The following is a 288358-nucleotide window of genomic DNA, read 5'->3' as shown; positions in this document are numbered from 1 at the left end:
GTGACTATGGTCCCAGCTGCCTTGAGATCATTGACAAGATCCTCCCGTGTAGTTCTGGGCTGATTCCTCACCGTTCTCATGATCATTGCAACTCCACGAGGTGAGATCTTGTTCTTTTGTGTTTCTTCCATTTGCGAATAATCGCACCAACTGTTGTCACCTTCTCACCAAGCTGCTTATAGACTGATCATTTCTTTGTCAGTGGGCAAACGTACAAAATCAGCAGGGGATCAAATACTTTTTCCCCTCACTGTATAGTATCTTTTCCTCGTCAAGAAAAGAACATGAGCTAATTATAATACACAAAGTAAGAAAAACAATGAAATAATTCCAACATTGCCTAAAATTATGAAAAAGATACTAATGAGATTATCCTATAGAAGCAATAGGCCTATAACAATTAAGATGTACAAGCTATGACAAAAGGGAACAATGAGCAGATAAGAGGCAATCCATCATTTAGATTAAGACATTAATGAGCGAGCTAAAATGGATGTAGTCAATATAGCTATTGGTTCATCACTTTTGAAATGTACAGTGACATAATTCAGAACATGGGCCGTTCTTACAGTAGTCTCCCTGTACACTAAGTCAGAACCGTAGGATAAATAAAGGGGGCATATAAGCAGACAAAGTAAGCTCTTACAATATTTGATGATGACATTTTTCTAAAACAGGCTATAGGCTACATGTGCACCACCAAGTCAGAACAGTAGGCTAATTTCAGAGGGGGAAAGGAACCAAATTATTATGGTGAGGCACATGGGCTAGTAACAGCTTACTACACAACATACACTTAGTATTACTTTCTTAGCTACAGTATACATATCTCCCTGGCATAGTACATAATTTATCCAGCAGCATACAATACCTTTTTGGACTCACCGTTGTTGTGCTGTGCTCACTTGAACAGGAAGGTGGCGTGGCGGATCAAACTAGTGTCATCAAAGTCTGGAATTCTCTGGATTTATGGTGCTTTCAAGACAACTGGGAACTCGGAAAAAAACAAGGTTGAATCATTATGTCAGTGATCTTCAGGTCGGAGCTCTAGAAAGAGGCCTAAGTTCTGGACTTCGAATTTTGAGTTGGATGACCGTTCAAAACTCATTTTCCCAGTCAGAGCTTGTTTTTCCGAGTTCCCAGTTGTCTTGAACTCACTGAAGTCTGAGATTTCCTAGTTCCGAGTTTCCAGTTCTTTTGAACATGGCAGAACGTCATGCTGGATTGACAGCATGGCCAATGTATTCAACCTTTTCTGGCCCATGGTGTTGCATATAAATGTTTATTATTTTAAGCTTGGAAAATAGACCCTTTCAGACAGATGTTTTAAATCCTTAAAACCAGACATGGACCACACATCCTCTCCACTGAATAGCAGGCAGGGGAAGCAAAATAGTGATTGCTTTGCAACTCTTGCAGTTAGCCACTGACTCCTTCCAAACCACTCAATGTTGAATTTGCGATTTCCAACTTGTTGTGTAATATTTACGTCTAATGGCCAATGAGCACCGATACGTTTTATCTATAATTTCTCTTCATATGACAAGGATTGAAAAGGATTTGCCAGTAGATTGTCGACGTGATTCATTATGATGGGTCCGTAATGTGTCCGCGGTCAAACGACCACCCCCATCACTGTCAAACGCTCCCAAAAACACTTCAGCGAGCAGGCCTCTAATCAACCTGGCCCGGGTATCCAGGAAGGATATTGACCTCATCATTTCAGTAGAGGATGCCTGGTTATTCTTTAAAAGTGCTTTCCTCACCAGCTTAAATAAGCATGTGCCATTTAATAAATGTAGAACTAAGAACAGATAAAGACCTTGGTTCACTCCAAACTTGACTGCCCTTGACCAGCACAAAAACATCCTGTGGCGTACTGCATTAGCATCGAATAGCCCCCATGATATGCAACTTTTCAGGGAAGTTAGGAACCAATATACACAGTCAGTTAGGAAAGCAAAGGCTAGCTTTTTCAAACAGAAATGTGCATCTTGTAGCACGCATTCCGGACACTGTAAAGTCCATGGAGAATAAGAGCACCTCCTCCCAGCTGCCCACTGCACTGAGGCTGGGAAACTGTCACCACCAATAAATCTACAACAATCGAGAATTTCAGTAAGCATTTTTCTAAAGCTGGCCATGCTTTCCACCTGGCTACCTCTACCCCGGTCAACAGCCCTGTACCCCCCGCAGCAACTTGCTCAAGCCCCACCTGCTTCTCCTTCACCCAAATCCAGATAGCTGATGTTCTGATAGAGCTGCAAAATCTGGACCCCTACAAATCAGCTGGTCTAGACAATCTGGACCTTGTTTCTGAAATTATCCGCCGCAATTGTTGCAACCCCTATTACTAGCCTGTTCAACCTCTCTTTCGTGTCGTTTGATTTCCCTAAAGATTGGAAAGCTGCTGCGGTCATCCCCCTCTTCAAAGGGGGAGACACTCGTGACCCAAACTGTTACAGACCTATATCCATCCTGCCCTGCCTTGCTAAAGTCTTCAAAAGCCAAGTTAACAAACAGATCACCGACCATTTCGAAACCCATCGTAACTTCTCCGCTATGCAATCTGGTTTCCGAGCTGGTCATGGGTGCACCTCAGCCACGCTCAAGGTCCTAAACGATATCATAACTGCCATTGATAAAAGACAGTACGTGCAGCCGTATTCATCGACCTGGCCAAGGCTTTCGACTCTGTCAATCACCGCATTCTTATCGGCAGACTCAACAGCCTTGGTTTCTCAAATGACTGCCTCGCCTGGTTCACCAACTACTTCTCAGATAGATTTCAGTGTGTCAAATCAGAGGGCCTGTTGTCTGGACCTCTGGCAGTCTCTATGGGGGTGCCACAGGGTTCAATTCTTGGGCCGACTCTTTTCTCTGTATACATCAATGATGTTGCTCTTGCTGCTGGTGATTCTCTGATCCACCTCTACGCAGACGACACCATTCTGTATACATCTGGCCCTTCTTTGGACACTGTGATAACAAACCTCCAGATGAGCTTCAATGCCATACAACACTCCTTCCATGGTCTCCAACTGCTCTTAAATGCTAGTAAAACTAAATGCATGCTCTTCAACCGATTGCTGCCTGCACCCGCCCGACTAGCATCACTACTCTGGACAGTTCTGACTTTAAATATGTGGACAACTACAGATACCTAGGTGTCTGGTTAGACTGTAAACTCTCTTTCCAGACTCACATTAAGCATCTCCAATTCAAAATTAAATCTAGAATCGGCTTCCTATTTCGCAACAAAGCCTCCTTCACTCATGCTGCCAAACATACCCTCGTAAAATTGACTATCCTACCGATCCTTGACTTCGGCGATGTCATTTACAAAATAGCCTCCAACACTCTACTCAGCAAATTGGATGTAGTCTATCACAGTGCCATCCATTTTGTCACCAAAGCCCCATATACTACTCACCACTGCAACCTGTGTGTTCTCGTTGGCTGGCCCTTGCTTGATATTCATCGCCAAACCCACTGGCTCCACTGTCACGCCCTGACCTGAGAGCCTTTTTATGTCTCCATTTAGGTTTGGTCAGGGTGTGATTTGGGTGGGCATTCTATGTCCTTTTTTCTATGTTTTTGTATTTCTTTGTTTTGGCCTGGTATGGCTCTCAATCAGGGACAGCTGTACATCGTTGTCGCTGATTGGGAGCCATACTTAGGTAGTCTGTTTTTCCATTGGGGTTTGTGGGTAGCTATTTTCCTGTTTAGTTCTTGATAACCTGACAGAACTGTTGCTAGTTGTTTTTGTTTATTTTGTAAAGTGTTCATTTTTTCTATTAAATGTCAAGATGAATACATTCTCCGCTGCACCTAGGTCCCATCCTTTCAATGGCTGTTACATTCAGGTCATCTATAAGTCTTTGCTAGGTAAAGCCCCGCCTTATCTCAGCTCATTGGTCACCATAGCAACACCCACCTGTAGCACGCGCTCCAGCAGGTATATTTGACTGGTCATCCCCACAGCCCATCTGTAAATAGCCCACCCAACTACCTCATCCCCATATTGTTATTTATTTTTGCTCTTTTGCACCCCACTATCTCTACTTGCACATTATCATCTGCACATCTTTCACTCCAGTGTTAATGCAAAATTGTAATTATTTCGCCACTATGGTCTATTTATTGCCTTACCTCCCTAATCTTGCTACATTTGCACACACTGTATATAGATTTTTCTATTGTGTTATTGACTGTACGTTTGTTTATCCCATGTGTAACTGTGTTGTTGTTTTTGTCTCACTGATTTGCTTTATCTTGGCCAGGTCGCAGTTGGAAATGAGAACTTGTTCTCAACTGGCCTACCTGGTTAAACAAATGTGAAATAAATAAAATAAAATAAAATTATGACTGCTTGTCTAGCTTGCTAGCTAAGATTTTGAAAGTATGATGTTGACATGATCCGTCCAATCAAAGCTACGGTAGCTATAACGTTATTTGACGTCATTTTATATGTGGCCAATGACCTTGGGCCTTCTTGGATGGGAACTTCTAATGTAAATCTTTGGCAGCACTCAAGGGGGCTTGAACTGCCTAGCTCTTCCTGTAGATTTTGCGGTGACGTAGTATCCCCATGAGTGACAGAACATTGAGCCAATCACGGCACAATTAGAGAAGATGACCAATGCCTACGCTCTGTATTTTCTGCTGGCTGCCCCTCTACCACAGAAAGCACTGAGTTAGGCTGAAACACCTACATTTTGGAGCTGCCTTACTTACGAAAGCAAGAAAGAGACCGTGTGTATGCGGCTTTATTCAGTCAATAAATGTGTTTTTACATTGTTCGCTAACTGATATGTGATACAAATTAATGCCAAATTAACTTGCAAAACAGAAGAAAAAAATCTAATTAAAAAATCTGTATTTTTAGCTAAAGTGCCCCACCTAGCCTGAATGACAGGTTGCTGCTGTATAGACAGGGAAGCTATGACCAATTATGATAGTAATAAAACAGCATATGGGTGTTGTTCATTCAACTGTTTTCTACAGTATTTAAACTTGGCTCATACATGCATATGAGGCTGGTTAGACCAGGAGGTTGTATTATGCAATAACATCCCACACAGTCAACAAGGGCATGCAGTTACATTTCAGGTATATAAGTACCTTGCTCAAAGGCATATGGACAGAATTTATACTTAGTTGGCTCGGGGATTCAAACCACCAAGTTTTCGGTTACTGGCCCAACACGCTTAACTGCTAGGCTACCTGCTGTCTCTCTGTTAGCTCTTGTCTTTGTTACTCTGTTCCTCCACTCTTCTGCAGCGTAAGGTGAGCTCTTTCTGCTGGAGATAAAAAGAGAAGCTGTCTATTTATGGTCTAACAGTTTCCTCTGGCTCGTGTATTAAAGAGGAGATTGATTCTGAACCGTGTCTGAGCCAGGAGCATCTGACTTGAGACCAATGCTTTTATCTTACCTGGGAATGAGAGGAGCAGTGCTCACACGCACGTACAGCGCCCACACACACACGCACACACACATACGTACACACACGCCTCTGAAATAGACACTCTATGCAATCCACTGAGGGATGAGCAATGCTCAGAACTAACTAAGCAAATACAATCAAATACAATGCTATCCCTTAAAATACATTATGGAGGTCACACTTCATGTTTACAAACACAAAGGTGAGATATGAAGGATAAATATGCAAAGTTATTAATGAAGAGCTAAGCCTCCTACATTATCATCATAAACTCATTGTGGGGTACAAGACATTTAGTACCTTTGAGAACTGGGGTTTCTCATTGGCACATAGTGAATATGAATGTCCTTTGGCTTCTCTTTTCATGTATGATAATAAGGACGATATGCATATTTACAATGACAACCTACACCGGCCAAACCCTAACGACGCTGGGCCAATTGTCCACCACCCTATGGGACTCCCAATCACAGCCAGTTGTGATACAGCCTGTAATCAAACCAGGGTCTGTAGTGACACCTCTAGCACGTAGATGCAGTGCCTTAGACCGCGGTGCCATTCGGGAGCCCATATGGGTCTCACTGGATGGAAATGGATAGATATTTCCTCTAGATGAGGTGATGCCCTCATCAAAAGGACACAGACAAGAGGCCTCGGCTACATTTGTAATCATTCTCCGTTCCATCTGTCATCACTCTTCAGGGACTACACTGGCACTCTGATGACAGGCCCGGTCTCAGGATGCTACAGTATCTATAGGAGGACAGACTCATTGTAATGGCTGGAATGGAATTAATGGAACTGAGTCAAACACACGGTTTCCATATGTTTGATGTGTTTGATACGGTTCCATTTATTCCATTCCAGCCATTACAATGAGCCCATAATCTTATAGCTCCTCCCACCAGCCTGTTCTGCTGTACACCCTTACAGTGAAAACCAACTACAAAGGCACTGAGAATATTGCTCATCCGCAATTCCTCCATGTCAAATATTATTTCTGTTAAAGAAAAAGAAACAAAGAGATGAGTGTGAATGGGAGCATGCTAAATGTGGGTGAAATCTTTCCTTCCCTATTGAGTGAATGGAATTTGCCATGGCTTCATTTCTGTCCATTATGTTCAGAGATAAACATTTACAGCTTTGAAGCAAATTATAATGATTATAAAGGGGGGTGGGTGGGGTGTAGTAATAGTGGATGTTTTCATGCCAATAGGCCTATATGCAATGGCATGCAATGGCGTTGAGGACTAGCCTACTAATAATCATAATAATATGACAAATAACATCAGAGTTTTTCAATCCCTTAGCAGAATTGTTTGGGGAAATGTCCTGATTGTCAAACAGTTGATATAGCTAGTCATAATATGAATTACCATATCCTTATAACACCAAGAAAACTGTCCAAAAGAAAAATCCCTTTAAACACAATTGTCTCTCTGACTCTACCAATTCAATCTAAACCCTGTGACTGAGGATTTGCCAAAGGAATTCTAACTGATTCTGAACAAAAATGGCAAATACAGTTTTATGTCTGAGTTCACCTCAGAGATTCTGTGAAGCCATAAAACTCAAACACTCAAGCATGGTGAGATAATGCGGAACTTTGTACAATTTACTCTCATTAACTCTCTGATGCAGGTGTTCAAACCTCTCAACACAACCTATAGCCTAGTCTTTAAATCAAAGTAAAAGTATAAAATGTACTAGCCTACATACAGTACCAGTCAAAAGTTTGGACACCTACTCATGTACTCATGACAGGGTTTTTCTTTATTTTTACTATTTTCTACATTGTAGAATAATAGTGAAGACATCAAAACTATGAAATAAGACATATTTAATCATGTATTAACCCAAAAAGTGTTAAAAAAAAAACAAATTATAATTGAGATTCTTCAAAGTTGCTTTGATGACAGCTTTGCACACTCTTGGCATTCTCTCAACCAGCTTCATGAGGTAGTCACCTGAAATGCATTTCAATTAACAGGTGTGCCTTGTTAAAAGTTCATTTGTGGAATTTCTTTCCTTTTTAATGCGTTTGAGCCAATCAGTTGTGTTGTGACAAGGTAGGGGGGTATACAGAAGATAGCTCTATTTGGTAAAAGACCAAGTCCATATTATGGCAAGAACAGCTCAAATAAGCAAAGAGAAATGACAGTCCATCATTACTTTAAGACATGAAGGTCAGTCAATGCGGAAAATTTGAAGAACTTTGAAGGTTTCTTCAAGTGCAGTCGCAAAAGCCATCAAGCACAATGATGAAACTAGCTATCATGAGGACCGCCACAGGAACGGAAGACCCAGAGGCCGGTAACTCTAATGAACGTATCCTCTGCTGCAGAGGATACGTTCATTAGAGTTACCAGCCTCAGAAATCGACAATTAACTGCACCTCAGAAATTGCAGCCCAAATAAATGCTTCACAGAGTTAAAGTAACAGAAACTTCTCAACATCAACTGTTCAGAGGAGACTGCGTAAATCAGGCCTTCATGGTCGAATTGCTGCAAAGAAACCACTACTAAAGGACACCAATATTAAGAAGAGACTTGCTTGGGCCAATAAACACGTGCAATGGACATTAGACTGGTGGAAATCTGTCCTTTAGTCTGATGAGTCCAAAACATACCTCCAGGTGTAAGGGCTATTTGACCAAAAAGGAGAGTGATGGAGTGCTGCATCAGATGACCTGGTCTCCACAATCACTCAACCTCAACCCAATTGAGATGGTTTGGGATGAGGTAGACTGCAGAGTGAAGGAAAAGTAGCCAACGTATGTGGGAACTCCTTCAAGACTGTTTGAAAAGTATTCCAATTGACTACCTCATGAAGCTGGTTGAGAGAATGCCAAGAGTGATCAAAACTGTCAAGGCAAAGGGTGGCTACTTTGGGTGGAATACTTTTTTGCTTAGTACATGACTCCATATGTGTTATTTCATAGTGTTGATGTCGTCACTATTATTCTACAATTTAGAAAATAGTAAAATAAAGAAAAACCCTTGAATGAGTATGTGTGTCCAAACTTTTGACTGGTATTGTATGTGTCAAGAAAGCCGGATACATTGTCGTTCCTGCGGTCTGCGTATGATGCGATGCGCAATGATGAAATAATGACTTCGATTTAAAAAAAATAAAACATTCATTAAATGCCTCCCCCTGTTTTAATTCATAACCTAACGTTTGTCAGAAAGAATCAGAAGCCCTGTTTTATTATAATAAAAAAAAGCTTTCACAGTCTATGAATATTTCAAGAAGTTGGGTGGTGACTTGTGAGACAAATTTGCCGACGGCATTCCTATTGGTTTAGTGGGAGCGTGATGACACTGAGGACTTCGGCATAATATTTTATAAAGCTTCTCTGTCCGTGGTGAGCCATTGCGAAAAAGACGACAGTTAACTCCTAATAGGTGAACTCAAGCGTTGGAAACCGAGAGCAACCTCGAGATTACTACTGTACATCATGAGTGAGGTAGGATCATTTTATATTTTGAATGGACATCTTTAGAATGAAGTATTTACACACGAGCACAGCTCTTGTGTGAATAGCCTAGTTCTGAATAAATTGAAATACATAAGATAGGTATCTTTCAATATTCCTCATGCTCCATAACCGACAGATTGCTACAGTACTACCAAATGATGTGGTTTATTTACCTTGAATCCACTGATGCTGCGAACAGACATGATCCACGTTTGCAGAATTCTATGCTGCACCATAACGTCTGTACTATCCTCAACTCACCTGCGGTTTACAAAGGTTTATATGGGTTTACGAGTAGACTAAAAAACTTTAGCCTACCCTTCATTCATGGGCACTGAGTTGCAATATGACCACGAAACTCTTGTTTATGACTTTACAATAGATATGTCAGAAGCCTAATTGTTTTTCGATTAAATGTGACATACGCGGGAACTGTGCCAATTGGAACAGGTTTTAAGTAATTGTTGCATGGACAGGTGAATTCCGGGTGCCTAGAGTATAGTAATTAATTTCCAGTCTTAGGCTAATGAGTGTATTGAGAATATCACAGTTCAAAATGTCTTATGAAGAGGAACTTTTATTAAGATACAATGTCAATGATTCCGCACCATGAATTGCAATGGCCAATATAATATAGCACCATGTAAACATGTCTTAACCATTTCCTTGAGGAACAAATAACTTGATGACTGCCATTAATGTTTCTTATCATTCATTCGAGAACGAATTATCTTTTCCTCTCAATTCATATAAGCTACTGTACCACTGGCAGTCTATATGTTAGGTGATGAATGAGATGGTTACTGGTTACTGGCTACTCAATATACAGCACGGTCATAGGCAACACGAGCACTTCCAACTTCACAGGGGTTTACAGCTTGGAATGGAAAACTGCTGTTAGGTTTTCCCACAGCTAACTGGCCTCTGATCCTTAGTCACAGATGTTCTGGCTTGATTCATTTCAAAGTGGTTGGAGGGGGATATTAATAGCCATTTTTGCGGCCAGCGCAAGAACATTTTATCAGGCAGAGTTTCAAAAGTTCGTTATTGAATATTCACACATTGGTGGAGGTCACCAATCCCTTTTGCAGCTATGGTGTTAATAGCTTGCCTATATGTGACAATGTCATAAACTTTAGTGTTAATAGAGTTTCATAATGCCATAAACTTTGGCACTGTGCACATTACAGTGTTAAAGGTCCAATGCAGCTGTTTTTATCTCAATATTAAATTATTTCTGGGTAACAATTAAGTACCTTACTGTGATTGTTTTCAATAAAAAATGTTTTAACTAGGCAAATCAGTTAAGAACAAATTCTTATTTTCAATGACAGCCGGTTACTAGTTCAACGCTCTAACCACTAGGCTATCTGCCTCCCCTTAAAATTGTCTATACTGTTGAGCGATTAGTGCTTTCTGACGTCGTTTCGGTTGAATTATGCAAAAATAATTACGGTTTTTGATTTCGGTATAACATTAGATTTTTTTACATCAAAGCAATGAAATATAGCTTTTTTTATGTAGCATTCAATTGCCAAAACTTTGAAAATATTCCATTGTTTCTGTTAGGTCTACATTGGGTAGACATCAATAGAAAAATAGGAAATTACTATAAAATAATACAATATTTCAGTTGTGTATATTACTTTATTTGATTACTTTATTATCAAAAAATTCCTTAAAGTCATCTCATCTCTGTTCAGGCAGTAGCAGTCTGTCAGCCAAACCTAATGTTATCTATGTGCTGCCCATACTGCACTGTCTTTAGTCATCCTATTTAGCTAGCCTGCCTAATTAGCCTATGCTGCAGCGTTGTCAAATGTAATTTTTTTAACTAATTCTTCAAAGTAGAGAAGGCATACTTTCACGAACTGTCTCTGTCCCTCTCGTTGTTGTTGTGTACATTACTCTCTCATGCGGTCTGTGTGTTTCTAACCTAATACAGCAGGCATAAAAGTGTATCCGTCCAGAGATCTGTATATAATGATGGATGCTCATGTCTCCGCCCTAAAAATGGGAGTCGTTGTCCCAAAGACAGGAAGGCAGGCGACAGATTTAGGTCCAAAATAAGCCTACAGAAACGCATTGGGCTTATTTTGGACAGATTTGGGCGAGAATGAAAGCTCTCGCTTTGTCTCTTTCTCTCTAATCCATCTCCGCCCGAGACTGAAAAACTGGTTAATTAGTTAATTACCACGTTTCTGAGCTGAACTAGGTTGAATATTTGCTTAATGAAAACTCCCTTCAGTCCAGCGTCCCACATAGTTCTTGACTTGATTTCTGTCGTGAATGATTTGATTTCTCTCTAGAGCTCACAAAAAAAGCTGAACTTAATGGAATTGAAGTAATTGAACAGATGTCGGTCAATTAGTTGTTTAATAACCCACAAAAAATGAAATGTCGGTTAATCGCTCATCAGAAATGGTCAAAAATAACCCAAAATTGCTTCTTAGCAAGAGCAATTTCTCAATAAACAATTTTGCTAGGACTGTCTGGGAGTGGTCTGAATGGGCAGGGGAAAACAGAATACTAGCAGAGAGGCTTGGAACTCTCTTTCTTATTGGTCTGTTAACTAATTTACTGCCTGGTGATGTCAAAACTCCATCCCACCAAAACAGGCTGAAAACAACCCTTACATTAAAAGGGCATTATCATAATTTTTACAATTTCACAGTATTATTCCAACCTCATAGTGTGTAAATATATATAAAACACAGATAAATCACGTTTTTCACTGCACTGGGCCTTTAAGTAATTTGACTGACAGCATGCAATACACATATTTGCTGACCTAATGTTGAATAACCGTGTTGTAATGGTGTTTTCCATGCTTTGTCCACCCATATACTCTTTACATACTGTAATAAGCTATAGCTATATCCCATCCAAGTATCTGACATTTTGTTAGTTTGAATTGGGACACAAGTATTATGAATTGTCTGTCAGCTTATTGTCTGTAAAGTCAGATGTTCAGCTCTCAGTTCTGCTGAGAAGTCAGTCACAATTGTGGAAAAATAAAGAGTGAAAGATTAAAGAAGGCTTTTCTGCCACCCAGAGAATTAACAGGCTTTGTGCTCTTACTGTGACATTCTGTCTTCAGAACATGAATGACAAGTTAGCATTTGAGTTTACTCACACATTTAGGCTGGTAGCACACAGACTCTGGGGTAGACTGAAGCGAGGATGACACTGTCACTTTACGGACATTTTGTGCTGAAAATACCATCTGAGTTGTGGAAGAAACCCGCTGGGCGTGTGTGCCCGTGCATGTGCGCGCCTGTGCCCAACCGTGTATGTGTGTCCGCCCGTGTGTGTGTGTGTGTGTGTGTGTGTGTGTGTGTGTGTGTGTGTGTGTGTGTGTGTGTGTGTGTGTGTGTGTGTGTGTGTGTGTGTGTGTGTGTGTGTGTGTGTGTGTGTTGAGGTTGCCTGAGAGCACTGTGATCCCTGAAAATCTGCATCAGCAGCAGACTGTTAACCTCTCCAGACACTGTGGATACTCTCTTAAGACTAGAGGTTGACCGATTATGATTTTTCAATACTGATACCGATTATTGGAGGACCAAAAAAAGCCGATACCGATTAATCTGCCAATTTTTTATATATATATTTGTAATAATGACATTTACAACAATACTGAATGAACACTTATTTTAACTTAATATAATACATCAATAAAATCAATTTAGTCTCAAATAAATCATGAAACATGTTCAATTTGGTTTAAATAATGCAAAAACAAAGTGTTGGAGAAGAAAGTAAAAGTGCCTTATGTGCCATGTAAAAAAGCTAACGTTTAAGTTCCTTGCTCAGAACATGAGAACATATGAAAGCTGGTGGTTCCTTTTAACATGAGTCTTCAATATTCCCAGATAAGAAGTTTTAGGTTGTAATTATTATTGGACTATTTCTCTCTATACCATTTGTATTTCATATACCTTAGACTATTGGATGTTCTAATAGGTACTTTAGTATTGCCAGCCTAATCTCGGGAGTTGATAGGCTTCAAGTCATAAACAGCGCAATGCTTGAAGCACAGCGAAGAACTGCTGGCATATGCACGAAAGTGCTGTTTGAATGAATGCTTACGAGCCTGCTGCTGCCTACCACCGCTCAGTCAGACTGCTCTATCAAATCATAGACTTAATTATAATATAATAACACACAGAAATACGAGCCTTAGGTCATTAATATGGTCAAATCCGGAAACTATCATTTCGAAAACAAAACGTTTATTCTTTCAGTGAAATACGGAACTGTTACGTATTTTATCTAACGAGTGGCATCCCTAAGTCTAAATATTGCTGTTACATTGTACAACCTTCAATGTTATGTCATAATTACGTAAAATTCTGGCAAATACATTTGTTAGGAAGTAATGGTCTTCACACAGTTCGCAATGAGCCAGGCGGCCCAAACTGCTGCATATACCCTGACTCTGCTTGCACAGAACGCAAAAGTGACAATTTCCCTAGTTAAAAGAAATTCATGTTAGCAGGCAATATTAACTAAATATGCAGGTTTAAAAATATATACTTGTGTATTGATTTTAAGAAAGGGATTGATGTTTATTGTTAGGTACACATTGGTGCAACTACAGTGCTTTTTTCGCGAATGCGCTTGTTAAATCATCACCCGTTTGGCGAAGTAGGCTGTGATTCAATGATAAATGAACAGGCACCGCATCGATTATATGCAACGCAGGACAAGCTAGATAAACTAGTAATATCATCAACCATGTATAGTGAACTAGTGATTATGTTAAGATTGATAGTTTCTTATAAGATACATTTAATGCTAGCTAGCACCTTACCTTGGCTCCTTGCTGCACTCGCATAACAGGTAGCCAGCCTGCCATGCAGTCTCCTCATGGAGTGCAATGTAATTGGCCATAATCGGTGTCCAAACATGCCGATTACCGATTGTTATGAAAACTTGAAATCGGCCCTAATTAATGGGTCATTCCGATTAATCGGTCGACCTCCACTTAAGACACAGGCTAAGGGAGGCTTCCAGTCTAACAATGCCCTGGGACAGGAAGCTGCTCCAAGTTAACACGAGAACAAGCAGAGGTTATTCAAGTGCATATTTATTTACAGTCTAGTGCTCTTCATTTCTAATTTCTTATTGTTAGTTTGGTTTCAAAATTTTGATTTGGAAAGGAAATGAAAGGAATTTGCCTCATTGTGCTTAGGCTATAGTTGTTTATTTAGCTTTGTTCATCACAATGAAAATTAAATGTTTATAGTACACAACAGGAATTATAATGGGTGTTGAATTATTGGAAGCTTGCCAGCCCTGAACTACGGGAAATGAAACGTCCCTTGTAAGATATGCGAGGCAACCTGAGCCTCCCATCTCCCGCTGATTCAGAGAAGTGTAATTGCGGTGAGGATACGTCCAGTGCGGTTGGTGTACAGAATTCAAAGAGGTTTTTCTGCTTAGTTGATGTGTTTTGTCAGGCTCATGCAGAGCAGAGTTGTTCTGAATCAAAGTCAGCTGCCTCTCCCCCCACCAAGTTTGGCATGAAGCCAGTAATTGAAGCACAGCAGCAGCACGTTCTGGATGGAATAGCCTAGCACTGGTCAGTAATGCAGCACTTTGCTCTCTCCCCCTCCTCTCATCCCCTCCCATCGTCCACACGTACTTCCTCTCAGCATATTGTAAAAGTGCACAACTCTGGGCTATTGTTTTGACAGCGTGTGAAAGGCTGTCAACAAAATATATTTCATAGCCAGGCTTTTAGTCTAGTGAATCTACTTTTCAGTTATCAGGGATTAAACATTCAGCTGAATAACCTGAATGTCAAGAGCTTTCGACTTGTCAAAATAATGAAATTATGAAAAGACAAGCTGGTCTGAAAACTATCATTCTCTGGGGCGATGGAGGACTATTATTGGGAAATGCTGATGTAGCTACTTTCCCAATACTCCCAGTCTTTCCATTACCTAGAGCAGGGCTCTCCAACCCTGTTCCTGGAGAGCTACCCTCCTGTAGGTTTTCAGTCCAACCCGAGTTGTAACTAGAATCAGGTGCGCTAGATTAGGGTTGGAGCAAAAACCTACAGGACAGTAGCTCTCCAGAAACAGGGTTGGAGTCCTGACCTAGAGTGGAGTCTATGTGTACTGTAAATTACTGACACACAAAAAAACCTTTATGGCTGAGTCGGTTGATGTGCAACACACAGCTCCACTCAAACAATTGGCCAATCAATCATACCTGTACATCCTATACGACCTGTTGCTTGGCCTCATAAAGCATGTTCCTATCTTTTGTGGCCCCCGTTTTATGAGGAAGATAGATACCATCGTCTCCTCGTTTGTGTGTAATGACAAAGCTCTTTTAGAAAAAATCCAACATTACTTCAGGGAGGATAAACTCCTTACTAGACTCATTTTCCGTCCATTTTGAATCGCATTAAGACATCAATGCACATTTGCCTGTAATCCAATATCATTGCAACATACATGTACAGTAGCACCATGAATCGTAACATCTTACTGTCAAATCATCAGTGTCAGTGGTCATGGGTGTTATCCTCCTGCATACAGGGTTCCAACTCATTTCCTATTCGGAACAGAACAATCAAATGAACTGCAGGATATTCTTGGATCTTATTCATCTTACCTCAGCACCTCCCCTCCACATCTTAGTATATGCTTATTAAGATCAAAGAGGTCTTGTATCACAGTGCTGTAACCTAATGCAGCAACACAGACGTGTTCGATGCTGAAGTCAGTGTACAGTATGTGCAGGAACTTGGTGTGTTCTTATTAGAGGTCGACCGATTATGATTTTTCAACGCCGGTACCGATTATTGGAGGACCAAAAAAGCCGATACCGATTAATCTGCCGATTTTATTTATTTGTAATAATGACAATTACAACAATACTGAATGAACACTTATTTTAACTTAATATAATACATAAATAAAATCAATTTAGCCTCAAATAAATAATGAAACATGTTCAATTTGGTTTAAATAATGCAAAAATAAAGGGTTGGAGAAGAAAGTAAAAGTGCCTTATGTGCCATGTAAGAAAGCTAACGTTTAAGTGCCTTGCTCAGAACATGGGAACATATGAAAGCTGGTGGTTCCTTTTAACATGAGTCTTCAATATTCCCAGGTAAGAAGTTTTAGGTTGTAGTTATTATTGGACTATTTCTCTCTATACAATTTGTATTTCATATACCTTTGACTATTGGATGTTCTTATAGGCACTTTAGTATTGCCAGTGTAACAGTATAGCTTCTGTCCCTCTCCTCGCTCCTACCTGGGCTCGAACCAGGAACACATCGACAACAGCCACCCTCGAAGCAGCGTTACCCATGTAGAGCAAGGGGAACAACTACTCCAAGTCTCAGAGCGAGTGACGTTTGAAACGCTATTAGCGCGCACCCGCTAACTAGCTAGCCATTTCACATCGGTTACACCAGCCTAATCTTGGGAGTTGACAGGCTTGAAGTCATAAACAGCGCAATGCATTGCGAAGAGCTGCTGGCAAAACGCACGAAAGTGCTGTTTGAATGAATGCTTTCGAGCCTGCTGGTGCCTACCACCGCTCAATCAGATTGCTCTATCAAATCATAGACTTAATTATAATATAATAAACACACAGAAATACGAGCCTTAGGTCATTAATATGGTCGAATCCGGAAACTATCATCTCGAAAACAAAACGTTTTTTCTTTCAGTGAAATACGGAACCGGTCCGTATTTTATCTAACGGGTGGCATCCCTAAGTCTAAATATTCCTGTTACATTGCACAATCTTCAATGGTATGTCATAATTATGTAAAATTCTGGCAAATTTGTTTGCAACGAGCCAGGCAATGAACGCAAGAGCAGTGACCCATATTTATGTTAGCAGGCAATATTAACTAAATATGCAGGTTTAAAAATATATACTTGTGTATTGATTTTAAAGAAAGGCATTGATGTTTATGGTTAGGTACATTGGTGCAACGACAGTGCTTTTTTCGCAAATACGCTTGTTAAATCATCACCCGTTTGTCGAAGTAGGCTGTGATTCGATGAGAAATTAACAGGCACCGCATCGATTATATGCAACGCAGGACACGTTAGATAAACTAGTAATATCATCAACCATGTGTAGTTAACTAGTGATTATGTTAAGATTGATAGTTTTTTATAAGATAAGTTTAATGCTAGCTAGCAACTTACCTTGGCTTCTTGCTGCCCTCGCGTAACAGGTAGTCAGCCGCCATGCAGGCTCCTCGTGGAGTGCAATGTAAGGCAGGTGGTTAGAGCGTTGGACTAGTAACCAGAAGGTTGCAAAAACGAATCCCCCCTGAACAAGGCAGTTAACCCCCGTTCCTAGGCCGTCATTGAAAATAAGAATGTGTTTTTAATCTGACTTGCCTAGTTAAATAAAGGTGTAAAAAAATAATAAAAAATTGGCAAATCGGTGGCCAAAAATTCCGATTACCGATTGTTATGAAAACTTGAAATCGGCCTTAATTAATCGGCCATTCCGATTAATCGATCGACCTCTAGTTCTTATGTGAGGGTTTTTCTCACCTCAAATTTTTACGACCTGCAACACTTTTGAACAAGTCTGCCCAGCTGTAGAATGGATAGGGAAGCTAATTACGTGACAGTAAATTAGCATAAGCTCAGCCCAGATCTATCCTGCCAGGTCATTACCACATGTTCCAGCTCCATGGAGTATTAGAGTTCTTAATATCTAAAGAAAGCTGCCAATTATTTTGAGGACTGCAGTGAGAGACCATATGCCGTGTTCCACCAATTTGCATTTGCCTCTCCTTATTTCCTATTTCAGAGTAAATCCAAGATTCCTTGATGTTCATTCATCGAAAAAGCTGTTTAAATCCACTTTAAGGGACAATAGGAATTTGACACTCCTTCAATAACCCCAAAACATTTAAACTTGGATGACAGAGGTGTCGTGCGATATTCACTACCCCTAAATCTACAGACAATGTGACCAGGCTAGGATTGAATTTAAGAGACCTTAGCTGGAAGACCTGGCGGGTTTACTAGAATTGCTTGGCTTTGCTTGAAAAACAAGTGAATCACTTATATAGGTCCATCTATAAAAGCATCCTCCCTTTCTGCAGATACTATCAGTTTGCATGATGGCAGACATGCCAAATAGGATCTTTCAGCGAGGAGAAATAGTATTTCACTCAGTTCATGAACCCATCTAGATACCCACCTCCCTATCTATTCATGACCAAAATCACATTACGGTTCATACAGTGCCTTCAGAGAGTATTCATACCCCTTGACTTATTCCACGTTGTGTTGTGTTTTTTCTCACCCATCTACACACAATACCCCATAATGACAAAGTGAAACATGTTTTTTTAAATTTGTGCTAATTTATTGGAAATGAAATACAGAAATATTCACACCCCTGAGTCAATACTTTGTAGAAGTACCTTTGGTTGCGATTACTGATGTGTCTTTCTGGGTATGTCTCTAAGAGCTTTCCACAGCTGGATTGTGCAATATTTTCTCATGATTATTCTCAAAATTCTTCAAGCTCTCAAATAGGTTTTTGATCATTGCTAGACAACCATTTTCAGGTCTTGCCATAGATTTTCAAGTAGATTTAAGTCAAACTGTAACTCGGCCACTCATGAATATTCACTGTCTTCTTTGTAAGCAACTCCAGTGTAGATTTGGCCTTGTGTTTTAGGTTATTGATCTGCTGAAAGGTGAATTAATCTCCCAGTGTCTGGTGGAAAGCAGACTGAACCAGGTTTTCCTCTAGGATTTTGCCTGTGGTTAGCTCCATTCCGTTTCTTTTTTATCCTGAAAAACTCACCAGTCTTTAACGATTACAAGCATACCCATAACATGATGCAGCCACCACTATACTTGCAAATATGGAGAGTGGTACTCAGTAATGTGTTGTATTGGATTTGCCCCAAACATAACACTTTGTATAACTGTTTTAAAGTCACCATTGGCCTCGGGGTGAAATCCCTGAGGGGTTTCTTTCATCTCCGGCAACTGAGTTAGGAAGGACGTCTTTATCTTTGTAGTGACTGGGTGTATTGATACACCATCCAATGTGTAATTAATAACTTCACCATGCTAAAAGGGATAGCATTGCGAGGCATTGGAAAACCTCCCTGGTTTTTGTGGTTGAATCTGTGTTTGAAATTCACTGCTTCAACTAATGGACCTTACAGATAATTGTATGTGTGGGGTACAGAGATAAAAAAAATCATGTTAACTATTATTGAACATAGAGGCCATGCAGCTTATTGTGTGACTTGTTAAGCACATTTTTACTCCTGAACTTATTTAGGCTTGCCATAACAAAGGGGTTGAGTACTTATTGACTCAAGACTTAATATGTTATTATTTGTAAAAATGTAAAAAAAAAACACAGTTCCACTTTGACATTATGGGGTATTGTGAGTAGGCCAGTGGCAACAAATCTAAATGTAATCAATATTAAATTCAGGCTAGAACACAACAAAATGTGGAAAAAGTCAAGAGGTGTGAATAGTTTCTGTATGGATAGAATCACAGAGGACCCGTAAAGTTTTAATCTGATTATGACAGCCCCCCAATAATTGCCATCCTCCTGATTTCAGACTGTGCGTTTCTATCTTCCTCTTCCCTCTAATTCTGTACTGGCATCTTCACACATCATTGCACTCCCATTCCCCAGATTGGATTGCTTTATGCTACTCAAGAGGCCTTGCAGAGCAACCGGGCAGGCTAGCAGCAATCAGATTGGACACATCCTGCCATGAGCTACTGTAGATCAACTGTTTTATTGTCTTTCAGTTTGCAATTTGTTACTTTCCTGCTACAGTTTGATGTATCGTTTTTAATAACTGGGTTGGGGGGAGGGGTCTCTACTGAATGGGTCTGTTTGGCTCAGTTAGGGTAGAGACGTTCAGCTGTGATCAGTAAAGCTATTCTTTTGTGTGGAAAAGGGAATTTGAGAATAATAATTTGCATTCATCTACCTATATTACCATGAGCTGAGATAGGATAGAGTACAGGGAAATCAGATTTGGCACAGAGATATCAGATTTGAAGGCACTTTTTCAGATTTTCTCTGAACACTTTTCATCCTAGTTCAAGGGTTTGCACTGTAATCGATTCAAGTAGGAGACTGCTGGTAGTCGAAGGCTTTACCAAGAGTTCAGAAAGCAGTTATTTAATCTTCAAAGCACAGGCTGTATCTTAGGGTACAAATCTGCATATATGGACCAGGCCAGAGTTAAAGGATAAGCAGCACATCCCAATCTCTCCAGATTGATTGCCTTCAAGAGACTGGAGGGCGGCCGCTTCTCTCTACTCTACAATATTAAGCTGCTTTAGGGGATACTTTTGTTGCAGGCCTGGATTAGGGGACTTTTGTGGATTGTATAGAATAGATGCTCTGCTGTTGTATTGTGTGGCCTCCCACATTGCCAGACTGATACTCGGGACAGTGTGTACAACAGGCAGGCAGAGAAAGCTGAGAGATCTTCCTTCTCTAATGACACACGGGTTAAATAGGCTTAGCCTGTCCAAATGGCAACGTCCCGCTGCCGGGATAAAGTGCAACATCTCAAGAATACATTTTTACCCTGACCATGATTTTATGGGGAAGCTAAGCAGAACCCCCCCCGGATTATTACTGTTGAAATGTTGGGTGATGTAACTGACACAGATGGTTAGAATCCAGGAAACATTTAGCCTTATTCTAAACCTAGTGGAAAACAATATTTGTGTCATTTTTCGCTAATATCTGGGGGTTTTTCCAACACATGGAAAGTAAATAGTTCATATACTATCTAGACCAGGTATTCCCAAACTGGGGTACGTGTATCCCCAGGGGTATGCAACTCAATGCCGTCTGGGGTACGCCAAATAAAAATGTGATTCACCTAAAAAATAAACACTTCAGTGAAAATGGTTAACTTTCTTAAAGCAAGGCCCCTGAACTCTCGTGTATTTTCTGCATTATGCATTGATATCAGGGATGCAAACTAGTCACCTTTCAGCGAAATTCGCAGTTTTGAATCCAAAATAGGTGACCTAGGTGATTCATGTAGATCCGATGTGAAAAGTTTGGGCGGGAGGGGGGGCTTTGGATGACTACTGGCTGTAAGCGAACGAGTGATGCGCGTTTGGAGCAATACTGGCTGTATCCAAGGTTCAGCCAATCATTCACATAACAATAGAATGTAGCACGCGACTGAAGAGAGAAGAGACAACCAATGTGCCAGTTACAGCATCAGCGAGCGCTGAGAGAGCGGAGGGTGGAATGGCAGTTTACCAGCTACAGCAGCACGTCTACTGAACAATAACTTAGAGGTAGGTGAGAAGCCTGACTACGGAGACAGGGGTGAGAAGGTGATGAAGCGTACTTCATGAGCTGTAACTGAAAAACAACTGGAATTTGGAAAGTTTGAGGTGAGGGTAGAAAGTGTGGTGGAACAAGTATTGTTAGCATTTTTAAGTATATTGCTACAGTAGCTGGATAGAATTCTCCGTTAGCTATCCAGAGAAATGTTGAGCAACATTAGCCAACTTAACTGATCAAATAATTTATGGTGTGAAAATTATCTGGCTAATAAGGTCAGACAGCTAACATTAGCTAGCTAACGTTACAACATCAGATAAGCTAACGTTAATAACCTAACTATTTCACTATAGTATTAACTGGTATATGACTCCTTGCCGTTGTTGTGCCGAAAATCTACCCCCTGGCAGAATTCCCCCCCCCCCCCACCCCCTTCGCTTGAACGCACACACACTCAATTCTTCATTGCTGCGACATGCTTGCTAGTTGAGATTTCTGCTCTTCACTTGTCAGTAAGCTACCAAAATGATTATGAAGTGTGCCAGGCCTTGCAGTCCCAAAATAGAAGGGAGGGGGGGAGAATTTCGGCAGGCAAGAAAATCCCCACCCCCTTCTAATTTCCTTAATTTTGTAACTATTTGATTTGATTGGATTTGAACTAGGAGTCAAATACTTTCTGTGGCACACATCAGAGTCAAAAACTTTCTATAGATTTAACTTCACATCAGGATAGGCAACCAAAATGAATAATGAATGTATGTGTGTTATATTAAACATAGAGGAGGGAGTACAATGTAGGCAAGCAATAAACATTTCAGAACAACTACTAGTTGAATAAGACATGGGAGAGATGAATTTTGGCAAAGAGATTTATTTATAGACTAATACACTTGAAACAAAATGACAAACCGAAAACTGCAGACATTACTAGTGCCTCCTCCGCAATCAAACCGCCATAACAAATCAAATGAAACGCAGCCTAACGTGATCATTGACAGCTGCCTTTGCTTACTGGACCCTGGCAATCTGAGTGAAATGTTAACAAGTTAGCGAACTGACTAGAGTACTATCTGTCAACTAATGTTTTCCTTCTACAGTATGTGGTTCATTTTCAGAATGAGAGAATTAGGTGAAAATGAGGCGTTGCTTGTTAAACAAGTGGATTCAGGGATCAAGTGTAGCTGGAGCTGGGCCTGGCTTAAGCTGGATGCCACTATAGAGGTGAAAGGAACACCACACACTTTCCCTCTTTCTCACTTTTTCAAAACAGTGGATTAAAGGGGGTATGTCAGGTGTACTCTCTGCCTGAAAGAGATCAATTATGCCAACAAAGTGTATCATTCTCTGCTGGCATGTTGTAGAATCGATGTCCAAAGGCAGAAAGTGTACACTGTAACAATGTGCAGTGTAGCACAAATATATTGTTTTTGTTGTGTTGAACTTGACAGTAACACGAGTGAGGGGGGATTATAACATTCTTTACTCGGTGAACAATATTTATGCACACATGTAGCCTTGTGCACTTGATCGACATCTACTATAGTGGCCACTATAATAGAGCAAAAATAGAATGCCTATTTATTTTATTCTATTTCTACTTTAAGATATATTTAGATGTGTGTGTGTGGTCACAAGTGTTCTATTATAAAGGCTGTCATGGCTATCTCCAATATTAGTGTACTGTTTTTTCTCAAGTCTTGAGTGTCATTTGCAGTAAAGTCTAGGCAACAAATAACATTGGTTTGCTTTCTATACATTTTTTTAGCTGTGAGTTAGGTTCACATTAACCAGTTTTTATTTTACACACAGAGACTGATCATGTAGATCATATTCTTTGTTGTTTAATTAGTTAAAACCTGCATTGCCCACTAGCAGGGATTTTTTGCATGTTTTAGTGCAAAAAAAAGAGTCACCCTTTTGGGCCCTCAGCAGTTTGCAAACCTGTGATATGGGCAGCGACCATGTAACGCTTTATTAACAACATACAGAAGTGTGCTGGTTATCAAGGGGCAAAATATATACTTTTTTTTTTTAAATTGAGAGACGAGCTTAAATTTTTCTGACCATAATTTTCACTTGTCTGACCGCTTGCATGATGACAAGTTTCTCACACAACTGGCCTATCTGGGTGATGTTTTGTCTCGCCTGAATGATCTGAATCTAGGATTACAGGGACTCTCTGCAACTATATTCAATGTGCGGGACAAAATTGAGGCTATGATTAAGAAGTTGGAGCTCTTCTCTGTCTGCATTAACAAGCACAACACACAGGTCTTTCCATCATTGTATGATTTTTTTTTTTTGTACGAATGAACTCAAGCTTACGGACAATGTCAAATGTGATATAGCGAAGCACCTGCGTGAGTTGGGTACGCAATTACTCGGGTACTTTCCCGAAACGGATGACACAAACAACTGGATTCGTTATCCCTTTCATGACCTTCCTCCAGTCCACTTACCGATATCTGAACAAGAGAGCCTCATCGAAATTGCATCAAGCGGTTCTGTGAAAATTGAATTTAATCAGAAGCCACTGCTAGATTTCTGGATAGGCTGTGCTCAGAGTAACTTGCGTTGGCAAATGGTGCTGTTAAAACACTGATGCCCTTTGCAACCACGTACCTATGTGAGAGTGGATTCTCGGCCCTCACTAGCATGAAAACTAAATACAGGCCCAGACTGTGTGTGGAAAATGATTTAAGACTGAGACACTCTCTGAGACAACCCAACATTGCCGAGATATGTGCATCCTTTCAAGCACACCCTTCTCATTAACCTGTGGTGAGTTTTCAATGAACAAATAAGGTTTTATATGTAAGATGGTTAAATAAAGAGCAAAATTATTGATTATTATTATTTGTGCCCTGGTCCTATAAGAGCTCTTTGTCACTTCCCACGAGCCGGGTTGTGACAAAAACTCACACTCATTCTTATGTTTAATAAATGTGTCGTATAGTGTGTGTGTGTGTGTGTGTGTGTGTGTGTGTGCCAGTCTTACAATGATGGCAAAAAAACATTTGAGAGTGCGCTGACCATGGTGCTGGGGGGGTACGTGGCTGGAGGTTGAATGTTTGAAGTGATGCGGGGCTATAAAAAGTTTGGGAACCACTGACCTAGACCTTTATTAACAGGCAAAGAAGATCTAACTGGCTATTTGCTCCAATTAGAAGATCATGCATCACTTGTGTCTGTGTTCAACACTTACCAACATACTGAGCTTTGAGATGTTAAGTATTTTCAGGAAAATAAATAGTCCTTATAATGTGAGTGGTATTTGTTTGATTACTATCGTGCTGCAAATAAATGTTTCCATCCCTGCACACAGTTTTATAATAGGCCTCTGCACTGCATCTGGCAGAGGCAATGCCTATTGGTAAATTAAATCAATAAAACAAATTGACGTCTTTATTTATTAAGCCTGTTGCTTAGGAGAAATGCATTGGAGGTCAACAACACCATCGGATGATGGGTGAGACTCAGTCAGCAAGTAGAACATAACAAGTATGTAAATGTGTCTTTCATTGTAATGGGATTTCTATGGGGGTAAATGGTTAGCAGAACACTGAATGGGAATCGCTCACATTAGCATCCATGTGGGGGGACTTTGATACTCTTTTTATTGTAAATGCATGAATCAGGAAACAATGGGTGTGGCTGTTATTACAATGTTATGGTGTTCCAGTCTGGTGTTATATGTGTGTGCTTTACAGTATGTGTGACATGAATTACTGTGAAACCTAAATCATGGTAGATGTGAGGACTAACAGGTTTGAAAGGTTTTGACAACAATGGATTGCTTGACTAGTGTGCATCCATCTGACAATATGAAACACTGCAGAATGAAAACAGCTATCATGGAATTCCACAAAGTCATTTCTTCTCACCACATGCGTGTGAATCATATAGCCGTTTCAGCTGTGTCAGCAACACTGCATTGCCCTCCCTGTGTATGCTGGTCTCTCACCACACAAGATGAGTGGGTGGGTGGCGATGGGGGGGCTGAATTAGCAGAGCGACAGTTCTTGCCATACACAACATCTTTTTCCTCCCAGAATTCATTACAGCAGTACACTCCACGGATTTGTGGCAGAAAACATCACATCGGGGATTGCAAGGGTCTCCGGACCAATGTAATGGAGACAAACAACATCCGGGAACATCATCATGTACAGTTCTGTAGAAGCTCTGGCCGGCATTTAAAATGTGAAGAATCATTTTAAAAGAATCTGCTGTTTGGGTGTGATTGGGAATAGTACATTATGAGTATACATATGTTCTTGTTAATTAGATGTGCATATACTGGTATCAGGAATTGTATTTTCATTCTTTGTTAAAACATCAAGCCCAGATCAAGATGTTCTCTTTGCTTCACATGCCGTGCAGGATTTTTTATCAGATCTTCCAAACAACAGTATAGGTTGCAAGGCAGAAACAAAACTTGGCTAGCATCCTTTGCAATTCTGTAGTTCTCATTGCAATAACAATGCAAGTGAATTTAATGTAACCCACTTTTTCAATTTTCCCAAAATATGTTCAAGAGATTTGAAAATGTCCCAGTACCGCTTTGGTATTTTCAGGGAAAGGGGTTGAAGCTATCCTAATAGTTCTTATGGGAAACATGTCATTTTAAGTTTTGTTAATTCTCTTGTATCCATTTTACAGACGTTACTCAACACTGAATTCACAATGATGAATGATGTGCCTGAGAGGATTTGTGCATTTTAAATGGAGTTGCATATTGGAAAGTAAAGCTGTTTGCTTTTTATCGATGGGGAGTAATCTCCATTCAAACGGGCTAACTTAATCTGACAGCAGAGAGGTGGAACTTCATTGGGTTTTTTGTGTCTCCGTGGCGTAAAAAGCATCTACTGAGTTATTTTAAAACTGAAGTGTAAAGTCAGAGAGATAATCTTAAATAGGGTTTTATTCATTCTATTCTGATTGCGAGTTGACAACCAACTTAATTTAAAGACACTGGTAAATGGTGTAACGGATGGTGTGGTAAATTATCTGAGCTCGACTGGTAATGACTCTGACGAGGGAGCACAGCTTGAGCTCCAGACCGACCTTCCCCTCAGAAGATTTAGTTCCTTCCCTAAATCTACTGGCAATTTACCACCAATATCAGGGTAGCACAGAAATTAGGTATAGAGCTGGAAAATGCAGCACAGACGAGGGTTAATGTTGGTGTCTACTACAGCTGTGGAATCGGTGATGCAATTGCGCGGTTTTTCTTGAGGGTCATTGGCCTCTCATATCCCCTAAAACTACCGGTAGGCAAGGTTACCGAGGTGAAACAGAAAGTTGCATGAGACGTCTCCAAACGGTCTCTGGTACAGTCTCAGCCGGCCTGGTTGGGTGGCTAGAGTTAGTATTATTGATGGCATTTTCAACTCCCATTACTGGCTAAATGGAGCAACACTGGTGTGCTCATTTCTAAACTCATTAAAGTGGGAGAGAAATCTGCTGCCAGGACTGAAATGATCTGGATGAGTTAGCGATAGACGAAGATTGAGTAAAGACACAGGCTACGATGTGGTTGGAGATTTGAGGCGTTTCCTGTGGTGTTGTTCCAGGGGACTGCCTGACAGGCGGCCATAAATAATCTCTTCTGCTCAACATCTGTCATTCAATCTCTCAATTCATTAATTTGGGAGTTACCTGTCTCTTGGATGCGCACAGAAGAGATCCCTGTTGTGATTTTGATCGCATCAGACTTGTTAAGTTCTCTAACTTTGAACTCCCAAGATTAGTATTTTTTAAAATATTTTTTATTTCACCTTTATTTAACCAGGTAGGCCAGTTGAGAACAAGGTCTCATTTACAACTGCGACCTGGTCAAGATAAAGCAAAGCAGTACGACACAAACAACAACACAGAGTTACACATGGGATAGACAAACGTACAGTCAATAACACAATAGAAAAAGCTGTATGCAGTGTGTGCAAATGAAGTAAGGAGGTAAGGCAATAAATAGGCCATAGTGGCGAAGTAATTACAATTTAGCAATTAACACTGGAGTGATAGATGTGCAGATGAGGATGTGCAAGTGGAAATACTGGTGTGCAAAAGAGCAGAAAAACAAATATGGGGATGAGATAGGTAGTTGGTTGGATGGGCTGTTTACAGATGGGCTGTGTACAGCTGCAGCAATGGTAAGCTGCTCTGACAGCTGATGCTTAAAGTTAGTGAGGGAGATATAAGTCTCTAACTTCAGTGATTTTTGCAATTCGTTCTAGTCATTGGCAGCAGAGAACTGGAAGGAAAGGCGGCCAAATAGGTGTTGGGTTTGGGGATGGCCAGTCAAATATACCTGCTGGAGCGCGTGCTACGGGTGGGTGTTGCTATGGTGACCAGTGAGCTGAGATAAGGCGGAGCTTTACCTGGCAAAGACTTAGATGACCTGGAGCCAGTAGGTTTGGCGATGAATATGTAGCGAGGACCAGACAACGAGAGCATACAGGTCGCAGTGGTGGGTAGTATATGGGGCTTTGGTGACAAAACATATGGCACTGTGGTAGACTGCATCCAATTTGCTGCGTAGAGTGTTGGAGGCTATTTTGTAAATGACATCGCCGAAGTCAAGGATTGGTAGGATAGTCAGTTTTACGAGGGTATGTTTGGTAGCATGAGTGAAGGATGCTTTGTTGCGAAATAAAAAGCCGATTCTAGATTTCATTTTCGATTGGGGATGCTTAATATGAGTCTAGAATGAGAGTTTGCAGTCTAGCCAGACACCTAGGTATTTATAGTTGTCCACATATTCTAAGTCAGAACTGTCCAGAGTAGTGATACTAGTCGGGTGGGCAGGTGCGGGCAGCGAATGGTTGAAGAGCATGCATTTCGTTTTACTAGAATTTAAAAGCAGTTGGAGGCCACGGAAGTAGTGTTGTATGGCATTGAAGCTCGTTTGGAGGTTTGTTATCACAGTGTCCAAAGAAGGGCCAGATGTATATAGAATGGTGTCATCTGCGTAGAGGTGGATCAAAGAATCACCCGCAGCAAGAGCGACATCATTGATGTATACAGAGAAAAGAGTCGGCCGAGGATTGAACCATGTGGCAAAAGAAGCTAGCCTTTGCTTTCCTAACTGACTGTGTAAATTGGTTCCTGACTTCCCTGAAAAGTTGCATATCGCGGGGAGCGTAATGCTCACCATATGGAGACAAGTTAATTCTTCCAAGAAGTAGAATAACTCACTCCACTGTTTGGATTAACAGAAGTGAAATTACCTTAGACCTTAGATCCTTAGAACAGCTTTGTCACTTGTCTTCGGCAAGGTACAATCTAACCTTTCTTGCAATCCCGCTCTGACTATGGCATTTCTCAAAGTGACTATGTCAGAATCCCACCTCAGATTAATAGACCATCTGAGCCAGGAGCCTGATAATGTCCTCTCTGGATGTTACAGAAATGATAACTTTTGAGGCATTAATTTGTAGGTGGCCACATAGTCCTTTGAGACAATGGTACTGTAAGGGTTGGAGTGAATACTAATGCAAGCTGTATACCTTGGGAACACTACAGATTACTACAGATTAATCAAAGGAAGTGATGGGAGTGAGACATTTCTAGTTTTCTCAGTACAGCTCAACACAATTTAATGTTTGACAAACTGTCACTTCCCCATGTGCATTATAAAGCCCCTCAGTAATCGTGATCTGTCAGAACGCTATACATACAAAGTAGATTGTCAAACATCAAAAAGTCATTACCTGTCTAGATTTATAACCAGTCATTGTATGGAAAGTTGATGATTTGGTTTTGTTATAGTGGCCCAAACAACATTTATGGTTTACAAGGTTTCCCCTCATGGCTTGTTTCAAGAGCCCTGCTGAACTGAACTTATTCCACGGTAGTTGCCACTCTGAGTTTGTACAGTAGGCGTCAATGGAAATTGAATTGAGCTCTTTACCCATCCAGCTCAGGATGTGGAGTTGACTGTCTCTCTCGGGGTGACCCACGGCTAGACTCACAGGAGGTAAGTGAACTGGCATTGTGGTGCCAGGACAACAACTTCTCCCTCAACATCAGCAAAACAAGGGAGTTGATTGTTGATTTCAGGAAGCAGAGGAGGGAACATGCCCCAATCCACATCAACGGGACTGCAGTAGAAAGAGTCAGCAGTTTTAAGTTCCTCGGCATCCACATCACCGAGGACTTGATATGGACCAACACCACCACTCTTGTCGAAAGGGCGCAACAGCGCTTCTACTTTCTTATGCATAAATAATAGTCCACAGACACTGATAGTCCGGCTTCCCATTATGACATAGCTACGCGGCTCTGAGACCACCATCTGCGTGGAACGCAACTCCCACAATTCCCAACCAACTTGTCTCCTGTACACGTTGTCTGTTCATTTGAATGTGTTGACAGTTGGAGAAATTGCATGAGCTGCGCTGAGAATTTGAAAAGTATGAATGCCAAAGGTTCAATATTCCAGAACACTGCTGTGCATACACGTACACGTTTGGTACTCTGATAGAACCTTAAGGCGGCTGAAGAAATTCGGCATCCCACCCAGGGTCCTCTCCAAATACTACCACTGAACCATCGAGAGCGTCCTGACCGGTTGCTTCTTGGCCTGGTAAGGGAATTGCTCCCTCCACGCCTGCAAGGCCCAGTACATCAATTGCACCCACCCATCCAGGACATCTACTTGAAACGGTGCCTGAGGAAGGCCCGCATCATCATCAAGGACCCCACACACCCCAGCCATGACCTGTTCACTCCCTTACCGTCGGGCAGACGGTATCTGAGCATGAGCGTGATACCAACAGTCTCAGAGACAGTTTCTATCTACAAGCCATCAGACTGAACAAGAGGGAGAGGAAGCGATCGAGCCTTGTGTTTCTTCTTCTTGAATTGTCTGTGGCCTAGTTCTGAATCTCCTCTTTAAATTCTTAATGGACATTGAGTGCTGCATGGAACTCTTTCAGACCACTCAAGCTGCCAAAAGCCTTAAAATAGCACTACAAACGGCTGTGTGGGATTATTTATTTATTTGAGTAATTCCACCCTTGCCACTAGATTTGCTGTGCATTTGGACAGAAGAGGGTCAATTTTCTGCCCACCCACTGAGGTTTTGAATTTGCTAGCGTTATACAGTAGGTATTATTAGTATAACCACAATAGTATGACAAATAGTTATCTTGTTCCCAGACACGACAAATAGTAACAACAACAAAACAACATCTTTCAAGGATCGCAAGAGTTTGAGAAGGATGTAAACATTTGCTGGAATGTAACCATTTTGCTGTAGATTCATGAGATCATCTTCTTCCTCTAGCATTCTCAGTTCAGGGAGAGGGCTATCTTCTCCCCTGGGGACACTATGTGGGATGCTTCCGGTACAACCATCTTCAAGGGGCAGCACATGTTGGAGGACAAATTCATAATTTCACATAATTAGGGGCCTAAATTTAACACCTTGCTATTTTTGGCTAATTTGCAAGCTATTCTCCTGCTGCGTGGCCCACAAAGACAGGCAGAGCGCTATCTGGGTCGTCCGGTTACGGTGAGGGATGAGGGAAGAGTCACATGAGTTTGGTGGCGATGACGTGTGACAGAATGTCTGTCGGTCCGACTCTAAATGAGTGCTTCTCTGGGACTGAAAGCGACTCAAAGTGGTGGGTGTTAGCTGATCCAGTAACATTGGCCAAAACATCCATAAAATATCCATCTCTTCATAATGCCAACTGTGTTTATGCATCAGGAATTACAGATTAGCAAACTAATAGGGGTCTGACAGGGAAAAAAGGCTATTGATTTTCACATCCAGTAAGCCCAGGAGGCTTCCAGATCATCTGTGTTGTCATACTGTAGCGGTAAACATGGGGATGGACTGTGGGAATGTCCTCATTGTCTGAAGAGCATCTATAAAGGACAGGATAGTTTACCAGGAACAGTTTTCATTGAAGAAGTCGAACCAAGCATTGCAGGCGTAGTAGTAGGTCTTGAAAATAGTAATCTGACCCTGAGTCACCTGAGTGGCACCTCCAAAGTGACGCCATCTTTTTTGCCAGGACTTCAACGCACCATGTAGCTCCTGAAGTAAATCAGCTGGCTAATGGCACCCTCAACTGCACTGTGATCAGGGGGAATCCCTCACCTATTTCTCAGACCAGTGGTTACTTACTCTCTGTAGCACTGCAGTGCTATGCTCCCTCACGTGATCTGCAGCTGCACGCACGCAACATACTGTATACAGTCGTCATCGTCCAGGGGGAAACCAATCCCACTGAGACTGGAGACGCTCGCTTTTGAAATAAACGTACAAAAAAGTAATCTCACCAATTTCAAGGCTCATTAAGCTGTGTAACAAACGCAAGTTCGAAGAAATAATTTGAAGAAGAGCGTTAACCTGTTTTCTCTCCCTGCACATAGTAATTGGCGTGAATCAAAGCATTCCTACTGTAGCAGTTGTGTGTAAGAAGGAAAACAAATGCTTTTCTGAAGGGACAGCTACCTTTGTATGGCTTTCCTGACCATGTACGGGTGACGAGTACTCACCAATTATGTTTCTTTAGAAATTGTGCATCACAATTCACAAACATATGAAATCAGTATGAAATAGTAAAGGTATGACGTCTGAGTGTGCGTATGTGTGTTTGTGTTTTTCACTTATGAGGGGTCAGCTCTGTGGGTGCGTAATACACAGAATTTCTGCACAAACATTTTGCAACCCCCTTCAGTTTAAAGTAGGAAGGGACATTTTTTAAACTGTTATATGCAAGTCTATGCGCTTTGTTTGAAAGTTTGTGCGTCACTTGTGAAGATAGCTCCCGAAGCCAGCCAAAGAGGTTGTCTGTGTGTACAGATGCCGTATCTTCATTTGTTCATCCTTTTGTTGCAGGAATTTTCATGCACAGCAGGAAATGCACATTTGTAGTGTATTCAAGGTTTTAAAAGACTCCAAAAGTTTGTAATTTCCACTTTAATTTCAGACATGATTTTCCCGAACAAAAAATGTATCAACCCCTACAAAAATGTCCATTCATTTTAATCCACATAGCAATTGACTTTTCCTGTTGCTGCAGGATTATTTTCTTGCTGTGTGAAACTGGCTCAAATTTAGATATGGCATGTGTATATGTGTGGGTGGATGTAAGAGAGAGAAGTGTGGGGGGGGGGGGGGGTTACTCTTGACGTGGTGGACTAACAGAACAGTTCACTTCATAATGCGGCAGGAGTCTTTACTGCCATGAAATAGAAGAACCCAGGGAACACAGCTGAGCAGCGCGCCACCCGGGATACCGGCAGACTGTGCCTTGGCTGAGCCTTCGCCAATCAATGTCAAACAGCTGATATTTATGACACCCAAATCTGCCACTCTCCCTTCAACTTAAGCGAGATGTTGTCTTACTGTCCCGCTCTACCTCTCCCCAAAGGGTACCTAATTAGAAGAAAACCTCCAGCCTGCCTTGTTGATATTAGGAGATATGATACAGCCTTCCATTCACCACCTCCCAAGAGGCCTCTCTAGCATGAAATGAATGAACACTGATTACATTTGGTGGTAATCATTTGTTCAGCTCAAGCCCCAGTAAGAGCAGAGAGTTCTACCTCTCTGGTTACATGCAAGAATACAAAATAGAGAACCAAAAACCATTGTGAAGACCTATTACTGCCATGATGATGTTCCACCCCATGCCTGAAAGGCATGATGACAGCATGGTTTATGTAATAGCCTCTCTCACAAAGAGAGATGAACAAATCAGGAACCTCCCCATGTGAAGCCCTCTCGTTTCACAGCCAACACAGGGAGTAGCATACTATGATGATTGCTGAAATGTTAGGTAGGAGGATAAGGTGTCTGGAGGATTAAACTGGCTTTCCACAGCTACATTTTGTATGTCTTTTTAGAAACTGTAGCCAGACCTATCTCTAAACCAGCATGCTGGCATTCTCATAACTGTCCACTTCTGGCAGTAGTCTCAACTTCCCAACCTCTGTGTTGGTCAGGTGAGGCTACTGTCCAGCGGATGTTAGCCAGGTGGAGAGTCATAGTGGAGGTGGTACTGAGGCAAGAGTATAATTAATGGTGATGAAGGAGTGTAACCAGTAATGAGTCTAGACACCATTCCTCACCGGCTATTATGGACCCAGTCAGAGCCATCCTCCTCTTCCACTACACCACCAGGTAACAGCAGAGTGACAGAATGAATAGGTTCTATGAGATTCCCAGACCTAGTCCAGCTGAGAAAAGGTAGAGGACCTTTTATAATCTGCAACACGTACACTACTGCAGAGGAGATGTCGACTAAGTAGGAAGCTCTCAGCAGAAAGGAGGTTGAAATCATGTAAAAAGATTCTCTGTGTAAAGCTCTATTCTGACTGCCCTTCCGAAGACCACAGCCCAGTCGGAGGAAACATAGTTACATTTTTCTGATCATGTGTGCATTAATTCCTGCACCTGCCTTTTGCCTGTCAAGGGAGTTGTTTATTACTGTGTGTGTGTGTGTGTGTGTGTGCGTTTATTTCCTTGAAGTAATTGACAGCCCAGAGGTGTGAATGCTGCTGCAGCCACCATGGAATTTGCAGCGAGTGTGCACGTTCATTTGTGTATGTCTGTGTGTTTGTGTATGGATGTGTGTCTGTGTGCAGACACGTGTAAGGGCCTAATGTTTGTGTGAGTATGTAACTCTAAATGCCTAATGAAAGGCCCACTGTGTATCCCTCTCTTCCCTGTCATTGCAATGTAATTAGTGTCTCTTTGCACTTGATGGGTTTCTACCCATCTCGCTCTCCCCCATATCTCTAATTGCAGTATAGCTTTGTGTGTGTGTGACATCATACGGAGGATATCCCTGCCTCTGTGCATGTGTGTATGCGTATTAGAGTGTGTGTGTGCATACTTTTGTAAATCTGCAGACTGAGGATAGCCCTTTCCCCATCAGTAATCACACTCACCGAGCCGCTGTTATTGCAATTGGCTCAGCCTCAACCCTAATGGTATTTCCTCTCCCCTGTCTTTCAGTGCATTAGTCTCTCATCACCTCTGGAGTGATCTGAAGCCCTGTGCTGTGTTGTCCGAGGAAGCATAGCTCCATTATTTATCCCTATGTTTTAAGGAGGTGCGCTGTGCTGCTCCACAGTCTTGGTTAAGAAACCACAATGGCTACAATGTTGCTGAAATGTCATACAAACCACAGGGTCTTTGTGAATGAGTTGCCTTTAGGTTAACCATCTTTGAATGCCTTCGCAGCTCATGCATAGATTACCCCAAAGTTCTTGCAATGATTCTGCAATGTTGCTGCAACCTCACTGCTCCAATAACACAGATACTCTGTTGTGGTTGAGCTGAAGGGCTGCCTCCTGCCTCCAGCTTCCTGCCTCCAGCTTCCTGCCTCCAGCTTCAGTGCCTTTTGATCATTTAAAAAAAAAAAAAAAGTTTTGGGGGGGGGCGCCTTTGCAGTGCTCTCTTCTCCTAGTCAGAGTGCTGCTGATTCTAGCGATGGGAGCCACGTTAGCGTAGCCCAGGCATACAGACAGGGCAGTCAGGCAGGCATCAGTTCATTTCATGGGCATTACAGGGCCCTGATGCAGAGACACGGCTCTTCCCTTTCAACTGGGATTAGCAGCCATCGAGAACAAAACAGCCTCCCTATCTACTGGGGATTGTTTGGAGCTGCAGGGAGGAAGGCAGGAGGGAGCCTCTCAACTCTGACTTCATAAGAAACATCAGCCTATCCGTCTATTATGATAACTGTTTTTAGACAGGAGTTGCAGCTCCTCGTATTGTGTCAAGGTAATGAGAGATTGTGTCCCGGGTGAGAGCTGGGAAGTGTTTTTACAGGTAAACAACAACAGTGATTTAACATTTGCATATTTCACAGCTAGTAGAATAATAAGGTCTTATAAAATCCAAAATTGCATAAGAGACTTTTCTTGAATTAGACTGCTTCCCCATAAGGCTGGGTTGTTAGGCTTGTAAGGACGTTTCAATCCCCCCATTCCCCCTTCCCCTTCTTCCCACCCACTCACCCCCTCCACTCCAACTCCCCCCTCCCCTCAGCATCAAAGCACTGTGCACACTGTTGGAAATTGATTGAAAGCATTCCATTACTGATGCAGGAAGAGATGTGCAGAAGGAGAACATGTAGCACTGTGCCTCCTCACCTCCTCGGATATTAAAGCATGGAAGCCTCTCTGACGTGACCAAATGGGGAACCTGTGGGCAAAAGGGTATGGGTTATAGGGATGGAAGTACTGGTGAGAATAGCTCTATGGGGGAATCCCATAGAGTCCAGAATTCAAGATAGCGACATAAACAATTTCCTCCTGTGTTTGTGTTGCAGTGTAAACTCCCCATCCAATAGCATTTCCTCTGATTTGTTGGAATTGGAAGGAAAAATGTTTCATGGATACGCACACGGATGTTTCATGGATACACACACGGATGTTTCATGGATACACACACGGATGTTTCATGGATACACACACGGATGTTTCATGGATACACACACGGATGTTTCATGGATACACACACGGATGTTTCATGGATACACACACGGATGTTTCATGGATACACACACGGATGTTTCATGGATACGCACACGGATGTTTCATGGATACGCACACGGATGTTTCATGGATACACACACGGATGTTTCATGGATACACACACGGATGTTTCATGGATACACACATGGATGTTTCATGGGACACAAAGAACCATAAGATATATATATATATATATATATATATATATATATATATATATATATATATATATATATATATATATATATATATATATATATATATATATATATTGATCCATCCAGATTTGACTGGTCTTTGCAGGACCAAGCTTTAAAACATGCCCAGTACAAATATCAGTCAGTGGCTAACTTAAGACCCTGCCATTATGGCTCAGACTCTGGATCATCACTTGAAAACCATGCAGAGAGAGGAGGAAAGCATAGGATGCTGCAGTCCCACCCAATTGAGCACATCTTCTCCTTGCCAATGTTTGTCTGTGCTAGTCTTGGAACTGCAGGAGGTATCGATCCCCCTCTCCTTCCCCCTCTACTTATGTTCATGAGGAGAAATTCCCTTCATTAGACAGCCCTGATTAGCCGTAGGGAAACATGAGCTGACAACCTCTTTGTCTCCCCTCCATCCGGCCAGCTGGCTGGGAACTGGGATATATGGCGATGAGGAAGGTGACTTTGCAAGATCTGAAATACCTTTATGACGCCATTGGGTAGCTAATGCGTGAGAGAAACCATTTTAAATAGATAATGTTGTAGTAATGCAAGGACTCATAATACACGATAGGCCTAGCCCTTTTAATATTTCAGGTGGAATAATTCAATTGTGGTCGACCATGAGCAGTGGCTCATTGGGCAGGTAGTCCTACGTTCATTTTGTTTAGTTGTTGTAGTCCTTATGAAAGTTATATAGAGAGAAGTTTCTCCAGGGTGGTTGCTTGTAAATGATGTACATATTGAATGAATGGTGTGGTAATGTTTGCGGCAGTGACTGAGTATTCAAATTTGGTTCCTTTGTGCTCCTCTCCATTGAATCCCTCTAGCTATTATTTGTTGTGGCTCTAAAGATAAATGAAGACACCAACACAGTCCTGAGCACAGGCGCAGGGACATCAATTACAGGAGAGATGCTTAGTGTTGAATTAGCATGGTTAGATATGGTGGAGTAGGAAACGACAAGATCATCTGATGTAATCACCTTTTTATTGTTGCATTTAACATCCTTCATTGTGGTATATGAGCCTTGGTATTACAGCATGATCTTTTTCAGTGGACTATACCGTAAACATATATATATATATAACATATAACATAACATATATATATATATTTACAGTCCATTGATGCTTAACCTTTCATTACAATAAATTAAGAAAATGCCCCAAACTGTGTAATCGTCCCTTAGTCAGACCGAATGCTAAACTGGGTTAGATAGATGCATAGCTACTGTAGTATGTTGCCATCTTGAGATACACCGATCATTCACACGTTGGAAAACATCTTGTGACATCATTCATAGAAATGTTTGCCACTTTCCATTACACTATTTATTTACATTGAAATGATTTGAAACGTCTCACCAGAACATGCCTGCTGCTGTTAACAACCCTAATGCCTTACAGTTTGTAAGAGTCTCCTCTGTCATTCCCTGTGATATCCCTTCTCTCACTTGCACCGCTGCCGCATATTAAAAGGATGAGTATAATATGATTCTAAGAATAGCCTCCTTAATCTCTCCATTGTGAAAGCGAGTGTCACTCCTGTACTCCTCTCTAATGTAATATCTGCTTTTACCGTGCCTGGGTCTTTTAGTGTACAGATGTAGGATCTTACTTTGATCAACCTGAGCCCTTGCAATGCAGATTAAGGATCTTCATTTGTTCACCCAGAACTTCTGCAATGCAGGAAATGTAAAACGTGTAGTGCATTTGAGGTTTAGAAAAAGTCTTCTTAAGTTTGTCATTTCCACAGAAATTTGACTTGATTTTCCCTTGTGAAAAAAATGTCCATTTAGTTATAATACACATAATAATTTAGATTTCCTGTTGCTGCAGGATTACTTTTCCTACTGTAGCAAATGGGCCCAGTTAAGATCCTACATATGTTGCGCTATCTGGACAGTACCTGCACTCAGAAGCTCAAACAGCATATTGTGTCTGAACCCGGTTCACCTCGTAGTGGAGCCTCGCTACCCAGAACGCTCTCGCTACCCAAATCAGAGCAGATGAAGATACCTTTTACACACCGCTTCTGGATTTCCCCAGAGCATGGAGCTGATTTGCAAGTTAATGTGACGAAAGGTAGAGCTTTTGGAATGTAAAGTGATTAAAATGAGCAGCATCCATCAGAATGTAGGCAAGATGAGCTGTGATTTCACACTGTAGGTGACTCACTGTTATTTTCCATCAGATATGGAAAGACATTAATTATAGTGTACCCATGATATTTCAGAGGACTGTGATGGTAATGTCTGAAACCCAGAGGATCATGGGAATTTACACATTTCCTTATTGAGTCTAGAGGGGGTTTTCCTTGAATAACGCTTCTAAAAAAATACTATTAATACAGATTGGAAGTCCTAAACCTAATCTTTTTTTGTGTCCATTGTGTGTTTTACAGAGACAAGGATCTGGTACAGCGGGCGGAAACAGCAAAACATCTGGAGGACAAGGTAACCGAAACATAATTTTAAAGTACCAGTAATTATATAAAAGTCTTGCAATATGGAACGGAGGACTTACTAGAGTTGAAGTCGGAAATTTACATACACCTTAGCCAAGTACATTTAAACTTAGTTTTTCACAATTCCTGACATTTAAGCCTAGTAAAAATTCTCTGTCTTAGGTCAGTTAGGATCACCACTTTATTTAAAAAATGTGAAATGTCAGAATAATAGTAGAGAGAATGATTTATTTCAGCTTTTATTTCTTTCATCACATTCCCAGTGGGTCATAAGTTCACATACACTCAATTAGTATTTGGTAGCATTGCCTTTAAATTGTTTAACTTGGGTCAAACGTTTCGGGTAGCCTTCCACAAGCTTACCACAATAAGTTGGGTGGATTTTGGCCCATTCCTCCTGACAGAGCTGGTGTAACTGAGTCAGGTTTGTAGGCCTCCTTGCTCGCACACGCTTTTTCAGTTCTGCCTACAAATTTTCTATAGGATTGAGGTCAGGGCTTTGTGATGGCCACTCCAATACCTTCACTTTGTTGTCCTTTAAAGCCATTTTGCCACAACTTTGGAAGTGTGCGTGGGGTCATTGTCCATTTGGAAGATCCATTTGCGACCAAGCTTTAACTTCATGACTGATGTCTTGAGATATTGCTTCAATATATCTACATAATTTTCCTACCTTGTGATGCCATCTATTTTGTGAAGTGCACCAGTCCCTCCTGCAGCAAAGCACCCCCACAACATGATTCTTCGGCTTGCAAGCCTCACCCTTTTTCCTCCAAACATAACGATGGTCATTACGGCTTAACAGTTCTATTTTTGTTTCATCAGATCAGAGGACATTTCTCCAAAAAGTACATTGTTTGTCCCCATGTTCAGTTGCAAACCATAATCTGGCTTTTTTATGGCGGTTTTTGAGCAGCGGCTTCTTCCTTTCTGAGCGGCCTTTCAGGTTATGTCGATATAGGACTCGTTTTAATGTGGATATAGATACTTTTGTACCTGTTTCCTCCAGCATCTTTACAAGGTCCTTTGCTGTTGTTCTGGGATTTATTTGCACTTTTCGCACCAAAGTACGTTCATCTCTAGGAGACAGAATGCGTCTCCTTCCTGAGCGGCATGACGGCTGCGTGGTCCCATGGTGTTTATACTTGCGTACTATTGTTTGTACAGATGATTATGGTACCTTCAGGCATTTGGAAATTACCCCCAAGGATGAAACAGACTTGGCTGATTTCTTTTGATTTTCCCATGATGTCAAGCAAAGAGTCAAGCAAAGAGGCACTGAGTTTGAAGGTAGGCCTTGAAATACATCCACAGGTACACCTCCAATTGACTCAAATTATGTCAATTAGCCTATCAGAAGCTTCTAAAGCCATGACATCATTTTCTGGAATTTTCCAAGCTGTTTAAAGGCACAGTCAACTTAGTGTATGTAAACTTCTGACCCACTGGAATTGTGATACAGTGAATTATAAGTGAAATAATCTGTCTGTGAACAATTGTTGGAGAAATTACTTTTGTCATGCACAAAGTAGATGTCCTAACCGGCTTGCCAAAACTATAGTTTGTTAACAAGAAATTTGTGGAGTGGTTGAAAAACGAGTTTTAATGACCCCAACCTAAGTTTATGTCAACTTCTGACTTCAACTGTATATGTCCTTGTAAGGCCTTTAACCTGTCAGTGTTATGTATTTTCTTTTTGTTATTACAAATTTGTCAACAACAGCATCTTATTGTAAGTTTTAATATGTCAGGAGTCTTCTACTAGGGTTAGATATGCTCCATCTGGCCGTCAGCATGGAGAACCAAAGTTACAGGAAGTCACATTGAGTTTCCTTACCAATAACTTACTGAGGCACCACACCACCAACAACACTAGCAGCAGAGCAAAAGTGCTGCTCGTTCAGTCACTCAATGTTTCCCCACGGGACTAAGTTCCCAATAAAACACTGCTGATCTGCGTTATGGCCACTAAATGAAGCCAGAGCCTGGTAAGCATTTTAAAACATGGACTTTTGTGCCCTTCTGCAAAAAAAAGAGAACAGTTCGCCACAGGGTTGCAGCCAGAGCTGCATGCTGACATGGACAGAGAGGGAGAGAGGTGGATAGAGCATAACTGACACGCTGGCCCAATGCACCTTAAACTAGCTTGAAAAGGCCCACTTTCGGCCGCTCTCTCTCTTCCTGGTGATGTCATGTAGTTGACGGTGATGAGGGCTGAAGGACGCACGTAGACAGGAACAGGAGCGCCCAAAGGGCTGTCCGTCAAACCCTGTTATGACCGTCACAGAGGGAGTTCAAAGTCCAATGTCAAAGCTGACTTGACATGTAGAAGATTCTCTTCAATGCCTTCAGAAAGTATTCATACCCCTTGACTAATTACACATTTTGTTGTTATAGCTTGAATTCAAAATGTATTAAATAAAACATATCCATCTCATCCATCTACACACAATACCCTATAATGACAAAGTGAAAACATGTTTTTAGAAATGTTTATTGAAAATTAAATATCTCATTAACATAAGTATTCACACCCCTGAGTTAATACTTTGTAGAAGGCAGCTGTCACTGTTGTCGTTGGGAAAGGAGGACCAAAATGCAGCAGGAATGTGGATGCTCATCTTTACGTTTATTGAAATAACGAAGTGAACACCAAAATAACAAAAGAACGAACTCACGATCAACGAAACAGTCTTGTAAGGCTTACTCACGCTAAACAAGAAACAAGCAAAACAAGAAATAATCTCCCACAAATTACAAACACAAACACCCCCTAATATATAGGACTCTCAATCAAAGGCAAATAGACAACACCTGCCTTCAATTGAGAGTCCCCACCCCAATTAACCAAACATAGAACCAGACTCACCAGACCAAACATAGAAATACATGAATACAAAAACAGTGCCCAAAAACCCCGGAATACGCAAATCAAATGCCCCACTAAATAAAACACCACCCCGAACCACATAAAACAAATACCCTCTGCCACGTCCTGACCAAACTACAATATCAATTAACCCTTATACTGGTCAGGACGTGACAGCAGCTCCATTCCATTTCTTTTTTATCCTGAAAAACTCCCCAGTCCTTAACGATTACAAGCATACCCATAACATGATGCAGCCACCACTCTGCTTGAAAATATGGAGAATGCTACTCAATAATGTGTTGTATTGGATTTGAAAAAAAGTTTATTGCTTTGCCACATTTTTTGCAGTATTGCTTTAGTGCCTTGTTGCAAACAAGATGTATGTTTTGGAATATTTTATTTTGTACAGTCATTTAGGTTAGTGTTGTGGAGTAACTACTGAGCAAAAATATAAACGCAACATGCAACAATTTCAACGATTTTACTCAGTTACAGTTTCTATAAGTAGAGGTCGACCGATTATGATTTTTCAACACCGATACCAATTATTGGAGGCCCAAAAAAGCCGATACCGATTAATCGGCCGATTATTATTATGCTTTTTTAAATATATATATATATACACACACACACACACACACACACACACACACACACACACACACAGCTCTGAAGTGACAACGATACTGAAGAGTCTGCTTAGGAGACAAATACTCTCAACTGTTTGAATAATAAAAATAGAGTTTAAGTTACCTGTGATGAATGCTGAAAACAAAAACTGTAATTTCTATATGCAGGAAATCCTATTTTAATAATGGGCATGGTAAGAATTGACTACCAAAGTGCGAGTCATAATTCCCATGACACCTTCTAGCAAAATCTGAAAAGCGGTTCCTTCATTTATTCCATAGGATATTTTTAGATTAACTTAAAATAAGGTCTGTGTTTGGTTTAGGCTTACACCACCTTGCCAATTTTATAACTGTGTAGATATCCATAGGATATAACTCTGATCAATATAAGCGAAGATAAAACATTTTGTAGAGTGGATTTATGAAAATATGTTGACAAACGTTACCTAGTGAGATTTACACGGGTATCAAAACGCCGAGGCGGTTTAAGCACAAAACACAGACCTTATTTGAAGTAGATCAAGACATTCTCTATGGAATACATGAACGGTAAAATAGCGAAGGAACCCCTTTCAAGTTCAGCCGCAAGTTATTACAGGAATTATGACGCGTCGACTATTTCTCTCTAAACCATATACTTTTGACTATTACGAGCCTGCTGCTGCCTACCACCGCTCAGTCAGACTGCTCTATCAAATATCAAATCATAGACTTAACTATAATATAATAAACCTTAGGTCATTAATATGGTCAAATCCGGAAACTATCATCTCGAAAACATTATTCTTTCAGTGACATACGGAACCGTTCCGTATTTTATCTAACGGGTGGCATCCATAAGTCTAAATATTCCTGTTACATCGCACAACCTACAATGTTATTTCATAGTTCCGTAAAATTCTGGCAAATTAGCTCGCAACGAGACAGATTCTGTATACCCTGATTCTGCGTGCAACGAACGCAAGAGAACTGACACAATTTCACCTGGTTAATATTGCCTGCTAACCTGGATTTCTTTTAGCTAAATATGCAGGTTTAAAAATATATACTTCTGTGTATTGATTTTAAGAAAGGCATTGATGTTTATGGTTAGGTACAGTCGTGCAACGATTGTGCTTTTTTTCGCAAATGCGCTTTTGTTAAATCATCCCCGTTTGGCGAAGTCTGCTGTCTTTGTTAGGAAGAAATAGTCTTCACAGTTCGCAACAAGCCAGGCGGCCCAAACTGCTGCATATACCCTGACTCTGTTTGCAAGAGAAGTGACACATTTTCCCTAGTTAAAATAAATTAATGTTAGCAGGCAATATTAACTAAATATGCAGGTTTAAAAATATATACTTGTGTATTGATTTTAAGAAATACATTGATGTTTATGGTTAGGTACACGTCGGAGCAAAGACAGTCCTTTTTCGCGAATGCGCACCACATCAATTATATGCAAAGCAGGACAGGCTAGATAAACTAGTAATATCATCAACCATGTGTAGTTAACTAGTGTTTATGATTGATTGATTGTTTTTTTATAAGATAAGTTTAATGCTAGCTAGCAACTTACCTTGGCAACGTAAAGCAGGTGGTTAGAGCGTTGGGCTAGTTAACGTAAGGTTGCATCCCCAAGCTGACAAGGTAAAAATCTGTCGTTCTGCCCCTGAACAAGGCAGTTAACCCACCGTTCCTAGTCCGTCATTGAAAATAAGAATGTGTTCTTTAACTGACTTGCCTAGTTAAATAAAGGTTTAAAAAAATAATTTAAAAAAACATTTAAAAAATAAAATAAAAAAATCGGCAAATCGGTGGCCAAAAATACAGATTACTGATTGTTATGAAAACTTGAAATCGGCCCTAATTAATAGGCCATTCCGATTAATCGGTCGACCTCTACCTATAAGGAAATCAGTCAATTGAAATAAATGTATTAGGCAAAGGGGATACCTAGTCAGTTGTCCAACTGAATGTATTCAACTGAAATGTGTCTTCCGTATTTAACCCAACCCCTCTGAATCAGAGCCCTAATCTATGGATTTCATATGACTGTGCAGGGGTACAGCCATGTGTGGGCCTTGGAGGGTATAGGCCCACCCACATGGGAGCCATGCCCACCCACTGGGGAGCTAGGCCCAGCCAATCAGAATTCGTTTTTTTCCAAAAAAGGGCTTTATTACAGACAGAAATACTCATCAGTTTCATCAGTCTCAGACCAGCTGTCCGGGTGGCATGGTTATGCGTGGTCTGCAGTTGTGAGGCCGGTTGGACGTGAGGCCGGTTGGACGTACTGCCAAATTCTCTAGAGGTGACTTATGGTAGAGAAATGAACATTCTGCTGATTTTGTACTTTTGCCCACTGACAGAGAAAGGATCAGTCTATAATTTTAATGGTAGGTTTATTTGAACAGTGAGAGACACAATAACAACAAAAGAATCCAGAAAAACGCATGTTCAAAAATGTTAGAAATTGATTTGCATTTTAATGAGGGAAATAAGTATTTGACCCCCTCTCAATCAGAAAGATTTCTGGCTCCCAGGTGTCTTTTATACAGGTAACGAGCTGAGATTAGGAGCACACTCTTAAAGGGAGCGCTCCTAATCTCAGCTTGTTACCTGTATAAAAGACACCTGTCAACAGAAGCAATCAATCAGGTTCCAAACTCTCCACCATGGCAGAGACCAAAGAGCTCTCCAAGGATGTCAGGGACAAGATTGTAGACCTACACAAGGCTGGAATGGGCTACAAGACCATCGCCAAGCAGCTTGGTGAGAAGGTGACAACAGTTGGTGCGATTATTCGCAAATGGAAGAAACACAAAAGAACTGTCAATCTCCCTCGGCCTGGGGCTCCATGCAAGATCTCACCTCGTGGAGTTGCAATGATCATGAGAACGGTGAGGAATCAGTCAAGAACTACACGGGATGATCTTGTCAATGATCTCAAGGCAGCTGGGACCATAGTCACCAAGAAAACATTTGGTAACACACTACGCCGTGAAGGACTGAAATCCTGCAGCGCCCACAAGGTCCCCCTGCTCAAGAATACATATACATGTCCGTCTGAAGTTTGCCAATGAACATCTGAATGACTCAGAGGACAACTGGTGAAAGTGTTGTGGTCAGATGAGACCAAAATGGAGCTCTTTGACATCAACTCAACTCGCCGTGTTTGGAGGAGGAGGAATGCTGCCTATGACACCAAGAACACCATCTCCACCGTTAAACATGGAGGTGGAAACATTATGCTTTGGGGGGGTTTTTCTGCTAAGGGGACAGGACAACTTCACCGCATCAAAGGGACGATGGACGGGGCCATGTACCGTCAAATCTTGGGTGAGAACCTCCTTCCCTCAGCCAGGGCATTGAAAATGGGTCGTGGATGGGTATTCCAGCATGACAAGGACCCAAAACACACGGCCAAGGCAACAAAGGAGTGGCTCAAGAAGAAGCACATTAAGGTCCTGGAGTGGCCTAGCCAGTCTCCAGACCTTAATCCCATAGAAAATCTGTGGAGGGAGCTGAAGGTTCGAGTTGCCAAACGTCAGCCTCGAAACCTTGATGACTTGGAGAAGATCTACAAAGAGGAGTGGGACAAAATCCCTAATGAGATGTGTGCAAACCTGGTGGCCAACTACAAGAAACGTCTGACCTCTGTGATTGCCAACAAGGGTTTTGCCACCAAGTACTAAGTCATGTTTTGCAGAGGGGTCAAATACTTATTTCCCTCATTAAAATGCAAATCATTTTATATCATTTTTGACATGCGTTTTTTCAGGATTTTTTTGTTGTTATTCTGTCTCTCACTGTTCAAATAAACCTACTATTAAAATTATAGACTGATCATTTCTTTGTAAGTGGGCGAACGTACAAAATCAGCAGGGGTTCAAATACTTTTTTCCCACGCTATATATATATATATATATATATATATATATATATATATATCTCCTTCTTTAATAGGCATTGGAAAACCCCCCTGGTCTTTGTGGTTGAATTTGTGTTTAAAATTCACTCTCGACTGAGGGACCTTACAGATAATTGTATGTGTGAGGTAGAGAGATGAGTCATTCAAAAATGTTAAATACTATTATTGCACACAGAGTCCATGTAACTTATTATGTTCAGTGCATTGGGAAAGTATTCAGACCCCTTGACTTTTTCCACATTTTGTTACATTACAGTCTTCTTCTAAAATGTATCAAATAGTTTTTTCCCCTTGTCAATCTACACACAATACCCCATTATGGCAAAGCAAAAACAGTTTTTTAGACATTTCTGCAAATGTATAAAAAAACTATATATCACATTTACATAAGTATTCCGACCCTTTACTCAGTACTTTGTTGAAGCACCTTTGACAGCAATTACAGCCTCAGGTCTTCTTGGGTGTGACACTACAAACTTGGCACAACTGTATTTGGAGAGTTTCTCCCATTCTTCTCTGTAGATCCTCTCAAGTTCTGTCTGGTTGGATGGGGGGGCGTCACTGCACAGCTATTTTCAGGGCTCTCCAGCGATGTTCGATCGGGTTTAAGTCCGGGCTCTGGCTGGGCCACTCAAGAACATTCAGAGACTTGTCTTGTATGCTCAGGGTTGTTGTCCTGTTGGAAGGTGAACCTTCGCCCCATTCTGAGGTCCTGAGTGCTCTGGAGCAGGTTTTCATCAAGGATCTACCTGTACTTTACTCCGTTCATCCTTCTCTTGATCCTGACTAGTCTCCCAGGTATCATTTCATATTTTTAAATGTAAGGTTGTCTAACTATACAAATACTTTTTGAGATCAACTGACACTAACCAAAGAGTTTATCAAATTGAACAACTCCTGTTTAATTTACGTATTGTAATGAATGACTGTAACCTGTACTGAACTTTTGAACATGTCTGTGGTTTACCCCCTCCAAGTGTAATGGCTACAGAGCACAGAGATGCTTTAGTTAATGTTAAATCCCCACAGCAGGATGCTGCTAAACTCCATGCTTTGCTGTAGGGATGGTGCCAGGTTTCTTCCAGATGTGACGCTTGGCATTCAGGCCAAATAGTTCAATCTTGGTTTTATCAGACAAGAGAATCTTGTTTCTCATGGTCTGAGAGTCTTTAGGGGCCTTTTGGCAAACTCCAACTGGGCTGTCATGTGCCTTTTACTGAGGAGTGACTTCCGTCTGGCCACTCTACCATAAAGGCTTGATTGGTGGAGTGCTGCAGAGATGGTTGTCCTTCTGGAAGGTTCTCCCATCTCCACAGAGGAACTCTGGAGCTCTTTCAGAGTGACCATTGTGTTCTTGGTCACCTCCCTGACCAAGGCCTTTCTCCCCCAATTGCTCAGTTTTGCCAGGCGGCCAGCTCTAGGAAGAGCCTTGGTGATTTCAAACTTCTTCCATTTAAGAATGATGGAGACCACTGAGTTCTTGGGGACCTTCAATGCTGCAGAATTGTTTTGGTACCTTTCCCCAGATCTGTGCATCAACACAATGTTGTCTCGGAGCTCTATGGACAATCCTTCGACCTCATGGCTTGGTTTTTGCTGTGACATGGACTGTCAACTGTTGGACCTGATATAGACAGTTGTTTGCCTTTCAAAATGATGTCCAATCAATTGAAGTGACCACAGGTGGACTCCAATCAGGTTGTACAAACATCTCAAGGATGATCAATGGAAACAGGATGCACCTGAGCTCAATTTCGAGTCACATTGCAAAGTGTCTGAATACTGATATAAATAAGTATACAGTTCTTTTAAATAAATAAATACTTGCACACATTTCTAAAAACCTCTTTTCACTTTGTCATTATGGGGTATTGTGTGTAGATTGATGAGGATTTTTTTGTTATTTAATCCATTTAGAATAAGGCTGTAACGTAACATAATGTGGAAAAAGTCATGGGGTCTGAATACTTTCCGGATGTACTGTAACTTGTTAAGCACATTTTTTTTCTCCTGAACTTATTTAGGCTTGCCATAACAAAGGGGTTAACTAAAGACATTTCAGCTTTACATTTTATATTAATTAGGAAAAATGTGGAAAAACATAATTCCACTTTGACATTGCGGGGTATTGTGTGTAGGCCAGTGACACAATTCAGGCTGTAACACAACAAAATGTTGAAAAGGTCAAGGGGTGTGAATACTTTCTGAAGGCACTGTACACTGTATTTCAACAACAATTCAATATTCCTAATCTATCTTTAACAAAACACAGGATTTCTGCGACACTATTCAACTTTAACCTCCCTGGGCAAGGTGGGACGCGTGGCGCGAAATACAAATACCTCATAAATGCTATAACTTCAATTTCTCAAACATATGACTATTTTACACCATTTTAAAGACAAGGGTCTCGTTAATCTAACCACATTGTCCGATTTCAAAAAGGCTTTACAGCGAAAGCAAAACATTAGATTACGTCAGGAGAGTACCCTGCCAAAAATAATCACACAGCCATTTTCAAAGCAAGCATATATGTCACAAAAACCAAAACCACAGCTAAATGCAGCACTAACCTTTGATGATCTTCATCAGATGACACTCCTAGGACATTATGTTATACAATACATGCATGTTTTGTTCAATCAAGTTCATATTTATATCAAAAACCAGCTTTTTACATTAGCATGTGATGTTCAGAACTAGCATACCCACCGCAAACTTCCAGTGAATTTACTAAATTACTCACGATTAACATTCACAAAATACATAACAATTATTTTAAGAATTATAGATACAGAACTCCTTTATGCAATCGCGGCGAAAGCACATTTTGCAATATTCTGAGTATATAGCCCGGCCATCACGGCTAGCTAATTTGACACCCACCAAGTTTGGCCCTCACCAAACTCAGATTTACTATAAGAAAAATTGGATTACCTTTGCTGTTCTTCGTCAGAATGCACTCCCAGGACTTCTACTTCAACAACAAATGTTGTTTTGGTTCCAAATAATCCATAGTTATATTCAAATAGCTCCGTTTTGTTCGTGCGTTCAGGTCAGTATCCGAAGGGTGACGCGCGAGCGCATTTCGTGACAAAAAATTTCAAAATATTCCATTACCGTACTTCGAAGCATGTCAAACGCTGTTTAAAATCCATTTTTATGCGATTTTTCTCGTAAAATAGCGATAATATTCCAACCGGGCGACGTTGTATTCATTCAAAGAGAGAAAGAAAAACATGGAGAATTCACATGAACGCACGTCTCCAGTGTCACTGTTCTCAGCCTGACCACTCACAAAATGTCCTGCTGTTTTTCGCCCAGAGACTGGAGAGACATCATTCCACTTTCTGGCGCCTTCTGAGAGCCAATGGAAGCCTTAGAAAATGAAACGTTACAGCAGAGATGCTGTATTTTCGATAGAGATGCCACAGAAGGAGAACAAATTGTCAGACAGGGCACTTCCTGTATGGAATCTTCTCAGGTTATGGCCTGCCATATGAGTTCTGTTATACTCACAGACACCATTCAAACAGTTTTAGAAACTTTAGAGTGTTTTCTATCCAAATCTACTAATTATATGCATATTCTAGTTTCTGGGCAAGAGTAGTAACCAGTTTAAATCGGGTACGTTTTTTATCCGGCCATGCAAATACTGCCCCCTAGCACCAACAGGTTAATGTCCTGACTCCATTTGATAAAAGAAGAAACCTTTAGACAATGGATAACCCTTAGAGTTATTTTAATCCCAAAGCTCTGAGGACTGTCTGTTTGAACCAGAGATATATAAATGTTTTGTCTGTTTCAGTCCAATCCTGGGGGAAATAACAGCTTTAGCAGGGTAAACTATTTTCTCCCGCTGCCCGTCGTCCAAGGGATTTGATGGGAACCCTGAAACGTGCCTTTCTGAATTCTCATAGTTTTATATGCTCCCTATCACATGTGGAGGACATGTCTAGCTGACAAGACATTAGATCCTGATTCAGGATGATATCATAGGGAATAAGCTGTCCCTATTTCATCAGATAAGCATGGGATGTGCTTAATTCAGATGGCTTAACAGATGACCACAGATATCATTAGTGTTCGCTAAGTTCACTGGTGAAGTAAGTACAGAAACTTGGAAAATGGAAGTGAAAATGAGTGGTCTTCAAACTGAAGCCAAATATGTTGATATGTGTTGATACTGGAATGATGACTGATCTATCAGTAGAATGCAGATCTATTACATGATTACTTGATTTAACCTTTATTTATACAAGGAAGTCCCATTGAGAAAAAAGTCTCTTTTGCAAGGTAGCCCTGCTTTACAAAGGTGCAGCAAGAAATACAACTTCCATAATGAGGAATTAGTGACACAATTATAACAAGCAAAGGTGAGAGCATGAAAAATACAAAAATACACTTACAGGTCATGATTGGTGAAGTGACAGTGTAGAGATCAACAGTGGGAGTTGAAAAGACATAAGACCTCTCATAAGAGGTGACGTTGTATCAATTCAACCTTTTTCTGTGGTGCAATGATGTATGGTGGAATGTAAAGAGAAACCCTGCTATAAAATGCTGTCTTACATTATTCAACACTAGCAATTACTGAAATCCAATTCACCTCCAGCTCTTGATTGAGAAGAAAAAGCGACTTGGTACAGTATACAGGCAAACAATGTTATTGTGCTTTACGATTCAGGCCTGCTGTCTTTGTTCACTTAATTAAAGAAAGCAATGGAAAACACACACACACACACACACACGGACACAACAACACACATGGACACAACAACACAAAAGACTGAAATGCCTTTGTTGTCTGACCTTGACAATTCAAAAATGCTTCCCCAGCATCCTGGATCCCCACTCAATACATAGGCAAAGCTCTTAGGCTGCAGAGGAGATGCTATTGACTCTGTCCCCCACTCGACATACCTGGACAATAGAGGAAGGCCTTTCAGAAACCAAGGACACCAACAGAGCGAGAGATATGTATTCATATTAACTGGTACACCCTATTCATTCTGTACTCTGCATTTCTGAAGAACATCGTTGTCGAAGCCAAGGCTCTTTGCATGATAACCGTCTCTACGGAGAGATGGAATGGAATTGCTCATTCACATAACCACAATATTAATATATCTACCTAAAACATTTCCAGTTAATCGGTAATATGAGTTTGGACAGAGTGGTTGATTGAATCCCAGTTGTCATACACTGAGACCATATGTTCCCTGGCTGTATGAAGTCCTACTCCCCACATAGACTGTCCCTCTCATAGAAACAGCTGGAGGTGAGAGATGACATGGTTAGATCATGTATAAAAGACATATCATGTACAAATTACATAGTTCACAGAGTTTATAGTTCACATATTTTATAACAGTTCATAAAAATGTGCGAGGTATCCCCAAATGGAGAACTATGCAGATACATTTCTATTCAAATGAGCCACAGCATAATCCAACTCCCTCACCTTTGAGATCAAAGTCATCATGTACTATAATTAGCTATGGACTAGCTTTCATTGTGAGGCCTGATGACCCATTTTATTATGCTCTCATAATTAGCACTACTGCACTCAATTATACCCAGAATAAATTCACCTTGTTCTGTTAAATATCACCAATATTTATGGAAAGTCCAAATGTATATCTGAATAAACCCATTATTACACACATCAAGATCAAATACAAAACAATAAAAGCCACAAATAATGGTTGTTTAAAAACAAAAAGAGTAATAAACGTACATATTGAACATAGGGGGTTGTTGGCACCTTAATTGGGGAGGACGGGCTCATGGTAATGGCTGAAGCAGTATCAGTGGTATGGTATCAAATATATCGAACACATGGTTTCCATGTGTTTGATGGCATTCCATTAGCTCTGTTCCAGTCATTATTATGAGCTGTCCTCCCCTCAGCAGCCTCCATTGATATTAAAGTTCACTTTACCTGTCACTAGGACATGTCTATGTATCTATACATACATACAAAAACACAAAAGGCAAGCGATCAATAAGGCCCCAACCTATTGATTTTGGGGAGACGCAGAGGTGTAGCTAGCGTTAGTTGTATTTAACTGACCTTCACACACACAGCCACGTAAAGCCCCATGTGGGAATCGCACACAATCACACACACACACACTTCCTCTGATTAAAGAGGAGTGAGAGAAGGCCCCCTGGTTCACTTTGATGAGGCTGTCTTTTCCTTTCCGAGTGATGGTCCTATGGGAATGAGAATAGGAAGTCCACAGACACACCTGTCAAGTTGTTATTACATTATATTAGGAGCGAGGCTTTTGTGATGGTAACATGTGTAGGTAATAATAAAATGTGCATTTTATTGCCTGTGCACTGAGCACATATCGTTCAGGTAATGGAACCTGGGTTCATTGCCTGAGGTCTACAATCGTGTTTTTGTCCTTCCTCTTTTATGAAGAACCTTTTCAGATTCTATGACTGGAAAATACTATTTGTTATATGGCAAAAAATCCATCCAGCTCCATTTTGTCAGAGTACAGTATGTTGAAGTCGGCCAAGGAACCCATGCGTTGAGACAGGGTGAAACAATTCACTGTGGCATGATGTCATAGTCTTTGATAACAGTTGTTACCACCATCCAGCTGCCATAAACATATACTGTAAAAAAACATCCTGCAGTAAAAGTATTCTAAAGACTATTCAGAGTGTCACCCTGACACCAGGCATTACATTCACATAAGAGCATGGACATGACCGTTGAAAGTGGTGCCACGAGTAATAACTTAGATCATTTGTCCTGTATGGTGAAAAGATGACTCCTAAAGTTACCCCAAGGAACATGATCCATCATTGTCATTCGGGCCAGAAATATTTATTTTTCAGCTTGATGAAGAATCCCCAAAAACGACCATGCAAGAACCTCAACTCTTTATTAAAACATTTTGAATGTAGTCATTTCTAGTTTAGATAATGAGATTGTAATAAGATATCAAACTTAGCCCATCAGCCTTGAGTCCTGAAAGTAAAAAGGAAGGCGTTGTGGTTGGAAACACCTGTCTGTCCTTCACAGCACAAAGCTTATCAATATATCTCGTTGAAACCAGGGAGGGCGCAGTTCAATAGCTAATGCTGGGAGATGGATACAGCACACATTAGAGCTTAGGAAAAATCAATACCAGTTAATGCAGGGGTTGAAGCCAGTGACGATGATAGGCCTCTGTGTTTTTGGTCCAGCCCCAAACCTTTTGATGATTTATTTTATAAATGTTTTTATTTCAGGCTGTATGTGTGACATGAGTTTCCATAATCCCACATCACTTGCACTATGCAGTATTTTTGTATTTATTTTTTATTGACAAATTTTGATGAAAAAAGAAACAAAATATACTGCGCTAGGCAATAGCAGGCACTGCAAGAAGCACCTGAGTGATTCGCCGGTGCCTGCTGTGATTGGTCGAGATTTCACAACGCAGTGGACCGCTCATGTCCCTTGACCCCTCCCCCACCCCTACAGTGCCGGTTAGATGTCAAGTCATCATAGAGTTTCTAAACCCAGAGTTGCAACATTGCGAGACTTCTGGGAACGCTTGCAAAACAGACCAAGCAGACCACTCGGGGGTTTGGGGTTTGAGAAGTCAATGATGGAAGTGCTTCCTTAGTTGTTAATTTTCTCAAAATCGAAATGCACAACCTAGATTCGAGCCAATGACTTAAGTAGTTGAAAATTGTATTACTCCAACCTCGTAAAAGTGACAGGTTTTAATTTATGTCAAAAACAACTTCATATCGAAGTGCCTTTGATTTGACAGCCTGCACATGCTCAGTTCTGCTTGAGCCGAACGTTAGACTTCATGACGTGTTTCTGCGCATGATCTTGACATCACCTACAAGTTTGATCTTGGATTTCTATTGGAGAAGCAGTTTCTGTCTATCTTCCTACTGTACTGTCTTTGAAGTCATCACTCAGCAAAACGCCTGTCACGCATTCAGACCCTGCAGTATTTCACAGAGCAAATATGGATATTCAGAACTTCTTCTGAAAGAGAAGCAAAAAAAAGTGAGCAGATTGAACACAAGCAGGCAGCAGTAAATGAGGTGCAGAGGGCAGAACAGCCAGAAAGTCAAAGTGCAGCAGCAGCACGAGTTAGTCTCAAGTTTGTGCATGGTTGATGGTAGCTAACTAGCTAGCTATCTAGTGTCCCTCAGCATAAGGGTTGGCTAATGCTAATAAGCTAGTGTTAGCGCTCAGCATCCATAAGCTATTGGTTGTCCGCCAGAGTTATTTAACTGTATATTTAGTGAATGGGCAAGCTAAGGATGTTGATATAAGTCATGATATTAGGAAAAGTGTATATTTCCAGCTTGGCTGGCTAGCTACCACAGTAGCTACCAGTAGCTGGCTAGCTAGCTGAGACCGAAGAGATGAATGTTTTTCTGACTTAAGCACACATCTTCTGACAGTGACACAGTGCACCCCTGTGGACTGAAGCTGAACTTTAGTACAACTAGATATTTAACCCTGTTTAAAATTGGCAATGTAGAGGTGGTAGAAGTGACGAAATGAAATGAATCATAGAGGTCTTATAACCTATTCCATTCTACAGGTAAACATGATTGGCTTATGTCTGTTATTTCCATATAGGTTATGTAACTTTGTAAAAATAACTGCCCGTTATTAAATCTGTGAATTTCTTCAATTGACCTTTTGTTTTTATTACTCTTTTTATTCACTTAGCTACTTACTTTTTCTATTGTTGTTGCATTGTCAAGAGGTGAACCTGCAAGTAAGCATTTCATAGCACTGTGCACTTCTCTTGAACTTAGAAGGAAAGGGGGAGGGCAGACAGAAAGAGAGTGGAATAGATGGCCAGCTTTGTGGTTAGATTGTAGGTGAACCAAACATGGGTAATACATAGGCCCTTAAAGGGCAACTCCGTCACTTTTAACATTTGGGTTGTTATTATGAAGTATTTAGTGATATAACTTATTTTCTGATCATATTGGAACTCCCTGCTATATGTTGCTCTGGTTGTCTTTGTCTAATACATCTGTAAATATATATCAAATACTTATTTCCCTATTTAAAATGCAAATCATTTTCTAACATTTTTTACATGCGTTTTTCAGGATTTTTTTGTTGTTACTCTGTCTCTGACTGTTCAAATCAACCTACCATTAAAATTATAGACTGATAATTTCTTTGTCAGTGGGCAAACGTACAAAATCAGCTGGGGATCAAATACTTTTTTCCCTCACTGTATATGGGAACATATGAACAGAAATTATGATAACTGAATATATGATTTGATATTAGTCTGAATATTATACCTATACCTGTGTAATGGCCATTGAAAAAAATTACAAACTAAATAAAAAGTTGTTCACTAAAGAAAATCTTAATCAATCCATATTGTAGTGCCCACTAAACACTGGTCTCAACGTCAACAGTGAAGAGGCGTCTCCGGGATGCTGGCCTTCTAAGCGGAGTTGCAAAGAAAAAGACATATCTCAGACTGGCCAATAAAAAGAAAAGATTAAGATGGGCAAAGGAACACAGACACTGGACAGAGGAACTCAGCCTAGAAGGCCAGCATCCCGGAGTCACCTCTTCACTGTTGACGTTGAGCCTGGTGTTTTGCGGGTACTATTTAATGAAGATAACAGTTGAGGACTTGTGAGGCATCTGTTTTTCAAACTAGACACTCTAATGTACTTGTCCTCTTGCTCAGTTGTGCACCGGGACCTCCCACTCCTCTTTCTATTCTGGTTAGAGCCAATTTGCGCTGTTTTGTGAAGGGAGTAGTTCACAGCGTTGTACGAGATCTTCAGTTTCTTGGCCATTTCTCGCATGGAATAGCCATAATATCTCAGAACAAGAATAGACTGATGAGTTTCAGAAGAAAGTTATTTGTTTCTGGTTATTTTGAGCCTGTAATCGAACCCACAAATGCTGATGCTCCAGATACTCAACTGGTCTAAAGAAGGCCAGTTTTATTGCTTCTTTAATCAGAACTACAGTTTTCAGCTGTGCTAACATAATTGCAAAAGGGTTTTCTAATGATCAATCAGCCTTTTAAAATGATAAACCTGGATTAGCTAACACAACGTCCGATTGGAACACAGGAGTGATGGTTGCTGATAATGGGCCTCTGTACGCCTATGTAGATATTCCTTTTAAAATCAGCCGTTTCCAGCTACAATAGTCATTTACAACATTAACAATGTCTACTCTGTATTTCTGATCAATTTGATGTTATTTTAATGGGCAAAAAATTTGCTATTCATTTAAAAACAAGGCCATTTCTAAGTGACCTCAAACTTTTGAATGGTTGTGTATATTTAAACATTTTAACTTTTAATTCATAAACTGCTCAATACTTTGGCACAGAAAGTTAATAGTTATCCATTTTAATATTTCCTGTTGTGAGATGATTGGCTCACACCACTGGTTAGGAGTGTGAGCTGAGTCTGTCTATAGAGAGAACTGGGGATTAGCTACGGCAGATCAATGTGTTCCTTGTCTTTTCACCCCCTGGAATTGCATGGCCATCCCTTCCATAATGAAGGCCTGAGAGCTACAGGGTCAATTATAATCTTCTGGACCATGTTGTTTTCAATGAATACAATTGTGGTACCCTTTCTTTTGGTATGCATTATTGTGCTTTGGATCAGGGTTTCCCAAACTCGGTCTTGGGGCCCCCCCCTGGGTGCACGTTTAGTTTTTTGCCCTAGCACTAAACAGCTGATTCAAATGAAAATGAAAAGCTTGATGAGCAGATTTTTTTCATCAGCTGTGTAGTACTAGGGCAAAAAAACTAAATATAGGATTCTACTGTACGTGTGTATCTTGCATAATGTATTGTGTATTCAGAGGGTCTCCCAGTTGCAGGAACCCAGAGTACTAGTGGAGCACCACTCTGTGGAGCCTAGTAAGTCACAAGCCTAATTTCCTCTTCCTCCAGATGCATCCAAGAAGTCCCAGGAAGTCCCAGCAGAGGACTTTGACATCGACATGGACGCCCCGGAGACTGAGAAGGCGGCCGTCGCCATCCAATCACAGTTCCGGAAGTTTCAGACTAAGAAGAAGACTGACGACAAGTCATAGTGACTGCAGGGTTTCCTTGTAGCTGTGGAGACCTGGCATGGGCGGCTTGGCGTGGTGGCATTTGCATGTATACATATTCATACCATACGAACTCAAGGGGTGGGGTCGGGGGGGGGAAGGAAGGCAGAAGCCTGTCGATCAGTGACATGTCTGTGAAACTGCATACGTAACCTATTATTTGATTGCTGTACCAATAAATGGCAAAGTTCTGAAGATCGGTTTTCTGTCCCGCCATTTTGTCCATCCATGGTGTGTAGCTTGTGTAATGTGTTAGGGAATGTATTGATGTATTTATTCAGCTTTTTACCTCCACCATCCCTTCTGTATTTATCAGGGTTTCTCCATCTAGAATAGAAGATGATTTCATCACATTATAATATAAATGCATTTTTCTTATCTGCATGGCACCCTCATGCTATGATCTACTGTGTAACAATGTACATTGAATTTAAATAAACATTCTGTGTGGACAAGTGCATATGTCAAAATATTACAAAGCGGGTAAATTACCTGCAGGTATGTATAGTAAGCCACTAGACAAATACTCTCACTAAAAAAATATCTTCATGAGTGACCACTCCTATGTTGCCTTCCCTCCCCTCTACAGTGTTACCATCCCAATGACTAATAATCCTAATTGATTAATTCTCCTTATTCGATTCCGTCCTCCTCCTTCTTACTCATGGTTGTTAGAGCTCTCCTTACTTGCAAACAAATTGCTTAATCCGTAACTAACTGGGATTTTTTTCCCTGAACACTGTGATGAATATTTGATTGGCTATTGAATGTTTTAGAAGGGTCATCGCTACGCTGCCTTCCAAATCCCAATAATTTAGCCAGTTGGAAAAAGTGAGTCAGGTCCAGAATTATTGGATCCCTTGATGAAGATGAGCAAAAAAGACTATAAAATAAATAATACAAATACTGAGATACAGTGCCTTGCAAAAGTATTATTCTCCCTTGGTGTTTTTCCTATTTTGTTGCATTACAACCTGTAATTTAAATTTGATTTTTTGGGGGGGATTTCATGTAATGGACATACACAAAATAGTCCAAATTGGTGAAGTGAAATGAAAAAAAACTTGTTTCAATTTTATTTTTTATATAAATAAATACGGAAAATTGGTGCGCACATATGTATTCACCCCCTTTTCTATGAAGCCCCTAAATAAGATCTGGTGCAACCAATTACCTTCAGAACTCACATAATTCATTAAAAAGAAGTCCACCTGTGTGGAATCAAAGTGTCACAAGATCTGTCACATGATCTCACCTGTTCTGAAAGGCCCCAGAGTCTGCAAAACCACCAGGCAAGGGGCACCACCAAACAAGCGGCACTACACACAAGGAGCTCTCCAAACAGGTCAAGGACAAAGTTGTGGTGAATTACAGATCAGGGTTGGGATATAAAAAAAATATCTGAAACTTTGAACATCCCACGGAGCAACATTAAATCCATTATTAAAAACTGGAAAGTATATGGCACCACAACAAACCTGCCGAGAGAGCCGCCCACCAAAACTCACAGACCAGGCAAGGAGGGCATTAATCAGAGAGGCAACAAAGAGACCAAAGATAACGCTGAAGGAGCTGCAAAGCTCCACAGCGGAGATTGGAGTATCTGTCCATAGGACCACTTTAAGCCGTACACTCCACAGAGCTGGGCTTTATGGAAGAGTGGCCAGAAAAAAATAAGCAAACACATTTGGTGCTTGCCAAAAGGCATGTGGGAGACTCCCAAACATATGGAAGAAGGTACTCTGGTCAGATAAGACTAAAATTGAGCATCAAGGAAAATGCTGTCTGGCGCAAACCCAACACCTCTTATCACCCCGAGAATTCCATCCCCACAGTGAAGCATGGTGGTGGCAGCATCATCCTGTGGGGATGTATTTCATCAGCAGGGACAGGGAAACTGGTCAGAATTGAAGGAATGATGGATGGTGCTAAATACAGGGAATTTCTTGAGGGAAACCTTTTTCAGTCTTCCAGAAATTTGGGGCTGGGAGGGAGGTTCACCTTCCAGCAGGACAATGACCCTAAGCATACTGCTAAAGCAACACGAGTGGTTTAAGGGAACCCATCCAAATTGAAGGAGCTGGAGCAGTTTTGCCTTGAAGAATGGGCAAAAATCCCAGTGGCTAGATGTGCCAAGCTTATAGACACATACCCCAAGAGACTTGCAGCTGTAATTGCTGCAAAAGGTGGCTCTACAAAGTTTTAACTTGTTTTTTTTTTTGGGGGGGGGGGGTGAATAGTTATGCATGCTCAAGTTTTCCGTTTTTTTGTCTTATTTGTTGTTTAAAAAATATTTTGCATCTTCAAAGTGGTAGGCATGTTGTAGGCAACAAAATAGGAAAAATGCCAAGGGGGGTGAATACTTTCGCAAGCCACTGTATATTGTATGCTGAAACAAATTGGGAGCTTATATAATTTTGTACTAATGCAAAAGCTCAGAGAAAGACATTTTGTTTAACATAGCAAAACAAATAAAAAAAAATAGGGGTCAAAATTATTGACAACCCTGTTTTCAATGCCTCATCTTGCGAGGTTAATGACACTGAGCCTTTTTCTAAAATGTTTGATGAGATTCGAGAACACATTGGGAGGGATCTTAGACTATTCCTCCATACAGAATGTTTCCAGATCCTTGATATCCTTCGTCTGCGCTTATGGACTGCCCTCTTCAATTCAAACCACAGGACTTCAATTGGGTTCACTTCCGGAGACTGAGATGGCCAATGCAAAATTGGGATTTTGTGGTCAATTAACCATTTCTTTGTGAATTTTGATGTGTCCTTGGGATTATTGTCTTGCTGGAAGATCCACTTGCAGCCAAGTTTCAGCCTCCTGACAGAGGTAAGCAGCTTTTTGGCAAACATTTCCTGGTACTGGGTAGAGTTCATGATGCCGTTGACTTTAACAAAGGCCCCAGGACCAGTGGAAGCAAAATAGCCCCATAACATCAAAGATCCACCACCAAAATAGGTATGGGGTTCTTTTCTGCTTATGCATCCTTATTTCGATGCCAAACCCACCACTGTGGGGCGTGGCCAAAAAGCTCTATTGTCATGTCATACAACAAATGTAAACACCTAGAGTTTTCTAAACTGTATTGAAACTTGGATTGGAACCAGTGCTATGGTCAGATGACATGAGCATACATGTAGAACTCTTTGGCCACGCACACCAGTGATGGGTTTGGAGTTGAAATAAGGATGCATGAGTAGGGTTGTTAGGGTGACCATATTGCCACACCGGCAGTCATTTACATTTTACATTTACGTCATTTAGCAGACGCTCTTATCCAGAGCGACTTACAAATTGGTGCATTTACCTTATGATATCCAGTGGAACAACCACTTTACAATAGTACATCTATATCTTTTTTTTGGGGGGGGGTTAGAAGGATTACTTTATCCTATCCCAGGTATTCCTTAAAGAGGTGGGGTTTCAGGTGTCTCCGGAAGGTGGGGATTGACTCCGCTGTCCTGGCATCATGAGGGAGCTTGTTCCACCATTGGGGTGCCAGAGCAGCGAACAGTTTTGACTGGGCTGAGCGGGAACTCTTCCGCAGAGTTATGGGGGCCAGCAGGCCAGAGGTGGATGAACGCAGTGCCCTTGTTTGGGTGTAGGGACTGATCAGAGCCTGAAGGTACAGAGGTGCCATTCCCCTCACAGCTCCGTAGGCAAGCACCATGGTCTTGTAGCAGATGCGAGCTTCAACTGGAAGCCAGTGGAGTGTGCGGAGGAGTGGGGTGACGTGAGAGAACTTGGGAAGGTTGAACACCAGACGGGCTGCGGCGTTCTGGATGAGTTGTAGGGGTTTAATGGCACAGGCAGGGAGCCCCGCCAACAGCGAGTTGCAGTAATCCAGACGGGAGATGACAAGTGCCTGGATTAGGACCTGCGCCGCTTCCGGTGTGAGGCAGGGTCGTACTCTGCGAATGTTGTAGAGCATGAACCTACAGGATCGGGTCACCGCCTTGATGTTAGCGGAGAACGACAGGGTGTTGTCCAGGGTCACGCCAAGGCTCTTAGCACTCTGGGAGGAGGACACAATGGAGTTGTCAACCGTGATGGCGAGATCGTGGAACGAGGAAGAGCAGCTCCGTCTTGCCGAGGTTCAGCTTGAGGTGGTGATCCGTCATCCACACTGACATGTCTGCCAGACATGCAGAGATGCTATTCGCCACCTGGTTATCAGAAGGGGGAAAGGAGAAGATTAATTGTGTGTCGTCTGCGTAGCAATGATAGGAGAGACCATGTGAGGATATGACAGAGCCAAGTGACTTGGTGTATAGCGAGAATAGGAGAGGGCCTAGAACTGAGCCCTGGGGGACACCAGTGGTGAGAGCACCTGGTGCGGAGATGGATTCTCGCCACGCCACCTGGTAGGAGCGACCTGTCAGGTAGGATGCAATCCAAGAGTGAGCCGCGCCGGAGATGCCCAACTCGGAGAGGGTGGAGAGGAGGATCTGATGGTTCACAGTATTAAAGGCAGCAGATAGGTCTAGAAGGATGAGAGCAGAGGAGAGAGAGTTAGCTTTAGCAGTGTGGAGAGCCTCCGTGACACAGAGAAGAGCAGTCTCAGTTGAATGACCAGTCTTGAAACCTGACTGATTTGGATCAAGGTCATTCTGAGAGAGATAGCAAGAGAGCTGGCCAAGGACGGCACGCTCAAGAGTTTTGGAGAGAAAAGAAAGAAGGGATACTGGTCTGTAGTTGTTGACATCGGAGGGATCGAGTGTAGGTTTTTTGAGAAGGGTGCAACTCTCGCTCTCTTGAAGACGGAAGGGATGTAGCCAGCGGTCAAGGATGAGTTGATGAGCAAGGTGAGGTAAGGGAGAAGAGAGGAGGGGATAGGGTCAAGGGGCAGGTTGTTGGGCGGCCGGCCATCACAAGTCGCAAGATTTCATCTGGAGAGAGAGGGGAGAAAGAGGTCAAAGCATAGGGTAGGGCAATGTAAGCAGGACCACATCACTAGTCATGACCGCAGTCAAATTCCATTTGACTGTTAAGTCACGGTAAATGGGCTTCGCCAAGCTCTGATGCTGCTGAGGGTCATTAGTAGCCTATCAAACTAACTGCCTGGTACTCAGCACTCTATTGTCCCTCTACTCACTCTGACATCAATGGAAGTGTAATAAAAAATCTAATCAAACACTTCATGAGAGCCGATGACCTCATGTTGCACAACATTTCTATAGGCTATGCAATAGAGTGGGAAAACAGAGTTTGATGGCCTCTATTAAAGAGAGGAGGATACCATCAGCTTTCTACAGTATAGGCTAGGCCTACTATATTTATTTCTCAACTTTCCTAATATTAAGCTCATTGCTTTGCTTTACAACAGGAGTAAAGCCTACCTGGCTGGTATGAAAATGAACCAGGGAAAAGCGTCCTCCATTCACTATTTAAATATACTGCTAAAAACACATCCTAGATCTGAATGAAAGAAATAATCTTATTAAATACTTTTTTCTTTACATAGTTGAATGTGCTGACAACAAAATCACACACAAATAATCAATGGAAATCCAATTTATCAACCCACGGACGTCTGGATTTGGAGTCACACTCAAAATTAAAGTGGAAAACCACACTACAGGCTGATCCAACTTTGATGTAATGTCCTTAAAACAAGTCAAAATGAGGCTCAGTAGTGTGTGTGGCCTCCACGTGCCTGTATGACCTCCCTACAACGCCTGGGCATGCTCCTGATGAGGTGGCGGATGGTCTCCTGGACTAAAGCATCCGCCAACTCCTGGACAGTCTGTGGTGCAACGTGGCGTTGGTGGATGGAGCGAGACATGATGTCCCAGATGTGCTCAATTGGATTCAGGTCTGGGGAACGGGCGGGCCAGTCCATAGCATCAATGCCTTCCTCTTGCAGGAACTGCTGACACACTCCAGCCACATGAGGTCTAGCATTGTCTTGCATTAGGAGGAACCCAGGGCCAACCGCACTAGCATATGGTCTCACAAGGGGTCTGAGGATCTCATCTCGGTACCTAATGGCAGTCAGGCTACCTCTGGCGAGCACATGGAGGGCTGTGCGGCCCCCCAAAGAAATGCCACCCCACACCATGACTGACCCACCGCCAAACCGGTCATGCTGGAGGATGTTGCAGGCAGCAGAACGTTCTCCACGGCGTCTCCAGGCTCTGTCACGTCTGTCACGTGCTCAGTGTGAACCTGCTTTCATCTGTGAAGAGCACAGGGCGCCAGTGCCGAATTTGCCAATCTTGGTGTTCTCTGGCAAATGCCAAACATCCTGCACGGTGTTGGGCTGTAAGCACAACCCCCACTTGTGGACGTCGGGCCCTCATACCACCCTCATGGAGTCTGTTTCTGACCGTTTGAGCAGACACATGCACATTTGTGGCCTGCTGGAGGTCATTTTGCAGGGCTCTGGCAGTGCTCCTCCTGCTCCTCCTTACACAAAGGCGGAGGTAGCGGTCCTGCTGCTGGGTTGTTGCCCTCCTACGGCCTCCTCCACGTCTCCTGATGTACTGGCCTGTCTCCTGGTAGCGCCTCCATGCTCTGGACACTACGCTGACAGACACAGCAAACCTTCTTGCCACAGCTCGCATTGATGTGCCATCCTGGATGAGCTGCACTACCTGAGCCACTTGTGTGGGTTGTAGACTCCGTCTCATGCTACCACTAGAGTGAAAGCACCGCCAGCATTCAAAAGTGACCAAAACATCAGCCAGGAAGCATAGGAACTGAGAAGTGGTCTGTGGTCCCCACCTGCAGAACCACTCCTTTATTGGGGGTGTCTTGCTAATTGCCTATAATTTCCACCTGTTGTCTATTCCATTTGCACAACAGCATGTGAAATTTATTGTCAATCAGTGTTGCTTCCTAAGTGGACAGTTTGATTTCACAGAAGTGTGATTGACTTGGAGTTACATTGTGTTGTTTAAGTGTTCCCTTTATTTTTTTGAGCAGTGTACATAGATTACATGTATTTTTATCCCCTGATACTGTTCCGTGACAGGTGCATGATAATGGTCCATTGTAAATCAAAACTAATTTCATATATATTATTTAGTATAGCCTATGTAAAGACAAGATTACATCAAGAATAGTCTGATGGGTGAGAATATTAGCCTATTATCACTTGGGAATGATGCCCAGTAATGTGTGCAGTAATGCAAGAAACAACACATTTTTGAATGATGTTTGAATGATTCCCAGTAATGTGTGCAGTAATGCAAGAAACAACACATTTTTGAATGACGTTTGAATGATGCCCAGTAATGTGTGCAGTAATGCAAGACACAACACATTTTTCATATCATAGTCACACACCTCATGTAGCCTGGCCCATAGGCCTATATGTTTTGATAATGTTTGTATCACAACTAAAGTGGTCAAATAACTTCTTAAAATGAATCACATTAATCTTCTTTACTACATGTGTAGAGCCTAACTGGCACACGTAGGCAGTGTGTGAGTTTCAAGTTTGGGGAAGATCATTTTCAGCATTAAAATGCACCTTTATAATGCATCATAATAAAGCATTACATGCATAGCGCATTTGCGGTCACTTTTGAGAATGGTTTTCTAATTGATTGCATTTTGGAACAATTGTGCTTATAGCCGACTGCCATGTTCCCATTGATGTACGTATAATGTGAAGAAATTGCCAAATAGTTCAAAAACATTTTAAGCTAAATGTTCTGTTGTATCAGCCTCGTTGCTTTTAAAATATTTTTGGGGATGCGAGTGGTTGTATTCATTTGGGATCTATCGCATTCCACAACTGTCCCAGACTATGTTTGGAGTATTTATTTCTCGTACAGTAGGACAAGTTGACCAATAGAATAGGTACATTTTTGTACTATGGGGGATAGTAGATTGACATAGGCTAGTGCTTTTGCTGTTTGTTTGGCCTACTCATCTTGCTGGCTGACGAAAAGTAAATGTGGACAGTTCTAACGTCTTCAATATGCGCATCAGAATTTGATAAGGACACGCTGTGTCTGTCTTCACTTATAGCCTACTTCAGAGCTGAGATGGCTGTGAGGAGGACCAGATCACATGACATGGCATTGGCTAATAAGAATGTATATATCTGAGAGAGCCATGTGAGTGAGAGCTGCTTCAGAGCATGCAGCCGGTAGAAGGGAATAATAATTATTATATTCAGCCCAGGGCACAGAGGCCACTGGCCGCAAAAGGCATCGATTTTCTAGGGGGGTTACAGTCACATTTTATTTTTTATTTTATTTCACCTTTATTTAACCAGGTAGGCAAGTTGAGAACAAGTTCTCATTTACAATTGCGACCTGGCCAAGATAAAGCAAAGCAATTCGACAACATACAACAACACAGAGTTACACATGGAGTAAAACAAACATACAGTCAATAATACAGTATAAAAATAAGTCTATATACAATGTGAGCAAATGAAGTGAGATAAGGGAGGTAAAGGCAAAAAAGGCCATGGTGGCAAAGTAAATACAATATAGCAAGTAAAACACTGGAATGGTAGATTTGTAGTAGAAGAAAGTGCAAAGTAGAAATAAATAATGGGGTGCAAAGGAGCAAAATAAATAAAATAAATAAATACAGTAGGGGAAGAGGTAGTTGTTTGGGCTAAATTATAGATGGGCTATATACAGATGCAGTGATCTGTGAGCTGCTCTGCCAGCTGGTGCTTAAAGCTAGTGAGGGAGATAAGTGTTTCCAGTTTCAGAGATTTTTGTAGTTCATTCCAGTCATTGGCAGCAGAGAACTGGAAGGAGAGACGGCCAAAGGAGGAATTGGCTTTGGGGGTGACCAGAGAGATATACCTGCTGGAGCGCGTGCTACAGGTGGGTGCTGCTATGGTGACCAGTGAGCGGAGATAAGGGGGGACTTTACCTAGCAGGGTCTTGTAGATGACCTGGAGCCAGTGGGTTTGGCGACGATTATGAAGAGAAGGCCAGCCAACGAGAGCGTACAGGTTGCAGTGGTGGGTAGTATATGGGGCTTTGGTGACAAAACGGATGGCACTGTGATAGACTGCATCCAGTTTGTTGAGTAGGGTGTTGGAGGCTATTTTGTAAATGACATCGCCGAAGTCGAGGATCGGTTGGATGGTCAGTTTGACGAGGGTATGTTTGGCAGCATGAGTGAAGGATGCTTTGTTGCGAAATAGGAAGCCAATTCTAGATTTAACTTTGGATTGGAGATGTTTGATGTGAGTCTGGAAGGAGAGTTTACAGTCTAACCAGACACCTAGGTATTTGTAGTTGTCCACATATTCTAAGTCAGAACCGTCCAGAGTAGTGATGCTGGACGGGCGGGCAGGTGCAGGCAGCGATCGGTTGAAGAGCATGCATTTAGTTTTACTTGTATTTAGGAGCAGTTGGAGGCCACGGAAGGAGAGTTGTATGGCATTGAAGCTCGTCTGGAGGGTTGTTAACACAGTGTCCAAAGAAGGTCCATAAGGGCCATAAGGTGGATGCTGCTGGGAAATTCGAGGCATTATTCAAGGCATAATTCAAGGCATTAAGTGCTTGTCAAAATATGAGTGAGAGACTGATGAAGTATGTGCAGCCTGCGCAAGAAACTAAGCAGAGCTCATGCCTTTCATGCAACTTCTTTCAAATCATCATTATAGTCACATCATGGTTTTTCCCAAATGTATTAAAAATAAAAAACACAAATACCTTAATTCCCTAAGTATTCAGACCTTTTGCTATGAGACTCGAAATTGAGCTTAGGTGCATCCTGTTTCCATTGGTCATCCTTGAGATGTTTCTACAACTTCATTGGAGTCCACCTGTGGTTAATTAAATTGATTGGAAATGATTTGGAAAGGCCCACACCTGTCTAATATAAGGTCTCACAGTTGACAGTGCATGTCAGAGCAACAACCAAGTCATGAGTCCGAAGGAATTGTCCGTAGAGCTCCGAGACAGGATTGTGTCGATGCACAGATCTGGGGAAGGGTACGAAAATATTTCTGCAGCATTGAAGGTCCCCAAGAACACAGTGGCCTCTATCCTTAAATGGAAGAAGTTTGGAACCACCAAGACTCTTCCTAGACCTGGCCGCCCGGCCAAACTGTATAATCGGGGGAGAAGGGTCTTGGTCAGGGAGGTTATCAAGAACCCGATGATCACTCTGACAGAGCTCCAGAGTTCCTCTGTGGAGATGGGACACACTTCCAGAAGGACAACCATCTCTGCAGCACTCCACCAATCAAGCCTTTATGGTAGAGTGGCCAGATGGAAGCCACTCCTCAGTAAAAGGCACATGACAGCCCTCTTGGAGTTTGCCAAAAGGCACCTAAAGGACTCTCTGACCATGAGCAACAACATTCTCTAGTCTGATGAAACCAAGATTGAACTCTTTGGCCTGAATGCCAAGCGTCACATCTGGTGAAAACCAGGCACTGCTCATCACCTGGCCAATACCATCCCTACGGTGAAGCATGGTGGTGGCAGCATCATGCAGTGGGAATGTTTTTCCGCGGCAGGAACTGGGAGACTAGTCAGTATTGAGGGAAAGATGAATGGACAAAGTGCAGAGAGATCATTGATGAAAACCTGCTCCAGAGCCATCTGGAGAGAAGTATGGGAGAAACTCCACAAAAACAGGTGTACCAAGCTTGTAGCGTCATACCCAAGAAGAATCGAGGCTGTAATCGCTGCCAAAGGTGATTCAGCAAAGTACTGAGTAAAGGGTCTGAATACTTATGTAAATGTCATATTTCAGTTTTTTCTTTTACTGTTTTTGCTTTATCATTATAGGGTATTGTGTGTAGATTGATGGGGGAAAAATTTGATTAAATAGTTTTAGAATAAGGTTGTAATGTAAGAATATTTGGAAAAAGTGAATGGGTCTGAATGCTTTCCAAATGCATTGTATAGCCCAACGTTTGAGTCACGACTAAAGTTGCACAAATAACTCTAAATGAAGCATATAGTAGGAGCTGTTTTTTTGTGAACCGCTCAACACAGAATAGCTGCGTGTGCGCACTCATTCTGTAACGGTCGTCATATATAGTGGACCAAGGCGCAGCGGGTTGAGTGCTCATAATGACTTTTAATTTAGAACACTGAAAACACAAAACAAGAAAACCCACGAGCGAACAGTATTGTAGGCTAACACACAGCAGTGCAACAACAACTTCCCACAAAGGGACAGGTGGAACAGGGCTACCTAAGTATGACTCTCAATCAGCAACAACGATGTATAGCTGTTCCTGATTGAGAGCCATACCAGGCCAACACAAAGACAACACAAATACACAACATAGAAAACCATAGAAATACAAAACAAGAACATTACCCAAAAACCCCAGAACACATAAATCAAACACACCTCTTACATAAATACATATCCCATAAAACCCCAAACCACATAAAACAAATACCCCCTACCACGTCCTGACCAAACTACAATAACCAATAACCCCTTATATTGGTCAGGACGTGACACAGTCAGAAATTGTTTGGAGAAAATATCCTTTCTATTTTATTCAGCTATGTTCAATTGTATTCTTCATACTATAAAATAATACCTGGGAATTCTAAGCAAATCTTGTCTGCTAAATGAACTAGTGTAGCCCACAGCCATGTGGCATAGTCAGATCAGGGTCTAATATAAGAACAACTCAGAGTATGGAATTCTGTTCTTCTGAAATAGACTACATTTTCTTCATATCATGTTTCTTTAGAACCGTCTAAAATAAATAATGGATTTATTGTGGTGGTTTAGGCTATATTACATGGATTTATTACACTTTTTACATTTTAGACATTCCAAAGGCCTGCATCAGTGGCTTGTAGGCTAATTGAAGCCAGGAGATGCTAAATGTGTTTATGTTAATTAACAATCAATTACCGTGAGACCGGCAGTTATTTGCTTGACAATCACCAACTGACAAAATTTCATGACCGCCACAGCCCTAGTTAGTACCAATTGGTATTGGACAGTTTTGACAATTATCCTTGGACATCTCTCTCTCTCTCTGTCTCACCTTGAACCTGCAGAGCCCCAGTTGTTGCTGGCCACACAGCTGTAGTTCCCAGAGTCCTCTGATTTCACTATCCAGATGATGAAGCTGCCGTTGCTATGGACACTGCAGCATCCATCAATCAAAAGAACGTTATCATAGTAAAACCATGATTACGATTTTGACATACCTGCATTGTGTTGAATCATGTGACAGATAGGTCTTGACCATAGAGATCATTACTTGGAAATAACCTGGTTTTGCATGGACATTGCCATTGAAGGCTTTCATCATTTTAAAGTAGTCAACTGGGTGGAGATTCCTATGAGTTGGGAGCAATTAGCCAATGATCAGAGCATTGTCTTCTTCTTCAAATTGGTTTTCCTAGTTTGTAAATGGCTTAACCGCCATCTAGTGGCCACAACAAATGAATGACACAATATTTGGTCAAGACACCAGCACTGCAAATGGCGGTAAGTCATCAATATTAGCTTGACACTTTTTTCAAACATCAAAAGAAGAAGAAACGGACTCCTTTACAATGCAGATAGCCTCAATGGCGCTGCCAATGCTGTCACATACGCAATAATGGCACAGATACAACAATGTGATCTCTATACAGCTCTATGGCGTGACTTACTTTCCCTTCAGCCACTTGAAGGTGGGGGGTGGATCTCCGACCGCCTTGCAGGGCAGAATGATGTCCTTCATCCAGGGTGTAGTCACTGTTCCGTTGAACATCAGGATCCTGGCAGGAGCTAGGGGGGTTACACACATGCATCCCTGTGACTTTACCATTCTATTCCAATGGATAACAATGATGAATAATAACAGAATGCAAGCAATATCCTAGATGTCATATCAATCAACATCATACTGCAATCACTAATATTTCAGAAACATCAGTTTTGATTCCCAACGTTCAATAGTTACGCTGTTACACAGGCAGTACCTTTGGCCCGAGGTTCCACTGTGATGGTCTCACTGCTGTTGCCTCGCCCAGCGGCTGTCACGGCAACCACCCAGATGCTGCACTTCCTGTTGCGGGCCAGGTTTGGCACTCTGTAGAAATACACATCAGGAGAAGCCTCAAACTCACTCATCACCTGGAGAGAGGGAGGGAGAAAGGGAAGGGGGTTACACGTCTATGCATTTATCATACAACTTGAACAGGGGAGTAATCTTCATGAGCTTTCTCTCTCCCTACAGGACTTTCTAATACAGCCCAGAATGGGAGGACTGGAGGCAGTGTTGTAATGAGCATTCAAGGCTGCTGTGAGAGCTGTGTTAATAATAATAGAGCTCCGTACCGTGGGGTGCAGGTTGGAACAGAAGACAATGTACTTCCTGATGATGCCGTTGAGTTTGAGAGGAGGGAGCCAGGACACAAACACCACGGAGCTGGTGGCGGCTGCACTCTTAACCCCCGCTGGAGGCCCAGGGACTAGAGGGAGGAAGGAGGGGCATATTATGTTAAACATACATATATTCTGTATATATGAATAGAAACAGTGAAAATGGGCTTATATGGCCTCATTGCAGACAGTGCTGTATTACGTGCATAGCTTGAACTTTTGAGGGAATCATGCTTTGATATCGATGTGAAAGCATATGCAGAAAACTACTGTCACATATGGTGGATCTCTGAAGTTATGGGTTATTTCGATTTTTCTTGTTTCTTTTTATCTCAAGTACCTTTTTTTCTGGGTAACAATGAAGTACCTTACTCTGATTGTTTTCATTAAAGATTGTCAAAAATAAACAGAAATAGCTTCTTAACTAAAAGCAATTTTCTCAAGTAAGAATCTTGCTAGGACTATCTGGGAGTGGTTGAGTGGTGGGCCTAATTGGAGAAACCTAATGCGAAGGACTTATGCGAAGGACTCTAGCTGTTATTATCAGAGGAGAGCAAACGCACTATGTTCTAGGTCTATGAACTTATACCAGGTCCAAAACCCCACCCATGCAAAACAAGCAGACATTTCAGGCAGTCTTTTCAAACAGCTCTTAGACTAAAACTGAATGATCATAATTTTCGTAATTTCACAGTATTATTCCTACCTCATAGTGTGGAAATAGATATAAAACACAGGAAACCACGTTTTGACTGCACTGCCCCTTTAAGCACTGCCCCTGTACCAGACTGGTATAGTGAAGTGACCTGAGGTGGCCAGTGAGGTGCCTGAGCCTCTTAGACTACAGCATCATTATAGGGATTAGCAGGCCTCTGGGTGCAGCTCAATTGGACTTTATCAATGCCCGTAGTGACCTTTGAACGTCATTGATCTTTCGTAGTGATTGACTCAATAGCTGTATAAACCGGAGAAGATTGAACTGCTGCTTGGCCCATTTCCTTTTTATGTAACGACATAGAGGGCCAAATTGGCAGCAAAGTCTTAGTCAGAAACAACGCAAGTGTGGAGTATTACGTTTACCTCATCAAGATGCTTTCCAGATTTTGAAACAGTGAAAATGACAGTTTGCCAGTGATTTACTGTAAGAGTAAAGTCTCTATCTGTGCAGTTTTAAATAAAAAGTAAGGGAACAATGGCCTTCAGAGCTCTTGTGAAGGTCATTCCTCGCATGAGAAGATACATCATTCACTCCAGCTCCCCCTACAACACAGCGCATAATCCACCCTTCTAGGATGAACCAGAGTGCCATAACCCACCCTGCTAGGATGAACTAGAGTGTCACAACCCACTCTGATAGGATGAACTAGAGTGTCACAACCCACCCTGATAGGATGAACTAGAGTGTCACAACCCACCCTGATAGGATGAACTAGAGTGTCACAACCCACCCTGCTAGGATGAACTAGAGTGTCACAACCCACCCTGCTAGAATGAACTAGAGTGTCACAACCCACCCTGCTAGGATGAACTAGAGTGTCACAACCCACCCTGCTAGACTGAACTAGAGTGTCACAACCCACCCTGCTAGGATGAACTAGAGTGTCACAACCCACCCTGCTAGGATGAACTAGAGTGTCACAACCCACCCTGCTAGGATGAACTGGAGTGTCACAACCCACCCTGCTAGAATGAACTAGAGTGTCACAACCCACCCTGCTAGGATGAACTAGAGTGGCACAACCCACCCTGCTAGGATGAACTAGAGTGGCACAACCCACCCTGCTAGGATGAACTAGAGTGGCACAACCCACTTTGCTAGGATAAACCAGTGTGCCACAACCCACCCTGCTTGGATGAACCAGTGTGCCACTTGCTGAGGGTAATACTTGTTCTGAGACGTGAGTAAAAAAGTATCCTCTAGTTGTTCTGGTGTGTGTGTTCTAGCTGAGCCCAGGCTGTAATATTTCCTCCTCTCACTTTCGCCCTGTTTATACCTGGTGCTGACATGCGTCCTTTGTCCACATTCTGATTTTACCCAATTTGCATTTACATATGGTAGTAAAATGTATCGCTTGTCCATCCACTGTGTCTGCATTGTGCCCAGAATTAATGATACGCCCTCTGTTTGCAAACATGTATTTATTTATTTTACGACACATATTGATGTCATAAGTGGTATAATGATGATTTAAATGGCTTCACTGTCCAGATCCATTTACACTTTTAGGTTAATTAATAATTTGGGGGGTGCTTGTATTTGTCCTGTTACACACTTCTACAAGTGTGTCATGGAAATGTGTTTCTTGCATATCCCAACTTCTCCTGAGACACCCGCAGGGAGTGGGGTCACAGCCGAGGTCACCATTGTCCAGCGCCCCTAGAGCAATTGGGTTTGGCCTTGCACAGTGACGGATTTTTCACCTTGTCGGCTCAGGGTTTCAAACCAGCGACCTTCCGGTTTCTGGCCCAATGCTCTAACCTTGAGACTACCTGCCGCCTGGCTACCTCCGGAGGTGGTCAGAAACATCTGATCACAATCAGATCACAATGTGTCTTTTAATCCTCTACACCTGTCCAAAAATGTGGGCACAATCAGAGTATGGACAAGATCAGGAAAAAGGATATTAGCACCAGGTATGAACAGGGCTTTTGAGACAAGTACCTGGAACAGCAATCTTCTCCTTCCTGGTGGGATGATGTTGGAGGGAGAGAGTGGAAGCTGACAGGTCTGGGATGAGGATTGGGATGGGGAACTGTGTCATTAGCATCGCCACTGGGCCGCAGATACCTCCCTGGAGAGGCCCAGGCTGGCGCCCTTCTCTCACCTATAAATTAGAGATAGATTGAAGCACCATGGGGTCAGCCAGCCGGCACAGGCTTCACAACCCAGACATTGCAGTTGGATGCAGGCCCTAAAATCAGCAGCATCTCTCAGATGAAGAAACTTAATCTCGTTCCACAATCTTGAGGGAAAAACAACGCCTGTTTTGATAAACATAGAGTGTAATGGAATTGTGGTGTTACACATAGACATGTACTGTATGATGTGTTAGGGGGACACTTTCACACATAATACACTGAATATTTTAACAGATGGAGAGCCCATCTGAATACAGTGATGATACTATATGTCTACTCTTTTGATAAAAAACTATTCAAGGGCATGTTCTTGTCATCATAGAAACAGATTCGATTTCTTGTAACGGCTGTCGTAGGAGAGAGAGGACCAAGGCGCAGCGGGTTGCGTGCTCATCATTATTATTTATTAAAATGTGAACACGAAAAAAACAATAAACAAAGAAACAACAGGAACAGTTTTACAGGCTATAATAACAAGCAGTGCAAAATCAACTACCCACAAATCCCCAGATGAAAACACGCAACTAATATATGACTCCCAATCAGGAACAACGACGTACAGATGTTCCTGATCGGGAGCCACACAGACCACACAGAAATAAACAAACTAGAAAACCAACCTAGAATACAAAACCCAGAACATACACCAAAACCCCGTAATACATAAATAAAACACCCCTCTACAATACACATAACCCCCGAACCACATAAAACAAATACCCTCTGCCACGTCCTGACCAACCTACAAATACAAATAACCCCTATACTGGTCAGGACGTGACATTTCTATGGTTATCATCGCGGTGAAATATAATATATCACCCATAGAGGAATAATATCACTAATGGATGACTGTACTCCATACAAAATATTTCCCCTGTACTGTACTACCATTTTAAAGCAACAGCAAGGTATAATATATGTACACTACCATTCCTCCTATTCTAGACTGGACAAATACACAAATTCATTTCACAGTAGAAGGTTACAGATAATAATTAATCATCCATATTGTTATGGGAACTGACAGTTCAGTTATTTTGCCTTGCATCGCTGCACCGACCTACTTCTTCTAAATATATTTCCAGAAAATAAAAGCAAATAATTTGCAGATCACTTCCTGAGTTCCTGTCAAGGGGTATCCTTCTATAATGAGAGCTTAGGTTCTCCAGACAGCAGCGATCCACACACTTCCCCCATCTCTTGATTTGTTGGTTAGTACTTTAGCGTTTCCTCTTTTGAGAGAATGTACAGGTTTAGACAGCAGCGGAAAAAAATTATGATTGTAGCCAAAGCCTACTGTAGATTTCATTCATTATAATTTATATTTTCAGCAACTACAGTATAACAATAGTTTCAATGATATGGACCTAATTCACTAGAAAATAATATTTGTGAAAAAAAATGTTTGATTGTGTTGAGAGGTTCATCACTCAAGATATACTATATCTATACTAATGGGAAAATTCCACATGGGGATTATATTTGAACTTCAGCTCTACATTAATAGCTTCCACAAAATCGAATGAAGTTTACCTTCACTGATCCTCAGCTTTTTTGTTCTTTAGCTCCACTGAAGTCCCTTTTGATCAATCCGAGAGCTGGAAACTTTTTTTCTGAGTTTCCCTAGATCCTCTTACATAGCAAACGCTTATTCTTGGGGACAGTGGAAATTGAATGCTGATAGCTTGAACAGAAACTTGATTCTGAATGCATTCGTTAGCATTTTTTGACAGTGCTGAACAAAGCTGCATCCTGCTGTTACTCTGAAAGCCTGATTAAAACTTTGATTGAATCCCAGCGTCACTATCAAACTGGGCCGGTGCCAGTAACCCACCGTGTTCACAGAATACATGAAGCTAAGGTTAGGGTTAGGGCTAGGGGCCATAATGGAATCAGCCAGGATTCAGTTTTCAAGCTGGCCTGTCAGAGATGGACTATAACAACGTGACGTAGTGCATTGCAAGTCTGGACGTGAGTGCTTGGCAATGGTTGTCATTTTACTTACTTGGCCTGAAATCAATGTGAATGGTGGCCAGGGAGTTCCTCTGGGATGGAGGTACATGTATTACTTAACGAACAATGCCTTTGTCTGTGTTACCTTCAGATAAACTCTCACACACCACAGGTATTGCTCTCTGTGTGGAGAATGATCAACTTTGCATTCAGAGAAGGTTGAAAGTTCTCAGAACAGGCTATTTAAACAGAATGATATTGGACTAATAGATCTAAAATCAATACTAACACCCTGAAGGAGATCCACCAAGACAAATAATCTAACCAGTGAACTTGTCAATGAATTTGATTAAACCTCACGAAAGTGGACCTATTCATTTCAAAAGGTATAAATTCATTTCAAGGTCAAACATTAATAAACTATGGCTCAGTGTTTTTGATTATAATATAATCTCATTCAACCCTCGGTGTTTCCATACTGTAACTCATTGAGAACTCTCTTTTCTTCCACCTTGAACAATGGCCTAGAAATGATTGGTGCAGCCAGCAGCTAAGTTGCTCCAGTAGCCTCACTCATTCTGCCCCCCACCCCCTGAACTACTGAGTATTTCTAACCACTGTAATGGGTCACAACTGTTCACCCTCCCGTTATAGACATAGTTCTCAGGTGTGTTCATCCTGACATTTTTTTAATAGATTTTACAGCGTTTCACGTTGCTCCCCCTATCTTTTTGGAATTCCTACATGCATTCATGTGTATTTCCAATTAGAAACAAGAACTGTATCTTAGAGATTAGAAGGTATAGAATAAATAGACACTGTACGAATGTCTACACCATGGATTTCCCTTTTGTGTGAAAAAAAGCATGTATTGCAGCATTTTCTGGTCATTACAATGGTAAAACAAAATCACCTACGCATATTTCAGGTGCGTAATCTCTCCAAATTGCCAGATTTTCTCCATATGGGGTCAGCAAACAAAGAAAAAGGCCAACTCTTGCAGCAGGCCTGAATGTCTCAAGGTTTAACATCTACAGTACATGTATATAACGACACTTTTGTTGTTCATCCTGGTGGTAATAAGTGGATTTAGTCAGATCATGTGAACATGAAGATCGGAATAGATGTGTTGTTACTGTAACAGTCATCATGCTCAGACTAAACTTGCAGCAGCAACCTGATCATCTCTTATGGTTTCGAAGTAAAAGGACCATTTTACCACGTAAAACACACATAAGTGTAATGAATGCCCTCTTCTTCATGATCAAAATGCTAAGTATATTTCAGAGTTAAGGAAAATTAGGGAGAATCCCCAAGAGCATAGAAAGTCTTTGGAAGTACTGCTGTATAGGTCAGACAGAGTGTTAAGTGTCCTTACCGTTCGTGTAGAAACAACATCCCAGGGTGACTAGCAGCAGGCAACCTAAAATTGTTTGACCAACTCCAGGCAGACTGGTCGACTTACATGTTTTACCCCAGACACTCATTGACTTTGGTTGACAAGGACTGTATAACAGTCACTAGGATGTCCTATATACAGAGAAGTACTGAACTGACCCAAAACATACCTTGAATCTACATGGACACACCTTCAACTATCAGTGAATAGGAACCACAAATAACATTGATAAATCTTGTGGAATAGAGGCACTACCCACAGAACAATAGAACATCTTACATGTGATAATGAGGTACTATAATATAATGATAATGAGGTACTATAAGATACTGATAAGGAGAAACTATAAGATACCGATAATGAGGTACTATACAATACTGATGAGGTACTAAACGATACTGATAATGAGGTACTATACAATACTGATAATGAGGTACTATGCGATACTGATGAGGTACTATATGATACTGATAATGAGGTACTATACGATACTGATGGGGTCCTATTGTCACGACTTCTGCCGAAGTCGGTTCCTCTCCTTGTTTGGGCGGTGTTCGGCGGTCGACGTCACCGGTCTTCTAGCCATCGCCGATCCATTTTTCATTTTCCATTTGTTTTGTCTTGTTTTCCCACACACCTGATTTTCATTCCCTCATTATGTGTTGTCTATTTAACCCTCTGTTCCCCCCATGTCTTTGTGCGGAATTGTTTGTTGTAAGTGCTTGTGCACATTGTTGTCTGGTGCGCGACGGTTTATGTTACCCATACATTGTTATTCTGGATGCCGGTGGTTTTGGTTTTGTATATTAAACTGCTCCGATTATTACCCAGTTCTGCTTCTCTGCCACCAGTTACGCACCCCTTACATCTATAAGATACTGATAATGAGGAAATATAAGATAATAATAATGAGGAACTATTAGATACTGATAATGTGGTACTATACGATACTGATGAGGTATATAATATACTGATAATGAGGTACTCTACGATACTGATAAGGTACTATAAGATACTTATAATGAGATACTATACAATACTGATGAGGTACTATAAGATACTGATAATGAGGTGAACATGAGGTACAATAAGGTATGAGGTAGGTTGTGAACAGTCCTAATGACATCCCTCACCACCACTACACATGACCACACACTTGATTAATTTGCAGTCCCTCATGTAGTGTATGGATAGTTATTAAAAGGAACTAATTAAGAGAATTCAAGAAAGCCACCCGTCAATCAAGACCGGTCTAACCTGGACCACTCAATATCTCACAATCAATGAGCGGCATACTCCTCTAGCCGATCGGAGTGGAGAATTCTGTCTGGCTGATTTAAGAGAACAGTTAATAAACTTGTAGCTTGCACTGGCGGGTTGCGTGTAAATCTCAGACCGCCGCCATGGTTCATTTGGTTTGTAGGCCTACTTCAGAGGAAGTTGGGATGGGGGGGGGGGCAAGGAGATGAATACAGTTATGTGGCATAAGATCATAAATCCACCCCCTCGGCAGGAGGATGCCAACAAAACCAAGTCTCCCACCTAGTCCAGTTTGATGATAAATGTTCAAGAGAGACCATTTCTTGTCAGAAGCATCCAGGAGCACAGATCAGATCCTTCAGTTAGGACAAGGACAAGACAGCTTCAGGATCGATAGAGCGAGGAGAGAGAAGAGTGAAGAGAGAGGGAGAGAATGTCAGAAGGAAATTGGGGGAAGACTGGTCTTGTGAGGAGGACAAGGGCTGACAGATGAAAGTAGCACAGTGTTACCTCCAGGGAGATGCCCAGTATTTTATGAGCTCCAAATTGCCCTGTTCTTCTGGCACCTCATTATGAGGCTTAGTGGAGAGTGGTGGTCTATTCCAAACCTGCCTAAACTGACACTGCAGTACAATCCCCTCATAGCCTCCCTAACCAATAGAAGCGTCCTCAGTGCATTATCTCTGGCCTGCATTATCTCCGAATCAGCTCGCGCACACACAACTTCAGAATTTCAGCTCATCTCAAACTGGGTAAAGCCATGAAACCCCTCCTCTACTGTACATTCACTCCCTGTGAGGCTGCATGACCCTTGAACACCGTGCTGCAAACCTACAGTTGAAGTCGGAAGTTTACATACACCGTAACCAAATACATTTAAACTCAGTTTTTCACAATTCCTGACATTTAATCCTAGAAAAATTCTCTGTCTTTGGTCAGTTAGGATCACCACTTTATTTTAAGAATGTGAAATGTCAGAATAATAGTGGAGAGAATGATTTATTTCAGCTTTTATTTCTTTCATCACATTCCCAGGGGGTCAGAAGTTTACATACACTCAATTAGTATTTGGTACCATTGCCTTTAAATTGTTTAACTTGGGTCAAACGTCTCGGGTAGCCTTCCACAAGCTTCCCACAATAAGTTGGGTGGATTTTGGCCCATTCCTCCTGACAAAGCTGGTGTAACTGAGTCAGGTTTGTAGGCCTCCTTGCTCGCACATGCTTCAGTTCTTTCAGTTCTGCCAACAAATTTTCTATGGGACTGAGGTCAGCGCTTTGTGATGGCCACTCCAATATCTTAACTTTGTTGTCCTTAAGCCATATTGCTACAACTTTGGAAGTAAGCTTGGGGTCATTGTCCATTTGGAAGACCCATTTGCGACCAAGGTTTAACTTCCTGACTGATGTCTTGAGATGTTTCTTCAATATATCCACATAATTCTTCTTCCTCATGACGCCATCTATTTTGTGAAGTGCACCAATCCCTCCTCCAGCAAAGCACCCCCACGACATGATGCTTCCACCCCCGTGCTTCACGGTTGGGATGGTGCTCTTCGGCTTGCAAACCTCCCCCTTTTCCCTCCAAACATAAAATGGTCATTATGGCCAAACAGTTCTGTTTTTGATTCATCAGACCAGAGGACATTTTTCCAAAAAGTACGAACTTTGTCCCCATGTGCAGTTGCAAACCATAGTCTGGCTTTTTTATGCCGGTTTTGGAGCAGTGGCTTCTTCCTTGCTGAGTGGCCTTTCAGGTTATGTCAATATAGGACACGTTTTACTGTGGATATAGATTTTTTTGTACCTTTATCCTGCAGCATCTTCACAAGGTCCTTTGCTGTTGTTCTGGGATTGATTTGCACTTTTCGCACCAAAGTACGTTAATCTCTAGGAGACAGAACGCGTCTCCTTCCTGAGCGGTATGGCGGCTGCGTGGTCCCATGGTGTTTATATTGTTTGTACAGATGAACGTGGTACCTTCAGGCGCTTGGAAATTGCTCCCAAGGAATTATTTTTCTGAGGTCTTGGCTGATTTCTTTTGATTTTCCCATGATGTCAAGCAAAGAGGCACTGACTTTGAAGGTAGGCCTTGAATTACATCCACAGGTACACCTCCAATTGACTCAAATGATGTCAATTAGCCTATCAGAAGCTTCTAAAGCCATGACATCATTTTCTGGCATTTTCCAAGCTGTTTAAAGGCACAGTCAACGTAGTGTTTGTAAACTTCTGACCCACTGGAATTGTGATACAGTGAATTATAGGTGAAATAATCCCTCTGTAAAATATTGTTGGAAAAATTACTTGTGTCATGCACAAAGTAGATGTCCATTCCGACTTGCCAAAACTATAGTTTGTTAACAAGAAATTTGTGGAGTGGTTGAAAAACGAGTTTTAATGACTCCAACCTAAGTGTATGTAAACTTCCAACTTCAACTGCATCTTATCACTTACGAACCCCGATGACCCTTACTGAATGAGCTCATTAGCTTATACTGTAAGTAACACCCTTTTCACATTTGGATGCAGGCTATGATTTAACGGAAAGGTGTGAATCTCTCCTGATTGACACTGTGAGGCACTCACGTCTTCTTTCAGGTCATCGTGTCTCTATCTAAAATCTGATTGGATTTGGAGCTTCTCTCTCCGCTGTGCGCATTGGGAGGTGGAATAATGGGCTCCGGTCAGAGGAACAGAAGCACTCTATTCCTCCATTCTATACTTACTGTATGAGAGTGAAATCAGCACTCATATATTAAATTCACTATTGTACATGACACTTACTTATCGCTGTCATGAGACATATACTGTACATTGGAGCATATTGTTGATGTCTGATGAAAACCTCTAATCTACAAAACAGTAACTTGATAGGAAATTGAAAAAAATGACCCTAATTTCCCTTTAACGAACATACAATTATGAAACATCAGAACCTATTTTGAATATTTTGAATACATTTGCATGGTCCTAGTGGCATGAAATGTTCAGAGTACATTGACGGGTTACTGCTTTTAATACATGTAAAACAAAATGTAGTTTTCATCAGACAGCGACGATATGTGGAAAAGATGAGTTATAACCACACTTCCCACGTCAAGAGAGGATAGTCTTCTCCCCAGTTACGTGATATCCAGTCCATTAGGAATATGTCATCATGTACTGAAGATGTGGGAGCACAATAAAAGGCTCCTATGTTTTTCTAAACACAACATATTTTCCCACACCAAGTGCCCATATCTGTCATTACGTAAGCCTGTGATGTGACTCCTCAGGCTCAGTGGAGAATATCATCAGATCTCCAGTGCTACATTATAGATGGTCTGTCTACAAGTACACCCATTTGGGCAGGAGACAATCCCTAACTTTCCAGAGAGGTAGTAGATTCATTAAGATGTCACTACTACTCCCTGTAGTGGCATAGTGCTGTGTATGTGTGTGTGTGGTGCCCCATACACTGGCATAGGGGGATCGGTGTGTGACAATGTGAACCTGATCTGGGACCAGTGTCGGTGTGGGGATGAATAATTTATTGGGTTCTGTGTGGTAGAGTCTAGCGACGCTCCAAACGGATGGATAGACGACCGCGTGTTCTTGTCCTGCCCTTGAAGCTTCCCATAAGAATGTCAAAATCTGTTTAAGTATTGTACAGCCCTCTCTAAAGCAAAACCAATTTCTCCTCATTTATTGTCACAGAGGTGCTGTGTTAAGTGACTACACAGCGCCCCCTGTTGGGGGTGACAACTCCAGGCCAACCCAGTGAGACCATGTTGAGAAGTCAAATCAAAAGAGCCCAACACTCAGTTAGATACAACCAGTGCTAACGGACTTAAATGACCCCAAAACATGAACTAAGACACAGGAAGTCTCATCTTTCACTAGTTTGTCATCTCCCTGAAATAAGGTCACAATGCTGACAGATATGTCTAGTCAATACCCTTCACTGCAGCGGTAACATTAGATCTGGGCTTTCAGGTGATGCATGTATTGGAATGCCACAGTTATCCACATACCAATAAGTCGTCACTAGTGTGGATAAATCATACCTATTTTCCCAGAGAGTCCTCTGCACTATGGGGGAGCGGGTCAATGGAGTCAGATACCCCTGAGGTCTGATAGGGAGCAGTGATGTCTATACCCTGCCTGCCCTCTACTAGCTAATATAATGTGAGACATCCGATCCAGGTGACCTGTTCAGAGTCATTTATCATGTATACACCCAAATCAATTATTGCAGTGTCTACATAGTGAAGGGTGCTTGTGTTACACAACACACAGGCTATGGAGTGATCGGTGTGCTGGGCTCTGTGGTGGCTGAGAGGGTAGAGATGGAGGAAGAAAGAGAATAAGCAGTATTGTCCAAATCTCAAATCAAACCCACGTGTGCAAACATGACTAAGGACTTTATTAACCAAATCATTTTCCCTGTAATATCCACAAATAAAAGTGATCTCTTTTATATATATTCACATTGTATAATTTTCATAGTGTGACAAAATTCTCTTTTGGATTTTCCAGCCATTCCTATAATTGTCATAGATCAGTCCCCATGCAGTCATTGGAAAGGTTGAAGAATGTAGTAACAATCTATCTGAGTAGATTGAGTCGAAGGCATGGACAGACAGGTTCAGCTTTAATGCAGTTATTTTCCTTGGCTCCTCTCATTATTGAAAAACCACCAGCTACCCAATCATCGATTCGATCACACTGCGACAAACTAAATAAATAAATGAAGAAAGAAATATCCTCCTGCAGAGTGTTCCAGAGTCCTCCTCCTCTTCTTCTTCTTCTTCTTGTTTTTAGACATTTTAAATTTTTTATATATAATAATAATAATAATAATGACTATAATTATCATTGATATAAATTCAATAGTATTTTTCTCTGTCAAATTTAAATACATTATTTTGGCAATTTTCATATGGTGTTTAGAATAAAAGAATACTCAAATAGAAAATAAAACTGAGAAATCAGAGAGCCAGAAGAGGAAAGAAGGGAGCAAGAACAAAAGAATAGAAGAAAGGAATAGAGAAGAGAGAAGAACGAAAGAAAGCCAGAGAAAGAAATACAGAAAGAATCAAAGTAACGCATCCACTTGGAGTCAGAAATATATATATATGTGTATGTATGTATGTATATATATATATATTTATATATATATATATATATATATATATATATATATATATATATATATATATACATATAATAATATATATATATATATATATATATATATATATATATATATATATATATATATATATATACACATATATATATATATAACATATACATATACATATATATATACAACTTTAGTTGTTGTTGAAAAGTGTCCATCATCATCATTGTTCCGTGCCAGCTCTCTGTGTAGAGCTGCAGTACAGTTTACAGTCTGTAAACGAAGTGTGTAACGTAACTCCTTGTGTTATACCAGTGTGTAGGACTTTGCGTATGGGTTGTTGCTCTGTTTTAGGTGTCCTCTGGAGTCTAGCAGGGACTCCTGTGAGCTGCTGAGCTTGGCAGCCTGGGTCTGGGCCAGGTCTCCGGTGGCCTCACGGCCAGTGGGCTCACGCTGGGGCAGGGTGGAGGCAGTCCCTGGCTGCCACTGCTGCACCTCCCTGGACGTTGGCACCTCCATGGGTGTGGGTTCCAGGAGCGGGGGCCGTTTCAGTGTGCGGCTCTTCTGGGGCTCCAAACACGCCTGACCCAACGCCCCTGTCTCCCCTCCTCCTCCTTCTCTTCCTCCGTTACCACCATTGGACCCCCGGCCTCCCGACGCAGAGCCACGGTTTAACAGGAAGTCCATTCGTAGGTACGGGGGCAGGTGCACAAGCTCTCCTCCTGAGGGATGAGACCAGAGAGGCGGTTAGAGGGGTACTCAGTCAGGAAGGTTAGAGGGGTACCCAGTCAGGAAGGTTAAAGGGGTACCCAGTCAGGAATGTTAGAGGGGTACCCAGTCAGGAATGTTAGAGGGGTACCCAGTCGGGAAGGTTAGAGGGGTACCCAGTCGGGAATGTTAGAGGGGTACCCAGTCGGGAAGGTTAGAGGGGTACCCAGTCGGGAAGGTTAGAGGGGTACCCAGTCAGGAATGTTAGAGGGGTACCCAGTCGGGAAGGTTAGAGGGGTACCCAGTCGGGAAGGTTAGAGGGGTACCCAGTCGGGAAGGTTAGAGGGGTACCCAGTCGGGAATGTTAGAGGGGTACCCAGTCGGGAATGTTAGAGGGGTACCCAGTCGGGAAGGTTAGAGGGGTACCCAGTCGGGAATGTTAGAGGGGTACCCAGTCGGGAAGGTTAGAGGGGTACCCAGTCGGGAAGGTTAGAGGGGTACCCAGTCGGGAATGTTAGAGGGGTACCCAGTCGGGAAGGTTAGAGGGGTACCCAGTCGGGAAGGTTAGAGGGGTACCCAGTCGGGAAGGTTAGAGGGGTACCCAGTCGGGAATGTTAGAGGGGTACCAGTCGGGAAGGTTAGAGGGGTACCCAGTCGGGAAGGTTAGAGGGGTACCCAGTCAGGAATGTTAGAGGGGTACCCAGTCAGGAATGTTAGAGGGGTGCACTCACTACATACTGAGCTGGGAGGGCAGTTCTCAATGTCAGCATTACTTGGTTACTTTCTATTTGATACTTTCTATTCCATATGGGTATTTTCATAAGGTATCTACTTACTGTCAGGATATATGGCATTTCATAGGAAATCAAATGAGTTGAGGAAATAAGATTTGAGTTTGGATAATGTAATGTAATCTTTCATATTGAGTCGGGAGGATACAGACTCTATGAGGGTTTCAGGACGATATCATTTTTCATGGCTTGATGACGGGATTTATTATCCTTTGATATTGCTACATTAACCTGTCAGATTCATATTTAAATCACTTTTCAATTTCTTCAGGACTATCACGTCGAACAGCCCTGCACTGCCCACTCTCAAACTCTCCTCATCTGTACCTGGGGTTAACTGAAGCAGAAAGGTGCTTCAAATCTCATTCGGAGACAGAATCTTTGCTGTCCAGGAGCCAGATTAAACCAAGCCTGTGATGTAACCCAAGTCTACATTTAGTTAATGACACTGCAGTACTTTAAAAGACTTGGGCTTCTCTACACAGTATTCCCCCATGCAAACAGTGAGTGAATCACTGGACACGGTTGAGTGGATGATGATACAATCACGTCTGCTGTAAAAGTATCTCGTCCACTGAATAAACTATGTATTTAATTTAGGAAATTAGCTCATCACAAAGACATGTCCAGTAGCCAGAGATGTATGAGTCGTACTAAAGATTTTACACTTGATTAGGAGTGGTGGGGAGACGTGTACTGTTCCAATGGATGTCTTCAATGTTAATCTTTCTGAGGTCACAGAGATCAGTAGGCTTCAGTGACTGGCCTTTTCAATGCCCAATCACTATCCCCAACCACCACCACCATCTCCGCCGCCATCACCAACTCGACACACAGAGGAGGACCGGCTCGTCTGTGTAGATTGTATCCTACATGTGACCTTAGTGACTGAATTCCAGAGTTCATAGGGAGCATGCATAATTTACAGTTTATAATACAGGCTTTATTAAAACAAGTAAAAATGATAAATGGCGACCAGCTTTAATTGAATTAAATATAGATTTAAGCTTTTCTTTGGGAGCTCATTAGGAATTTACTTAGCTGAAATCCATCAGGCCGTAAGTTGCAGTACGTGGGTAATAGCACAACTTGTATCAGCTACACAATAATGATTGCCAGCCATGCAATAAGTCTCTAGCTGGGGGCTTTGATGTACAGTGCCTTCAGAAAGTATTCAGACTCTGACTTTTTCCACATTTTGTTACGTTTCAGCCTTATTTTAAAATTGCTTAAAAAAAAATTATCCTCAGCAATCTACACACAATATCCCATAATGCCAAAGCGTAAACAGGTTATTCAAATTTTTTCTTATATGTTTTAATTTTTTACTTATTTACATAAGTATTCAGACCCTTTGCTATGAGACTCGAAATTGAGCTCAGGTGAATCCTGTTTCCATTGATCATCCTTGAGATGTTTCTACAACTTCATTGGAGTCCACCTGTGGTAAATTCAATTGATTGGACATGATTTGGAAAGGCACACACCTGTCTATACAGTGGCAAGAAAAAGTATGTGAACCCTTTGTAATTACCTGGATTTCTGCATAAATTTGACATAAAATTAGATCTGATCTTCATCTAAGTCACAACAACAGACATACACAAACACAGTCTGCTGAAGAAATGAGCTTGCCAAATCCCACACGTAGTGGACGCACTTAATGTCAAAGTCATGACCCCAGGTTCACCCACTGTATCAGTATCAGGTGTGTGTGATTGTGATTGAAACGTGTCAGAGTAACAGGAGAGAGGGCTGTCCCCTCCTCTGTGTCACAGGGTCAACTCAGGGCAAAGGTACATTACTACAGAGGGGGGGTGCAGTGGGCCACTGTCAGACAGACAGACAGATGTCCATTAAGCACTTTTGTATGCCATCTCTATTGTATGCCAGCATCGACATGTATGTTTTATATTGAAAATATAGCTTTTTTTCTTTCTTCTTTGTTTTTTCTGATGCTACTATGTGACACTCATTGGGTAAAAACACCATAACAATTAACTGTGTTCAAACTAACATGGGTGAATTCCACAGTGTGTGCCACAACAGAGCTGGCTGATGTTATACCAGACTGGCAACAACGGCCTTCAACAGGGACTTATTGTAGAAACCTGTAAAGCGTGTCTACGTGTCGCTGGTGTCGCCCAGCTCCCGCTGGATGAAAGTGACACCAGGGCTCTGTGTCTGAAAGACTGATATCGCGCTGAACATCTCCATTGTGGCTGTAAAGTGTTGTTTTGTATTGACAGACAATAGCATTAGATTGGCTTGACAGATAGCCTCTACTTGCCCTCAGCTGACGGTTTAAGCCTCCCGCTGGCTGATGACTGTGGGCAGCTGGCTCGTGTACGCACCATGAAAACATAATGAGGAACGGAAACTCAAGACCCAGCTCAGATAGCCAAAACCTGTCTACCTTGTCTAACTCAGCCCAACCTAGATCCTGCCTTCAGACAACATCAACACCAAGCTAGTCTTCATGCACCCAGCCCAGACTGACAACATGGCAGGCCAGGACTTGCTAAACGTACTATATACAATATGTCTGTGTGTGTGTATTTTTTACAAAAAGTATTTGAAAAATGTGCATTTCCTCATGTCTATGTATTTCAACCCATTCTGTTTGGTCTGTCCACAAGCTGCGCCAGACAGTGGAACCAATAAGAATAGGAGTTGAGTAGCAGCAGGTCATATGAGGCCAACCTGGGGGAGGACAGTGTCAGACAGACGGACAGACGGATAGACTGACAGACGGACGGACGGACGGACAGACAGACAGACACAGATGGACAGACAGATCCTCCATGTGCAGACATTGCTGCAGAGCACTGAAGATGAGTACAGCACTGTGAGAGGGGTATTACTGGGGTTTTAATAGTGTTTGTACTTCATCAAGCATTAACGCATTCCAGAGGTGTTATCTGAGGAAGTGTACCTTATGATCATTATTTTGCAATAGGCGTTTTGTAACACTGATCTAGAGTAATGAGGAAAATAATGAAGTTTCAGTAAGGTTTAAACTGTACTGTGCGTGTGTGTTCTGTATACCCGGTCTGTGGGCCTTAGGTGCTGCCATGTTCATAACCCGGCTGACGTCCTGAGGCTTGGGCGGGGAGGCGGTGAACCTGCAGATGCCTGACTCGGATGGCGTGCTGGACGTCAGGCTGTCTGTGTAGTCGTTGGTCCCGGCAGTCATTTGCTCTGAGGAGGTGTCGGAGATGAAGCATTCTGTGATGGTGAACTTGGCATGCCGCAGGTGCTCCTCCATCTTGGCGTGCTCGTAGGCTCGGGCCAGCTCCTCGTACGTGGACGACGCGCTCTCTGTCGACACCATGCTGCTCCGCGCGCGGTCTGTGTAGTCATACACACACACACACACACACACACACACACACCACACACACACACACACACACACACACACACACACACACACACACACACACACACAAAGAAGCAACATCCATTATAGTACATGCATATAGCTGAAATTTCCTAAGATATATAGGAAATATCTTAAAACATACCGTGAGCACTCTGACCCTTCCACGTACAGTAGTAGTGGTCTCCCCTTTGCTGCAGACTAATGTTGTATGTGAGACATAGGGTCAGTCCAGTACCTGTGTCCTGCGATGGGCTGACGCTGTAGCTATCGCTCTCCTTGTCCACAGAGCCGGTGGCGCGCGGTGTGGGCAGTCTCCAGTCTGTGCTCAGGGTGTGGGAGGAGGTGGGTGGTTGGGGGGGGTTCAGGGTCCACTGGCTGGCGTATCGGTTCCTGCTGGCTGCAGGGCCTGCTTTGGCAGTGCGGCGTGCTGTTGGGTCTGGGGATGAAAGGGCCAAGGTCATTACTGATGAGAGGCCTAGGCAGTGTCGGAATTGGCACCCTATCCCCTATGTAGTGCACTACTTTTGACCAGGGTCCCAATGGAATAGGGTGCCATTTCATACGTCACACTGAAGTGCTACTAGACAGTAAATAGCATACATTGAGTCTCAATTTTCTGTGTATCAAATTACAGAGACATCTATTGATCAATAATAATTCATCGTTTTCACAGTAGATATAATATTCCCCAAAGAAAAAACAGTATCATTTTCAGTCTGACCCAGACATTTAACCTACTGTGCTATGCATCAATGGCACCAAATCAGAATAGCCCTTTAGAACGGCCATGATTAGAGTCGGCCTGGAGAAGCCAGAGAAGAATAGCAGTGGTAATAGTAGTAGGTCAGAGTGGAGTAATTCCATCAGTGGGCTGGAGACTGGAGCACCAGGCAGTGTTTGCCCAACACTCTGGATAGATATGGCTGAGTCAGCAGATAAGGTTTAGGCCCACAGTGCTGCCAGGCCAGCCTCAATGAGCCCAATCAGGTGAGCTGTCAGGTGGAGCCAGATGCCTCTCCTCTCTTCATCAGTTCAGCTCCACTGAAGCTCAGCAGCAACAGAGCCTCCATAAGCCACTGTGCAGCCACTGGCTTGGCTCACACTGCTCTGGGCTGTGGGCTCTGTGAGTGCATCTGAGGGTTGAAACTATGATAAGCTGAAAATTCTAGTTTGCTTAGAATGGATTTGGGATCAGGGTATGTGAATACCTGGAGGTTTATTGTTAGAGCTGTTGTTTATAAAAACTAGAGTCTAAACACTGATTGGAGGACTGGGGTCCAGTTACAGGCACCTGAGAGATAAATAAATATGTACAATGATTTAAAGTTACAGCAGATGCTTGGATTGAATGCAACTACATCAGAAAATATGAATCTTGAGAGAGAGCATTCTCTTATTTCACATAACTACAAACAAATAAACAACCATGAATTACCCCTATTCTTCCAGGGGACGACAGAGTAAAGGTGGTGAGGGGTGGGATATAGAGGTGATTAAATAGGTAAAGCTCTTACTGGTCCCAGGCCGGGCATCGGAGACGTCCACCAGTGGGCCGGTGGCCTGCGACAGGGACTGGTAGTGGACTGTGTGCGTGACCGTGGACGACTTCTGTTTGGACGTCTCCCCAAAGTCATTATCAGTCAGCAGCACCGTCGACCTGTCGTCTGAGAGACAGAAAACAGGGAGGAAGACAATGAGTTATTAGAAAAGATGATCAAATATAACGCGCGACGGATAAACTGGCGTTGCAGACTTGTCTCACCAATAGTCTCCATAGTGTCTCTCTCTTCGATGAGCAGCTGGGCTCGGGGGATGTCGATGTGCATTCTCATGGCTTGCTGCTTGTTCGATGTGTCTGGTGTCCGTGTGTTTTTACTAGGAGATAGAAATGTCAGTTAGGGGCTTTTGTTTGTTATTGTTTGTACGTTTTCTGTCATAGTTTTAAAGTAACTGTCCAGTGAGAATCTTAATTTTAAAAGTTCATATTATGTTAACTCATATCAAGATTGAAAAACAGCTTCTATCTCAAGGCCATCAGATTGTTAAACAGCCATCACTAGCACAGAGAGGCGGCTGCCTACCTACAGACTTGATATCATTGGCCACTTTAATAAATGGAACACTAGTCACTTTAATAATGCCACTTTAAGAATGTTTACATATCTCGCATTACTTATCTCATATGTATATACTGTATACTGTATCCTACACTATCTCTTCTATACTATCTATTGCATCTTAGCCTCTCTGTCACTGCTCATCCATATATATTATATTTATATATTCTCATCCCATTCCTTTACTAGATTGTATTATGTTTTGTTGTGGAATTTGTTAGATATTACCTGTTAGATACTGCTGCACTGTCGGATCTAGAAGCATAAGCATTTCGCTACACTCGCAATAGCATCTGCTAACCATGTGTATGTGACCAATAACATTTGATTTGATTTGTTGACTTGTCCTATTCTCGTATTTGTGGCCAAAGCATAAATTGGCCGCAAAAACCCTACCTCAAACTGAAAAATACTTCCTAATTATTTCCTAATAGAGTATGATGTCATACTCCTGAGGAGGATGAGCTGGCCAATCAGCAGTCTAGAGAAGGATGAGCTGGCCAATCATCGGTCTACTCCCGTTAATATTTTTAATGACTGGTATATGCCCACACCATTCCGTTGTTGGGGTACGCCCACACCATTCCAACACAGAAAAGCTGTTTTTTAACACACTTAATTACAATTTTTTTGTTACTATTTCACTCATATTGTAAGTAATTATAGGTCATATTTCATAGAAATCTGGAAACACTGGACAGTTACTTTAAAGTATTTTATGATTCCTATCTATAGTTAGATTCCTATTATTCCTCTTCACGTACCTCATCAGCATTTCTGCCAGGCTTTTTGCATCTGTGAAGTCAGCATACAATAAGTTAGTAACAATGCAGAGTTGTGGTTGACAAAAGCTAACATATTACAATCATAGGCACCAAGCCAATTTCCTAGATGTGCAAAACTAGAACATTAGAGTGTTGGCAAATGAATAGTGGAACATTAGATCTGATCAGACCGTTCTACGGTGTTAGCTAAACTCATAGCCTCTTAATTACATAATGAAAGTCAATAGTCACAAACTCACAATTCTACTCTGCTCAAGTTAATTGATCCTCACTCTCTTGAGCATAAAGCTCTAAAAAGTGCTTGTGTGTTATTGTTTGCCTTGTTTCTATTGTGTGTGTGTGGGTACGTGTACATCTGAGTGTCTTTATGTTCTGACTCACCGCGTAGCCTCTTGAGCCTCTGCTCCCTCCTCCTCCTCTTCAGCACCATCAGGAGGATGAAGACCATGACAGCAGCCACCAGGATACAGGTGATGGTCACCATCATCTTCAGCCCCTCGTTGCCTGACATGTTGTCTGTGATGGGGTCCACTGTCTTCAACAGAGGAGGGATAGTGCCTGCGGGGAGAGGAACCATCCTGAGTATTAGGCATGACTATTTACCACCAGGTCTGGGACTTGGGAGGACTAAGAATCGTAGTCAAATATGTTTCTTTGGAAGGACTTCTTTTGTAAATGAAAGTATCATGGTTTAAGAAAAAATATTGTCATCCTAGAGGACCACTGAACTGAACTCACTTCCATCGGCGTTGAGCGTGGCGAATGTGATTTTCTTCTCGGCGAAGCCAGCGCTGTTGACCACCTTCATCTGCAGCTCGTACCAGGTGGCTTCCGCCAGGTCGTACAGGATGTAGCTCTTGGTTAGTGAGGTGCGCTGAGCCATGGTCCACATTGCCGTGTCCACCGGACGGTACTCCAGGGTGAATGAGGTGATTGGGCAGCCGCCATTGTTCCACCCAATTAGGTTGAGCCTGACCCGGGTGGAATTGATGCTGGCAAACAGCTCGTGTTCTTTGGCAAACTGGGGCTCTGGAAACAAGAGGGGTGAAGAGACCAGATGTAGACTTTTAAGGATGCCAGTAACATTTTATTCATGAACCAAATCAGGTCACAATAATTGAGCAAGTTCAAGGAATTGCTTGGTAAATTCTTTGGATAGAAATTGACTTAGAGTCAGTTCTAAGGGGACAGTGGTGGGGTGGAGATGCTATAGAGCAGAGATGAGCACATTTGATGGGGGTGGGGGCCACAAAAAAATTGCTTGCAGGTCTGCATACCCACATGTGCATCCCCCCACCCACCACATTGCGAGCAAAATATTTTAGCAGCCCCACTCTTGACCTCGGAGAGAAATGTTTTACGTTTTAGAGTTAATGTCGTGCAATTCTACACATGTTGCCATGGGGCATAGAGAAAATTGTGCAGTTTTATAAGTCATGTCATCCAATTCTACTCATTTTGACATTGGACGGGGGGAAAATTGGTCGTTTTACATTTTGCCATAGGGTGGAGAGAAATGTTTGCAGTTTTTAATGTGATACCTGAGTGAGACTGACAAACAAAATCAATGGGGCCGGTAATTCATCCATGATTACTAAGTTTAGATTGCTGGCCGCTAGACTAATTTACCAATCTAAAACATGTTAGCTGATATGGGCTAATCGAGTGACAATCAGTGACTATCATAACCCATTTTTTATTGCACCTTGTGTATTCTACTATTCTAACTTTAAGTTGAGAATCCGACTGAGTTTTAAAAAACGAAATTAATAATGTATCCGAGGGCCAGTAGCCCATCCCTGCTATAGAGACTCTAACTATAGCCCATCCCTGCTATAGAGACTCTACCTATAGCCCATCCCTGCTATAGAGACTCTACCTATAGCCCATCCCTGCTATAGAGACTCTACCTATAGCCCATCCCTGCTATAGAGACTCTACCTATAGCCCATCCCTGCTATAGAGACTCTACCTATAGCCCATCCCTGCTATAGAGACTCTACCTATAGCCCATCCCTGCTATAGAGACTCTACCTATAGCCCATCCCTGCTATAGAGACTCTACCTATAGCCCATCCCTGCTATAGAGACTCTACCTATAGCCCATCCCTGCTATAGAGACTCAACCTATAGCCCATCCCTGCTATAGAGACTCTACCTATAGCCCATCCCTGCTATAGAGACTCTACCTATAGCCCATCCCTGAAATAGAGACTCTACCTATAGCCCATCCCTGCTATAGAGACTCTACCTATAGCCCATCCCTGCTATAGAGACTCTACCTATAGCCCATCCCTGCTATAGAGACTCTACCTATAGCCCATCCCTGCAATAGAGACTCTACCTATAGCCGATCCCTGCTATAGAGACTCTACCTATAGCCCATCCCTGCTATAGAGACTCGACCTATAGCCCATCCCTGCTATAGAGACTCTACCTATAGCCCATCCCTGCAATAGAGACTCTACCTATAGCCCATCCCTGCTATAGAGACTCTACCTATAGCCCATCCCTGCTATAGAGACTCTACCTATAGCCCATCCCTGCTATAGAGACTCTACCTATAGCCCATCCCTGCTATAGAGACTCTACCTATAGCCCATTCCTGCTATAGAGACTCAACCTATAGCCGATCCCTGCTATAGAGACTCTACCTATAGCCCATCCCTGCTATAGAGACTCTACCTATAGCCCATCCAAGCAATAGAGACTCTACCTATAGCCCATCCCTGCTATAGAGACTCTACCTATAGCCCATCCCTGAAATAGACACTCTACCTATAGCCCATCCCTGCTATAGAGACTCTACCTATAGCCCATCCCTGCAATAGAGACTCTACCTATAGCCCATCCCTGCTATAGAGACTCTACCTATAGCCCATTCCTGAAATAGAGACTCTACCTATAGCCCATCCCTGCTATAGAGACTCTACCTATAACCCATCCCTGCTATAGAGACTCTACCTATAGCCCATCCCTGCTATAGAGACTCTACCTATAGCCCATCCCTGCTATAGAGACTCAACCTATAGCCCATCCCTGCTATAGAGACTCAACCTATAGCCCATCCCTGCTATAAAGACTCTACCTATAGCCCATCCCTGCTATAAAGACTCTACCTATAGCCCATCCCTGCTATAGAGACTCAACCTATAGCCCATCCCTGCTATAAAGACTCTACCTATAGCCCATCCCTGCTATAAAGACTCTACCTATAGCCCATCGCTGCTATAGAGACTCAACATATAGCCCATCCCTGCTATAAAGACTCTACCTATAGCCCATCCCTGCTATAAAGACTCTACCTATAGCCCATCCCTGCTATAGAGACTCAACCTATAGCCCATCCCTGCTATAGAGACTCTACCTAAAGCCCATCCCTGAAATAGAGACTCTACCTATAGCCCATCCCTGCTATAGAGACTCTACCTATAGCCCATCCCTGCTATAGAGACTCTACCTATAGCCCATCCCTGCTATAGAGACTCTACCTATAGCCCATCCCTGAAATAGACACTCTACCTATAGCCCATCCCTGCTATAGAGACTCTACCTATAGCCCATCCCTGCAATAGAGACTCTACCTATAGCCCATCCCTGCTATAGAGACTCTACCTATAGCCCATCCCTGCAATAGAGACTCTACCTATAGCCCATCCCTGCTATAGAGACTCTACCTATAACCCATCCCTGCTATAGAGACTCTACCTATAGCCCATCCCTGCTATAGAGACTCTACCTATAGCCCATCCCTGCTATAGAGACTCTACCTATAGCCCATCCCTGCTATAGAGACTCAACCTATAGCCCATCCCTGCTATAAAGACTCTACCTATAGCCCATCCCTGCTATAGAGACTCTACCTATAGCCCATCCCTGCTATAGAGACTCAACCTATAGCCCATCCCTGCTATAGAGACTCTACCTATAGCCCATCCCTGCTATAAAGACTCTACCTATAGCCCATCACTGCTATAGAGACTCAACATATAGCCCATCCCTGCTATAGAGACTCTACCTATAGCCCATCCCTGCTATAGAGACTCTACCTATAGCCCATCCCTGCTATAGAGACTCAACCTATAGCCCATCCCTGCTATAGAGACTCTACCTATAGCCCATCCCTGATATAGAGACTCTACCTATAGCCCATCCCTGCTATAGAGACTCTACCTATAGCCCATCCCTGCTATAGAGACTCTACCTATAGCCCATCCCTGCTATAGAGACTCTACCTATAGCCCATCCCTGCTATAGAGACTCTACCTATAGCCCATCCCCTGCTATAGAGACTCTACCTATAGCCCATCCCTGCTATAGAGACTCTACCTATAGCCCATCCCTGATATAGAGACTCTACCTATAGCCCATCCCTGCTATAGAGACTCTACCTATAGCCGATCCCTGCTATAGAGACTCTACCTATAGCCCATCCCTGCTATAGAGACTCGACCTATAGCCCATCCCTGCTATAGAGACTCTACCTATAGCCCATCCCTGCAATAGAGACTCTACCTATAGCCCATCCCTGCTATAGAGACTCTACCTATAGCCCATCCCTGCTATAGAGACTCTACCTATAGCCCATCCCTGCTATAGAGACTCTACCTATAGCCCATCCCTGCTATAGAGACTCTACCTATAGCCCATCCCTGCTATAGAGACTCTACCTATAGCCCATCCCTGCTATAGAGACTCTACCTATAGCCCATCCCTGCTATAGAGACTCTACCTATAGCCCATCCAAGCAATAGAGACTCTACCTATAGCCCATCCCTGCTATAGAGACTCTACCTATAGCCCATCCCTGAAATAGACACTCTACCTATAGCCCATCCCTGCTATAGAGACTCTACCTATAGCCCATCCCTGCAATAGAGACTCTACCTATAGCCCATCCCTGCTATAGAGACTCTACCTATAGCCCATCCCTGCAATAGAGACTCTACCTATAGCCCATCCCTGCTATAGAGACTCTACCTATAGCCCATCCCTGCTATAGAGACTCTACCTATAGCCCATCCCTGCTATAGAGACTCTACCTATAGCCCATCCCTGCTATAGAGACTCTACCTATAGCCCATCCCTGCTATAGAGACTCTACCTATAGCCCATCCCTGCTATAGAGACTCTACCTATAGCCCATCCCTGCTATAGAGACTCTACCTATAGCCCATCCCTGCTATAGAGACTCTACCTATAGCCCATCCCTGCTATAGAGACTCTACCTATAGCCCATCCCTGCTATAGAGACTCTACCTATAGCCCATCCCTGCTATAGAGACTCTACCTATAGCCCATCCCTGCTATAAAGACTCTACCTATAGCCCATCCCTGCTATAGAGACTCTACCTATAGCCCATCCCTGCTATAGAGACTCTACCTATAGCCCATCCCTGCAATAGAGACTCTACCTATAGCCCATCCCTGCTATAGAGACTCTACCTATAGCCCATCCCTGCTATAGAGACTCTACCTATAGCCCATCCCTGCTATAGAGACTCTACCTATAGCCCATCCCTGCTATAGAGACTCTACCTATAGCCCATCCCTGCTATAGAGACTCTACCTATAGCCCATCCCTGCTATAGAGACTCTACCTATAGCCCATCCCTGCTATAGAGACTCTACCTATAGCCCATCCCTGCTATAGAGACTCTACCTATAGCCCATCCCTGCTATAGAGACTCTACCTATAGCCCATCCCTGCTATAAAGACTCTACCTATAGCCCATCCCTGCTATAGAGACTCTACCTATAGCCCATCCCTGCTATAGAGACTCTACCTATAGCCCATCCCTGAAATAGAGACTCTACCTATAGCCCATCCCTGCTATAGAGACTCTACCTATAGCCCATCCCTGCTATAGAGACTCTACCTATAGCCCATCCCTGCTATAGAGACTCTACCTATAGCCCATCCCTGCTATAGAGACTCTACCTATGGCCCATCCCTGCTATAAAGAGTCTACCTATAGCCCATCCCTGCTATAGAGACTCTACCTATAGCCCATCCCTGCTATAAAGACTCTACCTATAGCCCATCCCTGAAATAGAGACTCTACCTATAGCCCATCCCTGCTATAGAGACTCTACCTATAGCCCATCCCTGCTATAGAGACTCTACCTATAGCCCATCCCTGCTATAGAGACTCTACCTATAGCCCATCCCTGCTATAGAGACTCTACCTATAGCCCATCCCTGCTATAGAGACTCTACCTATAGCCCATCCCTGCAATAGAGACTCTACCTATAGCCCATCCCTGCTATAGAGACTCTACCTATAGCCCATCCCTGCTATAAAGACTCTACCTATAGCCCATCCCTGCTATAGAGACTCTACCTATAGCCCATCCCTGCAATAGAGACTCTACCTATAGCCCATCCCTGCTATAGAGACTCTACCTATAGCCCATCCCTGCTATAGAGACTCTACCTATAGCCCATCCCTGCTATAGAGACTCTACCTATAGCCCATCCCTGCTATAGAGACTCTACCTATAGCCCATCCCTGCTATAGAGACTCTACCTATAGCCCATCCCTGCTATAGAGACTCTACCTATAGCCCATCCCTGCTATAGAGACTCTACCTATAGCCCATCCCTGCTATAGAGACTCTACCTATAGCCCATCCCTGCTATAGAGACTCTACCTATAGCCCATCCCTGCTATAGAGACTCTACCTATAGCCCATCCCTGCTATAGAGACTCTACCTATAGCCCATCCCTGCTATAGAGACTCTACCTATAGCCCATCCCTGCTATAGAGACTCTACCTATAGCCCATCCCTGCTATAGAGACTCTACCTATAGCCCATCCCTGCTATAGAGACTCTACCTATAGCCCATCCCTGCTATAGAGACTCTACCTATAGCCCATCCCTGCTATAGAGACTCTACCTATAGCCCATCCCTGCTATAGAGACTCTACCTATAGCCCATCCCTGCTATAGAGACTCTACCTATAGCCCATCCCTGCTATAGAGACTCTACCTATAGCCCATCCCTGCTATAGAGACTCTACCTATAGCCCATCCCTGCTATAGAGACTCTACCTATAGCCCATCCCTGCTATAGAGACTCTACCTATAGCCCATCCCTGCTATAGAGACTCTACCTATAGCCCATCCCTGCTATAGAGACTCTACCTATAGCCCATCCCTGCTATAGAGACTCTACCTATAGCCCATCCCTGCTATAGAGACTCTACCTATAGCCCATCCCTGCTATAGAGACTCTACCTATAGCCCATCCCTGCTATAGAGACTCTACCTATAGCCCATCCCTGCTATAGAGACTCTACCTATAGCCCATCCCTGCTATAGAGACTCTACCTATAGCCCATCCCTGCTATAGAGACTCTACCTATAGCCCATCCCTGCAATAGAGACTCTACCTATAGCCCATCCCTGCTATAGAGACTCTACCTATAGCCCATCCCTGCTATAGAGACTCTACCTATAGCCCATCCCTGCTATAGAGACTCTACCTATAGCCCATCCCTGCTATAGAGACTCTACCTATAGCCCATCCCTGCTATAGAGACTCTACCTATAGCCCATCCCTGCTATAGAGACTCTACCTATAGCCCATCCCTGCTATAGAGACTCTACCTATAGCCCATCCCTGCTATAGAGACTCTACCTATAGCCCATCCCTGCTATAGAGACTCTACCTATAGCCCATCCCTGCTATAGAGACTCTACCTATAGCCCATCCCTGCTATAGAGACTCTACCTATAGCCCATCCCTGCTATAGAGACTCTACCTATAGCCCATCCCTGCTATAGAGACTCTACCTATAGCCCATCCCTGCTATAGAGACTCTACCTATAGCCCATCCCTGCTATAGAGACTCTACCTATAGCCCATCCCTGCTATAGAGACTCTACCTATAGCCCATCCCTGCTATAGAGACTCTACCTATAGCCCATCCCTGCTATAGAGACTCTACCTATAGCCCATCCCTGCTATAGAGACTCTACCTATAGCCCATCCCTGAAATAGAGACTCTACCTATAGCCCATCCCTGCTATAGAGACTCTACCTATAGCCCATCCCTGCTATAGAGACTCTACCTATAGCCCATCCCTGCTATAGAGACTCTACCTATAGCCCATCCCTGCTATAGAGACTCTACCTATAGCCCATCCCTGCTATAGAGACTCTACCTATAGCCCATCCCTGCTATAGAGACTCTACCTATAGCCCATCCCTGCTATAGAGACTCTACCTATAGCCCATCCCTGCAATAGAGACTCTACCTATAGCCCATCCCTGCTATAGAGACTCTACCTATAGCCCATCCCTGCTATAGAGACTCTACCTATAGCCCATCCCTGCTATAGAGACTCTACCTATAGCCCATCCCTGCTATAGAGACTCTACCTATAGCCCATCCCTGCTATAGAGACTCTACCTATAGCCCATCCCTGCTATAGAGACTCTACCTATAGCCCATCCCTGCTATAGAGACTCTACCTATAGCCCATCCCTGCTATAGAGACTCTACCTATAGCCCATCCCTGCTATAGAGACTCTACCTATAGCCCATCCCTGCTATAGAGACTCTACCTATAGCCCATCCCTGCTATAGAGACTCTACCTATAGCCCATCCCTGCTATAGAGACTCTACCTATAGCCCATCCCTGCTATAGAGACTCTACCTATAGCCCATCCCTGCTATAGAGACTCTACCTATAGCCCATCCCTGCTATAGAGACTCTACCTATAGCCCATCCCTGCTATAGAGACTCTACCTATAGCCCATCCCTGCTATAGAGACTCTACCTATAGCCCATCCCTGCTATAGAGACTCTACCTATAGCCCATCCCTGCTATAGAGACTCTACCTATAGCCCATCCCTGCTATAGAGACTCTACCTATAGCCCATCCCTGCTATAGAGACTCTACCTATAGCCCATCCCTGCTATAGAGACTCTACCTATAGCCCATCCCTGCAATAGAGACTCTACCTATAGCCCATCCCTGCTATAGAGACTCTACCTATAGCCCATCCCTGCTATAGAGACTCTACCTATAGCCCATCCCTGCAATAGAGACTCTACCTATAGCCCATCCCTGCTATAGAGACTCTACCTATAGCCCATCCCTGCTATAGAGACTCTACCTATAGCCCATCCCTGCTATAGAGACTCTACCTATAGCCCATCCCTGCAATAGAGACTCTACCTATAGCCCATCCCTGCTATAGAGACTCTACCTATAGCCCATCCCTGCTATAGAGACTCTACCTATAGCCCATCCCTGCTATAGAGACTCTACCTATAGCCCATCCCTGCAATAGAGACTCTACCTATAGCCCATCCCTGCTATAGAGACTCTACCTATAGCCCATCCCTGCTATAGAGACTCTACCTATAGCCCATCCCTGCTATAGAGACTCTACCTATAGCCCATCCCTGCTATAGAGACTCTACCTATAGCCCATCCCTGAAATAGAGACTCTACCTATAGCCCATCCCTGCAATAGAGACTCTACCTATAGCCCATCCCTGCTATAGAGACTCTACCTATAGCCCATCCCTGCAATAGAGACTCTACCTATAGCCCATCCCTGCTATAGAGACTCTACCTATAGCCCATCCCTGCTATAAAGACTCTACCTATAGCCCATCCCTGCTATAGAGACTCTACCTATAGCCCATCCCTGCTATAGAGACTCTACCTATAGCCCATCCCTGCTATAGAGACTCTACCTATAGCCCATCCCTGCTATAGAGACTCTACCTATAGCCCATCCCTGCTATAGAGACTCTACCTATAGCCCATCCCTGCTATAGAGACTCTACCTATAGCCCATCCCTGCTATAGAGACTCTACCTATAGCCCATCCCTGCTATAGAGACTCTACCTATAGCCCATCCCTGCTATAGAGACTCTACCTATAGCCCATCCCTGCTATAGAGACTCTACCTATAGCCCATCCCTGCTATAGAGACTCTACCTATAGCCCATCCCTGCTATAGAGACTCTACCTATAGCCCATCCCTGCTATAGAGACTCTACCTATAGCCCATCCCTGCTATAGAGACTCTACCTATAGCCCATCCCTGCTATAGAGACTCTACCTATAGCCCATCCCTGCTATAGAGACTCTACCTATAGCCCATCCCTGCTATAGAGACTCTACCTATAGCCCATCCCTGCTATAGAGACTCTACCTATAGCCCATCCCTGCTATAGAGACTCTACCTATAGCCCATCCCTGCTATAGAGACTCTACCTATAGCCCATCCCTGCTATAGAGACTCTACCTATAGCCCATCCCTGCTATAGAGACTCTACCTATAGCCCATCCCTGCTATAGAGACTCTACCTATAGCCCATCCCTGCTATAGAGACTCTACCTATAGCCCATCCCTGCTATAGAGACTCTACCTATAGCCCATCCCCTGCTATAGAGACTCTACCTATAGCCCATCCCTGCTATAGAGACTCTACCTATAGCCCATCCCTGCTATAGAGACTCTACCTATAGCCCATCCCTGCTATAGAGACTCTACCTATAGCCCATCCCTGCTATAGAGACTCTACCTATAGCCCATCCCTGCTATAGAGACTCTACCTATAGCCCATCCCTGCTATAGAGACTCTACCTATAGCCCATCCCTGCTATAGAGACTCTACCTATAGCCCATCCCTGCTATAGAGACTCTACCTATAGCCCATCCCTGCTATAGAGACTCTACCTATAGCCCATCCCTGCTATAGAGACTCTACCTATAGCCCATCCCTGCTATAGAGACTCTACCTATAGCCCATCCCTGCTATAGAGACTCTACCTATAGCCCATCCCTGCTATAGAGACTCTACCTATAGCCCATCCCTGCTATAGAGACTCTACCTATAGCCCATCCCTGCTATAGAGACTCTACCTATAGCCCATCCCTGCTATAGAGACTCTACCTATAGCCCATCCCTGCTATAGAGACTCTACCTATAGCCCATCCCTGCTATAGAGACTCTACCTATAGCCCATCCCTGCTATAGAGACTCTACCTATAGCCCATCCCTGCTATAGAGACTCTACCTATAGCCCATCCCTGCTATAGAGACTCAACCTATAGCCCATCCCTGCTATAGAGACTCTACCTATAGCCCATCCCTGCTATAGAGACTCTACCTATAGCCCATCCCTGCTATAGAGACTCTACCTATAGCCCATCCCTGCTATAGAGACTCTACCTATAGCCCATCCCTGCTATAGAGACTCTACCTATAGCCCATCCCTGCTATAAAGACTCTACCTATAGCCCATCCCTGCTATAGAGACTCTACCTATAGCCCATCCCTGCTATAGAGACTCTACCTATAGCCCATCCCTGCTATAGAGACTCTACCTATAGCCCATCCCTGCTATAGAGACTCTACCTATAGCCCATCCCTGCTATAAAGACTCTACCTATAGCCCATCCCTGCTATAGAGACTCTACCTATAGCCCATCCCTGCTATAGAGACTCTACCTATAGCCCATCCCCTGCTATAGAGACTCTACCTATAGCCCATCCCCTGCTATAGAGACTCTACCTATAGCCCATCCCTGCTATAGAGACTCTACCTATAGCCCATCCCTGCTATAGAGACTCTACCTATAGCCCATCCCTGCTATAGAGACTCTACCTATAGCCCATCCCTGCTATAGAGACTCTACCTATAGCCCATCCCTGCTATAGAGACTCTACCTATAGCCCATCCCTGCTATAGAGACTCTACCTATAGCCCATCCCTGCTATAGAGACTCTACCTATAGCCCATCCCTGCTATAGAGACTCTACCTATAGCCCATCCCTGCTATAGAGACTCTACCTATAGCCCATCCCTGCTATAGAGACTCTACCTATAGCCCATCCCTGCTATAGAGACTCTACCTATAGCCCATCCCTGCTATAGAGACTCTACCTATAGCCCATCCCTGCTATAGAGACTCTACCTATAGCCCATCCCTGCTATAGAGACTCTACCTATAGCCCATCCCTGCTATAGAGACTCTACCTATAGCCCATCCCTGCTATAGAGACTCTACCTATAGCCCATCCCTGCTATAGAGACTCTACCTATAGCCCATCCCTGCTATAGAGACTCTACCTATAGCCCATCCCTGCTATAGAGACTCTACCTATAGCCCATCCCTGCTATAGAGACTCTACCTATAGCCCATCCCTGCTATAGAGACTCTACCTATAGCCCATCCCTGCTATAGAGACTCTACCTATAGCCCATCCCTGCTATAGAGACTCTACCTATAGCCCATCCCTGCTATAGAGACTCTACCTATAGCCCATCCCTGCTATAGAGACTCTACCTATAGCCCATCCCTGCTATAGAGACTCTACCTATAGCCCATCCCTGCTATAGAGACTCTACCTATAGCCCATCCCTGCTATAGAGACTCTACCTATAGCCCATCCCTGCTATAGAGACTCTACCTATAGCCCATCCCTGCTATAGAGACTCTACCTATAGCCCATCCCTGCTATAGAGACTCTACCTATAGCCCATCCCTGCTATAGAGACTCTACCTATAGCCCATCCCTGCTATAGAGACTCTACCTATAGCCCATCCCTGCTATAGAGACTCTACCTATAGCCCATCCCTGCTATAGAGACTCTACCTATAGCCCATCCCTGCTATAGAGACTCTACCTATAGCCCATCCCTGCTATAGAGACTCTACCTATAGCCCATCCCTGCTATAGAGACTCTACCTATAGCCCATCCCTGCTATAGAGACTCTACCTATAGCCCATCCCTGCTATAGAGACTCTACCTATAGCCCATCCCTGCAATAGAGACTCTACCTATAGCCCATCCCTGCTATAGAGACTCTACCTATAGCCCATCCCTGCTATAGAGACTCTACCTATAGCCCATCCCTGCTATAGAGACTCTACCTATAGCCCATCCCTGCTATAGAGACTCTACCTATAGCCCATCCCTGCTATAGAGACTCTACCTATAGCCCATCCCTGCTATAGAGACTCTACCTATAGCCCATCCCTGCTATAGAGACTCTACCTATAGCCCATCCCTGCTATAGAGACTCTACCTATAGCCCATCCCTGCTATAGAGACTCTACCTATAGCCCATCCCTGCTATAGAGACTCTACCTATAGCCCATCCCTGCTATAGAGACTCTACCTATAGCCCATCCCTGCTATAGAGACTCTACCTATAGCCCATCCCTGCTATAGAGACTCTACCTATAGCCCATCCCTGCTACAGAGACTCTACCTATAGCCCATCCCTGCTATAGAGACTCTACCTATAGCCCATCCCTGCTATAGAGACTCTACCTATAGCCCATCCCTGCTATAGAGACTCTACCTATAGCCCATCCCTGCTATAGAGACTCTACCTATAGCCCATCCCTGCTATAGAGACTCTACCTATAGCCCATCCCTGCTATAGAGACTCTACCTATAGCCCATCCCTGCTATAGAGACTCTACCTATAGCCCATCCCTGCTATAGAGACTCTACCTATAGCCCATCCCTGCTATAGAGACTCTACCTATAGCCCATCCCTGCTATAGAGACTCTACCTATAGCCCATCCCTGCTATAGAGACTCTACCTATAGCCCATCCCTGCTATAGAGACTCTACCTATAGCCCATCCCTGCTATAGAGACTCTACCTATAGCCCATCCCTGCTATAGAGACTCTACCTATAGCCCATCCCTGCTATAGAGACTCTACCTATAGCCCATCCCTGCAATAGAGACTCTACCTATAGCCCATCCCTGCTATAGAGACTCTACCTATAGCCCATCCCTGCTATAGAGACTCTACCTATAGCCCATCCCTGCAATAGAGACTCTACCTATAGCCCATCCCTGCTATAGAGACTCTACCTATAGCCCATCCCTGCTATAGAGACTCTACCTATAGCCCATCCCTGCTATAGAGACTCTACCTATAGCCCATCCCTGCTATAGAGACTCTACCTATAGCCCATCCCTGCTATAGAGACTCTACCTATAGCCCATCCCTGCTATAGAGACTCTACCTATAGCCCATCCCTGCTATAGAGACTCTACCTATAGCCCATCCCTGCTATAGAGACTCTACCTATAGCCCATCCCTGCTATAGAGACTCTACCTATAGCCCATCCCTGCTATAGAGACTCTACCTATAGCCCATCCCTGCTATAGAGACTCTACCTATAGCCCATCCCTGCTATAGAGACTCTACCTATAGCCCATCCCTGCTATAGAGACTCTACCTATAGCCCATCCCTGCTATAGAGACTCTACCTATAGCCCATCCCTGCTATAGAGACTCTACCTATAGCCCATCCCTGCTATAGAGACTCTACCTATAGCCCATCCCTGCTATAGAGACTCTACCTATAGCCCATCCCTGCTATAGAGACTCTACCTATAGCCCATCCCTGCTATAGAGACTCTACCTATAGCCCATCCCTGCTATAGAGACTCTACCTATAGCCCATCCCTGCTATAGAGACTCTACCTATAGCCCATCCCTGCTATAGAGACTCTACCTATAGCCCATCCCTGCTATAGAGACTCTACCTATAGCCCATCCCTGCTATAGAGACTCTACCTATAGCCCATCCCTGCTATAGAGACTCTACCTATAGCCCATCCCTGCTATAGAGACTCTACCTATAGCCCATCCCTGCTATAGAGACTCTACCTATAGCCCATCCCTGCTATAGAGACTCTACCTATAGCCCATCCCTGCTATAGAGACTCTACCTATAGCCCATCCCTGCTATAGAGACTCTACCTATAGCCCATCCCTGCTATAGAGACTCTACCTATAGCCCATCCCTGCTATAGAGACTCTACCTATAGCCCATCCCTGCTATAGAGACTCTACCTATAGCCCATCCCTGCTATAGAGACTCTACCTATAGCCCATCCCTGCTATAGAGACTCTACCTATAGCCCATCCCTGCTATAGAGACTCTACCTATAGCCCATCCCTGCTATAGAGACTCTACCTATAGCCCATCCCTGCTATAGAGACTCTACCTATAGCCCATCCCTGCTATAGAGACTCTACCTATAGCCCATCCCTGCTATAGAGACTCTACCTATAGCCCATCCCTGCTATAGAGACTCTACCTATAGCCCATCCCTGCTATAGAGACTCTACCTATAGCCCATCCCTGCTATAGAGACTCTACCTATAGCCCATCCCTGCTATAAAGACTCTACCTATAGCCCATCCCTGCTATAGAGACTCTACCTATAGCCCATCCCTGCTATAGAGACTCTACCTATAGCCCATCCCTGCTATAGAGACTCTACCTATAGCCCATCCCTGCTATAGAGACTCTACCTATAGCCCATCCCTGCTATAGAGACTCTACCTATAGCCCATCCCTGCTATAGAGACTCTACCTATAGCCCATCCCTGCTATAGAGACTCTACCTATAGCCCATCCCTGCTATAGAGACTCTACCTATAGCCCATCCCTGCTATAGAGACTCTACCTATAGCCCATCCCTGCTATAGAGACTCTACCTATAGCCCATCCCTGCTATAGAGACTCTACCTATAGCCCATCCCTGCTATAGAGACTCTACCTATAGCCCATCCCTGCTATAGAGACTCTACCTATAGCCCATCCCTGCTATAGAGACTCTACCTATAGCCCATCCCCTGCTATAGAGACTCTACCTATAGCCCATCCCTGCAATAGAGACTCTACCTATAGCCCATCCCTGCAATAGAGACTCTACCTATAGCCCATCCCTGCTATAGAGACTCTACCTATAGCCCATCCCTGCTATAGAGACTCTACCTATAGCCCATCCCTGCTATAGAGACTCTACCTATAGCCCATCCCTGCTATAGAGACTCTACCTATAGCCCATCCCTGCTATAAAGACTCTACCTATAGCCCATCCCTGCTATAGAGACTCTACCTATAGCCCATCCCTGCTATAGAGACTCTACCTATAGCCCATCCCTGCTATAGAGACTCTACCTATAGCCCATCCCTGCTATAGAGACTCTACCTATAGCCCATCCCTGCTATAGAGACTCTACCTATAGCCCATCCCTGCAATAGAGACTCTACCTATAGCCCATCCCTGCTATAGAGACTCTACCTATAGCCGATCCCTGCTATAGAGACTCTACCTATAGCCCATCCCTGCAATAGAGACTCTACCTATAGCCCATCCCTGCTATAGAGACTCTACCTATAGCCCATCCCTGCTATAGAGACTCTACCTATAGCCCATCCCTGCTATAGAGACTCTACCTATAGCCCATCCCTGCTATAGAGACTCTACCTATAGCCCATCCCTGCTATAGAGACTCTACCTATAGCCCATCCCTGCTATAGAGACTCTACCTATAGCCCATCCCTGCTATAGAGACTCTACCTATAGCCCATCCCTGCTATAGAGACTCTACCTATAGCCCATCCCTGCTATAGAGACTCTACCTATAGCCCATCCCTGCTATAGAGACTCTACCTATAGCCCATCCCTGCTATAGAGACTCTACCTATAGCCCATCCCTGCTATAGAGACTCTACCTATAGCCCATCCCTGCTATAGAGACTCTACCTATAGCCCATCCCTGCTATAGAGACTCTACCTATAGCCCATCCCTGCTATAGAGACTCTACCTATAGCCCATCCCTGCTATAGAGACTCTACCTATAGCCCATCCCTGCTATAGAGACTCTACCTATAGCCCATCCCTGCTATAGAGACTCTACCTATAGCCCATCCCTGCTATAGAGACTCTACCTATAGCCCATCCCTGCTATAGAGACTCTACCTATAGCCCATCCCTGCTATAGAGACTCTACCTATAGCCCATCCCTGCTATAGAGACTCTACCTATAGCCCATCCCTGCTATAGAGACTCTACCTATAGCCCATCCCTGCTATAGAGACTCTACCTATAGCCCATCCCTGCTATAGAGACTCTACCTATAGCCCATCCCTGCTATAGAGACTCTACCTATAGCCCATCCCTGCTATAGAGACTCTACCTATAGCCCATCCCTGCTATAGAGACTCTACCTATAGCCCATCCCTGCTATAGAGACTCTACCTATAGCCCATCCCTGCTATAGAGACTCTACCTATAGCCCATCCCTGCTATAGAGACTCTACCTATAGCCCATCCCTGCTATAGAGACTCTACCTATAGCCCATCCCTGCTATAGAGACTCTACCTATAGCCCATCCCTGCAATAGAGACTCTACCTATAGCCCATCCCTGCTATAGAGACTCTACCTATAGCCCATCCCTGCTATAGAGACTCTACCTATAGCCCATCCCTGCTATAGAGACTCTACCTATAGCCCATCCCTGCTATAGAGACTCTACCTATAGCCCATCCCTGCTATAGAGACTCTACCTATAGCCCATCCCTGCTATAGAGACTCTACCTATAGCCCATCCCTGCTATAGAGACTCTACCTATAGCCCATCCCCTGCTATAGAGACTCTACCTATAGCCCATCCCTGCTATAGAGACTCTACCTATAGCCCATCCCTGCTATAGAGACTCTACCTATAGCCCATCCCTGCTATAGAGACTCTACCTATAGCCCATCCCTGCTATAGAGACTCTACCTATAGCCCATCCCTGCTATAGAGACTCTACCTATAGCCCATCCCTGCTATAGAGACTCTACCTATAGCCCATCCCTGCAATAGACTCTACCTATAGCCCATCCCTGCTATAGAGACTCTACCTATAGCCCATCCCTGCTATAGAGACTCTACCTATAGCCCATCCCTGCTATAGAGACTCAACCTATAGCCCATCCCTGCTATAGAGACTCTACCTATAGCCCATCCCTGCTATAGAGACTCTACCTATAGCCCATCCCTGCTATAGAGACTCTACCTATAGCCCATCCCTGCTATAGAGACTCTACCTATAGCCCATCCCTGCTATAGAGACTCTACCTATAGCCCATCCCTGCTATAGAGACTCTACCTATAGCCCATCCCTGCTATAGAGACTCTACCTATAGCCCATCCCTGCTATAGAGACTCTACCTATAGCCCATCCCTGCTATAGAGACTCTACCTATAGCCCATCCCTGCTATAGAGACTCTACCTATAGCCCATCCCTGCTATAGAGACTCTACCTATAGCCCATCCCTGCTATAGAGACTCTACCTATAGCCCATCCCTGCTATAGAGACTCTACCTATAGCCCATCCCCTGCTATAGAGACTCTACCTATAGCCCATCCCTGCTATAGAGACTCTACCTATAGCCCATCCCTGCTATAGAGACTCTACCTATAGCCCATCCCTGCTATAGAGACTCTACCTATAGCCCATCCCTGCTATAGAGACTCTACCTATAGCCCATCCCTGCTATAGAGACTCTACCTATAGCCCATCCCTGCTATAGAGACTCTACCTATAGCCCATCCCTGCTATAGAGACTCTACCTATAGCCCATCCCTGCTATAGAGACTCTACCTATAGCCCATCCCTGCTATAGAGACTCTACCTATAGCCCATCCCTGCTATAGAGACTCTACCTATAGCCCATCCCTGCTATAGAGACTCTACCTATAGCCCATCCCTGCTATAGAGACTCTACCTATAGCCCATCCCTGCTATAGAGACTCTACCTATAGCCCATCCCTGCTATAGAGACTCTACCTATAGCCCATCCCCTGCTATAGAGACTCTACCTATAGCCCATCCCTGCTATAGAGACTCTACCTATAGCCCATCCCTGCAATAGAGACTCTACCTATAGCCCATCCCTGCTATAGAGACTCTACCTATAGCCCATCCCTGCTATAGAGACTCTACCTATAGCCCATCCCTGCTATAGAGACTCTACCTATAGCCCATCCCTGCTATAGAGACTCTACCTATAGCCCATCCCTGCTATAGAGACTCTACCTATAGCCCATCCCTGCTATAGAGACTCTACCTATAGCCCATCCCTGCTATAGAGACTCTACCTATAGCCCATCCCTGCTATAGAGACTCTACCTATAGACCATCCCTGCTATAGAGACTCTACCTATAGCCCATCCCTGCTATAGAGACTCTACCTATAGCCCATCCCTGCTATAGAGACTCTACCTATAGCCCATCCCTGCTATAGAGACTCTACCTATAGCCCATCCCTGCTATAGAGACTCTACCTATAGCCCATCCCTGCTATAGAGACTCTACCTATAGCCCATCCCTGCTATAGAGACTCAACCTATGGCCCATCCCTGCTATAGAGAATCTACCTATAGCCCATCCCTGCTATAGAGACTCAACCTATAGCCCATCCCTGCTATAGAGACTCTACCTATAGCCCATCCCTGCTATAGAGACTCTACCTATAGCCCATCCCTGCTATAGAGACTCTACCTATAGCCCATCCCTGCTATAGAGACTCTACCTATAGCCCATCCCTGAAATATAGACTCTACCTATAGCCCATCCTGCAATAGAGACTCTACCTATAGCCCATCCCTGCTATAGAGACTCTACCTATAGCCCATCCCTGCTATAGAGACTCTACCTATAGCCCATCCCTGCTATAGAGACTCTACCTATAGCCCATCCTGCTATAGAGACTCTACCTATAGCCCATCCCTGCAATAGAGACTCTACCTATAGCCCATCCCTGAAATAGAGACTCTACCTATAGCCCATCCCTGCTATAGAGACTCTACCTATAGCCCATCCCTGCTATAGAGACTCTACCTATAGCCCATCCCTGCTATAGAGACTCTACCTATAGCCCATCCCTGCTATAGAGACTCTACCTATAGCCCATCCCTGCTATAGAGACTCTACCTATAGCCCATCCCTGCTATAGAGACTCTACCTATAGCCCATCCCTGCTATAGAGACTCTACCTATAGCCCATCCCTGCTATAGAGACTCAACCTATAGCCCATCCCTGCTATAGAGACTCTACCTATAGCCCATCCCTGCTATAAAGACTCTACCTATAGCCCATCCCTGCTATAAAGACTCTACCTATAGCCCATCCCTGCTATAGAGACTCTACCTATAGCCCATCCCTGCTATAGAGACTCTACCTATAGCCCATCCCTGCTATAGAGACTCTACCTATAGCCCATCCCTGCTATAGAGACTCTACATATAGCCCATCCCTGCTATAGAGACTCTACCTATAGCCCATCCCTGCTATAGAGACTCTACCTATAGCCCATCCCTGCTATAGAGACTCAACCTATAGCCCATCCCTGCTATAGAGACTCAACCTATAGCCCATCCCTGCTATAGAGACTCTACCTATAGCCCATCCCTGCTATAGAGACTCTACCTATAGCCCATCCCTGCTATAGAGACTCTACCTATAGCCCATCCCTGCTATAGAGACTCTACCTATAGCCCATCCCTGCTATAGAGACTCTACCTATAGCCCATCCCTGCTATAGAGACTCTACCTATAGCCCATCCCTGCTATAGAGACTCTACCTATAGCCCATCCCTGCAATAGAGACTCTACCTATAGCCCATCCCTGCTATAGAGACTCTACCTATAGCCCATCCCTGCTATAGAGACTCTACCTATAGCCCATCCCCTGCTATAGAGACTCTACCTATAGCCCATCCCTGCAATAGAGACTCTACCTATAGCCCATCCCTGCTATAGAGACTCTACCTATAGCCCATCCCTGCTATAGAGACTCTACCTATAGCCCATCCCTGCTATAGAGACTCTACCTATAGCCCATCCCTGCTATAGAGACTCTACCTATAGCCCATCCCTGCTATAGAGACTCTACCTATAGCCCATCCCTGCTATAGAGACTCTACCTATAGCCCATCCCTGCTATAGAGACTCTACCTATAGCCCATCCCTGCTATAGAGACTCTACCTATAGCCCATCCCTGCTATAGAGACTCTACCTATAGCCCATCCCTGCTATAGAGACTCTACCTATAGCCCATCCCTGCTATAAAGACTCTACCTATAGCCCATCCCTGCTATAGAGACTCTACCTATAGCCCATCCCTGCTATAGAGACTCTACCTATAGCCCATCCCTGCTATAGAGACTCTACCTATAGCCCATCCCTGCTATAGAGACTCTACCTATAGCCCATCCCTGCAATAGAGACTCTACCTATAGCCCATCCCTGCTATAGAGACTCTACCTATAGCCCATCCCTGCTATAGAGACTCGACCTATAGCCCATCCCTGCTATAGAGACTCTACCTATAGCCCATCCCTGCAATAGACTCTACCTATAGCCCATCCCTGCTATAGAGACTCTACCTATAGCCCATCCCTGAAATAGAGACTCTACCTGTAGCCCATCCCTGCTATAGAGACTCTACCTATAGCCCATCCCTGCTATAGAGACTCTACCTATAGCCCATCCCTGCTATAGAGACTCTACCTATAGCCCATCCCTGCTATAGAGACTCTACCTATAGCCCATCCCTGCTATAGAGACTCTACCTATAGCCCATCCCTGCTATAGAGACTCTACCTATAGCCCATCCCTGCTATAGAGACTCAACCTATAGCCCATCCCCTGCTATAGAGACTCTACCTATAGCCCATCCCTGCTATAGAGACTCTACCTATAGCCCATCCCTGCTATAGAGACTCTACCTATAGCCCATCCCTGCTATAGAGACTCTACCTATAGCCCATCCCTGCTATAGAGACTCTACCTATAGCCCATCCCTGCTATAGAGACTCTACCTATAGCCCATCCCTGCTATAGAGACTCAACCTATAGCCCATCCCTGAAATATACACTCTACCTATAGCCCATCCCTGCTATAGAGACTCTACCTATAGCCCATCCCTGCTATAGAGACTCTACCTATAGCCCATCCCTGCTATAGAGACTCTACCTATAGCCCATCCCTGCTATAGAGACTCTACCTATAGCCCATCCCTGCTATAGAGACTCTACCTATAGCCCATCCCTGCTATAGAGACTCTACCTATAGCCCATCCCTGCAATAGAGACTCTACCTATAGCCCATCCCTGCTATAGAGACTCTACCTATAGCCCATCCCTGCTATAGAGACTCTACCTATAGCCCATCCCTGCTATAGAGACTCTACCTATAGCCCATCCCTGCTATAGAGACTCTACCTATAGCCCATCCCTGCAATAGAGACTCTACCTATAGCCCATCCCTGCTATAGAGACTCTACCTATAGCCCATCCCTGCTATAGAGACTCTACCTATAGACCATCCCCTGCTATAGAGACTCTACCTATAGCCCATCCCTGCTATAGAGACTCTACCTATAGCCCATCCCTGCTATAGAGACTCTACCTATAGCCCATCCCTGCTATAGAGACTCTACCTATAGCCCATCCCTGCTATAGAGACTCTACCTATAGCCCATCCCTGCTATAGAGACTCTACCTATAGCCCATCCCTGCTATAGAGACTCTACCTATAGCCCATCCCTGCTATAGAGACTCTACCTATAGCCCATCCCTGCTATAGAGACTCTACCTATAGCCCATCCCTGCAATAGAGACTCTACCTATAGCCCATCCCTGCTATAGAGACTCTACCTATAGCCCATCCCTGCTATAGAGACTCTACCTATAGACCATCCCTGCTATAGAGACTCTACCTATAGCCCATCCCTGCTATAGAGACTCTACCTATAGCCCATCCCTGCTATAGAGACTCTACCTATAGCCCATCCCTGCTATAGAGACTCTACCTATAGCCCATCCCTGCTATAGAGACTCAACCTATAGCCCATCCCTGCTATAGAGACTCTACCTATAGCCCATCCCTGCTATAGAGACTCTACCTATAGCCCATCCCTGCTATAGAGACTCTACCTATAGCCCATCCCTGCTATAGAGACTCAACCTATAGCCCATCCCTGCTATAGAGACTCTACCTATAGCCCATCCCTGCTATAGAGACTCTACCTATAGCCCATCCCTGCTATAGAGACTCAACCTATAGCCCATCCCTGCTATAGAGACTCTACCTATAGCCCATCCCTGAAATATAGACTCTACCTATTGCCCATCCCTGAAATAGAGACTCTACCTATAGCCCATCCCAGCTATAGAGACTCTACCTATAGCCCATCCCTGCTATAGAGACTCAACCTATAGCCCATCCCTGCTATAGAGACTCTACCTATAGCCCATCCAAGCAATAGAGACTCTACCTATAGCCCATCCCTGCTATAGAGACTCTACCTATAGCCCATCCCTGAAATAGACACTCTACCTATAGCCCATCCCTGCTATAGAGACTCTACCTATAGCCCATCCCTGCTATAGAGACTCTACCTATAGCCCATCCCTGCTATAGAGACTCTACCTATAGCCCATCCCTGCAATAGAGACTCTACCTATAGCCCATCCCTGCTATAGAGACTCTACCTATAGCCCATCCCTGCTATAGAGACTCTACCTATAGCCCATCCCTGCTATAGAGACTCTACCTATAGCCCATCCCTGCTATAGAGACTCAACCTATAGCCCATCCCTGCTATAGAGACTCAACCTATAGCCCATCCCTGCTATAGAGACTCTACCTATAGCCCATCCCTGCTATAAGACTCTACCTATAGCCCATCCCTGCTATAGAGACTCAACCTATAGCCCATCCCTGCTATAAAGACTCTACCTATAGCCCATCCCTGCTATAAAGACTCTACCTATAGCCCATCGCTGCTATAGAGACTCAACCTATAGCCCATCCCTGCTATAGAGACTCTACCTATAGCCCATCCCTGCTGTAAAGACTCTACCTATAGCCCATCCCTGCTATAGAGACTCTACCTATAGCCCATCCCTGCTATAGAGACTCTACCTATAGCCCATCCCTGCTATAGAGACTCTACCTATAGCCCATCCCTGCTATAGAGACTCTACCTATAGCCCATCCCTGCTATAGAGACTCTACCTATAGCCCATCCCTGCTATAGAGACTCTACCTATAGCCCATCCCTGAAATAGAGACTCTACCTATAGCCCATCCCTGCTATAGAGACTCTACCTATAGCCGATCCCTGCTATAGAGACTCAACCTATAGCCCATCCCTGCTATAGAGACTCTACCTATAGCCCATCCCTGCTATAGAGACTCTACCTATAGCCCATCCCTGCTATAGAGACTCTACCTATAGCCCATCCCTGCTATAGAGACTCTACCTATAGCCCATCCCTGCTATAGAGACTCTACCTATAGCCCATCCCTGCTATAGAGACTCTACCTATAGCCCATCCCTGAAATAGAGACTCTACCTATAGCCCATCCCTGCTATAGAGACTCTACCTATAGCCCATCCCTGAAATAGAGACTCTACCTATAGCCCATCCCTGCTATAGAGACTCTACCTATAGCCCATCCCTGCTATAGAGACTCTACCTATAGCCCATCCCTGCTATAGAGACTCTACCTATAGCCCATCCCTGCAATAGACTCTACCTATAGCCCATCCCTGCTATAGAGACTCTACCTATAGCCCATCCCTGAAATAGAGACTCTACCTATAGCCCATCCCTGCTATAGAGACTCTACCTATAGCCCATCCCTGCTATAGAGACTCTACCTATAGCCCATCCCTGCTATAGAGACTCTACCTATAGCCCATCCCTGCTATAGAGACTCTACCTATAGCCCATCCCTGCTATAGAGACTCTACCTATAGCCCATCCCTGCTATAGAGACTCTACCTATAGCCCATCCCTGCTATAGAGACTCAACCTATAGCCCATCCCTGCTATAGAGACTCTACCTATAGCCCATCCCTGAAATAGAGACTCTACCTATAGCCCATCCCTGCTATAGAGACTCTACCTATAGCCCATCCCTGCTATAAAGACTCTACCTATAGCCCATCCCTGCTATAGAGACTCTACCTATAGCCCATCCCTGCTATAGAGACTCTACCTATAGCCCATCCCTGCTATAGAGACTCTACCTATAGCCCATCCCTGCTATAGAGACTCTACCTATAGCCCATCCCTGAAATAGAGACTCTACCTATAGCCCATCCCTGCTATAGAGACTCTACCTATAGCCGATCCCTGCTATAGAGACTCAACCTATAGCCCATCCCTGCTATAGAGACTCTACCTATAGCCCATCCCTGCTATAGAGACTCTACCTATAGCCCATCCCTGCTATAGAGACTCAACCTATAGCCCATCCCTGCTATAGAGACTCTACCTATAGCCCATCCCTGCTATAGAGACTCAACCTATAGCCCATCCCTGCTATAGAGACTCTACCTATAGCCCATCCCTGCTATAGAGACTCTACCTATAGCCCATCCCTGCTATAGAGACTCTACCTATAGCCCATCCCTGCTATAGAGACTCTACCTATAGCCCATCCCTGCTATAGAGACTCAACCTATAGCCCATCCCTGCTATAGAGACTCTACCTATAGCCCATCCCTGCTATAGAGACTCTACCTATAGCCCATCCCTGCTATAGAGACTCTACCTATAGCCCATCCCTGCTATAGAGACTCTACCTATAGCCCATCCCTGCAATATAGACTCTACCTATAGCCCATCCCTGCAATAGAGACTCTACCTATAGCCCATCCCTGCTATAGAGACTCTACCTATAGACCATCCCTGCTATAGAGACTCTACCTATAGCCCATCCCTGCTATAGAGACTCTACCTATAGCCGATCCCTGAAATAGAGATTCTACCTATAGCCCATCCCCTGCTATAGAGACTCTACCTATAGCCCATCCCTGCTATAGAGACTCAACCTATAGCCCATCCCTGCTATAGAGACTCTACCTATAGCCCATCCCTGCTATAAAGACTCTACCTGTAGCCCATCCCTGCTATAGAGACTCTACCTATAGCCCATCCCTGCTATAGAGACTCTACCTATAGCCGATCCCTGAAATAGAGATTCTACCTATAGCCCATCCCTGCTATAGAGACTCTACCTATACCCGATCCCTGCTATAGAGACTCAACCTATAGCCCATCCCTGCTATAGAGACTCTACCTATAGCCCATCCCTGCTATAAAGACTCTACCTGTAGCCCATCCCTGCTATAGAGACTCTATCTATAGCCCATCCCTGCTATAGAGACTCAACCTATAGCCCATCCCTGCTATAGAGACTCTACCTATAGCCCATCCCTGCTATAGAGACTCAACCTATAGCCCATCCCTGCTATAGAGAATCTACCTATAGCCCATCCCTGCTATAGAGACTCAACCTATAGCCCATCCCTGCTATAGAGACTCTACCTATAGCCCATCCCTGCTATAGAGACTCTACCTATAGCCCATCCCTGCTATAGAGACTCAACCTATAGCCCATCCCTGCTATAGAGACTCTACCTATAGCCCATCCCTGCTATAGAGACTCTACCTATAGCCCATCCCTGCTATAGAGACTCTACCTATAGCCCATCCCTGCTATAGAGACTCTACCTATAGCCCATCCCTGAAATATAGACTCTACCTATAGCCCAACCCTGAAATAGAGACTCTACCTATAGCCCATCCCAGCTATAGAGACTCTACCTATAGCCCATCCCTGCTATAGAGACTCAACCTATAGCCCATCCCTGCTATAGAGACTCTACCTATAGCCCATCCCTGCTATAGAGACTCTACCTATAGCCCATCCCTGCTATAGAGACTCTACCTATAGCCCATCCCTGCTATAGAGACTCTACCTATAGCCCATCCCTGAAATAGAGACTCTACCTATAGCCCATCCCTGCTATAGAGACTCTACCTATAGCCCATCCCTGCTATAGAGACTCTACCTATAGCCCATCCCTGCTATAGAGACTCTACCTATAGCCCATCCCTGCTATAGAGACTCTACCTATAGCCCATCCCTGCTATAGAGACTCTACCTATAGCCCATCCCTGCTATAGAGACTCTACCTATAGCCCATCCCTGCTATAGAGACTCTACCTATAGCCCATCCCTGCTATAGAGACTCTACCTATAGCCCATCCCTGTTATAGAGACTCTACCTATAGCCCATCCCTGCTATAGAGACTCTACCTATAGCCCATCCCTGCTATAGAGACTCTACCTATAGCCCATCCCTGCAATAGAGACTCTACCTATCACCCATCCCTGCTATAGAGACTCTACCTATAGCCCATCCCTGCTACAGAGACTCTACCTATAGCCCATCCCTGCTATAGAGACTCTACCTATAGCCCATCCCTGCTATAGAGACTCTACCTATAGCCCATCCCTGCAATAGAGACTCTACCTATAGCCCATCCCTGCTATAGAGACTCTACCTATAGCCCATCCCTGCTATAGAGACTCTACCTATAGCCCATCCCCTGCTATAGAGACTCTACCTATAGCCCATCCCTGCTATAGAGACTCTACCTATAGCCCATCCCTGCTATAGAGACTCTACCTATAGCCCATCCCTGCTATAGAGACTCTACCTATAGCCCATCCCTGCTATAGAGACTCTACCTATAGCCCATCCCTGCTATAGAGACTCTACCTATAGCCCATCCCTGCTATAGAGACTCTACCTATAGCCCATCCCTGCTATAGAGACTCTACCTATAGCCCATCCCTGCTATAGAGACTCTACCTATAGCCCATCCCTGCTATAGAGACTCTACCTATAGCCCATCCCTGCTATAGAGACTCTACCTATAGCCCATCCCTGCTATAGAGACTCTACCTATAGCCCATCCCTGCTATAGAGACTCTACCTATAGCCCATCCCTGCTATAGAGACTCTACCTATAGCCCATCCCTGCTATAGAGACTCTACCTATAGCCCATCCCTGCTATAGAGACTCTACCTATAGCCCATCCCTGCTATAGAGACTCTACCTATAGCCCATCCCTGCTATAGAGACTCTACCTATAGCCCATCCCTGCTATAGAGACTCTACCTATAGCCCATCCCTGCTATAGAGACTCTACCTATAGCCCATCCCTGCTATAGAGACTCTACCTATAGCCCATCCCTGCTATAGAGACTCTACCTATAGCCCATCCCCTGCTATAGAGACTCTACCTATAGCCCATCCCTGCTATAGAGACTCTACCTATAGCCCATCCCTGCTATAGAGACTCTACCTATAGCCCATCCCTGCTATAGAGACTCTACCTATAGCCCATCCCTGCAATAGAGACTCTACCTATAGCCCATCCCTGCTATAGAGACTCTACCTATAGCCCATCCCTGCTATAGAGACTCTACCTATAGCCCATCCCCTGCTATAGAGACTCTACCTATAGCCCATCCCTGCTATAGAGACTCTACCTATAGCCCATCCCTGCTATAGAGACTCTACCTATAGCCCATCCCTGCTATAGAGACTCTACCTATAGCCCATCCCTGCAATAGAGACTCAACCTATAGCCCATCCCTGCTATAAAGACTCTACCTATAGCCCATCCCTGCTATAGAGACTCTACCTATAGCCCATCCCTGCTATAGAGACTCTACCTATAGCCCATCCCTGCTATAGAGACTCTACCTATAGCCCATCCCTGCTATAGAGACTCTACCTATAGCCCATCCCTGCTATAGAGACTCTACCTATAGCCCATCCCTGCTATAGAGACTCTACCTATAGCCCATCCCTGCTATAGAGACTCTACCTATAGCCCATCCCTGCTATAGAGACTCTACCTATAGCCCATCCCTGCTATAGAGACTCTACCTATAGCCCATCCCTGCTATAGAGACTCTACCTATAGCCCATCCCTGCTATAGAGACTCTACCTATAGCCCATCCCTGCTATAGAGACTCTACCTATAGCCCATCCCTGCAATAGAGACTCTACCTATAGCCCATCCCCTGCTATAGAGACTCTACCTATAGCCCATCCCTGCTATAGAGACTCTACCTATAGCCCATCCCCTGCTATAGAGACTCTACCTATAGCCCATCCCTGCTATAGAGACTCTACCTATAGCCCATCCCTGCTATAGAGACTCTACCTATAGCCCATCCCTGCTATAGAGACTCTACCTATAGCCCATCCCTGCTATAGAGACTCTACCTATAGCCCATCCCTGCTATAGAGACTCTACCTATAGCCCATCCCTGCTATAGAGACTCTACCTATAGCCCATCCCTGCTATAGAGACTCTACCTATAGCCCATCCCTGCTATAGAGACTCTACCTATAGCCCATCCCTGCTATAGAGACTCTACCTATAGCCCATCCCTCGCTATAGAGACTCTACCTATAGCCCATCCCTGCTATAGAGACTCTACCTATAGCCCATCCCTGCTATAGAGACTCTACCTATAGCCCATCCCTGCTATAGAGACTCTACCTATAGCCCATCCCTGCTATAGAGACTCTACCTATAGCCCATCCCTGCTATAGAGACTCTACCTATAGCCCATCCCTGCTATAGAGACTCTACCTATAGCCCATCCCTGCTATAGAGACTCTACCTATAGCCCATCCCTGCTATAGAGACTCTACCTATAGCCCATCCCTGCTATAGAGACTCTACCTATAGCCCATCCCTGCTATAGAGACTCTACCTATAGCCCATCCTCGCTATAGAGACTCAACCTATAGCCCATCCCTGCTATAGAGACTCTACCTATAGCCCATCCCTGCTATAGAGACTCTACCTATAGCCCATCCCTGCTATAGAGACTCTACCTATAGCCCATCCCTGCTATAGAGACTCTACCTATAGCCCATCCCCTGCTATAGAGACTCTACCTATAGCCCATCCCTGCTATAGAGACTCTACCTATAGCCCATCCCTGCTATAGAGACTCTACCTATAGCCCATCCCTGCAATAGAGACTCTACCTATTGCCCATCCCTGCAATAGAGACTCTACCTATAGCCCATCCCTGCTATAGAGACTCTACCTATAGCCCATCCCTGCTATAGAGACTCTACCTATAGCCCATCCCTGCTATAGAGACTCTACCTATAGCCCATCCCTGCTATAGAGACTCTACCTATAGCCCATCCCTGCTATAGAGACTCTACCTATAGCCCATCCCTGCTATAGAGACTCAACCTATAGCCCATCCCTGCTATAGAGACTCTACCTATAGCCCATCCCTGCTATAGAGACTCTACCTATAGCCCATCCCTGCAATAGAGACTCTACCTATAGCCCATCCCTGCTATAGAGACTCTACCTATAGCCCATCCCTGCTATAGAGACTCTACCTATAGCCCATCCCTGCTATAGAGACTCTACCTATAGCCCATCCCTGATATAGAGACTCTACCTATAGCCCATCCCTGCTATAGAGACTCTACCTATAGCCCATCCCTGCTATAGAGACTCTACCTATAGCCCATCCCCTGCTATAGAGACTCTACCTATAGCCCATCCCTGCTATAGAGACTCTACCTATAGCCCATCCCTGCTATAGAGACTCTACCTATAGCCCATCCCTGCTATAGAGACTCTACCTATAGCCCATCCCTGCTATAGAGACTCTACCTATAGCCCATCCCTGCTATAGAGACTCTACCTATAGCCCATCCCTGCTATAGAGACTCTACCTATAGCCCATCCCTGCTATAGAGACTCTACCTATAGCCCATCCCTGCTATAGAGACTCTACCTATAGCCCATCCCTGCTATAGAGACTCTACCTATAGCCCATCCCTGCTATAGAGACTCTACCTATAGCCCATCCCTGCTATAGAGACTCTACCTATAGCCCATCCCTGCTATAGAGACTCTACCTATAGCCCATCCCTGCTATAGAGACTCTACCTATAGCCCATCCCTGCTATAGAGACTCTACCTATAGCCCATCCCTGCTATAGAGACTCTACCTATAGCCCATCCCTGCTATAGAGACTCTACCTATAGCCCATCCCTGCTATAGAGACTCTACCTATAGCCCATCCCCGCTATAGAGACTCTACCTATAGCCCATCCCTGCTATAGAGACTCTACCTATAGCCCATCCCTGCTATAGAGACTCTACCTATAGCCCATCCCTGCTATAGAGACTCTACCTATAGCCCATCCCTGCTATAGAGACTCTACCTATAGCCCATCCCTGCTATAGAGACTCTACCTATAGCCCATCCCTGCTATAGAGACTCTACCTATAGCCCATCCCTGCAATAGAGACTCTACCTATAGCCCATCCCTGCTATAGAGACTCTACCTATAGCCCATCCCTGCTATAGAGACTCTACCTATAGCCCATCCCTGCTATAGAGACTCTACCTATAGCCCATCCCTGCTATAGAGACTCTACCTATAGCCCATCCCTGCTATAGAGACTCTACCTATAGCCCATCCCTGCAATAGAGACTCTACCTATAGCCCATCCCTGCTATAGAGACTCTACCTATAGCCCATCCCTGCTATAGAGACTCTACCTATAGCCCATCCCTGCTATAGAGACTCTACCTATAGCCCATCCCTGCTATAGAGACTCTACCTATAGCCCATCCCTGCTATAGAGACTCTACCTATAGCCCATCCCTGCTATAGAGACTCTACCTATAGCCCATCCCTGCTATAGAGACTCTACCTATAGCCCATCCCTGCTATAGAGACTCTACCTATAGCCCATCCCCTGCAATAGAGACTCTACCTATAGCCCATCCCTGCTATAGAGACTCTACCTATAGCCCATCCCTGCTATAGAGACTCTACCTATAGCCCATCCCTGCTATAGAGACTCTACCTATAGCCCATCCCTGCTATAGAGACTCTACCTATAGCCCATCCCTGCTATAGAGACTCTACCTATAGCCCATCCCTGCTATAGAGACTCTACCTATAGCCCATCCCCGCTATAGAGACTCTACCTATAGCCCATCCCTGCTATAGAGACTCTACCTATAGCCCATCCCTGCTATAGAGACTCTACCTATAGCCCATCCCTGCTATAGAGACTCTACCTATAGCCCATCCCTGCTATAGAGACTCTACCTATAGCCCATCCCTGCTATAGAGACTCTACCTATAGCCCATCCCTGCTATAGAGACTCTACCTATAGCCCATCCCTGCTATAGAGACTCTACCTATAGCCCATCCCTGCTATAGAGACTCTACCTATAGCCCATCCCTGCTATAGAGACTCTACCTATAGCCCATCCCTGCTATAGAGACTCTACCTATAGCCCATCCCTGCTATAGAGACTCTACCTATAGCCCATCCCTGCTATAGAGACTCTACCTATAGCCCATCCCTGCTATAGAGACTCTACCTATAGCCCATCCCTGCTATAGAGACTCTACCTATAGCCCATCCCTGCTATAGAGACTCTACCTATAGCCCATCCCTGCTATAGAGACTCTACCTATAGCCCATCCCTGCTATAGAGACTCTACCTATAGCCCATCCCTGCTATAGAGACTCTACCTATAGCCCATCCCTGCTATAGAGACTCTACCTATAGCCCATCCCTGCTATAGAGACTCTACCTATAGCCCATCCCTGCTATAGAGACTCTACCTATAGCCCATCCCTGCTATAGAGACTCTACCTATAGCCCATCCCTGCTATAGAGACTCTACCTATAGCCCATCCCTGCAATAGAGACTCTACCTATAGCCCATCCCTGCTATAGAGACTCTACCTATAGCCCATCCCCTGCTATAGAGACTCTACCTATAGCCCATCCCCTGCTATAGAGACTCTACCTATAGCCCATCCCTGCTATAGAGACTCTACCTATAGCCCATCCCTGCTATAGAGACTCTACCTATAGCCCATCCCTGCAATAGAGACTCTACCTATAGCCCATCCCTGCTATAGAGACTCTACCTATAGCCCATCCCTGCTATAGAGACTCTACCTATAGCCCATCCCTGCTATAGAGACTCTACCTATAGCCCATCCCTGCTATAGAGACTCTACCTATAGCCCATCCCTGCTATAGAGACTCTACCTATAGCCCATCCCCTGCTATAGAGACTCTACCTATAGCCCATCCCCGAAATAGAGACTCTACCTATAGCCCATCCCTGCTATAGAGACTCTACCTATAGCCCATCCCTGCTATAGAGACTCTACCTATAGCCCATCCCTGCTATAGAGACTCTACCTATAGCCCATCCCTGCTATAGAGACTCTACCTATAGCCCATCCCTGCTATAGAGACTCTACCTATAGCCCATCCCTGCTATAGAGACTCTACCTATAGCCCATCCCTGCTATAGAGACTCTACCTATAGCCCATCCCTGCTATAGAGACTCTACCTATAGCCCATCCCTGCTATAGAGACTCTACCTATAGCCCATCCCTGCTATAGAGACTCTACCTATAGACCATCCCTGCTATAGAGACTCTACCTATAGCCCATCCCTGCTATAGAGACTCTACCTATAGCCCATCCCTGAAATAGAGACTCTACCTATAGCCCATCCCTGCTATAGAGACTCTACCTATAGCCCATCCCTGCTATAGAGACTCTACCTATAGCCCATCCCCGCTATAGAGACTCTACCTATAGCCCATCCCTGCTATAGAGACTCTACCTATAGCCCATCCCTGCTATAGAGACTCTACCTATAGCCCATCCCTGATATAGAGACTCTACCTATAGCCCATCCCTGCTATAGAGACTCTACCTATAGCCCATCCCTGCTATAGAGACTCTACCTATAGCCCATCCCTGCTATAGAGACTCTACCTATAGCCCATCCCTGCTATAGAGACTCTACCTATAGCCCATCCCTGCTATAGAGACTCTACCTATAGCCCATCCCTGCTATAGAGACTCTACCTATAGCCCATCCCTGCTATAGAGACTCTACCTATAGCCCATCCCTGCTATAGAGACTCTACCTATAGCCCATCCCTGCTATAGAGACTCTACCTATAGCCCATCCCTGCTATAGAGACTCTACCTATAGCCCATCCCTGCAATAGAGACTCTACCTATAGCCCATCCCTGCTATAGAGACTCTACCTATAGCCCATCCCTGCTATAGAGACTCTACCTATAGCCCATCCCTGCTATAGAGACTCTACCTATAGCCCATCCCTGCTATAGAGACTCTACCTATAGCCCATCCCCTGCTATAGAGACTCTACCTATAGCCCATCCCTGCTATAGAGACTCTACCTATAGCCCATCCCTGCAATAGAGACTCTACCTATAGCCCATCCCTGCTATAGAGACTCTACCTATAGCCCATCCCTGCTATAGAGACTCTACCTATAGCCCATCCTTGCTATAGAGACTCTACCTATAGCCCATCCCTGCTATAGAGACTCTACCTATAGCCCATCCCTGCTATAGAGACTCTACCTATAGCCCATCCCTGCTATAGAGACTCTACCTATAGCCCATCCTCTGCTATAGAGACTCTACCTATAGCCCATCCCTGCTATAGAGACTCTACCTATAGCCCATCCTCGCTATAGAGACTCTACCTATAGCCCATCCCTGCTATAGAGACTCTACCTATAGCCCATCCCTGCTATAGAGACTCTACCTATAGCCCATCCCTGCTATAGAGACTCTACCTATAGCCCATCCCTGCTATAGAGACTCTACCTATAGCCCATCCCTGCTATAGAGACTCTACCTATAGCCCATCCCCTGCTATAGAGACTCTACCTATAGCCCATCCCCTGCTATAGAGACTCTACCTATAGCCCATCCCCTGCTATAGAGACTCTACCTATAGCCCATCCCTGCTATAGAGACTCTACCTATAGCCCATCCCTGCTATAGAGACTCTACCTATAGCCCATCCCTGCTATAGAGACTCTACCTATAGCCCATCCCTGCTATAGAGACTCTACCTATAGCCCATCCCCTGCTATAGAGACTCTACCTATAGCCCATCCCTGCTATAGAGACTCTACCTATAGCCCATCCCTGCTATAGAGACTCTACCTATAGCCCATCCCTGCTATAGAGACTCTACCTATAGCCCATCCCTGCTATAGAGACTCTACCTATAGCCCATCCTCGCTATAGAGACTCTACCTATAGCCCATCCCTGCTATAGAGACTCTACCTATAGCCCATCCCTGCTATAGAGACTCTACCTATAGCCCATCCCTGCTATAGAGACTCTACCTATAGCCCATCCCTGCTATAGAGACTCTACCTATAGCCCATCCCTGCTATAGAGACTCTACCTATAGCCCATCCCTGCTATAGAGACTCTACCTATAGCCCATCCCCTGCTATAGAGACTCTACCTATAGCCCATCCCTGCTATAGAGACTCTACCTATAGCCCATCCCTGCTATAGAGACTCTACCTATAGCCCATCCCTGCTATAGAGACTCTACCTATAGCCCATCCCTGCTATAGAGACTCTACCTATAGCCCATCCCTGCTATAGAGACTCTACCTATAGCCCATCCCTGCTATAGAGACTCTACCTATAGCCCATCCCCTGCTATAGAGACTCTACCTATAGCCCATCCCTGCTATAGAGACTCTACCTATAGCCCATCCCTGCTATAGAGACTCTACCTATAGCCCATCCCTGCTATAGAGACTCTACCTATAGCCCATCCCTGCTATAGAGACTCTACCTATAGCCCATCCCTGCTATAGAGACTCTACCTATAGCCCATCCCCGCTATAGAGACTCTACCTATAGCCCATCCCTGCTATAGAGACTCTACCTATAGCCCATCCCTGCTATAGAGACTCTACCTATAGCCCATCCCTGCTATAGAGACTCTACCTATAGCCCATCCCTGCTATAGAGACTCTACCTATAGCCCATCCCTGCTATAGAGACTCTACCTATAGCCCATCCCTGCTATAGAGACTCTACCTATAGCCCATCCCTGCTATAGAGACTCTACCTATAGCCCATCCCTGCTATAGAGACTCTACCTATAGCCCATCCCTGCTATAGAGACTCTACCTATAGCCCATCCCTGCTATAGAGACTCTACCTATAGCCCATCCCTGCTATAGAGACTCTACCTATAGCCCATCCCCGCTATAGAGACTCTACCTATAGCCCATCCCTGCTATAGAGACTCTACCTATAGCCCATCCCTGCTATAGAGACTCTACCTATAGCCCATCCCTGCTATAGAGACTCTACCTATAGCCCATCCTCGCTATAGAGACTCTACCTATAGCCCATCCCTGCTATAGAGACTCTACCTATAGCCCATCCCCTGCTATAGAGACTCTACCTATAGCCCATCCCTGCTATAGAGACTCTACCTATAGCCCATCCCTGCTATAGAGACTCTACCTATAGCCCATCCCTGCTATAGAGACTCTACCTATAGCCCATCCCTGCTATAGAGACTCTACCTATAGCCCATCCCTGCTATAGAGACTCTACCTATAGCCCATCCCTGCTATAGAGACTCTACCTATAGCCCATCCCTGCTATAGAGACTCTACCTATAGCCCATCCCCTGCTATAGAGACTCTACCTATAGCCCATCCCTGAAATAGAGACTCTACCTATAGCCCATCCCTGCTATAGAGACTCTACCTATAGCCCATCCCTGCTATAGAGACTCTACCTATAGCCCATCCCTGCTATAGAGACTCTACCTATAGCCCATCCCTGCTATAGAGACTCTACCTATAGCCCATCCCTGCTATAGAGACTCTACCTATAGCCCATCCCTGCTATAGAGACTCTACCTATAGCCCATCCCTGCTATAGAGACTCTACCTATAGCCCATCCCCTGCTATAGAGACTCTACCTATAGCCCATCCCTGCTATAGAGACTCTACCTATAGCCCATCCTCGCTATAGAGACTCTACCTATAGCCCATCCCTGCTATAGAGACTCTACCTATAGCCCATCCCTGCTATAGAGACTCTACCTATAGCCCATCCCTGCTATAGAGACTCTACCTATAGCCCATCCCTGCTATAGAGACTCTACCTATAGCCCATCCCTGCTATAGAGACTCTACCTATAGCCCATCCCTGCTATAGAGACTCTACCTATAGCCCATCCCTGCTATAGAGACTCTACCTATAGCCCATCCCTGCTATAGAGACTCTACCTATAGCCCATCCCTGCTATAGAGACTCTACCTATAGCCCATCCCTGCTATAGAGACTCTACCTATAGCCCATCCCTGCTATAGAGACTCTACCTATAGCCCATCCCTGCTATAGAGACTCTACCTATAGCCCATCCCCTGCTATAGAGACTCTACCTATAGCCCATCCCTGCTATAGAGACTCTACCTATAGCCCATCCCTGCTATAGAGACTCTACCTATAGCCCATCCCTGCTATAGAGACTCTACCTATAGCCCATCCCTGCTATAGAGACTCTACCTATAGCCCATCCCTGCTATAGAGACTCTACCTATAGCCCATCCCTGCTATAGAGACTCTACCTATAGCCCATCCCTGCTATAGAGACTCTACCTATAGCCCATCCCTGCTATAGAGACTCTACCTATAGCCCATCCCTGCTATAGAGACTCTACCTATAGCCCATCCCTGCTATAGAGACTCTACCTATAGCCCATCCCTGCAATATAGACTCTACCTATAGCCCATCCCCGAAATAGAGACTCTACCTATAGCCCATCCCTGCTATAGAGACTCTACCTATAGCCCATCCCTGCTATAGAGACTCTACCTATAGCCCATCCCTGCTATAGAGACTCTACCTATAGCCCATCCCCTGCTATAGAGACTCTACCTATAGCCCATCCCAGCTATAGAGACTCTACCTATAGCCCATCCCTGCTATAGAGACTCAACCTATAGCCCATCCCTGCTATAGAGACTCTACCTATAGCCCATCCCTGCTATAGAGACTCTACCTATAGCCCATCCCTGCTATAGAGACTCTACCTATAGCCCATCCCTGCTATAGAGACTCTACCTATAGCCCATCCCTGCTATAGAGACTCTACCTATAGCCCATCCCTGAAATATAGACTCTACCTATAGCCCATCCCTGAAATATACACTCTACCTATAGCCCATCCCTGCTATAGAGACTCTACCTATAGCCCATCCCTGCTATAGAGACTCTACCTATAGCCCATCCCTGCTATAGAGACTCTACCTATAGCCCATCCCTGCTATAGAGACTCTACCTATAGCCCATCCCTGAAATAGAGACTCTACCTATAGCCCATCCCTGCTATAGAGACTCTACCTATAGCCCATCCCTGCTATAGAGACTCTACCTATAGCCCATCCCTGCTATAGAGACTCTACCTATAGCCCATCCCTGCTATAGAGACTCTACCTATAGCCCATCCTCGCTATAGAGACTCTACCTATAGCCCATCCCCTGCTATAGAGACTCTACCTATAGCCCATCCCTGCTATAGAGACTCTACCTATAGCCCATCCCTGCTATAGAGACTCTACCTATAGCCCATCCCTGCTATAGAGACTCTACCTATAGCCCATCCCTGCTATAGAGACTCTACCTATAGCCCATCCCTGCTATAGAGACTCTACCTATAGCCCATCCCCGCTATAGAGACTCTACCTATAGCCCATCCCTGCTATAGAGACTCTACCTATAGCCCATCCCTGCTATAGAGACTCTACCTATAGCCCATCCCTGCTATAGAGACTCTACCTATAGCCCATCCCTGCTATAGAGACTCTACCTATAGCCCATCCCCGCTATAGAGACTCTACCTATAGCCCATCCCTGCTATAGAGACTCTACCATAGCCCATCCCTGCTATAGAGACTCTACCTATAGCCCATCCCTGCTATAGAGACTCTACCTATAGCCCATCCCTGCTATAGAGACTCTACCTATAGCCCATCCCTGCTATAGAGACTCTACCTATAGCCCATCCCCTGCTATAGAGACTCTACCTATAGCCCATCCCCTGCTATAGAGACTCTACCTATAGCCCATCCCCGCAATAGAGACTCTACCTATAGCCCATCCCTGCTATAGAGACTCTACCTATAGCCCATCCCTGCTATAGAGACTCTACCTATAGCCCATCCTGCTATAGAGACTCTACCATAGCCCATCCCTGCTATAGAGACTCTACCTATAGCCCATCCCGCTATAGAGACTCTACCTATAGCCCATCCCCTGCTATAGAGACTCTACCTATAGCCCATCCCTGCTATAGAGACTCTACCTATAGCCCATCCCTGCTATAGAGACTCTACCTATAGCCCATCCCTGCTATAGAGACTCTACCTATAGCCCATCCCCTGCTATAGAGACTCTACCTATAGCCCATCCCCTGCTATAGAGACTCTACCTATAGCCCATCCCTGCTATAGAGACTCTACCTATAGCCCATCCCCTGCTATAGAGACTCTACCTATAGCCCATCCCCGCTATAGAGACTCTACCTATAGCCCATCCCGCTATAGAGACTCTACCTATAGCCCATCCCCTGCTATAGAGACTCTACCTATAGCCCATCCCTGCTATAGAGACTCTACCTATAGCCCATCCCTGCTATAGAGACTCTACCTATAGCCCATCCCTGCTATAGAGACTCTACCTATAGCCCATCCTCGCTATAGAGACTCTACCTATAGCCCATCCCTGCTATAGAGACTCTACCTATAGCCCATCCCTGCAATAGAGACTCTACCTATAGCCCATCCCTGCAATAGAGACTCTACCTATAGCCCATCCCTGCTATAGAGACTCTACCTATAGCCCATCCCTGCTATAGAGACTCTACCTATAGCCCATCCCTGCTATAGAGACTCTACCTATAGCCCATCCCCTGCTATAGAGACTCTACCTATAGCCCATCCCCTGCTATAGAGACTCTACCTATAGCCCATCCCCTGCTATAGAGACTCTACCTATAGCCCATCCCTGCTATAGAGACTCTACCTATAGCCCATCCTCGAAATAGAGACTCTACCTATAGCCCATCCCTGCTATAGAGACTCTACCTATAGCCCATCCCTGCTATAGAGACTCTACCTATAGCCCATCCCTGCTATAGAGACTCTACCTATAGCCCATCCCTGCTATAGAGACTCTACCTATAGCCCATCCCTGCTATAGAGACTCTACCTATAGCCCATCCCTGCTATAGAGACTCTACCTATAGCCCATCCCTGCTATAGAGACTCTACCTATAGCCCATCCCTGCAATAGAGACTCTACCTATAGCCCATCCCTGCTATAGAGACTCTACCTATAGCCCATCCCTGCTAAGAGACTCTACCTATAGCCCATCCCCGCTATAGAGACTCTACCTATAGCCCATCCCCTGCTATAGAGACTCTACCTATAGCCCATCCCTGCTATAGAGACTCTACCATAGCCCATCCCCGCAACAGAGACTCTACCTATAGCCCATCCCTGCAATAGAGACTCTACCTATAGCCCATCCCTGCTATAGAGACTCTACCATAGCCCATCCCCTGCTATAGAGACTCTACCTATAGCCCATCCCTGCTATAGAGACTCTACCTATAGCCCATCCCTGCTATAGAGACTCTACCTATAGCCCATCCCTGCTATAGAGACTCTACCTATAGCCCATCCTCTGCTATAGAGACTCTACCATAGCCCATCCCCTGCTATAGAGACTCTACCTATAGCCCATCCCTGCTATAGAGACTCTACCTATAGCCCATCCCCGCAATAGAGACTCTACCTATAGCCCATCCCTGCTATAGAGACTCTACCTATAGCCCATCCCCGCTATAGAGACTCTACCTATAGCCCATCCCTGCTATAGAGACTCTACCTATAGCCCATCCCCTGCTATAGAGACTCTACCTATAGCCCATCCCCTGCTATAGAGACTCTACCTATAGCCCATCCCTGCTATAGAGACTCTACCTATAGCCCATCCCCTGCTATAGAGACTCTACCTATAGCCCATCCTCGCTATAGAGACTCTACCTATAGCCCATCCCTGCTATAGAGACTCTACCTATAGCCCATCCCTGCTATAGAGACTCTACCTATAGCCCATCCCCGGCAATAGAGACTCTACCTATAGCCCATCCCTGCTATAGAGACTCTACCTATAGCCCATCCCTGCTATAGAGACTCTACCTATAGCCCATCCCTGCTATAGAGACTCTACCTATAGCCCATCCCTGCTATAGAGACTCTACCTATAGCCCATCCCCGCTATAGAGACTCTACCTATAGCCCATCCCTGCTATAGAGACTCTACCTATAGCCCATCCCTGCTATAGAGACTCTACCTATAGCCCATCCCTGCTATAGAGACTCTACCTATAGCCCATCCTCTGCTATAGAGACTCTACCTATAGCCCATCCCCTGCTATAGAGACTCTACCTATAGCCCATCCCCTGCTATAGAGACTCTACCTATAGCCCATCCCTGCTATAGAGACTCTACCTATAGCCCATCCCTCGCTATAGAGACTCTACCTATAGCCCATCCCTGCTATAGAGACTCTACCTATAGCCCATCCCTGCTATAGAGACTCTACCTATAGCCCATCCCTGCTATAGAGACTCTACCTATAGCCCATCCCTGCTATAGAGACTCTACCTATAGCCCATCCCTGCTATAGAGACTCTACCTATAGCCCATCCCCTGCTATAGAGACTCTACCTATAGCCCATCCCTGCTATAGAGACTCTACCTATAGCCCATCCCTGCTATAGAGACTCTACCTATAGCCCATCCCTGCTATAGAGACTCTACCTATAGCCCATCCCTGCTATAGAGACTCTACCTATAGCCCATCCCCGCTATAGAGACTCTACCTATAGCCCATCCCTGCTATAGAGACTCTACCTATAGCCCATCCCTGCTATAGAGACTCTACCTATAGCCCATCCCTGCTATAGAGACTCTACCTATAGCCCATCCCTGCTATAGAGACTCTACCTATAGCCCATCCCTGCTATAGAGACTCTACCTATAGCCCATCCCTGCTATAGAGACTCTACCTATAGCCCATCCCCGCTATAGAGACTCTACCTATAGCCCATCCCTGCTATAGAGACTCTACCTATAGCCCATCCCTGCTATAGAGACTCTACCTATAGCCCATCCCTGCTATAGAGACTCTACCTATAGCCCATCCTCGCTATAGAGACTCTACCTATAGCCCATCCCTGCTATAGAGACTCTACCTATAGCCCATCCCTGCTATAGAGACTCTACCTATAGCCCATCCCCGCTATAGAGACTCTACCTATAGCCCATCCCTGCTATAGAGACTCCACCTATAGCCCATCCCTGCTATAGAGACTCTACCTATAGCCCATCCCTGCTATAGAGACTCTACCTACAGCCCATCCCCTGCTATAGAGACTCTACCTATAGCCCATCCCTGCAATAGAGACTCTACCTATAGCCCATCCCCGCTATAGAGACTCTACCTATAGCCCATCCCTGCTATAGAGACTCTACCTATAGCCCATCCCTGCTATAGAGACTCTACCTATAGCCCATCCTCGCTATAGAGACTCTACCTATAGCCCATCCCTGCTATAGAGACTCTACCTATAGCCCATCCCCGCTATAGAGACTCTACCTATAGCCCATCCCTGCTATAGAGACTCTACCTATAGCCCATCCCCTGCTATAGAGACTCTACCTATAGCCCATCCCTGCATAGAGACTCTACCTATAGCCCATCCCTGCAATAGAGACTCTACCTATAGCCCATCCTCGCTATAGAGACTCTACCTATAGCCCATCCCTGCTATAGAGACTCTACCTATAGCCCATCCCTGCTATAGAGACTCTACCTATAGCCCATCCCCGCTATAGAGACTCTACCTATAGCCCATCCCTGCTATAGAGACTCTACCTATAGCCCATCCCTGCTATAGAGACTCTACCTATAGCCCATCCCCAGCTATAGAGACTCTACCTATAGCCCATCCCTGCTATAGAGACTCTACCTATAGCCCATCCCTGCTATAGAGACTCTACCTATAGCCCATCCCCTGCTATAGAGACTCTACCTATAGCCCATCCTCGCTATAGAGACTCTACCTATAGCCCATCCCTGCTATAGAGACTCTACCTATAGCCCATCCCTGCTATAGAGACTCTACCTATAGCCCATCCCTGCTATAGAGACTCTACCTATAGCCCATCCCTGCTATAGAGACTCTACCTATAGCCCATCCCTGCTATAGAGACTCTACCTATAGCCCATCCCCGCTATAGAGACTCTACCTATAGCCCATCCCCGCTATAGAGACTCTACCTATAGCCCATCCCCTGCTATAGAGACTCTACCTATAGCCCATCCCTGCTATAGAGACTCTACCTATAGCCCATCCCTGCAATAGAGACTCTACCTATAGCCCATCCCTGCTATAGAGACTCTACCTATAGCCCATCCCTGCTATAGAGACTCTACCTATAGCCCATCCCTGCTATAGAGACTCTACCTATAGCCCATCCCTGCTATAGAGACTCTACCTATAGCCCATCCCTGCTATAGAGACTCTACCTATAGCCCATCCCCGCTATAGAGACTCTACCTATAGCCCATCCCTGCTATAGAGACTCTACCTATAGCCCATCCCTGCTATAGAGACTCTACCTATAGCCCATCCCTGCTATAGAGACTCTACCTATAGCCCATCCCCTGCTATAGAGACTCTACCTATAGCCCATCCCCGCTATAGAGACTCTACCTATAGCCCATCCCTGCTATAGAGACTCTACCTATAGCCCATCCCTGCTATAGAGACTCTACCTATAGCCCATCCCCTGCTATAGAGACTCTACCTATAGCCCATCCCTGCTATAGAGACTCTACCTATAGCCCATCCCTGCTATAGAGACTCTACCTATAGCCCATCCCTGCTATAGAGACTCTACCTATAGCCCATCCCCTGCTATAGAGACTCTACCTATAGCCCATCCCTGCTATAGAGACTCTACCTATAGCCCATCCCTGCTATAGAGACTCTACCTATAGCCCATCCCCTGCTATAGAGACTCTACCTATAGCCCATCCCTGCTATAGAGACTCTACCTATAGCCCATCCCCGCTATAGAGACTCTACCTATAGCCCATCCCTGCTATAGAGACTCTACCTATAGCCCATCCCTGCTATAGAGACTCTACCTATAGCCCATCCCCTGCTATAGAGACTCTACCTATAGCCCATCCCTGCTATAGAGACTCTACCTATAGCCCATCCCTGCTATAGAGACTCTACCTATAGCCCATCCCTGCTATAGAGACTCTACCTATAGCCCATCCTGCTATAGAGACTCTACCTATAGCCCATCCCTGCTATAGAGACTCTACCTATAGCCCATCCCTGCTATAGAGACTCTACCTATAGCCCATCCCTGCTATAGAGACTCTACCTATAGCCCATCCCTGCTATAGAGACTCTACCTATAGCCCATCCCTGCTATAGAGACTCTACCTATAGCCCATCCCTGCTATAGAGACTCTACCTATAGCCCATCCCTGCTATAGAGACTCTACCTATAGCCCATCCCTGCTATAGAGACTCTACCTATAGCCCATCCCTGCTATAGAGACTCTACCTATAGCCCATCCCTGCTATAGAGACTCTACCTATAGCCCATCCCTGCTATAGAGACTCTACCTATAGCCCATCCCTGCTATAGAGACTCTACCTATAGCCCATCCCCTGCTATAGAGACTCCACCTATAGCCCATCCCTGCTATAGAGACTCTACCTATAGCCCATCCCTGCTATAGAGACTCTACCTATAGCCCATCCCTGCTATAGAGACTCTACCTATAGCCCATCCCTGCTATAGAGACTCTACCTATAGCCCATCCTCGCTATAGAGACTCTACCTATAGCCCATCCCTGCTATAGAGACTCTACCTATAGCCCATCCCTGCTATAGAGACTCTACCTATAGCCCATCCCTGCTATAGAGACTCTACCTATAGCCCATCCCCTGCTATAGAGACTCTACCTATAGCCCATCCCTGCTATAGAGACTCTACCTATAGCCCATCCCTGCTATAGAGACTCTACCTATAGCCCATCCCTGCTATAGAGACTCTACCTATAGCCCATCCCTGCTATAGAGACTCTACCTATAGCCCATCCTGCTATAGAGACTCTACCTATAGCCCATCCCTGCTATAGAGACTCTACCTATAGCCCATCCCTGCTATAGAGACTCTACCTATAGCCCATCCCTGCTATAGAGACTCTACCTATAGCCCATCCCTCGCTATAGAGACTCTACCTATAGCCCATCCCTCGCTATAGAGACTCTACCTATAGCCCATCCCTGCTATAGAGACTCTACCTATAGCCCATCCCTGCTATAGAGACTCTACCTATAGCCCATCCCTGCTATAGAGACTCTACCTATAGCCCATCCCTGCTATAGAGACTCTACCTATAGCCCATCCCTGCTATAGAGACTCTACCTACAGCCCATCCCTGCTATAGAGACTCTACCTATAGCCCATCCCTAGCTATAGAGACTCTACCTATAGCCCATCCCTGCTATAGAGACTCTACCTATAGCCCATCCTCTGCTATAGAGACTCTACCTATAGCCCATCCCTGCTATAGAGACTCTACCTATAGCCCATCCCCGCTATAGAGACTCTACCTATAGCCCATCCCTGCTATAGAGACTCTACCTATAGCCCATCCCTGCTATAGAGACTCTACCTATAGCCCATCCCTGCTATAGAGACTCTACCTATAGCCCATCCTCGCTATAGAGACTCTACCTATAGCCCATCCCTGCTATAGAGACTCTACCTATAGCCCATCCCTGCTATAGAGACTCTACCTATAGCCCATCCCTGCTATAGAGACTCTACCTATAGCCCATCCCCTGCTATAGAGACTCTACCTATAGCCCATCCCTGCTATAGAGACTCTACCTATAGCCCATCCCTGCTATAGAGACTCTACCTATAGCCCATCCCTGCTATAGAGACTCTACCTATAGCCCATCCCTGCTATAGAGACTCTACCTATAGCCCATCCCTGCTATAGAGACTCTACCTATAGCCCATCCTCGAAATAGAGACTCTACCTATAGCCCATCCCTGCTATAGAGACTCTACCTATAGCCCATCCCTGCTATAGAGACTCTACCTATAGCCCATCCCTGCTATAGAGACTCTACCTATAGCCCATCCCCTGCTATAGAGACTCTACCTATAGCCCATCCCTGCTATAGAGACTCTACCTATAGCCCATCCCCGCTATAGAGACTCTACCTATAGCCCATCCCTGCTATAGAGACTCTACCTATAGCCCATCCCTGCTATAGAGACTCTACCTATAGCCCATCCCCTGCTATAGAGACTCTACCATAGCCCATCCCTGCTATAGAGACTCTACCTATAGCCCATCCCTGCTATAGAGACTCTACCTATAGCCCATCCCTGCTATAGAGACTCTACCTATAGCCCATCCCTGCTATAGAGACTCTACCTATAGCCCATCCCTGCTATAGAGACTCTACCTATAGCCCATCCCTGCTATAGAGACTCTACCTATAGCCCATCCCTGCTATAGAGACTCTACCTATAGCCCATCCCTGCTATAGAGACTCTACCTATAGCCCATCCCTGCTATAGAGACTCTACCTATAGCCCATCCCTGCTATAGAGACTCTACCTATAGCCCATCCCTGCTATAGAGACTCTACCTATAGCCCATCCCCTGCTATAGAGACTCTACCTATAGCCCATCCCTGCAATAGAGACTCTACCTATAGCCCATCCCTGCTATAGAGACTCTACCTATAGCCCATCCCTGCTATAGAGACTCTACCTATAGCCCATCCCTGCTATAGAGACTCTACCTATAGCCCATCCCTGCTATAGAGACTCTACCTATAGCCCATCCCTGCTATAGAGACTCTACCTATAGCCCATCCCTGCTATAGAGACTCTACCTATAGCCCATCCCTGCTATAGAGACTCTACCTATAGCCCATCCCTGCTATAGAGACTCTACCTATAGCCCATCCCCGAAATAGAGACTCTACCTATAGCCCATCCCTGCTATAGAGACTCTACCTATAGCCCATCCCTGCTATAGAGACTCTACCTATAGCCCATCCCTGCTATAGAGACTCTACCTATAGCCCATCCCTGCTATAGAGACTCTACCTATAGCCCATCCCCTGCTATAGAGACTCTACCTATAGCCCATCCCTGCTATAGAGACTCTACCTATAGCCCATCCCTGCTATAGAGACTCTACCTATAGCCCATCCCCGCAATAGAGACTCTACCTATAGCCCATCCCTGCTATAGAGACTCTACCTATAGCCCATCCCCTGCTATAGAGACTCTACCTATAGCCCATCCCTGCTATAGAGACTCTACCTATAGCCCATCCCTGCTATAGAGACTCTACCTATAGCCCATCCCTGCTATAGAGACTCTACCTATAGCCCATCCCTGCTATAGAGACTCTACCTATAGCCCATCCCTGCTATAGAGACTCTACCTATAGCCCATCCTCTGCTATAGAGACTCTACCTATAGCCCATCCCTGCTATAGAGACTCTACCTATAGCCCATCCCTGCTATAGAGACTCTACCTATAGCCCATCCCCTGCAATAGAGACTCTACCTATAGCCCATCCCTGCTATAGAGACTCTACCTATAGCCCATCCCCTGCTATAGAGACTCTACCTATAGCCCATCCCTGCTATAGAGACTCAACCTATAGCCCATCCCCTGCTATAGAGACTCTACCTATAGCCCATCCCTGCTATAGAGACTCTACCTATAGCCCATCCCTGCTATAGAGACTCTACCTATAGCCCATCCCTGCTATAGAGACTCTACCTATAGCCCATCCCTGCTATAGAGACTCTACCTATAGCCCATCCCTGCTATAGAGACTCTACCTATAGCCCATCCCTGCTATAGAGACTCTACCTATAGCCCATCCCTGCTATAGAGACTCTACCTATAGCCCATCCCCTGCTATAGAGACTCTACCTATAGCCCATCCCTGCTATAGAGACTCTACCTATAGCCCATCCCTGCTATAGAGACTCTACCTATAGCCCATCCCTGCTATAGAGACTCTACCTATAGCCCATCCCCGCTATAGAGACTCTACCTATAGCCCATCCCTGCTATAGAGACTCTACCTATAGCCCATCCCCGCTATAGAGACTCTACCTATAGCCCATCCCTGCTATAGAGACTCTACCTATAGCCCATCCCTGCTATAGAGACTCTACCTATAGCCCATCCCTATAGAGACTCTACCTATAGCCCATCCCTGCTATAGAGACTCTACCTATAGCCCATCCCTGCTATAGAGACTCTACCTATAGCCCATCCCTGCTATAGAGACTCTACCTATAGCCCATCCCCTGCAATAGAGACTCTACCTATAGCCCATCCCTGCTATAGAGACTCTACCTATAGCCCATCCCTGCTATAGAGACTCTACCTATAGCCCATCCCTGCTATAGAGACTCTACCTATAGCCCATCCCTGCTAAGAGACTCTACCTATAGCCCATCCCTGCTATAGAGACTCTACCTATAGCCCATCCCTGCTATAGAGACTCTACCTATAGCCCATCCCTGCTATAGAGACTCTACCTATAGCCCATCCCTGCTATAGAGACTCAACCTATAGCCCATCCTCGCATAGAGACTCTACCTATAGCCCATCCCTGCTATAGAGACTCTACCTATAGCCCATCCCTGCTATAGAGACTCTACCTATAGCCCATCCCTGCTATAGAGACTCTACCTATAGCCCATCCCCTGCTATAGAGACTCTACCTATAGCCCATCCCTGCTATAGAGACTCTACCTATAGCCCATCCCTGCTATAGAGACTCTACCTATAGCCCATCCCCGCTATAGAGACTCTACCTATAGCCCATCCCTGATATAGAGACTCTACCTATAGCCCATCCCCTATAGAGACTCTACCTATAGCCCATCCCTGCTATAGAGACTCTACCTATAGCCCATCCCGCTATAGAGACTCTACCTATAGCCCATCCCTGCTATAGAGACTCTACCTATAGCCCATCCCTGCTATAGAGACTCTACCTATAGCCCATCCCCTGCTATAGAGACTCTACCTATAGCCCATCCCTGCTATAGAGACTCTACCTATAGCCCATCCTCGCTATAGAGACTCTACCTATAGCCCATCCCTGAAATAGAGACTCTACCTATAGCCCATCCCTGCTATAGAGACTCTACCTATAGCCCATCCCTGCTATAGAGACTCTACCTATAGCCCATCCCTGCTATAGAGACTCTACCTATAGCCCATCCCTGCTATAGAGACTCTACCTATAGCCCATCCCTGCTATAGAGACTCTACCTATAGCCCATCCCTGCTATAGAGACTCTACCTATAGCCCATCCCTGCTATAGAGACTCTACCTATAGCCCATCCCTGCTATAGAGACTCTACCTATAGCCCATCCCCTGCTATAGAGACTCTACCTATAGCCCATCCCTGCTATAGAGACTCTACCTATAGCCCATCCCTGCTATAGAGACTCTACCTATAGCCCATCCCCTGCTATAGAGACTCTACCTATAGCCCATCCCCTGCTATAGAGACTCTACCTATAGCCCATCCCTGCTATAGAGACTCTACCTATAGCCCATCCCTGCTATAGAGACTCTACCTATAGCCCATCCCTGCTATAGAGACTCTACCTATAGCCCATCCCTGCTATAGAGACTCTACCTATAGCCCATCCCTGCTATAGAGACTCTACCTATAGCCCATCCCTGCTATAGAGACTCTACCTATAGCCCATCCCTGCTATAGAGACTCTACCTATAGCCCATCCCTGCTATAGAGACTCTACCTATAGCCCATCCCTGCTATAGAGACTCTACCTATAGCCCATCCCTGCTATAGAGACTCTACCTATAGCCCATCCCTGCTATAGAGACTCTACCTATAGCCCATCCCTGCTATAGAGACTCTACCTATAGCCCATCCCTGCTATAGAGACTCTACCTATAGCCCATCCCTGCTATAGAGACTCTACCTATAGCCCATCCCTGCTATAGAGACTCTACCTATAGCCCATCCCCGCTATAGAGACTCTACCTATAGCCCATCCCTGCTATAGAGACTCTACCTATAGCCCATCCCTGCTATAGAGACTCTACCATAGCCCATCCCTGCTATAGAGACTCTACCTATAGCCCATCCCTGCTATAGAGACTCTACCTATAGCCCATCCCTGCTATAGAGACTCTACCTATAGCCCATCCCTGCTATAGAGACTCTACCTATAGCCCATCCCTGCTATAGAGACTCTACCTATAGCCCATCCCTGCTATAGAGACTCTACCTATAGCCCATCCCTGCTATAGAGACTCTACCTATAGCCCATCCCCGCTATAGAGACTCTACCTATAGCCCATCCTGCTATAGAGACTCTACCTATAGCCCATCCTCGCTATAGAGACTCTACCTATAGCCCATCCCTGCTATAGAGACTCTACCTATAGCCCATCCCTGCAATAGAGACTCTACCTATAGCCCATCCTCGCTATAGAGACTCTACCTATAGCCCATCCCTGCTATAGAGACTCTACCTATAGCCCATCCCCTGCTATAGAGACTCTACCTATAGCCCATCCCTGCTATAGAGACTCTACCTATAGCCCATCCCTGCTATAGAGACTCTACCTATAGCCCATCCCCGCTATAGAGACTCTACCTATAGCCCATCCCTGCTATAGAGACTCTACCTATAGCCCATCCCTGCTATAGAGACTCTACCTATAGCCCATCCCTGCTATAGAGACTCTACCTATAGCCCATCCCTGCTATAGAGACTCTACCTATAGCCCATCCCTGCTATAGAGACTCTACCTATAGCCCATCCCTGCTATAGAGACTCTACCTATAGCCCATCCCTGCTATAGAGACTCTACCTATAGCCCATCCCTGCTATAGAGACTCTACCTATAGCCCATCCCTGCTATAGAGACTCTACCTATAGCCCATCCCTGCTATAGAGACTCTACCTATAGCCCATCCCTGCTATAGAGACTCTACCTATAGCCCATCCCTGCTATAGAGACTCTACCTATAGCCCATCCCTGCTATAGAGACTCTACCTATAGCCCATCCCTGCTATAGAGACTCTACCTATAGCCCATCCCGCAATAGAGACTCTACCTATAGCCCATCCCTGCTATAGAGACTCTACCTATAGCCCATCCCTGCTATAGAGACTCTACCTATAGCCCATCCCTGCTATAGAGACTCTACCTATAGCCCATCCCTGCTATAGAGACTCTACCTATAGCCCATCCTCGCTATAGAGACTCTACCTATAGCCCATCCTCGCTATAGAGACTCTACCTATAGCCCATCCTCGCTATAGAGACTCTACCTATAGCCCATCCCTGCTATAGAGACTCTACCTATAGCCCATCCCCTGCTATAGAGACTCTACCTATAGCCCATCCCTGCTATAGAGACTCTACCTATAGCCCATCCCTGCTATAGAGACTCTACCTATAGCCCATCCCCTGCTATAGAGACTCTACCTATAGCCCATCCCTGCTATAGAGACTCTACCTATAGCCCATCCCTGCTATAGAGACTCTACCTATAGCCCATCCCTGCTATAGAGACTCTACCTATAGCCCATCCCTGCTATAGAGACTCTACCTATAGCCCATCCCTGCTATAGAGACTCTACCTATAGCCCATCCCTGCTATAGAGACTCTACCTATAGCCCATCCCTGCTATAGAGACTCTACCTATAGCCCATCCCTGCTATAGAGACTCTACCTATAGCCCATCCCCGCTATAGAGACTCTACCTATAGCCCATCCCCTGCTATAGAGACTCTACCTATAGCCCATCCCTGCTATAGAGACTCTACCTATAGCCCATCCCTGCTATAGAGACTCTACCTATAGCCCATCCCTGCTATAGAGACTCTACCTATAGCCCATCCCTGCTATAGAGACTCTACCTATAGCCCATCCCTGCTATAGAGACTCTACCTATAGCCCATCCCTGATATAGAGACTCTACCTATAGCCCATCCCTGCTATAGAGACTCTACCTATAGCCCATCCCTGCTATAGAGACTCTACCTATAGCCCATCCCTGCTATAGAGACTCTACCTATAGCCCATCCCTGCTATAGAGACTCTACCTATAGCCCATCCCTGCTATAGAGACTCTACCTATAGCCCATCCCTGCTATAGAGACTCTACCTATAGCCCATCCCTTGCTATAGAGATTCTACCTATAGCCCATCCCTGCTATAGAGACTCTACCTATAGCCCATCCCTGCTATAGAGACTCTACCTATAGCCCATCCCCGCTATAGAGACTCTACCTATAGCCCATCCCTGCTATAGAGACTCTACCTATAGCCCATCCCTGCTATAGAGACTCTACCTATAGCCCATCCCTGCTATAGAGACTCTACCTATAGCCCATCCCTGCTATAGAGACTCTACCTATAGCCCATCCCTGCTATAGAGACTCTACCTATAGCCCATCCCTGCTATAGAGACTCTACCTATAGCCCATCCCTGCAATAGAGACTCTACCTATAGCCCATCCCTGCATAGAGACTCAACCTATAGCCCATCCCTGCTATAGAGACTCTACCTATAGCCCATCCCCTGCTATAGAGACTCTACCTATAGCCCATCCCTGCTATAGAGACTCTACCTATAGCCCATCCCTGCTATAGAGACTCTACCTATAGCCCATCCCTGCTATAGAGACTCTACCTATAGCCCATCCCTGCTATAGAGACTCTACCTATAGCCCATCCCTGCTATAGAGACTCTACCTATAGCCCATCCCTGCTATAGAGACTCTACCTATAGCCCATCCCTGCTATAGAGACTCTACCTATAGCCCATCCCCGCTATAGAGACTCTACCTATAGCCCATCCCTGCTATAGAGACTCTACCTATAGCCCATCCCTGCTATAGAGACTCTACCTATAGCCCATCCCTGCTATAGAGACTCTACCTATAGCCCATCCCCTGCTATAGAGACTCTACCTATAGCCCATCCCTGCAATAGAGACTCTACCTATAGCCCATCCCTGCTATAGAGACTCTACCTATAGCCCATCCCTGCTATAGAGACTCTACCTATAGCCCATCCCTGCTATAGAGACTCTACCTATAGCCCATCCCTGCTATAGAGACTCTACCTATAGCCCATCCCTGCTATAGAGACTCTACCTATAGCCCATCCCTGCTATAGAGACTCTACCTATAGCCCATCCCTGCTATAGAGACTCTACCTATAGCCCATCCCTGCTATAGAGACTCTACCTATAGCCCATCCCTGCTATAGAGACTCTACCTATAGCCCATCCTGCTATAGAGACTCTACCTATAGCCCATCCCTGCTATAGAGACTCTACCTATAGCCCATCCCTGCTATAGAGACTCTACCTATAGCCCATCCCTGCTATAGAGACTCTACCTATAGCCCATCCCTGCTATAGAGACTCTACCTATAGCCCATCCCTGCTATAGAGACTCTACCTATAGCCCATCCCTGCTATAGAGACTCAACCTATAGCCCATCCCTGCTATAGAGACTCTACCTATAGCCCATCCCTGCTATAGAGACTCTACCTATAGCCCATCCCTGCTATAGAGACTCTACCTATAGCCCATCCCTGCTATAGAGACTCTACCTATAGCCCATCCTGCTATAGAGACTCTACCTATAGCCCATCCCTGCTATAGAGACTCTACCTATAGCCCATCCCTGCTATAGAGACTCTACCTATAGCCCATCCCTGCTATAGAGACTCTACCTATAGCCCATCCCTGCTATAGAGACTCTACCTATAGCCCATCCCTGCATAGAGACTCTACCTATAGCCCATCCCTGCTATAGAGACTCTACCTATAGCCCATCCCTGCTATAGAGACTCTACCTATAGCCCATCCCTGCTATAGAGACTCTACCTATAGCCCATCCCTGCTATAGAGACTCTACCTATAGCCCATCCCTGCTATAGAGACTCTACCTATAGCCCATCCCAGCAATAGAGACTCTACCTATAGCCCATCCCTGCTATAGAGACTCTACCTATAGCCCATCCCTGCTATAGAGACTCTACCTATAGCCCATCCCTGCTATAGAGACTCTACCTATAGCCCATCCCTGCTATAGAGACTCTACCTATAGCCCATCCCTGCTATAGAGACTCTACCTATAGCCCATCCCTGCTATAGAGACTCTACCTATAGCCCATCCCTGCTATAGAGACTCTACCTATAGCCCATCCCTGCTATAGAGACTCTACCTATAGCCCATCCCTGCTATAGAGACTCTACCTATAGCCCATCCCTGCTATAGAGACTCTACCTATAGCCCATCCCTGAAATAGAGACTCTACCTATAGCCCATCCCTGCTATAGAGACTCTACCTATAGCCCATCCCTGCTATAGAGACTCTACCTATAGCCCATCCCTGCTATAGAGACTCTACCTATAGCCCATCCCTGCTATAGAGACTCTACCTATAGCCCATCCCTGCTATAGAGACTCTACCTATAGCCCATCCCTGCTATAGAGACTCTACCTATAGCCCATCCCTGCTATAGAGACTCTACCTATAGCCCATCCCTGCTATAGAGACTCTACCTATAGCCCATCCCTGCTATAGAGACTCTACCTATAGCCCATCCCTGCTATAGAGACTCTACCTATAGCCCATCCCTGCTATAGAGACTCTACCTATAGCCCATCCCCTGCTATAGAGACTCTACCTATAGCCCATCCCCTGCTATAGAGACTCTACCTATAGCCCATCCCCTGCTATAGAGACTCTACCTATAGCCCATCCCTGCTATAGAGACTCTACCTATAGCCCATCCCTGCTATAGAGACTCTACCTATAGCCCATCCCTGCTATAGAGACTCTACCTATAGCCCATCCCTGCAATAGAGACTCTACCTATAGCCCATCCCTGCTATAGAGACTCTACCTATAGCCCATCCCTGCTATAGAGACTCAACCTATAGCCCATCCCTGCTATAGAGACTCTACCTATAGCCCATCCCTGCTATAGAGACTCTACCTATAGCCCATCCCTGCTATAGAGACTCTACCTATAGCCCATCCCCGAAATAGAGACTCTACCTATAGCCCATCCCCTGCTATAGAGACTCTACCTATAGCCCATCCCTGCTATAGAGACTCTACCTATAGCCCATCCCTGCTATAGAGACTCTACCTATAGCCCATCCCTGCTATAGAGACTCTACCTATAGCCCATCCCCTGATATAGAGACTCTACCTATAGCCCATCCCCTGCTATAGAGACTCTACCTATAGCCCATCCCTGCTATAGAGACTCTACCTATAGCCCATCCCTGCTATAGAGACTCTACCTATAGCCCATCCCTGCTATAGAGACTCTACCTATAGCCCATCCCTGCTATAGAGACTCTACCTATAGCCCATCCCTGCTATAGAGACTCTACCTATAGCCCATCCCTGCTATAGAGACTCTACCTATAGCCCATCCCTGCTATAGAGACTCTACCTATAGCCCATCCCCTGCTATAGAGACTCTACCTATAGCCCATCCCTGCTATAGAGACTCTACCTATAGCCCATCCCTGCTATAGAGACTCTACCTATAGCCCATCCCTGCTATAGAGACTCTACCTATAGCCCATCCCTGCTATAGAGACTCTACCTATAGCCCATCCCTGCTATAGAGACTCTACCTATAGCCCATCCCTGCTATAGAGACTCTACCTATAGCCCATCCTCGCTATAGAGACTCTACCTATAGCCCATCCCTGCTATAGAGACTCTACCTATAGCCCATCCCTGCTATAGAGACTCTACCTATAGCCCATCCCCTGCTATAGAGACTCTACCTATAGCCCATCCTCGCTAAGAGACTCAACCTATAGCCCATCCCTGCTATAGAGACTCTACCTATAGCCCATCCCTGATATAGAGACTCTACCTATAGCCCATCCCTGCTATAGAGACTCTACCTATAGCCCATCCCTGCTATAGAGACTCTACCTATAGCCCATCCCTGCTATAGAGACTCTACCTATAGCCCATCCCTGCTATAGAGACTCTACCTATAGCCCATCCCTGCTATAGAGACTCTACCTATAGCCCATCCCTGCAATAGAGACTCTACCTATAGCCCATCCCTGCTATAGAGACTCTACCTATAGCCCATCCCTGCTATAGAGACTCTACCTATAGCCCATCCCTGCTATAGAGACTCTACCTATAGCCCATCCCTGCTATAGAGACTCTACCTATAGCCCATCCCTGCTATAGAGACTCTACCTATAGCCCATCCCTGCTATAGAGACTCTACCTATAGCCCATCCCTGCTATAGAGACTCTACCTATAGCCCATCCCCGCTATAGAGACTCTACCTATAGCCCATCCCTGCTATAGAGACTCTACCTATAGCCCATCCCTGCTATAGAGACTCTACCTATAGCCCATCCCTGCTATAGAGACTCTACCTATAGCCCATCCCTGCTATAGAGACTCTACCTATAGCCCATCCCCTGCTATAGAGACTCTACCTATAGCCCATCCCCAGCTATAGAGACTCTACCTATAGCCCATCCCTGCTATAGAGACTCTACCTATAGCCCATCCCTGCTATAGAGACTCTACCTATAGCCCATCCCTGCTATAGAGACTCTACCTATAGCCCATCCCTGCTATAGAGACTCTACCTATAGCCCATCCCTGCTATAGAGACTCTACCTATAGCCCATCCCTGCTATAGAGACTCTACCTATAGCCCATCCCTGATATAGAGACTCTACCTATAGCCCATCCCCTGAAATAGAGACTCTACCTATAGCCCATCCCTGCTATAGAGACTCTACCTATAGCCCATCCCTGCTATAGAGACTCTACCTATAGCCCATCCCTGCTATAGAGACTCTACCTATAGCCCATCCCTGCTATAGAGACTCTACCTATAGCCCATCCCTGCTATAGAGACTCTACCTATAGCCCATCCCTGCTATAGAGACTCTACCTATAGCCCATCCCTGCTATAGAGACTCTACCTATAGCCCATCCCTGCTATATAGACTCTACCTATAGCCCATCCCTGCTATAGAGACTCTACCTATAGCCCATCCCTGCTATAGAGACTCTACCTATAGCCCATCCCTGCTATAGAGACTCTACCTATAGCCCATCCCTGCTATAGAGACTCTACCTATAGCCCATCCCTGCTATAGAGACTCTACCTATAGCCCATCCCTGCTATAGAGACTCTACCTATAGCCCATCCCTGCTATAGAGACTCTACCTATAGCCCATCCCTGCTATAGAGACTCTACCTATAGCCCATCCCTGCTATAGAGACTCTACCTATAGCCCATCCCTGCTATAGAGACTCTACCTATAGCCCATCCCTGCTATAGAGACTCTACCTATAGCCCATCCCTGCTATAGAGACTCTACCTATAGCCCATCCCTGCTATAGAGACTCTACCTATAGCCCATCCCTGCTATAGAGACTCTACCTATAGCCCATCCCTGCTATAGAGACTCTACCTATAGCCCATCCCTGCTATAGAGACTCTACCTATAGCCCATCCCTGCTATAGAGACTCTACCTATAGCCCATCCCTGCTATAGAGACTCTACCTATAGCCCATCCCTGCTATAGAGACTCTACCTATAGCCCATCCCTGCTATAGAGACTCTACCTATAGCCCATCCCTGCTATAGAGACTCTACCTATAGCCCATCCCTGCTATAGAGACTCTACCTATAGCCCATCCCTGCTATAGAGACTCTACCTATAGCCCATCCCTGCTATAGAGACTCTACCTATAGCCCATCCCTGCTATAGAGACTCTACCTATAGCCCATCCCTGCTATAGAGACTCTACCTATAGCCCATCCCTGCTATAGAGACTCTACCTATAGCCCATCCCTGCTATAGAGACTCTACCTATAGCCCATCCCTGCAATAGAGACTCTACCTATAGCCCATCCCTGCTATAGAGACTCTACCTATAGCCCATCCCTGCTATAGAGACTCTACCTATAGCCCATCCCTGCTATAGAGACTCTACCTATAGCCCATCCCTGCTATAGAGACTCTACCTATAGCCCATCCCTGCTATAGAGACTCTACCTATAGCCCATCCCTGCTATAGAGACTCTACCTATAGCCCATCCCTGCTATAGAGACTCTACCTATAGCCCATCCCTGCTATAGAGACTCTACCTATAGCCCATCCCTGCTATAGAGACTCTACCTATAGCCCATCCCTGCTATAGACACTCTACCTATAGCCCATCCCCTGCTATAGAGACTCTACCTATAGCCCATCCCTGCTATAGAGACTCTACCTATAGCCCATCCCTGCTATAGAGACTCTACCTATAGCCCATCCCTGCTATAGAGACTCTACCTATAGCCCATCCCTGCTATAGAGACTCTACCTATAGCCCATCCCTGCTATAGAGACTCTACCTATAGCCCATCCCTGCTATAGAGACTCTACCTATAGCCCATCCCTGCTATAGAGACTCTACCTATAGCCCATCCCTGCTATAGAGACTCTACCTATAGCCCATCCCTGCTATAGAGACTCTACCTATAGCCCATCCCTGCTATAGAGACTCTACCTATAGCCCATCCCTGCTATAGAGACTCTACCTATAGCCCATCCCTGCTATAGAGACTCTACCTATAGCCCATCCCTGCTATAGAGACTCTACCTATAGCCCATCCCTGCTATAGAGACTCTACCTATAGCCCATCCCTGCTATAGAGACTCTACCTATAGCCCATCCCTGCTATAGAGACTCTACCTATAGCCCATCCCTGCTATAGAGACTCTACCTATAGCCCATCCCCTGCTATAGAGACTCTACCTATAGCCCATCCCCTGCTATAGAGACTCTACCTATAGCCCATCCCTGCTATAGAGACTCTACCTATAGCCCATCCCTGCTATAGAGACTCTACCTATAGCCCATCCCTGCTATAGAGACTCTACCTATAGCCCATCCCTGCTATAGAGACTCTACCTATAGCCCATCCCTGCTATAGAGACTCTACCTATAGCCCATCCCTGCTATAGAGACTCTACCTATAGCCCATCCCTGCTATAGAGACTCTACCTATAGCCCATCCTCGCTATAGAGACTCTACCTATAGCCCATCCCTGCTATAGAGACTCTACCTATAGCCCATCCCTGCTATAGAGACTCTACCTATAGCCCATCCCTGCTATAGAGACTCTACCTATAGCCCATCCCTGCTATAGAGACTCTACCTATAGCCCATCCCTGCTATAGAGACTCTACCTATAGCCCATCCCTGCTATAGAGACTCTACCTATAGCCCATCCCTGCTATAGAGACTCTACCTATAGCCCATCCCTGCTATAGAGACTCTACCTATAGCCCATCCCTGCTATAGAGACTCTACCTATAGCCCATCCCTGCTATAGAGACTCTACCTATAGCCCATCCCTGCTATAGAGACTCTACCTATAGCCCATCCCTGCTATAGAGACTCTACCTATAGCCCATCCCTGCTATAGAGACTCTACCTATAGCCCATCCCTGCTATAGAGACTCTACCTATAGCCCATCCCTGCTATAGAGACTCTACCTATAGCCCATCCCTGCTATAGAGACTCTACCTATAGCCCATCCCTGCTATAGAGACTCTACCTATAGCCCATCCCTGCTATAGAGACTCTACCTATAGCCCATCCCTGCTATAGAGACTCTACCTATAGCCCATCCCTGCTATAGAGACTCTACCTATAGCCCATCCCTGCTATAGAGACTCTACCTATAGCCCATCCCTGCTATAGAGACTCTACCTATAGCCCATCCCTGCTATAGAGACTCTACCTATAGCCCATCCCTGCTATAGAGACTCTACCTATAGCCCATCCCTGCTATAGAGACTCTACCTATAGCCCATCCCTGCTATAGAGACTCTACCTATAGCCCATCCCTGCTATAGAGACTCTACCTATAGCCCATCCCTGCTATAGAGACTCTACCTATAGCCCATCCCTGCTATAGAGACTCTACCTATAGCCCATCCCTGCTATAGAGACTCTACCTATAGCCCATCCCTGCTATAGAGACTCTACCTATAGCCCATCCCTGCTATAGAGACTCTACCTATAGCCCATCCCTGCTATAGAGACTCTACCTATAGCCCATCCCTGCTATAGAGACTCTACCTATAGCCCATCCCTGCTATAGAGACTCTACCTATAGCCCATCCCTGCTATAGAGACTCTACCTATAGCCCATCCCTGCTATAGAGACTCTACCTATAGCCCATCCCTGCTATATAGACTCTACCTATAGCCCATCCCTGCTATAGAGACTCTACCTATAGCCCATCCCTGCTATAGAGACTCTACCTATAGCCCATCCCTGCTATAGAGACTCAACCTATAGCCCATCCCTGCTATAGAGACTCTACCTATAGCCCATCCCTGCTATAGAGACTCTACCTATAGCCCATCCCTGCTATAGAGACTCTACCTATAGCCCATCCCTGCTATAGAGACTCTACCTATAGCCCATCCCTGCTATAGACACTCTACCTATAGCCCATCCCTGCTATAGAGACTCTACCTATAGCCCATCCCTGCTATAGAGACTCTACCTATAGCCCATCCCTGCTATAGAGACTCTACCTATAGCCCATCCCTGCTATAGAGACTCTACCTATAGCCCATCCCCTGATATAGAGACTCTACCTATAGCCCATCCCTGCTATAGAGACTCTACCTATAGCCCATCCCTGCTATAGAGACTCTACCTATAGCCCATCCCTGCTATAGAGACTCTACCTATAGCCCATCCCTGCTATAGAGACTCTACCTATAGCCCATCCCTGCTATAGAGACTCTACCTATAGCCCATCCCTGCTATAGAGACTCTACCTATAGCCCATCCCTGCTATAGAGACTCTACCTATAGCCCATCCCTGCTATAGAGACTCTACCTATAGCCCATCCCTGCTATAGAGACTCTACCTATAGCCCATCCCTGCTATAGAGACTCTACCTATAGCCCATCCCTGCTATAGAGACTCTACCTATAGCCCATCCCTGCTATAGAGACTCTACCTATAGCCCATCCCTGCTATAGAGACTCTACCTATAGCCCATCCCTGCTATAGAGACTCTACCTATAGCCCATCCCTGCTATAGAGACTCTACCTATAGCCCATCCCTGCTATAGAGACTCTACCTATAGCCCATCCCTGCTATAGAGACTCTACCTATAGCCCATCCCTGCTATAGAGACTCTACCTATAGCCCATCCCTGCTATAGAGACTCTACCTATAGCCCATCCCTGCTATAGAGACTCTACCTATAGCCCATCCCTGCTATAGAGACTCTACCTATAGCCCATCCCTGCTATAGAGACTCTACCTATAGCCCATCCCTGCTATAGAGACTCTACCTATAGCCCATCCCTGCTATAGAGACTCTACCTATAGCCCATCCCTGCTATAGAGACTCTACCTATAGCCCATCCCTGCTATAGAGACTCTACCTATAGCCCATCCCTGCTATAGAGACTCTACCTATAGCCCATCCCTGCTATAGAGACTCTACCTATAGCCCATCCCTGCTATAGAGACTCTACCTATAGCCCATCCCTGCTATAGAGACTCTACCTATAGCCCATCCCTGATATATAGACTCTACCTATAGCCCATCCCTGAAATAGAGACTCTACCTATAGCCCATCCCTGCTATAGAGACTCTACCTATAGCCCATCCCTGCTATAGAGACTCAACCTATAGCCCATCCCTGCTATAGAGACTCTACCTATAGCCCATCCCTGCTATAGAGACTCTACCTATAGCCCATCCCTGCTATAGAGACTCTACCTATAGCCCATCCCTGCTATAGAGACTCTACCTATAGCCCATCCCTGCTATATAGACTCTACCTATAGCCCATCCCTGCTATATAGACTCTACCTATAGCCCATCCCTGCTATAGAGACTCTACCTATAGCCCATCCCTGCTATAGAGACTCTACCTATAGCCCATCCCTGCTATAGAGACTCTACCTATAGCCCATCCCTGCTATAGAGACTCTACCTATAGCCCATCCCTGCTATAGAGACTCAACCTATAGCCCATCCCTGCTATAGAGACTCTACCTATAGCCCATCCCTGCTATAGAGACTCTACCTATAGCCCATCCCTGCTATAGAGACTCTACCTATAGCCCATCCCTGCTATAGAGACTCTACCTATAGCCCATCCCTGCTATAGAGACTCTACCTATAGCCCATCCCTGCTATAGAGACTCTACCTATAGCCCATCCCTGCTATAGAGACTCTACCTATAGCCCATCCCTGCTATAGAGACTCTACCTATAGCCCATCCCTGCTATAGAGACTCTACCTATAGCCCATCCCTGCTATAGAGACTCTACCTATAGCCCATCCCTGCTATAGAGACTCTACCTATAGCCCATCCCTGCTATAGAGACTCTACCTATAGCCCATCCCTGCTATAGAGACTCTACCTATAGCCCATCCCTGCTATAGAGACTCTACCTATAGCCCATCCCTGCTATAGAGACTCTACCTATAGCCCATCCCTGCTATAGAGACTCTACCTATAGCCCATCCCTGCAATAGAGACTCTACCTATAGCCCATCCCTGCTATAGAGACTCTACCTATAGCCCATCCCTGCTATAGAGACTCTACCTATAGCCCATCCCTGCTATAGAGACTCTACCTATAGCCCATCCCTGCTATAGAGACTCTACCTATAGCCCATCCCTGCTATAGAGACTCTACCTATAGCCCATCCCTGCTATAGAGACTCTACCTATAGCCCATCCCTGCTATAGAGACTCTACCTATAGCCCATCCTCGCTATAGAGACTCTACCTATAGCCCATCCCTGCTATAGAGACTCTACCTATAGCCCATCCCTGCTATAGAGACTCTACCTATAGCCCATCCCTGCTATAGAGACTCTACCTATAGCCCATCCCCTGCTATAGAGACTCTACCTATAGCCCATCCCTGCTATAGAGACTCTACCTATAGCCCATCCCTGCTATAGAGACTCTACCTATAGCCCATCCCTGCTATAGAGACTCTACCTATAGCCCATCCCTGCTATAGAGACTCTACCTATAGCCCATCCCTGCTATAGAGACTCTACCTATAGCCCATCCCTGCTATAGAGACTCTACCTATAGCCCATCCCTGCTATAGAGACTCTACCTATAGCCCATCCCTGCTATAGAGACTCTACCTATAGCCCATCCCTGCTATAGAGACTCTACCTATAGCCCATCCCTGCTATAGAGACTCTACCTATAGCCCATCCCTGCTATAGAGACTCTACCTATAGCCCATCCCTGCTATAGAGACTCTACCTATAGCCCATCCCTGCTATAGAGACTCTACCTATAGCCCATCCCTGCTATAGAGACTCTACCTATAGCCCATCCCTGCTATAGAGACTCTACCTATAGCCCATCCCTGCTATAGAGACTCTACCTATAGCCCATCCCTGCTATAGAGACTCTACCTATAGCCCATCCCTGCTATAGAGACTCTACCTATAGCCCATCCCTGCTATAGAGACTCTACCTATAGCCCATCCCTGCTATAGAGACTCTACCTATAGCCCATCCCTGCTATAGAGACTCTACCTATAGCCCATCCCTGCTATAGAGACTCTACCTATAGCCCATCCCTGCTATAGAGACTCTACCTATAGCCCATCCCTGCTATAGAGACTCTACCTATAGCCCATCCCTGCTATAGAGACTCTACCTATAGCCCATCCCTGCTATAGAGACTCTACCTATAGCCCATCCCTGCTATAGAGACTCTACCTATAGCCCATCCCTGCTATAGAGACTCTACCTATAGCCCATCCCTGCTATAGAGACTCTACCTATAGCCCATCCCTGCTATAGAGACTCTACCTATAGCCCATCCCTGCTATAGAGACTCTACCTATAGCCCATCCCTGCTATAGAGACTCTACCTATAGCCCATCCCTGCTATAGAGACTCTACCTATAGCCCATCCCTGCTATAGAGACTCTACCTATAGCCCATCCCTGCAATAGAGACTCTACCTATAGCCCATCCCTTCTATAGAGACTCCACCTATAGCCCATCCCTGCTATAGAGACTCTACCTATAGCCCATCCCTGCTATAGAGACTCTACCTATAGCCCATCCCTGCTATAGAGACTCTACCTATAGCCCATCCCTGCTATAGAGACTCTACCTATAGCCCATCCCTGCTATAGAGACTCTACCTATAGCCCATCCCTGCAATAGAGACTCTACCTATAGCCCATCCCTGCAATAGAGACTCTACCTATAGCCCATCCCTGCTATAGAGACTCTACCTATAGCCCATCCCTGCTATAGAAACTCTACCTATAGCCCATCCCTGCTATAGAGACTCTACCTATAGCCCATCCCTGCTATAGAGACTCTACCTATAGCCCATCCCTGCTATAGAGACTCTACCTATAGCCCATCCCTGCTATAGAGACTCTACCTATAGCCCATCCCTGCTATAGAGACTCTACCTATAGCCCATCCCTGCTATAGAGACTCTACCTATAGCCCATCCCTGCTATATAGACTCTACCTATAGCCCATCCCTGCTATAGAGACTCTACCTATAGCCCATCCCTGCTATATAGACTCTACCTATAGCCCATCCCTGCTATAGAGACTCTACCTATAGCCCATCCCTGATATAGAGACTCTACCTATAGCCCATCCCTGCTATAGAGACTCTACCTATAGCCCATCCCTGCTATAGAGACTCTACCTATAGCCCATCCCTGCTATAGAGACTCTACCTATAGCCCATCCCTGCTATAGAGACTCTACCTATAGCCCATCCCTGCTATAGAGACTCTACCTATAGCCCATCCCTGCTATAGAGACTCTACCTATAGCCCATCCCTGCTATAGAGACTCTACCTATAGCCCATCCCTGCTATAGAGACTCTACCTATAGCCCATCCCTGCTATAGAGACTCTACCTATAGCCCATCCCTGCTATAGAGACTCTACCTATAGCCCATCCCTGCTATAGAGACTCTACCTATAGCCCATCCCTGCTATAGAGACTCAACCTATAGCCCATCCCTGCTATAGAGACTCTACCTATAGCCCATCCCTGCTATAGAGACTCTACCTATAGCCCATCCCTGCTATAGAGACTCAACCTATAGCCCATCCCTGCTATAGAGACTCTACCTATAGCCCATCCCTGCTATAGAGACTCTACCTATAGCCCATCCCTGCTATAGAGACTCTACCTATAGCCCATCCCTTCTATAGAGACTCTACCTATAGCCCATCCCTGCTATAGAGACTCTACCTATAGCCCATCCCTGCTATAGAGACTCTACCTATAGCCCATCCCTGCTATAGAGACTCTACCTATAGCCCATCCCTGCAATAGAGACTCTACCTATAGCCCATCCCTGCTATAGAGACTCTACCTATAGCCCATCCCTGCTATAGAGACTCTACCTATAGCCCATCCCTGCTATAGAGACTCTACCTATAGCCCATCCCTGCTATAGAGACTCTACCTATAGCCCATCCCTGCTATAGAGACTCTACCTATAGCCCATCCCTGCTATAGAGACTCTACCTATAGCCCATCCCTGCAATATAGACTCTACCTATAGCCCATCCCTGCAATAGAGACTCTACCTATAGCCCATCCCTGCTATAGAGACTCTACCTATAGCCCATCCTCGCTATAGAGACTCTACCTATAGCCCATCCCTGCTATAGAGACTCTACCTATAGCCCATCCCTGCTATAGAGACTCTACCTATAGCCCATCCCTGCTATAGAGACTCTACCTATAGCCCATCCCTGCTATAGAGACTCTACCTATAGCCCATCCCTGCTATAGAGACTCTACCTATAGCCCATCCCTGCTATAGAGACTCTACCTATAGCCCATCCCTGCTATAGAGACTCTACCTATAGCCCATCCCTGCTATAGAGACTCTACCTATAGCCCATCCCTGCTATAGAGACTCTACCTATAGCCCATCCCTGCTATAGAGACTCAACCTATAGCCCATCCCTGCTATAAAGACTCTACCTATAGCCCATCCCTGCTATAGAGACTCTACCTATAGCCCATCCCTGCTATAGAGACTCTACCTATAGCCCATCCCTGCTATAGAGACTCTACCTATAGCCCATCCCTGCTATAGAGACTCTACCTATAGCCCATCCCTGCTATAAAGACTCTACCTATAGCCCATCCCTGCTATAGAGACTCAACCTATAGCCCATCCCTGCTATAAAGACTCTACCTATAGCCCATCCCTGCTATAGAGACTCTACCTATAGCCCATCCCTGCTATAGAGACTCAACCTATAGCCCATCCCTGCTATAAAGACTCTACCTATAGCCCATCCCTGCTATAGAGACTCAACCTATAGCCCATCCCTGCTATAAAGACTCTACCTATAGCCCATCCCTGCTATAGAGACTCTACCTATAGCCCATCCCTGCTATAGAGACTCAACCTATAGCCCATCCCTGCTATAAAGACTCTACCTATAGCCCATCCCTGCTATAGAGACTCTACCTATAGCCCATCCCTGCTATAGAGACTCTACCTATAGCCCATCCCTGCTATAGAGACTCTACCTATAGCCCATCCCTGCTATAGAGACTCTACCTATAGCCCATCCCTGATATAGAGACTCTACCTATAGCCCATCCCTGCTATAGAGACTCTACCTATAGCCCATCCCTGCTATAGAGACTCTACCTATAGCCCATCCCTGCTATAGAGACTCAACCTATAGCCCATCCCTGCTATAGAGACTCTACCTATAGCCCATCCCTGCTATAGAGACTCTACCTATAGCCCATCCCTGCTATAGAGACTCTACCTATAGCCCATCCCTGCTATAGAGACTCTACCTATAGCCCATCCCTGCTATAGAGACTCAACCTATAGCCCATCCCTGCTATAGAGACTCTACCTATAGCCCATCCCTGCTATAGAGACTCTACCTATAGCCCATCCCTGCTATAGAGACTCAACCTATAGCCCATCCCTGCTATAGAGACTCAACCTATAGCCCATCCCTGCTATAGAGACTCTACCTATAGCCCATCCCTGCTATAGAGACTCTACCTATAGCCCATCCCTGCTATAGAGACTCTACCTATAGCCCATCCCTGCTATAGAGACTCTACCTATAGCCCATCCCTGCAATAGAGACTCTACCTATAGCCCATCCCTGCTATAGAGACTCTACCTATAGCCCATCCCTGCTATAGAGACTCTACCTATAGCCCATCCCTGCTATAGAGACTCTACCTATAGCCCATCCCTGCTATAGAGACTCTACCTATAGCCCATCCCTGCTATAGAGACTCTACCTATAGCCCATCCCTGCTATAGAGACTCTACCTATAGCCCATCCCTGCTATAGAGACTCTACCTATAGCCCATCCCTGCTATAGAGACTCTACCTATAGCCCATCCCTGCTATAGAGACTCTACCTATAGCCCATCCCTGCTATAGAGACTCTACCTATAGCCCATCCCTGATATAGAGACTCTACCTATAGCCCATCCCTGAAATATAGACTCTACCTATAGCCCATCCCTGAAATATAGACTCTACCTATAGCCCATCCCTGAAATATAGACTCTACCTATAGCCCATCCCTGCTATAGAGACTCTACCTATAGCCCATCCCTGCTATAGAGACTCTACCTATAGCCCATCCCTGCATATAGAGACTCTACCTATAGCCCATCCCTGAAATATAGACTCTACCTATAGCCCATCCCTGCTATAGAGACTCTACCTATAGCCCATCCCTGCTATAGAGACTCTACCTATAGCCCATCCCTGCTATAGAGACTCTACCTATAGCCCATCCCTGCTATAGAGACTCTACCTATAGCCCATCCCTGCTATAGAGACTCAACCTATAGCCCATCCCTGCTATAGAGACTCTACCTATAGCCCATCCCTGCTATAGAGACTCTACCTATACACCATCCCTGCAATAGAGACTCAACCTATAGCCCATCCCTGCTATAAAGACTCTACCTATAGCCCATCCCTGCTATAAAGACTCTACCTATAGCCCATCCCTGCTATAGAGACTCTACCTATACACCATCCCTGCAATAGAGACTTTACCTATAGCCCATCCCTGCTATAGAGACTCAACCTATAGCCCATCCCTGCTATAAAGACTCTACCTATAGCCCATCCCTGCTATAGAGACTCAACCTATAGCCCATCCCTGCTATAAAGACTCTACCTATAGCCCATCCCTGCTCTAAAGACTCTACCTATAGCCCATCGCTGCTATAGAGACTCAACCTATAGCCCATCCCTGCTATAAAGACTCTACCTATAGCCCATCCCTGCTATAGAGACTCAACCTATAGCCCATCCCTGCTATAAAGACTCTACCTATAGCCCATCCCTGCTATAAAGACTCTATCTATAGCCCATCCCTGCTATAGAGACTCAACCTATAGCCCATCCCTGCTATAAAGACTCTACCTATAGGCCATCCCTGCTATAGAGACTCAACCTATAGCCCATCCCTGCTATAAAGACTCTACCTATAGCCCATCCCTGCTATAAAGACTCTACCTATAGCCCATCCCTGCTATAGAGACTCTACCTATAGCCCATCCCTGAAATAGAGACTCTACCTATAGCCCATCCCTGCTATAGAGACTCTACCTATAGCCCATCCCTGCTATAGAGACTCTACCTATAGCCCATCCCTGCTATAGAGACTCTACCTATAGGCCATCCCTGCTATAGAGACTCTACCTATAGCCCATCCCTGCTATAGAGACTCAACCTATAGCCCATCCCTGCTATAGAGACTCTACCTATAGCCCAACCCTGCTATAGAGACTCAACCTATAGCCCATCCCTGCTATAGAGACTCAACCTATAGCCCATCCCTGAAATAGAGACTCTACCTATAGCCCATCCCTGCTATAGAGACTCTACCTATAGCCCATCCCTGCTATAGAGACTCAACCTATAGCCCATCCCTGCTATAGAGACTCTACCTATAGCCCATCCCTGCTATAGAGACTCTACCTATAGCCCATCCCTGCTATAGAGACTCTACCTATAGCCCATCCCTGCTATAGAGACTCTACCTATAGCCCATCCCTGCTATAGAGACTCAACCTATAGCCCATCCCTGCTATAGAGACTCTACCTATAGCCCAACCCTGCTATAGAGACTCAACCTATAGCCCATCCCTGCTATAGAGACTCTACCTATAGCCCATCCCTGCTATAGAGACTCTACCTATAGCCCATCCCTGCTATAGAGACTCAACCTATAGCCCATCCCTGCTATAGAGACTCTACCTATAGCCCATCCCTGAAATAGAGACTCTACCTATAGCCCATCCCTGCTATAGAGACTCTACCTATAGCCCATCCCTGAAATAGAGACTCTACTTATAGCCCATCCCTGCTATAGAGACTCTACCTATAGCCCATCCCTGAAATAGAGACTCTACTTATAGCCCATCCCTGCTATAGAGACTCTACCTATAGCCCATCCCTGCTATAGAGACTCAACCTATACACCATCCCTGCTATAGAGACTCTACCTATAGCCCACCCCCTCTATAGAGACTCTACCTATAGCCCATCCCCGCTATAGAGACTCTACCTATAGCCCATCCCTGCTATAGAGACTCTACCTATAGCCCATCCCTGCTATATAGACTCTACCTATAGCCCATCCCTGCTATAGAGACTCTACCTATAGCCCATCCCTGCTATATAGACTCTACCTATAGCCCATCCCTGCAATAGAGACTCTACCTTTTCCGTGGGTCTTTGCTTCAATGATCTCACTGATGCGTCCGGGCCCCACTCCGTTCTGAGCAGTCAGGGTGAACTTGTACCAAGTGCCACACTTCAGGTTCTCCAGACGGTACGAGCGCTCGCTAGGGCTAATGGGAAAGCTTCCCCACTGCTCACTGTTGTCCTCTGAGTACTGCAGGATGTAGCCTAGAGAGAGAGAGAGAGAGAGAGAGAGAGAGAGAGAGAGAGACATAACTGTAACATCTCTCCCAACACACTCCAAGTTAATCTAATAACCTAATAACTACATTACCCAGATAATCTCTCATAATGCTGGCACAGCAAAGTGGAACCCTGAAGTATTTGCGCTTAGACATGGGCTAAATACTTATAAACATGCCAATGAAACTGATTAACATTAAATGTCACATAAGGCAGGACAAAAGCACATGATCATAGCCAATATTTACTCTACACAAATAAAAGGAAATAAGGCACTGTACAATATACTGTACTTTGACGCATGACATGAAAACAAATACCATAGGAAATCACCCTGGACATCCCTTATGATCTCTGTTAAAAAGCCTGAGAGGCCAGAAGCCTGTTGTGTTCCAGGGATGACCAGCTATGATAAATCACCAGTGCTACTCCTTCTGTGATTGGGCTTTCTTCTTGACTGAGTGGTTTAATCTTCCACTTTAACCCACCTAATCTTCTTTGTTCCTTTTTAATCTATTCCCTCTCCACTCTTTTAGCACCCCACTCAGCGCAATTACTAAGCCTGTCTAAGATAATGAGAAGTGGGGGGACTTGGAAGATTATTTTGTTCACCCAATGTCCTAATAGGGTACCAGCCGTGTTACTGAAGTGCCATTGGTGTGTCTTAGTAGTCACCAGTGAATTTTTGAGGTGTCGTTAGAGTGCCCGAATGGAGGTCTACTTTATCTCTTGTTGAAATGTCATTGGTTAGTGTGTCCTGAATGGAGGTCTACTTTATCTCTTGTTGAAATGTCATTAGTTAGTGGGTGTGAATGGGGATATTTGTCTTGTTGAAGTGTCACTGGGGTATCGGAAAGGAGGTCTATGCCTTGTAGAGGTGTCTCTGCTGTGTCTAAATGGCCTAACGTCACTCACCTCTGATGGAGCTTCCTCCGTTGTCCCCAGGTATCCAGGACAGAGTGATTGACGTGGTGGTTGTCTTGGTAACTGTGAGGCGTGGTTGGTCTGGAGGAACTGTAGAACAAAAGGAATGATGTTTATAACAAAATCCATGACAACAAAGCATCTGTGCTACATCAAACTAGCCACAAAGTGTCCTCAGAAGAGCTACGTAGAAAGGCCTTTCAATACTGTCCAATACAAATTAGTATTGGACAATTATCCTTGGGCATCTTTCTCTGTCTTACCTTGAACCTGCAGGTTGAGCGTGATCTCATCAGAGCCCCAGTTGTTGCTGGCCACACAGCTGTAGTTCCCAGAGTCCTCTGCTTTCACCGTTCGGATGATGAAGCTACCGTTGCTATGGACACTGCGGCGTCCGTCAATCAGAACAGGGGCAGGGGTACCATTGCTGTTGAGAGGTAGAGTTGACCAGATGATGTTCAGTACAGTATGTAAAAACGTGATTACGATTTTGACATACCTGCATTGTGCTGAATCATGTGACAGATAGTCCTTGACCATAGAGATGTATAGAGATCATTACTTGGAAATTACCTGGTTTTGCATGGACATTTGCCATTGAAGGCTTCCATCATTTTAAAGTAGTCAACTGGGTGGAGATTCCTATGGGTTGGGAGCGATCAGCCAATGATCAGAGCATTGTCTTCTTCTTCAAATTGGTTTGCATAGTTTGTAAATGGCTTAAAGCTATATGACCGCCCTAGTTTGTAAATGGCTTAAAGCTATATGACCGCCCTAGTTTGTAATGCTTAAAGCTATATGACCGCCCTAGTTTGTAAATGGCTTAAAGCTATATGACCGCCCTAGTTTGTAAATGGCTTAAAGCTATATGACCGCCCTAGTTTGTAAATGGCTTAAAGCTATATGACCGCCCTAGTTTGTAAATGGCTTAAAGCTATATGACCGCCCTAGTTTGTAAATGGCTTAAAGCTAAATGACCGCCATTTAGTGGCCACAATAAATGAATGACAATATTTGGTTCAAGACTCCAGCACTGCAAATAATGGTACATACATCAAAAGAAGAAGAAAATGTAGATAGCTTCAATGGCGCTGCCAATGCTGTCACAAATGCCATAATGGCACAGATACAACGTTGTGATCTCTATACAGCTCTATGGCGTGACTTACTTTCCCTTCAGCCACTTGATGGTGGGGGGTGGATCTCCGACCGCCTTGCAGGGCAGAATGATGTCCTTCATCCAGGGTGTAGTCACTGTTCCGTTGAACGTCAGGATCCTGGCAGGAGCTAGGGGGGTTACACACATGCATCCCTGTGACTTTACCATTCTATTCCAATGGATAACAATGATGAATAATAACAGAATGCAAGCAATATCCTAGATGTCATATCAATCAACATCATACTGCAATCACTAATATTTCAGAAACATCAGTTTTGATTCCCAACGTTCAATAGTTACGCTGTTACACAGGCAGCCCGTACCTTTGGCCCGAGGTTCCACTGTGATGGTCTCACTGCTGTTGCCTCGCCCAGCGGCTGTCACGGCAACCACCCAGATGCTGTACTTCCTGTTGCGGGCCAGGTTTGGCACTCTGTAGAAATACACATCAGGAGAAGCCTCAAACTCACTCATCACCTGGAGAGAGGGAGGGAGAAAGGGAAGGGGGTTACACGTCTATGCATTTATCATACAACTTGAACAGGGGAGTAATCTTCATGAGCTTTCTCTCTCCCTACAGGACTTTCTAATACAGCCCAGAATGGGAGGACTGGAGGCAGTGTTGTAATGAGCATTCAAGGCTGCTGTGAGAGCTGTGTTAATAATAATAGAGCTCCGTACCGTGGGGTGCAGGTTGGAACAGAAGACAATGTACTTCCTGATGATGCCGTTGAGTTTGAGAGGAGGGAGCCAGGACACAAACACCACGGAGCTGGTGGCGGCTGCACTCTTAACCCCCGCTGGAGGCCCAGGGACTAGAGGGAGGAAGGAGGGGCATATTATGTTAAACATACATATATTCTGTATATATGAATAGAAACAGTGAAAATGGGCTTATATGGCCTCATTGTAGACAGTGCTTTATTACATGCATAGTTGGAACTTATGTAGGAATCATACTTTGATTTCAATGTGAAAGCAATGATCCACATCTATCTCAAGTGTATCTCAAGCCAGGATTTGTATCTCACCGTCTTCCTTGGTCCGGGTGAAGATCTGCTCGCTGCGCACCCCGTCCCCAGCCCGGGTGAAGGCCAGAACCTGGATGCTGTAGTTGGTGTATTTCTCCAGACCATCCAGTTCCAGAGATGGGTAGGAGGTGGTCACGTTCCTGATCTCTCCCAACTCTGTCAATGTCACACAACGGTTACAAACAACCTTTTTATCACTCACTCTCACGCCATGTCAAATTAAGTCTATGATCCAGTGTGACGGCATTATGAGAAAAGAACTACAGTGACCACAATAATACAATAAACCTAGAACCAGAGGTGGAATAAGTACTCAATTGTCATACTTGAGTAAAAGTAAAGACACCTTAATATAAAATGACTCAAGTAAAAGTGAAAGTAACCCAGTAAAATAGTACTTAAGTAAAAGTATAGATACCCCAAAAAACGACTTAAGTAGTACTTTAAAGTATTTTTAATAAAGTACTTTACACCACTGCCATACACAGTAAGCTACTGTGATTTTTGACCGAGGTAGTATCTGTGATATAGTAATGACTGACTACTGGCAGTAGTGCTCTGTCTGCTGCATCTCCTGTGTCCTTGACTGAGTGTCTTTGTAGACAGAACTGAAGCAGTGACCCTCAGTGAGTTACTGCATCTTGTGAATTATTGATGGAGCCCCGAGAGGCTGCAGGCTGGATCCCATCCACAGGGCCTGGGAGCAGCGTGTTAGGTCTGGGTGCTGCCCACTCTGGCCCCATGGTACCTCCATCCAAATAACCCACCTCATCTAGAATGAAGCTACTAAACAACTAATAAACTACATTATATACAGAACAGGAGCCCGTTTTTAATGGATATATGTCTATTGAGATATAATACTCATTGGATAGTTGATTTGTAAGTAAAGCTAGAAGTGTCATTTGTAACTAATTTGAACCAACACTGGCAGAATGAAATTGAGGAGAAAATGGCAACGTTGCTGAGATATTGCAAACATTCAACAAGGCACACCCATGATCTAGTGTTGCCTGTTGAGAAAACTAAAAACTAAACCACAGCCTCACCTAGTGGCACAAATCTGTCAAGTACAAGATGAATGACACGCTACATAGCAGTTAATATAGAAAATGAAAGAATGGGCTAAAACCATTATGATCATAGTGCTCCTACCACCAGTGGTCCGCTAAGTGTTCTGAGCGTGAGTTAATAAACCCTACCTCCATCTGCCAGGTTGGCCCAGTAGATGACTCGGTAGCCCTGCAGGTTTCCATTGAGGGCCTCTTTGGGCAGGGTCAACCAGGACAGAGAGATGACTTCTGGAGACTTGGCCATGGCCAGGACATTCTCAGGGGGACGCGAGGGGACTGTCAAGGGACAGGAGGGGAACCGAAGTTAGGACATGTATAGACAATGGTACCCTGAACAAATATATATATGCAACATGTATGGTGTTGGTCCCATGTTTCATGAGTTGAAATAAAAATGGACAAAAAGCTTACTTCTCTTAAATGTTGTGCAAAAATGTGTTTATATCCCTGTTAGTGAGTATTTCTCCTTTGCCAAGATAATCCATCCACCTGACAGGTGTGGCATATTAAGAAGCTGATAAACAGCATGATCATTATACAGGTGCACCTTTTGCTGGGAACAATAAAATCCACTGTAAAATGTGCAGTGTTGGCAATTGGCTGCAGGAATGTCCACCAGAGCTGTTGCCAGAGAATTGAATGTTCATTTATCTACCATAACCCACCTCCAACGTCGTTTTAGAGAATTTGGCAGTACGTCCAACCGGCCTTACAACCGCAGAGACACGTATAACCACATCTGGCTTCTTCACCTGCAGGATCGTCTGAGACCAGCTACCGGGAACACTTGATGAAACTGTGGGTTTGTACAACCAAATAAATTCTATGCAAACTGTCAGAAACCGTCTCAGGGAAGCTCATCTGCGTGCTTGTCGCATTCACCAGGGTCTTGACCTGACTGCAGTTCGGTGTCGTAACCGACTTCAGTGGGCACATGCTCACCTTCGATGGTCACTGGCATGCTGGAGAAGTGTGCGCTTCACGGATTAATCCCAGTTTCAACTGTACGGGGTAGATGGCAGACAGCATGTATAGCGTTGTGTGAGCGAGCGGTTTGTTGATGTCAACTTTGTGAACAGAGTGCCCCATGGTGGCGGTGGGGTTATGGTATGGGCAGGCATAAGCTACGGACAACGAACACAATTGCATTTTATTGATGGCAATTTCAATGCACAGATATACAGTGACAAGATCCTGAGGCCATTGTCGTGCCATTCATCCGCCGCCATCACCTCATGTTTCAGCATGATAATGCACGGCCCCATGTCACAAGAATCTGTACACAATTCCTGGAAGCTGAAAATGGCCCAGTTCTTCCATGGCCTGCATACTCACCAGACATGTCACCCATTGAGCACGTTTGGGATGCTCTGGGTCGACGTGTACGACAGCGTATTCCAGTTCCCGCCAATATTCAGCAACTTCGCACAGCCATTGAAGAGGAGTGTGACAACATTCCACAGGCCACAACAACCTGATCAACTCTATGAGATGTGTCGCGCTGCACGAGGCAAATGGTTGTCACCCAGATACTGACTGGTTTTCTGATCATGCCCCTACTTTTTTTTAAAGGTATCTGTGACCAAAAGATGCATATCTGTATTCCCAGTCATGTGAAATCCATAGATTAGGGCCTATATGAACTTTAACTCAGTAAAATCTTTGACATTTTTGCACGTTGCGTTTATATTTTTGTTCAGACTAGGCTGCAATATCTCCTGCTACTGGCTTCTTACTGTATTAGTGATTTCAAATATTTTGGTTTGAGGTAATTCAGCAATCATCCAGAAGATGATAGTCTACCTACGGCAATTACATTTTCACACTGCAACGTTCTAATGCTATTAAGAAGTAAACTAAACACAAACACTAATCCCTACCCAACCCAACCCCACTCCTTAACCCCCTGATCCGTACTAACCATCCTCCAGTGTTTTGGTGATGACCTCCTGAGATGAGGGGCCGGTGCCAGCACGGTTAGCTGCCTGCACCACCACCCCATACTCAGTGAACTTCCTCAGGTTGTCCAGGGTGATGCTCTCGCTGCTGTCCCCTGTGGTGTCCATGCTGATGATGTTAAACTGGAAGCTGCCTCCAGAGCTGTACTCTCTGTAACCCACCTGGTAGCCCCGGATCACCCCATTCTGAAGGTGCTTGTGGGGGGCCTGAGGAGGAGGAAGAGAATGGGGGACAACGACAATATGTTCAAATGCTGTAAAATATGTTCAAATGCTGCCATCCTTTTGCTTATAATTAGGGTAAAACGTTTGGTCAAATGCTCTGCATTACTATTGTCATATCATACGATCAGACTGTACATAGACATCGATAGAAACAGGAAAATAGCTCTGTTTAACACCATGAGGACACAGTACCTTCCAGGTGACTTTGATGCTTTGTGGAGAGGTGGCCTCCAGTTGTACTTCCTGTGGAGGGCCATCGGGGGCTGTAGAACAGGTGTAATATTAACATAAAATACTCTTATGAGAGAGTCAGTTGACTGTTGCAGAGATGATAGAGAAAGCAAGACATTTCATAGGCTCCTTTTTTTCTGGTTGGTGCGTGGCGCGTGAACTAAGTAGACCAGACCTGCTATCGCATTGGTGCCTATGGGAGAGCCACCCCTTAAGTAGACCAGAACTGTGAAACAAAAATGCAATGGTAAAAGTCCTTTTTGAATCATTTTTATAACCCACCATCATTGACTGAGTCAATTCAGACATTCATTATTTTGAGTAAATATCTCACTAGATGGTGCTACAGCGCTAGGAATCCCTTTGCTCTAGTTATGAACGAGCGATGGACCTTTACTATATTCAAGAAAATATCATAATTGAAAAAAACACATATCCATGGCTAAAATCTGAAGACCAACAGAATATGTGTCAAACTGGTTTTGAACATAACTACATGATGTTTTGACCCAGTGAAGGACAGATCTGTGTGGGCCGACCTGCTTCGTCAGTGGTGATGGTGAGCTCGTTGCTGGTGTCGCTCTTGCCGATGTCGTTCTTGGCGAATATGCGGATGTTGTAGGTGGAGGAGGGGTGCAGCTCTATAATGGTGGCCTGGTTCAGCTGGGGGGACACATCTTTGGTTATCTGGGCTGAATTCCATGAGGCTGGGGGGGGGGGCCAAACGCAATGAACCTATTAGCATCTCTGTATGACATGACAACCAACAACAAACAAGTTAGCTAATGCAAAAAAAAAGATTTAGTTATAACTATGTCATATGGAATTTCATATGGATTTCTCACATTATTCCATAGGCCTCTGTGCCAGCCCTACCTGACTTGTTCTTGCACTCAATGTCATATCCTGTGATGGGGCTGTTTCCGTCAAAGCCCATGGTCCAGCGGAGGGCAATTGTCCGGTCTCTGACCTCTCGGATCTCCACCTCGGGAGGGTCCGGAGGTTCTAAAAGGGTTTAACACCACACACACACAGATTAGATAGAGAGGTTTATCTGTTCACTTAGTTGACCTGACCAGGAGAAAACAAACTGCAGGCTCAAGTTAACTAAGGCCCAGAGATACTAGCTGATGTGGTCAGGAAAAACTTACAGTAGCAACAAAAAGGTACCACTATGCAGAAACAGCTTAAGAAGCTGGAGCTGAAGCCAGGGGTTTACCTTGCACTGTTAACTGAATGATCCCTCTGTCTTCACCATAGGAGTTGATGGCATGGCAGGAGAAGAATCCAGAATCTTCCCGAACAGTGGGCAAAATCTGAGGAGAGGTCAACATAGTTTTCAACCAGGAAACATCTCCATAATACACCAAAACAGTTTGGTAACTCAACTGATCATAACCTCTGGTTATTTTATAGGCTACACAAAATGTCCAATGCCAATCACTGCAAGCACAAACGCTACTATGATCATTCATGCTATATTGAGAACGTACTACACTAATACCAGCTCAGTATAAACACAATAATACACATCACCCCCTTTTGAGGTGGAGGCCTCAGGCGCACCTTCAGAGTGGAGATGACCTCGTCAGCCACCTCTTTGACCACGACGGTGTAGCGACTGGTCTCTGGGTTGATGATGCGTTCCTCCTTTTCCCAGCGCACCATGATGGGCTTCTCCCCATGGGCCGTGCAGCTCATCTCTTTCTGCTGGCCCACCGTGGCCATGGTGGTGTTGGGGTACGACGTGATCATGGCCGGAACTGAGAGAGAGGGTGAGAGGAGAGAAGGAGAGAAAGCGAGAGAGTGAAGCAGAGGTTGGAACCTCTACGTAACTTAACAGAGACTCATACATTCTCCTTTAACTGGCCTCTGCCACCCTAAAGCCTAAAGGAGTACGTCACGGCTGAGAATAGTCAACTATGGAGAGTCATGAACTCCTATCTAGATCTCCCTGGTTCCCACAATGCATTGACCAAAAACGGGCCTTGGTTCAAAAACAGGCCTTCAGGTAAGCAATCAAACAGACAGCAACTGTTCACGTGTTGTTCCTGAGGCAGAGCATCTCAGACAGAGACAGAGACAGAGACAGAGACAGGGTGCTACAGAGCAGAGGAAAGCTGTGACTAGTCTGAACACCCGCGGTGTGTGTAGAGCTCGTCTGACGTTGCGGCACTACGACGCACCACGCTCATTAGCAGCGGTGCTGTGTGTGTGTGTGTGTGTGTGTGTGTGTGTGTGTGTGTGTGTGTGTGTGTGTGTGTGTGTGTGTGTGTGTATTGTATTGTATTTGGGGAAATACCCCAGTTCAGCTATAAACAGCTGCAGGTGTCCTCTACTACTGTACAGACACATTTCATTTCATTTCATTTCAGTCATTTAGCAGACGCTCTTAACTGGAGCAACTTACAGTAGTGAATGCATACATTTCATAAATTTCATATTTTATTTTCGTACAGTCCTGTACTGTCTCACATAGGTTTGTGTATATCACAGTTACATTGAAAGCCTTGATGATACAACCTGCTGTACTGATATCTGATACAAATGCTGCACATACTGTATGTGCAGTGCACTGTTGCTTATGTTTCCGAGAGGAATGGACTTCAAGGCAGACAAAAGAATGTACTGTATATGAATGTGTAGGTACATATGGTATGTCTACTGTACGTGTTTAACAAGATCATATATACAGTACATCCTACTGGCTAACACAATGGGATACGTCTGGGGGCTGGTGCTCTAGCCATTCTCCTCTGTGTGTCTGTCTGTCTGTGTGTGTCTGTCTGTGTCTGTTAAAGAAGCTGTTTCTCCAGGAACTAAGTGGGTAGTACGAGCACAGAGGACTCATGACAAGTCTCAGAAACACTGTCTGAGAGGATGTTCCCCTGCAGCAGTGTAACTGTGATCTCTCTCCTCTCTCTCCTATCCCACCAGGACGGCTATGATTTAATGATGAGAGCCCACTTTGATTATTCATACACAGCAGACAAGACTACTCCTCTGGCCCCACTGCTGTCTCACTACCCCTCCACACACACACTCAGAACCTCGACCTCTCCGCTGTCTTCTACACACACAGTCACACACCAACACAGAACACACACACATCCACACAAGAAGGCAACACTCACATAGAACACACATACACACCCACACAATGTCTGAAAAACAGAGAAACACATGCAGCAATAACAAACCACACATGATCCCAGGTGACACACTCTCTCCATCTCCCTCGTTCTCTCTGCACCACCCCGTTTGAGGTTCTCGGTGCAGAGGAGGGGTGTGTGTGTGTGTGTGTGTGTAGGAGGGGGTGTGGCTCCGCTAGCTGACAGCCCGTCTCTGACATGATTGAATGTGTCAGACTAAGGTCTGCCAACATTTAAGCCTCATCTCTTATTCACTCTCAAGCTACGCCAAAGAATGCTGATTTATTTTGCATGACAACTATGAATTTTAAGTGAGGCACATTAAAATATCCTCCTCAGCCTTCTCTAAATGTTATTGCTCCTTAACAGGGGTAGTTTCTCTGTACGTCTGAGGCAGCAGGCAGCGCCGTGGCAGGCGGCGTCAGCAGGAGACCTGCCTGATGTTTTCCTACTCCTGCCCCCGCGAGACGGAGGGCATGCCTTGATGAGCGCTCCGCCTTTGAGGAGAGGAGGGAAGAGGGGGAGCTGAAGGAGGGGGGTGGCGCAGAATAAAAGAAGAATCCTAATTCTGACATACCTTTCAAATAACACAGGCATACGATCTGCTATTGTCATCACACACGTGGCTCTGGCACAGAACCCAGCTCCTCCACTGTGTGATCAACACAGTTCCACCTGATCAAATTTCAGGGAAATGTCTGTCTGCTCTGGCTGCTTGTTAAAGCTACAGAGACTGGCTGCTCTGTGCTGTGTGCTTCCACAGTGTCATACTCAGTTTGCTGTGACACTCCCAATACTGCTACAGTAAAGGCCTCAGGTGTCAAAGATGACATAGAACAAACAGGCAGCTCAAGGTGTTCTCCATCTTAAACCATCCTCACAACAACCTGAGACTTGTTAAAGAAGGTTGTGGGGACAACAAAAGGCTGCTCCCAGCCAGACTCCTCTCTCCTGCCTACACTCACAACACAGCCCTCAGTAGCCCCCCAGGCTACCAGTATTCTTTTTGATAGCCCATAATTGCTTGGTTGATGTATATTTTTTAATATCCAGCGATGTTACAGAGCCTGGTAATAATGCGCAGGAGGGAGAGAAAGAGGGAGGGAGAGAGAGAGAGAGAGAGAGAGAGAGAGAGAGAGAGAGAGAGAGAGAGAGAGGGGGAGGAGGTTTCTATTCCTATCTGTCTGTCAGGTCCCAGTCAGGTCTGGCTGTGTGTCACTGGGCAGAGGGAGACTGAGGAGGAGGTTTCTATTCCTGTCTGTCTGTCAGGTCTCAGTCAGGTCTGGCTGTGTGTCACTGGGCAGAGGGAGACTGAGGAGGACGTTTCTATTCCTATCTGTCTGTCAGGTCCCAGTCAGGTCTGGCTGTGTGTCACTGGGCAGAGGGAGACTGAGGAGGAGGTTTCTATTCCTGTCTGTCTGTCAGGTCCCAGTCAGGTCTGGCTGTGTGTCACTGGGCAGAGGGAGACTGAGGAGGAGGTTGCCATCTTGGATGGAGATGGACTACAACTGATTGAGTAAACAATCATCCAGTAGCATTATTAAAAGGTGTGAATTGCAATAAATGCCAGTCTTGAAATTGTACATGATGAACAGACCATTATAGAGTTTAATTTTTGTGACAAGAAATCCCCCAAAAATTGGTATATAAAATAAAATAAAAACATCTTACTGTAGGATTTCTAGTTGGCTAGGGTGTACACACTTTGAGTAAAATGTGTTAGCTGCACAGCAGTAGCAAAATCATCAGTTGTTTTATCTTTCTGATCTGAACCCTTTCTCTGTAAGAGAGGGACTGAAAATAAGGTAGAACACCACATGCAAATAACTGTTCCCCTGGGCCCTTACTTAGTCTGTCTCTAATTGAAGTATTGACGGGTTTAAATGAAGCAGAAACTCACTGAAGAGCTTCATCGGCCTGGGACACACACACACACGCATGTACACATGCACACATGCACACACACACACAGAATAGTTAGGGCAGACAGGCAGCAGAATAGTTAAGGCAGACAGGCAGCAGAATAGTTAGGGCAGACAGGCAGCAGAATAGTTAGGGCAGACAGGCAGCAGAATAGTTAGGGCAGACAGGCAGCAGAATAGTCAGGGCAGACAGGCAGCAGAATAGTCAGGGCAGACAGGCAGCAGAATAGTCAGGGCAGACAGGCAGCAGAATAGTTAGGGCAGACAGGCAGCAGAATAGTCAGGGCAGACAGGCAGCAGAATAGTCAGGGCAGACAGGCAGCAGAATAGTCAGGGCAGACAGGCAGCAGAATAGTCAGGGCAGACAGGCAGCAGAATAGTCAGGGCAGACAGGCAGCAGAATAGTCAGGGCAGACAGGCAGCAGAATAGTCAGGGCAGACAGGCAGCAGAATAGTCAGGGCAGACAGGCAGCAGAATAGTCAGGGCAGACAGGCAGCAGAATAGTCAGGGCAGACAGGCAGCAGAATAGTTAGGGCAGACAGGCAGCAGAATAGTTAGGGCAGACAGGCAGCAGAATAGTTAGGGCAGACAGGCAGCAGAATAGTTAGGGCAGACAGGCAGCAGAATAGTCAGGGCAGACAGGCAGCAGAATAGTCAGGGCAGACAGGCAGCAGAATAGTCAGGGCAGACAGGCAGCAGTGCATACTGAGACACTAATGGTGTTCTTTTTCAATCCACTCAAGCGAATAAGTACACTTTTACAGAAAGCATCTTGAGTCTACGAGTGCACAGTTCAGGGTTTATAAGGCATGAAATGTGATATTTTGATGAGTGACAAGAGTACAGCTGTACCATCATGTAATGACTGAGCTTCCAACCCCCCAGTAGCAAGATGGATACAACTAACAAAAGCCCCAAAGACATTACAACTCTGAGCTTTCTGGATAATCAGAATGTTCACATTTCCAAGATGTCGATCATCATTAAATTGAAATAGTCTTGAGAGATTTGAATATAACTAAACAGGAAATGAGAGTAGGCTATAGGAGAGAACGAGCAGGAATCTATACACCTCACTACACAGAGACATGCTCACAGTGGGTCCCCTTTACAATTAGTATTACTGTAACACCCCTTACTGTAACAGCCCTAAATCTCCCTCCGTCTTCCTGATTAAGCTTTTGAAGGCTTATGGAATCTGGTGATAAGGAGCAGCTCTCAGCCTAACTCCTCTATCCTGCATAGACCTATAGTACAGTACAATGTAGTCAGCTCACACATACACACAGTTACAGTAGGCTATGAAACGCTATGAGACTGATACATTAAAAGCAAATCTCTTGCTCTCCCCTCCTCCCCCTGTACATTCCCAATGATATCGTGTGTCCTGGGGCACGCTGGTCTCAGTGTCAGGGTGGAAGCTGATCTGGGGCTGAGGCTGGGGCGATGGCGCTGTGTGAGGATAATACGCTTCAACCCTCATTTTATCATCTCCTCTCCTCGCCGGGCATGCTGGGAAAGTAGGCCACCACGCCATGCAATGCCTCACTGGGCTATACCCCCCAAACACACACACACACACACACACACACACACACACACACACACACACACACACACACACACACACACACACACACACACACACACACACACACACACACACACACACACACACACACACAATGAAATGCATATAGCCTATAATACACCCACACACACAGATTTACACTACACACACACACACACACACACACACACACACACACACACACACACACACACACACACACACACACACACACACACACACACACACACACACACACACACACACACACACACACACACACACTCCTCAGGCCGGCCCAGTGTTCTTCTTACAGGCCATACAGTACAGGGATGACAAGTTGAGTGGAGCCACTCTAATGCCCTGTTCTCCTGCACAAATACTCTCTCACACGTCAGGAGACAAATACCTCCTGGGAAAAGAAGGCAGAGAGGAGAGGAAGAGGCTTTCTTGTGACTGGAAGCGTGTTGCTGTTGTTGGGCCTGGCTACGGTGTACAGCCAACTGTCTGTCAGTGATAATTAGGCATTAACCAACTGCATAGCTACTGTTTATGGCATGCTGACCAATGACCTGGGTGGTAATGTAAAAAAAAAAAAAGAAGAATGGTGCCCGGGCCCAGCCAGTTGCTGATTGGCTGTGTAAGTGTGCTGTCTCACAGGTCCAGCCACTGCATGGCAACCACGGCCTCCAGTGAGCTAATGTACTGATGGAAACACAGAGTGCTACATAAGCATTTCCATGTTATCCTCATTAACTATGACAAGCTCATACTGTACAGTACACTGGGTGGGGTAGGCCAGGGCATCGTAGCCATGCTGGCTAGCATACAGCCAATGTATGTCTGTGTTCTCAGTGTCGTAGCCACACCATGATCAGAGACTGTTTGTTTAAATAGATGGCTCATGCTTGTTTGCACAAATTAGTGTAAGTATATAAAACGCAAAGGTATGGAATGGAACCTAAAAGTCTGTGCAGGTCTGCGTGTGTTGATGATGGGATGTGTATGTATGGTTACTGATGTGTGTGAGAGTGTGTATTTATTTACATTATGTGAATCTGAATGGATGCATGATAGAGAAAGTGTGTGCGCACGTGTGTGTGTAAATGTGGGCTTGTGTGTACTGTAGGAGCGCACGTGTGTGTTACCATCTTTGCGTGTGTTTGTTTGTGTGTCTGTTTGCATATTTGTGCAGCAGTCAATGCCAGGAGGGAGCTGCCTTTGGCTCTGACAGAGAGAGCGGCTTAGCGGGGGGGCTCCTGCAACAGCTTGATAAGAACAGCAACAGAAAATAAGCTCCACTCACATCTGAGCACCATCAAATGAGAATACTTCCCCCACGCAGCGAAGCCAGACTGGCAGTGCCAGGAGACTGGTGACCAGGGTCATTAACTTCTTAGGGCTAGGCCCCTTTTTTCTCCACTTCCTGCCTGAATGACGTGCCCAAAGTAAATTGCCTGTAGCTCAGGCCCTGAAGCCAGGATATGCATATAATTGGTACCATTGGAAAGAAAACACTTTGCAGTTTGTAGAGATGTTAACATAATGTAGGAGAATATAACACAATAGATATGGTTGGAGAAAAAACTAAGAAAAACCAACCCACAATCTTTTTTTGGAGAGAGAGAGAGAGAGACCATCCTCTTAGAAATGCAAGAAAAAGGTCATATTGAAAATGAGCTCCCTGGATACAATTCCTATGGCTTCCACGGGGTGTCAGCAGTCTATGTTCAAGGTTTCAGGCTTGTAACTTCAAAAACAAATAAGAAATAACAGTTTTAGTAGAAGGACGCAGTCTTGGAAACTCGTGTTTGCGCGCACCATGAAGACATAATGCACCTACTAAAATCGGTTTCCTATTGAACATACTTCTTTCGGAAAGAAATATTATGGTTTGATTACATTTTAGGGTATCTGAGGAGTAATTAGAAACATATTTTGACTTGTTGAAACAAAGTTTAGGGGTAGATTTTCGGATTCCTTTCTCTGCAAGTTGAATGAGTGGATCACTCAAATCGATGGCGCCAACTAAACAGACTTTTTGGGATATAAAGAAGGATTTTATCTAACAAAACGACACTACATTATAGCTGGGACCCTTTGGATGACAAATCAGAGGAAGATTTTCAAAAAGTAAGTGAATATTTAATCCTTATATGTGAATGTATGAAACCTGTGCCGTTGGGAAAATATTTTGATGTGGGGCGCCGTCCTCAAACAATCGCATGGCATGTTTTCGCTGTAATAGCTACTGTAAATCGGAGAGTGCAGTTAGATTAAAAAGAATTTAAGCTTTCAGCCGATGAGACACTTATATGTACCTAAATGTTTAAAATCCATAATATTAATGATTATTTATTTGAATTGCACTCCCTCCAGTTTCACTGGAAGTTGTCCTGCTAGCGCAACCATTATTAACATACTCCACATGCTGCAGTCACACCAGTCAACACAGCAGAGAGAGACAAACTGTCTGGACTCCAATACAAAACCATGCCCTGTCCTTGTTTCAGTTTGTCATGATTCATTACACAGACTGTATCTGTTTTAACTGTGTGATGATTCAATGTACAGTTACTACAGTAGCCTATAGGCCATCTGAGCAACCCTAAGGTCAATTGTTCAATGACTAAACCTTTGAAATGACACAGCATCTAATGAGTGACCTTATGTCACTGAACGGTGTCCCAGTTCCTCTCCAAGTCCCACTGACGTTAATGATGCTTAGCCTGGCCATGGCCCAGGCCTTGGCTCTGTCTCAGGTTGGTTTTGTAACCAGAAAGTGATTAGTGATGCTACAGTTACATTAGACTGCTGCTGGTACTGATTAAAATAGACCTGACAAGGCAGGCCCTCTCCCCCTTGTCGGTTAAACATGATGTCTACAAGGCTATAGGAGAACACTGTAATACAAATCAATACGCAGCCAGGGACAGGGCTGATACCAGAAGATAACATATAGGGTGGTCACATTTCTGTGACTTCAGGGAAATACAGATTGAGAGACGGCATACTGGTGACCTTATGAAGGTGCTATATGTCATTTTAAATGTGATGTAGGTGATGTAAGACAAGTAGGGGAACAGAATCATTATCAGAGATAGAGAGAGAGAGAGAGAGAGAGAGAGAGAGAGAGAGAGAGAGAGAGAGAGAGAGAGAGAGAGAGAGAGAGAGAGAGAGAGAGAAACAGAGAGGGGGAAAGAGTGAGATAGAGAAAGCAGGCCAGAGAACAAGAGAGCCCAGTGGTGTAGTGGTGTAGTGCTCTGTCCCTCTCTTTTGCAATTGGCAGACTCCGCTTGAATGAAGAGTTCAGCGTGTAATGGACGGGACATAAGTCCTTAGCTGCTCACGCACACACACACACACCCAGGGCCAAAGGAACAGTGACTATACTGTGGGATCAAGATTTTACCCTTATATTCCCCTCATTTGCTCTGACCCAAACTCACAGATGCGATACACACTTGTCATTTGATGCTTCACCCAACAATACCAAGCAGAGTTAGTCTAATAAGGAAGTCAGAAAGAAACATTACAGTGTTTTTGGAGTCTTACTTTTGATGGTGAGGTACATGGATTTGCTGACGTCAGCTCCCACATCGTTGCTGACCTTACACAGGTAGTAGCCGCTGTCCTCCTCCAGCACGTGTTTGATGAGCAGAGAGCCGTTGACCAGCAGCTGGATACGGGAGCCAGAGTTCAGGGCGATGGGCTGGAACTGTGGAACCCCGTTACCTGGGGAAGAGACAGGAGGGACGGGGCCACGAGTCATGGATGATATAACCTGAGATCCACATTTTAAATGCATTTAGCACCTTTCAAAATTGTGTACATATTTGTAAAGGACGTGTAAGTCTACAATATACTCTAATCCTTAATCGGAAACATTGTATTTGGCATAAGCAATGTAAGGTTAACAGCACATGGGGGTGGTGTGCTACAATTTCCCCTTACTAATTTAAATCCAAAGCTACTACTGTTTTTGTTTTTAATGCTCATGTTTTGGGTCAAGACTATTGACAGATGCGCATCCTTATTTGACTTGTACAGTGTGTGTAACGCTTTAGTGACAAAGCTTTAGGGATTTAAGGACAGTAAACATGTATCTTAATGCTGCCCCTAAACCTCAGCAGCTGCTGTGGAGAATGTAGCCACTAAAATGAGGTAATCGTTAAAGAGATAGTGCTCATGTTCAACACCAGAGCAGATTGCTGAGGAAGAAAACAACAAGACTGCAACGTGGCCTTGAAACAAGGAATCAGCCAATAAAATGCAGAGCAGTTTTCTTTACACAAAAAAAGTACTTTTCTTTTCCTTTGTTTTTCCTTGATTTTCTGTCTGTAAGCCATGTTTGGTATCCTTCATGTGAACAACATTGAACATGTAAGCATGTACATTTACAAATCTACACATCAAAGACTGAACATTGTATTGTACATATATTTTGGGGTAAATACAACCTAATCTCCAAAGCATTGGTTTTGTCTTGGTGAAACACAAAGATTAGTATTAGTATGTACATGCTTTTAGTAGGTCAAATATTCTTCATTTGTTGGGCACATCTCCCTGGTGGTGAGGTATTCTTCAGCATACTAGCATACAGCATTATACTTTTCACATATTAGGGAACAAGTTATTTTCTATAATCATCCATGTTTCTGTTGGAGGTAATGTTGGACAGTCTCATTCAAAAGGTCAAAATGACTTCAGTACTGTAGGAAATGTGTAATACTGAAAATGTTCAGGTCAACGAGCTGCCTGGGAATGGAAATCCACTCAGAGCTGTAAGTGGTCTACCTATGTTACAGCAACACATCCAGGCTCGCTCATAGAGTATTAAACATATGTCTGAACTGGGCCAGATATTAGCATGCGATAAAGTTAGCGTGTAAAGATAAGGACATTTAGTGAACTGTGGGTTTTGGTCCTTAATTAAAAATCCAGTCAAGTGCCTATGGTTAGCGAGGGGTCAAGTGGCTGTACTATTCCCGCTCTGCTGCCTTGTAGACGAGAAGAGAGAGAGAGAGAGAGAGAGAGCGAGAGAGGAGGACGTGCTCTTGAATGATGGATTTTGCATATCCAGAGGGAGCTAGCAGTTATGCTAATACCAGCTGACCTTTCCTTCTTCACTGTTCTATCTCTCTGTGGCTCTGCTCTGCTAGCACCTGACTGGGAGAATAAAAAGCATTATCCAGAACCACAACATACAGCAACACACGCACTTATAAATTAGAGGTACATCTCAGATAAAGGCCCCGGCCGAGTCTACACTCTGCCATCGCCGTGGCGACAGACCAAGGATCTGCCAGACATTTTTAATCAGACAGGAGGTCTAAGACATTGAGGAGTGTCTCTCTCACATCAAACCCAATCTCCTCTCGGTCCCAGGGAGCCCAAGTCAAAAACAAATCCCATCAAAGCCTGGCTACTGTCTGTCTGGCCCTGTCCCCACGCCTTTGATGCCCCTCACACGGCCCCCCACACCACCCAATTGGTTGGATTGGTTGTTGTCTCTCATAACCAGGGAAGCTTTCATCCCTGGTTATGGACGAAGCAGCAAACACCTGGGTCCCCTCTTCAGCTATCCAGGTCAAGTGCTGTGCCACTTTGTTCACCTGCTCTCTCACACCTCACTGGTAGCTCCCCCACCTCACAACCGACAGTGGCTGTACACCTGCGACCTGTGACAGTGTGTGTGTACACCTGCAGTTGTTGAACCACATCATACACGGGCTGTGGATGAAACAGATGGAACCCATATGCCTTCAACTACTACTACCGTTACTCCCTCCAAAAGAGCTGCCGTTACATCCCCAAACAATGTCCATTAATACGTTTGTATAACCATTTCATTCATGCTAACAGTCTTCTGATGCTTGAGTTCCATATCTGTTTACCTTTGGAGTGCTTCCATACGAGGGTGGGGCGTGGATAACCCTCAGCAGAGCAGTTGAGGGTCACAGTTTTGCCATAGATCCCATCCTGGTCTGTGGGCTGCACCACAAACTGGGGAGGAACTGGAAGAGCAGAGGGAACCACACACAGACTGACTTACTAGTACTTCTGAGACAGAAAGATAGTAGAAGCGATAGATTGAGAAAAAGAGTGCAGTGGAGAGAAATCCCAGTATAAAGACAGATGAGAAGCAACGGAGAGAGGAGCAGAGAAAGAAACAGAAACAGAGAGAGAAAGAAAGACAGTACGAGTCAGGGAGCGAGAGGAGGGAACCTAAGAGAGATACATCTAGAGACAGAGACAGAGGAACAATGTGCTAGCCTTCTCTCACCCCGGACAATGAGCTGACTCTGGTGCTCAACGGCTGCAGCCTCGTTGCGTGCAATGCAGGTGTAGTTTCCGTTGTGGTCTGGGGACAGGTTGGAGATCCGCAGTGAGCTGGTGAACTCTATGTTGTCGATGGTGACCCCCAGACTGGCAGGGATTGGCCGCCCGTCCTTCTGCCAGGTGATGTCCAGGGGCTGGTCACCTGACATTACCACGCAGGGGATGAAGACGCGTTGACCAATGGAGAACCGCTGGAATGCAAAGGGCTGGATGTACGGTGGAACTGGAAGGGAAGAGGGGGAGAGGTGACCATAACCACATTAGGCTGAGAGACAATACACTATACCGGTAGAATCTCCTGTGTGTCATACTTCAATATTCTATCAATCCCTTTGGTCATTGGAAATCGTTGAATAGACTCTGAACTCAGAAGGACTGAGAGTGAATCATCACGTAATTCCACCTTAGTCATTCCTCCAGTCTAGCCGAACATTCTGTACTCAGAGTCGGAGCAAACAGTGCCAAGAACAGGTGTACTATTCCATAAACACTTGAAGGGGTGATTCTGTATTTTGGTGACTCATGCCACATCAGTCTGTCTAGAAAACCTAACGACCCTCAAGAAGAGAAAAAACAACATGTTATACAAATGAATGGAGAATCAGGCCCCATGCTAGACTAGATAACGACCTAGATGAGAGATCCTGCTCAGTAAGTCCACTGTGGCACCTTCTCAGGGGACTCTCCAGCCATCCCGCAAGTCAGCTGCATTTGAGAATCAATGAGTTAAAATAACACTGAAATAAGCAGCACTTGAGCACTGATTTAATTCACAACAAAGTAGGGATAATGGACTCCTGGGATCTCCCCAGCCGCTTTCAGAATTTGAAGCTTGAGCAGAGCAAATTAACTAAGATACTTGTAGCGGGGAAGTGTTGCTTTATATCATGTGGTCCCCCTTTCCCCCGCCCCGCCCCAGCCTCATCTCCTGGAAATGTTTTAAGCAGTGGCTGCATCATTCATGACATGGATATGAGGCATGGGGAATCACTCGTTAACATTCCCATTACGTATTCTGGGTCTCTGGTAATCAAGCTCAATCGCTACTGTATGTGCAGTCATACTAATGACTCTAATTTAGTCTCACATACCAAAGAAGTGCAGTCATAGCAGTGGTGAATGTCAGGCAGTGTTACTGTAGCTTATGGTTAACAATGTGATGTGATGGCCCTGGCCAATGGGAGTATGACCTGCGAGGTCACTTCCTATCTCTGCCTACAGCGTTGCCATGTTCTACTGTCCACACTCTCATACCTCTTAGAATGCTTATGTAGCACATGGTGATGTGTGTAACCTACTCCTCAGCCTGAAGTGTCCCCACTTGTGCCAGTGAAGAGCAAGCTTTTCACATGGTGCCGACTGGTAAGATGCATCAGGAGGGTGGTCATGTGGGCTAGCAAGACAGAGGTACCAAGTTCGTGCCAGGTATGGGTCGAATTGAGAGGAAGTGGTATTTGCTAAGAAAGCAGTGTGACTTCCTTTACACTTTCCAAATTGTGGTATGCCAGTGTGGATATTAGAAAAAATACCTTGTTTACTGTGTACTGTCACAGTGCATGAGTCAGGGAGGCAGGCTCTTCCTACCTTTGACATTGAGATGGACGCTCTGATTGGTCTCTTGATGAGGTTTGACCAATACCCTGCAGTTGTACTCTCCCTGGTCTAGCTCCTGCACGTTGGACAGCTTCAGAGTGCCGTTGTTCTCGAAGGCCCGCTGCCGGTGGTTAAAGGGGAGCAGGTGGGAGTTCTTATACCACTTGATGGAATAGTATGGGTAGCCAATGACGCGACAGTGGACGTACGCGTCCCGCCCTGCGATGGCTGTGATGTTTTTCATCGGACGGATGCTGGCAGCCCCTAAAAATACAGAGAGGGAGAGAGAGCTCTCTATAAACACATTTATGGGTGAGAGGATTGTGAAATGACAGTCAGCAACATCAAGCCGTATGTATTGACAGCACACCCAAATGTGTTTGTTTTTACCACAGAACCTCATGGTAGACTCTGAAGAGAGGGCTGTGAAATCAGGACCAAATTAGACAAGGACAAGGTAGGGTTGGCTGACAGCTGAAAGACAGAACATTTTAGTGGACAATATTCACTGTATGAGTTATCTGCATTACAAATCCAAGAGCCACTTGAAACTAACTGTCTGGTTGAATAAATAAAGAATACATTCGACAACAAAAAACTAAGTAAGAAACTAACCAAGGAAACAAAAGAGAGAGAACTATAATCCCTTTTGCAGTTTTAAGATAAAACCACCACCACCATAGAAAGATGCAGTACAAAGTTTACCAGTATACACCACACTGGGCTGAAAACCTGCCTGTCAGTAAGGCCTACAAATAAAATAATAATACACTGGTCAAATGTGTTCAAACATCTACACATGGAACAGCAGTGTAAATCAGCTGAAGGGAATCATCTCTGCAACAGTGATCTGTGTAGAGGATCAGATTACTATTAAAGACAGGAAGAGAGGTATTATAGCAAGCAGAATGTCCCTGACCAACAAAGGAGACACAATCAATAGAACAGACATGTTATGGATGGATCACACATACACAAACACACACTGACAAAACATGATTGGTTGTGACCTGGCATTGTCTTTGACAGTATGAGGGACTGACATGCAAACAGGCCAACAACATACGGGCGACTAGAAATAGCAGTGTTAGAATAGAAAAAGCTATAGAACTGGAGTATCACAGTCATACAAAGAGAGGCAATGTGACAAGAGAAATTCACACAGGGATAAAAAACAACATGGAGGAAATTAGGAGAAACTAAACAATGGAGTCCAAAGCTGCAACTGAAACTGAGGAATAAAAGGAAGAAATAAAGAAAGAAAGAAAATGATCTCAAGTAAAAAAGGTTAGGAATATGTCGGCACTTAGCAAAGGAGGGAGAGTAGAACAAAAACCTAAAAGAAACAGGCATTTAACTTGGAAACCAAACAAACATGAGTTAGGTGTATGTTTTTGTTGTTTTGGAGGAGCTGATCTGACAAGCACCTCTTACGTTTATTCGAGCCTGGTGGTAGACCGCCCCGGCCGAGTTCCTGCATGTGCAGCGGTACACCCCTCCGTCCACCTCCTTGGTGTGGGTGATGTTCAGCTGGCTGACCACGTGGCCCTCGTGGGTCTCGTAGTGGCCGGGGTGGTGGTGAATGTCCTTGATGACCGGGTCGTCGTCCAGGTTCCAGGTACAGGAGGGAGGGGGAGTGCCTTTGACGTTACACACCAAGAAGACCGGCTCGTTGGGGTTGACCACCTTCTCACTGAAGGAGGACAGAATCTTCGGAGTGCCGTCTGAAAGGGGAGAGAGAGGGAGACCATGGGTAATGGTTAATAGGATTACAACGGGAGGCTTGGACAGAAGAACCTGACAAATCTCTGCATCATGTACTGTATGAACATTGTAAACGTATTCTACACTGACATTAGTCAGCTAAGGTATCGCTCACATAAAACAATTCAAATAATTCCTTACAAGTGTGAAAATAATGTGCAACACAAAACCAAGAACAATTGTTAATGATAGAAAACAGCTCTATTTTAGAGTGGCCTGCTGTTGCTCTCTGATAACCCTAGCATGTTCTACATCATTATAGATGATCAATATCCTCCTTATACAGTTCCGTGGCCATGCGAGACAGTTGCCCAAGCAACCAGGCTCAGTTAGGCAGTTTAAAGCTGACTGGGGTAGTAACCCTAATAACAGTTGCTGTTCTGCAGGAGCACAACACTGGCCCTGTATCGATCCAGGGCCAAAATCCCTTTCTGCTAAGTCACTGCTGCTGCAACTACACATACAGTGCCAGTCAAAAGCTTGGACACACCTACTCATTCAAGGGTTTTTCTTTATTTCTACTATTTTCTATATTGTAGAATAATAGTGAAGACATCAAAACTATGAAATAACGCATATGGAATCATGTAGTAACCAAAAAAGTGTTAAACAAATCAAAATGTATTTTAGATTTTAGATTCTTCAAAGTAGCCACCCTTTGCCTTGATGATAGCTTTGCAAACTCTTGGCATTCTCTCAACCAGCTTCACCTGGAATGCTTTTACAACAGTCTTGAAGGAGTTTCCACATATGCTGAGCACTTGTTGGCTGCTTTTCCTTCAGTCTGCGGTCCAACTCATCCCAAACCATCTCAATTGGGTTGAGGTCGGGTGATTGTGGAGGCCAGGTCATCTGACGCAGCATTCCACCACTCTCCTTCTTGGTAGAATAGCCCTTACACAGCCTGGAGATGTGCTGGGTCATTGTCCTGTTGAAAAACAAATGATAGTCCCACTAAGCGCAAACCAGATCGGGATGGCGTATCGCTGCAGAATGCTGTGGTAGCCATGCTGGTTAAGTGTGCCTTGAATTCTAAATAAATCACAGTGTCACCAGCAAAGCACCATCACACCTCCTCCTCCATGCTTCACAGTGGGAACCACACACAGAGATAATCCGTTCACCTACTCTGCATCTCACAAAGACACGGCGGTTAGAACCAAAAATCTCAAATTTGAACTCATCAGACCAAAGGACAGATTTCCACTCGTCTAATGTCTATTGCTTGTGTTTCTTGACCCAAGCAAGTCTCTTCTTCTTATTGGTGTCCTTTAGTAGTGGTCTCTTTGCAGCAATTCTACCATGAAGGCCTGATTCACTCAGTCTCCTCTGAACAGTTTATGTTGAGATGTTTCTGTTACTTGAACTGTGAAGCATTTATTTGGGCTGCAATTTCTGAGGCTGGTAACTCTAATGAACGTATCCTCTGCAGCAGAGGTAACTCTGGTTCTTCCTTCCTGTGGCGGTCCTCGTGAGAGCAAGTTTCATCAAATTTTCCGGATTGACTGACCTTCATGTCTTAAAGTGATGGAGTGTAATTTCTCTTTGCTTATTTGAACTGTTCTTGCCATAATATGGACTTGGTCTTTTACCAAATAGGGCTATCTTCTGTATACCACCCCTACCTTGTCACAACACAACTGATTGGCTCAAACGCATTAGGAAGGAAATTCCACAAATTAATAAGGCACACCTGTTATTTGAAATGCATTCCAGGTGACTACCTCATGAAGCTAGTTGAGAGAATGCCAAAAGTGTGCAACGCTGTCATCAAGGCAAAGGGTGGCTACTTTGAAGAACCTCAAATATAACATATATTTTGATTTGTTGAACACTTTTTTTGCTTACTACATGATTCCATACGTGTTATTTCATAGTTTTGATGCCTTCACTATTATTCTACAATGTAGAAAATAGTAAAAATAAAGACAAAACCTGGAATGAGTAGGTGTGACCAAACGTTTGAATGGTACAGTACATGGACACAAAACATACACACAACATAAAACCGTAACCACTCATGCTATAGTCAACTTCCAAGCAGTACAGTACACATGAAAAAAAAACACATGGTGATATATTCTAACCACTGTGTCATTATAAGAACACCAATATATCAAATAACTGCCATAGTAGCATTGATCTTTATAAGAAACCTGTACTGTAGCTCACCCTCCAAAATGACCTGAACAAAATCCTGAGCGGACATTTTGCTCTTCCTGGCGAAACATTGGTAGGCCCCGCCGTCGCTCTTGGCCATGCCCTCCATGATCAGGTTCTCCCTGCTGATGCCTGTGATCCGCACGTTGTTGCCGGGGTAGATGATCTCTCCGTTACGGTACCACGACAGCTCATACTCATCAGAGCCACTGACACTGCAATGCAAGGACACCTTACTACCCACGCTGCCCTTCACCTTTCGTGGGCTGACCACCGCCTTCAGGGGCTCTGGACACCAGAGAAAATACAGAACACACATCAATAACAACAAACCAAACTGGTGGCCTATGACATTCTTATACCGTGACACAAATATTTTGTTGTAAGAACATTTTCAAAGAAATAGATAAACAAAGTGACAGGGCTAGAGCAGCTAACGCAGAAACATCATGGCACCCAGGCTGTGATAGCTCCTGATGTGTGAGTGTGATGTGGTGTTTGGACTCACGCTTGACCAGAAGCCGTCCCACCACCTCAGCGTTGCCATAGCTGTTCCACACTTCACACACATAGGTGCCAGAGTCAGTGGGCTGGGCGCTCTCTATCAGCAGGCCCGTGACACTCTGGCGGAAACGTGTGTCGGGCTCCAGGGGGCTGTTGTCCTTCAGCCAGCGGTACTTGGGCATGGGATGGCCCGACGCCTTACAGGGCAGCTCCACCCGATGGGACGCCATGACCTCCCGACGGTCAAAGCCATCCAGAATCCCAGGCTCTGAGTTGGTGGGATCTTATGAGAGATAAGAGAGAGAAGTTGTTATGATAAGAATAGAGTTCACTATTAGAAGAGATAGTGTTGCGATCGAATTTACCGTGTTGTGGACTTTGCAGTGTATGAAGATGCAGAAGTTTCTGATGTATTACTGCAACATGGTGTACTGCACAGATATCTAGATGTTTCTGGGGTACCGTTATTTAGGGTATTTAGGGCAGCACAGACTGACCTGACACAAAAAGCCGGGCGCTGTTGCTTTGCCTGGTCTCGCCCGTGTAGCGATGCCGTGTGGTGCAGCGGTAGTTATACAATCCATCCTCATTCTGGACGTCCAGAATATACAAGGCTCCTGTGGTTGTGATGAGAAATCTAAGTCCTGGAAGAGAAAAAGAGAGAGAAAGAAAGGAGGGATTATTCACATAAAAAAATACAGGAGCCAATCAGCTCATAGGAAGCTACTGTAGTACGCCATCCAGCTGGAAAAGACACCCGGTCCCGCATAATCCATGGCATTCACAAACAGTACTGAATTATCTAGATAAGTTCTATTATGCATACATATCCTTAAACATATCATACCAAGACCTTTTACCTGAGATAACCTTTACATTTGACCTCTGCCCTCCCTAGCTCCAGTAATCTATCTGGTCTAAACCTCTGCTACAGCAACCAAATCCTCTTTGGGTGTCACTAGCAGTTCAGTCTGTGCAGTAATATTATGTTAATTCTGGGGATCAAACCTGACTGAGTGGGGTTGTCAACATCCATAAGGAATGATACCTTCCTCTCGCAATCATATGCACGCGTTATCCCCAGGAGAGCAGATTGATGTCAAAACTGATCGAAAAAGCAATTTACAGGAGATTGTCTTCACTGTGCTGTGGCGAGCATGCTAAGACAGAGACAGCTTAGTGAGCATTTAGGCCCCAAGGAACACCAGCCAGGGGCAGCTTCAGTTAAAACCAGCTACAGTAGCAGGGCTGTGCCTTGTCTCTGGCAATGAGGAAGGTGTCTTTAGATAAAGCCTGATCAAAATGGACTGTAAAACATCATGCACCATTGTGGGCTGAAATCTACAGAGAATCAATGACAAGTCAAGCATAGGATATCAGTGTTTTTTTGGCAAAGTTATCAATTGGTAAAAAATACAAAAGAACCGGATAAAGAAATATTTTACCTGCCTTTATTATTGGCATATTTGATAATTCATTCGTTATCTATTGTTCATACAAATAAAAATAAATAAAAAATCCACTTATGAAAGGTAGTAAAAATAAGGAGAGGGAGGAGAGGGAGAAAGAGTCTGCAGCTATTGTACGAGTTGACCTAGTTAGAATAGACACCAGAGTCCATGGATTTGATATCCTGAAGGGGTTTCTAGCTCCTGATTTAAATGCAGTTGTGTGACGGGCAACCAGCAGTGTGATCTGTAGAGGGAGGGTGGTGTGTGTGTGTGCGTGCCCTTATCATTGCCAGGCATTTCTTTAAAGGTTGAGGAGATCAGATACATCAAAATGATATCTCTTTCATATTGATATTCATAAATGATATGTATGATTTACTTCTTCAATATTCAATATTGTCACAATACATTGTTCAATCAAAGTGAAAATATAAAATGGTGTGATTTGTATCAGAGTATTTGATATCACCAACATAGGCCAATAACAATTATGTAAAACAAACTTTGCTTTTTTAAAGGTTCTCCATTTTGATTCTGTCTTTGGTACAATGCAATCTCACAGTGGAATCCATCTTGTGCGAGACAAAATGGTATTTCTCTCTAGCCGCTGAGCAGCCTGTGTTCTGCAGCAATTTTCTCCCCAAGCACCTCCATGCTCCTCCAGTGTCTTTTAAGCTGTCAGACCTCTGTTATTGTGTTATGACAAACTGAAGAGCAGGGAGAGGGGATGCTAGAGAGAAGACAGGGCTCAGCAGACTGCAGCAGAAAATCAAAATGAAAGAAAGTCTATTGTCTTTGTCTCTCCTATCTCGCTCTCCTTTCTATTAGTCTTTCTCTCTCCTTGCCTCTGACTCCTTCTCCACCATCTGGCTTTTGATTTCACAGCATTCAGCAATATTCTGTCCCTATCAATGTTAGCCTGTATGAGATCCTCCAGACATACAGTACTGTTATACACCGAGTATACACAGAGTATAACAAACATTAGGACCACCTTCCTAATATTGAGTTGGACCCCACCCCCTTTTGCCTTCAGAACACCCTCGACTAGTTGGGGCATGGACTCTACAAGGTGTCAAAAGCGTTCCACAGGGATGCTGGCCCATGTTGACACCAATGCTTCCCACAGTTGCGTCAAGTTGGCTGGATGTCCTTTGAGTGGTGGACAATTCTTGATACACACAGGAAACTGTTAATGCTGTGTAAAAAAACACAGCGTTGCAGTTCTTGACACAAACCGGTGCTCCTGGCACCTACTACCATACCCTGTTCAAAGGCACTTAAATATTTTGTCTTGAATGGCACACATACACAATCCATGTCTCAATTGTCTCAAGGTTTAAAAATCCTTATTTAACTGGTCTCCTCCCCTTCATCTGCACTGATTGAAGTGGATTTGACATCAATAAGGGGTCATAGCTTTCACCTGGATTCACCTGGTCAGTCTATGTCATGGAAAGAGCAGGCGTCCTTAATGTTTTATATACTCAGAATATTTGCATGTATAGATTAAGCTTCTGAACCTGAGGTGAAATCATTGAAACAGGCAGCCTGGTGTTTGTGATAAAGGCAGAGCATCAAAAGAGCCAGGAGTGCTGCGTAGTCTTCCACGTGCAGCCCAGCCCTGCCCTGGTCTTCCCAGCCCTGCCGTGCCCAACCCTTCCCAGCCCTGTCCAGCCCAGCTCAGCCCAGCTCCACACATTCCCTTCCCAGCCCTGCTGATCTGAAGGAGCTAGCTCTCCCTTCGTTCTCCAGAAACACACTTAATCTAATCACCCTCACTTTGCCCGGGACTAAATCGAATTTCTCCCGACTTGCATACTAAGAATGCTAAATAAGACTTGCATACTAAGAATGCAAAATAAGACTTGCATACTAAGAATGCTAAATAAGACTTGCATACTAAGAATGCTAAATAAGACTTGCATACTAAGAATGCTAAATAAGACTTGCATACTAAGAATGCTAAATAAGACTTGCATACTAAGAATGCTAAATAAGACTTGCATACTAAGAACGCTAAATAAGACTTGCATACTAAGAATGCTAAATAAGACACGACTTGTAGATGAGAATGTGCATCCTCCTTTTTAAGGGAAGGGGGTTCTGTGTAAAGCCCAGTCCTCCAGTGGGTTTCCCCATCCTGGATAAGCCTGTGCCTCCTCCTCGGACCAGGCCTCCAGTGGGTCTCCCCATCCTGGTTAAGCCTGTGCCTCCTCCTCGGACCAGGCCTCCAGTGGGTCTCCCCATCCTGGTCTGTCCTGTGCCTGCTCCACAGACCAGGCCTCCAGTGGGTCTCCCCATCCTGGTCTGTCCTGTGCCTGCTCCACGGACCAGGCCTCCAGTGGGTCTCCCCATCCTGGTCTCTCCTGTGCCGCTTCCACGGACCAGGCCTCCAGTGGGTCTCCCCATCCTGGTCTCTCCTGTGCCGCTTCCACGGACCAGGCCTCCAGTGGGTCTCCCCATCCTGGTCCGTCCGGTACCACCTCCCAGGACTAGGCCTCCAGAGTGGCCCGCCTGTTCGGAGCTGCCAGAGTGGCCCGCCTGTTCGGAGCTGCCAGAGTGGCCCGCCTGTTCGGAGCTGCCAGAGTGGCCCGCCTGTTCGGAGCTGCCAGAGTGGCCCGCCTGTTCGGAGCTGCCAGAGTGGCCCGCTTGTTCGGAGCTGCCAGAGTAGCCCGCCTGTCCGGATCTGCCAGAGTGGCCCGCCTGTCCGGATCTGCCAGAGTGGCCCGCCTGTCCGGATCTGCCAGAGTGGCCCGCCTGTCCGGATCTGCCACTCTGGCAGTGCCTTATGCACCAAACCAGCAGGTCTCTCAGAGTGGCCCGCCTGTCCGGATCTGCTAGAGTGGCCCGTCTGTCCGGATCTGCCAGAATGGCCCGCCAGACGGGCGCAGCAAGGGACACCCGCCAGCCGGGCGCAGCCATCGCCGCCCGCCACCCGGGCGCAGCCAGGCTCGTCCGCCAGCTGGGCGCAACAAGGGTCGCCCGCCAGCCGGGCGAAGTCAGGGTCGCCCACCAGACCTTCGAGCCGCCGCCGTAAGAAGGCCCACCCAGACCCTCCCCTTCAGTGTCAGGTTTTGCGGCCGGAGTCCGCACCTTGGAGGGGTACTGTAACACCCTGGCCATAGAGAGGGGTTTTTTGTTCTTTATTTTGGTTAGGCCAGGGTGTTACATTGGGTGGGCGTTCAATGTTCTTTTTCTTTGTTTTTGTATTTCTTTGGCACAGCTGAAGTTCGTTGTTGTTGATTGGGAGTCACACATAAGTGCATGTTTTTCCGTTGGGGTTTTGTGGGTAATTGTTTCTGTTTAGTGTTTGCACCTGACAGGACTGTTTGGCTGTCGGTTTTCTCTTTTCTTGTTTTTGTATAGTGTTCACGTTGTGCAATTAAATATTCAATGATGAACACTAACTCCGCTGCACCTTGGTCTACTTTATCTCACGACAGCCGTTACATTCTGGCTACTCTGGTGACTTAGACTGTGTTTCCCAGTTCCATAGAGAGATGACGGATAGGATCATTCTGGCCATGTGGCTTCCCAATGGGCACAGAAATCAATTCAACGTCTATTCCACATTGGATCAACGTAATTTCATTTAAATGACATGGAAACAACGTTGATCCAACCAGTGTGTGCCCAGTGGGTTAGCTCTGATCTTATTGGTAGAGTGAATCTACACACAGCTGTGTATTCAACTTTGCCAACAGCTAATGTGTGATAGGGAGACTAAAGCAATATGCTAAGACACAATTACAGACCTGTAGTCAAAGACATGGAAATAGCAGTACAAAATGTTACAATGCCCAAAAGCATTGTCGAAAACCTCATTGGGAAAAATGTATGGGAAATAGGTGTGGACATTGTAGGGACAGGGATCTTGGCTCCGCCTGCTCCTCCACACCCTCTCCTTGTCCTCCTGGACAAGATGTTCTTTTCTGACTGCATGTTCGGAGACTAATTGGTGGCTGCTCCGAGGTCAGCGTGCCGGAGATCTGTTCTGATCTCTAATCTGGTATAATTGAGGTCAGGTCACTGGGCTGCTGACCTCACCATGCAGGGACAGGGAGTCAGGGAGCTCCTCCTCAGCCTATAGCGCAGTAGGGCGGATGCATGGACACCCGGCTGGCTGACAACATGGCTCCATCATGGCTGTCATAGTGTACGTCGGCTACATTCACCAACAGCCCAGTTCTCACACCCTGGATAATATAAAATACTCTGCCCTCTCTCTGGACCTTCCTCTCCTTCATCCACCGCTCAGTCCCTCTTCCCATTTTAACCTCCTTCCCACCTCTTTCTGTCCTATCTCTGTCCTCTGTCTGTCCTCATTCTGTCCTCTCTCCCTATTCAGCTACATGTACAGTATGTGTCCTGACTCCTGTTATTTGAGGTTAGAGGGGTTTGCAAGCCATCCTGTAGATATAATAATCCTATCTCTTCCAGTACCCAGTGCCCAGCCCACTAGACAGCTGGCCCAGCCACACCACACCGACCCACGTGTAGGGTAGGGACTCAGCGCACTGTGGAGCGTTAATAATGAATGTGTGTGGAAGGGTGACGAAGCGTGTCACCATCTCCCCTCTTCTCCTTTGTGCTACATCAAAACACCACTTAAGGACACATAGTAACTCCTTTGATCCGTCAATCAACCCTAATCCTCTCAAAGATCAAAGATCTGTAAAATCAAGAAGTGATTTTAGAGGAATTATTTGATGGCCTGTAAAGAAAGCGTCCTCCATTTTGCAGTGAGTGACTGGTGTTATTTACCTCTCCTCAGTAAATTAAAGATGCCTTTTTATTCATCATAAATCATTCAGCTGGGTTGAATCAATCCATGCAAAAAATGCCCAGCTGTCATGAGATGAACTATGCATATTTAAACACAAATCTTACATGTGAAATATGTCATTTGAATAAATCATGCAGATTTTTTTTCTACTCTCTTTAGTTTTGATCAAAGTTCTGGTTTGAACCTGTGATTCAGGACTATATTTGAAGGATAGGACTTTATCTGAAATAGCATATAGAATGAATGTACAGTATTTTACAGAAGAAAACTCTTAAAATAGCAAACAAAAGCATATGCTATACAGTAAGTCTGATATGCTAGTACCAATTATGGCTAGATTATACAACAATAAAAAACATATGCCAGTGGACTCTTGAAGAGGTTGACCTCCCAGCCTTGCTCACTACACGATGAGAGACAGACGGCAATTCAAATCCTAGTTTGGATTGTGAAGGAGCGTATAAAAAAATGCTGGTAGCCACTAACACATATGAACAGTGTAGTAGAGTATAGAAGGACCTGTACAGTACCTAAGCACAACCAACAATGGTTGTCCTGAATTAGCTTGTTTTACACATGAATAACTGACTGAACAAAAGTTGAAATGCAGCTTGTTAGTATTTCAAACTCCTTCTTCAAGTTGTGATATCAATGAGCCTTCAACCCTTCTTAGTAATACAAGACCTATACAGGAGATTATTGGACTATACTAGCCTCAACAGAGGCATCAACAGAGCTCCAGCCTGCAAAACCTCTGGGACCTGAGTTGTTCAGTACTGTGGATCCTATAAACACACAGCCTTAGGGCTCAGACAGACCAATAGCGTTTGCTGGCTGAGAGTACTTAGCACCTCAATGTAATTTGTGAACCAAGTGTGTACTGATTTTACATGTAGAATCGCATGAAAAATGTCGGCAGTTTGACGTTCTACAGTGGGTGGTCCCTAAAACACAGTGCGCTGAAAGATCGGCAGACGAATGGTAGATGCACATTCAGTGCGATGTGTGTGTGAGCCTTTAGTTTGAGCCTGGCTGGGCACAGAGGCAGCAGGCAGGCAAGGAGCTACTGTGTTGTACTTGCATGTATAATTAATCCACCTTCACTCCATGTTCTCTCTGCATACCTGGTGCCATTGTGGAGGTGTTCTCCCTCCGTGCCATTCCGCGACCACGCACCAACCAACCGCTCTCATCTCCACACGATACTGCATAATGAGGGAGTGCTATTCTTTCTCTCTGACTCCTGGCCTGATGAAAGGTATTCAAAGTTCTCTTTTATTTCTTTCTTCCCTCTGCTCTGACAACAACAGAGGCTCCGTGCTGCTTTCACGCAACCAGAAGCCAAGGTCAGAACAGTGCAGAAAGAGAGAGAGACAGGCTAGCCACCTTTAGATGTACTCTACTACAGCTGGCTCCTTGTATCAGCACCTCTAGCCAACAGTGAGAAAACGTTCCTGGATTAGCTTTGGTTGTTGATGTGGACTGAGCATGGTGGGATTTTAGCTGGGAGGTGTGATTTTTGTATGTGGGTGTAATCTTCTTCATGGCAGTTAGTTATCCCTGAGAGATGCCTGGTGGGCTGGCTAATGTTAGCTTCAACACAAACAGACAGCACACTGCAAGCAAAACCAATCAACTGGGAGGACAAAGGCCGGTGTTTGCTCCAGCCAGAGACAACAACATTCACACTTCTCTCTGTCAAATTATTACCTCTTGTCTGAAATGTCTTTGTATCAGAGAGCAACATTCTGTGTAGGCTACAAGAGAGAGGACAGCCAATGCCACAGGAAACCCTGTACGTTTCACATTAAACCAGCTAACTAACACCACAGCTGGAAACACTTCCACTGGCACTAAATGTATATTTGACGATGTAGAATATCCACAGATTGTAAAATGAGTAATTACATTTAGCACTCTATTTTCACCAACCAACAGTTCTGTGAGTTTATATGGGCTCTGGGCTAAATAATGTGCCATGAGCAGTCTGCCATCATAACCTCATTATTGCAGCAGCTTAAAAACAGCAATTAACACATTTCCATCCCATCAGACGACACTAATTTGTGAATTTCATTCTCTCTCCATGCAGTCCCCAACCAGAGAGAAACAACCGTATTCTCCACTGAGCTACTGGCAACACCAAATCCACATATATAAAGCTGATGAAATTGCTTATGGTAATTGAGGTTATTTTAAAGCTAGGTTTAAGCTTTAAATTAAACTTTAATGAAATTAAAAGTTTATAATTTTGGGGTTTGTTTTGGCCTCTATTTCATAAAACAAAAGTGAGGCTGGAAATAAATTGAACCTGCTATAGAAATGTTCATGATGTAGCATTGTGCCGTTTTAATGTCATATGTTGAACAATGTTGAACATCCTTTTACTGTCTATAATGCTGAACTGTTATGGACTACTGAGTTCCTCCAAGCGCTCTCTCTCTCTATCCAAGACAAAGGGTCATAAAGTGGGCCTTCACACCTAGGTGTGATACCATGTGACCTCACAGGACTACAAAAGGGTTCTGACGTCTCCCCCTCACTCGTTTAGCCTCTTATCCTGCTGGACGTCTCAACCTGAACTCAGAGGAAAGGAGCAATAAACCACCACAAAGAAACCCCTCAAGTAAGGACAAAGGAGGACACACTGCCATCTTGCCTTTGTTCACCTCCATGTGGCCTAACTAGAGCGAGGGACAACAAACTGTTCACAGACTGAGTATCACATCTTTAATATTCAGATATCTTGGTCTCTTTCTTGTCTTTCATTCTATTTTTATGATCCCTCATTATTTTGGTGAATATTTTGATTAGCGTTATTAAATGTTGATTGTATAAAGAACTTGTGTTTGTCTTTTATTCTGGAAAATAACTACAATAGATTCTTAAATAATTCATACTTTCAGATTAAATCAATGCATTACTATTATTCAAATTTTAGTCTTACAAAGTTATTGTAAATAACTCATAAGTCAAGTCATAGAATACCAATTTTGTCCAAGAAAGGACTGGTGCCCCATTAATAATTTCATAGCGATAAACATTCACACTGCCTTACAATGCAGTATCTTTGTAGACAAATTACTGCCCCCACACACAACTGGAAGCACCTGTGAAGGGAGTCTACTTGGTAAGAGAAGTAGGTTTTTATCAGCACCCAAAACCATCATGTGAATTTATTTGACCATGGGAAAAAGCTCCTCCTATGTACTGTAAATACTGCAGTGCAGTTCCATTGAATTGGGCCCTATGTCTATTACCCCCTTGACTGTTCTCCTACAGTATTTTTGTCTGAGTGAGTAGAGTTCTGGACATTAGTATACGGGTTGTCTACATCAGTCTCCCAGAGATGCAGCTGAATGATAGGCCTAACCATGAGGCTCGACACTGAATCTGAAGCTCTGGCTTTTAATAGGGTCTGTTCTCAGTAATTATGCTGACACAATTTGATCAGTGCAGGCTAAGTATCTTCATCTGAAGGAGATGGGGGGAAATTAACGCTGATGTAATAAGTACCATTTGTCACTATTAAGACGGAGGTGTTGACAACAACTGACGTTGTCAGGGAAACGGTTGTCTCTCCCTCACTTCCAGCAAGCACCCCATCCCCCCAAAATAATCAGTGGTGGAAAAAGTACCCAATTGTCATACTTGAGTAAAAGTAAAGATACCTTAATAGAAAATGACTCAAGTAAAAGAGAAAGTCACACAGTAAAATACTACTTGAGTAAAATACACTTAACTATCAAAAGTAAATGTAACTGCTAAAATATACTTAAGTATCAAAAGTACAAGTACAAGTATAAATAATTTCAAATTCCTCATATTAAGCAAACCAGACGGCACCATTTCTTAGTTTTTTATTTATTTATGGATAGCCAGGGCACACTCCAACACTCAATCATAATTTACAAATGAAGCATGTGTGTTTAGTGAGTCCGCCAGATCAGAGGCAGAAGGGATGACCAGGGATGTTCTCTTGATAAGTGCATGAATTGGACCATTTTCATGTCCTGCTAAGCATTCAAAATGTAACAAATACTTTTGGGTGTCAGGGAAAATGTATAGAGTAAAAAGAAGATTATTTTCTTTAGGAATGTAGTGAAGTAAAAGTTGTAAAAAATATAAATAATAAAGTAAAGAACAGATACCCCAAAAAACCTACTTAAGTAGTACTTTAAAGTATTTTTACTTAAGTACTTTACACCACTGCAAAAATGGAGTCAAATACTGTACTCTGCAGTACACACATGCATGCAAAATAACCATTATTCCTCAGGGCGCTGTGTATCAGGCAGTCCCCCGTCATGATTGAGAGCTTCTGTATGCTGCCTTGAGCTGCCGTACTTCAACACTGGGGGGTGCAGTCACTGCTACACACTGGCCTGGCTAGTATCGGCTTTGGAAATAGTTTGCAATAAACAATGCACGAAGCCCACATGAAACAACATGAAATAGTGGTAATAAATCTGTCAATCGATTACAGCACAGAGGGAAAAAAAAGCCATTAAAGTATTGACAATGCATTTCATAAATTATGCATGGTTTGTCAGATCACTGAATCAAATCTTATTTGTCACATGTGCCGAATACAACAGGTGTAGACTTTATTGTGATATGCTAACTTACAAGCCCTTTCCCAACAATGCAGTTAGAAAGTAAGAAAAAATAGCAAAAATAAATAAAAAAGGAAATGCTAACACAATAAAGTAATGAGGCTCTATCCAAGGAGTACCGGTACCGAGTCAATGTGCATGTAGGTCAGGGTAAAAGTGACTAGGCAGTCAAGATAGATAATAAACACAGTAGCAGCAGCGTATGTGAAGAGTGTGAAAGTGTATCTACAGTGCATTTGGAAGCAGACCCCTTGACTTTCTCCACATTTTGTTATGTTACAGCCTTATTCTAAAATGGATTAAATATACTTTTTCCTGATCAATCTACACACAATAGCCATTTCTGACAAAGCAACAACAGGTTATTAGAAATTTGGGCAAATTTATTACAAATAATCTGAAATATCACATTTACATAAGTATTCAGACCCTTTACTCAGTACTTTGTTGAAGCACCTTTGGCAGCGATTACAGCCTCGAGTTTTCTTGGGTATGACGCTACAAGCTTGGCACACCTGTATTTGGGGCGTTTCTCCCATTCTTCTCTGCAGATCCTCTCAAGCCCTGTCAGGATGGATGGGGAGCTTCGCTGCACAGCTATTTTCAGGTTTCTCCCGAGATGTTAGATCAGTTCAAATCCGGGCTCTGGCTGGGCCACTCTGGCTGGGCCACTTGTCCCGAAGCCACTCCTGCGTTTTCTTGGCTGTGTGGTTAGTGTCGTTGTCGTGTTGGAAGGTGAACCTTCGACCCACTATGAGGTCCTGAGTGCTCTGGAACAGTTTTCATCAAGGATCTCTCTGTACTTTGCTCCGTTCATCTTTCCCTCGATCCTGACTAGTCTCCCAGTCCCTGCCGCTGAAAAACATCCCCACATCATGATGCTGCCACCATCATGCTTCACCGTAGGGATGGTGCCAGGTTTCCTCCAGACGTGACACTTGGCATTTAGGCCAAAGAGTTAAATCTTGGTTTCATCAGACCAGAGAATCATGTTTCTCATGGTCTGAGTATCACGACTCTGGATATGACCCAGATGCAGGCACAGGAGGAGGATGGTTCGGTTGTCAGAATATTTTTTATGACAAAAGGGCAGGTCGAGGGCAGGCAGAGGTTTGTAATCCAAGGCAGAGTAAAAAAGGGCCAGGATGGCAGCCAGGGTCAGGACAGATAGGAAGGTCAGAACTGGAAAGACTAGAAAACAAGAACTAGAGAGAAGGTAACACACAAAAAACACACTGGGACGACTTGACGAGACAAGACGAACTGGCAACAGACAAACAGAAAACGCAGGTATTAATACACAGACAATGGGATAATGGGGAAAAATAGGAGACACCTTGTGGGGGGTGGAGACAAGCACAAGACAGGTGAAACAGATGTGACAGTACCCCAACTCCTGGCATCCTATCTGGGCACATACCTGGTTGACCGGGGTGTCGGCGGCGGAACTCAGTGATGAGGGCTGGGTCCAGGATGTTCCTAGAGGGACCCAGCACCTCTCCTCCGGGCCATAACCCTCCCAGTCAACCAGGTACTGGAATCCCCTGCCCTGAGGGGAAATGTTCAGGAGGCGCTTCACCATGTACGCCGGATGGCCGTCGATGAGACGGGATTAGGGGTGGGCCTGGAAACAGGAGACAAGGGTTGTGAGACAAAGGTTTAATCCTAGACACATGGAAAGTGGGATGTATATGGAGGGTACGGGGCAACAGAAGACGAACAGCAGAGGGTCTAAAGACTTTAGAGATGGGGAATGGACCAATAAAACGGGTGGACAGCCATACCCTCTGCCCCGGGCCGATAGCGGGGAGCCGGGGTCCGGTGGGGATCCGCCTGTTTCTGATACCTGGAGATGGTCTTAAGAAGAGCAGACCGGACTCTCTTCCAGGTATGCCGACAGCAGTGGACGAACATCTGGACCGAGGGTATGCTGACCTCTTGGGTTACCAGCGGGGGCTGGTAACCCAAGGAACATTTGAAGGGCGAGAGTCCAGTGGCTGAGCAGGGAAGGGAGTTGCGGGGGTACTCCACCCACACAAGTTGCTGGCTCCAGGTGGTGGGGTTGGCAGAGACGAAGCAATGAAGAGTAGTCTCCAGGTCCTGATTGGCTCGCTCCAATTGACTGTTGGACTGGGGATGAAACCCAGAGGACAGGCTGGCCGATGACCGAATGAGGGTGCAGAATGCCTTCCAGAACCTGGACGAGAACTGAGGACCCCGATCGGAGACCATGTTTTCCAGATGTCCATGGATCCGGAAGACGTGCTGCACCATAAGCTGGGTTGTCTCCATGGCTGAGGGTAACTTGGGAAGGGGAATAAAATGTGCAGCTTTCGAAAACCTATCCACCACAGTAAGTATGGTGGTGTTGCCATCTGACAGAGGGAGACCAGTGACAAAGTTCAGGGGAGATGAGGAACAGGGAGTGGTTAAAGGAGACTAGCTGTAGCTTGCCACAAAGTCTTGTTCTGTGCGCACACAGTGCAGGCAGCAACGAATGTGGAGACACCCCCCCCCATCCTTGTCTTTTCCTTGTCGGCTTAAGAACATGTTCTTCATGTCCAACAAGTCCTCCAGCGCCTCCTGGAGAACCAGCTGTTTGTAAAAGCGGAGAAATGTGGGAATTTCTGGATATAAAGCATTATTTCACCACAGCCCCACATCCTAATCCATCCGGACCCGTCCCGTCAGTTCATGGTGGTGGTTGATGCCTTGGACATTGGAGTGGGGGCCATCCTGTCCCAGTGTTCTGTCTAAGAATGGATGTTCCACCCCTTCAAGCCTGTGCCTCCACTCCTCCAGCTCCATCTTGACCGCCAGAAGTTCCCAATTTTCCACTTCATAGTTCCTCTCAGCAGAATTGAGACGATGGGAAAGGAAAGCGCAGGGATTCAGCTTTTGGTCCTGGACAGAATGCTGGGACAGGACGGCCCCCACTCCAATGTCCAAGGCATCAACCACCACCATGAACTAACGGGACGGGTCCGGATGGATTAGGATGGGGGCTGTGGTGAAATGGTGCTTCATATCCAGAAATGCCCAGTCAGCAGCTGGGGACCACATAAACGGAAACTTGGGAGAGGTGAGTGCAGAGAGGGGGGAGGCCAGGGTGCTGTAGCCCCCAATAAACCAGCGGTAGAAATTAAGCTGCACTCTGGATGTGGGTTGGGGCCAATCCACCACCACTCTCACCTTGTCAGGATCCATCTGAATGTTTCCTGCAGCAATAACGTATCCCAGAAAGAACATAGTTGAATGATGGAACTCACATTTCTCCGCTTTTACAAACAGCTGGTTCTCCAGGAGGCGCTGGAGGACTTTTTGGACATGAAGAACATGTTCTTAAGCCGACAAGGAAAAGACAAGGATGTCGTCGAGATAGACAAACATAAACCGGTTCAACATGTCACGAAGCACATCGTTGACCAGGGCCTGGAACACTGCGGGAGCATTGGTCAGACCAAATGGCATAACCAGGTACTCGTGGTGTCCACTAGCCATGTTGAAGGCTGTTTTCCACTCATCTCCTTCCCATATCTGAACCAGGTGATAGGCACTCCGAAGGTCCAACTTTGAAAAGATGGTCGCCCCCTAAATAGGCTCAAAAGCCGAGGAGAGGAGTGGTAGCGGGTAACAATTTTTTTACAGTGATGTCATTAAGGCCCCGGTAGTTGATACACGGGCGCAGGGTCTTGTCCTTCTTTTCCACAAAGAAAAACCCTGCCCGGCAGGGGAGGCAGCAGAACGCATGATCACGGCAGCTGGAGAATCCTCAATGTATAACTCCATAGTCTTGGTCTCTGGGCCAGACAGGGATAAAGCCGCCCTCGAGGTGGTGTGGTTCCCGGGAGGAGGTCAATAGTGCAATCGTAGGGTTGATGCGGAGGAAGGGATGTGACTTGAGCCTTGTTAAAAACCTCCTGGAGGTCCTGGTACTCCGCGGGAAAGGCTGAGAAATCCAAAGCTTTTCCCAAGCCCGCAGAAGGACGTCCCAGGGCAGGGTGCCCCGCCTTAAGGCAATGTGCATGGCAGAATGGGCTCCAACCCAGTAGTCCAGTCGATCAGGGGGTTGTGCCTCTGGAGCCATGAAAATCTCAAAACCACAGGTGTATGAGGAGATTCAATTAGTAGAAACTGTATGGAACCGTACTGCGAGTGACCCTGTCAATGGAGCGTCTGTCCAAAGCTTTGGCGTCCATGGGAATGGAGAGAAGTTGAGTAGAGATACCCAGCTCAGATACCAGGGTAGCGTCCATGAAGCTGTCATCAGCCCCAGCGTCAATGAGCACCCGGAGAGATTTTGACCGGTCACCCCACAACAGGATCGCGTGGAGAGGAATACGAGTAATTGCAGTTTGGAGACTCCCTTTATGGCCCACCAGTGTAACCATACCTACTGATGAGCCTGGTCTTTTACTGGATAGATGGATATGTAGTATATGTAGATATGTCCTGTAGTACCACAATACAGGCAACTGTTGGGGCTCTGCCTGCGTAAACGTTCACTAGGAGACAATCTATCCCTGCTCAGTTGCATGGTCGCAGGAGAAGACGAGTCGCCAGTCCCCGATGATCCCCAAGGGGGCTCGGGTGATTTCAAATTCTCTGTGGAATGCCGGTGTCGTGGACTTCCGGGTTTCTTCGGAGGCGATGTTGAATCCATGGATGAGAGAGTGTGGCTGAAAACAGACCTCCTCTCCCTCCTGCATTCCCGTAGGCGTCCATCGATCCTTATAGTCAAGGCTATGAGGGAGTCAAAGTCCCTGGGTAACTCCCGGGCTGTGAGTTCATCTTTGATTTCCTCCGATAATCCATGAAGGAAGGCGTCGAACAGAGACTCCTGGTTCCAGACAATCTTGGCAGCCAGTGTGCGAAAGTCTACCATGTAGTCTGCCACACTGCGGGAGTCTTGACGCAGACAAAGTAGCTTCCAAGCTGCCTGTCTCCCAGACACCGGGAAATTGAACACCTTCCTTAACTCCGCCACGAAATCCTCCAGACTAAGGGAAATGTCGGATTGTTGATCCCACACCGCCATAGCCCTTCCAGACATCAGCATTGTAAGATACACTATCTTCGTCCGATCCGAAGGAAACGAAGAGGGCTGTAGTATAGCGCTCCAGAGAAGGTAAGCGGGGTTCTAGGGAAGCCGGGGTAGGCTGTAGAGAAGCATTGCTAGTAGCAAGGTTACTGGGCGCCCGGGAGGTTTCCGTTGTGGCTTGCTCCAGTAATGACTTGAGCAGATGGTCATGGCATTCTTCCAAGGTATGGAGTCCCTCCATAAGGTTCTGAAGAAGTTCCTTGTGTCTTCCAATGATGGCTCCTTGCAGGGGGACAGTGTTGTGGAGCTGGTCTGTCTGCTGGGTCAGTCGTGACCAATTCGTACTACCACAACTCAGGATATGACCCAGATGCAGACACAGGAGGCAGATGGTTCGGTTCTCAGAATATTTATTATGACAAAGGGGCAGGCAAAAGGGCAGGTCGAGGGCAGATCGAGGGCAGACAGAGGTTCGTAGTCCAAGTCAGAGTCAAAAAGGGACAGAACGGCAAGCAGGCCCAGGGTCAGGGCAGGCAGAAAAGGTCCGGGAAGACTAGAAAACAAGAACTAGAGAGACGGTAACACACAGAAAACACGCTGGGACGACAAGCGGGCTGTCATGTGCCTTTCACTGAGGAGTGGCTTCTGTCTGGCCACTATGCCATAAAGGCCTGATTGGTGGAGTGCTGCAGAGATTGTTGTCCTTTTGGAAGTTTCCCCCATCTCCACAGAGGAACTCTGGAGCTCTGTCAGAGTGACCATCAGGTTCTTGGTCACCTCCCTGACCAAGGCCCTTCTCCCCCAATTGCTCAGTTTTGCCGGGTGGCCAGCTCTAGGAAGAGTCTTGGTGGTTCCAAACTTCTTCCATTTAAGAATGATGGAGGCCACTGTGTTCTTGGGGACCGTCAATGCTGCAAAAATGTTTTGGTACCCTTCCCCAGATCTGTGCCTCAACACAATACTGTTTCTGAGCAATACGGACAATTCCTTCAACCCCATGGCTTGGTTTTGCCTCTGACATGCAGTGTCAACTGTGGGACCTTATATAGAAAGGTGTGTGCCTTTCCAAATCATGTCCAATCAATTGAATTTACCACAGGTGGACTCCAATGAAGTTGTAGAAACATCTCAAGGATGATCAATGGAAACAGGATGCACCTGAGCTCAATTTCAAGTCTCATAGCAAAGCCTCTGAATACTTATGTAAACAAGGTATTTATGTATTTTTTATTTTCAATGAATTTGCAGAAATGTAACCTATATTCGCTTTGTCATTAAGGGGTAATGTGTGTAGATTGATGAGGGCATTTCTTTTACATATTTAAATATAACCTTTAATTAACTAGGAAAGTCAGTTTAGAACAAATTCTTATTTACAATGACGGACTACCCCGGGCCAAACCCGGATGATGCTGGGCCAATTGTGCGCCATCCTATGGGACTCCAAATCACGGCCAGATGTGATACAGCCTAGATTCGAACCAGGGACTGTAGTGATGCCTCTTGCACTGAGATGCAGTGCCCCGCCCGAGTGTCGTTTAATCCATTTTAGAATAAGGCTGTAACTTAACAAAATGTGGAAAAAGTCAAGGGGTCTGAATACTGTGTGTGTATGTGTGTGTGGGGGGGGTTTGATTAACTGTTCAGCAGTCTTAAGGGCTTGGGGGTAGAAGCCTTTCAGGAGCCTTTTAGTGCCAGACTTGCCGTGAGGTAGCAGTCTATGACTTGAGTGGCTGAAGCCTGCGTCATCTGTGGATCTGTTGGGGCGGTATGCAAATTGGAGTGGGTCCACGGTGTCTGGATTAGAGTCCCGCTCCTTGAAAGCGGCAGCTCTAGCCTTAGCTCAGTGCAGATATTGCCTGTAATCCATGGCTTCTGGTTGGGTTATGTACGTACGGTCACTGTGGGGACGACGTCGTCGATGCACTTATTAACCTCTATGGGACCGGCGGGACGAATTCGTCCCACCTACGTAACATCCACTGCCAGCCTGTGGCGCGATTTTCAAAATCTTCAAAATCCTATTACTTCAATTTCTCAAACATATGACTATTTTACAGCCATTTAAAGATAAGACTCTCGTTAATCTAACCACACTGTCCGATTTCAAAAAGGCTTTACAACGAAAGCAAAACATTAGATTATGTCAGCAGAGTACCAAGCCAGAAATAATCAGACACCCATTTTTCAAGCCAGCATATAATGTCACCAAAACCCAGAAGACAGCTAAATGCAGCACTCACCTTTGATGATCTTCATCAGATGACAACCCTAGGACATTATGTTATACAATACATGCATGTTTTGTTCAATCAAGTTCATATTTATATCAAAAACCAGCTTTTTACATTAGCATGTGACGTTCAGAACTAGCATACCCCCCGCAAACTTACGGGGAATTCGCTAACATTTTACTAAATTACTCACGATAAACGTTCACAAAAAGCATAACAATTATTTTAAGAATTATAGATACAGACCTCCTCTATGCACTCGATATGTCCGATTTTAAAATAGCTTTTTGGTGAAAGCACATTTTGCAATATTCTAAGTATATAGCCCAGGCATCACGGGCTCGCTTATTTAGACATCCGGCAAGTTTAGCACTCACCATAATCATATTTACTATTATAAAAATGTCATTACCTTTTGTTGTCTTCGTCAGAATGCACACCCAGGACGTCTACTTCAATAACAAATGTTGGTTTGGTCCAAAATAATCCATCGTTATATCCGAATAGCGGCGTTTTGTTCGTATGCGTTCCAGACACTATCCGAAATAGTAAAGAAGTGTCGCGCTTGGCGCAATTCCTGACAATAAAATTCAAAGTATTCAATTGCCGTACGTCGAAGCATGTCAACCGCTGTTTAAAATCAATTTTTACGTCATTTTTCTCGTAGAAAAGCGGTAAAATTCCGACAGGGAATCTCCTTTTCGGCAAACAGAGGAAAAAATCCCAAAGGCGGGGGCGGTCGGGGTCACGCGCATAAGCTAGTGTCTCTTGATGGGCCACTTGAGAAAGGCGATAATGTGTTTCAGCCTGGGGCTGGAATGACGACATTCTCTTTTTCCCGGGCTATGAGAGCCTATGGAAGACGTGGGAAGTGTCACGTTAGAGCAGAGATCCTTAGTAAATGATAGAGATGGCAAAGAAGTTCCAGAAATGGTCAGACAGGCCACTTCCTGTAAAGGAATCTCTCAGGTTTTGACCTGCCATTTGAGTTCTGTTATACTCACAGACACCATTCAAACAGTTTTAGAAAATTTAGGGTGTTTTCTATCCATATGTAATAAGTATATGCATATTCTAGTTACTGAGTAGGAGTGGTAACCAGATTAAATCGGGTATGTTTTTTATCCAGCCGTGTCAATGCTGCCCCCTAGCCCTAACAGGTTAACTTCTATGGGCTATGGGACGCAAACGTCCCACCCTAGTCAACAGCCAGTGGAATCGCGTGGCGCGAAATAAAAAAACCTCAAAAATGCTATAACTTCAATTTCTCAAACATATGACTATTTTACACCATTTTAAAGACAAGACTCTCGTTAATCTAACCACATTGTTCGATTTCAAAAAGGCTTTACAGCGAAAGCAAAACATTAGATTATGTCAGGAGAGTACCCTGCCAAAAATAATCACACAGCCATTTTCAAAGCAAGCATATATGTCACAAAAACCGAAACCACAGCTAAATGCAGCACTAACCTTTGATGATCTTCTTCAGATGACACTCCTAGGACATTATGTTATACAATACATGCATGTTTTGTTCAATCAAGTTCATATTTATATCAAAAACCAGCTTTTTACATTAGCATGTGATGTTCAGAACTAGCATACCCACCGAAAACTTCCAGGGAATTTACTAAATTACTCATGATAAACGTTCACAAAATACATAACAATTATTTTAAGAATTATAGATACAGAACTCCTTTATGCAATCGCAGTGTCAGATTTTAAAATAGCTTTTCGGCGAAAGCACATTTTGCAATATTCTGAGTACATAGCTCGGCCATCACGGCTAGCTATTTTGACACCCACCAAGTTTGGGGCTCACTAAACTCAGAATTACTATTAGAAAAATTGGATTCCCTTTGCTGTTCTTCGTCAGAATGCACTCCCAGGACTTCTACTTCAATAACAAATGTTGTTTTGGTTCCAAATAATCCATAGTTATATTCAAATAGCTCCGTTTTGTTTGTGCGTTCAGGTCACTATCCGAAGGGTGACGCGCGAGCGCATTTCGTGACAAAAAAATGCAAAATATTCCATTACCGTACTTCGAAGCATGTCAAACGCTGTTTAAAATCAATTTTTATGCTATTTTTCTCGTAAAATAGCGATAATATTCCAACCGGGCAACGTTGTATTCATTCAAAGGCTGAAAGAAAAAAAATTGAGTAGTCTCGTGAACGCGCATCTCAGTCTCACTGTCCCCAGGCTGACCACTCACAAACTCTGCTGCTGTTCTTTGCCCAGAGACAGCAGACACCCAATTCCACTTTCTGGCGGCTTTAGAAAGCCAATGGAAGCCTTAGAAAATGTCACGTTACAGCACAGATGCTGTATTTTTGATAGAGATGCAACAGAAGGACAACAAATTGTCAGACAGGGCACTTCCTGTATGGAATCTTCTCAGGTTTTGGCCTGCCATATGGGTTCTGTTATACTCACAGACACCATTCAAACAGTTTTAGAAACTTTAGAGTGTTTTCTATCCAAATCTACTAATTATATATGCATATTCTCGTTTCTGGGCAAGAGTAGTAACCAGTTTAAATCGAGTACGTTTTTTTATCCGGCCGTGAAAATACTGCCCCCTAGCCCCAACAGGTTTTAATGAAGCCAGTGACTGATGTGGTAAACTCCATGCCATCGGATGAATCCCAGAACATATTCCAGTCTGTGCTAGAGTAACAGTCCTGTCGCTTTGCATCCGCTTTCTCGGGCCACTTCCATATTGGGTGCATCACTGGTACTTCCTGTTTAAGCTTTTGCTTGTAAGCAGGAATCAGGAGTATAGAGTTATGGTCAGATTTGGCAAATGGAGGGCAAGGGAGAGCTTTTTATGTGTCTCTGTGTGTGGAGTAAAGGTGATCTAGTTGCATAGTTGACATTCTGGTAGAAATGAGGTAAAACAGATTTCAGTTTTCCTGCATTAAAACCGCCTCTGGGTGAGCATTTTCTTGTTTTCTTATGGCCCTAAACAGCTCACTGAATGCAATCTAAGTGGCAGTATCAATTTTTGGTGGTAAATTGGCAGCTACAAAAATATGGCATATCATGAGGTATTCTAACTCAGGCGAGCAGAACCTGGAGACTTCCTTAATATTAGAGATCGTACACCTGCTGTTGTTAACAAAGACACACACCACCCCCCTTGTGTTTACCTGATGCTGCCGTTCTGTTCTGCCGATGTACAGAAAAAAACAGATCGATTATTATTAAGCCACGACTTGGAGAAACGTAGGATATTACAGTTCTTCAGATGATGTTGATCTCAAGAACTTGAACAGGGTTCTTCTAGTTTATTCTCCAGTGATTACTGTTCTATTGACGAACATGCAGAGGCAGTTTATCCACTCGCCAATGTAGTCTCGTCAGGTATCCCGCACACCGGCCTCTATAATGCAGTCTCTTCCTCTTTCGAGTGTTGGGATTTGGGCCTGGTCTGGGATGAGCAGTTGGTCCTTCGCCGTCGTCTCATTGAAGTAGAACTCCACATCCAAATCGAGGTTAGTGATTACTGTTCTGATGTCCAGAAGTTATTTTCGGTTATAGGAAACGATGGGGGAAACATTATGTACAAATAAAGTTAAAATCAGCAAAAAACACACAAAATAGCACAATTGGTCAGATGCATACACTTTTAACCTGTTGGGGATAGGGGGCAGTATTTACACGGCCGGATAAAAAACGTACCCGATTTAATCTGGTTACTACTCCTGCCCAGTAACTAGAATATGCATATAATTATTGGCTTTGGATAGAAAACACCCTAAAGTTTCTAAAACTGTTTGAATGGTGTCTGTGAGTATAACAGAACTCATATGGCAGGCAAAAACCTGAGAAGATTCTGAACAGGAAGTGCCCTGTCTGACAAGTTGTTGTTCATCTTGGCTCTTTTTATTGAAGACTGAGGATCTTTGCTGTAACGTGACACTTCCTACGGCTCCCATAGGCTCTCAGAACCCGGGAAAAAGCTGAATGATATCGAGGCAGCCCCAGGCTGAAACACATTATCGCGTTTGGATAGTGGCCGGTCAGAGTACTCTGAGACTCAGGCTCGTGCACAAGGGCACGAGATGTTTTTATTTTCTCTCTCTTTGTACGTATACACGCTTTCCCGGTCAGAATATTAACGCTTTTTTACGAGAAAAATTGCATAAAAATTGATTTTAAACAGCGGTTGACATGCTTCGAAGTACGGTAATGGAATATTTAGAATTTTTTTGTCACGAAATGCGCCGTGCTCGTCACCCTTATTTACCCTTTCGGATAGTGTCTTGAACGCACGAACAAAACGCCGCTATTTGGATATAACAATGGATTATTTGGGACCAAACCAACATTTGTTATTGAAGTAGCAGTCCTGGGAGTGCATTCTGACGAAGAACACCAAAGGTAATAACATTTTTCTTATAGTAAATCTGACTTTGGTGAGTGCTAAACTTGCTGGGTGTCTAAATAGCTAGCCCTGTGATGCCGGGCTATCTACTGAGAATATTGCAAAATGTGCTTTCACCGAAAAGCTATTTTAAAATCGGACATAGCGAGTGCATAGAGGAGTTCTGTATCTATAATTCTTAAAATAATTGTTATGTTTTTTGTGAACGTTTATCGTGAGTAATTTAGTAAATTCACCGGCAGTGTTCGGTGGGTATGCTAGTCACATGCTAGTCACATGCTAATGTAAAAAGCTGGTTTTTGATATAAATATGAACTTGATTGAACAAAACATGCATGTATTGTATAACATAATGTCCTAGGGGTGTCATCTGATGAGGATCATCAAAGGTTAGTGCTGCATTTCGCTGTGGTTTGGGTTTATGTGACATTATATGCTAGCTTGAAAAATGGGTGTCTGATTATTTCTGGCTGGGTACTCTGCTGACATAATCTAATGTTTTGCTTTCGTTGTAAAGCCTTTTTGAAATCGGACAGTGTGGTTAGATTAACGAGAGTCTTGTCTTTAAAATGGTGTAAAATAGTCATATGTTTGAAAAATTGAAGTTTTTGCATTTTTGAGGTATTTGAATATCGTGCCACGGGATTACACTGGCTGTTGAGTAGGTGGGACCCCAGAGAGGTTAAAAGTTTGTGGAAAAGGCTGGCTTTACATTAGGTCAATACTGAAGTATGATTGTGATATTGTAGTGTTGCAATACTGCGGACAACTTCTGTATCTTGAATAAACTAGACCTAAATAGACCACATTTCATGTCCCACTTTTGACACATTTAGCCAACAGCTAAAAAAATATCAGCCAACAGCTAAAAATAAATAAATAAATAAATACAAATTATCATATCTATTATCTAATACTGAACAACAATATAGACCAACATAGAAATAGACCTGAGGATATAATTTATCTGAGAGAGAGGGGGGGTGGGGGGAGAGAGAGAACGAGAGAGAGAGAGAAAGAGAAAGAGAGCATGAGAGAGTGAACAAAAGAGGGAGAGACAGAGGATGCTACAGTAATCAGATGACACACATGGCTTTGTAAGGCTGAGCTCGTTAAACACTACCTGCAGCCAGGGGCCCAGGGTCCGTCCATCTTAGGGCCCTGTCTCTGTCTGAGGCTTCGTCCCAAATGAGCCCTAGTCAAAAGTAGTACTCTATATAGGGAATAGCGTACCATTTGGGATGCATCCTGACACTGCCCCTCCTGCAGAATCTCCTGTTCTGTCATTCCTCACAACACCGTACTGATACGGTCATACTCACCATGCCTCGTCTTTCTCCGGTCTCCGGCCTCTCTGCATCCTCTCTTTCCTTTTTCTTCCTCCCTCCTTTTCTCCTAAGCTCTTATGAGTTAGAGTATTATCTTGGTGCTGATGTTTGTTGTAAAGTTCAGTAGGAATGGGACTTCTGTGATCACTTTTGTACACCAACACTCAGAGAGAGATGGGCACTTGGTGATAAAAGAGGCCTTTTTCTCTTTTGTGTGTGAAATTTGACTGGGATGTGAGCATTTTTCGACATGAATACCCAGAAAGATTTTGAAACGGATGTGTATCCACAAAACATGTCTGACGTCAAAACCTCAAATCAATGAAATACACCCAATGTGGGTTTTCAGAACACCTTAGCATGCTGATTCTATAAAAGGTAGTGTAGAGTAGGAACCTTCCTGTCCATACATATAAGCGCACACGTCTAGCATCCCTCGCTCATTTGCCCCCCCTCCCACCCTTAGGGAACCTGCCTCCTACACCCCACCGCCCTGCCCCTGCCTCTCCTTTCCAGCTGACTGCCCTTCGTCCATCCAGACCACTCACAGGGATAATTAATGTGGTCCGCCTTGCCTGCTCTACACTAAAATAGCTCTGATGATGCCTCTGTTTCAGGGGAGGAAAACGGGGGTTGGAAAAAAGTCCTGTCATGTTGTGTTGGGGTGACATGAAAGCCTGTGACGTGTGACATTAACCAAAGGTCACATGTGGACACATTCAGCAGCCATGCAGGCAGAACGCCTCTCTGGGTTACAGTATCAAACCATCAAAAGATGACATTGAAAGCTCAACAGAGAGCGGCGCTTTAAGCTGACAAACACACACATTAGAAACTACAGATGATTACACAAAAATATGTTTAACTGATGAGATGATAATGGTCATAAAGTGATTGCATCAGTGAGGATTTTCTCAAATCATTCCCCCCCCCACACACAACACAGACACAGACACACACACACACAGACACACACACACACACACACACACACACACACACACACACACACACACACACACACACACACACACACACACACACACACACACACACACACACACACACACACGCCTGACAAGCTGTGATGTATAATCTCCATGTGCTGTTTTGTCAGGCGTGTGTGTGTGTGTGTCTGTGTGTGTCTATGGCCTCAGTCAGCACTTCTGCAGTGTGTGGTGTCTGTCCAGCTGACGTCACACCTGGGGAAGGCAACTCCAACTCTACCAGGCAACCCCTGGCCCTATCCGCACAGAGATAGGCAGAAAATACAGCCAGACAATTCCTATCCACAAAGACAGGGAGACATCTACAGCCAGAGAGTGTAAATCAAAGGCATAGCATTTTATCTAACTCTCCCAGTGTGTCTTTCTCTCTCTGTCTCTCGATCTCTCTCTTTCCCCTCTCTGTCTGTGTATGTGTGTGGATGTCTCTCTCTCTCTCTCTCTCATTTCTCTCTCTCACTCTTCCTCTATCTCTCTCCACACACTGCATTCACTGTTCATAATCTCCACCCATGACAGCAATCCTCTTCTCTCTCTCCTCTATCTACCCTTTAGAGTGTCACTGCAGGGCTGGCACTCAGTATGCAATGCTGTGGCCACGTGTCCGAACAATGGCTCATTTCAACCTCAATTTCCCCTGAAATGAATGGCCGCCCACCCCTGCGCACGCTGCATGCCTTTTAATTGGCCCGAGTTAGATTCAAGCCATTAAACCACTGATGTCTACACCTCTCCGCGGTGCCCATTGTCCATTTTCCCTGCTGGCAGAACATAAACGTCTTATCTCTGGGCCCCCGCGAGCACGCCCCATGAATATTCAGCATTCAGCAGCCTCTCTCGGTTGTCTCGGTTTCAGGCATCACACAATAAACACACCCTAGGCTTTTATCCTACATACACTCCTCTCAAACCATCCAGGCATCCTTATGCTGCGATGACTTCTGGTCATTTGCCTCTTACTTGCTATTTGATATTAGTTGTATCGATAGAAATGATTAGAGATGCTGATGAAGCACCTGACAACAATTTGAATCTGCTGCCTACACTACAATATTTTAGTTTCAAAACGATAACTTTTTTTGTATTATTATTATTATTATTATTATTATATTATTTAACACATTAAAATATATGTATATGGCTTACCTAATTCCAGAAGAATTCCAAGGTATGCATGGAAGAGAAAAGAAGGGGATTAATGGGTTCATTTAATACTCCAGCAATTAACCTATAATATATAGCTGTTGTGATTGTGTAGTCAGCACTAATCAACAACAGCAATAACTATAACTACTTGTTTCTTGTCAGAATGTAAACTAAGTCAGATGGACAAAAACGGTATGTGCTGTATCCACTGTCTAGATGCATTTGAAGATATAATATCTGGAGGCAGGTTCACAATCCGTTGCATAGAAGACAGAAAATAAATAGGTAGCCTAACATTAAACAATTGTTCAGAAACTAAACCCGGCCCTGAGATGAGTCAGTGCGTAGTAGTTTTCAGAGGCAGACAGCAATTATTGGTCTGTGTGTCATCCTGGTTAATCAATGTCGGACTGTATTATCAGGTGAAAATGAAAGGCATTTTGATCAGAAAAGAAGACAAGACAACAGGTGCAGCAACCCTTAGATTTCTACCCAGCAGCATAGAGACAACATGGCAGAGGAGAGATGAATCTTCAGTTCTGCGACCCCTTTGAAATATTTCACTCCAAAATGCACAATATCCCAAACCCCAGTGGATGTTGTCAGAGATGAAAGAGGGAGTGCTCTATCCACATGCTCCCTCGCTCCCTCTCTCTCTCCAGCACAAGAAAAAGGAGAGAATGCTCAAGCAGCCCTCTCTCCAACCATTTTACACTCCTCTCTTTGATCTGCTACAGCATGCCGCCATCACAGAAACCATGGATAAACCCCGGGAACGTCTTTGTATTAGAAATTGCATTACTCCATGAATCTGACTTGCATGCATTCATTTGCTTCTCTCTCTCTTTCTCTCTCTCTCTCCCTCCCTTTCTCTCCTCTATAAAAACTCTGCTCTTGGCTGGGAGGGTTTTCGTCCTCGTTTAGCTCGTTAGAGCTCGGCGGTAGCCAGCAGGATCAATTACTGGGAATATGCTCTCCCGTCTCGGTATCATTACCCAGCAAAAATATATTAGCTCAGTCTGAGGGGGAAAACAGACGAGGAGTCATTATTACTGTCTGTATGCTGCTTCTGGAGCATCGTCTGCTGCTAGCTTATCTCTCTGGCCTCAACACATTTCTTCCTTAACTTCAAATGCTACACTGTGTTTACTTACTTAATGCCAATGACACAACCAACACAACGTAGAGATATATTGAATATGGTGAGACAGAACAAAATGAGTATGGATGCTACTTTACATTTGCTCCAATAGTGAATTATTTTGTTTGTAATCATTCTTGTCAGCAAAGGTCAATATGTCACTGTGAGAAATTATGTCTCAATGTGTCACAATGTGAAAGTCCATGACTGCCGTCTCCTTATCTCCCTACGTTTTTATATATCTTATGCACAGATCTAGGATCAGTTTATCATCCCCAAATCCTAAATTTAACCATTGTTCGGGGAAATGTAAAACCAACCTTAAATTGGTGTCTTAGGTGCAACGTTGCTCTGTTTTGATGCATCTCATACAGTATCCCTGGTGATTCCTCATCATCACATATTTAGCGGCCAGACTAGACGAGGCATGCTACAGGGAGTAACACATCCTCATCACCATCTGTCTATGAGGAAACCAGTCCCTCTCCCCCTCCTCCCTCCCTCTCTCTCTCCCCCTCACCTCCCTCTCTCCCTCTGCCCCTCTCCTCTTCTCCGTCCTTCCCCAGTGTCTGACTGCCTGAGATGAATGCAGCGAGCTGTATTCTGTAATGTGAGATTATGATACAAATTAGAACTCCTTAATCTGTTATGGAAGCCATCCAATATGGCATCATGTCTTCTGCCAAGGCATGAATAACCCAGCAGACTTCACTGGAAGGAGTCTTTGAGCAGATTTGACATGAGAAGAAAATCATCTTACCAATACCCAACATGATTTCATCTATGGCATGATGGTGATTGGCTGTGGAGGGTCCATTCATGAATTAGTGTTTCGGTCCACAAGCAGGAGGCCTCCTCCAGAGCTCTGGGCCTCCACAGTTGGTCGTAATGCAATATTTACTGTTAAGGGATCATCCTCAGATCAGAGCTAGTGACCGCATGAACAATTTTAACTGGTAACTTTTTAAGTTTACCAGGAAACTACAGGGCTCCAGACTAATGTTTTCCCCGGGTGGCACTGGTGCCACTAACTTTTTCAGTTAGTTGCACCAGCCATGAAAAAAAAATAAAGAAATCGGATCATGCAATTGAACGAATAGGAGTAATCATACTAATAGTCATCATCAAGTAATTCACAATGTTTTATTAAGAAGTGTTCCATAAATACGTCTCATATAACATGTCCATGCAGGAATGCATGATTGAGGATATTTTTATATGCAAACTAATCCAGTGATTTACATGAGTTTTGGGTTGACAATTTTTGTTATATTTTACTGTCAAAATAGGGCTCCAGAATTATCAGATTTGTTTGTTCAATAGAGATTAATTTTCCTTCATCTTTATGTGCACTAATATTACATATAGGCCTAATTCCATTGGTGTTAATTCACCACCTGAGGAAATGGAAACTCAAAATACATTAGCTAAATCGTTGACTCAAATATAAAACCTACTTCTAGTAGCCATGTACTAATCTAACAGTAAATGTAATGTCTTAAAACAAGCTTGGTAGTCGTAGTAGGCTAATGAGGCGATGGTCGATGCGCATTTCGCTCGGTCCGCATTTCAAAGCCCTATCAGATACCTCGATTGTAAAACAGTGTGCTTTGATCTCAATATTGAAAATGTTTTTATACCTACAGAAAGCGGAGACCCCCTTTGACCAAAGTTGAGTGCTTTGATCTCAATATTGAAAATGTTTTTATACCTACAGAAAGCGGAGACCCTCTTTGACCAAAGTTGAGTGCTTTGATCTCAATATTGAAAATGTTTTTATACCTACAGAAAGCGGTGACCCTCTTTGACCAAAGTTGAGTTTTTCCCTCCATTGCATTTTGAAATGTTATACAATGTCATGACTCTCCCTCCTTGGTGAGGATCAAAAGGACCCATCAGCTAGGCACATGTTTGAGGATAGCCAGACCCCCCCTCGCTCCCACAGGAGAGCTGAGGGGGGAGTTTGCCCTGTTTTATGGCCTGTTCTGCAGAAATGGAAGGCTGAAAATCCTTTGTTACACAGAGACTTTGCCGCCAAAACTCCAACATCCAAAAGTGGATAATGAAACAATATTTCTAACATAAAGAATGTGGGAAATGGTCGGTGGGGATTTAAAGAACAATCCTGTCAAAGTGTTTATTATTTTGTGATATCACAACATTTAGATGCAAACCTGACAACTACAATATGTACACCCTCAGAGATACAGTTGTTTAGTTATACCATAACTAAATAACTGTATCTCTGAGGGTGTACACATTCTAGTTGTCAGGTTTAAATCTAAATGTTGTATAGAATATATGATTAAGTATGACAATACTTTTGTGAAAATGGCAATGTGATTTTAGCCTTCTAAATGAGATAATGGTTTTTCATATAAACTTGTGCCCAGTCAGCTCAGAGTTCATGTCAATATGATGGAACCGCGAACCAGATCTAGACGTTCCGCTAGCAGAACACCTGCTCCAATATCCAATGATAGGCGTGGCGCGAATTACAAATTCCTCAAAAATACAAAAACTTCAATTTTTCAAACATATGACTATTTTACAGCATTTTAAAGACAAGACTCTCCTTTATCTAACCACGCTGTCCGATTTCAAAAAGGCTTTACAGCGAAAGCAAAACATTAGATTATGTCAGCAGAGTACCCAGCCAGAAATAATCAGACACCCATTTTTCAAGCTAGCATATAATGTCACAAAAAACAAAACCACAGCTAAATGCAGCACTAACCTTTGATGATCTTCATCAGATGACAACCCTAGGACATTATGTTATACAATACATGCATGTTTTGTTCAATCAAGTTCATATTTATATCAAAAACCAGCTTTTTACATTAGTTCATATTTATATCAAAAAACAGCTTTTTACATTAGCATGTGACGTTCAGAACTAGCATTCCCACCGAACACTTCCGGTGAATTTACTAAATTACTCACGATAAACGTTCACAAAAAACATAACAATTATTTTAAGAATTATAGATACAGAACTCCTTTGTGCAATCGAGGTGTCCGATTTTAAAATAGCTTTTCGGTGAAAGCACATTTTGCAATATTCTGAGTACATAGCCCGGCATCACAGGGCTAGCTATTTAGACACCCAGCAAGTTTAGCCTTCACCAAACTCCGATTTACTATTAGAAAAGTTTGATTACCTTTGGTGTTCTTCGTCAGAATGCACTCCCAGGACTGCTAGTTCAATAACAAATGTTGGTTTGGTTCAAAATAATCCATAGTTATATCCAAATAGCGGCGTTTTGTTCGTGCGTTCAAGACACTATCCGAAGTGTAAAGAAGGGTCATGCGCACGACGCATTTCCTGACAAAAAAATTCTAAATATTCCATTACCGTACTTCGAAGCATGTCAACCGCTGTTTAAAATCAATTTTTATGCAATTTTTCTCGTAAAAAAGCGATAATATTCCGACAGGGAATCTCGGTTTTCGTTCAAAGAAAAAAATCCCAAAGGCGAGGCGGTCGGGTCACGCGCCTAAGTCTCATTGTCCCTTGACCGGCCACTTAGCAAAGGCGCTAATGTTTTTCAGCCAGAGGCTGCAATGACGACATTCTGTTTTTTCCCGGGCTTCTGAGCGCCTATGGACGACGTGGGAAGTGTCACGTTACAGCAGAGATCCCTTAGTATGATAGAGATGAATCAAGAAGTCCAAGAAATTGTCAGACAGGCCACTTCCTGCATAGGAATCTTCTCAGGTTTTGACCTGCCATTTGAGTTCTGTTATACTCACAGACACCATTCAAACAGTTTTAGAAAATTTGGGGTGTTTTCTATCCATATGTAATAAGTATATGCATATTCTAGTTTCTGGGCAGGAGTGGTAACCAGATTAAATCGGGTACGTTTTTTATCCAGCCGTGTCAATACTGCCCCCTAGCCATAACAGGTTAACGAGTCCTTTTAACCTGTTATGGCTAGGGGGCAGTATTTACACGGCTGGATAAAAACGTACCCGATTTAATCTGATTATTACTCCTGCCCAGAAACTAGAATATGCATATAATTATTAGCTTTGGATAGAAAACACTCCAAAGTTTCTAAAACTGTTTGAATGGTGTCTGTGAGTATAACAGAACTCAATTGGCAGGCCAAAACCTGAGAAGATTCCTTTACAGGAAGTGCCCTGTCTGACCATTTCTTGGCCTTCTTGTTCATCTCTATCATACAGGGGATCTCTGCTGTTACGTGACACTTCCCACGGCTCCCATGGGCTCTCAGAAGGTGGCAAAAAGCTGAATCGTGGCTTTGCAGGCTCTGGCTGAAAAACATTAGCGCGTTTGGATAGTGGCTGGTCACTATCCAATAGAATAATAGTGAAGACATCAAAACTATGAAATTACACATATGGAATCATGTAGTAACCAAAAAAGTGTTAAACAAATCAAAAATATTTTAGATTTTAGATTCTTCCAAGTAGCCACCCTTTGACTTGACGACAGCTTTGCACACTCTTGGCATTCTCTCAACCAGCTTCACCTGGAATGCTTTTCCAACAGTCTTGAAGAAGTTCCCACATATGCTGAGTACTTGTTGGCTGCTTTTCCTTTACTCTGTGGTCTCAAATTTGGACTCATCATACCAAAGGACAGATTTCCCCTGTCTAATATCCATTGCTCGTGTTTCTTGGCCCAAGCAAGTCTCTTCTTCTTATTGGTGGCCTTTAGTAGTGGTTTCTTTGCAGCAATTATACCATGACGGCCTGATTCATGCAGTCTCCTCTGAACAGTTGATGTTGAGATGTGTCTGTTACTTGAACTCTGTGAAGCATTTATTTGGGCTGCAATCTGAGGTGCAGTTAACTCTAATGAGCATATCCTCTGCAGCAGAGGTAACTCTGGGACTTTCTTTCCTGTGGCGGTCCTCATGAGAGCCAGTTTCATCATAGCGCTTGATGGTTTTTTGCGACTGCACTTGAAGAAACTTTCAAAGTTCTTGAAATGTTTGCTGTCTACAAACTATTTGTAATAATGTTCCGGCACCCGACCGTCCGCTCAAGAAAAAAATTGTTTCGCGGCTGAATCTGGTCGATGATCCCTGGTGTATGTCTTACATATATCCACACTCTCCTTTTCTCTAGCCACAATATCACACACACAAGATTAGTCCCTTCTCATAGAGGAAGTAGGCAGCCACTCACTTAACAATTCTAATAGGGTGATATCCAGTGTTAAAATCCCATTTTAACAGCAGAGAAGCGTCATTGGACTCCTGCTGCAAAGATAGATTGTCACCACAGAGACAGAAACGAGACACTTCAGGATTTGCATAGAGCTTAATTTGATCTACTTGAGATTACGACTTCCTCCACTCAATGTAATTAAACTCAGATGTGACTAATTAAGTTGACGGAAAAACTGGAATGAATCTGAGAGCTGCTCAGTGTGATGTTCACGTGGGAAACAGCAGACGACTGTTAATATTGTCACTTGATTACTGAACACTACACAGGGACTGATGCTAGTCAGAGAAGTTAGTGGATTGAGGAGATCTTCACATGGGTGATCACGTGTGAATTCTATGTTCTAGAGAAGAGGACTGTTCATTTACAGTACTGACGTCTGACTGTTCTCCTGATTGCTTCTCAGTATTATATAACCATACCTTATTTATAAAGTAAACATCTATACGGTTCAAGTCGCAACACAGATACACACAGATAGCCAATGTGACCCTTCCACAAGCCATCCAGCAGCCTCATATTGGCAATGGGCAACAGTCCCACCCTGCCAGTTCAGCAGGCCACCCTGGGTCAGTCATAACACAGGGTTAAGGTGTGAGATCCATTCCCTGTGCTCTAACTGTGATAACCTGTTTGGGATAGGGGGCAGTATTTTCACGTCCGGATAAAAAACGTACCCGATTTAATCTGGTTACCACTCCTACCCAGTAACGAGAATATGCATATACTTATTACATATGGATAGAAAACACCCTAAAGTTTCTAAAACTGTTTGAATGGTGTCTGTGAGTATAACAGAACTCCTTTGGCAGGCAAAAATCTGAGAAGGTTTCATGCAGGAAGTGGCCTGTCGGACAAGGTGTTGTTGTTCTTGCTTCTGTTTATTGAAGAGTCAGGATCTTAGCTGTAACGTGACATTTCCCACGGCTCCAATAGGCTCTCAGAGCCCGGGAAAAACCTGAACGATGACGAGGCAGCCTCAGGCTGAAACACATTATCGCCTTTTCCAAGTGGCCCGTCAGAGGACAATGGAATTAGGCGCGTGCCCGATTCGACCCAGTGATATATTTTCCTTCGGCTGTTTATCTAATTGCAGATTCCCGGGCGGAATATTATCGCTTTTTTACGAGAAAAATGGCATAAAAATTGATTTTAAACAGCGGTTGACATGCTTCGAAGTACGGTAATGAAATATTTAGAAATCTTTTGTCACGAAATGCGCCGTGCGCACGACCGTTATTTACCATTGGGATAGTGTCTGGGACGCACGAACAAAACGTCACTGTTGGAACATAACTATGGATTATTTTGGACCAAACCTACATTTGTTATTGAAGTAGAAGTCCTGGGAGTGCATTCTGACGAAGAACAGGAAAGGTAAGACCATTTTTCTTATAGTAAATCTGATATTGGTGAGTGCTAAACCTGCTGGGTGTCTAAATAGCTAGCCCTGTGATGCTGGGCTATGTACTTAGAATATTGCAAAATGTGCTTTCACCGAAAAACTATTTTAAAATCGGACATATCGAGTGCATAGAGGAGTAATGTATGTATAATTCTTAAAATAATTTTTATGCTTTTTGTGAACGTTTATCTGAGTAATTTAGTAAATTGTTAGTAAATTCGGCGGAAGTTTGCGGGGGGTATGCTAGTTCTGAACGTCACATGCTAATGTAAAAAGCTGTTTTTTGATATAAATATGAACTTGATTGAACAAAACATGCATGTATTGTATAACATAATGTCCTAGGTGTGTCATCTGATGAAGATCATCAAAGGTTAGTGCTGCATTTAGCTGTCTTCTGGGTTTTTGTGACATTATATGCTAGCTTGAAAAATGGGTGTCTGATTATTTCTGGCTTGGTACTCTGCTGACATAATCTAAAGTTTTGCTTTTGTTGTAAAGCCTTTTTGAAATCGGACAGTGTGGTTAGATTAACGAGAGTCTTGTCTTTAAATAGCTGTAAAATAGTAATATGTTTGAGAAATTGAAGTAATAGGATTTTTAAGGTATTTGAAAATCGCGCCACAGGCTTCAACTGGCTGTTACGTAGGTGGGACGAATTCGTCCCGCCTAGCCCATAGAGGTTAACGGCTGTCCAAATGTGACGTTAATCACACAAACAATTAGTGGCCATGTAAACTGGCCTTAATTAAACCTGGGTTAATTGTCAATGAAAGCCAATAAAACACCATTAAAGACTGCTGACTGTTTCACAGAGAGACAACAGAACGCCAATAACATATGCATGTACACACACACACACACACACACACACACACACACACACACACACACACACACACACACACACACACACACACACACACACACACACACACACACACACACACACACACACACACACACACACACACACAGGACCGAGTCATAAAAACACAGAACATTTGACATGTACCTCCGGTCAAGACAGGTATATAAATATAATCAAATGCAAACCACAGCCATGATGTTGGGGAAGCTTTTTTCACTCAAATTCCCACCATCACCTGCTCTCATTTGTGTTTGGTGGCTCTATTCATGTGCATAATTGGCAATCTGGTCTGGCCCTGGAGGCTTGATTCATGGCTCTGGATGGGGCTTTTATGGCACCACTACAGACATACAGGAGTTAAAACAGTCTTGTAGTGTTGAGGAACAGATGCTCACACACAGCAGGGCAACAGGTCTGGAGCCATTGACAACAGCTGTACTGTAGGTCTAGTACATTTTCACTCCAACCCTGTTCCTGGAGACCTGCCCTCCTATAGGTTTTCAATCCAACCGTGTCCCTGGAGAGCCACCCTCCTGTAGGTATTCAATCCAACCCTGTTCCTGGAGACCTACCCTCCTGTAGGTATTCAATCCAACCCTGTTCCTGGAGACCTACCCTCCTGTAAGTTTTCACTCCTACCCCAGTTTCAGCTAACCTGATTCAGTTGATCAACCAGCTAATTACTAGACTCAGGTGGGCTAGATTAGGGTTGGAGCGAAAACCTACAGAACGGTAGTTCTCCAGGAACAGGGTTGGAGCGAAAACCTACAGAACGGTAGCTCTGCAGGAGCAGGGTTGGAGAGAGAACCTACAGGACGGTAGCTCTGCAGGAACAGGGTTGGAGAGAGAACCTACAGGACAGTAGCTCTGAATGAACAGGGTTGGAGAGAAAACCTACAGGACGGGTAGCTCGGCAGGAACAGGGTTGGAGAGAACCTACAGGACGGCAGCTCTGAATGAACAGGGTTGGAGAGAAAACCTACAGGACGGGTAGCTCTGCAGGAACAGGGTTGGAGAGAAAACCTACAGGATGGGTAGCTCGGCAGGAACAGGGTTGGAGAGAACCTACAGGACGGCAGCTCTGAATGAACAGGGTTGGAGAGAAAACCTACAGAACGGTAGCTCTGCAGGAACAGGGTTGGAGAGAGAACCTACAGGACGGTAGTTCTGCAGGAACAGGGTTGGAGAAAACCTACAGGACGGTAGCTCTGCAGGAACAGGGTTGGAGAGAACCTACAGGACGGTAGCTCTGCAGGAACAAGGTTGGAGAGAAAACCCACAGGATGGTAGCTCTACAGGAACAACGTTGGAGAGAAAACCCACAGGACGGTAGCTCTGCAGGAACAGGGTTGGAAAGAACCTACAGGACGGTAGCTCTGCAGGAACAGAGTTGGAGAGCCCTGGTCTAGTAGGTCTCCTACAGGTGCTATTGAACATCACACTTGGAGAGCACATCATTGTACAGTACACAAGCCTACCTCAAGCACTAGTAGCAGGTGATAAAAGTTATTACATTCAACTCATTGAGTATGAATTGAGCAGAATGCACACGAAAGCAACAGCGCCAGGAACGTTTACCTTTAATTGAATGTTAATCTCTGAATGTAATCACAATTTCCTTAGTCCAGGGTAATTAGCCATTAAAAAGCGTTATTGGATGTCTATGGACATGCACAGGTGGTGATAGACACTGTTCCCTATTGTCAGGTCATAAATAGCGCTGGCGTGGTTAATTCTCTCTCTCTCTCTCAGCTGTTCCTTTTTTAGAAGGATTCTTTGGTCAACTGACAGGGAAGTGAAGAATCTGATGTAGTATGGAGGATAAAAAAAAACACAAATTCAGCCATACTGCAGAATGCAATCTTTTTCAGTTTTTCTGTGATATATCCCTCTCGATCTCTCTGCCTCTGCCTCTCCCCTAGCTCTCCATTTCCCTCCCTCTACCTCTCTCTCACTCATTCTCTCTCTCTCTGCCTCTGCTCTCCATTCCCCCTCGCTCCATCTCCCTCCCTCCCTCTTCCCCTCTCTCTTTCTCTCTCTGTCCTCCAGCAGACACACTCATCTCATTAGGTGTGACTGCGGAAGGAAGGTGAGATGGTTACTGTGACAACGGCAGGGAGTCACAGGCGGTGTGGGGCAGAGCGATGCTGAGCGGTGTGGAACAAAGCGTTGACAGGAGCAGAGAGCAGTGGTGTACACCTCTCTCAGCTCTAAGAGGCCTATCACAGACATGTGCCAGATGGGGGGACTGGGAGACCGGAGATCCGCCCTGTTCACCCAGGTAGAAAAGCCCAGACAAAGACGCCATCATCCTCTCCTGGATAACTGCAGTCCTGTGAGAGAGACTGTCACACTAACCAGCTCTGCCTCACTGAGATGCTACAGACAGTGTTTCAAGTTTCAAGCTTTAATATCACATGCACAAGTACAATGAAATGCCTTTCTTGCAAACTCAAAACCCAACAATGCAATAATCAATAACAATGTATACAAAAAAAAGAAAAACAAATAAATAAAAATAGGAAAGATGTAATACACAATAAAGTAAGTAAGTAAGAATAGTATATACAGGAAATATTTAAAAAGTCAGATCCAATAATATCATGTAAACATGTGCAGTGTGTTTGTAATGCTGCTACTGTACAGTAGCTGACATATGAGATGATGTCTCAATTTGTCTTCTACAATATCTATGGGGTAACTAGGCTACATTTGGGTACAAAAAGCACTGTACGTCACCTTGTGGTGTATAACTATGTCGTTAACATGATCCATTTTACAGAAGTTTATTTACAAATGCAGAGTACTGTAAGTAGACTCCAATGAAAACAATCTGTTTGAAAAACAGAACACTAACCAGAACACTCAGCCACACTCAAGTAGATATCTCATTGAATGGGAGTCAGTCAGACAGAGTCAGTGTGGCTCTGTTTGTTTCCACTGTGCCAGGAAATTAAGGCCAGTACTGAGGGGCAGGGATAACTTTAGTTCTGGTTGGGTGACAGCCCAGTAAAACCCAATTGGAAGCATGCCACCCATCAGAGGTACCCACTGTGTTCCACCAGAGGAAAGCCAATGTATTGAATGTACAGTATGTACAGTACAGGTCCAGCCCAGTATTAACACACAGAGAAAGACAACACTGATACCACCCATCTATTGTCCTTTCTGTACATAGGGTATCAGGTCCGGTGGCCAAGTGGGGAAGGGAGAGACTGTTGATGCTTCTGGGCTGTGACACGGAGAAGTGTCACCCCTGTGACCCAGAGAGAGGTCAGCAGACGCCCGTAGCGAAGCAGAGGGGGAGTGAAAACATCCTGGCGGGGTTTCTGAAGTGTGGACGCTGCCCCCTGTGGTGTGGATGACCTTCGCACTGCATCAGCAGTATGAGGCTCTGGCAGGTCCAGCTGGGAGGTGCCAAACTATTCCAGCCCTCTCCCTCACAACACAAACACACACTTACAATATAGACACACACAAACTTACACACACAACTCAGCTCAAGGCTCGATTCAGTCTAAAACACATCCAAACGTAAAGCTCACATATTATGGGAAAAGAGAGTAAAAAAAACGGGAGAAAATATCTAAGCTGATATGTTTTCTGCACGCAAATAACCAAAAGCGCAAGCATCAAGATGCACAGCGATCATAAGACAGTAACAAGGAAGGGTGTATGGGGTGAGGCGGGCTTTCTAGCTCAAGGGGAGAACTAAATAGCATTTGAAAGCTTTTGCTGAAAATGTCCTTTTCAACACTAATTACCGTCACAGAGCTAGACAGTAGGCAGAGCAAGAGAGCGAGCGAGAGAAACGGAGGAGAGAGAGAGAGAGAGAGAGAGAGAGAATAGGAGGAGAGAGAAAGGCAGAATGGGAGGGGTGAGAGACAGAAAAGTGAGGAGGAGAGGAAGAGGGAGTGCGTGCATAAATAGAGCAGAGTATATGTAAGTCATCAGCTTGTCTGACACACTGACACACTAGCGCTCCCTTTAAGTCACCTTCTGCAAACCAGGACCTTTCAAACACAGGGGACAAACCTGGTCATAGGGTTAAGAGAATGAACAAGCTTCAGTCACATACGCTGCAGGTCCTCCAATGTAACCACAGCTGGGCCCAGCCCAAATTGCCAGACGTTGGACTGCGCCCCCCAACCCAGATTGAATGAGAGGTAATCTGATTATGAACCAACTGTCACAGATGGCATTTGACGTACAGTACCAGTCAAAAGTTTGGACACACCTACTCATTCAATGATTCTTCTTTATTTTTACTATTTTCTACATTGTAGAATAATAGTGAAGAAATCAAAACTATGAAATAACACATATAGAATCATGTAGTAACCAAAAAAGTGTTATACAAATCAAAATATGTTTTATATTTTATATTCTTCCAAGTAGCCACCCTTTACCTTGATGACAGCTTTGGACACTCTTGGCATTCTCTCAACCAGCTTCACCTGGAATGCTTTTCCAACAGTCTTGAAGGAGTTCCCACATATGCTAAGCACTTGTTGGCTGCTTTTCCTTCAGTCTGCGGTCCAACTCATCCCAAACCATCTCAATTGGATTGAGGTGGGTGATATACAGCCTGGAGGTGTGTTGGGTCCTTGTCCTGTTGAAAAACCAAATGATAGTCCCACTAAGCGCAAACCAGATGGGATGGCGTATGGCTGCAGAATGCTGTGATAGCCATGTTGGTTAAGTGTGACTTGAATTCTAAGTTAATCACAGACAGTGTCACCGGCAAAGCACCCCCACACCATCACACCTCCTCCTCCATGCTTCACAGTGGGAACCACACATGTGGAGATCATCCGTTCACCTTCTTTGCATCTCACAAAACCAAAAATGTCAAATATGGACTCATCAGACCAAAGGACAGATTCCCACCGGTCTAATGTCTATTGCTCGTGTTTCTTGACCCAAGCAAGTCTCTTCTTCTTATTGGTGTCCTTTAGTAGTGGTTTCCATGAAGGCCTGATTCACACAGTTTCCTCTGAACAGTTTAGGTTGAGATGTGTCCGTTACTTGAACTCTGTTGAAGCATTTATTTGGGCTGCAATTTCTGAGGCTGGTAACTAATGAACGTAGGTAACTCTGGTTCTTCCTTTCCTGTGGCGGTCCTCATGAGAGCCAGTTTCATCAAATTGACCTTCATGTCTTAAAGTAATGATGGACTGTAATTTCTCTTTGCTTATTTGAACTGTTCTTGCCATAATATGGACATGGTCTTTTACCAAATAGGGCTATCTTCTGTATACCACCCCTACCTTGTCACAACACAACTGATTGGCTCAAACGCATTAAGAAGGAAAGAAATTCCACAAATTAATAAGGCACACCTGTTAATTGAAATGCATTCCAGGTGACTACCTCATGAAGCTAGTTGAGAGAATGCCAAGAGTGTGCAAAGCTGTCATCAAGGCAAAGGGTGGCTACTTTGAAGAATCTCAAATATAACATATATTTCGATTTGTTTAACACTTTTTTGGTTACTACATAATTACATATGTGTTATTTCATAGTTTTGATGTCTTCACTATTATTCTACAATGTAGTAAATAGTAAAAATATAGAAATACCCCGGAATGAGTAGGTGTGTCCAAACTTTTGACTGGTACTATATTTTATCGGTCTCCTCATACATGTACATACATTCAGGACAAAAGCTCAAGCAACCTTGTCCTAAGGCCAGAGCACTCAGACATCAGGCTTAATAACATGGACTGTCATTGACATGCATTAGAGGCTTGCAACAGAGGGGCAGCATCTGGTCAATTGGGACGAATGGCCTCTTTGAAGACAGCTATGGTCCATCTCATCCATTTCAATATAACCCTACACACACACACACACGGACAAACACACACAGACACACACACACACACACTACAGGCTGCCACCCTTGTCAGAGCGCCAGCCATATCCAAACTAATGGGGAAAATGGAAATGCCACTGTCAATCAGCTGTGGATTAGAATGTGGTGACGTCAGGAGCTGGGGTTTCCTTGTGATGGTGACAGCCCCACAGAAAGGCGTGTGGTGATGAAACAGCTGGGGCGTCACACAGACACAGGAGAATTAGCCATCAGCTGGAAACCTGTTTGCTTCAGTACACCCAGAGTGTTCCCCATCGTTGGAGGAATGAAACAGACTACATTATGCAGAGAGATGGAGAGAGAGAAGAGGGAGAGAGACATGAACACGGTGTCGCTGTGATCACATCCGCCCGCCACACAGCATAAATCAGAGGGAAAAATCGACTCTTTCATCATCTGAGACCCGTTTGCAGAGGGAATAGCTCTCTGTCATTTTACTGCAGAGGGAAGTGTGTGTGTGTGTGTGTGTGTGTGTGTGTGTGTGTGTGTGTGTGTGTGTGTGTGTGTGTGTGTGTGTGTGTGTGTGTGTGTGTGTGTGTGTGTGTGTGTGTGTGTGTGTGTGTGTGTACCCACAAACAGCGTGGCATTTGGTACCTTGCTTCTTGGCGATGACAAGTGACAAGTTAACAGAGTAGTCGGCAGAGGGTAGGCTACGCAGGGGGAGAAGGTTGGGTAAGGGGGGACGGGGGCTTTACTAAACGCTCTCATCTGTTCATGCCCTCCGGCACTACAGTACTCTTTTATGTAGATGAATCTGTAACAGGGCCTTCCATTTAGCTGTGATATATAAATACATTAGAATAATGGGGAGCTAGCGCTACAGTGCGACGGCTTGGAACGCAATGTCAACAGTCACCTCGGGGCACAGTCTTTTACGGTGTATCAATTAGAAAATAAAACGCAGCATTTCACTGCCCCCCGCCTCCTCTCCCCCTTCAGTGTTAATTACTGGCCTCTCGAGGGACTTGCTGCTGCCCCGAGAGACTCAGCTTCTTGGTTGGAATCTTTGAGAAAACAAACAGATGCTTAAATGAGTACCTCTTTTCTCAGCCAGAACTAATTTGCCTTCCCTTTTGTTATCAATTGGCACATCTAACACTGTACAGGAGCCATAGGCCCAGGAAGAGAGACCGGAAAGATCCAGGCCTAATATCCTACTCAGAGCCTTACATACATTTAGGATATATTCTCTAATGTTGGATTTTATCCTCAGTCTTCGCTCATTGTTTAATTTTCTCTCAAGAGAAGTGAATGGGGTCGTAACCTCTGAATTACCTGGAATCAGCTAAAGGCTAAGCTTGATATATTATTGCTGCTAGTTGCCTGTACACATTCTGTAGATCACGTCTTATAAAATATATCCAATCTCGCTGTTTGGTATAGTAATTGGATATGATTCATCCTAGTCCCTCTAAATTGCAGCACATTCAAATTAAGAGGCTTTTAAATTAAAGAAAAGGGAAAATTGGACAGCTTCCACCCCACTCCTCCATACTTCCTTCAGGTTAACTAATATATTATGACGCTTCAGGCATAATACACTGGGTGCTAGTATTAGGCTAGGCTACTATTGAAGTACCAGACAGTGACACAGGCTTTATGCATAATCTCACAGCTTCAAACCATACTACTTTAGTATAAAGACAAAAAATATGTATCTAGATGGGTGATTATTCACAGATAAAAAACCCTTTCCCTCCATTAGGCTAGCACGTAGCCTAATGTTAACCAGCGGACAACTCTGTAGGGCTAGCATTAGCTAAAACTAGCTAGTGTTAGCGTGTAACTTCTATTGTGATATCTGAGTCATGTGTCCACCGTACTGATTTCTGACACAATCGAGTAGAGGGCCCAAGCCTTGTAGATAATAGAAGTATATTTTTATAACACTAATATATATCTATTTTAAAGAGATGGGACGGAGAAAAAAATCGCATTGACATTGACAATTTTCTAACATTGGAGAACTGAAGGAAGAAGGAAAATGTTATGGGCAACCAAGCAACTAATAAGCTTGAACCTCAGCACTCGGCGAAATGCGACAGCTCATTACAGCCCAATTAGGCATTAAAATCCTTGCTTACCCAGGTTTATTGATGCAAATCCGCCTGGAAAAGATACCCTGGTGCCAAAAAAAGGAGAAAGAACTGGATCGACAGGGAACGAAAATTGTTGTAAGTACAGGCTCTGTGGCTGGTTGATCGATTTACAAACTCTCTCTGGGGGTAGGCCAATCCCAACCTAAGATGTGATGCTGACAGTATGGAGGACTTTTTCCCTCCGCAATCAAATGGCTTGGCTTCCATCTTTGGTCCACTGGAGCATTGAGAACACTACGGCTATAAAGGGGATACCAGCTCTAATTCTACCAACAAGTGAGTTGTTATTGATGTTGTTGTTGTTATTAGATGATTTAGAGATGAGTGCTAACAGACGTTGGTGGTAAAAAGCTGAATCCGTTTCAAGACCCACCACACATGGGTCAGACAATTAGGCCTTAATGTTCCCTTATTGGGCGCTTTAATTTCTTTATTTTCTAGTGGAGCGCTAATTCCTCTCATCTCCATATGCTCCCAGGATTACCACATGGCAGTACATTCTGTGTGGATGAAGCCTGACTTGGGTAATTACTGTAGAGGCCTGTCACTGTGTGTGTCCGCCTGACTGACGGCCTGACTGCGACTGAAGGCCAAGACATCAATCTCCTACTGACTAGCTGTGGTGGTCCCTAGGACTGAGGTCAGGGTGAGGTGAGGCCCACCGAGTCAGTGTCTCACCACACTAATGGAGAAGCAGGGATGAAATGCAGACAAGTTTAGTTTGGGTTAACAGACAATACAAAGGAAAAGGAAAAGGGGCTCATCTTCACTCTCAGTTTGCCTTTTACAATGGACAGGATGTCAAGTCACACAAAGTAAGAAAAATTGTGTGTCAGACAGACAAAAACTGTGCATAATAATCTCTGGGAGTCTTCTACGGTCTACTTAGAAACAACATGTTTGTAGGACATATCTATTCTCTCTCTCAGGCACCAGTTATTTGAAACAAGGCAGTTGTGAATATGTAAACAGTATGTACTGTGTGTATGTACAGTGCCTTCGGAAAGTATTCAGACCCCTTGAATTTGTCCACATTTTGTCACGTTACAGCCTTATTCTAAAATTGATTCAATAAAAAAAAAATCCTCAGCAATCTACACACAATACCTCATAATGACATTTTATTTTTTACAAATATATTAAAAATAATAAACAGAAATACCTTATTTACATAAGTATTTGCTATGAGACTCAAAATTGAGCTCAGTTGCATCCTGTTTCCATGGATTATCCTTGAGATGTTTCTATAACTTGATTGGAGTCCACCTGTGGTAAATTCAATTGATTGGACATGATTTAGAAAGGCACACATCTGTCTATATAAGGTCCCACAGTTGACAGTGCATGTCAGAGAAAAACCCAGCCATAAGGTCGAAGGAATTGTCCATAGAGTTCCGAGACAGGATTGTGTCGAAGCACAGATCTGGGGAAGGGTACCAAAACATTTCTGCAGCATTGAAGGTCCCCAAGAACAGTGGCCATAATTCTTAAATGGAAGAAGTTTGGAACCACCAAGGCTCTTGCTAGAGTTGGCCGCCCAGCAAACTGAGCAATCGAGGGAGAAGGGCCTTGGTCAGGGAGGTGACCAAGAACCCGATGGTCACTCTGACAGACCTCTATAGTTCCTCTGTGGAGATGGGAGAAACTCCCAGAATGACAACCATCTCTGCAGCAATCCACCAATCAGGCCATTATGGTAGAGTGGCCAGAGTTTGCCAAAAGGCACCTAAAGGACTCTGACCATGAGAAACAAGATTCTCTGGTCTGATGAAACCAAGATTGAACTCTTTGGCTTGAATGCTAAGTGTCACATCTGGAGGAAAGCTGGCACCATCCATACAGTGAAGCATGGTGGTGGCAGCATCATGATGTGGGGATGTTTTTCAGCGACAGGGACTGGGAGACTAGTCAGAATCGAGGGAAAGATGACCAGAGCAAAGTACGGAGAGATCCTTGATGAAAACCTGCTACAGAGCGCTCAGGACCTCAAACTGGGGTAAAGGTTCACCTTCCAACAGGACAACGACCCTAAGCACACAGCCAAGACAACACAGGAGTGGTTTCAAGACAAGTCTCCGAATGTCGTTGAGTGGCCCAGCCAGAGCCTGTACTTGAACCCGATCGAACATCTCTGGAGAGACGTGAAAATAGCTGTGCAGCTGTCACGTCCTGACCAGCAGAGGGCGTAATGGTGTTAGTTTTGGTCAGGATGTGGCAGGGGTTTTGTGTGTGTGAATGGTTGTGTTGGTGATTGGGACTCCCAATTGAAGGCAGGTGTGTTGAGTTGCCTTTGATTGGGAGTCCTATATAGGAGTGTGTGTTTTTCTTTGGGGTTGTGGGTAGTTGTTTTTGCACTGCGTTTAGTTAGCCTGCGAAACTGTTGCTGTCTTGTTTATTGTTTTTTCACCGTGGATGCTTTACTCTTTTTGAATTAAACTATGAGTATCCAAGTTCCCGCTGCGCCTTGGTCCATTCTTGAAGACAGCTGTGACAGAACTACCCACCACCAAAGGACCAAGCAGCGGAAGAGGAAGGAGCATCGGGTGGATGAATGGACATGGGAGGACGTCCTGGACGGCAAGGGAGTCTACACTTGGGAAGAGATCCTGGCCGGAAGGGATCGCCTCCCATGGGAACAGGTGGAGGCACTCAGGAGAGTGGAGGCAGCTGGACAGAGGAACTAACGGGAACGTTATGCTGGAACACGGCTGGCGAGGAAGCCGGAGAGACACTCCCAAGAATTTATTTTGGGGGGGCACACGGGTAGTTTGGCCAGGCCAAGGAAGAGCCGTAAGCCAGCTACCCGTGATTACAGGGAGGTGCGTATGAGGTGGAGGGCGCCATGTTACGCTGAGGTACGCACCATCTCGCCTATACGTACGCACAGGCCAGTCCGCCCTGTACCAGCGCCCCGCATGTGCCAGGGTGAGGTGAGCATCGAGCCGGAAGGGGTGATGCCAACCCTGCGCTCAAGACCGCCAGTGCGCCTCGAAGGTCCGGTGTTTCCCGCTATACGCACTAGCATGGAGGTGCGTGTCTCCAGGCTGGCACGTCCAGTACCAGCCCCACGCATCAGGCGTCTAGTGCGTCAGCCCAGCCTCGCCAGTCAAGAGTCGCCAAAGCTGCCCGCCAGTCAAGAGTCACCAGAGCTGCCCGCCAGTCAAGAGTCACCAGAGCTGCCCGCCAGTCAAGAGTCACCAGAGCTGCCCGCCAGTCAAGAGTCACCAGAGCTGCCCCCCAGTCAAGAGTCACCTGAGCTGCCCGCCAGTCAAGAGTCACCTGAGCTGCCCGCCAGTCAAGAGTCACCTGAGCTGCCCGCCAGTCAAGAGTCATCTGAGCTGCCCGCCAGTCAAGAGTCACCAGAGCTGCCCGCCAGTCAAGAGTCACCAGAGCTGCCCGCCAGTCAAGAGTCGCCCGAGCTGCCCGCCAGTCAAGAGTCGCCAGAGCTGCCCGCCAGTCAGGAGTCGCCAGAGCTGCCCGCCAGTCAAGAGTCGCCAGAGCTGCCCGCCAGTCAAGAGTCGCCAGAACCGCCCGCTAGTCAGGAGCTGCCAGAGTGGCCCGACTGCCCGGAGCTGCCAGAGTGGCCCGACTGCCCGGAGCTGCCAGAGTGGCCGACTGCCCGGAGCTGCCAGAATGGCCCGACTGCCCGGAGCTGCCAGAGTGGCCCGACTGCCCGGAGCTGCCAGAGTGGCCCGACTGCCCGGAGCTGCCAGAGTGGCCCGACTGCCCGGAGCTGCCAGAGTGGCCCGACTGCCCGGATCAGTTAGAGTGGCCCGACTGTCCTCCGGTCCAGCCCGAGTGGCCCGCCTGTCCTCCGGCCCAGCCCGAGTGGCCCGCCTGTCCTCCGGCCCAGCCCGAGTGGCCCGCCTGTCCTCCGGCCCAGCCCGAGTGGCCCGCCTGTCCTCCGGGCCAGCCCGAGTGGCCCGCCTGTCCTCCGGGCCAGCCCGAGTGGCCCGCCTGTCCTCCGGTCCAGCCAGAGTGGTCCGTCTGCCAGGGTCAGCCCGAATGGCCCGTCTGCCCGGCGCAGCTATCGGCGCCACCGAAGTGGGCGACGCCGAAGGTGGAGCGAGGTCCACGTCCTGCACCTGAGCCACCTCCTGGAGAGGTGGGTTGGGGAGGGAGGGTGTAGCACAGTGCCGTCGTTGACGGCAGCCACCCTCCCTTCCCTCCCTTATTGTTTAGGGGGATATTTTTTGTTGTTTGGGGGTTTGTTTTTTCTTTTAGGTGCATTCCGGGGTCTGCACCTTGAGGGGGGGGTACTGTCACGTCCTGACCAGCAGAGGGCGTAATGATGTTAGTTTTGGTCAGGATGTGGCAGGGGTTTTGTGTGTGTGAATGGTTGTGTTGGTGATTTGGACTCCCAATTGAAGGCAGGTGTGTTGAGTTGCCTTTGATTGGGAGTCCTATATAGGAGTGTGTGTTTTTCTTTGGGGTTGTGGGTAGTTGTTTTTGCACTGCGTTTAGTTAGCCTGCGAAACTGTTGCTGTCTTGTTTATTGTTTTTTCACCGTGGATGCTTTACTCTTTTTGAATTAAACTATGAGTATCCACATTCCCGCTGCGCCTTGGTCCATTCTTGAAGACAGCTGTGACAGCAGCGACACTCCCCATCCAACCTGACAGAGCTTGAGAGGATCTGCAGAGAAGAATGGGAGAAACTTCCCAAATACAGGTGTGCCAATCTTGTACCATCATAGCCAAGAAGACTCGAGGCTGTAATCACTGCCAAAGGTGCTTCAACAAAGTACTGAGTAAAGGGTCTGAATACTTATGTAAATGTGATATTTAAGATTTATATTTTTAATACATTTGCAGACATTTGCAGACATTTGCAATCCCCCATAATGTCATTATGGGGGATTGTGTGAAGATTGACGAGGGGAAAATACTATCTAATCAATTTTATAATAAGGCTGTAACATAACTAACTAAATGTGGAAAAAGTAAGGTTCTGAATACTTTCCCAATGCACTGTACAGAAGGTTGTGTCCTGTGAATACCACCTACCTTGTTACACGTACATTGTGTACTAAAGTGGTAAGATATTATCAAGCTAGCCGTTACATCTAGCAGACAGTTTATACAGAGTGAGAAAATGGTGGTCTCCATTTTGTTTCTCTCCCAAGGTCACAGTAAGGGAAGAAGATACTGGAGTAGACTTGCTCTTCACTCCATCTTATTCACTAGGAGATATCCTCCTCCATCACTGAGCCACACACACAGCCTCAGCACCACATAGCCTCAGCACCTGTCTGGTTCAGCCTGGCTCAACCCAATGTCTACACGTGTCAGGTGGGTAGGACAAGGGAAGAGGGGTTCGTCGTAGCATCACAGAGGCAGGCTGGTTATTTTGGAATTGGCCAATGGTGTAACCTGATAAAGGGCAGCGATCCATCTGTGCTCCACAGTCAATTCTGACTCGGTTTCCAAGGAGACGCCACCCGCGGGAGAGCCAGGGTGGGAGACCTTGAGGGGGAATATTCTCCTGTTCTGCCTGTCTGAAAGCCAGTAGGAGTGAGGGAGGGTGGGCGGGATGGAGGGATGGGGACAGAAGGGAGTGATGCACCAGCCGCTTCACAGGGGTTAACTATAATCAGACATGACACACATCCTCCCCAGGAAAAGAGTGACAAACGCAACTAGAAATACATGTAGGGAGAGTGACACACACACACAAACACCACACCACTGCAAACTACTATCAAGAGATCCTTTGTGATATACGCAGCAACATCCCAAAATGACATGTCATATTTAATTTTCAGATCATTTTCTTTGCTACCATAAAAAGACAAATGGCTGACAGACAAAAACCTACTGAAGCAAATGGCTAGGAAATAAATCCTGCAGGGTTATCATGATATGAAAATCATATACTGTCATTTATAATAACATCTTACATTAATGATATCACATCATCATCCATCATACTGCACAGCTGATCCTCCCAAAAAATATATAATATATACAGTACCAGTCAAAGGTTTGGACACACCTACTCATTCAAGGGTTTTTCTTTATTTTTACTATTTTCTACATTGTATAATAATAGTGAAGACATTGAACTATGAAATAACACATATGGAATCATGTAGTAACCAAAAAAGTGTTAAACAAATCAAAATATATTTTATATTTGAGAATTTTTTTCAAGTAGCCACCCTCTGTCTTGATGACAGCTTTGCAAACTCTTGGAACGCCGACTGCGAGCCAGGCCTAATCACCCAACATCAGTGCACGACCTAACTAATGCTCTTGTGGCTGACTGGAAGCAAGTCCCCTTAGCAATGTTCCAACATCTAGTGGAAAGCCTTCACAGAAGAGTGGAGGCTGTTATACCAGCAAAGGGGGGACCAACTCCATATTAACACCCATGATAATGGAATGAGATGTTCGACGAGCACGTGTCCACATACTTTTGTAGTGTATATATACAGTGCATTCCGAAAGTATTCAGAATACAGTGCATTCCGAAAGTATTCAGACCCCTTGACTTTTTCCACATTTTATTACGTTACAGTCTTACTCTAAAATGTATACAATTATTATTATTATCTTTGCAAAAATGTCTAAAAACCTGTTTGTGCTTTGTCAATATGGGGTATTGTGTGTGGATTGATGAGGAAAATAAACAATTGAATCCATTTCAGAATAAGGCTGTAACGTTCCAAAATGTGGAAAGAGTCATGGGGTCTGAATACTTCCCGAATACACTGTATATAGTCACATGAAATGTGTTGTTTTACAAGGTCAGACATAGTAGTACAGCGCCCCTGGAGCAAATCGCTCAAGGGCACATTGACAGTTTTTCACCTTGTTGGCTCAGGTATTTCGAACCAGCAACCTTTCAGTTACTGGTCCAATGCTCTGTCTGTTTGGCTACCTGCAACCCCGTAAGTGTAGGTGTGGGCCGCCATGCATGTCAAACACATGCAGCTTGATGCCTTCCTTCCCTCCACACAGAAAGACACACCGCATCCCTCCCCTCCCTCTGAAGCAGCATGACAAACACTGTGTAATAGAACAGCCTAATCCATAGTCCTCCTCGCTAGATGCTATTTGTATTCTGACAGTGGCCCTCACAGCTCTGCTGATAAGAGACTGGCTGTCCTGGTTAGCTGCCTGCTCCCTGCCTCCCTGTCTGGCCCCAGAGCAGAGCAGCAGACATGGCTGTTCTGTTCCCAGGCTTCCACTACACTACCACAACACCACAGCAGCCTCACCCTGCCTCCCCCATTAAAAGTGGTAACCTTCCACAATCCATCTGCCAGAGGCCCGAGCACAAATTCTGAGCAAATTAGATGAGAAAATAACCCTTATTACCAGCAGCTAGCTGGAGCTGTCTGTACTGGGAGCCTGATCACCTGCCTCGTACACACACACTGCTTAACTCCCTCTTTCTCCCTTAATTTCTCTCATATGCACAAACATTCTTACCTTCCTTCTTCTCGTGCACACAAATACACACGTACACTACTGTTCAAAAGTGGGTCACTTAGAAATGTCCTTGTTTTGAAAGAAAAGCACATTTTTGTCCATTAAAATAACATCAATTTGATCAGAAATACAGTGCAGATATTGTTAATGTTGTAAATGACTATTGTAGCTGGAAACGGCAGATTTTTTATGGAATATCTACATAGGGGAACAGAGGCCCATTATCAGCAACCATCACTCCTGTGTTCCAATCGCACGTTGTGTTAGCTAATCCAAGTTTATCATTTTAATAGGCTAATTGATCATTAGAAAACCCTTTTGCAATTATGTTAGCACAGCTGAAAACTGTAGTGCTGATTAAAGAAGCAATAAAACTGGCTTTTAGACTAGTTGAGTATCTGGAAGATCAGCATTTGTGGGTTCAATTACAGGTTCAAAATGGTCAGAAACAAAGAACTTTCTTCTGAAACTCGTCAGTCTATTCTTGTTCTGAGAAATTAATGCTATTAAATGCAAGAAATTGCCAAGAAACTGAAGATCTCGTACAACGCTGTGTACTACTCCCTTCACAGAACAGAGCAAATTGGCTCTAACCAGAATAGAAGAGGAGTGGGAGGCCCCAGTGCACAACTGAGCAAGAGGACAAGTACATTAGAGTGTCTAGTTTGAGAAACAGACGCCTCACAAGTCCTCAACTGGCAGCTTCATTAAATAGTACCCGTTAAACACCAGTCTCAACATCAACAGTGAAGAGCCGACCCCGGGATGCTGGCCTTCTAGGCAGAAAAAGCCATATCTCAGACTGGCCAATAAATATAAAAGATTAAGATGGGCAAAAGAACACAGACACTGGACAAAGGAACTCTGCCTAGAAGGCCAGCATCCCGGAGTCGCCTCTTCACTGTTGACATTGAGACTGGTGTTTTGCGGGTACTACTTAATGAAGCTGCCAGTTGAGGACTTGTGAGGCATCTGTTTCTCAAACTAGACACTCTAATGTACTTGTCCTCTTGCTCAGTTGTGCACCGGGGCCTCCCACTCCTCTTTCTATTCTGGTTAGTGCCAGTTTGCGATGTTCTGTGAAGGTAGTAGTACAGATCTTCAGTTTCTTGGCAATTTCTTGCATGGAATAGCCTTTATTTCTCAGAACAAGAATAGACTGACGAGTTTCAGAAGAAGGTTATTTGTTTCTGACCATTTTGAGCCTGATATCGAACCCACAAATGCTGATGCTCCAGATACTCAACTAGTCTAAAGAAGGCCAGTTTTATTGCTTCTTTAATCAGCACCACAGTTTTCAGATGTGCTAACATAACTGCAAAACAGGTTTCTAATGGTCAATTAGACTTTAAAAATGATAAACTTGGATTAGCTAACACAACGTGCGATTGGAACACAGGAGTGATGGTTGCTGATTATGGGCCTCTGTACGCCTATGTAGATATTCCATAAAAAATCTGCCGTATCCAACACTAACAATGTCTACACTGTATTTCTGATCAATTTGATGTTATTTTAATGGACAAACAATGTGCTTTTCTTTCAAAAACAAGGACATTTCTAAGTGATCCCAAACTTTTGAACGGTAGTTTACATCCACACCAGCATTCATGCACAGTTGTACACAACAGGCACCTACAGTAAATAGGCTATGAATGCATATACATATCAAGCCTTTTGTGTTACACATTATAGCATTGAACAGTTGGGATATTGAGAACTATTCATCCTAGCAACAGACTTCTGTTCACTTTGATTTAACTTCTTCGGGATCGGTGTCCCTTCCACAGGATGGTTGAGCTAACGTAGGCTAATGCGATTAGCATGAGGCTGTAAGTAACAAGAACATTTCCCAGGACATAGACATATCTGATTTTAGCAGAAAGCTTAAATTCTTGTTAATCTAACTGCACTGTCCAATTTACACTAGCTGTTACAGTGAATGAATACCATGCTATTGTTTGAGGAGAGTGCACAATTTTGAACATGAAAAGTTATTAATAAACAAATTAGGCACATTTGGGCAGTCTTGATACAACATTTTGAACAGATATGCAATGGTTCATTGGATCAGTCTAACACTTTGCACATACCCTGCTGCCATCTAGTGGCCAAAATCTAAATTGCACCTGTGCTGGAATAACACATTGTGGCCTTTCTTGCATTTCAAAGATGATGGTACAAAAAAATACAAATGAACGGTTGGATTTTTTTTGTATTATCTCTTACCAGATCTACTGTGTTATATTCTCCGACATTCCTTTCAAATTTCCACAAACTTCAAGGTGTTTCCTTTCAAATGGTACCATGAATATGCATATCTTTGCTTCAGGGCCTGAGCTACAGGCAGTTAGATTTGGGTATGTCATTTTAGGCTAAAATTTAAAAAAAGGGGCGGATCCTTAAGAGGTTTAACCTTCTTGATTCCAATGTTTACTGTACATCTTTCACTGCATGGATACTGATTACATTATGTGTGCAGTCCAACTACACTGTATGACATTGCCACAATGGAACTCGGGTAGAACATTGGTGTCAACCACAGCAGCGCCCCTGATTTCCATAAAGTCATCCTGGTTTGGGGTTTAAACTGGGATCAAGTAATCCAACAGAGCAGCACACCAGTCAGTCTCATCACTCCTACTGCACCTCAAGAACCCAACCGTGGATTGGCTAATCCAAGATGATGCCTCTAATCCAAGGAGTAATGCACAACATCTGGAACTGGCCATCTAAAATGCATATTGTATCCTGAAAACTATTTTGATTGATACAGTAAACAAGTGTAAATAGGTACACTGTATATAGGTCACTATCCTGTATTAAGAATATACACATCAACAAAAATTGATTATGCTTTAAATACTTTGTATAGATTACAGGGCATTCGGAAAGTATTCAGACCCCTTGGCTTTTTCCACATTTGGTTACGTTACAGCCTTATTAAAAAAATGATTAAATCGTTTTTTCTCTCATCAATCTACACACAATACCCCATAATGACAAAGCAAAAACAGGCTTTTATACATTTTTGCAAATTTATTACAAATAAAAAAGCTGAAATATCACATTTACATACGTTTTCAGACCCTTTACTCAGTACTTTGTTGAAGCACATTTGGCAGCGATTACAGCATTTAGTCTTCTTGGGTATGATACTAAAAGCTTGGCACACTATTGCTTAAATACAGCATAGTGCTATGTCTGCTTTTTCTGCTCTCTTCTATGCATTAACACCTTTGCTACAACATAAATGAATCAATCCAGTAGTCTGTTTCTGCAGGTGTCAACTCTGTCCTTTTCAGAGTGCATAATGGAACAAATCATCAATTATCAACAAAAACCTCCAGCCAGCACAGAGCCTCTAATTTAGACCGCTCTCTCCCTTGGTGTCCACTACGAGGTGTGATGTCAACGGCGAATGTTCTTTTTTCCTTTTTTCCAAACTGCAGGAGACCTTCTCAAAGAGCATAGCAACAGACCCGTCTTCCCTGTAAAAATAGGATGGGCTTGTGTGAAGCAGTCTCAATGCTTAGGGTACAACACACACTTCACTTCATTGATTATGCACCCTAGCTGTTGAGAGCACAGCTTTACAAGCAATTTCTTCTTGTCTCCTTCTTCCCTTTTCCTTTTTTCATCCTTCTTTCAGATTTGGAGCCATTTACCTCGCACTGGCATAAATATTTCAACCCTCCAGGATGCTGAAATTCCCTTTTTTTATATACATTACTATTGTATCACATTGGTACTGAAATGTTAATGTTATTTGTGCCTGACAGACAGAAACAGGCCAAAGACAGGGATGACAGCCATGCTTGCATATTGGACTAGCTTTCAGCATCTGTCCCTTACACCCAAGCACACAGTGCACACACTGGGCTTGGAATACAGGCGCCAGGGCATAAGAGTCTGAGCAAACAAACACAGGAGAAAAGGGGAGAAACCGACAGATGTATTGAGAGCTGTTCAATGAGAGGTCATACAGACACATATACAAAGCCATGTGTTGTTGTAAAACCGTCTGAAGGGGGCCACTTAAAATAAAATAAAAACACAAGACCATATGTGTCATTCATAACACAATTTAAATAGAAATGTATTGCCCAAAAACTGCTGCTCAGAATCTAGATTTAAAGAAAGCTTTAATGTGTTTTATTTTATATATCTGAAATGTTTGGTTTATTTTCAGCCTTGTCACCAACTTTCCTATAATTGTCTTAAAACAGCATGTGCTCATTAATGTTTCCTTTCACTTATATTTCAATGTCATTTTAAAGAACTTAGATTATGGGTTAGCCTGGTTTATGCAAAGGACCCTGCACACACATGCTTATCACTTTCATTTCTTTGTCCTCCCAATGATATTCATGCAAAATCCCAAAGTGCCATATCTTTGCTCACAGCTGTGCAAGTGTAACTAAAGGATTATGCAAGCAGCTTCCACAAGCAAATAGATTTCTCCCACTTCAGAAGAACTGCTAGTTATGCAGCCTATATCTGTACACCAGGCATTCACAATAGTTGTTTCAAACGATCACTTTTACTTGTTTTAATAGTGAATTTCAGAGGGAAAGTGGGAGAGAGAGAAAGAGATGGGGGCAATAGAGTCAGGAAGAGGGGGAAGAGAATAAAATGGTAAACACACACTGAGTGTGCAAAACATTAGGAACTACACTGCTCAAAAAAATAAAGGGAACACTTAAACAACACAATGTAACTCCAAGTCAATCACACTTCTGTGAAATCAAACTGTCCACTTAGGAAGCAACAGTGATTGACAATAAATTTCACCTTCTGTTGTGCAAATGGAATAGACAACAAGTGGAAATTATAGGCAATTAGCAAGACACCCCCAATAAAGGAGTGGTTCTGCAGGTGGTGACCACAGACCACTTCTCAGTTCCTATGCTTCCTGGCTGATGTTTTGGTCACTTTTGAATGCAGGCGGTGCTTTCACTCTAGTGGTAGCATGAGACGGAGTCTACAACCCACACAAGTGGCTCAGGTAGTGCAGCTCATCCAGGATGGCACATCAATGCTAGCTGTGGCAAGAAGGTTTGCTGTGTCTGTCAACGTAGTGTCCAGAGCATGGAGGCGCTACCAGGAGACAGGCCAGTACATCAGGAGACGTGGAGGAGGCCGTAGGAGGGCAACAACCCAGCAGCAGGACCGCTACCTCCGCCTTTGTGCAAGGAGGAGCAGGAGGAGCACTGCCAGAGCCCTGCAAAATGACCTCCAGCAGGCCACAAATGTGCATGTGTCTGCTCAAACGGTCAGAAACAGACTCCATGAGGGCGGTATGAGGGCCCGACGTCCACAGGTGGGGGTTGTGCTTACAGCCCAACACCGTGCAGGACGTTTGGCATTTGCCAGAGAACACCAAGATTGGCAAATTCGCCACTGGCGCCCTGTGCTCTTCACAGATGAAAGCAGGTTCACACTGAGCACATGTGACAGACGTGACAGAGTCTGGAGACGCCGTGGAGAACGTTCTGCTGCCTGCAACATCCTCCAGCATGACCGGTTTGGCGGTGGGTCAGTCATGGTGTGGGGTGGCATTTCTTTGGGGGGCCGCACAGCCCTCCATGTGCTCGCCAGAGGTAGCCTGACTGCCATTAGGTACCGAGATGAGATCCTCAGACCCCTTGTGAGACCATATGCTGGTGCGGTTGGCCCTGGGTTCCTCCTAATGCAAGACAATGCTAGACCTCATGTGGCTGGAGTGTGTCAGCAGTTCCTGCAAGAGGAAGGCATTGATGCTATGGACTGGCCCGCCCGTTCCCCAGACCTGAATCCAATTGAGCACATCTGGGACATCATGTCTCGCTCCATCTACCAACGCCACATTGCACCACAGACTGTCCAGGAGTTGGCGGATGCTTTCGTCCAGGTCTGGGAGGAGATCCCTCAGGAGACCATCCGCCACCTCATCAGGATCATGCCCCATGCGTTGTAGGGAGGTCATACAGGCACGTGGAGGCCACACACACTACTGAGCCTCATTTTGACTTGTTTTAAGGACATTACATCAAAGTTGGATCAGCCTGTAGTGTGGTTTTCCACTTTAATTTTGACTGTGACTCCAAATCCAGACCTCCATGGGTTGATAAATTGGATTTCCATTGATTATTTTTGTGTGATTTTGTTGTCAGCACATTCAACGATGTAAAGAAAAAAGTATTTAATAAGATTATTTATTTCATTCAGATCTAGGATGTGTTGTTTAAGTGTTCCCTTTATTTTTTTGAGCAGTATATTTCCATGACAGATTGACTAGGTGAAAGCTATGATCCCTTATTGATGTCAATCAGTATAGATGAAGGTTAAAGAAGAAATTTTAAAACTTGAGACAATTCAGACATGGAATGTGTATGTATGCCATTCAGAGGGTGAATGGGCAAGACAAAAGATTTAACTGCCTTTGAACGGGGTATGGTAGTAGGTGCCAGGCGCACCGGTTTGTGTGTCAAGAACTGCAACGCTGCTTGGTTTTTCACGCTCAACAGTTTCCCATGTTTATCAAGAATGGTCCACCACCCAAAGGACTTCCAGCCAACTTGACACAACTGTAGGAAGCATTGGGGTCAACATGGGCCAGCATCCCTGTGGAACGCTTTCAACACCTTGTAGAGTCCATTTCCCGAAGAATTGAGGATGTTCTGAGGGCAAAAGGGGGTGCAAGTCAATATTAGGAAGGTGTTCCTAATATTTTGAACACTCAGTGTATATAAACTCAGCAAAAAAAGAAACGTCCCTTTTTCAGGACCCTGTCTTTCAAACATAATTAGTAAAAATTGAAATAACTCCTCAGATCTTCATTGTAAAGGGTTTAAACACCATGCTTGCTCAATTAACCATAAACAATTAATGAACATAAACCTGTGGAACGGACATTAAGACACTAACAGCTTACAGACGGTAGGCAATTAAGGTCACAGTTATGAAAACTTAGGACACAAAAGATGCCGTTCTACTGACTCTGAAAAACACCAAAAGAAAGATGCCCAGGGTCCCTGCTCATCTGCGTGAATGTGCCTTAGGCATGCTGTAAGGAGGCATGAGGACTGCAGATGTGGCCAGTGCAATAAATTGCAATGTCCGTACAGTGAGATGCCTAAGACAGCGCTACAGGGAGACAGGACAGACAGCTGATCGTCCTCGCAGTGGCAGACCACGTGTAACAACAGCTGCACAGGATCGGTAGATCCGAACATCACACCTGCGGGACAGGTACAGGATGGCAATAACAACTGCCCGAGTTACACCAGGAACGCACAATCCCTCCATCAGTGCTCAGACTGTCCGCAATAGGCTGAGAGAGGCTGGACTGAGGGCTTGTAGGACTGATGTAAGGCAGGTCCACACCAGACTTCGCCGGCAACAATGTTGCCTATGGGCACAAACCCACCGTAACTGGACCAGACAGGACTGGCAAAAAGTGCTCTTCACTGATGAGTCACGGTTTTGTCTCACCAGGGGTGATGGTCGGATTTGCATTTATCGTCGAAGGAATGAGTGTTACACCGGGGCCTGTACTCTGGAGCGGGATCGATTTGGAGGTGGAGGGTCTGTCATGGTCTGGGGCGGTGTGTCACAGCATCATCGGATTGAGCTTGTTGTCATTGCAGGCAACCTCAATGCTGCGCGTAACAGGGAAGACATCCTCCTCCCTCATGTGGTACCCTTCCTGCTGTTCATCCTGACATGACCCTCCAGCATGACAATGCCACCAGCCATACTGCTTGTTCTGTGCGGGATTTCCTGCAAGACAAGAATGTCAGTGTTCTGCCATGGCCAGTGAAGAGCCCGGATCTCAATCCCAATGAGCACGTCTTTGACCTGTTGGATCGGAGGGTGAGGGCTAGGGCCATTCCCCCCAGAAATGTCCGGGAACTTGCAGGTGCCTTGGTGGAAGAGTGGGGTAACAACTCACAGAAAGAACTGGCAAATCTGGTGCAGTCCATGAGGAGGAGATGCACTGCAGTACTTAATGCAGCTGGTGGCCACACCAGATACTGACTGTTACTGTTGATAGTGGCCCCCACTTTGTTCAGGGATAAAGTATTCCATTTCTTTTAGTCACATGTCTGTGGAACATGTTCAGTTGATGTCTCAGTTGTTGAATCTTGTTATGTTTATACAAATATTTCAACATGTTAAGTTTGCTGAAAATAAATGCAGTTGACAGTGAGAGGACATTTATTTTTTTGCTGAGTTTATATTTGTCCACTATTATTGAAAAAAAAAGTTTTTACATAAAATGTCCTGAATTGCTTAATGACAAATGAAATACATTTAAGAATAATAACAGGCTTTTTATATTATTAGTAGTATTTTTTTTTTACAAATAATAATCAAAAAGCCTGCCCCCAACAATAAAAAAAACATGAGTAATCAAAGAATATTAGGCAAGTCTTTCTCTCAATGTTTAAAGGTGCATTTGTCAAAATATGATTTTGGCCATGGGGACTTTGATTGATGGTGTGCAGGTAAACACCAGGTGTCCAGTTAAGACGAGACCCATGCTTTTCTACAGGTAAACACCAGGTGTCCATCTAAGACTAGACCCATGCTTTTCTACAGGTAAACACCAGGTGTCCAGTTAAGACTAGACCCATGCTTTTCTACAGGTAAACACCAGGTGTCCAGCTAAGACTAGACCCATGCTTTTCTACAGGTAAACACCAGGTGTCCAGTTAAGACTAGACCCATGCTTTTCTACAGGTAAACACCAGGTGTCCAGTTAAGACTAGACCCATGCTTTTCTACAGGTAAACACCAGGTGTCCAGTTAAGACTAGACCCATGCTTTTCTACAGGTAAACACCAGGTGTCCAGTTAAGACTAGACCCATGCTTTTCTACAGGTAAACACCAGGTGTCCAGTTAAGACTAGACCCATGCTTTTCTACAGGTAAACACCAGGTGTCCAGTTAAGACTAGACCCATGCTTTTCTACAGTACAGAATGTCTTTATCAAAACAGCAAAGGGCTAGGGGAGTAACATATGATCACTGTACCATAACGTACGTGGATACGTCAGTCAATATCCCTCTAGTTTGGACTATTCATTTGTATTGATCTGTAAGAGAAAGTTGGGATATGTCCAACACAGTAACAGGACAATATCTGACTTGAAATATTGAGGAAACAGGTGACCCCAGAGTCCCCTTTGATACAAAGTCGAAAAGCTGAGAAGCCTCCCAGGCCTTTTTGCTGAGTGAGCATGCTCACAGCCCAGCGACGCAGCCCCAATTTCAGCTAATTATTCCTGTAGGAAAACGAGAGCTCTCTCTCCCTTCTCATTTGGGTAGGAAATATAAAGCCTGCGTGAGGTAAAGACAGTATGGGAGAGGCTTGGTAATGGCAGTTTCTGTACATCCCTACAAGCAGCTACTTACATTATAAATGCAACAGTCCTTTGCAGTAGGCAAAAATGTATATTCAAATAGAAAATGGGAGAAGTGAAGGCATTACTTTATTGCTAGCAATGGCACACATAGTACACAATCTTTGTACGATTGTGGTTAGAGACTGCTAGATGCTAAACAGGCAGGTTCATAAAGCTACAATTGTAGACTCCAGGAGGAATATATCCTTGAGAATGTTTTTTTATTTGATCGGTAGATGAACCATTTGAGAGAGCTGGAGAATTTGGCTTTGAGAAACAGACAACAATTACACTTGCCCTAGGAGGCCAGGGGAACATGACCAGGTTTCCATGGTAACTCAAGTACAGCAGAAAGTACCAGGAAAATCAATTCAGATTGAGCTTTTTTTCTATATATTATTTCTACTAAGGCTACAAAGCATGTTTTTGCTCTAAAACCCAATTTAACTATTTTTCTACCAACATACTTAACTACAATGATTGAGGCACTGAACATTTCTCAAACAGCATTAAAAAAACAGCACCTCAAATATGTTTAAGCACACTAGCTATATCACACAAGCAATGTACCATGAAAATTCAATTTGAATGCAGTGCTTTAAAATACATGGATATGTGCTGGTACAGGCAGAGGAAATCATCCTCTTTCTCAACCGCAGTAACATCTCTCCTTCTCTCCCTTGCTCCCCCCCCCCCCCCCCTCCTCCTTGCTCCATCAGAGGGGCAGCAGCAGCTGTAGGCAGGTGATAAGACTGTGCAGCAGCAGGAGCTGCTCTGAGTGGCTGGCTGAACACCCACGCGGATGTGAAGATTGCAGGCTGCGTCTGTCAAAAGGTCAGTCTCCACGGCCGCCACCTTGTGACGTCACAGTCAACAACACTATGAAAGGCTCCATAATACCAAAGGAAGACAGGGACAGATAATTGCTTCCCCTTTCACTACGGTTTGCACAAAATGGAAAATGGCAAGAGTGCACCTACCAACCCCAAGGCAGACGTCTGTGCATCCCTACTTTACCAGCCTCACTTTTGTTTTTTCACGTAAGCTGAATCAGGTTTGTTACATTAGTGCAGGGCTGGAACAAAAGCCTGCACATCCAGTTAGCTATACAGGAGAGTTGGCCACCCCTTTTCTAGACCATAAGCATCTTTGTGACAGCCAGGAGAGAGCCACACCTCCACCCTGCTGCCACCAGAAGCATTCAAAATGCCAAATCCCTAAACCATATCACCATTCTAACACTAATCGCTATACTCTCCTGATGAGGAAGCGTATGTCCATCCGTCCTGGATAGATGGCTGGATGAATGAATGGATGAATGGGTGGATGGATGGATGGATGTGTGGATGGGTGGGTGGATGGATGTGTGGATGGGTGGGTGGGTGGGTGGGTGGGTGGGTGGGTGGGTGGATGGATGTATGGATGTGTGGATGGGTGGGTGGATGGTGTTTGTGGGTGGATATAAAGCAATGCACACAAACCCACTACACACCGCAGTTCTGATTCTCACACTCAGGGGAGACATACTGTGGTGTAGGCTGAAAGGGGAAGGAGAGGTCAAAGACATGCCACTGGGGCACTTTGTCCATGTTCCTAGGGTTAGTGCTACGGAGGAAGGGAGAGGGGGAAATGACAAGAAGGAGTTTGCCATATTGGGCAGTAGAAAAGGGGCCAATGAAGGCTGATGTTTTATCCATCAAGACAGAGATGGAGGGTCACCTTAAAATAATAATACTGGCAGGCAGCAGTGGACGAGGAGCACTGCTACATTGTAGACACACTGTATAGTAACACTAATAACCGATTTGTATCTAATATTCTAAAAATGCATGATTCAAGCTCAGCTTTGAGTGAACGCAATTGTAAAAAGATCTAGATATCCACCAACAACACCCAAACTGCAATGCCATTTGTTGTCTGAGATGAGATCTTTGTTGCACAAGAAGCATTGACACTCCACTTGATTAATTTACTTCAGTGTCTTTAATGTCTTGAGCGTTTCCAATCAGCGCTAAGACCCCCAGTATGGGCAGAATGGCTCACAGATTTAGTGTGGAAGTTAAAGGGACTAAATGCGATTTACTGTATTTTCTAGATTGACCACCCTGAGAGGAAGATGCATTCATCTCAGATTGGAAGGATGAAGGAGAGAGAATAAAATCCCTTTGGTCAGTCAGTGGGTGCTTTGTCTTTAAGTGCTTTTTTTCAAGGCTTTTAAGATGGGATCAGAGGCTGTTGCATTCTAGGAGGTTGATTGAACATCAATTGGCCTCTCTTCTCTGTGTTTATCCAGTGTTCTCCAGACCATATAGGAAGCGCCCGCCACAAACCTCGCCACCAACACACCCGGACCAGGGGACGCCTGCCCCACTGCACTATGGGTAAACACAACCCCAAATCTAGGAGTGGTTCATAAACTGAAATTAATTGGTTGTTCCGCCCGTAATTATTTCACGCCGCGCTTATTACTAATCTGTTTCTTGGCCTGCTGCCATGGTGTAGGCTGGCCTGGGTCCAGTCCACCTGTACAGCTGTGTAATCCATAAGCACTGGAAATGCCCATTCCCATTCCGACGACTGATGCCAAACTGCAACATACCATAAACCCATCACTGCTTATTAAAGATTAAACCACGCTTAGTACACATCGCTCCACAGATCGCCACCTAATCATTTTCATCCTAAGCAGCCTAATGGCTGCCATATTGCTTTTACTTATCAGTAAACTGTGATTAAGAACGCCTGCTCAGAGCTATAACGGTGATCAACAGTTGTTGTTTTCTATAGCTCTGATAGGCTGGGTGGCAGGCATCCACTGTATCAGCAGGAAATCTGGTGTTCGGCCTCCTCAATGGAAAATTGCTATAATACTGAAGTAATACTGCAGTAATGAATCAGCAGGAAATCTGGTGCTCGGCCTTGCTATACAATAGTAATACTGCAGTAATACTCTGACTACTTACTGTATACGGTGCACCTCATACAATGTGAAAATACTCACATCGTACAATGTGAAAATACACAAACAATTCTATCACTCCCTCCATGGTTGGGGTCATACACACAATACCCCATAATGGGAAAGCAAAAACAGTTTATTAGAAATGTTTGCACATTTATAAAAATAAAAAACCCGGGTATATCACATTTACATAAGTATTCAGACCAATTACTTAGTACTTTGTTGAAGGACTTTTGGCAGCAATTACAGCCTCGAGTCGTCTTGGGTATGACACTACAAGCTTGGCACAACTGTATTTGGGGAGTTTCTCCCATTCTTCTCTGCAGAAACTCTCAAGCTCTGTCAGGTCCCGAAGCCACTCCTGCATCGTCTTGGATGTGTGCTTAGGGTCGTTGTCCTGTTGGAAGATGAACCTTTGCCCCAGTCTGAGGTCCTGAGCGCTCTGGAGCTGGTCTTCATCAAGGATCTCTCTGTACTTTGCTCTGTTCATCTTTCCCTCAATCCGGACTAGTCTCCCAGTCCCTGTCGCTGAAAAACATCCCCAAAGTATGATGCTGCCACCACCATGCTTCACCGTAGGGATGGTGCCAGGTTTCCTCCAGACGTGACGCTTGGCATTCAGGCCAAAGAGTTCAATCTTGGTTTCATCAGACCAGAAAATCTTGTTCCTCGTGGTCTGAGAGTCCTTTAGGTGCCTTTTGGCAAACTCCAAGTGGGCTGTCATGTGCCTTTTACTGAAGAGTGTCTCCGTCTGGTCACTGTAACATAAAGGCCTGATTGGTGGAGTGCTGCAGAGATGGTTGTCCTTCTGGAAGGTTCTCCCATCTCCACAGAGGAACTCTGAGGCTCAGTCAAAATGACCATCGGGTTCTTGGTCACCTCCATGACCAACGCCCTTCTCCCCAGATTGCTCAGTTTGGCCGGGCGGCCAACTCTAGGAAGAGTCTTGGTGGTTCCAAACTTATTTTAATTAAGAATGATGGAGACCACTGTGTTCTTGGGGACCTTCAATGATGCAGACATTTTTTGGCACCCTTCCACACAAACCTGTCTTGGAGCTCTACAGATAATTCCTTTGACTGCATGGCTTGGTTTTTGCTCTGACATGCACTGTCAACTGTGGGACCTTATATAGACAAGTGTGTGCCTTTCCAAATCATGTCCATGTATGTCCATATAACAAATATAGCACTGTGTGATGTACATTTAGATCAACAACCAACCCCAGACCATCTCCTCTGCTTACTCCACTCACATATAAAAGGGTCCATTATCCCCTCACCCCAATTCCCCGAACTCCCCTTCACACAGCATTCATGCTGCAAATGCACAAATGCATCCTTCAGCTCATGTTCCCATAATTCTCTCTGGCAGCCGTGTGATTAATGCACACAAGTATTGATATTTCTGAATTGTATCGTTCTCAACACACGCACACACTCACAGACGTGCATACACACACTCCCAATACCCCATCTCCCCAAGCTTTCCAGCAGCTGTGCATGAGTAGACTATGAACTGGGATCTAGTGAAAGATGAGGGTCAGCATTTCAGTTGCTGCTGCTCTGGGTGGAGTAGGAGTAAAATGATGTGCTGTGTTGTTTCATAAGGCTTTACTGCAGGGTGGGAGGAATAGCACACGCAGGCACCACGCACGCAGGCACCACGCACGCAGGCACCACGCACGCAGGCACCACGCACGCAGGCATACATGTACAAACACACTAGCCCAGGGCTGCCTCGCAATCGTTCTGTGGTTAGATAGAGATCATGCTTTCCCTCCTGAGAGAGAGAGAGAGAGAGAGAGAGAGAGAGAGAGAGCGTGAGAGAGAGACATAACAATGTGGCCTATGCAATGCAGTGTGGACGCCTTTGTTTACCAAGGAAAGCTTCGGCCTCGCCCACTCTCCTCTCCATCTTCTTCTTCCCCCTCGGCAGACCAAGCGAACCAGTGATAGCTTATTTCTGCCCTCTTTTCAAGGTTGGCCTGACTTTGGGTTGGATCCGAGTTGATTTAACTGTCCTGTCTCTGCCTGCCTGTAGGTGCCCTCTGTCAATCCCAGTGAAAAATGGGGAGGCGTCATGAAGCTGACTAGATTAATCCCTGCTGTGTGATGATGGCTTCCTTCCTTCCCTACTCTAGTTTATGTAAGGGCATCCCAGACATTATGGAGAATGGCTGGTTAAGACACTGATGCTATTAGCAGGCAAACTCCTTGATAAGCTTTGATTAGCACTGCTCAAGTACCTTGAATGAGGGTGAGTGGCGTCAAGAGCAGTGTGAGAGATTGCCGAGGCATTTAAACAGTTAGTGTAAAGTACACAGTTGTGAAGCAGCCCACATAAATGTGACGGAAAAATGTATCCAGGGGCTCTGGTAATGCTCCGAGCATTGGACGGCTACATTTGCATGAACCAAATAGAAAACAGTGTTTTGCAGCCAGCAGGAAATTGACTTGGGCCTTCTGCCAAGTGTTATGCAACGGAGGAAGGCAGGCTGGCAGTCAAGGAAGAAGACTCACTGATCATCCAGGATAGAGACTTTAAGACTGCATCAGTAAATCAAATCAAATCAAATCAAATGTATTTATATAGCCCTTCTTACATCAGCTGATATCTCAAAGTGCTGTACAGAAACCCAGCCTAAAACCCCAAACAGCAAGCAATGCAGGTGTAGAAGCACGGTGGCTAGGAAAAACTCCCTAGAAAGGCCAAAACCTAGGAAGAAACCTAGAGAGGAACCAGGCTATGAGGGGTGGCCAGTCCTCTTCTGGCTGTGCCGGGTGGAGATTATAACAGCACATGGCCTAGATGTTCAAATGTTCATAAATGACCAGCATTGTCAAATAATAATAATCATAGTAGTTGTCGAGGGTGCAACAAGTCAGTAACACAAGAGTAAGTGTCAGTTGGCTGTTTCAAAGCCGATCTTTGAGAGTATCTCTACCGCTCCTGCTGTCTCTAGAGAGTTGAAAACAGCAGGTCTGGGACAGGTAGCACGTCCGGTGAATAGGTCAGGGTTCCAGCAGGTCTGGGACAACAGGTCTGGGACAGGTAGCACGTCCGGTGAACAGGTCAGGGTTCCATAGCTGCAGGCAGAACAGTTGGAACTGGAGCAGCAGCACGGCCAGGTGAACTGGGGACAGCAAGGAGTCATCAAGCCAGGTAGTCCTGACTTGTAGAATCGTAAGGCCCCTTTCTCTGACCACCACGACCCCTGAGCCCTTATAGAAGGTCAAATCCAGAAGATTATACAGTATAAACAGTACCAGTCAAATGTTTGGACACATCTACTCATTCAAGGATTTTTCTTTATTTTTACTATTTTCTACATTGTAGAATAATAGCGAAGACATCAAAACTATGAAATAACATATATGGAATCATGTAGTAACCCAAAAAAAAGCGTTTAACAAATGAAAACATATTTTAGATTATTCAAATAGCCACCCTTTTCCTTGATGACAGCTTTGCACATTCTTGGCATTCTCTCAAATAGCTTCACCTGGAATGCTTTTCCAACAGTCTTGAAGGAGTTCCCATATATGTTGAGCACTTGTTGGCTGCTTTTCCTTCACTCTGCAGTCCAACTCATCCCAAACCATCTCAATTGGATTGAGGTCAGGTGAAAGTTGAGGCCAGGTCATCTGATGCAGCACTCCATCACTCTCCTTCTTGGTCAAATAGCCCTTACACAGCCTGGAGGTGTGTTGGGTCATTGTCCTGTTGAAAAACAAATTATAGTCCCACTAAGCGCAAACCAGTTGGGATGGCATGTCGCTGCAGAATGCTGTGGTAGCCATGCTGGTTAAGTGTGCCTTGAATTCTAAATAAATCACTGTCAGTGTCACCAGTAAAGCACACCCACACCATCACACCTCCTCCTCCATGCTTCACAGTGGGAACCACGGAGATCATCCGTTCACCTACTCTGCGTCTCACAAAGACACGGCGTATCAGACCAAAGGACAGATTTCCACCGGTCTAATGTCCATTGCTCATGTTTCTTGTCCCAACCAAGTCTCTTCTTCTTATTGTGTCCTTTAGTAGTGGTTTCTTTGCAGCAATGCATTCCAGGTGACTACCTCATGAAGCTGGTTGACAATGCCAAGAGTGTGCAAAGGATGGCTACTTTGAAGAATCTCTTGTATTACACTTTTTTGGTTACTACATGATTCCATTTGTGTTATTTAATAGTTTTGATGTCTTCACTATTATTCTACAATGCAGAAAATAGTAAAAATAAAGAAAACCCCTTGAATGAGCAGGTGTGTCCAAACTTTTGACTGGTACTATATATGACTGCATTTAATACCATTATGGTATTGTACCAAAACTGGGAACTAGGAAAGATGCTCAGTATGCAATGCATTCACCAATAATAACAAATATCTTTCAACAACATTCCTTATAAGTGAGCAAGGGAAAGAAGTGATGAGAGAGAGAAAGAGAGAGGAGCGAGAGAAAGAGAGAGGAGAGAGCATGAGAGAGAAAGAGAGAGGAGAGAGAAGGAGAGGGAGAAGCTTACAGTCATCCCTCTCCTCCAGCATTGCAGTAAGCCTGTGCCTTAATGCTTGAGAAAAGCTTCCCTTGCACCATCTCCAGCTTAATCTTCAGCTTGAAAAGATGAAAGGCACGTGTGTTTGTTCTAATGAGAAAGCACTATCTCCAGGCACCAGAGGACCAGTCTCTACTTTTCCTCCCAGCAGCAGTAGACAGACACTGGCCGTCTCGCCCATACACAGGCCTTGTACCTGTCTGTCTGTCTGTCTTTCTGTCTGTCTGGGGCAATGTGATGCAGCAGCACCATCGCAACATCCTGCCACTTAAATGAACATTTAAATATTTTCAAATGTTTGCAAATGCCAGCAAACAACATGTGTAAGATACTGTATACACAGTAAGCTGCTTGCTCAAGAGAAAGTCCCACCTCACATGGATGAATACAAGTTTCCTAGTAGGTGCAGAGTGTAGCATCATTGGAGGAGACTGAAACCCAGAGGACCAATGCAGGGCCATGCAGGGCCGTGGTCTGAATGAGACGGGTTCACTGTGCAGCAAACCCCACCTCTGCCTCATCCAGCAAAACAAAGAGGAAGAGTGTGAGAGAGAAGAGAGGAAGAAGTTGTTATTGTATAACCATAGGACCCATAATTTCATTGTAAATCACTCCATCCAAGGGGAATACACACCTGTATGACAACATGTTGTATGCATCCCTTAGAGAGCTAGTTTTGATCCGCCTTTTTCCATCAAGGCCCCCTCATTAAATTGGATCACATGTGAAAGGTGAGAGACAAAGGCAAAGCAGATGCGGAAGACAAAAAGATGTCCAGCCCATCCTGTATTCAACAGCCCCACCACTTGATACATAAAAAAGCTGGAGATGCATTAGGCGTCCCATATAAAAGGCAGCCGCGCTGCAAGCTCCACTCCTCTGCTTTGTTCTCTTTCATCTCCCTATTAGCTCTGTCAATTGTTTATCAAAAGCCGAGAGGAGCCAGGCGGCTGCTGTGAATTTGAAAAGCCGCACGGCGAGGTACATTTTAAAATGCATGACAGGTTAATGGTAAGTTAGTGGCAACATTAGGGCTTGTGAGTTGCGGTGCTCATTCAGATTGAAAACAGGGCCACTTCAAATGACTACTAAGCAGTCCTTATTTTAAGAGGTCATTCATATTGTAATTAACTTTTCAATCACAGTTGATTAATTAAGACCGGCCCTAGTCTGTAATTATACATATTCTTTCCCCTGACATGAATCAATGGAAATGTACAGGTTTCAGATGAGACGCAATGCAAACCAGTCCCTTGTACATATTAAAATATGATTTATAGGGTAACACCTTATGCTAAGGTGTCTACTTTAAAGGGGTTATATGATACAAGAACCTATCAAATACATACATATTTGACTGAACAACCACAAAGAAATGATTGTATAGTGAAAAAAATGGCCAAATCTATAATAATACTAATTATTTGGTAGCTAATACTGATATTTGTAACCATGACATTAAAAACCAACATGTATAATAACATCAGAGGCCCTGGTTGAGGTGGATCTGTTGTGTGTGGAATGGGTTTTAGTCTTTCAATTCCAATAGAAAGTCTGACTGCGGATGTGTGCTTGATGTAACTGTTCCCAACCGAAACCTTAGATTAATAATTTAGCACAGCGGTTGGATAGCTTTATTTGGTGTCCACCGAGACAAAGTCTTCTTTCATGAAAAATTTAGAGTGCAGGGTTGGCAACCCTCAGAGAAGAATAGGTTGGGTCAATCTTCTATGTTTCAGGCCTGGTTGATAACCTCATGCTAACACATTTACAAACACACACACACACACAACCTGGGATCAAACCCCTGGTAAAGAAATAAAACACACACACCTTTAAATGCACTTTGTAAACATACGCAGTAAACATACGCTCTCCATAACTGTAAGGTTATTTGCTCATGTATCAGAACATCATCAAATATTTAGCGAGGAAAGAGCACTGATCCTGACCGTGATGCTGATGCTTCTGACAAGCCTCCTGTGGCTTGATAGTTATTGGAATAAACAGGAAACAATCCCATCTAGGTTGTTTTTAATGCATGTAAAAGCACTCCTAAGAACTGGGTGATGATAAAACATCACTGCTCCTATGCGTTATTCACCTTTAGAACACCCTGGCTGTTTTGTAGTAAAAAATAAAGGTTCCATAGGACTACAATACTGCATGACCTAAACTCACTTAAAAACCCACTAGCTATTATAACCCTGCCCTGTGTTATACAGTTAAGCACATAATTAAAACGAGAAAAGTCCAAATTCCGCTTTCCATACTACTCTACTTTTCAAGGCCATGAATGTTACACAGTAAAAAGTGATGACTTCTAGGTTTCACAGATGCTAGCATCTTTTTCAGTCTCGTCTGAATCTGCAAAACTCATGTGCAGTCATTATAGACCATATCATATCTCCTTACAGCAGCAGAAACAGTAAAGCCCTCGACTAGCAACCAGTACACACAGACATGGATCACAGAAGGGATCTTTGTGCTTGAGCAGACACATTTAAAATGTCATGAAAACATGTCCCACAATATAAAGCAAAATTGCCCAGAGGTTGGTTAACAGTCTAACAGGAGAGTTGTCGTTTAATGTACAATATCAACCTGTTTATTTTTTTATTTTTTTATTTCACCTTTATTTAACCAGGTAGGCCAGTTGAGAACAAGTTCTCATTTCCAACTGCCACCTGGCCAAGATAAAGCAAAGCAGTGCAACACAAACAACAACACAGAGTTACACATGGAATAAACAAAAAATACAGTCAATAATACAGTAGAACAAAAGAAAACAAAAAGTCTATATACAGTGAGTGCAAATGAGGTAAGTTAAGACAATAAATAGGCCATGGTGGCGAAGTAATTACAATATAGCAATTAAACACTGGAATGGTAGATGTGCAGAAGATGAATGTGCAAGTAGAGATACTGGGGTGCAAAGGAGCCAGATAAATAAATAAATACAGTATGGGGATGAGGTAGGTATATACATGGGCTGTTTACAGATGGGCTATGTACAGGTGCAGTGATCTGTGAGCTGCTCTGACAGCTGGTGCTTAAAGCTAGTGAGGGAGATATGAGTCTCCAGCTTCAGAGATTTTTGCAGTTCGTTCCAGTCATTGGCCGCAGAGAACTGGAAGGAAAGACGACCAAAGGAGGAATTGGCTTTGGGGGTGACCAGTGAGATATACCGGCTGGAGCGCGTGCTACGAGTGGGTGCTGCTATGGTGACCAGTGAGCTGAGATAAGGCGGGGCTTTACCTAGCAGAGACTTGTAGATAACCTGTAGCCAGTGGGTTTGGCAACGAGTATGAAGCGAGGGCCAACCAACGAGAGCGTACAGGTCGCAATGGTGGGTAGTGTATGGGGCTTTGGTGACAAAACGGATGGCACTGTGATAGACTGCATCCATTTTGTTGAGTAGAGTGCTGGAGGCTATTTTATAGATGACCGAAGTCGAGGATCGGTAGGATGTTCAGTTTTACGAGGGTATGTTTGGCAGCATGACTGAAGGACGCTTTGTTGCGATATAGGAAGCCGATTCTAGATTTAATTTTGGATTGGAGATGCTTAATGAGTCTGGAAGGAGAGTTTACAGTCTAACCAGACACCCAGGTATTTGTAGATGTCCACGTATTCTAAGTCAGAGCCGTCCAGAGTAGTGATGCTGGACAGGCGGGCAGGTGCGGGCAGCGATCGATTGAATAGCATGCATTTAGTTTTACTTGCATTTAAGAGCAGTTGGAGGCCACGGAAGGAGAGTTGTATGGTATTGAAGCTCGTCTGGAGGTTAGTTAACACAGTGTCCAAAGAGGGGCCAGAAGTATACAGAATGGTGTCGTCTGCGTAGAGGTGGATCAGAGAATCACCAGCAGCAAGAGCAACATCATTGATGTATACAGAGAAGAGAGTCGGTCCGAGAATTGAACTCTGTGGCACACCCATAGAGACTGCCAGAGGTCTGGACAACAGGCCCTCTGATTTGACACACTGAATTCTATCAGAGAGGTAGTTGGTAAACCAGGCGAGGCAATCATTTGAGAAACCAAGGCTGTCGAGTCTGCCAATAAGAATGTGGTGATTGACAGAGTCGAAAGCCTTGGCCAGGTCAATGAATACGGCTGCACAGTAATGTCTCTTATCGATGGTTATGATGTCGTTTAAGACCTTGAGCGTGGCTGAGGTGCACCCATGACCAGCTCTGAAACCAGATTCCATAGCGGAGAAGGTACGGTGGGTTTCAAAATGGTCAGTAATCTGTTTGTTAACTTGGCTTTACGAAGACCTTAGAAAGACAGGGTAGGATAGACATAGGTCTGTAGCAGTTTGGGTCTAGAGTGTCACCCCCTTTGAAGAGGGGGATGACCGTGGCAGCTTTCCAGTCTTTGGGAATCTCAGACAATACGAAAGAGAGGTTGAATAGGGGTTGCAACAATTTCGACAGATCATTTTAGAAATAGAGGGTCCAGATTGTCTAGCCCGGCTGATTTGTATTGGTCCAGATTTTGCATCTCTTTCAGAACATCAGCTATCTGGATTTGGGTGAAGGAGAAATGGTGGGGGCTTTGGCAGGTTGCTGTGGAGGGTGCCGGGCAGTTGACCGGGGTAGGGGTAGCCAGGTGGAAAGCATGGCCAGCCGTAGAGAAATGCTTATTGAAATTCTCAATTATAGTGGATTTATCGGTGGTAACAGTGTTTCCTAGCCTCAGAGGAGTGGGCAGCTGGGAGGAGGTGCTCTTATTCTCCATGGACTTTACAGTGTCCCAGAACTTTTTTGAGTTACTACTACAGGATGCAAATTTCTGTTTGAAAAAGCTAGCCTTAGCTTTTCTAACTGCCTGTGTATATTTGTTCCTAACTTCCCCGAAAAGTTGCAAATCATGGGGGCTATTCGATCCTAATGCAGAACGCCACAGGATGTTTTTGTGCTGGTCAAGGTCAAACAGGTCTGGAGTGAACCAAGGACTATATCTATTCCTAGTTCTAAATGTTTTAAGTGGGGCATGCTTATTTAAGATGGTGAGGAAGGCACTTTTAAAAAATAGCCAGACATCATCTACTGATGGGATGAGGTCAATGTGCAATGAATGGTTCCAATCGAGGGGGGTGAAATCAATATGACAGACAGACATTAGCCTGACTATTACTGTAGGTAGACAGGATTCCATGGAGCTACAGTAAAGGCTGACTGAGACCACAAGCAGGTAAGTCACAGAGAGACAGAGAACAGTGGCCCAAGCATACAGAGCAGAGCAGGGAAGGCTTCCCATTCAGAAACTTTGGGATCCATAGCACTGTCTGTGTAAACAAACCTTATTTTGTTAGCTACACCTACGAATCATTCCATTGAACGTGTAATCCAATAGCTGATTTGAAGATTCCAAGCAAGGAATTGAACAAAATTCTGACCAAGATATACGAATGTTGTCTTACCTGAGGATAGTGAGACTGTGTCTTTCTCCCACGATACGACAGTGACGTAAGCCTCCACGGAGGCAGGGATAATGCACTTGAAGACCGCTACATTGCCTCTCATGGCTTTCTGGTCCTCCACCCGGACCGTGTAGGGTTCCCGAAATACTGAGGATAGCAAGAGGGGTGGCATTTGGCAAAGGCAAATTAATACATACAAGAAGAAATTAAGGAATGACAACAACAACAGCTACTATTTAAAATAAATACTTACCGGCCTTAATGTGGACATCTTGGCTTCTTATTTTCCCTGAAGGATTTTCAGCTGTGCAGTAGTAGGTATTGTCATGGATCAGCTTACTAAAGCTGGAGGGGAGGAAGTTAAAGATCTGGAGAGTGCCATTGGGGTGCACGTGGCGGATCCCGGGCACATCGTAGATCTCCTCTCCGGTGGCCAGGTACCAGCGCAGCGAGGCGGGGGGCACCCCTGCAGCGGGACAGGGCACCAGGGTCCCTGTGGTGCTGGCAAACACTACCTCTTGCAGAGATGCATTGACAAAATATAAGCTGGAACGTAGATCTTCACTAAAAACTGCAAGAGAGGAGAACAAAAAGTACAAAAACATTAGATGACAAGACAACTGACTTGAATGGGTATACTACCGGAGTAGGATCTTAATTTGATCACTTTTTTGCTGCTGATAATTTTCCTGCTGAGAAAATACAGATGAGCTTCATGATTTACATAAATTCACTGAAAACCGTGTGTACTAACCTTGGGATCCATAGCACACGGTTATATTAACAGTATTACAATTGTCACATAGCCTAATTTTGGTCAGCTAATAGCCTAACCATTGATCAAGCAATATTATGGACTAATCTTTCAAATCCTGTTGCTGCAGGATTATTTTGCTGCAACAATACTGGTCAAATTAAGAGCCATATGTATGTTTACTTCTAAATACATCAAGACAGTAGTTATTTACTTGGCCATGATGAAACAAATGAATGCTTTGTTATGGATCTGGGCCCAGAATCACAAAACACTTCTTACGCAAAAACTTAAGAAGCTGCTTAAGAAAACAGATAAGAAGTTCATAAAATAATTTATATGTGCAATTCCTCAACAATATCTTAAGATTTCATGATTTTCTTACAAACTCCTCAAATATCTTCTTACGTGTCTTCTTAAGATGTGTGTTGCTAGGCAACTGATTTACCTAGCTATCTAACTAGCAATGGCAATCATGTTAGCAAATTTCCAACTGAGACTACTGTTCTAAAACATGTTCTTGGGTTTAAAATAATAAATACTGAAACTTTCAGATAAAGTTTGTGAGTAAATTAAACATGTTCAATTGCTTTCATGAGCTTTTCCTCTCACTGCCCTGAGATTAAGACAAGGGTTTAGCTATCTTGGAATTTAAGAACATTTCCAATAACTTTATTTTCAAGAATCTAATTTCTTCTTAACTTTTTGCCTAAGGTGAAACATAAGAAACAGCGCAAGAGAATTTCCACTTTTTGAGGAATAGCAACTTGGCTTAACTTTCTTCTTAAATCTATAGTTAACAGGCCCTGAAGTGAGGCCATTTGCCATTTCAACATGTATGCTGCTTTGGTTGAGCAGGGGAGCAACAAGCGGGAAAGGAGTGTTGATGATGTAAAAGTGTGTGTCGTTATGTAGCTCCCTTGAAAGCAGAGAAACACGAAGTGGGACCAATTAGCATCAGTTGGCTGGCTCAGTGCTAATCGTTAGGTGGTTGATTTCTGAGTGGTGTATAAACTGAGTGTACAAAACATTCTGAACACCTGCTCTTTCATGACATATTGATGTCACTTGTTAAATCCACTTCAATCAGTGTAGATGAAGGGGAGGAGACATGTTAAATAAGTATTTTAAGCCTTGAGACAATTGAGGCATGAATTGTGTATGTGTGCCATACAGAGGGTGACTGGGCAAGACAAAATAATAATATATGGCAAGATTTATTTACCTTTGAACTGGGTATGGTAGTAGGTGCCAGGGCTGCTGGGTTTTTCATGCTCAACAGATTCTCATGTGTATAAAGAATGGTCCACCACCCAAAGGATATCCAGCCAATTTGACACAACTGGGAAAAGCATTGGAGTCAACATGGGCCAGCATGCCTGTGGAACGCTTTCGACACCTTGTAGAGCCCATGCCCTGACAAATTGAGGCTGTTCTGAGGGCAAATAGGGGTGCAACTCAATATTAGGACGGTGTTCTTAATGTTTTGTACACTCAGTGTATCATTTCTCCTGGCTGAGCATGGACCTGTGCCTGCCTGCTGCCTACCTCTAGATCTCTGTCTGGTGTCAGAGTCAGTGCCTAGCAGTAAATGGCTTACCAGTGACAGCTATCTAGGCCTCCCTGTGGATAAAACATTTTAGCGCTTCATAAATTTCGAACAAGGTTTCAAATCGCAATGGTTTCCACCCTCTCTCTGCTCCAGGGGCTTTGACCCGCAAAGAGATACACTCAAACACACAACCATGCACACACACACACACAAATAAAAAATAAAACCAAACTGACAAAAAATTGTTTAAGTAGGTTACCAATTCAAATGTTTGTAATTATGTGGGAATCCAGTGTCCATAGCTAGGTTTCCATCCAATTGGCGACAGATTTTCAGGTGAATATTCTAAAATCCGCATAAAGAAAATGTGCATTTTCCCACCAGTGTTGTGTTCGCACCAAACTAACTTGTTGAGGATAAAAATCAATGCGATGACAAGTAGTGCACACAAAATTTACTTTTTGGCTTAAGTTTTCATGTCCCAAATAAAAATAAAAAGTTCAATGTGTTTCTATCGCATTTTCAACTCTACCGATAGTTTTGTCACAAAGGTGCCTACTCTCGTCTTGGCACGTGCGCTCTAGCCAACAGCTCTCAGATACAGTGTGGACAGGCTGTGCGGGTAGGCTAGTCTGCATGATGATATTATTATGGACAAGAGCAAGATTTTTTGGGGGGTCAAACGGCAGATCATCATGCCATGACCCTCGATATGAAAGGAGCATAAAGCTCAGCACCATGAACTTTCACCACTCTGTGAAGTTTATCACAACTTATTTAATCTGTATCCTAATAAACTGCATGGTTTTCCGAGTCCAAGTTTACTCTGATATCATGGTTATTATATCAACATTTGTGCACAAAGGTATTTCCACATTTCTCGCATAATACATTTTACAGACACAAAAAGATCCCACCATGTCGAACAAACTAATTATCTGTCGGCATTTATACATTTGTATCGAAACTTCCATATTGATCTACCCTGATTTGAGAGTCTGTTCAGTCCAGAAGTAAGTTGGGATCAAATGGTAGCCACTCTAACTTATCAATTGACCCCATTTACTGTAGAAGGCATTGATGAAAACAACAAACTGGGAGAAAACACAATCCTGTATAACCTGTGGCTCATCCATAATTGTATTTCTATGGCAGAGAGTTGGCCTGAGAGAATCCCTGGCTGTGACTGAGCTCATTCCTTAGTAGGTGATGGAGGCGTTAGCTGAGCATTAGCCTCCTCAGATAGATCAATCTGTCAATGGCAGTCGTACACACAGAGGACAGACGATAGGGATGACTCATGACGCACACCCACACATGCTTTCACAGACACTTAGGGGTATCCTGAGTCTAGCTGCGTGACGCCCATGACTTCCAACAGAGAGGGCTACCCAGGACACTGATTTCTCTCTCTCTATCTCTCCTCCCTCCCTCTATCTCTGATTGATTCTGTGGTACTAGCATCTGCAACATAGCTCCAGGAAGGTTTGAATGTTGTCTATGATGGACCTAGGCTTATTCATTTGTAACGCAGTTAATTATGTTCCCACTTGCCACTGCAGAAATGTGTATTTAATGTTTATGTATTCTAATTGGTTGGTTTAAGTCAGATGTCAATAAGGGGTAATGTCATTGGCTACGCTTGCAGAAAGGGGGAGATTGGAAACGTAAATTCTTGCCAGTCTGTTATTGACATGCAAGCGGTAGGTCATGTTCTGAAATACTGTAATCTGTTTCCATATTTACAATGTGTACATTTCCTAATATATATACATACATACACACCCACGCACATACATATGAGTACGGTACCTGTTAGATATTAGGTGCATCCTGGGATGTGCTTTTCTATGTTATTGTCGAAAGAGTGAGTTAGCTAGCATGCTCTTATTGTAATGGTCACATTAGCTCTCTGCTAATTCACAGTTATTTCCATGCTAACAGATGAATCATGAATCTACAGCCATCAACATATTGTTGTCCTACACATTTAATGTGCCTCCTTGTGTCTATTGTCAGAATAAACACCAATCACCTGGGACCACTGGCTGGACTTTCTTTAAAAACACAACGCAAGAGAGTTACGAAGTACAAACACACCTGTTACACGTTGAAGCCCATCATGATTTGCCCAATAACAAATAAATAACATTGATTGAGAGAAAAAAAAGACTAGTTCTATCAAGGTTGTGCCTGTTTAAATCTTTTAAAATGGAGTGAAAGTCTTATTGCTATGTGTGGGTGTGTAGCTGCTTTAAATACTCAATTGAAAAGAATACATCAAAGTCATATCAAATTGTAATTCATTCCCTTTTGCAGCTGGGGCTGAAGTAGAACCCTTCCTTGTGGCCTATTGATAATACAGCCTCAGACATGAGGAAGAGATCAAAACCAACCTGTTAGTGTGCCAAGTCATTTTAATGAAAAATCCTCTGAAATCATCAATGTGTATAGGTAGGTGTCTTAAATAATTAATCAATAATTGGTGATGTTGTTCATATTTTAGAAACATTAAAATCCCTATTGAATTGATAAAACGTCAAATATGTTCAATATAATATTTGACGGCTTTCTAAAATCCTCTGTCTCAAACATTTCTGTGTTAGAGATCTTTGGCGGTTTATCAAGAGCAATCTGAGCCAATGGCTGAGAAAGAAAACAGATGCAGCACCCATTACATTTATAACACTAGTGACACAAGAAGTCCTTTCTAGTCGTTTCATACAGAAAAAAACACTGTCCAATACAATTCCCAAACAACAAAACGTTCTATTAAACTTGACTCAAAAGCGTTCCACAGGGATACTGGCCCATTCAGTGATACTAGCCCCTTCATCTACACTGATAGAAGTGGATTTAACAAGTGACATCAATAAGGAATCATAGCTTTCACCTGGTCACTCTATGTCATGGAAAGAGCACATGTTCATAATGTTTTGCACACTCAGTCTATACTCTGAAAGCAGAAAATGCCACAATAGTAAATGCCTGGAAAGAAGTACATCAAAGGAGTGTGACATTTTGAAAAGCTTGTATTCTGCGAGAGTACTGAAAATAAATGGGAATAGCGGGGCTCAGTATGGCATATTTCCTCTATTCTACTGAGCCTTATTTACTTTATGTTAGTTTTCTTATATTTTATTATTTCTTATTGTTGTTGCATTGTCAAGAAGGAACGTGCAAGTCAGCATTGTGTTGGACGGTGTATACCATGTGTAACCTGAACATACGACTAATACAACTTGAAACTCAGAAAAGTGACTCAGTTTAGCACCGTGTAGTCATGACAAAGATTGTTTTGATAAGACCAACTGCAGAGAAGTCAAAGGTCCTTGTGGATCTAATCATACTGAGTACCATGTCACTGCACTACTACACCCATTCCTACAGGAGCAGCTCTACATGAGTTACTCTACAAAGGGTTCATCCAACCCAGGTACAACCTTCTCAGAGGCCCCACTAAGGGTCATGCTTCTCATGCCCGAACAACTTCTCTCAAACCTAACCACTTACTAAATAACCACAGGGGTCATTTGTAATTGCCATAATTTTTCATGAGCTGAACCGTAAAGACGAAAGAAGTGACACTGTTCAATAATGTATTATATCCATCTATAATTAACCAAGCTTACTGGAGGGAGAAGAAAAAAGACAAGGCCACTGTCTTTTTCAGTGAGAAGGGGGGAGGATTCTAGTTGGGAATATAAATCCAGAACATTTTATACACACAAACATATCCCCGAACAGATTTACATTTCCTAGATTTGTAAATGTTGTAGATGTTAGATAGCCCAGAGAAGGGCATCCAACCATGAAAAACAAACAAGGAAAATGTTTATGCCAGAGGCAAATGATGCCTGGTGTTAAGACCACATATCTAGCAACTACTGTACTGTAGCTACATGCACCTGGGAATATTCTCAGTATACCATTACTGTGAATGCATGTTTAATTCCTAAGCAACTGAACAGAGCAGTGCATGAAATAATGAATGTATATGTACAGAGAATGATAGCTTAATCATTCCATTAAATACGTGGTATCATAGCACTAGATTGGTCAAATAAAACAATACTGCTAATATGAAAACATCTCATGAAAACCATCATTGAGCAGTAAATCTGAAAGTGTACCACTTGAGAGTAACAACAATCATTTGTAATCTATTATATTATCCATTTACTTCAGTATTGAAATGATGCCAATTAGCATCAATATTCCATAGCACCAAATGGCTCCTCTCTCATTTTAATATGAAAATAACTCTCAATCACGCTGCCATTATGCAACTGCTGTGTTGCGATTGGACGAACATCAGGATGGAATATTTTTGGATGGAATGCTGAGCATGATTATTATCTGCACACAAAACAGCCCCTTGTATTAACACAGAGGTACAGTGTGAAAAAACAATGTTTACATAACACATTTAACATGAAAATGAACATAAATATGAATATTCACACTTTGAGTGAAGCTGATCAATCAAAGGCAGTAGAATTCATCAGCTGACAGGCAGGTGTAATCAGCCATCACAGAGTGCTTTCAGGACTACCGAGGCGCTTCATTTAATTCAACGTGTAATCGATGCTGATGGGACAAACACCAACATGTATGCATGCTTTAACCCCTTACTGCCTCTTTCTTTAATGAATACAGCCACATGTACAGTTTATGTAGTGCATTTGCTTGGAAGTTTACTGTTTAAATTGTGCTTCATCCATGGGTGGTATTGCATATTTTGCCATCGTTTTATCATGAGCTCATCTGACAGACAGACATCGAGAGCAGAAAAAGAGACAGAGAAAATATGGAAATCCAGAGAGACTGGGAGGGTGGATTGATCAACTGGGTCCAAGTATTTTATAGGGCACCCATGTCACGTCTGGTGAGCCAGTGGCCTGTCGTCGGGGCTGCCAGTGGGCATAGGCACACGGGGCAGAGTGGGGCGGGGCGGGCAGCTGCTGCACTGTGACAGGCTCTGTCAGCCAGGAACCCTTGGTAATTAAAGCAGCCCTCTGTGCTATGCCTGGGGGGTGGCCTGGGACCAGGAGCAGAGACAGGGGAGGAAAGGAAACAGGGTAGGGGACAATGAGGGGGGTTATCCAATGTGAGTAAGCATTCTCCTCTTTCTGCCCAGAGGCTATACACAGGGCTTGTACAGGAACTTGCCAAATGACAGTCTCCCAATTTGATTTCATGAATATTAACCAGGACATGACAGAAGGGGCCGTTGTCTGCTCTGCTCACTGGTGATATGCAAAGACAGATCCATTGTATGATGTCAGAGGAGTAGGATATGGTAAAGCGTAGCCCCATGGTGTACCTCTAGATCTAGTTTTATTTTAATGCGTTAAACGGGTGAGAGTGGATGTCTCATTAATAGAGGAGGCAGCGGCAGCATATCTCAGTAGGGAGAATGTCAGCGCTCCAGACGTTGATGTCTGAATTATGCTGCTGATGAACCAACAGGAGGGAGAGAATCTGATGGGGGATTACAGTATATACCAAACTATAGCAGCTCCCTCTGCTGCTACTACAGCTGAATAAAAAGTACCAGGGTAAAAATAATACTGTTTCGTTGCACAATATAAACACTAGAGGGTGGAGAAAGAGTTTATTTCAAATCAAATCACATTTTATTAGTCACATGCGCCGAATACAACAGTGAAATGCCTACTTACAAGCCCCTAACCAACAATGCCGTTTAAATAATAATAATATTAATACGAATAAGAAAAATAAATAAAAGTAACTAAAGAGCAGCAGTAAAATAACAATAGCGAGACTATATACAGGGGGGTACCGGTACAGAGTCACCAGTTAGTCGAGGTAATTGAGGTAATATGTACATGTAGGTAGAGTTATTAAAGTGACTATGCATAGATAATAACAGAGAGTAGCAGTGGTGTAAAGGGGGGGGGGGGTATCCATTTGATTAGATGTTCAGGAGTCTTATGGCTTGGGGGTAGAAGCTGTTTAGAAGCCTCTTGGACCTAGACTTGGTGCTCCGGTACTGCTTGCCGTGCGGTAGCAGAGAGAACAGTCTATGACTAGGGTGGCTGGAGTCTTTGACAATTTTTAGGGCCTTCCTCTAACACCACCTGGTATAGAGGTCCTGGATGGCAGGAAGCTTTGCCCCAGTGATGTACTGGGTCGTACGCCCTACCCTCTGTAGTGCCTTGCGGTCGGAGGCCGAGCAGTTGCCATACCAGTCAGGATGCTCTCGACGGTGCAGCTATAGAACATTTTGAGGATCTGAGGACCCATGCCAAATCTTTTCAGTCCCCTGAGGAGGAATAGGTTTTGTCGTGCCCTCTTCATGACTGTCTTGGTGTGCTTGGACCATGTTAGTTTGTTGGTGATGTGGACACCAAGGAACTTGAAGCTCTCAACCTGCTCCACTGCAGCCCCGTCGATGAGAATGGGGGCGTTCTCGGTCCTCTTTTGCTGTAGTCTACAGGCATTAACCGAGCAAACAATTTGTATATTCAATCAAATGGATGGGAGAAAACAATTGTTGTTACAACTACTCTTATGAGAATACCAAGTTCTTAAAATTGCTCAATGATTGTCCTCCTCAGTGCCCAGACTTTTCTAGGTTGATTCAATCTATCTGTGCCAATGAGGGAATACTAAGGTTTTTTTTGCAAATTTCTCAAGACATTTTGAGTGCAGCATTTTCTTCATATTGGGTAGACTTTCCACAAACAAATTAACAGAAATTAAAAAAACATTATGTATTTATGGCAAGCTGGAGCTAATCCCCTTGTCAAAGCCTGTGAGCGGCAGAGGGAAGAGCAAGGGGGAGTCAATGTGTGTAGACTAAACTAAACCACTGCTACAGGGATAATGCCAAGATGCTAGACCATCTTGATTTAATGACATCCAAGTAGACCAATGCTGGGTGGCAACATTTTAGATGAGGAGGACATGGTCACACTGGACTGTTTGAATAAAGAAAGAAAGAGCTGTGAACCTTTTGAGTATAGTATGCTGAATCTTTCTTATATCCTTTGTCGGATTCCTTTGTACCAGAAATGGTACTGTACAACCAGTTGAAGACAGCGTGATTATGGTGGCCCAGAGGGTGATTGTGTATGGTGTGCTGCACAAGTTTTTGCCATTTCTAATGGTCACATCCATATTGATCAGGCCACACCTCGCCACACCCACCAAACGGGATCAAACACACACTACATGACCAAATGTATGTGGACACCTGCTTGTCGAACAGCTCATTCCAAATACATGGGCATTAATATGGAGTTTGTCCCCCCTTTGCTGCTAATAATAGCCTCCACTCTTCTGGGAAGGCTTTCCACTTGTTTCACACTTGGAACATTGCTGCGGGGACTTGTTTCCATTCAGCCACAAGAGCTGACTGATGTTGGAACATTGCTGCGGGGACTTGCTTCCATTCAGCCTAATTGCCCACTGATGTTGGGCGATTAGGCCTGGCTCGCAGTTGTCTTACCAATTCATCCCAAAGGTGTTCGATGGGGTTGAGGTCAGGACTCTGGACTCTGTGCAGGCCAGTCAAGTCCTTCCACACCGATCGCGACAAACCATTTCTGTATGAACCTCGCTTTGTGCAATTGGAGTATTGTCATGCTGAAACAGGAAAGGGCCTTCCCCAAACTGTTGCCACAAAGTTGGAAGCACAGAATCATCTAGAATGTCATTGTATGCTGTATAGTTAAGATTTCCCTTCACTGGGACTAAGGGGCCTAGCCAGAACCATGAAAAACAGCCCCAGACCATTATTTCTCCTCCACCAAAGAGTTGGCACGATGCATTGGGGCAGGTAGTGTTCCCCTGGCATCCGCCAAACCCAGATTTGTTCATTGGACTGCCAGGTGAAGCGTGATTCATCACTCCAGAGAACGTGTTTCCACTGCTCCAGAGTCCAATGACGGCAAGCTTTACACCACTCCAGCCGACATTTGGCATTGCGCATGATGATCTTAGACACTCGGTCTCCTGAGTGGCACTGGTCAAAGGCACTGCATCTCAGTGCTAGAGTTGTCACTACAGACCCTGGTTCGATTCCAGGCTGTATCACAACTAGCCGTGATTGGGAGTCCCATTCGGGCGGCGCACAATTGGCCCAGCATCGTCTGGGTTAGGGTTTGGCCGGGGTAGGCTGTCATTGTAAATAAGAATTTGTTCTTAACTGACTTGCCTAGTTAAATAAAGGTTAAATAAATAAATAAATAAATAAATAAAAGACTTGTGTGCGGCTGCTCAGCCATGGAAACCCATTTCATGAAGCTCCTGTCGAACAGTCATTGTTCTGACGTGGCTTCCAGAGGCAGTTTGAAACTCGGCAGTGAGTGCTGCAACCGAGGACAGACTATTTTACCGCTCTACATGGTTCAGTACTTGGCGGTCCCATTCTTTGAGCTTGTTTGGCCTTTGAACTTGTGTGGCTGAGCTGTTGTTGCTCCTAGAAGTTTCCACTAACAGCACTTACAGTTGACCGGGGAAGCTCTAGCAGGGCAGAAATTTGATGAACTGACTTGTTGGAAAGGTGGCACATTATGACGGTGCCACATTGAAACTCACTGAGTTCTTCAGTAAACCCATTCTAATACCAATGTTTGTCTATGGAGATTGCATGGCTGCATGGCTGAAATAGCCAAATCCACAAATTTGAAGGGGTGTCAACATACATTTGTACATATAGTGTACCTCAAAGGCTGTTAAAGAACGCAGCATTTTGGGGAAATGTGTCGTTCAGTACAAACCATCACGTAACGTAGCAAGCGTTAAACTGAACTGAACACACCCTAGGTCAAGAAGAGCACATGGGCTCAACAGTATTTTGACAGGTGACCCTGCTTAGCTTCCTCACACAGAGTTAGAGTAATTCAGTTTATTACATACTGTTGATAGTGCAGTTTGAGGGTTATTTAGATGGTGGATGGATGGATGACTATCTATGTAGACAAACACTGGAAGGAGACAGATTACACATCTGCAGAATGAATGATGGACTGACCACAGTTACTGCCATCCATGAACTCAACTACCTCCTGTTCTCCTCCAACAACTAATCTAAATCTGACCAATCAGAATAGAACAAAGTAGTTGCTAGGTAGATAAGCAATTACTGTTACAATTCCAAACAATTGATTCTCCACTTTTTAGAACTACACAACGGTGACTTTGAAAATAATATCTCTCCGAAAATGAATTATGCACTATTGATATTATTAGCAGTTACTCAAATAGTATTTTGTAATCGGTCCCCATCTTACAACACGACAGGTCTGGCCGTGAGGTGTTTCTTGTTGGTCAGATATTGTTTTTACATCAGCCTCACATACTGGGGATAGCATGTACTGGTCAACACTCTGTCACCAAACAGTAAGGTGCAGGGACATCAATGATGTTGTCATGCATATATACATCATTGCCAACCTGCATGCTCACTATGGGAACAGGATCTTCCAGAGTGGTGGCAAATGTAGACATACAGTGTAGAGGAGAAATTCGAGAGAAATGTAAAATAGGTGAACAGGTGATGCCCAGGTGATCATAAATCATGTAGGAAATGTAAAATATGTTGCAGACGCCCCATTTATTGTTAGACAGTGATGTAACACTAATTGAGAAACCAACAGAAGTGATGTCATCACATATTGTTGTTACTTCCATTGATCCACATTCCACTGTTGTCAAAGAGAATTCAGTCATGAACAGCTGGCGTTGTGAAGTGTGTCAGTGCTGTCACAACAGCTGGCTCCTGTCATCTTATTAGCTGCCCCATAACCAGGCCTCTTTAAATATGCTATGTGCCACACTCACTTAAATACTCCAGACCTATTTGACAATCTTTATAGACATATTATATTAAACATTTATCACATCCAATCCGTAAAGCAAAAATATGTATTTAACACTAAGGAGCACAGCATGTGTTCCCTAAAGAACCCCCCAGCCAACCTGCCCCCTCCTCTCTCTTCTCAGTCACTACCCTTGCTTTCTTTGTTATCCCCCTTCCTCACTACACACCATCCCTCCAAAAAATGTAATGTTCCTCCTCTCCTCTAGGGTTGTCCCTTTCTCCTGTGTGTTCGCTGTGTGACAGGGAACGTTAGCTCTGTAAAGCCAGCCAGCCAGCCAAGCAGAAGCAAATGTATTCAGAGCATTTAGTACTCCGGATTAATCGAATTATAATTTAATCATCTGATCAAACAGCAATTAGCATAATCACTTCTGGGGAAAGGCTGATAGAGAGAGAGGGAAAGCAACACATAATAAAGCTCAGGCTAGCAACACTCTAATGAGACATTTACCAACATTCACAAAGTTACTGATTCCTGGGGACTCTTTAAATATGAACCACCTCTTTTTAAAGGTGCAACTCTGCATATTAAAACATCAAATTGGTGACTGATCCAAATTCATTTGAATACACGCTCATTCATACACTGTGGTTTGTGTCTCTTTCTCTGTATTCTGAAATTAGATATGAAGTTCGAACATTGTGAACACAAACAGTATTTGCATCTTACAGAATGACTGATTGAGAAGTTTAGCTGTGATAAGGACATAGATTAAACACTAAGAAAGGTAAAAGAGTGTAGATCAATAAGACAAAGGGAAGCATATGAAATGTGAGCAACCTGCCAAGCTCAAAGAGATCCAGGGACACACCATGAGAGTCACCAAGGTGATCCATCCATACAGTACCAGAGCAAACATATGCATTGGGCATATAGGGATCCATCCAGTTAATTCCCATGGCTGTGTAGTTCAAAGCATGAGCATTTGGGTACTAGATTAAGTGACCGATTAATTCTGTCCCTCAAAAATGATATGTGATCTTTGTGACTTTGTGAATAGTTATCGTTACTCTTTGTATATGTATTCCTCATGCTGTTACTTTTCTATTATTTCTCTTTTCTCTCTGCATTGTTGGAAAGGGCCCGTAAGTAAGCATTTCACTGTTAGTCTACATCTGTTGTTTACACACTTCCAACATCTGTCCTGTTCACTGGACTCTTATGAGTTGCACTACATCCTACTTGAGCTCTATATACACACCACTCATATACAGTAGTCCTAATCCAACATACAGTATGTGCATTAGACATAGGTAGAATGTTAGTGCATGTATTTATTTTGTCAGTGTTCTCTAAAAACTGCTTTAGCCTCATTGTTCCTTCACCATGCCACTTTTCTAAGTGCTCAGCCTTTTAAAATAACATTACATAAAATAACATGTCATGTCTTTGCCAGGTTGATCAAACATGTAAATCTGTGTGTGTGTTTTTTTTCCCCAGCCGATGCTAAACAGTATAGTTAACATTTTAATGTGAAAGACATTTACATGGTGCTCATGCAATTATATTGTTCTGATTCAGCAGAATCCTTAAGGATACACAGTCTGATTTGTAATTAGATTTTACATTCAGTGAAACATACCACCACCCCTGTGAGTCTCCCATGCCCCATTACTAATTAGACTGCAAGACGGCTGCTGAACATCTTTAGTAGGCATCTTCATTATGCAGTCAGTATGTGTGAACTGGGAGATCCATTATTACACATCAGGGTCTCCATCATCAGACATTACCATTAGTAACAGTTCCTCAGGAATAACAACAACGCAGCCATTCACACTTTTCACCAGCAAACACCCTCTCAAAGGGGAACTACTCTAGAGAACAATTGACCTTAAACAAGTGCAGAATTCATGTTTGAACTAAACTCACATTTACTTCTCAAATATGTATCTATCAATGCATACAGAGCGACTATATTTTATTGCCTTACTGTACACATTTTCATAGGTAGGTCAACCGTGCTGCTCGGATACCTAGTTGCCTGTTGGGTCATTCCATTTCATTTCAATCACTTTTTGAACGCACCCCATTTGATTTGAAATAAACTTTTTATACATTGTTGCACATGGTAGAAGTGTTCAGAAAGTAACTTTTTGTACCTGACTGACCAAACATTTAAGTGTGCTCAAAGCATACCCCACCTTACCATGAGACCCTCATATCTTCATCACTGGAAAAGATAAACAGTTGAGTTTGCTATAATTTCCCCTCCTCTCCCTGTAACTATTCCCCAGGTCGTTGCTGTAAATGCAAATGTATTCTCAGTCAACTTACCTGGTAAAATAAGGGTTAAATAAATACAATTACAAACAAGATTGTCAAATTGTTATATCATTTCTTGAAAAAAAAATGTTTTCAACTTTTAACGTTTAATATCAATTATGTAGTTTAGACCCTATTTTACATCCTCTGAGGTGTTTGTGTTGTGTCCGCCATTGGTTGAGACACAGCATACTCTTGAGTGTGGGTGTCATGTTTTGGCTGAAAATTGTTTTTTCGAGAAATTATAAAATAGTTTGACAACTCTGTTTGTAAGCTTTTAAATTATATCAAACTCAACTGTTTATCTTTTCCAGTGATGAAGACATGGATGTCTCATGGTAGGGTGGGGTATGAAAAACTTTGAGCACATCTGTCTCATAAATGTTATGTCATTCAAGTTCGAAAAGTCACTTTCTTACCACTTCTACCATGGGCAAATATGGATTGAGCATTTTGAACCTCGGCAAGACGGAGCTGCTCTTTCTCCAGGGGAAGGACTGCCCGTTCCATGATCTCGCCATCACGGTTGACAACTCCATTGTGTCCTCCTCCTAGAGTGCTAAGAGCCTTGGCGTGACCCTGGACAACACCCTGTCGTTCTCCGCTAACATCAAGGCGGTGACCCGATCCTGTAGATTCATGCTCTACAACATTCGCAGAGTACGACCCTGCTTTACACAGGAAGCGGCACAGGTCCTAATCCAGGCACTTGTCATCTCCCGTCTGGATTACTGCAACTCGCTTGTGGCGGGGCTCCCTGCCTGTGCCATTAAACCCCTACAACTCATCCAGAACGCCGCAGCCCGTCTGGTGTTCAACCTTCCCAAGTTCTCTCACGTCACCCTGCTCCTCCGCACACTCCACTGGCTTCCAGTTGAAGCTCGCATCTGCTACAAGACCATGGTGCTTGCCTACGGAGCTGTGAGGTGAACGGCACCTCCGTACCTTCAGGCTCTGATCAGTCTCTACACCCAAACAAGGGCACTGCATTCATCCACCTCTGGCCTGCTGGCCCCCCTACCTCTGCGGAAGCACAGTTCCCGCTCAGCCCAGTCAAAACTGTTCGCTGCTCTGGCACCCCAATGGTGGAACAAGCTCCCTCACGACGCCAGGACAGCGGAGTCAATCACCACCTTCCGGAGACACCTGAAACCCCACCTCTTTAAGGAATACCTGGGATAGGATAAAGTAATCCTTCTAACCGACCCCCCCCCCCAAAAAAAAAAAGATATAGATGTACTATTGTAAAGTGGTTGTTCCACTGGATATCATAAGGTGAATGCACCAATTTGTAAGTCACTCTGGATAAGAGCGTCTGCTAAATGACGTAAATGTAAAAGCGGTGTGGTCAAAAAGTGATTGAAATCAAATGGAACGACCCTGTTCCCTAACTGGAAATAATAAAACAAATAATACTGATTTAGATTTAGATCTAAGTCCTCCTCAATTGCCAACATGAGGCCACTGCTACCAAAAGACAGTAAGTCTTAAAGATCTTTAAATAGATATGGAGGATTCAAGGGCATAAGTCTTACAAGAGGAGCACCTCACTATACTGGAACAGATGGATCTCTAAATCAGTGTGCTGCCTTAATTGCCCCCAGCATATTAACTCCCCTAAAACACAGGTTCCTCCTCTCAGCCAAGTTTAGTCAAATCAATCTGCCCCCAGTCTCCATTGCATTTTCCTTCTCATGTTCCTAATGTGTTGTCATGCTAGTGATGTTGGCAGCTATTTAGATGCCCTACGAGGACTATCTTTTCTGAAAATGATTTTGTACATAGAGTCATGCCTCGACAATGAGAAAGGGCATTTTGATTGAGATAGAAATGTGTACATGAGAAGTGTACATGACCTATTGACCTTAGTGTAAATGTTAATTTATTGAAGACAAAAGAAGGTGTAGGCCATCTCAAACAGCCTTGCTCAGGTTTGTCTCTCAATCATTGTGCTGAAATCTATGGTTTGCACCTCAGTCACTCCTTTGCGTCATGCCATCTCAAGCAGCCCTCCGCCATAGTGGTGTCCAAAAAGCTGCCCAGTCATTCTGAACGGAGGCGAATGACTGTTTTGTCTAAATTACACTATAGTGGCCTGGAAATACATTGACATGGCAAATATTTAGTAGGAAACAACTTTGCCATGATTATCATGTTGTCAATTTTACTTTAGACAGATGGCAATGTCGTCATTAGCTAGCAAAGTTGGTAAAAAATAGCTAGTAATGCTAACGTTAGCTAGCTAAAATTCGGTGCTCTCCCTTCAATCTTAGTTAGCTAGCTAACATTATACTGCATCTAAAGTCAATCTTTCAAAGGGTTTTCCTACTAATTATTTGGCTCCTTTTGAATTGTCATTGTATTTCCAAGCCACTGTAATGCACTTTTGATGAAATCTTCATCAGCGCTCGTTGACAATGCATTGAGCAGAATGCTCAGCCGGGCATCAGTCCTGAAATGAATGTTCAAAACAATTGTGACGAAACGTGCAACACATGAATAATGGCCCTATGTGAGCTGCCTCGCCGCATAATGTATTTAAAAACAGAATTGGAGCTTGGATTGGTTTTGCCTTAAGGCATCTTTTAGAGAGCAAAATCCTCAGCCATCTAAATATAACTATTATAGCCTACTTTATCTCTTAATTACATTTCAATTTGAATAAAAATTATAACAGGTAACCCACAGTACACAAAATAAATACATATTTTAATTTCCATATTGCATTATTAATTCATGTTTTATAAATGCTTTAATGGTTCAAAATAAAATCCCAATATCTTAGGATAATATGGATAAATGGAGTTAAAATGAGAGCACAATGTCTAAATAGGCCAGAATAAAAATTAAAAGAAGGCTTAAAAATATCATACCTGTAGAATTTTGTATTTGGAGGCTAATTACAACAGAGAAAACTAATCTACTGACCCAGTTCCCTCAAAAATTATATTGTGCAATTTAGGTATAATTCCCTCAATTATCATTATGCCAGAATATTCTAAATAAGGGCACAGGAAGTGGCTGGGCCCTTATCAAGCAATTTCCGGTCACCCACCCAGTGTATAGCCTTATTTAGTCAAACTCACACTTTCCTGACACCCATAATGGAGGTTTCCATAGAGACAGGCCAGTGAACATGTGATAGACCTGTAGATTTAGGAATTTGAATATGAATTTGGTATTTAGAATAGTAATTTAATAGGATCTCCATAGACAAACCTAACTCTAAAAAGCAACAATTAACTACAAGGTCGTTCATTCTGCCATTGCCAGCTCAGCTCAGTCAATACAGACCTCATCATTATCATGATAATAGCCATCTTCAGAAATCCAACCACAGAATACAATGAAATACAGTGCAGCGAAATAAAACAAGATTCCAGCTCCAATTGCATTCTATACCCATCGTCCAAAAAGGCATAACATAGATAACAATAGAACAACACAGAAGGGTGAAGCCATTTCCAAATAATAAAATAAATGTTTGCATGTACCCTCTATTCTATTCTTATATTAGGTTGCCAATATAAGGATTCTGAGACTATATATGGATCCAGCCTGGCCTGACAGTTGATCTAATGTCACGGCACAATTATAATGATTAATCATGAATCCTTATTGTTATTTTATGAGTTTCCACAGAAGACAGTGTGAGTGAGGGAGATACCATTTTATGTGGAGTAGAGATGGAATAGCCTAACCTGGATGTCAATAAGCAGCTGACCGAGAATAGCCTTACAAGGAAAAAGGGAAGATAGTCAAATATGTATCATTTAAGATTATTTTGGGGGGAGGGGAGTGGAGTGAAACAAGGAACTAGAAAGGAACCACTGATTTTCTTGCCAAGTGGGTTGGGTTCACCTTGTCACATCTGCGTTGGTATAAAATGAATATCCCTCAATGTGCTAAAATGGGTTAATCCCAAACCTCCAATGCCCCCTTTTTGCCTGATGCGGTAAATTCAGCGACCCTCTACGACATAACCACAACCAGAGGTTCTACCCGGTTTACTTAAAATATCTGCAACGCCCCCATCTTGTCAGCTTGTACAGTTTGTAAGAAGATATATTTTCTTTCCATTTCCCCCCTTTCTTCAACCTCTCTGTTTTCTCAGTCTCCATCTCCCCCTTTCCATACACACCCAGCCTTGTCATAACCCCCTTCCTGGGGAAGGGATTATATCCAGTAAATAATGGTTTATTTGATCCTGTGAAAGTAATAAATTGTATACATTTACTGCTTTCACCGATCAGCTTCACATTGCAGATTCATTGATTTATGAAAGCACACACAGTACACAAATACACACACACACACACACACACACACACACACACACACACACACACACACACACACACACACACACACACACACACACACACACACCTTTTAAGTGAATGCATAGAGAAAGTCTTTCTGTAATTTCTTGGTCCTTTTAATATTTGAGGTTGCAAATCAATATGAATTGATCACATGAAAGGAGACAGTATAATTCTGTGTGTAATATTCTATAATATCATTGTTTTTTATTTCTGTTACATGATATATGGACTGCAAGCTCTTTCAAATCTATTTACCAGCATTAATCTCAAGAAGAAATTACAAAAAAAATTATATTTGTCTGCAGTGTCTACAGGGGTGCCTTTCCCTTTTGCATCATTATCAGGTTCTGGTGGCTTAAAATTTTTTTTATCTCCTTTGTACACAATTATTGTTTCTTTACAAGTCTTCATTTGTCTACACCCCTGTGAAACGGGCTAGAAATGTATCTCATTGTTTAATGAAAACTTTAATGAAAACTAATGCATTTATTCAAAATCAATGTACTATTTTAATCTAATATCACACATCTCTAAGGAAAGAGTAAAATGATAGGCTACATGATCAAGCTTTTACATGTGTCTAATAGCCTTTCGAATTTGAATACCCTATATTGAACTTGAAAATATACAACTCTAAATAAATAGCTTGGATGGGGGAGGGGAAGGGGGTTAAACCAAATTTCCAGTATATAAAATACGTCAGTCATTATTGAGGCCCATGCTACTACTGACTGACATAGCCTACCGGCATAAACATCCAGGCATGTAAAAAATTATTAAATTCGATGTAGTAATTGCAACTGACAACAATTAAGGTTTTAACCTTAAGGTCACGTCTACTTTATCAAGCCTCTCACGAACATCAATGTTTTTCCTCAGCAATCAATGAAATATGCAATTGAAGAATGAAGGAATCATAAAAAATATGTTCTTTGCCTTAACACAATTTATGTGAATCTATCAAATATTGACCAATGATGTGGCGTATAGTTAAAATAGATGAAAGCACATTTCACTCCCGTTCCTCTCTCCCTAGCACTGTTGGCACCCATAAATTGTCACACAGGTGACCTCCACCCCCCTCATCTACTTTACATTCCTCACTGAATTACTGACATAACTAATGAACATTAAAATTAGCAAATTAAACTTACCATTTAAGATGCTCTGGAAAAAGATAACAGCCAATATCCACATGCCCTGCTCCGTTCAATCCCCCCAAGCTATGCTTTCTCGTCTTCCTCCGCACACTTTGACAGCTGCTTTCCTATAATTATGTTTTGTGTGGCAGGTGTAATGTTAAACATTTGCTACTAGCTTGTAGTAACCAGTCCAACTCTCTGCTGATAATAATGTCTTTACCGTCTCCTCCTTTTTTCTCTATAACGCCCTCCCTGGTGCTCTCGTAGCCTACTCTTCCTCTCCCCTTTTCAGACCCCTCTTTGAGCTTGGAGGATATGTGCCTCTCTGATTGTCTTGGTTAAAGCTGTGATATCCGACTCTACGCAGCTCTACGCTGGTCCTCCGTGCATTGCTACTTCCCCTGCTCTTCAAAGGGATGCTCGAGGGGGCTACAGTGATCGCCTGCAGCCCAGGTGTGATGCTGAGTCAGGGTAGTGGCACGCGGGCAACCTTAGTTACTAAAATAAATCTCCGGGTGTGAAACGGGGACACCTAAACAATAACGATGTGGAATCCACAAAAACGCATCTTAAAAAGAAAACTGAAAAATAAAATCAGGTTTGGAATCAAAATGTGACAAATAAAATAACTTAAAATAAAGAGTCAATGTTCAGTTCAATAAGAATGAAAACCCAATCCGGATGAGCTGAAGTCAGACCATCTTCACCACCTCTCTCCGTCCAGCAAGAGGCAAGCACGCGCATCTTCCCACTGCCCTTTTAATCGCATTGGTCCATGCGCTAACCCTCGCTGCCTCAGAGCATTACAGAATAACCCTCTCCCCTGCCTTTGCAGCCGCTTTAATTCCTCATTGCCTTAAAGGAGCAGAGGCGATAGATAGCCAGTCCTCCTAGGCGCTAGGTGAGAGCATATACAGTAAGGAGGGGGATTTTGCAGTTAAAGAAGGCGCACCTGAAGAGCCGGTTAACAAGGAGAACATTTTACGCACAGTGTTATACAGGCACAAAGTGCGTGCGTAAATAAGTGTTACTTTTATTAAGGTAAACTAGGAACTTGACTAGAAACGTATTTTCTATACAGGAAAGGTACACATGATTACGCCTTCAAAATGTTCTTGACTCAAGGTTCTTGAGTTTTTTGAAATGATATGTTTGTGGGAAATAATTTCATAAAAAATATAATTTTTCAATGGAGTTGAAATTAATCATACACACATCTAGCATTAGGTTGGTAAAATGAATGTAAAATATGTCATGATATCTTTGTGAAACAAATGAAAAAAGTAATTTTTTTCTTAATTTATTTACTCTATTTTGGGTTGGCATTACATTTTGGCATTTTGTTGAAATAGGCTATCATTCAATATTTAATTCTAACATCAACAATTATTACCACAATTGTTTTGATGGGGAATTCTAACTGGATTTGGTGCATTTTACATTGACCTGCCTCTGGTCCTTTCCCCACCCAGCCTCTGCCCAGGAGCAGGCCCTGTCTGATAATCTTCCAAAACCATCAGACCTGCCTTAAGAGGCCATTCACTGCAAACAGAGGACCTGTCTGTCAGCATCTGTCTGCAGCCACACATTCAGGACCAGCCCCTATCCCTCTCCAGGCCCTATCCCTCTCCAGGCATATATAATGTATGTACAGTTGAAGTCAGAAGTTTACATACACTTAGGTTGGAGTCATTAAAACTCATTTTTCTACCACTCCACAAATTTCTTGTTAACAAACTATAGTTTTGGCGAGTCAGTTCGGACATCTACTTTGTGCATGACACAAGTAATTTTTCCCCAAATTGTTTACAGACAAATTATTTCACTTACAATTCACTGTATCACAATTCCAGTGGGTCAGAAGTTTACATACACTAAGTTGACTGTGCCTTTAAACAGATTGGAAAATTACAGAAAATGATGTCATGGCTTTAGAAGCTTCTGATAGGCTAACTGACATCATTTGAGTCAATTGGAGGTGTACCTGTGGATGTATTTCAAGGCCTACCTTCAAACTCAGTGCCTCTTTGCTTGACATCGTGGGAAAATGAAAAGAAATCAGCCAAGACCTCAGAAAGAAAATTGTAGACCTCCACAAGTCTGGTTCATCCTTGGGAGCAATTTCCAAATGCCTGAAGGTACCACGTTCATCTGTACAAACAATAGTATGCAAGTATAAACACCATGGGACCACGCAGCCGCCATACCGCTCAGGAAGGAGACGCGTTCTGTCTCCTAGAGATGAACGTACTTTGGTGCGAAAAGTGCAAATCAATCCCAGAACAACAGCAAAGGACCTTGTGAAGATGCTGGAGGAAACAGGTACAAAAGTATCTATATCCACAGTAAAAACGAGTCCTATATCGACATAACCTGAAAGGCCGCTCAGCAAGGAAGAAGCCACTACTCCAAAACCGACATAAAAAAAGCCAGACTACGGTTTGCAGCTGCACATGGGGACAAAGATTGTACTTTTTGGAGAAATGTCCTCTGGTCTGATGAAAGAAAAATAGAACTGTTTGGCCATAATGACCACCGTTATGTTTGGAGGAAAAAGGGGGAGGCTTGCAAGCCGAAGAACACCATCCCAACCGTGAAGCACGGGGGTGGCAGCATCATGTTGTGGGGGTGCTTTGCTGCAGGAGGGACTGGTGCACTTCACAAAATAGATGGCATCATGAGGCAGGAAAATTATGGGGATATATTGAAGCAACATCTCAAGACATCAGTCAGTAAGTTAAAGCTTGGTTGCAAATGGGTCTTCCAAAGGACAATGACCCCAAGCATTCTTCCAAAGTTGTGGCAAAATGGCTTAAGGACAACAACGTCAAGGTATTGGAGTGGCCATCACAAAGCCCTGACCTCAATCTTATAGAACATTTGTGGGCAGATCTGAAAAAGCGTGTGCGAGCAAGGAGGCCTACAAACCTGACTTGGTTACACCAGCTCTCTCAGGAGGAATGGGCCAAAATTCACCCAACTTATTGTGGGAAGCTTGTGGAAGGCTACCCGAAACGTTTGACCCAAGTTAAACAATTTAAAGGCAATGCTACCAAATACTAATTGAGTGTATATAAACGTCTGACCCACTGGGAATGTGATGAAAGAAATAAAAACTGAAATAAATCATTCTCTGTCACAAGCTTCGTTGAAGGGGGACCAAAACGCAGCGGGTAAAGTGCTCATCTTCTTATTTTATTAAAGAAAACACTTAATCAAAATAAACAAACAACAAAAACAGTCCAGTAAGGTGCACAGACTATACTAGAAACAACCACCCACAAAACACAAGTGAAAACAAACCCAACTAAATATGGCCTCCAGTTAGAGACAATGACAACCAGCTGCCTCTAATTGGAGGTCATTACCCAAAACCCCAACATAGAAATAGAAAACTAGATAAACACATAGAAATAGATAACATAGAACATAAACCCAAAACACACAAAACAAACACCCCCTGCCACGCCCTGACCAAACTACAATGACAAATAACCCCTTTTACTGGTCAGGACGTGACATTCTCTCTACTAACATTCTGACATTTCACATTTTTTAAATAAAGTGGTGATCCTAACTGACCTAAGACAGGGAATTCTTACTAGGATTAAATGTCAGGAATTGCGAAAAACTGAGTTTAAATGTATTTGACAAAGGTGTATGTAAACTTCCAACTTCAACTGTACCTCTGTCCTTTAGCTGTTTTGTCCATTATTGTTCTGTATTATGTCCTGTTTCATGGGGACCCCATGAAGAGTAAATGCTGCTTTTGTAACAGCTAATGGGGATCCTAATAAAATCCTAGCTACCGAAAAGGAGCAGGATACGTACGTTATGGTGGCACCCCTGTCGACACTGCAGACGTTATGGTGGACATTGTTGAATAATTGACTTATAATCAGGGATTTTAAAAGGATGAATGGTCAGATTTTCTGTTGATAGTTTTTATCTCTGTCTCTCAACTTGGTGAGGAGGACGGTGCTGTAGGAGGACGTGTCCTCTTCCTGGTTCAAAGTGCAGTCTCTCTCGTTCGCTCACAACACACTGTTCCAGCATCTCTCGTCAACAGCATTCCTTTGTTCAGTAACAGCTACTTACACTAGACTGTTCTCGAGACGCAAGAAGAGATTTAATCAAATTAAAATGGTCTAGCTTCATTTAATTTGGTACACTATTTATTTTTATCATATGAGCACTCCAATAAAGTGAGGTCAGGGAAGGACAGGAAGAGGAGTTAGGCCTGTGGGTCAACATACCTGCAGGCCACTTACATTGGATTTAGAATGGTCTGCTCTAGTATGGAACTATGCACATGTGTTTGTAAGCTTGTTCATTTGTAGTAGCACAATTGACCCAGCCCCAAGGAAAAGGAATGTTGCTTTGTGAGGCTGCCTGTCCAGTGGCTTTGGATGTTTACTGGTGCTTATTGCTGATGTGATGTCCGAGACAGAGATGGCCTGTGGATGCGACCTCTGTTTTCTACAGATGACGAGAAGCGATCCTGTTAGCAGACCACCTGAGGGGCTCGTCTACTCCAGCTCCTTCTCATTATCAACCAGGCTGCTCAATGGGCCTGCCATGGCTGCTCTGCACTCTCCCAGCTGAGGGGGATGGACATGGAATTATGATGCATTATACATAAAACATCCAGCACCATGCCAAAAACTAAAAACAGGATTTCTTTTGAACCTGTTAATGATACCGGTTGTTAAGCTTGCAATAGTTGTTTTTTTCTGCTACATAGTTTAGACAGGGGATGGACAGAGTAGAGAGGAGGGGTCTGGTCGCTTTATTAGACGGAAGCCACTCCTGAGAAAAATGCACATGACAGCATACCTGGAGTTTGCAAAAAGGCACTTGAAAGACCCAGAGCATAAGGCAAAAGATTATGTGGTCTGATGAGACAAAAACAATGAATGGAGCCAAATACAGGAAAATCCTTGATGAGAACCTGCTTCTGTGTGCAAACAAACTTAGACTGAGGGGTAAAGATTTACGTTCCTAATGGGACAGTGACCCCAAGCATACAGCCAAAGCAATGCTGAAATGGCTTCAAAACAAGAATGTTAAAGTCCTTGAGTGGCCCAGCCAATGTCCAGACTTGAATCCCATTGAAAATCTGTGGAAAGACTTGAAGATTGCTGTTTCACCACCGCTCCCCATCTAATTTAAGAGAGCTTGAGAAAATCTGCAAGGAAGAATATCCCTAAATCCAGATGTGCAAAGGTGATACAGACATACCTAAGACAACTGAAAGCTGTAATCGCCACCAAAGGTGCGTCTACACAGTATTGACTCAGGGGTGTGACTACTTATGTAAATTATACATTTCAGTTTTTCATTTTCAATACAATTGCAAACATTTCTAAAAACTTGTTTTCACTTTGTCATTATGGCATATTGTGGATGGTTGAGAAAAAGTATCTATTTCATCCATTTTTTATTCAGACTAACACAGAAAATACTTTTTGAAGGCACTGTAAGCCATTAAGCTCCATACCAACTAGAGACTAGACAAGAAACAACTAAAACTGATTTTAATTTGAGTATGTTAACGATATCTGTCATCAAGCCAATTATAGAGATCCTTATTAAAAAACTGGAAGTGCTTCATAGTTTGGACATGAAATACTGCAGTTGTGTGTATCCCTTTGATAGTGTAGTGGTTATTTAGTTAAAGTATCATCACAAACATAATGTGCCACCACAAGTGAGACATTTGTGTAATACTTATGTTACTACATAAATAATACGGGTGTAATAACAATGCATCATTGTTATCCTGTCACCGACAGGATTCACTTCCAGGCCAACCTCTCTCTGAAGGTACCAATCCTCCATCTGTCAGTGGAAAAATGGCTCCTTCTCTTGGCAGGAACAGGGAAGGATGGGGCCAGAAATCCCATGTAAGCCCTTTCTACAGAACGGCATGTCCTTGTGAATCTCACCAATGACACCTTCTCTAATTGTTGTGGTCTCAGGTAATTTCGAGTGAGTCTCTCATGTCTTTATGGCCACCATTCAGCAAAGTGCATACTGTAGCTAAGTCCAGTGATGACATCTGTACTGCTTGTTGTTGATATTCAAGTTACACAGAAGTGAAACAAGAGAGAATAAATAGCTATGAATAATAGAATGTAAAATAGTTATCTGAGGTCAAGAATCTCTTGAGTAGGTGACCTTCTACAATATTTTCATATCATCATTATGATTCTCCTTCACACTTGGTTTCTTGTGTGTTTGGTGGCAAATAAACATACCAGATAGCATCAAAGGGGATCTAATAACCTTCAGTGAACTGCCTATAAAGCTAGTAGACGTAAATAATAAGGTACTTCACATGTTTTATCAAGGAGGTTTGCGTTAATGGACATCTAAAATAAAACAATTATACAATACCAGCCATAAAACAGATTTTCAGCCACGTCTGATGTATACAATACGATCTTAATCACCCTGTTGCAGGAGAACTTTCCTGCAATGCAGGACATTTAAAACTTGTAATGTATGAGGTTTAAAAAGGCTTCTGAAGTTTGAAATTTCCACTTCCCCTAGAGAAATGTCCATTAATTATAATTCACATTTCCTGTTGCTGCAGGATTATTTTCCTGCTGTAGCAAACTGTCTCAAATTAAGATCGTATATCTGTAGGCAGCAAGAGGTAAAGTGCCCTTTTACATTATGGGCTATAATTATGAGAATAATGTCATACATCTCTGCCGTATTTAAAAATGTCACACTCAATGGAGGAATTTTGTGAGTCGGTGATACTCATATATCAAATGTTACAGTAACCCTCAATTCTTTATGGATATCAGGTGCTTTCATTTATCACTTCACTGCAGTGACAGCTGTACAATCTCTGTGGCTTACTTACATTGTGAAACACAATACCGTCATTCACACTCCCAGAGCACTGGACCACTGACTGTTCACAATGTACTAGCTGTTAATGAAGTAAGGCTAAGTAAGCATAGATGGTTAGTTTTCAGTAAAGAAGTAGCCACTCCAATGCAGGTTTAACAGTGTAAATGTATTTCAGATGTACTGTATACACACATAATGGGAGGACTTCTTTTATTACATTTTGAATATGGCGTGGGGTTAGGTGGGGGTGGGGTGTAATTTAGCCTCCCAGCAAGTTGTTCAAATACTGGTAAATACATCTGACAATGAGGCCCATGGGCTACTGCAGCCTTGCCCTTGCTGTGGGTTCGTGTGGGACAACAATGGAACTGAGAAGAAAGGTCTCTATATTGAAGGTCATGACTCCCCATAAACACACACTCCCTAGAAATACACACTTGCTTTCATAAAATGGGTTGAATTGTTGTGTTGCTGACGTTTCTTCTGTGTCATCATAGCCAACACAAACTGTGGTCATGCAACAATGTACTAACACTTTTACAGTATTTTCAGTTACTTAAAAATGTTCATATTTTTGGTAAAAAGACAAGGGTGAAGGCCTATTTCTTTCTTTTTATTTTATTTCCATCTTAAACAATGAAAGAGATCTAATGAACTCATTATTTCTGCTGCCTTTATCAAGTCTGCCCGTCCACCCTCTCTCCCATCAACATTCTCCTGGCCTTTCCATGGCGCGTGTGCTGCAGACGATGGATCAGGGGTAATCGCCCAGGAACAGCATTCTTGTTTTGACAACTCCTCTGAAGCCGGGTGTCTCTTACAACAAAACACAGACTTACCTATCATCAGCAAAATATCAGGCGGCCCTTTTCCAAGTCACCCAAAGGAGGATCAGGTTCCCTCTCACTATGCAACCCATTAGCTCAGAATAGAACTGGCCACAGCACCAGTAAATGATCCCCTTTGTTGCCTAAGACAATGATGCTGATAGGGGACAGATTGTGCATGTGGCTCCAAATAACAATGTGTAGAGTTACAAGTTGGCCGAGGTAGAATGGTGTGACACTTAAAGACAACACATGATGGTGTTCTGTTACCAACCATATATCACTCTCAAGGGAGATGAACACTTGAATCAGTCAATATCAACACACGTGCACAGTCTACATGAGAGAGCTTGGAAAAATGAGCAATAGTTTTATTTTGGTCAAGAGAAAAACAACATGCCAACCGTTGAAAACAGTAATACAGGATCAATAACAAAAGCATTTTGCATAAACAAATCACAAATATAGACAATAGAAATATATGTATTTGGTTAACAAACGCATGCATTCCATTGTCTTTCTCCCTCTATGACTTGTCACCCATTCCCCTTCATCCATAGAGAGCAGTTATCCACCCCCCACCTCTCCTCCCCGAGCAATCCAGTACCAATTCACAACACCAACGCCCCACCCTGATACCGCAACCACAGCCTGCCTTCCATTTGCTAGCCCCAAGGCACGGAGCAGCATATCTGTAGCCAACCTTGACGTGCTAAACTAGGGCGCTGAGGGGGCTAGAGTGAGAGGAGAGAGGGAGGAAAGGAGAGAGAGAGGGGAAAGAAGAGAGGACGAAAGGAGAGAGAGGACGAAAGGAGAGAGGGAAGATAGGGGGCTGTTTGGTGATTTGGTGCTTATAGCTGCATTCCCCTTGTCTCACTCTCTCCCATTCGTCACTGGAAAAGTAAAAGATCAATAAATCATCATTATGCATTTTATCTCCAAAATGATCAACCCATTTCAACCCATCATGATCATCATCTTTATCATTACACATGTGGAATGCAGATCATTTCACCACAATGTTATTATAGTGTCATAACAATGGTGTAATACCATTTTGATATTCTCTTATCAATTATGTGTTTGCTTTAATCCCTCAAAGTCTAAATTAGTTTCTCGGTCTTGACAGAGACCATGCATGGAGCTGTGAGCTGCCCGATTGTTAACAAACGCAGAAGCATGGCGGCAATAAGAATGTGGAATTTGACTTCTCAGCTTCACAACTCAATCCAACACAGGGTCGCAGTGTTGCCTAGTAACAATGGCACACAACTGACCTTATCTATGCGGTCATAAAAATTTATGAAGACCCCCTTTCCCCCGCACCTCTATATTTATTTATCTCCCCGTCTCAGAGCACAATCACCAGCACACAGCCAGAGGGCAAGCACACTCTGCACTCTCTTACCCCGGCCCGGGCAGCAGCGGGGTGGGTGTTTTTGCCTGGAAGCGCCTTTCTTTCATTATAGAAGGGTATCTGAACCAGAAAACAGCCACACAACACATACAGCACTGGTGGGCGGGAGATAGTGGAGATGCAGATCGCATGCCATGAAACAGGCTGTAACACAGACGGACAGAGCGAACCACAACAGATATTCAATAATATCTCGCAAGCTGAATAATATAGTAAAAGCAGCTTCCACAGAATTATTTTCTTTGCAGCCTTTCCTTTGCTTTCCTCCCTTTAAGACAACAATAGAACAGACATTAAAACTCTCCTGCAAGAACAATACATTTTTACAATACTGTATGTAACTTTTTTCCAAAAGGTTTTAAGAGAAGAATTAATCAAACTGAACCAATTTGCTATGGAACATAGATCTACAGATAGCCTGGTAAGTCAATCTGATCTCTCACTCTCTTGGCCATAAAACCAAGTATAATGCCTCTGATTGTCTACTGTATGTGACTTTGGAGATATGAACTCATCCGGGGAGCTCTTAGGAGTTACTCTTTCTTCCCCAGGTGATCCTGTACTGTAAACACCATGCCACGAAAACTGCTCTGCTCTGCTCTGCCACCAGCCACCAGCCTCCCGTCCTGCTGCTACCATGGGAACATCTGTGTTGAGCTGCTGTGCGCATCTGGCGGGCACCATGCTAACACAGATGGTGTGTGTGTGTGTGTGTGTGTGTGTGTGTGTGTGTGTGTGTGTGTGTGTGTGTGTGTGTGTGTGTGTGTGTGTGTGTGTGTGTGTGTGTGTGTGTGTGTGTGTGTGTAATACTGCTGCAAAGGATGGGTAAGGGTAGTGATCCTAACTC

The 288358-nt window shown here is 44.2% G+C and overlaps 2 protein-coding genes across 2 annotated transcripts; one reads left to right on the top strand and one right to left on the bottom strand.

Moving 5' to 3' along the window:
- The first annotated feature begins 8816 nt into the window (after positions 1-8816).
- pcp4b (Purkinje cell protein 4b) lies at positions 8817-57335 on the top strand. The gene is given in 3 exon segments (NM_001146574.1): positions 8817-8917; positions 38353-38404; positions 56767-57335. Coding segments are annotated over 3 exon segments (204 nt in total). The 5' UTR covers positions 8817-8908; the 3' UTR covers positions 56910-57335.
- Positions 57336-83002: 25667 nt separating this feature from the next.
- LOC106612992 (Down syndrome cell adhesion molecule) lies at positions 83003-279218 on the bottom strand. Its single transcript, XM_014214775.2, has 33 exons — positions 278413-279218; positions 258762-259079; positions 258509-258655; positions 186621-186767; positions 186128-186406; positions 185632-185907; positions 183123-183419; positions 181687-181959; positions 180047-180325; positions 179658-179777; positions 177316-177495; positions 168682-168878; positions 168335-168431; positions 167992-168120; positions 167655-167822; positions 167077-167147; positions 166623-166866; positions 164831-164977; positions 163629-163784; positions 163279-163412; positions 162921-163074; positions 162605-162722; positions 161699-161862; positions 161427-161525; positions 160308-160496; positions 91352-91642; positions 90995-91171; positions 90593-90623; positions 89474-89586; positions 89226-89375; positions 87947-88147; positions 87375-87677; positions 83003-83549 (listed from the first exon to the last, which is right to left on the bottom strand). Exons 1-33 carry the CDS (start codon positions 278453-278455, stop codon positions 83134-83136), a joined length of 6108 nt encoding a protein of 2035 aa, XP_014070250.1. The 5' UTR covers positions 278456-279218; the 3' UTR covers positions 83003-83133.
- Positions 279219-288358: the final 9140 nt, after the last annotated feature.

This window comes from Salmo salar, chromosome ssa09 (assembly GCF_905237065.1).
Source record: "Salmo salar chromosome ssa09, Ssal_v3.1, whole genome shotgun sequence".
NCBI classification, from domain to species: domain Eukaryota; kingdom Metazoa; phylum Chordata; class Actinopteri; order Salmoniformes; family Salmonidae; genus Salmo; species Salmo salar.
The sequence above is the reverse complement of the archived record's forward strand: the minus strand, read 5'-3'. Positions and strand labels throughout refer to the sequence as shown.

Excerpts from the sequence above, each read along its gene's own strand:
- LOC106612992 (XM_014214775.2), bottom strand. The coding sequence starts at position 278,455 with ATGTGGATATTGGCTGTTATCTTTTTCCAGAGCATCTTAAATG. Across the intron at positions 180,326-181,686 it reads CGTCCATCTCAATGTCAAAG|TTCCACCGTACATCCAGCCC; the intron begins GTAGGAAGAGCC and ends CTTCCCTTCCAG. Across the intron at positions 163,785-164,830 it reads GGCCAACCTGGCAGATGGAG|AGTTGGGAGAGATCAGGAAC; the intron begins GTAGGGTTTATT and ends TGACATTGACAG.